This window comes from Sinohyriopsis cumingii, chromosome 7 (genome assembly GCF_028554795.1).
Source record: "Sinohyriopsis cumingii isolate HCF-2022 chromosome 7, ASM2855479v2, whole genome shotgun sequence".
NCBI classification, from domain to species: Eukaryota; Metazoa; Mollusca; class Bivalvia; order Unionida; family Unionidae; genus Sinohyriopsis; species Sinohyriopsis cumingii.
The window spans coordinates 126,117,867-126,406,224 of NC_142967.1; the positions used below are offsets into that span (position 1 = coordinate 126,117,867).

General features: G+C 36.8%; 4 protein-coding genes across 5 annotated transcripts; all 4 read right to left on the reverse strand.

The window, feature by feature from the left end:
- Positions 1-10,917: 10,917 nt before the first annotated feature.
- LOC149796083 (uncharacterized) lies at positions 10,918-46,907 on the reverse strand. The gene is made up of 7 exons (XM_089963919.1): positions 46,733-46,907; positions 45,165-45,192; positions 43,299-43,402; positions 41,671-41,701; positions 16,933-17,027; positions 15,764-15,859; positions 10,918-11,274 (listed from the first exon to the last, which is right to left on the reverse strand). The coding sequence occupies exons 1-7, from the start codon at positions 46,905-46,907 to the stop codon at positions 11,222-11,224; spliced, it is 582 nt and encodes a 193-aa protein (XP_089820045.1). The 3' UTR covers positions 10,918-11,221.
- Positions 46,739-65,058, reverse strand: LOC149796084 (cell adhesion molecule CEACAM5-like). Its single transcript, XM_089964187.1, has 6 exons — positions 64,799-65,058; positions 63,554-63,826; positions 62,309-62,581; positions 59,266-59,541; positions 54,718-55,013; positions 46,739-46,882 (listed from the first exon to the last, which is right to left on the reverse strand). Exons 1-5 carry the CDS (start codon positions 64,863-64,865, stop codon positions 54,871-54,873), a joined length of 1,032 nt encoding a protein of 343 aa, XP_089820313.1. The 5' UTR covers positions 64,866-65,058; the 3' UTR covers positions 46,739-46,882; positions 54,718-54,870.
- Positions 65,059-65,979: 921 nt separating this feature from the next.
- LOC149796085 (uncharacterized) lies at positions 65,980-133,204 on the reverse strand. Its single transcript, XM_089963920.1, has 3 exons — positions 132,482-133,204; positions 116,807-117,184; positions 65,980-66,317 (listed from the first exon to the last, which is right to left on the reverse strand). The coding sequence occupies exons 1-3, from the start codon at positions 132,549-132,551 to the stop codon at positions 65,980-65,982; spliced, it is 786 nt and encodes a 261-aa protein (XP_089820046.1). The 5' UTR covers positions 132,552-133,204.
- A 5,466-nt stretch (positions 133,205-138,670) lies between these two features.
- LOC149796086 (phosphoserine aminotransferase-like) lies at positions 138,671-167,241 on the reverse strand. Of its 2 annotated transcripts, XM_089965997.1 has the most exons (9): positions 167,178-167,241; positions 166,522-166,591; positions 164,056-164,261; positions 156,856-156,933; positions 156,303-156,397; positions 146,430-146,599; positions 141,627-141,755; positions 139,831-139,968; positions 138,671-138,816 (listed from the first exon to the last, which is right to left on the reverse strand). In XM_089965997.1, exons 2-9 carry the CDS (start codon positions 166,554-166,556, stop codon positions 138,684-138,686), a joined length of 984 nt encoding a protein of 327 aa, XP_089822123.1. In that variant the 5' UTR covers positions 166,557-166,591; positions 167,178-167,241; the 3' UTR covers positions 138,671-138,683. The 2 variants fall into 2 exon arrangements, with proteins under 2 accessions (XP_089822123.1, XP_089822122.1); XM_089965996.1 differs by lacking the exon at positions 167,178-167,241 and having other exon boundaries at positions 166,522-167,031.
- Positions 167,242-288,358: the final 121,117 nt, after the last annotated feature.

Genomic DNA, 288,358 nt, shown 5'->3' on the forward strand with positions numbered 1-288,358 from the left:
ACATCCTCACTATTTGCCTGTCAGTAAGTCGTATTTGGACACGGTCAACATTGCTATAAAAGGAGATCTGGGACAAAATATTCCATTCACCAAAGGAAAAGTCACGGTGAAACTCCATTTTCGAAAACGGTTCTCTCACGACTCGTAAGTAAGTCATGTATCCAGTGTACCGAGGGGTTGCTCGACAGCGAGGACACGGCTTAGGAGATATGTTAAAATCGGCCTTTCGTTCGGTGGCCCCGGTGTTGAAACCGATGGTGACACGCGGATTGCACGCCTTGAAAGATGCGGCACTGACGCAAGGCAAAGAATTTCTCCAAAATGTCATCATCGACAAACAAAACCCTAAAGAAGCCTTCATGAGGGCAGGCAAAAATGTCTTGCTGCAAACGGGCAAAGATATTTTAGGCCAACGAGAAACACCTATAAATGCCCTGCACGCTACCGAGTCAGGCATTCAGCAAGGACAAGGCAGAAAGAGACGACGAAGAAAACACCCTTTCACCAGACTTCAAGCGAGAAAGGCCAAGAAAAGAAGAACCGTTCGAGACTTAGACGTTTTCGATTATTGAGAAAAGAGACAAAAAAATGATGCACCGAGAATCTTGCGCTTGTTCCAAGACGGAACTGGACCTGTTTGCCATGCCCCCCACGATGATGACGATGCAAGAATCCCAGTGGGTGGAATTTCACCCCGTCTCCTCACTGACCGATTCCGCTCCCATCGAGTTTGAAATCAAAGGACAGCCCGAAGATTACATCGATCTGAATAGCAGTTACTTGTACCTGAAAGTCAAAATTCTAGATAAGACTGGAGGTGCTATAGACGATGAAGCAGTAGCTCCCGTCAACAATTTCATGCATTCCTTGTTCAGTGGAGTGGACTTGTACTTGAATAACAAACTGGTCAGTAGCAGCATGGATACTTACCCTTATCGTGCCTACCTGGAAAATCTCTTAACGTACGGAATAGATGCCAAGAACACTCATCTCAATGCCTGTGTGGTATGGGAAGCTGACGAACCTACCAAGTTTGAAATATTGGAAACTGATGAAAAGAAAGACAACAATGATGGATTTGTAGAACGAAGAAAGAGAATCACGGGAGCCGACACAAGTTTAGAACTGATGGATCGTTTGCATTTGGACATGTGGTTGCAAGAAAAGTATTTGCTGAACGGGGTGGATGTCCGTCTGAGACTGAATCGTAGCAGTGCCGCTTTCCATTTGATGGCTGATAGTGACGGTTACAAAACCAAAATCCTAGAAGCCAGACTCTACGTACGCCGTGTGGAAGTGTTACCTAAAGTGGGAAACGACATCAGTCATACGTTGAGCAGAACGACCGCCAAGTATCCCATACGACGCGTGGAAGTGAAAACCTTCACCATTCCCAAGGGACAGCGATCCATGATCGAAGATCATCTGTTCCAAGGACAGTTACCCAAACGTTTGATCGTTGGTATCGTCGAGAATACAGCCTTCAACGGAGGTGCCGAAAAAAATCCTTTCTACTTTCAACACTTTGGCGTGTCCAAAATCGAAGTCAGTCGCGATGGCAAGACCTTGTGTACCCGACCTTTCGAACCTGACTTTACCAAGAAGAATTACTTGAGATCGTACTTGTCCCTGTACGAAGCCACCGGACAGTTAGGAACCAATACCAGTCACGGTATTACGTACGAGGATTATGCAGGAGGCTACGCTTTGTGGGCTTTCGATTTCACTCCAGACCAAGGCAGCGACGAGGGACATTTCCACCCTATAAAATCCGGCCAGATTCGTGTGGAAATTCAGTTTAAAGACCGAGACCCTGATGAAACGGTGAACGTCATCCTGTATGCAGAATTCGATAATACCATAGAAATCAACAGTTTGAGAGAAGTCATCCTAGATTACTAGAAACCATGGAAGACTGTTATCCCTCTTTACCTAGTGGAGAAACTTTTAGTGTTGCATTGTTGTTAAAAAATGTTAGAGTTGTTGTTGTTGTTTAGTGTTAAGTGATTTTTGAATAAAAAATGTTGTGTTTTGAAAAAATTGTTTGATGCTATATTGTTGGATTATTGTTAAAAATGTTAGAGTTGTTGTTTAGTGTTAAGTGATTTTTGAATAAAAAATGTTGTGCTTTGAAAAAAATGCCTTTGTCTTTTGTTTAGCTATAAGAATGTTGGATTGATGCTCTTTCATTTCTTACTATCCCTCTCATGACACTCACTAAACGTTGCGACTCAAAAACCGTGTGGGGAATGTTTTCCTTCACGTCCGCGCTTTGACTTTAAGAACCGGGTTGTTTCCAGTCTAACCATCCATTGTCGACTCATCCTCCTAAGAAGATGTGCTCCAAACTAGCTAAACTCAACGAAGCCTACGTGAATTTGCATAGGGTCAGACACAGTCTGATACCGAAGCCAGAAGAAATAGAGAATGTGAGAATGTTAAAAATCACTGAAGACCTGATAGAAGAGCTCTTCAGAGAAGAAATGAACAGGGAAAAAGAAGAATGGACAGAGAAGTACAGACTTCAGAGACAGCAGCAACAGCAGCAACAACAACAACAACAGCAGCAGCAGCAACCTGAAGCTGACAGAGGCTTTGTCGATTGTCGTATCGACACCAAAGAGTTCTTCTTTTCTTTCCGAAGAAGCAGACCTATCGCCAGAAAGTCTATCCTCAGAGGACATCGCATTCTTAGAAACTAAAAAAAGAATGCCATAGCAAACAAAAAAACAACCCTTTTCAGGGCTACCCCAATACTCTAGAAAAGAAATAACGATCGATTTGCCAATGTGTGTAGGTAGAGTAGTGTGAAAATAAACACTAACTCTTTTTTAAAAAATGTGAGGGTATGTGTTTGTGTGTTAGTAAGTGCTTAAGTAAGTTGGTATGAATAGTAGATTAAAATCATGTTTTTTTGGTGTTTGAGGTGTATATTTGGAGTTAGATTGGATTGCTTTGCGTATGTGGATAGTCTAATGAAGTGATTTATAAAAAATTTTAAAATAGTGATGGGTAGCATAAAAAAGTGAGTGAGTGTTTCTTTTAGGTCCGCGCGTTGTTGTTTTTGGTCATGATGTAGGTAACATCAATTTTATGTTTTTTAGGGGATGTTTTCCTTCACGTCCGCGCATTCACTATAAATTGAAACTCGCTGGGCAGTCTAGCTACCCTTGTTGATTGATCAACACCAAAAATGAACACGAGACTGTCTAAACTGTTGGAACTTCATGTGCATCTGGAATATGCCAGGCGTCTGTTGAATGAACTGGCCGCGGAAGCCATTGTGGAGGAGGGAAGGATAAGAGAGGAGGAGGAAAGAAGAAAAAAAGAAGAGGAGGAGAGAAGATATAAAGAAGAAGAAGAAGAGGAAAGAAGATACAAAGAGGAGGAGAGAAGAAACAAAGAAGAGGAGGAGGAGAAGGAAAAGAAGAGAAGAAGAATAAATTTCAGAATCCCAGAGAGCGAAAATTGGGATTCTGAAGCGACATATCCTGCCTCTGCTCTCTCCCCCAAAAAAGTAAAAAGTAACTGGGGGGATAAGATGTGTATGTGGCGCCAGGCCTGGAAGGTGCCACCATTAACCAGGTGTCCATGAAGTTCCAAAAAAACAGCCCTTTTCAGGGCTACCCAATACTCTAGAAAAGAAATAACCATCAATTTGCCAATGTGTAGGTAGAGTAGTGTGAATATAAACACTAACTCTTTTCTAAGATAGTGTGAGGGTATGTGTTTGTGTGTTGGTGCTTGTAAGAGCTAAGGTATGTTTGTGTGAATAGTAGATTATGGGTTTCTTTATTGTTTCTTAGCGTATGTGGAGAGTATAGTTTGGGTTTTGTAACCGCTCACGTACGATTGTGTGGATAGTAGATTATGGATTTTGTTTATTGTTTCTTAGCGTATGTGTTTGTGTGTTTGTGTTTGTGTGTTTGTGTTTGTACCCGCTCACGTAAGATTGTGTGGATAGTAGATTATGGATTTGTTTATTGTTTCTTAGCGTATGTGTTTGTGTATTTGTGTTTGTGTGTTTGTGTTTGTGTGTTTGTGTTTGTGTGTTTGTGTTTGTGTTTGTACCCGCTCACGTACGATTGTGTGGATAGTAGATTATGGATTTGTTTATCGTTTCTTAGCGTATGTGTTTGTGTGTTTGTGTTTGTACCCGCTCACGTAAGATTGTGTGGATAGTAGATTATGGATTTGTTTATTGTTTCTTAGCGTATGTGTTTGTGTGTTTGTGTTTGTGTGTTTGTGTTTTGTTTGTGTTTGTGTGTTTGTGTTTGTACCCGCTCACGTACGATTGTGAGGATAGTAGATTATGGATTTGTTTATTGTTTCTTAGCGTATGTGTTTGTGTATTTGTGTTTGTGTGTTTGTGTTTGTGTGTTTGTGTTTGTACCCGCTCACGTAAGATTGTGTGGATAGTAGATTATGGATTTGTTTATTGTTTCTTAGCGTATGTGTTTGTGTATTTGTGTTTGTGTGTTTGTGTTTGTGTGTTTGTGTTTGTGTGTTTGTGTTTGTACCCGCTCACGTACGATTGTGTGGATAGTAGATTATGGATTTGTTTATTGTTTCTTAGCGTATGTGTTTGTGTATTTGTGTTTGTGTGTTTGTGTTTGTGTGTTTGTGTTTGTGTGTTTGTGTTTGTACCCGCTCACGTACGATTGTGTGGATAGTAGATTATGGATTTGTTTATTGTTTCTTAGCGTATGTGTTTGTGTATTTGTGTTTGTGTGTTTGTGTTTGTGTGTTTGTGTTTGTACCCGCTCATTGAGTCATCCACCCTTGTGTCTTCCATGATGTTTAGGACGGATATGCTCATGTATGTCAGGTCCAAGTGGACTGTTGTTGATAGGACAGATACTAGTCAATGGATGAGGAGAGTTTACATAGAAAGACAAGGATGTCTCAAGAGGGTACTTGTGTATGGACCGGTAGTTAGAAGGAGTTTAAGAAGAAGAAGAAGAAGATGTGACAGATGCCATCTATGTTAATATTAATATTAACATAAACCCAAAGGCCCTTTTCAGGGCCAGCCATATTTCTCGAAAAGAGATAGCCTTTCCATTGCCTACCCCTTTTCTAAATTTAAATTTAAATTTAAATTTAAAAAAAAAATTTAAAAAAAAAAAAAAATCCCATATTCAATTCCCCTTGTCCCTAGACAAACCCAAACTCTATTCCCATGTTAATTTCCCTTGTCCCTAGACAGACCCAAACTCTATGTTAAATTCCCATTGTCCCTAGAGTGACCCACGATTTTTCTCCATGTTAAATTTCCATTGTCCCTAGAGTGTCCCAGGGGTCTTTTTAATGCTAAGTCCCGTTGTCCCTAGGGTATCCCACTTAACTACTTCAAGCTCTTATTAAAATTCTTGAGAGACGTATCACTTCATTTTATTTCTACATCGCTATAAATGTAAAATAATAAATCTTCCGCGTAACAATTATTATTATCTTCTCCAGTCTCCTCAACAATCAATAATTTTGCCGTTACGTCATTTAGAGATATCTGTTTGGATTTACTTGGTCATTTCAAGCGGTCATTTAGTTGGTAAGTATGCATCTTTGGTATGTAACTTTGGTAATTAAAATAATCCATGTAGAGTGTCATCGATCCTTTAGAATCAAATATATTTTAAAAAATAGCACGTAACTAATTTTTCGCAAAGTTTCCTATGACAAATTGTTGATAAATTATTGCAACATTTGAAAATTATGTGACATCACAAAGAGTAAGACCCAAGTGAAGGGATATTTTTCGCTAACTGGAAATAGCACAGGGCCAGTTTTCAAAGAGGATGGATATAATTGTATTGATATTTCATAAAATGATTTATATTGTTATGTATGTTTGATTTAATTTATATTTGATTTAATTGAATTATTTGCTTGGTAGTTTTTACATCTTTAAATTTTTTTTTATATTCCATGCTTTTGCAATGTAACTTTGTTTACTGGATTGATATTGTCCAGAATAGAGTTCAGTTCTGACTGATTTTTTAAATATTTTTGACGTAAACAGCTAATAATAGAGACATTGTATCTCATGCTAACCTAGTTCCTGACCATGATTAAGAAACAGTGGCAGTTCTAGTCACAAATATTTTTTTAATAAAAAATTATTCTTGACACTCCAGCACTTCACAGGTTACAACAGGCATCATCGTCTTCCATTTTGAATTTCATCGGGATTCGATGTCACTTTCATTTAGGACTTTTCAATAATAGGAATTATATCTTTGAATTTTTGGATTAATTTTGGCTTTGATTCGTAAAACCGTAAGTTCTATTTCTCAGTTTTACCTTGTTTTTCTAGAGAAATAAATTATTTGTTAAATTTTACAAAGTTTTTGTCTTCACTCTTTTCTGTTATGTTTTGTAAGAGCCTATACTCGTAACAATATATACGATTTATATATGCATACTGCACATATTTTTCTCTTTTTTACTTAAAATTACTGCTTCGTTTATTATACTCTTTGTGCTTATTTCTAATTATAAATAAATGTCGTTTTTCTGTTGCTCATATGATGTATTTGTAATTCCATATTTGTAACACATTGTTAGTTACATTGTACAGTAATTCCATATTTGTAACACATTGTTAGTTACATTGTACAGTAATTCCATATTTGTAACACATTTTTAGTTACATTGTACAGTAATTCCATATTTGTAACACATTGTTAGTTACATTGTACAGTAATTCCATATTTGTAACACATTGTTAGTTACATTGTACAGTAATTCCATATTTGTAACACATTGTTAGTTACATTGTACAGTAATTCCATATTTGTAACACATTGTTAGTTACATTGTACAGTAATTCCATATTTGTAACACTTTGTCAGTTACATTGTACAGTAATTCCATATTTGTAACACATTGTTAGCTACATTGTACAGTAATTCCATATTTGTAACACATTGTTAGTTACATTGTACAGTAATTCCATATTTGTAACACATTGTTAGTTACATTGTACAGTAATTCCATATTTGTAACACATTGTTAGTTACATTGTACAGTAATTCCATATTTGTAACACATTGTTAGTTACATTGTACAGTAATTCCATATTTGTAACACTTTGTCAGTTATACAGTAGAACCACTGTCCTGTTAATCGCGAAACAATTTATAACAAAACCTTATTTACTTCCATTGAACTGTGAGGGTACAAACTCGGTACATAATCATTCCAATTTTCTCTATACCACTATTTTTTTCTGTTAGCCCATCTGGGCTGTGCGGATACAAACTCGATACAAAAGAAGTCCGACTATATGTATAACACTGTAATTTTTTTCTATTAGCCCAGCTGGACTGTAAGGATACAAACTCGGTACATAAATATCAGTCAATATACATCATGTCAATGTCAATCAACATGGTTACAATGAAATATATTAAAATCACATACATCAATACACGGCTACAATGATATATATTAAATGTAAGGACACACACACACACACACACACACACACACACACATATATATATATATATATATATATATATATATATATATATATATATATATATATATATATATATATATATATATATATATATATATATATATATATATATATATATATATACACATATTTGTTTTTTCTCCTTCAGAGTACAGATATCAATACATGTTTACATAAAATGGTTGCATAAAACAATAATGATAATAACAATCAGCGACAACAATGTTTATCAATGATAGATTTTTAAATATGGAGCATTATTTCTTGGTTGAAAAGTCACACACACACACACACACACACACACACACACACACACACATATATATATATATATATATATATATATATATATATATATATATATATATATATATATATATATATATATATATATATATATATATATATATACATTCCAATAATATTTCATAATACTTATCTATATACTTAGTAATAAACTCTTTGTGTAATGTGACACTCCAAGTAAAATTATATTCATCCTTCAGAAGATTGCATAAGGTAGACAGTGTTTCCTCAGTGAATTCCATAAGGTAGACAGTGTTTCCTCAGTGAATTCCATAAGATAGACAGTGTTTCCTCAGTAAATTGCATAAGGTAGACAGTGTTTCCTCAGTGAATTCCATAAAGTAGACAGTGTTTCCTCAGTAAATTGCATAAGGTAAACAGTGTTTCCTCAGTAAAGTGCATATGGTACACAATGTTTCCTCAGTCAATTGCATATGGTACACAATGTTTCCTCAGTAAATTGCATATGGTACATAAGCTTTCTTCACTTGGTTTGTACGGTCTTGCTCACCAACCAGCCTCATGTTCCATTGTGTGAGATGTGATTCGCAATCGAGATAAATGCTTCAAATTTTAACATTTGAACATTATCACGATTCGCGTTTGGGTTAAAATGAAGCAATATGGACAAAATAGAGGCTCTATTCCGTAACCCGTCCAATTTTTAATAAAATGGTGAGTCAAACCTTGTTTCAAAGTTGCCAAAATATGCTAATATTTCCGACCCCTTGATAAGTTATACGCTTCATAAAATCCCACTCTAAATAAAAGTCTGAATTAAATATGTCCAGTCTAAACGAAAGCTAAATAGATCCAGTCAGTCTATATAAAAAGTATGAATTAAATATAGCAAGTCTATACAAAAAGTCTGAATTAAAAATATCAAGTCTATACAAAAAGTCTGAATCAAATATGTCCAGTTTACACAAAAAGTCTGAATCAAATATGCCCAGTCTATACAAAAAGATTGAATTAAATATGTCCAGTCTATAAAAAAAGTCTGAATTAAATATGTCCAGTCTATAAAAAGTCTGAATTAAATATGTCCAGTCTACAAAAAGCCTGAATTAAATATGTCATGTCTGCAAAAAGTCTGAATTAAATATGTCCAGTCTACAAAAAGTCTGAATTAAATATGTCCAGTCTACAAAAAGCCTGAATTAAATATGTCATGTCTGCAAAAAGTCTGAATTAAATATGTCATGTCTGCAAAAAGTCTGAATTAAATATGTCCAGTCTACAAAAAGCCTGAATTAAATATGTCCAGTCTACAAAAAGCCTGAATTAAATATGTCATGTCTGCAAAAAGTCTGAATTAAATATGTCCAGTCTACAAAAAGTCTGAATTAAATATGTCCAGTCTACAAAAAGCCTGAATTAAATATGTCATGTCTGCAAAAAGTCTGAATTAAATATGTCATGTCTGCAAAAAGTCTGAATTAAATATGTCCAGTCTACAAAAAGCCTGAATTAAATATGTCCAGTCTACAAAAAGTCTGAATTAAATATGTCCAGTCTACAAAAAGTCTGTATTAAATATGTACAGTCCAACATTTCAACATCATCCAGCATCAGATTAAGATAGATTTAATTAGTCAGAATATTATACTGCCTGCTCTTCGATAAATTTAAGATAGTGTGCCGCCTGTCATTGAATCTAACGTTTAGTATCTTAGTAAATAGTTTACCAGTTTTACAGGTAAGTTATACATCTGTATTATCAATGTCATTCGAACTATGTTTCTTACGTAATGGAATTAAACGTCCATCTCACCACGTCTATGGAGGCTATACCCTTTCATAAATACTACCAAACAAGCTGAGTGATACTTTCAATTGGAATTCTTTTTATACCAGAAATTAGAAATTCATTGATGAAACGATCTGGACTATCACTCCAAACAAATTTAATATAATGTAAACAGTTATTAATTGCGGTCGATGAAATATTAGTATTTAATTTGCTAAACAAAATTTATCTAGCCTTTTACATATTTCTGATTGAAAATATCGGCATCTGGCACATATTGTTGGCCTGAAGGGTTACTTATTGGCTACAATATGGGCATATGGTATATAATATGGGCATATGGTATATAATATTGGTCTGAATGGTTATTTGTTGCCCTAAAGAAAACAGTCTCCATATTAATACCAAATGTCTAAAGATTTTCAGAACGTTTCAGCAATTTCCAATAACCTTTACATTTGGTTATTTCAAGGCTTCAAAATCTATTGATTTTTTATTAATAATATGTTTGGGTGGCTTCATTTTAATTTGTAATTTGACTTGGCTTACCTCATAGTTATTATAGATTCAATCACTTTTATTGTTGTATAAATCATTAAGTTTTTTAATACAAATAATGTGTTGGTCTTCACAAGTTTCTTTGAAACATGAATGTATCCCTTGAACCACGAATGTATCCCTTGGTGAATGTATCCCTTGGTGAATGTATCCCTTGTTGAATTTTTCTTGTTGAATTTATCCCTTGTTGAATTTATCCCTTGGTGAATGTATCCCTTGTTGAATGTATCCCTTGGTGAATGTATCCCTTGTTGAATGTTTCCCTTGTTGAATGTATCCCTTGTTGAATTTATCCCTTGGTGAATGTATCCCTTGGTGAATGTATCTCTTGGTGAACTTATCCCTTGTTGAATGTATCCCTTGTTGAATGTATCTCTTGGTGAATGTATCCCTTGTTGAATGTATCCCTTGGTGAATGTATCTTTTGGTGAATGTATCCCTTGGTGAATGTATCCCTTGTTGAATTTATCCCTTGGTGAATGCATCCCTTGTTGAATGTATCCCTTGTTGAATGTATCTCTTGGTGAATGTATCCCTTGTTGAATGTATCCCTTTGTGAATGTATCCCTTGTTGAATTTATCCCTTGGTGAATGTATCCCTTGGTGAATTTATCCCTTGTTAAATGTATCCCTTGTTGAATGTATCCCTTGTTCATGATAGTTGTGATTATCACAACCATTTTAAGATTTAATATTTTTAAAAATGAGAACATACATGATTGAGTATTTTATATGATTCCAATATGCTATAACCTTTATCAAATTTGTTATTATACTTCATTAATCTCATTGAGGTTTCAGCGCGTTTCATTAAACAAATCCGTATTCCATATATATTTACCTTTCACATTGATATGCTCTTCATATAAGACCAATTTGTTTTTACAAGCAGGGATTCTAAACTAACACGTATACCACTATGATAGTAGAAAATATTACGATAATTTATATCAAAAGAATAAACTACATCATTGTCACGGGATGATTCAATTAGATAGGCTGTTCTACATCCACCGGAATCGATATGTATTCTTTTGTGACATGTAAATATATTGGGAACGTTTCATGTGGTAATTTCTACTAGGTACTTTCGCATTCCTTCCGTAGACGTCTAGCATATTTCACTGGTTCTTTTCTGTAAGTGTCTTGGTGTTTTCATATGTTTTGTATCCACCTGCAGAAAAAATGTTGCGATACGTTATCTGAACAGCAGATAATGAAAGGTAAGCTAGACTAAAATTGTAGCACAGTTTTTCGTGACAAATGTTACAGTCTCTATTGTTTCTCACAAGCAAACGATAATGAATTAAGAAGTAGTATCCTAAATTTGATAGTCATACGGATTCTGTTGTGGATTCTGCATGGTGCTTGGAGAGAAATAGAAGACTGAAAATTGAATTTGATAATACAAAATGGATTTTGTAGAGAATCCTAAACTTGTCTCAGATGTATAGTGCTTGACTAATTTTGTATTTGTCCAAATCGGGAGCGTCCTGGTGGCATTGAATTAGGGATGTTAATGGTAAAATTGGAAGCCTACATAAATATACTCAAGATACTGGGATTTTATTTTGTTTGGAAAACTGAAACTAAACCAAATACATTGGAGTAATTATGGATTGAACGGATATCCATCATCGTTTGCTGAATACAAGTTACATAAAACATTAATTTATGGCACTTAATAGGAAAATGTCGAACAGAGAAGAAAATCTGATCTAAGAACAACTTCAGTATCGTCTATCGATATTGATTTTTATTATAATTTATTTAAAAATTGGATTTGTTGCATTCATCATAGCTGTTATGAAAAATATGAATACGACATTACAGTTTTTGTGTAAAAGACAAAGTGCATACCATCTAGATACACATTACTGTCAAAGGACAAAGTTTCTGCCATCGAGGTACATGTTACTGTCAAAGGACAAATGGCATACCATCGAGATACACATTACTGTCAATAAGCAACGTTTCTTGCATCGAGATACAATTTACTGTCAATACACAGCATTTCTAGCATGAGATACACGTTACTGTCAAAAGACAAAGTGCATACAATCGACATACACGTTACTGTCAAAGGAAAAATTGCATACCATCGAGATACACTTTACTGTCAATAAACAACGTTTCTAGCATCGAGATACACTTTACTGTCAATAAGCACGTTTCTAGCATCGAGATACACGTTACTGACAAAGGACAAAGTGCATACCATCGAGATACACGTTACTGTCAATAAACAACGTTTCATGCATCGAGATACACGTTACTGTCAAAGAACAAAGTTCCTACCATCGAGAATTTTACTGTTAAAAATTTACAAAGTTCATTGAATCGACATACACCTTACTGTCGAAAAGTAAAGTGCATACCATTGAGACACCTTACTGTCGAAGAAAAAAGTGCATACTATTGAGACGATACCGTTTTAAGAAGTGGGATGAAACGGATAAAATGACATATTCATTCTGTCTCAGTATGTGAAACAAAAACTGACCGCATTATGATGTTGCTTGAACTTGTATAGGTGCTAGTGTGAATGTTCGCTAGAAAATTTTGTCATAAAATAGTAAGTATGTTTAAGTACGATAAATACATAACCCTAAGAAATAATAACACATATCACAGGGAGTTAAATATATAACCCTTGTACATGTAGGAATGGATATCACAGGGAGTTAAATAGATAACCCTAATACATGGAAGTATGGATATCACAGTGAGTTAAATATATAATACTTGTACATGCAGGGATTCATATCGAAGGAAATTAAATAGACAACCCTTTTACATGCAGCGGTTGATATCATAGGGTGTTAAATTGATAACCCTTGTACATGTAGGAATGGATATCACAGGGAGTTAAATAGATAGCCCTAATACATGGAGATATGGATATCGCAGGGAGTTAAATACATAATACTTGTACATGCAAGGATGCATATCATAGGAAATTAAATAGACAACCCTTTTACATGCAGGGGTTGATATCATTGGCTGTTAAATTGATAACCCTTGTAGATGTAGGAATGTATATCACAGAGAATTCAATATATAACCATTGTACACGCAGGAATGGATATCACAATGCGTTAAATAGTAGGCCTAAATCCTTGTACATATAGGAATGGATATCACATGGAGTTCAATAGATAACCCGTCTACATGTAGGAATGGATATCACAGAGAGTTCAATAGAAAACCATTGTACATGCAGAAATGGATATCACAATGAGTTAAATAGTTAACCCTTGTACATATAGGAATGGATATCACAGGGAGTTCAATAGATAACCCGTCTACGTGTAGGAATGGATACAATAGGAAGTTCAATAGATAACCCTTGTACATGTAGGAATGGATATCAAAGTGAGTTCAATAGATAACCTTTGTAATACAGGAATGGACTGTACCATATTTCCTTCCTATATTATATGATTACTTACGAATCAATTGCGTAGTCGGATAATGACAAATAAAGAAGATTAATTGCTTTGCTTTGTTTTACGACAGTATCACTACATAAAATTTCGTCGACATAGTAGCCAATATAATTTTAAAGGCTTCACACTCAATTATTCCAGGATAATTTAAAGATTTATTTGATACTATGCATAACGAGTGAAACAAATATCTATGAATGTAAATAAAGTTTCGATTAGATCTGTAATCATATGCCAAACGTTTATGTATAGTACGATTTACGATTGACAGCAATAGCTAAACGATGGAAGGTTGATACTACGACATCTTGAATACAAACCGGACACATACATACCTACTGATTTATATCTATCAACTGTTTTGATTTTAATTTACGACTGTAACACTCTTGATGATGTAAGAAAAAAAGCAGCTAATTTAGCCAAATTAGCTTTCAAGGGTAGGCATTTCGAAATATCTGCGTGTTTGATTGCTCAAAAGAACAACGTAGTTAACAAAGAGTTTAGACAGAATACAAATTTGTTATATTCTTCTATAATAAAGAACGGAGGCAACATAAACAAATATGTTCTGTAATATATTCTTATCACAAATGATGGGCTAAAATAGATCGTAAGAAACATTGAAACATACAAAGGAAAGAGTTTTATTTTCATGACAAGACGCTTGTACTATATATACACAATACTTTTGGCTTTGATCACGTATCCGTAACGAATATAATTTTCTTGTTAGCCATTGAAAGGTTGTCGTCAGAGTTTTTAAAAAATATATTTCTCAGTAATAAGTGAACATACATTTGATCTTAACCGGACAATTCTCTCATTGGTACGCCGCTTAATTTATATTTAAAACGTGTGGTATCTTTTTCCTAATTTGTACATTCATTGGTGGTAAAGAAAACCCTTTTTTCCTTCGATATTCATTACTGCAACAAACAAAAATTGATGTTCCCTATCATACCACTGTAAACGTTGTCACTTTCGACATACAGAGAATCTGCACAAATCATCAGCAATCTCATTCAGTCATCAAATTTGGCATTGGATTTTTCGTAAAATACTGTATGGACCATCCAGTTTAATAAATATATCGCTGTCAGTTTCTCGTCATAAATTATTTAGTGCATTGGCTCATTGCCTAACCATACATATGTACATGGGTTATATAAACATTAGTTATCACTTTGATTTTATCTCATTTTAAGCCCTATCGTTCTATATCGAGCAATTTCTGTCGACATAGAAATTGTGGTTGACTTTATCATGTCTATATTGTATCATATTTATTTGTAATTGACTTTCGTATGCCTATGTGGCATCATGCTAATTCGTGGTTGATTTTAGCGTGCCTACGTTGTATAATATTAATTAATTCGCGGTCGACTTTAGCGTGACTTGTTGTATCATAAAAATTCGTGGTTGCCTTTTGCCTGGAAATCTTGTATCATACTATTTCGTGGTGGACTTTATAGTCCCAATGTTACATTATAATGATATGTGGCTGCTATGATACAACTATGAGCCTAAGTTGTATCATATTAATTCATCGTCAACTTTAGCAGGCTTAGTGTATCACACTCATTCGTGGCTGCCTTTAACTAGCCTAAGTTGTATCATATTAATTCACCGTCAGCTTTAGCAGGCTTAGTGTATCATACTCATTCGTGGTTGATATTAGCGTGCGCTTTTTGTGTCATTCTAATTCGCGGTTGACTTTAGCGTTACTATTTTGTATCATTCCCATTACAGTCTTGAAATATATGTCGTAATGTGTCAAACGTTTCAACTGAACGCCTTATATTTTCAAGACAGGAAAAGGAAAAAAAAACATCCACCGAATAGTTGGAGTAGCTTTTATTACATACAAGGATCGTGAAACCAGACTATGGTGGTATGGGCACGTGGAATGAAAGGAAGAAAACAGCCGTATCAGAAGAATCACCAAGGCAGAAGTGTATGGACAACGGAGCCGAGGGCGTCAGAAGAAAAGATGGATGGATGTGGTACAGCGGGATCTGAAGACACTCAGACTCACTACAAAACTGAAAATAATAATTATTGCTAAGTTTAATTTTGTGTACAATTCACTATGCGATCTCTCTGTTTTTCAATTAATGAAAAATTGTAAGATAATTGATGCAAATAACTTCATAAGATTTTCACTTTGTGTTATATGTTAATACATTTCTAATATTTAATTAGGATATTTACTTCTAACTCTTTTCCCTTTTTTCCGTAAAGATAACATCTTATTTCTTTGGCCCTTTTGTTCAGGCGTCGTTGTGTTTTCGTATATTTTGTGTTCCCCTGCAAGAAAAGATAAAAGTATTATCAAGCTGACTTGATTGAAATCAAAGTGATAACATGTGTAGCATAATAATTCTTTACACATGTCGATTATTTAGAATACATATACAATTAGCAAATCAACAGTAGTGTATTGTTTTTTGCGTGGAGTTCATACCAAAAATAATACAACCAATCTGAAAATTGTTCACTGCAAAATCATTAGCGTCGAATCAACACACGTTCCCGTCTGTACTGAATTAAAAGCCGTAGATGTTTTAGTCTTTTGAAGTAGTCTATTTTCAGTACGCATGAAGTAGAGACACGCTGTATATCTTTATTCATAGGACGAAATAAGAAACCATTTTAATTTTTGGAAGTTTGGACTATCACAGACAAACACATAAGTGCCGATAAATATACACGGAGCAAAATAAAACAAGACAAAAACACATTAAGTTGCACGATATAGAAACATTTAATATGATACACATAAGGCTAATTGTGGTAAATTGAACACAAAGCTTAATATCATAATGAACCAAATATCCTTTTCTGCTAATTTCAAGCACTATAAAATAAATATCTTGTTACCAAAACAATCATTTTGTTTTCGTGGTTTTTATTTGTAGAGTTATCAAAGAGGGACAGGTTCTGCATTTTCCTTTATGGAAGGATTTCATTTTGTTGGCTTATTAAATTCTTACTTTGAAAAGACCTTGAAAGCAACAAAATTGCCACCTTACTAATAAACGTGAATCCAGACTGCACATAGTTCAAAATTATCATGTATAAATCTAAATTATCAAAAGGAACTGAAATCAAATATTAGGAGTGACACTTTCTGAAACTGGGTACTATACTGTGGGAATAAAAAAGCATTTGCTGTTTGGAGAGGATGCCTACAATATGGAGGAGGTATTGATAGATGTAAGAGCTGCATTATTTAAAAGACAATATCTGGCATGTCTATAGCAATAGTGATGGATGGCTTCGAGAATGTTGTTCACTGGATAGACAGTATTTAAAAAGAAGATTATGATAGCCAATAATTAAATACTAAAGAATGCAATATAAATTATCTCCCATTTTACCTTCTGTAGGGTTTTCTGACCTAAGTGCGATGTATGTTGTCATGTCAGCATTCACATACTGATGCAATATGTCGTAGTTATCACCCATAGAGTTCCTGAAAATCGGTTATAAATTCACACATAAATTCCACATGTTACTGGTAAATGTACCTGAAGCAAATAAATTGTTTATAGTCACGTCTTCAGAGTACACTATGCTACCGTGTGCAATTTTCATGAATAGATCCATGTCGAATTACCAAATTTAAGTCAACATCCTGTTTTGATTTTAAAATGGCCCTTAATGTTGAATGCAGGTCAGAATATCATGACGTGATCTTAGAAGAAGATCCCTACTCTAGATATGTCATGAACGTAGTACCTGCTAATGCCTAAAATATTTAAAGAAATCAAATGTTGAATTTTAAGATATTTCGCTATTCAGAATAACTAAAAATACCTGGATTTTAATTCTAGTGATTTGGAGTTGTTTATCTGATGCATATTATATTGGTTATCTATAGGAGTTAGATGCATTGCAATTCACACACACACACACACACACACACCTATATATACGACCACATGTTTGCAAATTATTAAAATGAATTTTATTCAAAAGCTAGCTACGATATTAATAAACCATGGAGTAATAATCTTCAACACGTTCGTATATAAAGACGTTAAATTCAATTGAATTAGTACGAAGCATGCTTCTTACATCCTAGATATAGTTAACTGACTTAGCATGAAGCCCGCTTCTTACATCCTAAATATAGTTAACTAAATTAGTATAAAGCATGCTTCTTACATCCTAAATATAGTTAAATGAATTAGTACAAAGCATACTTCTTACATCCTAGATATAGTTAATCGAATTAGTACAAAGCATGCTTCTTACATCCTAAATATAGTCAAATGAATTAGTATGAAGCATACTTCTTACATCCTAAATATAGTTAAATGAATTAGTACAAAGCATACTTCTTACATCCTAAATATAGTTAATCGAATTAGTACAAAGCATGCTTCTTACATCCTAGATATAGTTAACTGAATTAGTACGAAGTATATTTCTTACGTCCTAAATATAGTTAACCGAATTACTATGAAGCATGCTTCTTACATCCTAGATATAGTTAATTGAATTAGTATGAAGCATGTTTCTTACATACTAGATATAGTTAACTGAATTAGTACGAAGCATGCTTCTTACATCCTTGATATAGTTAACCTAACTACTATGAAGCATGCTTCTTACATCCTAGATATAGTTAACCTAACTACTATGAAGCATGCTTCTTACATCCTAGATATAGTTAACCTAACTACTATGAAGCATGTTTCTTACATCCTAGATATAGTTAATTGAATTAGTATGAAGCCCGCTTCTTACATCCTAAATATAGTTAATTGAATTACCATGCTCTAGCATGTCTTATGGTTTAACGATAAATAACAGAAAAGAGAAAGAAGCAAGAACCTTTGTAAAATTCAACGTATAATTTATTTCCCTAGAATACAACGTGAACATGTTAAATAAAAAAAGCTTAGACTATTCCGAATTAAATCTCAAAGAATCCTAGAATTACAGCTACAAGTCCTAATGATTAAAATTCTGAATTAGATTCAGTGGAAATCCAACTTAAATCCAATGCTGAAGGTGTTGATGTGCCCGAGGTGGCCGGTGTGGTGATGATGTGCCAACAGTCCTTTGTCTAATCAGAATAATACAACCCAAGAATGAAATCCATATCAGAAATTTCACAATAAATTGAAGTCTCTATTTCAAGAATGTTTTTATTGAAGAGCACTTTATATTTCCATAGAAGAAGAAGCTAGGAATGGCGGCTATAGGTGGAAGCTAGTAAAGTGGGCTCTGTAGATTTTGGCAGTTATAAGTGGTTATTTTTACAGTGAAATGGTTCATACTTGTTGGGATTATGTGTGAATATTCAAGGAATGCAGGGCATACAACATTATTGGTAGATCTTAATCAGTTTTGAAAAAAAATATGTTTCTCCATTCAAAATTCAAATATGATGGAATAGAGATGGAAGTTTCGTGGTGCAGTTTTGAGACATTCCCTACCTGATCTGTTTGACTCATTTACTTACTTCAGTGTAGTTTGCCTTCAATTGTAAGAATTGTTTGGCACATGGTGAGTAATAAATGTCAGTGTCACAACTGAGTAGTGAGAAAAAATTAGTCCAAACAAGATTATCTACAAGTATGAGTGGAAAGAAAGATCAAGGCAAGCAACAAATAAAAACCAGATTATAGAGTGGCACCCTAATGGAGACATCTGATACAAGTATGAGTGAATCAACCTTGAGTACAATTCAGCTGGACTTGGATGAAATAAAGCAAAGTCTCAGAGGGAGCATTTGAAAAGCAGATTTTACATCTGCTATTGCTGACTTGGTGAAAAAAGATGACCTAACAGAAATTGTTACAACTATTGTGAGGAACTGTTAGAGAATGTGAAGGAAGATCTGAGAAAGGAGATAGTAGCAGAAAGTGAGAGGGTAATAAAGGAGAGGACAGGAGAGTTGATGGACAGGGTGGATTCACTGGAATTTGAAAACCACCAATGGTTAGAAAAATTACAAGAAGCAAAGAAAGAAAATGATAAAATGAGGATTGATATGAAAGATTATGTGAGGAGATCAGAGCAAGCAAGTGCAGCTTCAAACCAGTTCGAACAATATTCAAGGAAGCTGAACATAAAAGTTTTAGGGCTGGAGGAGGAGGAAAATGAAAATCTGAGAGAAAGAATTCCGAAGTTGGTGAAGGAAGTCACAAAAATTAATTTAGATAACAGGGATATAGTGGCTGTGCATAGGATTCCAGGTCGATAGGGACAACCAAGGCCAGTGATTGTCAAATTCTGGAGTCTGGATTGTAAACTTCCAATTGTCAAGAAGCGGAAGGATTTTCTGCAGTACAAAGGAATTAGACTGGTAGAGGATGTAACCAGGCTGAATACTGAACTTATCAATAAATTATCTAGGCATCAAGAAATTGACAGTGCATGGTACTTTAATGGATCTGTGTATGGTAAAACCAAATCAGGAAAAAGGATAAAATTTGACATCTATGATGAAAATTGATGAGAAAATTAGATTATAAGTGTAATATGCAATTCTGTGAACTTATGAAATTGACCGAATAGGTATGTGAACTTTCGTTTTTATACTCCTTTTTCTACTCCAATTTGTTTTAATATTTTGTTTATAAGACACTTCTTTCTCTCACCAATTTTATCCATAATTTATATGTCTGATGATTCGCTGGTCCACTGTTATATCTCTCCCTAATAAATTCTCTCACTAGTTTATAAATCATCTTTCACTCTTATACTCTCATATACACATTTACTAAGTTGTTAACTCACTTTTCTCAACATTACTCTTCCATGATAAATCTCTCAGTCTCACATTTTTTGCTCATACATTCAATCACCCACCACTTCCTTGTATGCGCTCTTTCACTCTTTCTTTTTCTTCCCTTTTACCCCTTTTTTCATTCAATAAGTTGTAATTTATATTCTTTTTAATCTGTGCCGTTTGGTTTACAAAACTGTCTCTAGCTCCGGAAAGGTCTGTCAGAGGTGCATAAGAGTTATCGCAAATGGAGTTGTTTCACTTGTTGTCCATAGTATACTGTATCAATGTTAAATGCAGCCAAAGCTACAGCCTTTACTGTAACACCATGGATGATTTTATTATGGATGTTTGTATTCTGTATGAGTGTGAGTGTGAAAGCCATGCATATGATAAACTCAAGGTGATAATTACTTCATACATTCCTGTACAAGAATATGTATGTGTAAAATTTCTGCTGTTTTCATGGATAATAAAATAAAAATTATATCTATTAATGTTAGAGGCCTGCAAGGTTCAGTCTTAAAACGAAGGGATATTAACTGGGTAAAACAAAAGAATGTATCTATAATATGCTTGCAAGAAACTCATAGTACAAAGAACGATGAAATATATCGGGCAGCTGAATGGGGATACAAATGTATATTTAGCCACTGCTCTAGTAAGAGTGCTGGGGTTGCAATATTTTTTAGAAATACTTTTGAATTTATAATTCATAGAGAAAGATGTGACAGTCAAGGGAGATTTATTATTTTAGATATTACAATTAATGGCAACAGAATAACCCTCGTGAATTTGTATGGTTATAATGATGATAATCCTAGCTTTTTTAGAAAGTTAAAGGAGGAGACTTTATTTTTTGAGAACTCATCAGTTATAATGTGCGGAGATTGGAATACTGTTCAAGACTTAGATTTGGATACTTATAATATTTTACATGACAAACACCAACAGTCTAGGGCAGCGATTCAAGACCTGAAAGACGAATTGGAATTAATTGATCCCTGGCGAAATTCCAGCCAAGACTTAAAGATGTATACCTGGAGGCAAAAATCTCCCTTGAAACAAAGTAGACTAGATTACTTTCTTGTATCAGATGACATTCATATGAATACAGCTGATGCATGTATCTTACCAGGGTACAAGACTGATCATTCAGCTATTGTTTTGAGTGTGGCGTTTTCAACGTTTCCAAGGGGAAAAGGATATTGGAAATTTAATAACCAACTGTTGAGGAACATTGAGTATACTGATTTGGTCAAAAAGTGTATAACTGACACTGTAAATGAATATTATGTAGGGGGAAATAAAGATGACTCTCTCCATGTTTCTCTTTCCTGTAACGACCAAATGTTCTTTGAAATTTTGAAAATGAAAATAAGATCTGAAACTATAGGTTATTCTATTAAGAAATCAAAAGAGACACGGGAAAAATTAAAGAAAATTGAGCAGGAAATAATAGAAATTCAAGGGGGACTGTCGAATAACATAAATGGGGAAATTCTGGAAAATTTAGAGAGAAAAAAAGCAGAATTAGAGCAATCTAGGAAAAAATACATAGAAGGTGTTAGTAGTGAAGGGGGGTAGATTAGCGACAATGGGAATTAGCATTAAAAACACCCTTGGGTCAGATTAGCGACAAGGGAAATTAACATGGGAATAAATCGTGGGTCACTCTAGCGACAAGGGGAATTTAAATGGGAATAAATCGTGGGTCACTCTAGCGACAAGGGGAATTTAACATGGGAATAAATCGTGGGACTGTCTAGCGTCAAGGGGAATTTAACATATGGAAATTGAACATGGTGCGTCTGTATAGCGTCAAGGGGAATTGAACATGGTGAGATTGTCTAGGGACAATGATGGTAGAGGGTAAAACACAACAGAGACAGAAACATACATACACTAGTACAAGCGTGGGATTTATATATAAAGCATTACCAAGACCCGAAATCTTGCTGGGGTGTTCAAAAATTTGCATAATTGTAATGATGCTATAAATAGCTATAATCAAGGAAATGCTCAACGACAAAATGGATGTGACTAAAAGTAACGTTAAAATGACGAAATTGTCCCAGAATTTAAAGGAAAATAAACATATCCCCGAAAATTAGGTTACAATGGTTTAGACTAAAATAGATAAAATTAGTAACTACTTACAATATCAACTTCTGTGACGATCGTGGATAAATACCTATGTATCTATAAGCAGCTGAAATTCCTATGAAATCCCACTATCTATTTATAGCTCCAACTTGTGGGTTTTTCCTTTGGAAAATCCCACTATCTTTTTATAGCCTCAGCTTGAGTGACGTTCCTGTTTATGAATTCTAGTATATATGTATAGCTACAAAATGTGAAAATCCCCAAGTCGATATTTATAGTCTCGAAATTTCCAGCGTCAGTGACGTCACTGTACTGAACACTAGGGGATAAATGGCAACAGTGTTGCAAGTGGCTGACCTGAATACGCGCTACTGTAGGTAGGTAGGTAGAGTGTATCTGATAGGGATAAAGTGAGTTTCATACGGACAAACAGAGACCAATACACACACACAACATACGCGCGCAGACACACTCACACACACGCACGCACGCACACACACACACACACACTATAAAATGGATAAAATTAGTAACTACTTACAATATCAACTTCTGTGACGATCGTGGATAAATACCTATGTATCTATAATCAGCTGAAATTCCTATGAAATCCCACTATCTATTTATAGCTCCAACTTGTGGGTTTTTCCTTTGGAAAATCCCACTATCTTTTTATAGCCTCAGCTTGAGTGACGTTCCTGTTTATGAATTCTAGTATATATGTATAGCTACAAAATGTGGAAATCCCCAAGTCGATATTTATAGTCTAGAAATTTCCAGCGTCAGTGACGTCACTGTACTGAACACTAGGGATAAATATCAACAGTGTTGCAAGTGGCTGACCTGAATGCACGTTACTGCAGGTAGGTAGGTAGAGTGTATCTGATAGGGATAAAGTGAGTTTTATACGGACAAACAGAGACCAATACACACACCCACACAACGTACGCGCGCAGACATACGCACACACACACACACACACACACACACATACACACATACACATACAGAGGGAAGAGGAAAAAACAAACTCCAAATATACTATCAACACAGAAGGGAGATGATACAAACCCCAAATAAACTATCCACACAAACGTACGCGAACGCATACAAACCCCAAATATACTATCAACACAGAAGGGAGATGATACAAACCCCAAATAAACTATCCACACAAACGTACGCGAACGCATACAAACCCCAAATATACTATCAACACAGAAGGGAGATGATACAAACCCCAAATAAACTATCCACACAAACGTACGCGAACGCATACAAACCCCAAATATGCTATCAACACAGAAGGGAGATGATACAAACCCCAAATAAACTATCCACACAAACGTACGCGAACGCAAACCCCAAATATACTATCAACACAGAGTGAAGAAGTAAAAGTTTTTTGAAAGCACCTAAGCCCTCACCTGCAATGACCAACTCTGCCAAACACCTACACCCCACCCACCCCCACTCCCAACACTACAAAACCCATTTAACCCGTTATTTTATGGCATCAGTGTGTGATTTAGGAAACATCAAGACACAAAATAATGGAGGAATAGACTGACTATTGTTTACCGACTTGCATGCCTAAAGAGCGTGCGTGAAGGAAAACATCCTTCCATTTCAATTCTAACTAAAACATGATCCAGAGGGATAGAGATAGGTGAAAGGGTACAATTTCATAAAGTGTGAGTAGAAAACAAAACACGCCATCCTTATTATACAATGTCAAGACCAAGAGACACTTACGTGTTCTTTCTGGTCTATTCTCTTTTAGAAGGTAGTATGAAATTTCACATCAGGGCCAACGCATCGGCTCACATTGTCAATTTTTCCATTTCCATGTCTTTACTGGCACAAGTTCTTCATCATCTTCAATTTCTTCTTCTTCTGAATCCCTCTTCTCTGTTTCGTCTTGTTTTTGTTTCTTCTCTTTTCTCGTAGGGCACTCTGAATTCCAGTGTCCTTTCTCCTGACAACGATATTAGGTATCTTGACTTTTGTCTCTCTTTCTTAGACGAAACAGGTATTCTGGAGACAAATACCCATTTACCTTTGCAGATATAGCAAACTTCATTAGCACTTACACACTTTCGTATGACTCTCATCAAATCAACGACCAAAAGAGTAAGTTTTGTTGCCACTTTCGCATGTGAATTATGCTTTCGTATGACTTTTAGCAAATATTTGACCAGCAGGTCGATCTGTGCTGACTCTTCCATCTTCTTGATCGTTTGAGAGCGGAATGAATACTCTGACGCTAAGACACTCTCCTTATATGCAGGGACCTGCTGCGTATGAAACCTAGTCAAATGTAATTTTGCAATAAGATGAAACGATTTCATTGAGGAAGTAAAAGGCAATGATGTACCGTATCGCCTCACACAAAACCTGAAGTGTTAGTTCAAATCCGTGTCAGCGATTTCGAAGACGACATAACTGGGCTTTAATCAATGCTCTCCATTCTGCCACAAAACCACGAGTCCTGATTCACGCCAAAAGAAATTTCGTTCGGTCCATAAAAAATAGTATCACATCCGAGAAACGCAAAAACGAACTTCCAGAAAACTGAGAACGACGGCTTACACCTACAACGTGAAATGTATGAGTTCAAGTAGTGCGTAAAACTTAGTCAAATTAAATTTTTATAGTCAAGACGAAACGATCTCTTTTCGAAGAAGAAAGCAGACACCAAGCGACAATGGCGATCCGTGTCACACAACACTTTTCAAAATGTATATGATCAGAGGTTTGTTCTAGCGATCTGCACGGTTAAATTAAATGTTGATGTATTTTGCAATAAGACGGACACAATTTCCATGGGATCGCCCATGGAACCATTGTTCGTGCATTAGTTTAATTTTTTAAAATATTTTTTTTATATAAATCGCCTATAGGATAGACCCAGTAAAGCATGGCCATTCTCGTCACTGTGTGAATAGCTACTCAAGTCAATTCGAAGTGAACGCGGTAAGAAAATAAGTATAGCCAATGAAATGGCTTACAACGGGTGATGCATTGTTTTGTTCTAGGACTGTGTGGCATAATAATCCCTGTGTTCTTGCGTTGTTACCATTACAGTGCAGACTGAAATGTGAACTTACAAGCCCTCTTTGTGTGTGTGTGTTGTACCATTTCTTCTTACCACATCAAAATACTGAGCGTCACAGTATTGGTCCGCGTTTTCAAGCTGACCATTTTTTTTTAAATCTCACTTAAACATTTTAACATAAACACTCACACTCACATCGGTAGAGTCAGAACAGACGTGTTACAGTACTGAGGGGCATGTTATCTTTTTTTTTTTCAAACTAATAAATTTGGGGTTTGTATGAAGTAAAGAACCGAAAGTACAGTGAAACTCAAGGATGATGACCCAATCTGTCTGTCTATTGATGCGTGTATTTACTTAAGAAGAAATATGACCTCTAAAACACAAAGAGATACGGCAAGCATGATTAGAATGAACATAACGATGTTTTCCTTCACGTCCGTGTAATTTAGAGTTTCAATCCTCTTTGAAAACAAACTTGGTCTCCTTTTGTAGGGCTTGAAATAATAAAAAACCTGAAAAAATCTTAAGCACTTTGCTATAGATAATTTCATCAACAGACTAAACAACATAAATGCCGTTACAACACTAGAAAGCCTTAAATCTTCTATCAAAAAGAAATGCATCAAAAACTTAAAGATTAACGATAACTAACCAATGAAACCGAATTTAACAAAGGCAGTGACATGTGAAGAAATGTCTCTCACTTTGGAAAGGTAGGCGAATGTACTCTGTCATGCACCATCAACTTGAAAAAAAAAATTATAAACAGAGAGAAACCTGAATTCAAAATTCAGTTGTTTTTTTTCTTCAAAATTGTTTCGTTTCTTTTTTCTTTTTTTGGAACAAATCTAAGCACTGATATAGAGTGGAAAAGGGAAAATGCACATACAAGCTTTGATATTTCTGAAAAAATGAGGGGATATTCCTAACGTTCATAACCACCTATGGACTTGGACTTGTCTGTGACTTATCCACAAAACAAGATGTACATATTTCTGGTCAAGCTGCAAGTGTGTGCGTGTTTTTGAAAATGGTAAAAATGGGATATACAATTTTCTCGTGATACTTATAAAGTGAAGAGTCTGTGCAAGTGTCAAAAGCCAAAGTCATATAAGTTTTGTATTTTGTACGGCTTGTAAAGATTTCCCCTTTAGAAAATGTGAAGTATCACAAGTTATTATCACAAACAGAAGTGGAACATAGGGGCTTGCAAGAAAGAAAATAACCCAGACAGTTGGTGTCATCAAGAGTGCTAGAGACGGTACCCGAACTTGCTTGCTTGCTTACTTGAATTAAAGTGATTTTCGCCCTAATGGAGCATATATCACTGGTTTAATAACGCACCGCGTGATTTTTAATTACGCCTAGGGAAGGAAAGAGAGCCTCATCTCCCAGGCTTTTATGTACTCACAGACTACTTTTAAATTTAGCCACTCAGGTGTAGGACTAACTAGTCCTTAACAACCTGACTGAAAGGCTTTAAACATGAGTGGGAATAGTCTCACCACACACTCATATTTCTGTCCGAGCGTGGTAAAGGAGGAAAAAGGTGCTCAAAAAGACAGCCATGGGTGTTAAGTACTCAACAAAACGCTAGCCCGTACTTATTTCAAATCAAGTCGTGTCACCAAAAAAGACGACGTGTACGACATCAAAGGCATTGTCAAACGCAGAAACCGTAAAGTGGGCAAACGACGTGTCAAAGAAGTCAAAGTACGTTGGAAAGGATATCCACCCAGTTTTCATTCTTGCATCGACGCTTCGCACTATAAAAAGAAGTGACCATCATGCCCTTTCACACAGATTCAGCTACTGCGATCACTCCTTCACCCAATTCTTCTCTGCAAGATTTACAAACACAACCCTTGTGGGTGTGGTATGGAAAACGTGTGCCTAAAACGCAAATCGTCTTTTTCTGCCAAATCTTCGTGGTGTATTGTGTCATCGGTGCAGCCATTGCCAATCTGAGTTTGCAACAAGGAGACAAACACTTGTGGACCATTGTATTGAGCAGTTACATCGGTAACCTGCTTCCTAATCCCTCCCTGAAATTCTCCTCGAACGGGAACCACGGGAACCTTGTGTCCAGTGTCAGTGCCAGTCACCACTCCAACAACAACCCCATTTTGGGCGGAGACACTCCTCTAACTTCCAGTATCGCCTCGGAGAGCCACAAAACTCTGGAATTATGAGCAATAACAACCAATTTTACTTAACCTTACCCAGTGACAGTTCCATGGAGGTGTTTCCCAAGAACACGTTATGCTGTTACACGGTCACATTACCTCAGACCATCCAGTTAGATCACGAAGCCCATTGGGAAGTGGCTTTAGTGGAAATCATTCACCCAACACAAATCAAAAACATCACCGAAAAGCAAGACACTTTCGAGGTGGAAATCCTGAATGCCCAATTGGAGGAAGAAATCAACAAAATAGGGTTTTTAGGGGACACAAGACCAGCCAGCAATCCAGCCTTCATTATCTACACCTTGAAAATTCCTTCAGGTTATTATTTTAGTAGTGAACATTTGGTGGACACTATTGCGGACAGGTTCAACTTAGCCTTTGGCAAAGCACTGAACAGAGCCAAAAAAAGTGTGAAGATTGAGTACAATAAAGTGGCTCATCGTCTTGTGATCAAATTTCAAGATACGGACACATTGTCCCTCAGGTTCAATGGTAGTTTTTTTGAAATTTTGGGCGGACATGCAGAAATGGTCGCAAACAATATGAGCCCCAAGATCAAAAGTAATATGGATTTTTACAGAGCTTTTGGAAACCCGGTAGAACTGAACCAAGGACTTAATTTGATCTTTGTGTATTCCGATGTGGTGGAGTACAACGTGGTGGGACACACCTCTGTTCCGTTACTGCGTGTCATTCCTTTCAAAGTGGATAGTACCACAAACAATGACCAGGAAGGTGCAAACACCTATCACGTACACCGTGAATTTGTACATCCTCACTATTTGCCCGTCAGTAAGTCGTATTTAGACACTGTCAACATTGCTATAAAAGGAGATCTGGGACAAAATATTCCATTCTCCAAAGGGAAAGTTACAGTGAAACTCCATTTTCGAAAACGGTTCTCTAACGAATTGTAAGTCAAGACAGCGAGGAGGGACATTTCCACCCTATACAATCCGGCCAGATGCGTGTGGAATTTCAGTTTGCAGAAAATCTACGCGCAGATAATACGGTGAACGTCATCCTGTATGCTGAATTGGACAATACGATATAAACCAACAGTTTGAGAGAAGTCATTCTAGACTATTAGAAGTCATGGAGGATTTTTATCAATGTTTGTATAGTAGGGATTCTTTGGACATGGAATGTGAAGATCCCTGAGGAAGGAGAATCCCAAGACAAAGACGAAGAAGTCATCATGATGAAGTCTAGATGGCCAGAACAAGAATCACATTTAGTTTCCTGTTATGCTATAGTCTTGACAGAAAAAAAATTAAGGAATTGATCAAGAAAAATTGTTATGGATGTCAAAATGATCATCCCAGTCAAATTCAACACGATAAATGCCTGATGTTAAGTCAAGAAGAAAAATTGGACGAGTATCTGGACGAAGCTTGGAGTCTCATCTCGAACAAAGACGTGTTGCACCAGTGGTATAAAGACTTGCGTGAACATTCTTGTCCACCATTAACCACACAAGAGATCCATCGCATCGAAGCTCTCCTGAATCAGAGTGAGGAAACAGAACGAATAATCGTTTATTCGTCAGACATTTTCAAGCAAAAAGTCAGGATCGAATTGACCACTTATCATTACCTGTGAAGAAGAAAAAAAAACAAAAAATGGATACCTGAGAACTTTATTACCTTTTGAACCACAGTTTGTACACTGCTTCTTGGAATCCTGTCGTCTGTGCTAAAGATGAACTCCCTCATTGCACACCTCAAAACCATCAAGCTTATGTGATCAACACGGACGACAGTCATCTCCCAGGAACCCACTGGGTAGCCGTCTACTTTCCTCAAGAGGGATGTGTGGAATACTTTGATTCCTATGGACTGTCCCCTTTGGAAGACGATATCATTGACTTTATTAGAAGAAATGCTCAGACCACACGATTCAATAATGTGAAATAACAAGGCACATATTCCTTGGTGTGTGGACAGTACTGTGTGTATTTTCTGCATGATTGTAGCCTGGGCTATTCTTTAGAACATTTAGTGACTCATTTTGATGCTCGTCATTCTTCTAGAAACGATGTGAAAGTACATCGATGGTTTTGTGACCAGTATGCTTATCTTTTGTCTCTAACTAGAAAACGTAGTGTCCATCAATGGCCTAATGACTTCCGACAGTGGAAATCACAATTTCATTCACAACGTTGTCAGCCCTGTTTAAAGTAGAGTGTGAATTGAAAAAAAATGTTTGGTATTTGAAAAAATGTTTGATGTTATAGTGTTGGATTATTGTTAAAAAAATGTTAGAGTTGTTTGTTAGTATGAATAAAAAATGTTGTGTTTTGAAGAAAAAAATGCCTTTGTGGTTTATTTGGCTATAGGAATCTTGATTCATGCTCTTTGACTTCTCTCTATCCCTCCCATAACACTATTTGAACGTTCCGGCTAGAAAACCGTGTAGTAATGTTTTCCTTCACGTCCGCGCTTTGACTTTAAGAACCGGGGAAGTTTCCAGTCTGCCCATCCATTGTTAACTCATCCTCCTACGAAGATGTGCTCCAAACTAGCTAAGCTAAACGAAGCCTACGTGAATTTACATAGGGTCAGACACAGACTGATACCGAAGCCAGAAGAGATAGAAAATGTGAGAATGCTAAAAGTCACTGAAGACCTGAAAGAAGAGCTCGTCAAGGAGGAATTGAAGAAGGAGAAAGAAGAATGGATGGAGAAGTACAGACTTCATAAACAGCAGAGAGAGCAGCAACAGCAGCAGCATGAACCTAACAGAGGCTTTGTCAACAGTTGTATCGACACCAAAGAGTTCTTCTTCTCTTTTCCGAAGAAGCAGACCTTATCCTATGAGAAAGCCTGTCGTCAGAGGAGGCCGCCATCTTATAACCTAAGCGATCGCCATAGCTTCAAGTTCCAAAAAAAAAATTTCAGGGCTACCCCATACTCTCGAAAAGAAATAACATTCCATTGCCTATGATATGTTAGTCAGTTAGAAGAAAAAATACAGAAGTGAGTCTATCAGCACATGATTTCTTTATCTTGGTTAGAAAGTGCGACTCTAAGTCCTTCGTTTCCGTGGCTTATCAAAATTTTAAAAATAGTAATGTTCTGTAAAAAAGTGAGTGAGTGTTTCTTTTAGGTTTGTGCGTTTTTGTTTTTTTTGTTGGTGATAATATGGATAATGTAAGTTCGGGTACAACGAAATTAAAAGAATTAGGCCCAGAACTCGGTGTGGAGGGAAGAAATATACGCAACAGTAGCGGGAGCAAGAAATGCAGACCTAGCCAGTTAGCACTCCACCCACCTCGAGAACACAAATAACATCTAGTCAACAGCCGACTATACCTAACAAACAACCTGCCCCGGAAAGAGTGGTGGCAAAACAAAGGGCCAATTATGTTAAACAAACGGTATGGCAAACTCAAATGTAATTATCGGAGGCACTACGTTCTTTTCTGGGGCCCAGAGTGGCCGAGTGGTCTAAAGCGCTCTCCGTTACGGATCACTGTCATCTCACCTTTGTCTGCGTGGGTTCGAGTCTCGGATTCGGCTAATGTGGGTATGTGAGAAAACTTGCCAGTAGCTTCTCGTGGGTCGGTGGTTCTTTCCGGGTTTTTTCCGGGTTCTTCCTCCACCATTAATGCTGGACGCCATGTATAGCCTATCGCGTGCTGAAAAATGGCGTTAAACCCTACAACAACAACAACAACGTTCTTTTCTCACTCCGATACTACAGGCAATCTCAGCTGAAAGAACAACCACAACAACAATAACAGCGACAGACACCATAGCAGCGGATTTGAAACTATCTACCTCAACTAAAGAATTAGTATCAGAACCAGAAGAGGAAATTGAGGCGGTTGAGGAGGAAGAGGGGGACGCTGACCCTCGTTGAGAAGTACACCGAAATGGGACTAGATCAAGCATTGTATGACGTCAACAAAGCAGGGCAGTTTATTAGAGCCATACAGTACGTTGCCTACAAACCTCTAGACACCTTTAAACCAAGACTTTCTCAATGGGGATTAGGGTCAGAGTTCTTCCCCAATTCTACAGACAAACCTACACTGGATACCCCCTCAGTCAACTGGTAGAAGCCGCTGCTTACATTGCCGCCCATCATGGCTTCGCATTTCCTGATATCAAGAATCATGAGACTAGGAGTGCAGGAAAGAACGTGAAAGCAAAAGAGAGACGTGTTACCTTCTAATAGAAAAAACAAACTTTTTCAGGCCTCCAAAAGATTGCTTTTTATTGAATAGGGAACCATATTTGGCTTGGTATCCCTCCTTGACTAAACTATTCTCGAAACAAACTTGACCCATTGGAACACCGCAACAAATTTAACTTTTTAAACCTAACAGTGACCAAACTTGTATATGTCTCTTAGACATAATAATTTAAATAAGATCAGTATGGCTATTTTTATGTACACTAAGTACTAATATTAGATAGATATGTTAGGAAGTAGGAAATTTAACAGACTCGTTAGATTTGAACTAATTGCATAAGTGGTTAACACATTATTGGTACTTTTTACTGTCCATTAGCAAAAACGGGACTTGATTTGAAATAAGTACGGACTAGCGTTTTGTTGAGTACTTAACACCCATGGCTGTCTTTTTGAGCACCTTTTTCCTCCTTTACCACGCTCGGACAGAAATATGAGTGTGTGGTGAGACTATTCCCACTCATGTTTAAAGCCTTTCAGTCAGGTTGTTAAGGACTAGTTAGTCCTACACCTGAGTGGCTAAATTTAAAAGTAGTCTGTGAGTACATAAAAGCCTGGGAGATGAGGCTCTCTTTCCTTCCCTAGGCGTAATTAAAAATCACGCGGTGCGTTATTAAACCAGTGATATATGCTCCATTAGGGCGAAAATCACTTTAATTCAAGTAAGCAAGCAAGCAAGTTCGGGTACCGTCTCTAGCACTCTTGATGACACCAACTGTCTGGGTTATTTTCTTTCTTGCAAGCCCCTATGTTCCACTTCTGTTTGTGATAATAACTTGTGATACTTCACATTTTCTAAAGGGGAAATCTTTACAAGCCGTACAAAATACAAAACTTATATGACTTTGGCTTTTGACACTTGCACAGACTCTTCACTTTATAAGTATCACGAGAAAATTGTATATCCCATTTTTACCATTTTCAAAAACACGCACACACTTGCAGCTTGACCAGAAATATGTACATCTTGTTTTGTGGATAAGTCACAGACAAGTCCAAGTCCATAGGTGGTTATGAACGTTAGGAATATCCCCTCATTTTTTCAGAAATATCAAAGCTTGTATGTGCATTTTCCCTTTTCCACTCTATATCAGTGCTTAGATTTGTTCCAAAAAAAGAAAAAAGAAACGAAACAATTTTGAAGAAAAAAAACAACTGAATTTTGAATTCAGGTTTCTCTCTGTTTATAATTTTTTTTTTCAAGTTGATGGTGCATGACAGAGTACATTCGCCTACCTTTCCAAAGTGAGAGACATTTCTTCACATGTCACTGCCTTTGTTAAATTCGGTTTCATTGGTTAGTTATCGTTAATCTTTAAGTTTTTGATGCATTTCTTTTTGATAGAAGATTTAAGGCTTTCTAGTGTTGTAACGGCATTTATGTTGTTTAGTCTGTTGATGAAATTATCTATAGCAAAGTGCTTAAGATTTTTTCAGGTTTTTTATTATTTCAAGCCCTACAAAAGGAGACCAAGTTTGTTTTCAAAGAGGATTGAAACTCTAAATTACACGGACGTGAAGGAAAACATCGTTATGTTCATTCTAATCATGCTTGCCGTATCTCTTTGTGTTTTAGAGGTCATATTTCTTCTTAAGTAAATACACGCATCAATAGACAGACAGATTGGGTCATCATCCTTGAGTTTCACTGTACTTTCGGTTCTTTACTTCATACAAACCCCAAATTTATTAGTTTGAAAAAAAAAAAGATAACATGCCCCTCAGTACTGTAACACGTCTGTTCTGACTCTACCGATGTGAGTGTGAGTGTTTATGTTAAAATGTTTAAGTGAGATTCAAAAAAAAATGGTCAGCTTGAAAACGCGGACCAATACTGTGACGCTCAGTATTTTGATGTGGTAAGAAGAAATGGTACAACACACACACACAAAGAGGGCTTGTAAGTTCACATTTCAGTCTGCACTGTAATGGTAACAACGCAAGAACACAGGGATTATTATGCCACACAGTCCTAGAACAAAACAATGCATCACCCGTTGTAAGCCATTTCATTGGCTATACTTATTTTCTTACCGCGTTCACTTCGAATTGACTTGAGTAGCTATTCACACAGTGACGAGAATGGCCATGCTTTACTGGGTCTATCCTATAGGCGATTTATATAAAAAAAATATTTTAAAAAATTAAACTAATGCACGAACAATGGTTCCATGGGCGATCCCATGGAAATTGTGTCCGTCTTATTGCAAAATACATCAACATTTAATTTAACCGTGCAGATCGCTAGAACAAACCTCTGATCATATACATTTTGAAAAGTGTTGTGTGACACGGATCGCCATTGTCGCTTGGTGTCTGCTTTCTTCTTCGAAAAGAGATCGTTTCGTCTTGACTATAAAAATTTAATTTGACTAAGTTTTACGCACTACTTGAACTCATACATTTCACGTTGTAGGTGTAAGCCGTCGTTCTCAGTTTTCTGGAAGTTCGTTTTTGCGTTTCTCGGATGTGATACTATTTTTTATGGACCGAACGAAATTTCTTTTGGCGTGAATCAGGACTCGTGGTTTTGTGGCAGAATGGAGAGCATTGATTAAAGCCCAGTTATGTCGTCTTCGAAATCGCTGACACGGATTTGAACTAACACTTCAGGTTTTGTGTGAGGCGATACGGTACATCATTGCCTTTTACTTCCTCAATGAAATCGTTTCATCTTATTGCAAAATTACATTTGACTAGGTTTCATACGCAGCAGGTCCCTGCATATAAGGAGAGTGTCTTAGCGTCAGAGTATTCATTCCGCTCTCAAACGATCAAGAAGATGGAAGAGTCAGCACAGATCGACCTGCTGGTCAAATATTTGCTAAAAGTCATACGAAAGCATAATTCACATGCGAAAGTGGCAACAAAACTTACTCTTTTGGTCGTTGATTTGATGAGAGTCATACGAAAGTGTGTAAGTGCTAATGAAGTTTGCTATATCTGCAAAGGTAAATGGGTATTTGTCTCCAGAATACCTGTTTCGTCTAAGAAAGAGAGACAAAAGTCAAGATACCTAATATCGTTGTCAGGAGAAAGGACACTGGAATTCAGAGTGCCCTACGAGAAAAGAGAAGAAACAAAAACAAGACGAAACAGAGAAGAGGGATTCAGAAGAAGAAGAAATTGAAGATGATGAAGAACTTGTGCCAGTAAAGACATGGAAATGGAAAAATTGACAATGTGAGCCGATGCGTTGGCCCTGATGTGAAATTTCATACTACCTTCTAAAAGAGAATAGACCAGAAAGAACACGTAAGTGTCTCTTGGTCTTGACATTGTATAATAAGGATGGCGTGTTTTGTTTTCTACTCACACTTTATGAAACTGTGCCCTTTCACCTATCTCTATCCCTCTGGATCATGTTTTAGTTAGAATTGAAATGGAAGGATGTTTTCCTTCACGCACGCTCTTTAGGCATGCAAGTCGGTAAACAATAGTCAGTCTATTCCTCCATTATTTTGTGTCTTGATGTTTCCTAAATCACACACTGATGCCATAAAATAACGGGTTAAATGGGTTTTGTAGTGTTGGGAGTGGGGGTGGGTGGGGTGTAGGTGTTTGGCAGAGTTGGTCATTGCAGGTGAGGGCTTAGGTGCTTTCAAAAAACTTTTACTTCTTCACTCTGTGTTGATAGTATATTTGGGGTTTGTATGCGTTCGCGTACGTTTGTGTGGATAGTTTATTTGGGGTTTGTATCATCTCCCTTCTGTGTTGATAGTATATTTGGGGTTTGTATGCGTTCGCGTACGTTTGTGTGGATAGTTTATTTGGGGTTTGTATCATCTCCCTTCTGTGTTGATAGTATATTTGGGGTTTGTATGCGTTCGCGTACGTTTGTGTGGATAGTTTATTTGGGGTTTGTATCATCTCCCTTCTGTGTTGATAGTATATTTGGAGTTTGTTTTTTCCTCTTCCCTCTGTATGTGTATGTGTGTATGTGTGTGTGTGTGTGTGTGTATGTCTGCGCGCGTACGTTGTGTGGGTGTGTGTATTGGTCTCTGTTTGTCGTATAAAACTCACTTTATCCCTATCAGATACACTCTACCTACCTACCTGCAGTAGCGTGCATTCAGGTCAGCCACTTGCAACACTGTTGATATTTATCCCTAGTGTTCAGTACAGTGACGTCACTGACGCTGGAAATTTCTAGACTATAAATATCGACTTGGGGATTTCCACAGTTTGTAGCTATACATATATACTAGAATTCATAAACAGGAACGTCACTCAAGCTGAGGCTATAAAAAGATAGTGGGATTTTCCAAAGGAAAAACCCACAAGTTGGAGCTATAAATAGATAGTGGGATTTCATAGGAATTTCAGCTGATTATAGATACATAGGTATTTATCCACGATCGTCACAGAAGTTGATATTGTAAGTAGTTACTAATTTTATCCATTTTATAGTGTGTGTGTGTGTGTGTGTGTGTGTGCGTGCGTGCGTGTGTGTGAGTGTGTCTGCGCGCGTATGTTGTGTGTGTGTGTATTGGTCTCTGTTTGTCCGTATAAAACTCACTTTATCCCTATCAGATACACTCTACCTACCTACCTACAGTAGCGCGTATTCAGGTCAGCCACTTGCAACACTGTTGCCATTTATCCCCTAGTGTTCAGTACAGTGACGTCACTGACGCTGGAAATTTCGAGACTATAAATATCGACTTGGGGATTTCCACATTTTGTAGCTATACATATATACTAGAATTCATAAACAGGAACGTCACTCAAGCTGAGGCTATATAAAGATAGTGGGATTTTCCAAAGGAAAAACCCACAAGTTGGAGCTATAAATAGATAGTGGGATATCATAGGAATTTCAGCTGATTATAGATACATAGGTATTTATCCACGATCGTCACAGAAGTTGATATTGTAAGTAGTTACTAATTTTATCTATTTTAGTCTAAACCATTGTAAATTAATTTTCGGGGATATGTTTATTTTCCTTTAAATTCTGGGACAATTTCGTCATTTTAACGTTACTTTTAGTCACATCCATTTTGTCGTTGAGCATTTCCTTGATTATAGCTATTTATAGCATCATTACAATTATGCAAATTTTTGAACACCCCAGCAAGATTTCGGGTCTTGGTAATGCTTTATATATAAATCCCACGCTTGTACTAGTGTATGTATGTTTCTGTCTCTGTTGTGTTTTACCCTCTACCATCATTGTCCCTAGACAATCCCACCATGTTCAATTCCCCTTGACGCTATACAGACGCACCATGTTCAATTTCCATATGTTAAATTCCCCTTGACGCTAGACAGTCCCACGATTTATTCCCATGTTAAATTCCCCTTGTCGCTAGAGTGACCCACGATTTATTCCCATGTTAAATTCCCCTTGTCGCTAGAGTGACCCACGATTTATTCCCATGTTAATTTCCCTTGTCGCTAATCTGACCCACGATTTTTCTCCATGTTAAATTTCCCTTGTCGCTAATCTGACCCAAGGGTGTTTTTAATGCTAATTCCCATTGTCGCTAATCTACCCCCCTTCACTACTGGTGTTATATTAAGATCTAAAGCTAGATGGTATGAATTTGGGGAAAAAAGCACAAAGTACTTTTTAAATCTTGAAAAAAGAAACTATGTTAATAAGACAATAAAGGAAATTATTTTAGATGATGGGACAAATATATCTGACCAAATAGATATTTTAGAAGCACAAAAACAGTTTTATATGGAATTGTTCAAAAGTAGAATTGCTCAGCTTGATGATGAGGCTATTCAAGAAATTCGAAATAGATTTTTTAATCACAATATTAAACTTAGTCGAGAGGAAAGAGAATCATGCGAGGGTCTGCTTACAATTAATGAATTTGGTATGTCTCTAAAACGGATGGAAAATGGAAAAAGTCCTGGCTCGGATGGATTCACTGTAGAGTTTTATAAATTCTTTTGGAAGTCTCTGGGGGGATTTATATGTAGATCAATAAAGTACGGATATACTGTAGGAAAACTTTCAGATTTTCAGACTCAAGGAGTCATCACCTGTCTACCAAAGGAGGAAAAAGACAGAAGATATTTTAAAAACTGGAGACCTATATCACTTTTAAATACTGATTATAAGATTGCTTCGGGAGCAATTGCAGCTAGGATTAAAAAGGTTCTTCCATCAATAATCAGCGATACTCAGAAAGGATATATGAAGGGTAGATTCATTGGAGAAAACACCAGACTATTATATGATATCATGGACCAACTTGAGAATGAAAACAGATATGGTTTATTATTGTTAATAGATTTCGAAAAAGCCTTTGACTCAATCAACTGGCTCTTTGTGGAAGAAGCTCTACAATCTTTTAATTTTGGTGATTTCGTTTGTAAGCGGTTTAAACTGTTTTGTAATGACTCTAATAGTTAATAGTTGTGTTATAAATAATGGACATATGTCATCTTTTTTTAGACTTGAAAGAGGATGTCGTCAAGGAGATCCCCTTGCACCTTATTTGTTTATCATTGGGGTTGAGATTTTAGCTATAACTTTAAAGCAAAACGTGGATGTACGGGGAGTAATCTTTGACGCCAGTGAATATAAATTGGGTCAGTATGCCGATGACGCTTTTATTCTTCTTGATGGATCTAGTTTTTCTCTTGAAGCAACTATGAATATCTCGCAAGGATTTTCTCTATTATCGGGACTTAAATGTAACATAACAAAAACAAAAGCTATTTGGATTGGAAACAGGAAGTTTTCTAATGAAAGAATATGTCCCGAAATGGGCATAATTTGGTCCTCTTCTAACTTTACACTCCTTGGCATAGAATTTTCTCCAGATTTACAACAGATGGTGGAAATCAATTATATGAAGAAACTAACAAAGGCAAAACGAATACTGGCAAGCTGGAGTCAAAGACATCTATCAATAGTTGGTAAAGTAATTGTTGTAAAGACTCTTGTTCTGCCCATATTCATACATCTTTTTTCAGCACTTCCTAACCCATCAGCAAAAGTTGAAGCAGAACTAAATCGCATGTTATTTAAATTTGTATGGGGTGGAAAAGTAGAGAGAATAAAACGTGATATACTAGTTTCCCCAGAAAACGAGGGAGGACTAAATATGATACACATATTTTCATTCATTAGGTATATTAAAATAAGATGGGTTAAAAGATTGCTGGAAAAGGAAAATGGAACGTGGCAGAACTTAGTCAATACAACTATACTCAGAAATAAAAAGGGTATTTGGAATTTAGGGAGAAGGAAATTAGAAGAATTTTGTAAGTTCATTAAAAACGGTTTTTGGAGAGATGTAATTTTGGCAGTATCTAAATGGAAAGAAGAACCGCAAAGTCCTAACGAGTATCTATCCATGAGTATTTTAAATTTTGTCCCCCCTAAAATGATCTATCAATACAAATCCTGAACAGAAGCTGGTTTTGAAATTCTGAACGATCTAGTAGATGTTCACGGTAATTTAATACCTTTTGAGATAATAAAACAAAAAACTGGAAGCGATGATTTCTTGAAATACTTCTCCTTAATATCCAGAATTCCTAAAGCATGGAAAGATGCCATAAAAAACCACCTAGTACATAATAATTTTGATAAGCAGGAGGATAAAATAACAAACTTGCGAAAACAAGATTCACTCAAGTTTGTTTACAAAGATCTTTTACAGGAAGCTAAAAGGCAACACACTGCGAAGCAAGAAACTTGGATGCAAGTATTTAATAAAAATATAAGTAGTGAGGAGTGGTCTGATATATATAGCCGGGCAAAATGCTGTACCAAGGATACCAAGCTGATCTCTTTTAACTTTAAATTAATCCATAGAATAATCGCTACTAATGATTTTCTTAAAAGAATTAACATATTTGATGACAACAAATGTACTTTCTGTAAGAGTGAAACTGAAAGTATTGAGCATCTCTTTTATGACTGTAGTATTACTTCACAGTTTTGGTACCGTTTTATTGAAGTTTTTGCACCTTTTTGCCCAAATATTGTACATCTGTCCAAAAAAGAAACATTTTTAGGAAGTGAACAACTGGACAGTTTGGGTAATTTTCTGCTTATTTTGGCAAAATATTATATTTATACTTGCAGATTCAATATGAAAAATCCTTCTATTTTTGCTTTTAAGCAAATAGTTGCAATGTATAAGAACATTGAAAAATACACTGCTAAGGTAAATAAAAAAGAGGACCAATTTCTTCAAAAATGGACCTCAACAATGAACATTTAACTCATCTCTGACTTGAGGGTAAACAGGAACAAAATACTGTAATATCACAAAGTCATGTCACCTAGATTGTGTGCCATATGCATGTGTATATGCGTGTGTGTGTGTTTTTTTTCTTTTTTACTTTCTCTGTAGATTATATTTATTATCCCTAGATTATCTGATAACCAGAAATGTTTGATTGTAAGGTGACCCTGGGATGGTTCCTCGACCCATTGGTCAACCTATTACGGGGTTAATAAAAAAAAAAAAAAAAAAAATTTCCATAGAAGAAAAACTTGAATTAAACAATTTGAATAAATAAACTTCGTGCCCAATGAACTAATGAGCACAAGAATAATGCAACTGACTCTGCTTCAAGATCCTTTAGCACAACTAATAACTATAGCACAACTAATAACTATAGCACAACTTAAAACTATAGCAATGTAATAACTATAGCACATATAATAACTATAGCACAACTAATAACTATAGCACAACTAAGAACTATAGCACATCTAATAACTATAGCACATCTAATAAATATAACACATCTAATAACTATAGCACAACTAATAACTATAGCACATCTAATAACTATAGCACATCTAATAACTATAACACAACTAATAACTATAGTACTTCTAATAACTATAGCACATCTAATAACTATAACACAACTAATAACTATAGCACATCTAATAACTATAACACATATAACTATAGCACAACTAATGACTATAGCACAACTAAGAACTATAGCACATCTAATAACTATAGCACATCTAATAACTATAGCACATCTAATGACTATAACACATCTAATAACTATAGCACAACTAATAACTATAGCACAGCTAAGAACTATAGCACATCTAATAACTATAGCACATCTAATAACTATAGCACAACTAATAACTATAGCACATCTAATGACTATAACACATCTAATAACTATAACACATATAACTATAGCACAACTAATAGCTATAGCACAACTAATAACTATAGCACAGCTAAGAACTATAGCACAACTAAGAACTATAGCACATCTAATAACCATAACACAACTAATAACTATAACACAGCTAATAACTATATCACAACTAAGAACTATAGCACAACTAATAATTTTTCTCAGTAACGAGATTATATAGTTCGCTATCTGGCATCAGGACACAATCAACATATTCTATTAAAATAATATTACCTAATGGGAAATTTCAATCTGGAAAGTTCCTCATATTTATAAAATAAAATCTTAGTTTAATTAGAAGTGTTACCAAAATTACAGTATAAATTTAAGGAAACAACAGATAGACATGGCAATTCACGGGGACTTACCAAAAGGTTTGGATACATATTAAGACAGACATGTTGTTTACGAAACCAAAATCAATGTTTCAGGTCAAGTAGAAAACGAACATGAAAATTAAGCTCGACAAAATGTTTTCTTATGTACTCACACAAGACAAACTGGTCACGTGCTAATACAAATACAATTAAAGAACTCTGTCTATGACTGGATACAATTATTAAGAGCATATAATATAAAAACCCAAATGTGTATAAAGAGCGAAAGACACAAGTACAGTATACATACCAAGAAATACTGGTGGATACTTTTAATTTAGACTTACCTGAAATTGGTCTCGTCTCCTATCTCGATGTCTGTAATAACAAATTATATTGATTTTTAATGTTCTCTCTGCTCATAACGTATTTTGATATTCATCAAGATCTAATCGAATAACTGTATTCTTAAGAGGAGAGAACAAAAAGAGGAGTAGACCGTTTCATACAGAGCGTGGGAAGGGTTAATATTCTTTCCATGCAAGTGACAGGAGAGGAGAACATGTTGCACATCAAATGCTAGCATACTTCAAAAGTGTTTCTACATTAAAAATTCATAATCACATAATGTGGTTTTGGAATATTGATACTGGTTTCGAAGCATATCAATCTCGAGCTGAACTTCGCTCAAAACGGATGAGGTTGACCGTTATACTATTTATATCAAACTGAATTGTGAACACACACACACACACACACACACACACACACACACACATTGATACATAAGATGTGTGCGCAAGCTCATGTCAAATAAATTTGTATCAATAGGTACCGCTTTTTTCCAACATACTGCTGCTTGTGCTTTCCAGCGTGTTCTTCCAACACACTTATGTTTGGAAATGGTTATTTGTAAACATTTGAACTTGAGATATTCTAAAATAAATGGATAAATTTGACAAGATATTATACAATCATGCTAATGAATTCTTTGTTTACTTATTTTATGAGAGAGTGGGGAGAGAGAGAGACTAAAATTTCACATTAAATTAAAATGCACATTTGATACATCTTTCATGTACAATTGTATATTTCATATAATTTGTCCAATAGAACATTTATAATCTCTCAGGTTACAACTTGACTAGCCACGCATAATTTTCCCTTAACTTTACCTTTATGATATTTCAACCTTCCAGACAACTAGTCCACCAGCAATTCAAAACTCAACACAAAACAAAATCTTACAACCGTACCAATGATATATATTTGGGACCAGACAGTATTTGTTGTAAGACTACATGTCCATGTTTCAAAACACGTACTAACTTGCAATAATACCGAGTTGCAGATTTTAATGACAGCGAGGGGACTCCTTGGCGGAATTTTATAACTCGTTAAAACACAATTTTGGTTGGTAGGTGTGACAAAAGGTGTCATCACATATATTTGAAAATAAACAAAATCATACCCAGCTGGTGTCAACTTTCGTAAGTTAGCAAATGTTTTACGAGATCAAAGGGACGCTCGAGCTCAAGGGCTTAGCCTACCTTGCCCATTCCCCTCGGATTAAGATACTCACTTTAACACACAACACCGAGACAATTAACCTGCAAATGACACGAATGATTTCAGAACTATTACCTATGTCTCAATCTATGAATGGTCCTCTAGAAACTATGATAGCAAAACATAAATATTACCCATGTTCGATAGAAAGAGGGTAATTTAAAAATTCTGATAACAGAAATATTATCCATGTGTCTAAGTTGAAATGCTTCTTTTAAAAACTATGATAACACAAAACTATGATAATATAACAAAGATATTACCCAAGCCTCAATATTGAAATGGTCATTTAAAACTATGACAACCGGATCATACAGGTATACGAGCCGAATGCCGTCTACATGTATATGGGGTTCATTCTATTTGTGTTTCAACTTATACCAACAGCTGCTTAATGTTAACTTACCAGTGAGTTCCAGATCAGCTGTCTTGCTGATACTCGGATCCTTATGATTTTTCTGGTTCTTTTGATGGATATTTGAATATTTTGGGTCAGTTCTTGACGCAGAGCTAAGTAATAAATGTTTAAATCAGAATAACACTAAACTATAATCAGAAAGCGAATTGAAACTTAAATAAACTACTAATATATAGATGAACGTGTGAGAAATAGCATAGGAAATGCTACCCTATAGATACACTTGAGAGAAATAGCATAGGAAATGCTAATCTATAGATATACTTGTGATAAATAGCACAGGAAATGCTAACCTATAGATATACTTGAGAGAAATAGCATAGGAAATGCTAATCTATAGATATACTTGTGATAAATAGCGTAGGAAGTGCCACCTCCATGTCCGAATGTCTATTTATTATATCCATGTTTATAGCTGGCACATTATTTATGCATGTTAAAGATGAATTATTAAGTGTCACGAAACTAGATATGAACTACATGCATTATTCCACAAAAAGACTGTACAAAAACTGTATATGTGACAATGCTAACTTTTGTAGCCATCAACCATCTAATTATGATGCATACACATACCAAGTTTCATGAGAATATGGTATATGAAACGGATCAGTATATATGAAACGGATCAGTATATATGAAACAGATCAGTAGATAAGAAACAGATCAGTAGGTATGAAACAGATCAGTAGATAAGAAACAAATCAGTAGGTATGAAACGGATCAGTATATATGAAATGGATCAGTAGATATAAAACGGATCAGGAGAAATGAAACAGATCAGTAGGTATGAAACGAATCAGTATATATGAAACGGATTAGTAGGTATGAAACGGATCAGTATATATGAAAAGGATCAGTAGATATAAAACGGAGCAGGAGAAATGAAACAGATCAGTAGGTATGAAACGGATCAGTAGGTATGAAACGGATCAGTATATATCAAAACGGATCAGTAGATATGAATCGGATCAGTAGATATGAAGAGCATACAAAGTTTATAAACGAGTAACGAGTACGAAAGCAGCTATTCAGCAAAGCTCTCTTTTGTATCTGACACACCTTCAGATCATGACATGCATACCTACGAAGTTTAACAAAAAAATATCTCAAATGGTTTGGCAGATAAAACAGGTTTTAAAAGAATGTATTCGGATTTAAACATTTGGATGATGCAAGTGAGAGGATTAGGCTTGAAATTGGGATTAGTCATACTACCATATGTGTTAAGCATAAATAATAATATAAATGGACTGAAAGGAAATTTATTTGCTTTCAGATAAACATATGAGTCGCTCATAATATTCAATATACTTTAGGATGTATGCGTTATTATTCTGGAATCATAAGGAACAATTCAGTTAGAATGGTATGCGTTAGTTTTTTGTTTCTGTTTTCATTCTCAATTTTATTTTTTGTTAGCAGGGAACTTTAATCACACGTTTCAAAGGTTCAAAGTTCGATATATTTCTCAATTTAAAAACCACAGAACATTGTCTGTTATATGTTGAGCACTAGTTCTCAGCATAATGGCCTGCCATATGTGTCTTTGTAGGGTGTCTATACTGGTTAATGAAGAAGACGAATATTTAACTTGTGAACGTTAGCAAGTTGGGAAACTAATTAAAGTACATGTCATCATGAGAGAATCTATGGATAAAATATGTATTATACAACCACTAAAGTATGGTTGTGCCAACAAGATTTTGCAAATGAGAAACTAATATCAGAATTAAACGCAGAGTCATAAATATTTAGTGCATGTTACATGTAATCCTGATATCGCACTGGACATGAAAGCCATTTTCATTAATTGACAATGCTTCATTTTACTTTTGCATTACTTATTCTTACCTGAGAATATCATTTCCTAAATAGTCTTCTGAAATATAATATAATATAATATAATATAATATAATATAATATAATATAATATCGTATCATACCATATCATACCATATCAAATGATATAATATAATATAATATAATGTAATGTAATGTAATTAACGTAACCGGATGTAACGTAGTGTAACATAACATAACATAACATAATATAACATAACATAACATAGCATATCATAACATACTATAACATAACACAGCAAAACATACCATGACATGACATAACATAACTTAATATGCCATGCCATGCCATGCCATGCCATGCCATGCCATAACATAACATAACATAACATAACATAACATAGCATATCATAACATAACATAACATAACATAACAAAACCTACCATAACATGACATGACATAACATAACATAACATGACATGACATGACGTGACATAACATAATATAACATAACATAACATACCATAACATAACATGACATAACTTAACATGAGCAGCAAGAACAACAACGTTTAGTTTGTCACACATCGCTCACCTGGATTACATTGTCGAAGTAATTCAAGGATTATTACAGCTAGTGAATTAAATCAGGGTTAATTGGCTATTATGCCAGTGTCATTGTCGTCATGTGTTACTTGTTAAAAATATTGTTGTTTTTAAATTTACATCTGATTTAGCTCATTTTCAAGTACGGTGGCATAATTTGTACATGGTCTAAATACCTTTGTGTTGAATTGATATCTCACCATCTGTGAAAATAAAAGTAACAGACTACTTATATAATTATCATCCAGAATCATGGTAAGTAATTTATTTTAGTATACTGTTGCAAAATGTTTGGTCACTATTGGCATGCATATAATGTTATCCCATTACCATTTTAATCTTTCGAACTTACTTTTTCATCTAGTCTTCCTTTCAATGGGCTGCAGTTATTGTGCATTGTTAATGTAGAAGATGCCATCAAGATGCAAAGCATTTATCTTCGTACATGATATTACAAATTGTCTTGAGGTGGCCTCATTAATAAACAGTACTAGTATTGCAAAATCATTAACAAATAGTACTAGCATAGCAAAATCGTTGATAAATAGTAATAGCATTGCAAAATCATTCATTTGCTTTTTAAGTTCATTTATCACTTTCATCAAACACAAATTCCTCCTGTCTTAATAATTAGAAGAGCCAAAACAAAAAAGTATTAAAGTATGTCACAAGTAAAGATGAGTCAGCTTTGGAATAAAAATGCATAATTAAATATGATCATATGCATCATTCAGAGATTGTCAATGAAATTAAATTATGACGAAATAAGTATCGACCTAAAGATAGCTGATTTTGACCATCATCTGGCCCATGTATCAAACACTAAATAGAATGGAATGGATACACAAAGTAATCGACTGTCCCGGGTAAAATTGTATTAAAAAAATTCTCTTTGTTCTCTGATGGATCTTTCAATTAAATGTGAAAGTAAAAAATAGAAATATGAAAACCCACCATGTATCCTTTTATTTACAATTAACTCAGTACACTGAATGAATGTAAATATTCTTACCTCGTTTTGTAGCATTCTTATTACAGCAACCTCTCCTTTTTCCTATAACAACGGCTATTATAACTACCACCGCGACAGCAATAGCGCCAAGCACTCCGCCAACCAATGGTACTATGGGTGCAGAATTTCTTTTGTATTCGCCTATTATTCCTAAAATAGTTATTATTTTGTACATTGTTTATTTCTTTCTGTCCTTTTTCATCCATTATCATTCATAAATGAACTATTGATCTTACACCGATTCAAATGTACACCACATATACTGTAAAGAAGTAACTATTCAAAGTAGAGCACAGATGCACCAATATTGCATTAAACGCTGTATATGGAAGCCAATATTGTCGTAAACACTGTAGGTTAAAGCCAATAATGCATTAAACTCCGTAGGTGAAAGCCAATAATGCATTAAACACTTTACGTGGAAGCCAATATTGTCGTAAACATTGTAGGTTAAAGCCAATATTGCCTTTAATATTTTACGTGAAAGCCATTACTGTATTAAGCACTTTGCGTATAATCCAATATTGTGTTAAACATTGCAGATGAAAGCCAATATTGCATTTACCACTTCAAGTGAAAAGTAATTCTGCATTAAACATTTTACCTGAAAGGTAGATTAATGCCAATATTGCATTAAACATGGTAGGTGAAAGCCAATAATGCATTAAACACTTCAAGTGAAAGGTAATTTTGCGTTAAACATAATGCATTCAACATTTTACCTGAAAGACAATATTGCATTAAACACCTTTAGTGAAAGCCAGTATATTGCATTTAACACTTTACGTGAAAGCCAATTTCGCATTAATCGCTGTATGTGACAGCCAATATGTTGCATTTAACACTTCAAACGAAAGGTAATTTACTTTAAAAATATTGCATTAAACATCTTAAGGGAAAGACTATACTGCATTAAACACGGTAGGTTAAAACCAATATTGCATTAAAAGCAATGGGTTACAGTCAATATTGCTTTTAAATACAATAGGTCAAATATCGTTCTCCAGCCTGAAACTCATAGATCGCATTGAATGTTTGCATTGCTTTGTAAAGGTATCAAGCGTTGGTGCATGGAAAAAAATTACTCCAATTATCTCTTCTCACAATTTCTTGTTGTTGTTATGAATATGTGATGGCATAAATTAATAACACTCTAAGGTCTCAAATAAAATAAAGGACAAAAACAAAAGCCAGCACTTTTTATAAAACAAATTCAACTAATAATTTATTTCCTTACAATACAAATTAAAAACTTAAAACAACAAAGATTATTGTGAATTAAATCTCAAATTGTCCTAAATGTTCTATTACAAGATCCAACTGAATTCCAGTGGTGACCAAAATAAATTCCAATATTGAATGTGTTGATATGCCTGTAGTCCCGAAGAAGTTAACGTGTCAGTGGCCTGGAATGTCGAGATGTGTCAACAGTCCTTTGATGTATGATAATAATAAAAATAAAAAATGTCTTTGACTGAATTCACTGTAATTCCATTATAATGACTTAGTGCAAGAAGTATTAACGCGCAATTTGTAATTCCAGTGAATTTAAATAAATAAATAAATAAATAAATAAATAAATCCAAATTAAAATCTGAACACACCAATATGAGTGATTCCACTTCGGATGTTGAGGTAGGAATTAATAATCTAAAGTAATCAATTTAATATACCCCTCTACTTGACCTAGGTCGCAATAATCTTTCTCTGGAAATTCACTGTCATCTTAATGGAAACTTTCGTTTCTTGAATCTTCTAAGGCGATAATAAAGACTGTCTATAACTCAAACTGAGGTAAACTAGTTTACGCTTAATATTGATCTGAATATTCAATTAATAATCGTCACAATATTAGATATGTGTATGTTGTTTACGGTCAATCATGAAATATAAATACTTATAACATAATCATTGCGAAAAGCAAGAAAAATTACAAATTAATTATGCATATCAATATCTTGATATAATATTATCAGAAACAGGACCATGATAATATTATCAGACACAAGACCACGATACTATTATCTGAAACAAAACCACGATAATATTATCAGAAACGGTACCATGCAACTATTATCAGAAACATTACCACGATAATCTTATCAGAAACAGGACCACGATACTATTATCAGAAGCATATCCATGATAAGTTTATCAAAAACAGGACAATGACAATATTATCAGAAACATTACTACGATAATGTTATCAGAAACTAGGACCACGATGTTATTATCAGAAACATTACCACGATAATATTATCAGAAACTAGGACCACGATAATATTATCAGAAACAGGATCACGAAGATATTATCAGAAACAGGACCACTATAATATTATCAGAAACAGGATCACGATAATATTATTAGAAACTAGGCCCACGATAATATTATCAGACACAGGACCATGATAATATTATCAGAAACTAGTACCACGATAATATTATTAGAGACAGGACCACGATAATATTATCAGAAACAGGACCACGTCAATGTTATCAGAAACATTACCACAATAATATTATTTGAAACAGGACCACAGTAATATTATCAGAAACATTACCACAGTAATATTATTAGAAACAGGACCACGATAATATTATCAGAAACAGGACCACTATAATATTATTAGAAATAGGACCATGATAATATTATGAGAAACAATGCAATGATAATATTATCAGAAACATTACCACGATAATATTATCATAAACAATGCAATGATAATATTATCAGAAACAGGACCACGATAATATTAACAGAAACATTACCACGATAATATTATCATAAACTAGGACCACGATAATATTATCAGAAACAGGACCACGATGATATTATCAGAAACTAGGACCACGATAATATTATTAGAAACTGGACCACGATAATATTATCAGAAACATTACCACAGTAATATTATTAGAAACAGGACCACGATAACATTATCAGAAACATTACCACAGTAATATTATCAGAAACAGGACCACGATACTATTATTAGAAACTAGGCCCACGATAATATTATCAGAAACAGGACCATGATAATGTTATCAGAAACAGGACCATGATAATAGTATCAGAAACTAGGACCACGATAATGTTATTAGAAACAGGACCACTATAATATTATCAGAAACATTACCACAGTAATATTATCAGAAACAGGACCATGATAATATTATCAGAAACTAGGACCACAATAATATTATTAGAAACAGGACCACGATAATATTATCAGAAACATGACCACAATAATATTACCAGAAACAAGACCACAATAATATTATCAGAAACAAGACCACGATAATATTAACAGAAACAAGACCAAGATAAATTATCAGAAACAAAACCACGATACTATTATCAGAAACAGGACGACGATAATATTATCATAAACAGGGCCACGATAATATTATCAAAACAGGACATCGATAATATTATCAGAAACAGGACCACGATAATATTAACAGAAACAAGACCAAGATAAATTATCAGAAACAAAACCACGATACTATTATCAGAAACAGTACAACGATAATATTATCATAAACAGGACCACGATAATATTATCAAAACAGGACATCGATAATATAATCATAAACAGGGCCACGATAATATTATCAGAAACAAGACCACGATAATATTAACAGAAACAAGACCACGATAAAATTATCAGAAACAAAACCACGATACTATTATCAGAAACAGTACAACGATAATATTATCATAAACAGGACCACGATAATATTATCAGAAACAGGACCACGATAATATTATCAGCAACAAGACTACGATACTATTATGAGAAACAGGACAACACTAATATTATCATAAACAGGACCACGATCCTATTTTCAGAAACAGGACCACGATAATATTATCAGCAACAAGACTACGATACTATAATCAGAAACAAGACCTCAATAATATTATCAGAAACAGGACCATGATAATATTATCAAAAACAGGACCACGATAAAATTATCAGAAACAAGACCGCGATAATATTATCAGAAACAAGACCTCAATAATATTATCAGAAACAGGACCATGATAATATTACCAAAAACAGGACCACGATAAAATTATCAGAAACAAGACCGTGATAATATTATCAGAAAAACGACTATGATAATATTATCAGAAACAGGACCATGATAATATTATCAGAAACAGGACCAAGAGAAAATTATCAGAACCAGGACCATGCTAAATTATCAGAAACAAGACCGTGATAATATTATCAGAAACACGACAATGATAATATTATCAGAACAGGACCGGGATAATATTATCAGAAACAGGACCATGATAATATTATCAGAAACAGGACCATGATAATATTATCAGAAACAGGACCAAGAGAAAATTATCAGAAACACGACCATGATAATATTATCAGTTACAGGACCACGGTAATATTATCAGAAAAAGGACCACGATAATATTATCAGAAACAAGACCACAACAATATCATCTGAAAAAGGCCTGTAATAGTATGTGCAACAGAGCCACGATAATATTATCAGAAACATTACCGGGATAATATTATCAGAAAAAGGGCAAAAATAATATTATCAGAAACATTACCGCGACAATATTATCAGAAACAAGACCATGCTAATATTATCAGCAACAGGACCACGATACTATTATCAGAAACGGGACCACGATACGATTATCAGAAACAGGACCACGATAATATTATCAGGAACAAGACCATGATACTATTAGCAGCAACAGGACCACGGTACTATTATCAGATACAAGACCACACTATTATTATCTGAAACAGGCCTATAATAATATGTGCAACAGAGCCACGATACTATTATGAGAAACATTACCACGATACTATTATCAGAAACAAGACCATGCTAATATTATCAGAAACAAGACCACGGTACAATTTTCAGAAATAAGACCACGATAACATTATCAGAAACAAGACCATGCCAATACTATCAGAAACAATACCACGATAATATTTTCAGGAACACGACCATGCTAATATTATCAGAAACAAGATCACGATACTATTATCAGAAACAGGACCAAGACACTGTTATCAGAAACACGTTAACCGTAATATTAACAAATAAGGGCTCTCAGTAATATTATCAGAAACTGATCACGATAATATTATGAGAAATAGGTCGAGCTTTAACAGTATGTGCAACAGAACCACGATATTATTATCAGGAGCAAGCCGACTATAGTATTATTATCGGAAACAGGCCTACAATAATAGGTGCAACAGAGCCACGATAATATTATATCAGAAATAGGACAATAATACTATTATCAGAAACAAGACCACGATACTACTATCTGAAACAAGACCACGATAATATTATCAGAAAAAGGGCCATGATACTTCATCAAAACCAGGACCACGATAATATTATCAGAAACAAGACTTCGATAATATCAGAAACTGGATTATGATAATATTATCAAAAACAGGACCACGATACTATTATCATAAACATGACCACGATACTATTATCCGAAACAAGACCACGATAATATTATCAGCAACAAGACCTCGATAATATTATCAGACACAGGATCACGATAATATTATCAGAAACAAGACTACGATATTGTTATAAGAAACAAGACTGCGATAATAGTATCAGAAACAATACGTCGATACTATTATCAGAAACAGGACCACAAAAATATTATCAGAAACATTACCACAGTAATATTATTAGACACAGTACCACGATAATATTATCAAAAACAAGACCTCTATACTATTATCAGAAACAAGACCACGATAATATTATGAGAAATAAGACCACAATAATATTATCAGAAACAAGACCACGATAATATTATCAGAAAGAAGACCTAGATAATATTATCAGAGTAGGTCCACTTCAATATTTTTTAGTGTTCGATATCTTGTAGTTGATTATAAGCAGTTAGGAACATGAAACCGTGGAACATAAGGGAGAGCAATAATCTGCATTTAGACTATGTATCCAACGAGAAATCACAAGCTTAAGGTATATTATATAACTAAACATGTGACCTGGAACCTTCTTTACTCTGGTAGGAACGAACACCTTAAAGATAAATGGAAAAAAGATGACAAGTTAGGGTTTTCCGATAAAACATAATTCAGGACATTTTTCTCTTTCACAAAATAATAAATGATGGAATTAGATAATGAGCAATTTGTGTATGCAATATTTTGACACATTTTGTGCAGTTAAAATTTAACATCTTTAAGGAGTGATTCAAAAGAGAAATGTCGACAAAAGCAATGATGATTGTTATAACAATATTTCCCCCCAAAAGGTAATATGTCCAATAAGTTATATCACTACTATTGCAATAAAAAGGTTCATTATTTTTGTTGTTTAGTAACGTGACACCTAATCTTCTTCATGAGACTAAATTATGTCCTTTGGACAGTTTCCAGTAAATATTTGGACAGTTTCCAATAAATTTGGGGACAGTTTCTAGTAAATTTGTGGACAGTTTCTAGTAAATACGTGGACAGTTTCTAATACATCTATGGACAGTTTCCAAAAAATTTGTTGACAGTTTCCAATAAATTTGTGGACGGTTTCCAATAAATATGCGGCCAGTTTCCAAACATTATGTGGACAATTTCAAAAACAATATGTGGACAGTTTCCAATACACTTGTGGGCCTGCAAAATTGACAATTTCTCCAAATAGGCCTTCTTTAAAATTTCTAAAGCTGTGCTATCATGTCTACTTCTCTAGATACAGGCATTGCGAAATGTACATTGAACGTATGCAGCGGACTCGACGGCTGAATAGACGGTATGATAGCCGAGTGTTTCACTCTATTGTACATGTATAATTTGAATATCATATATTTTGTCACATTGGTACCTGCATCGGTTATAGCCGATGTGTTTAGCAAAATGAATGGTTTTCATCTCTCGTTCATTTCTAAAATTTAGAAGTGGGACTCATAGAGATGAACAATTACATTCAGCTAAATTACAAGACATTGTGCAGTTTTACGAATTAGATGGGATCGTCGTACTTCATAGTCGATTTATCTTTCAAAACTTCTCATTGTGTATTTAAAACAAGGAATATATACCATTTAAACTGTACAGATTGGATTAATATTTAAAATACTCATTTAAATACTGTTATTAACAACTGGTAACACGGTACTGTCATGAACAGCATGTAAATTGGTACTGTCATCGACAATGGTATCATGGAACTGTTATGGACATCTGGTAAAATGGTACTGTCATGAATAACTGGTAACATGATACTGTCATGGATGACTTATAAGATTATAATGTCTTGGACAACTGCTGGTAACATTGTACTGTTATGGACAACTGGAAACATGGCTCTGTTATTGACAACTGGTAACATGGTACTGTCATGGATAATTGGTAACATGGTTTTGTTATGGCAACTGGAAACATGGTTTTGTTATGGCAACTGGAAACATGGTTTTGTTATGGCAACTTGTAACATTGCACCGTCATGGACAACTGGAAACATACTACTGTTATTGACAACTGGTAACATGATACTGTCATGAACAATTCGTAACACGATATATTTATCTACATTTGGTAAGAGAGCTTATTTGCGGTATTCATCAATAGAATGACACTTATGTGGAGATGAATTACTAACTAAGCATACAGCAAATAATGCAAACCACCAAGTACATTATTATGAGATTGGGATTGCTTGAATCCTTAGCTATGTACAAATATCTGCTTTTGAAAGAGGTTAAATACTGCAGCAGTTACTGTCCGAGCATCCTTAATGGTAACTGTCATTTTGTCACTTTATTTTCTCCCAGTTTAGCTGTCTTTCGATATTATTGCACTCCTCTTTCCGTTCCCATTAACGGGAGTCAAAACTTTTCGGTACAAAACTATGCTTCAAAAATGTAAATATTATTCAACGAATGATGCGGAGAAAACGGAATGTTTTACGTTATGATACATCTAATAATAACTTACCAGTCGTTGTTCCATTGATCACATTTGTATAAGTACTTAGTCCAACTTTATTTATAGCAAACATTTGGAACTCGTAGGATGTTTCTTGTTGTAGACCATATACGGTGAAGTATTGCTTTCTCAAATTCGTATCTTCTGAAGCTGGAGATTTTGTCAGCCATTTTCCATCAGGAAGTATTCTGTACTCAATGAAAAATACTGAGGATCGCTGCCTCGCAATCCTGGTGTCCACTCCAATGTGACAGAATCATGACCTCTTCCATTTATTTCAAACTCTGTGGGGATACCAGGTTTACCTGTTCAATGCATAATGTGAAATTATATGGGGTTCTATGATACGTAAATTAAACTTTATATTTGCTAAATATGTTGAATAATTTTGGTAAAATACATAAATAGTAACAGATGTATATTTACACACACACACACACACACAGATATATATATATATATATATATATATATATATATATATATATATATATATATATATATATATATATATATATATATATATATATAACCCTATTTGCATTAAGTTATATTTCGTTATATTTTACATGTTTACTCACACGAAAGCTTTTGAAGCTTTTCAAATTCAGATTAGTTTCAACTTCATTGAACGGATGAAATGATATGAACGAAACCATGTCTCCCTTACTCCAATAAAAGCATCAATCATATTCCATGTTCGCTTTTGCATCATCATCATCGTCGTCTTGGTCATCATCATCATCATCATCATCATCATCAACAACGACAAAAACGTCTTCAATTATACAGAAATATGCTTACAAACCATCTAATAGAAATAGTTAAATTTCATCCTCTATGTGACGGACACACCCTGATGGTGTGGGTCAGCCGCTGCCCTTGGTGCTGTTTCCAAAGTCAGGCCACTGCTTTTGAGCTCTTTCTAAGTATTCAGCCGCAATGATTCCTATTGCTTCCATCTTTGCTTCTTTACCTGTAGTGTCCAGTGAAGGATTGCCTTGCACAATGTAATGGATGACATTCCGTACATGCGTTCAGGCCATCTCCATCGTTTTGATTTCATATGTGATGCGATGGCTGCACTGAACATGTTATTCGGTGTTCTTCATTTCAGCTGGTGTTAGACCAGAAAAGTCTTTTGACTTTTCGGAGACGCTTCGTTTGGAATGTTTCCAGCTCTTTGCAATGGAAGTCGCTTCATATAGTTCTCTGACAATTTTGGCTATTTTGTGTGGGATGCCATAATACCTTAAACACTTCAATAACGATGCCCGATGTAAACTGTCGAAAGCTTTCTCAAAGTCGACAAACGCCATAGAGTTATTCAGTTGATTACATTGTTCCGGAATCTTCCGCAGCACAAAGTCTGATCGATGCTTGCCTTTTTGCCTGTATGGAATCCGGCTAGTTCTTTGTGGGAGCTGTGATTCTTTTTAAGATGATGCGGCTGAAAACTTTGCTGATGAGAGACAGTGATCCCTCTCCAAATGATGCATATCCCCGGGTCACCCCTCTTTTGGAAGCTTTACTGTTATGCATGTTTTCCATTCCTTTGGTATATGTTCGATGTTTCATATCTTCTAGAGGATCTGGCACAGAATCATTGGAATTTATTCTCCTGCTTTTAGCATTTCTTTACAAACTCCGTCTTCGCCAGGTGCCTTGATATTTTTCAAACATCTGCTTCACTTACCTCGTCTTCGTTTATTTCATCAATGCAGATACCAAGGTCTACATCTGCTTCACGCGTGTGTGTAATTATCATGAGGTCGTTGCTACTGAGTAAGCCTTTACAGCACTGCCTCCAATGTTCTTGTTTCTTCTTGTTTCTGATAGTCCCCTTCGAGTAACTTTGTAATTTGGCAGACTGTTTTCTAGTATTTGAGGGCCGGTGCATTCTCAACTTAAGTAGCGAGGTTTTACACATAATTGTTCTTGTCTCTTCCTGCTGATCTATTGAACTCTTTATCTGTCTCTATGCACATTGTTGCTAGATTTTGTGTCCAGTATGAGTTTATAGTTCGCTATTCATTTCTCAACCTTTATCCAACTTGTTTATGTAATCCATTATGACGTCTTGCATTTTCTATAGTATAAGTTTCACTGCATCCACCATTGCCGTATTTAAATTGTATATTGTAAACTCTTTTATATGTTTGAGAGTGCCGACTTTTTATTGATGGCTTTATTGAACTGTGGGTCGATGGTTCTTCCAGGGGTTTTCCAGGGTTCTTCCTCCAATTATACTGTCCGCCATGCATAGTCTATCTTGTGCTGGAAAATGGCGTTAAACCCTACAACAACAACAACAACAACTTTATTTGAACTACAACTTGGTCGTATGGTCTTGGAGTTCGGAAATGTCAAGACAATGTTTTCGGAGATCTCCAATCTTGGATTGCCTCAGTATAAGTACCACCTTTGCAACCTGACATTGTAGTCACTTCCAATATCACATTCACATCACGCAGTGATCTTCTCCATTTAAATTTGACGATGAGATGACCCCAATCTAATTCTCTCTCCCGATCTGGTAATCTCCAGGCAAGTTTGCGAATGTCTTTGTGTTCAAAGACTGTGTAGCCAATAATCATATTGTTGTCCTGATAGAAGTCATAGTCTCCATTATCGTTGAGACAGCCAATTCCATGCTTTTCTCATGGTCCTCTCCATGACTTCAATTTTGCCTCTTACTATTGCGTTGAAGTGTTACAAAAGAAGGACGCCATGAGTAGGGATAATTTGCATAACTGACTGAATATTGTCATAGATGTTGTCTTTATCTTCTTCATCGTTTTCTTTGGAGCATGTCCTACAACAGCAGAGAACTTGGTGAACTTGGAATTTAGTCTTACATACAGTAGTCTCGCAGTCTCCAGTATCCATTCCAATTAAGAATAAATCTGAATTTCTCTTTCTGACAATAAATGTCACTCCGTTTTGATGGTTGTCTGTGTTTCTTCCTGACCAGATTATGATATCCTGTGTAGCTAAATATCGCTTTCCATCTCCAGTCCATCTGGCTTATTTCTGTACAAGGAGGCACAATTTGCTGTTGTTCATTTCCCTTATGTTCGCAAGCCTTTCCGTCTGGTAAAGTGCGTGGACACTCCAGCATCAAGTTCTGATTCTGGACTTTTTTACCAGGAAGTCCCTTTTTGGGATGGAAACGTCCTGTTGGTTTAGAACAACATCCGTTATAGATTCAGTTATCTGGTCATCTTCACTCCTGTCACCGGTTTCAATTTCATTTTCCCTTATTGTCGTTTCTGTAACAGGGAGGTGTTAAGGGATGGGGTTCCTAGCCTTATATATAACCCGCCACCTTATCTTTGTTTGGGACCGGCAGGGAACTCTGGCGGAGTTTTATTCCATCTAATAATAAATGGTCCCTAACTGTAATTACTTATTGTGGTTAGAAAGAGAAACATCCTTGCCGCCATGAACTGTACTGTATTTTCGAAACAAAAAAGAAACAATTAAATATTCTTTAGTGTAACTAAGGAATAGATCACACTTGTCATCATTTAATAACTAATTCCACTTTCGCCTTAGATACGATAGATTTGGTCCAAGCTCCCAAATCGCACGCTTGCTTGGAACTTCTTTCTATAATTGCACTGGCTCTACCAACCTCACATATTTGTAAAGGACATGCAAGGATGATGTGATCCTCGCATCCTGAGGTCCGCAAGCTCACGCGCGAGTGTCTATGCAATAACACAAAGAAATTCACTCCGCATCTTCAAAAATAGAAATTTTAAGCTTTGGAGTATAACTGAGAATGGTTTATAGATGAGCAAACTCGCTGTGATGTATATATTTGGGCAGAAAAGTGACATATTTATAATTATATGTAAAATTGGATAAAGATAAGTATAACAGGAAACATTGAAAATAATGCTTTCATTTTGCAGATTTCCAGTTTTAAATTGTTTAGTTATCCATGCATTTATCCATGCGTTACTCATCACGTCCGGGATTATGTGATTCCGCTTAACCGCTCGTGCGTGGGTGTGTAAGTGCCAATCGTAATGTATACATTTAAAGTAAATATGTGTCCTTGAGTTGGTTTGCTTGATGGCTGTCATCACTGTCCCCGAGTTAATATATGCTTTTCAATGAATTCCATTAACAATATTTACACCATGTTTCAAAAGATCTCTATCTGTACTATCACCACCACTTCCAACTACTCCTAGCAACGTAGACCCAGGGGCACAGTTTGACAACTGTTTCCCATATTATTTCCATAAGCACACTTACTGAGCATAGTAATATGAATTCGCCTATGCAAAAGACTTTGGTCACTGGGCTGATCATGACCTCTCATCGACTTAGCCCAAGTTTCACAGACTTAAAGTATTAAGAGAACCAGAGAACACTGTGATAAGTTTTTCCCAAGACAAATACTTGAATTTAGCATCCCTATGCTATGGGAAATCATTAAGTTGCATACTAAGAATCTGGACCGCTCTAATGTAATGAAAGGTATTTATTATTTGTTTGCTATTTTTACATGCATCAGAAAAGTGGATGAGAGTATTTACTTACAAAGAACTTTTATATGAACTTCAGCAGACACTGTAGCTCCATTCATCAGTGAGTTACTGGCACTGCAGGTGTATTTGCCGGCATCAAGACATCCTACTGTACTCGTGTATTTCAGTTCACGTGTGTCTTGAACCCTGAATTTCAAATTATCACCATGGTAAAGTGATATTACTGAGTAAGGATTGCTATCTACGCGGCATTGAAGTTGTAGAGAGCTATTCTCGAATAGTTCATAAATGTTATCTTTGGCTGTAAATTCTGCAGTTGTAGCGGTATCTGAAAATATAAAAGTAAAATCCAATTCTCGCTATAAGAAGTATGACATGAGAAAAGGTAGAATCATTACTGATCATAAAAATCGTTTCTTAACGACCGGGGCCTGAACGTTTGGGCCAAAAACCGACAAAAGAACGAAAAGGAATTATATTATATGTTACCAAAGAGCTGCTAGTAGTCATATGGTTAGATACATTTTTATCTGCCAGCGTCAAAGAAGGTGGATAAAATATCTAAGATCTATTCGCTGATCTCATAGTGCACGAAAGTGTTAGATAATTAAATCCCCTCTAAACGCAGGTTGATATGATGGGTAATTAACCTAACCCGTAAAGCACTGCTTCACTCATTATCTTAAACTATACAGCCAATCCGTCCCTGTAAGTATCCACCTTTCTCCACAAATTGTTAGTTTGAACAGACACTTTCCGAAGTTTATCCCCCTTGTTTAGCGTGTTCTCGATTCTATGTCATATAAAGTATACATCAGTCTGGTACACTGTACATTGGACAGATCAGCAAGTGTCAAACGTGTATGTTAAGCTTAGCTTGATAGGACAAGATATATCCGGGAAGACCAATTATGATTATCAAGAGGACTGGTTGGATCTATGAAGACCAATCATAATCTTTGAAACAATGTGTGTGGTCACATATCTCTCAGCAGTTGTAGCTGATAAAAAGGATGAGGTAATAAAAACCCAAAGAAGAAACCAGAACTTACGTAAATATTTGGGTCAATATACAGCCCCTGCTTCAACAGTAACTCATCTCATTTCATAAAATGAAATTATATACTTTCAATTTTATTTTCATCACCGACATGCTGATTGCATCACTTGAAATATTTATGTGTAACACAATATAGTCTTAAAAAATTCCATGCAAATTTCGAACGTAAGCGAAATTGAAACAATTTAGTCAAATTTAGCTTTAGTTGAATAACAAAAGGAACTGAATGGAAAACTACAACGTTGTCATCTATGTGATGTATATCTATACTGTTTGTAACTCCTGGTACATGATTTTATCTAATTTTTCTAATTCTTATTCATGGCTGTAACGTGTACAGAATGCCTTTAGTTCAGGCAGGCCTACATGACTTGAGTATAATATTTCATAGGATTTATAAATGTGATGTGATTTGGAATTTTAACGTAGCTTTAACAATTTTTCAGTCATATCGCTACGATGTCTGCAATGTGGCAGTTTATAGTGATGTCTACCACTGGGGCATCATGCCGCAGACATGTAGCATGATGTCCCACCCAGTCACATTATCCTGACACCGGGCCGACCAGTCCTAACACTAACCTCTTAATGCTGAGCGCCAAGCGAGGCAGCTGTTTATACCGTTTTTGTAAGTCTTTGGTATGACTCGGCCGGGGATCGAACCCACGACCTCCCGCATCCGAGGCGGACGCTCTAACCACTAGGCCACCGGAGCGGTTCATTTATAAATATATGTTTACGTATGTGTTAACATTTATTAATAATTAATCTTTATAATAAGACTTTACATTGCGCCTATGGCGTAGTTTCTAAGTGACAAAAGCCTGTGAAATGATTTATCAGGAGGTTTATTGTTGCAGAAATGATATAAATTAAGCGCAATCCGTATTTTAACCGACACAAAAATGATATAAATTATGCTCAATCGGTTATTTAACCGTCACAAAAATGACAAATTAAGCTAAATCCGTATTTTAACAGACACAAAAATGATACAACCTTACATATTTTAAATACAATGAAAGAATTTTACACTATATTGAAGGTGTATATTTACATTTACATCCTTTCTGTTTTTCTACAAAGACCTAAAGAGTCACATAATTTGTTTACATATTCATAAAAATACAGAATGCGATATGTTCACTAAGCCCATTCATGAAATTAGTTCAAACTTATATCACCAAATAGTCGAACATATTCCTCATGAAGATTACAATATAGATGACTTTTAAATTATATGTTCGGTTTTCTTAAATAAAACTTTATGGAAGGTTTAACATGTGGAAATGCAGATCAGAGAATTAGTACTATAACTGATTAGCACGCATTATCATTATACGTAATGAAAGCAGCCGCACGAGATTTTTCAAATGCTATCGAATCTTTTTTTCAATTAGAGAACAACTTGAACATCACACTTTATTGACAGAAAATATTGACAATGCAAAGGATTATGGATCGAACGGGGATTTATGATGCTTCAATAAAATACATTTATGTAACATTTACACCGGCATTTAACAGAACGAAGAAATTTGGAAATCTATCCATTTGTTCCTTACATGCAATGACTAAATACCATTTATTATCTATCAGAAAAGATGTAATTATTCTCCACGTGGATTTATACACAGAATGAAGTTCCAACGTTACTCTATCGAAGTAGACTTTTCCATCTCTTGGTAAATTATATAAGAAAAATGTAGCTTATTTTAGAACACAAGCAGCAGATGGCAAGTGAGCACTAATGACATCTTACTGTACTAATTACATCACGTCAAATTTCACAAGGTGAAGGACCAAATATATATTATAAATGTTATTAAGGCATATATTGTCAGGATAAGCTAATATACTACTAATGTTTAAACAGAAGTATTTTCAGACAGAACCATCGTATAGCCATGTGATGTACACTTTTTATATGTGATTCTATAACGTTCCTTATTTGTATCAAGACTATTTTGGTACGACCAGCTAGTAATCACAACCACAAATTACTGGCAACACTTGTCAGACTGCTTTAGCTTACACAAAACGTCCACCTCAATCCACCTTGTGTCAGAGCCTGTCCGTTCTATGCCAACCGTTGATGTCATGTTGTTTATCGCTGTACAGGAGTAGGTGCCTGAATTGTTCCGTGACACAGAGTTGAAGTACAGCATGGAGGGGTCATACGCCTGCCCGTTTGGGAACCAAAAGATAAGATGTGGCTGAGGATTACTTTTGGCCTTACAGGTCAAGTTAAATGTTTGATTCTCTACCACTCTGTAGACGCTTTGCAAAGAGTATACGGTCGGAGGATCTGAAAGAATATGTAGAGATGAGCATGCACAAATTAACTTCGGGAACATTTTTATATTTCCTTATGTCTAACACTGCATCGTTGAAAGTTCGCATAATAGTGATAAAACACGCAATACTAAAGAATTAATAAATCCGATGCATGATGACCAAAATACAGTTAGAGAACAACTTGAACATCACACTTAATTGACAGGAAATATTGACAACGTAAAGGATAATGGATCGAAAGGGAATTTATGATACTTCAATAAAATACATTTTTGTTACATTTACACCGGCATTTAACAGAACGAATACATTTGGAAATCTGTCCATTTGTTCCTTAACACAATTACTAAATTCCTTTTATTATCTATCAGAAAAGATGTAATTATTCTCCACGTGGATTTATACACAGAATGAAGTTCCAACGTTACTCTATCGAGGTAGACTTTTCCCATCTCTTGGTAAATTATATAGGAAAAAATGTAGCTTATTTTAGAACACAAGCAGCTAATGGCAAGTGAGCACTTTCTACAACAAATTTAATCTTGATTTCAACATTGAAATTTGTATCAGCATGTATTCTCTGTAATGATACATCAAAACATATGCAAGAGTGGGGGGAGATCGCGGCTAGGAATGACTGGATCATTGTATATTTATGTTTTACATTAATTAGGTTTCACTACACTAATTTCTTTTTACTATAACAGTTACATCACTTTAAGTTCCACAAGGTGAAGGACCAAATATATATTGTAAAGATTATTAACTCACATATTGTCAGGATAAGCTACTATACTACTCATGTTTAAAGAGAAGTATTTTCAGACAGAACCATCGTATAGCCATGTGAAGTACACTTTTTATATGTGATTCTATAGCGCTCCTTATTTATATCACGACTATTTTGGCACGACCAGCTAGTAATCACAACCACAAATTACTGGCAACATAATGATTCTGTTGTCAGACTGCCTTAGCTTACACAAAACGTCCACCTCAATCCACCTTGTGTCAGAGCCTGTCCGTTCTATGTCAACCGTTGTTGTCATGTTGTTTATCGCTGTACAGGAGTAGTTGCCTGAATTGTTCCGTGACACAGAGTTGAAGTACAGCATTGAGGGGTCATACGCCTCCCCACTTGGGAACCAGAAGATATGATGTGGCTGAGGATTACTTTTGGCCTTACAGGTCACGTTAAATGTTTGATTCTCTACCACTCTGTAGACGCTTTGCAAAGAGTACACGGTCGGAGGATCTGAAAGGATGTGTAGAGATGAGCATGCACAAATTAACTTCGGGAACATTTTTATATTTCCTTGTGTCTAACACTGCATAGTTGAAAGTTCGCATAATAGTGATAAAACGAGCAATAATTAAGAATTAACAAATCCAAGTGATGATGACCAAAATATAGTTAAAGAACAACTTGAACATCAAACTTAATTGACAGGAAATATTGACAATGTAAAGGATAATGGATCGAAAGGGGATTTATGATACGTCAATAAAATACATTTATGTAACATTTACACAGCCATTTAACAGAACGAAGAAATTTGTAAATCTATCCATTTGTTCCTTAACGCAGTGACTAAATTCCTTTTATTATCTATCAGAAAAGATGTAATTATTCTCCACGTGGATTTATACACAGAATGAAGTTCCGACGTTACTCTATCGAGGTAGACTTTTCCCATCTCTTGGTAAATTATATAAGAAAAATTGTAGCTTATTTTAGAACACAAGCTGCTAATATCAAGTGAGCACTTTCTAAAGCAAATTTAATCTTGATTTTAACATTGAAATTTGCATCAACATGTATTCTCTGTAATGATACATCAAAACATATGCAAGAGACGGGGGAGATCGCTGTTAGGAATGACTGGATCATTGTATAGTTATGTTTTACATTAATTAGGTTTCACTACACTAATTTCTTTTTACTATAACAGTTACATCACTTTAAGTTCCACAAGGTGAAGGACCAAATATATATTGTAAAGGTTATTAAGTCACATATTGTCAGGATAAGCTACTATACTACTCATGTTTAAACAGAAGTATTTTCAGACAGAACCATCGTATAGCCATGTGATGTACACTTTTTATATGTGATTCTATAGCGCTCCTTATTTATATCACGACTATTTTGGCACGACCAGCTAGTAATCACAACCACAAATTACTGGCAACATAATGATTCTGTTGTCAGACTGCCTTAGCTTACACAAAACGTCCACCTCAATCCACCTTGTGTCAGAGCCTGTCCGTTCTATGCCAACCGTTGTTGTCATGTTGTTTATTGCTGTACAGGAGTAATTGCCTCAATTGGTCCGTGACACAGAGTTGAAGTACAGCATGGAGGAGTCATACGCCTCCCCATTTGGGAACCAAAAGATAAGATGTGGCTGAGGATTACTTTTGGCCTTACAGGTCAAGTTAAATGTTTGATTCTCTATCACTCTGTAGACGCTTTGCAAAGAGTATACGGTCAAAGGATGTGAAAGGATGTGCAGAGATGAGCATGCACAAATTAACTTCGGGAACATTTTTATATTTCCTTATGTCTAACACTGCATCGTTGAAAGTTCGCATACTAGTGATAAAACAAGCAATACTTAAGAATTAATAAATCCGATGCATGATGACCAAGATACAGTTTGAGAACAACTTGAACATCACACTTTATTGACAGGAAATATTGACAATGCAAAGAATTATGGATCGAACGGGGATCTATGAAACTTCAATAAAATACATTTATGTAACATTTACACCGGCATTTAACAGAACGAATACATTTGGAAATATGTCCATTTGTTTCTTACACGCAATGACTAAATTCCTTTTATTATCTATCAGAAAAGATGTAATTATTCTCCACGTGGATTTATACACAGAATGAAGTTCCAACGTTACTCTATCGAGGTAGACTTTTCCCATCTCTTGGTAAATTATATAGGAAAAAATGTAGCTTATTTTAGAACACAAGCATCTGATGGCAAGTGAGCACTTTCTACAACAAATTTAATCTTGATTTCAACATTGAAATTTGCATCAGCATGTATTCTCTGTAATGATACATCAAAACATATGCAAGAGTGGGGGGAGATCGCGGCTAGGAATAACTGGATCATTGTATATTTATGTTTTACATTAATTAGGTTTCACTACACTAATTTCTTTTTACTATAACAGTTACATCACTTTAAGTTCCACAAGGTGAAGGACCAAATATATATTGTAAAGATTATTAACTCACATATTGTCAGGATAAGCTACTATACTACTCATGTTTAAAGAGAAGTATTTTCAGACAGAACCATCGTATAGCCATGTGAAGTACACTTTTTATATGTGATTCTATAGCGCTCCTTATTTATATCACGACTATTTTGGCACGACCAGCTAGTAATCACAACCACAAATTACTGGCAACATAATGATTCTGTTGTCAGACTGCCTTAGCTTACACAAAACGTCCACCTCAATCCACCTTGTGTCAGAGCCTGTCCGTTCGATGCCAACCGTTGTTGTCATGTTGTTTATCGCTGTACAGGAGTAGTTGCCTGAATTGTTCCGTGACACAGAGTTGAAGTACAGCATGGAGGAGTCATACGCCTCCCCACTTGGGAACCAGAAGATATGATGTGGCTGAGGATTACTTTCGGCCTTACAGGCTAAATTAAATGTTTGATTCTCTATCACTCTGTAGAGGCTTTGCAAAGAGTACACGGTCGGAGGATCTGAAAGGATGTGTAGAGATGAGCATGCACAAATTAACTTCGGGAACATTTTTATATTTCCTTGTGTCTAACACTGCATCGTTGAAAGTTCGCATACTAGTGATAAAACAAGCAATAATTAAGAATTAATAAATCCGATGCATGATGACCAAAATAAAGTTGGAGAACAACTTGAACATCACTCTTAATTTACAGGATGTATTGACAATGTAAAGGATAATGGATCGAAAGGGGATTTATGATACGTCGATAAAATACATTTATGTAACATTTACACCGGCATTTAACAGAACGAAGAAATTTGGAAATCTATCCATTTGGTCCTTAAACGCAATGACTAAATTTCTTTTATTATCTATCAGAAAAGGTGTAATTATTCTTCACGTGGATTTATACACAGATTGACGTTCCAACGTTACTCTATCGAGGTAGACTTTTCCCATCTCTTGGTAAATTATATAAGAAAAAATGTAGCTTGTTGTCAGCCACAAGCAGCTAATGCGAAGTGAGCACTTTCTAAAACAAATTTAATCTTGATTTCAACATTGAAATTTGTATCAGCATGTATTCTCTGTAATGATACATCAAAACGTGTGCAAGAGTGGTGGGAGATCGCGGTTAGGAATGACTGGATGATTGTATAGTTATGTTTTACATTAATTAATTTTCACTACACTAATGACTTTTTACTATACTAATTAGTTCTTCCTACACTAATTAGCTAATATTACACAATTAGTTCTCGTTACAGAAATTAGTTCTTAATACTAATCACTTCTTAATAATGATAATAATAATACTAATAATAATAATAATGAGGACTTTGTATAGCGCCTAATCTTTAGAAACTCTAAAGGCTTTACAACAAAAGACAAAACATATAAGATAAAAAAACATATATAATGTTATCATTACAAAAACAAACACCATGAAATTACAAAACAAAAAACCATTCTGAAAATACTTAAGGTAGGAAACATTAGTAGTGAATGGGGTGAGATTAGCGACAATGGGAATTAGCATTAAAAACACCCCCTGGGTAAGATTAGCGACAATGGAAATTTAACATTAACCACCCTGGGTAAGATTAGCGACAATGGAAATTTAACATGGGCAAAAAACCCTGGGTAAGATTAGCGACAATAGAATTTAACATTGGAGAAAGGAAAAAAAGGAAATATCCATTTTAGCGACAAAGGCATTCGAACAATGGAAAAAAAATATCGATTCTAGGGACAAAGGCAATTGAACATGGGGAATAGAGTTTGGGTCTGTCTAGGGACAAGGGGAATTGAACATGGGAGTAGAGTTTGGGTTTGTCTAGGGACAAAGGGGAATTGAACATGTTAGAAAGAAAAAAAACTACTTTAGGGACAAGGGGAATTGAACATGGGATTTTTAAAAAAAAAATTAAAAAAGGGGTAGGCAATCGAAAGGCTATCTCTTTTCGAGAAATGTGGGTGGTCCTGAAAAGGGCCTTTGGGTTTCTTCTTCTTCTTCTTCTAACTCCTCCACTTCTTCCACCAAGTCCTCACTTTTTCCATTATTCCTTTCTTCTTCTTTTTCTCCTCTGGCATCCAGTCTGGATGGCCCAAGGCTCTAAACTTTTCCTGGACTTTGATCCAATTCTGATTTAGCCTTTCAAAATCAGCCTGTTTCTTTTTGTTTTCCTGATCTTTTCTTTCTTTATTCCATCTCTCTTTAATCTTCTTTACCTCTACCTCCATCACTTTTCTCATCAACTCCTCTCCTTTCCTCAGTCTTTCCTGACCTCTCTCCACAAAAGAGCACTCTGTCCCATGTGACATATTTTCAAGAAAGCACCTGACTTTGCTTGCATTGTCAAGTGCTTCCTTTAGGCTTCCCACTCTGACATAGGTGGGATTTATCATACCTCTCAATCTCTTTTCCTCCTCTTCTATCATTTCTGCTATCACTTCTTTTGCTACGTTTAGGCATTTAGCGTAGTCCACTCTGCTATCTTCCATTCTTTTTCTAGTCTCTCCACTACATAGATACCATCCATTATCCAATTGTATATATGTACCAAATTGTTGAACAACTCACTTGCAACCACCATCTTCGTTTTTATTATTCCGTAGAATGGTTCGAACATCAAACCTTGTGGGTTCTTATAGTTAAAGTACGGACGTGAAGGAAAACATCCCCTAAAAACATAAAATTAGTTAGTTAGTTAGTTGGATTATAGTGGTTTTCGTTCTTTTGAACATGTACCACTTTTTTATTCACGCACTGCGTGATTTTTAATTACTCCTGGGGGAAGGAAAAGGAGCCTCATCCCCCAGGCTTTTATGTACTCAAAGAGTACTTTTTAATTTAGCCACTCAGGTGTAGGACTAACTAGTCCTTAACAACCTGACTGAAAGGCTAATAGACATGAGTGGGAATAGTCACACCACACACTCGTGTTTCTTAGTTGGATTGAAATGCCTCAGGTGTCAAACCAAGCAGTATGTGACTCCCGCCACGATTGGTCGGCAGCGATGAGGTCACATTAGGACACCCGGTCTTGTGGCATTGACGAAGTGGCCCGCTTTTTTGATATCATCAATTGCCTTTCCCAGTCCGATATTCCGGTAGACAGAGCCTTCCTTTTTTCCACTCTGTTTAGGTGGTGCAGGTTCATCAGCTTCATCGCCGCTGGATGATGATACTTCCAGGGCCGCTGCCAGCGTGGAAGTTTCAAATTCTTCAGTGTCGTCTGCCAACATTGCCTGGATTTGGCTGAGTATGTTAGTAGAAATAGCTGTGGAAGCTTGATTTAAAAGTTCAGCCAGATGTTGTTTAAGAGACAAGGAGACGGTTAGGAGTATTTTTTTTTTTTTTTTTTTTTTTTTTTTTTTTTTTTTTTTTTGTTTCCTTTTTTTTTTTTATTCATCAATTCCTTATTTATTTTGATTCCCTATCTTATTGGTTTGGAATGAAAACTTGTTTTTATGGTTGTTTGTATGTTATTATGGAGTCCTGTTTTAATTAATTCCTATTTTCCTATTTTAATTTTTTGTGGCCTTAATTGGTTTTTATTATTCGGGGTATGAACGGCTGTGTCAGTTTGTGAACCTACGAGACCTAGCAGGCCGTCATAATTCCCAAACAGTGATTTTGTAATATTCGTCCTTAACTGGTTTTTATTATTCGGGCTATGAACGGCTGTGTCAGTCTGTGAACCCACGAGACCGAGCCGGCCGTCATAATTCCCAAACAGTGATTTGTTATATTTTTAACTGGTCTTTGATTTACTTTCTTAGATTTTTTGAGTAGATTGGATTCGTGTATAAAACTTATGATATTTTTGAATGTTAGATTAATATTGGGGTTTGTGTTCATCAAGAATTCTGGGTATGTTGTAGGGGATCCAATTTTATGCTGTTTAACTTTAAACTTAGCCCTTTCTTTTTCAAGTGTATGGCAGTTGTTAAAAATATGCTCTATGTCTTCTGGGACCCTGCAGTGGTAGCAGTTAGGGTTATGTGGTTGTGGTCCTATGTACTGTCCGAAGCTGTTAGCCAGCTTGGTTTTGCCCGTGAGTTTTCTATTTATGAATTTTTGTTCACTGCCTTTTGTTTTGGGTGGTTTCCTATTTCTACATACTTCTTTAATGATGGTTTTTAGTTTCCTGCCTTGAGTGCTTGTGTTCCATAATTCCTGCCATTTATTATCAATGAGGGTTTTAGATATGCTATTGAGTTCGCATATGCTATAATCTAGGTTGATGTGAGTGGTTTCGTTTAGTTTTTGTTTAGCTGTTATATCTGCCATATCGTTACCTGGTATGTTAATATGGGATGGTATCCACATAAATTCTACTTGTAAGTTATTATTGTTCAGTATTTTTAACAATAAATTGGTTTGCCTAAGATAGTTTTATCTTGAACATAAAATTGATCTTACCTAGATCATGACCAAACAGCGCGCGGACGTGAAGGAAAACATCCCCCTAGTTTTCTCATTTCATATAATATACTATCCACATAAGTGAAGAAACAATAAACAAACCCCAAATCTACTATTTACACACGCAAATCATTAAAACAAAATCCATAATCTACTATCCACACAATTGTACGTGAGCGGTTACAAAACCCAAACTATACTCTCCACATACGCTAAGAAACAATAAACAAACCCCAAATCTACTATTTACACACGCAAATCATTAAAACAAAATCCATAATCTACTATCCTCACAATCGTACGTGAGCGGTTACAAAACCCAAACTATACTCTCCACATACGCTAAGAAACAATAAACAAACCCATAATCTACTATTCACACAAACTTACGTGAGCGGTTACAAACACAAACACACAAACACATACACTCGCACTATGAAAAAAGAGTCAGTTTTTATATTCACACTACTCTACCTACACACATTGGCAAATTGATGGTTATTTCTTTTCTAGAGTATTGGGTAGCCCTGAAAAGGGCTGTTTTTTGGAACTTCATGGACACCTGGTTAATGATGGCACCTTCCAGGCCTGGCGCCACATACACATCTTGTTCTCCAGTTGCTTTTTACTTTTTTTGGGGAGAGAGCAGAGGGAGGATAAATAGCTTCAGAATCCAATTTTCTGCCTCTGGGATTCTGAAATTTCTTCTCTCCTTTTCCTCCTCTTCTTTGTTTCTTCTCTCCTCCTCCTCTTCTTTGTATCTTCTCTCCGCCTCTTCTTTGTATCTTCTCTCCGCCTCTTCTTTGTATCTTCTCTCCTCCTCTTCTTTGTTTCTTCTCTCCTCGTCTTTCATCCTTCCCTCTTCCACAATGGCTTCCGCGGCCAGTTCGTTAAACAGGCGCCTGGCATAATCCAGATGCACATGAAGTTCCAACAGTTTCGCTAGTCTGGTGTTCATTCTGGTGTTGATCAATCAACAACGGTAGCTGGACTGCCGAACGAGTTTCAATTTATACTAAAAGTGCGGACGTGAAGGAAAACATCCCCCTAAAAACATAAAATTGATCTTACCTAGATCATGACCAAACAACGCGCGGACCTAAAAGAAACACTCACTCACTTTTTTATACTACCCATTACTATTCTAAAAAAAATTTTCATTAATCACTTCAATATACTATTCACATACGCAAAGAAATCCAATCAAACCCCCCAAATCTACTCTCCCCACACCTCAAACAGCAAAAGAAAACATGATCTTAATCTACTATCCACACCAACGTACGTGAGATGTTACAAACACAAACACACAAACACATACACTCGCACTATTAAAAAAAGAGTCAGTGTTTATATTCACACTACTCTACCTACACACATTGGCAAATTGATGGTTATTTCTTTTCTAGAGTATTGGGTAGCCCTGAAAAGGGCTGTTTTTTTTTTGTTTTGTTTTTTTGTTTGCTATGGCAATCTTTTAGTTTCTAAGAATGCGATGTCCTCTGAGGATAGACTTTCTGGCGATAGGTCTGCTTCTTCGGAAAGAGAAGAAGAACTCTTTGGTGTCGATACGACAATCGACAAAGCCTCTCTCAGGTTCAGGTTCCTGCTGCTGCTGCTGCTGTTGCTGTTGTTGTTGCTGTTGCTGCTGCTGTCTCTGAAGTCTGTACTTCTCTGTCCATTCTTCTTTCTCCCTGTTCACTTCTTCTCTGAAGAGCTCTTCTATCAGGTCTTCAGTAACTTTTAACATTCTCACATTCTCTATCTCTTCTGGCTTCGGTATCAGACTGTGTCTGACCCTATGCAAATTCACGTAGGCTTCGTTTAGCTTAGCTAGTTTGGAGCACATCTTCGTAGGAGGATGAGTCGACAATGGATGGTTAGACTGGAAACAACCCGGTTCTTAAAGTCAAAGCGCGGACGTGAAGGAAAACATCCCTCTACGGTTTTCGAGCCGCAACGTTCAATGAGTGTCATGAGAGGGATAGTAAGAAGTCAAAGAGCATAAATCAACATTCTTATAGCCAAACAAACCACAAAGGCATTTTTTTTCAAAACACAACATTTTTTATTCAAAATCACTTAACATTAACCAACAACTCTAACATTTTTTAACAATAATCCAACAATATAACATCAAACATTTTTTTCAAATGACAAACGTTTTTTTCAATTTACACTCTACTTTAAACAGGGTTGGCAACGTTGTGAATGAAATTGTGATTTCCACTGTTGCAAGTCATTGAGTCATGGATGGACACTACGTTTCCTAGCTGAAGACAACAAAATAAGCATACTAGTCACAAAATCAACGATTTACTTTCTCATCGTTTCTAGAAAAATCATGATCAAAATAAGTCACTAAATGTTCTTTTGCTGATAATAAGTGATCAATTTCGATCTCGACTTTCTCTTTGAATTTGTTAAAGAGGGCTTTGATGTAATGGATTTCTTGAGTCGTTAACGGAGGACAGAAATGTTCACGCAAGTCTTTATACCACCAACGTAACACGTCTTTTTAAAACAGACTCCAAGCTTCGTCCAGATATTCGTTGAATTTTTCTTCTTGACTGATGTTTTGACATTCATAGTAATCATGCTTCATCCATATCGTAACTGTGTCTGCCAGGTATGTAGCACAGTAGGAGACCAATTGCTGTTCTTGTTCTGGACATCTCGACTTGATCATGATGTCCTTTTCGTCTTTGTCTTGGGATTCTCCTTCCACGGTCTCCTCACATTTCATGTCTAAAGTTTCTCCACTAGGCAAAGAGGGATAACAGTCTTCCATGGCTTCTAATAGTCTAGAATGACTTCTCTCAAACTGTTGATTTCTATGGTATTGTCGAATTCTGCATACAGGAGGACGTTCACTGTGTGATCTGGAGGTGGATTTGCAAACTGAAGTTCCACACAAATCTGGCCCGATTTTATAGGGTGGAAATGTCCCTCGTCGCTGCCTTGGTCTGGAGTGAAATCAAAACCCCACAAAGCATAGCCTCTTGCATAATCGTCGTACGAAATACCGTGACTGGTGTTGGTTCCTAACTGTCCCGTGGCTTCGTACAGGGACAAGTACGATCTCAAATAATTCTTTGCGACACCAAAGTTGGGCTCAAAGGGTCGGGTACACAAGGTCTTGCCGTCGCGACTGACTTCGATCTTGGACACATTGTAATGTTGAAACTCAAAAGGATTTTGATCGTGGGTTCCGTTGAAGGCTGAATTCCTGACGATACCAACAATCAAACGCTTGGGTAACTGTCCTTGGAACAGATGATCTTCAATCATAGATCGCTGTCCAGCGGGAATGGTGAACGTTTTCACTTCTACGCGTCGTATCGGATACTTGGCGGTCGTTCTGCTCAACGTCTGACTGACGTCGTTTCCCACTTTAGGTAACACTTCCACACGACGCACGTAAAGTCGGGCTTCTTGAATGATAGTTTTGTATTCGTTGGCATGGGCCATCAAATGGAAAGCGGCACTACTACGATTCAGTCTCAGACGGATATCCACCCCGTTCAGCAAATACTTTTCTTGTAACCACATGTCCAAATGCAAACTATCCATCAGTTCTAAACTTCGCCCTTGCAGAATTTTCTTACGACGGTCGTTAAACCCCACATTATGAGGATTGTCATCTTCTGTCAGGACTGTGTCGCTAAATGTGCATACACCTGCCGTGTCAGGTTTCCATACCACGCAAGCATCCAGATGAGTATTCTTGGCTTCTTTTCCATACGTCAAGAGATTTTCCAAGTAGGCACGATATGGGTAAGTATCCATGCTGCTGCTGACCAGTTTGTTATTCAAGTACAAGTCCACTTCGCTGAACAAGGAATGCATGAAATTGTTGACAGGAGCTACTCTAGCATCGCCTCCTGGATTGGTGTTGTCCGTTTTGATAACTTTCACTTTCAAATACAGGTAACTGCTATTCAGATCGATGTAATCTTCGGGTTGTCCTTTGATTTCAAACTCGATGGGAGCGGAATCCGTCAAAGAGGAGACGGGATGAAATTCCACCCATTGGGATTCTTGCATCGTCATCATGGTAGGGGATATGGCAAAGAGATCCAGTTCCGACTTGGAACAAGCACAAGACTCTCGGTGCATCATTTTGTTCTGTGTCTCAATAATCGAAAACGTCTGAGTCTCGAACGGTTCTTCTTTTCTTTGTCTTTCTCGCTTTAGACGTGTGAAGTCTGGTGAAAGGGTATTTTCTTTGTCGTCTCTTTCTGCCTTGTCCTTGCTGAATGCTTGACTCGGTAGTGTGCAGGGTATTTATAGGTGTTTCTCGGCGACCCAAAAGGTCTTTGCCCGTTTGCAACAAGACATTTTTGCCTTCCCTCATGAAGGCTTCTTTAGGGTTTTGTTTGTCGATGATGACATTTTGGAGAAATTCTTTGCCTTGCGTCAGTGCCGCATCTTTCAAGGCGTGCAATCCGCGTGTCACCATCGGTTTCAACACCGGGGCCACCGAACGAAAGGCCGATTTTAACATATCTCCTAAACCGTGTCCTCGCTGTCGAGCAACCCCTCGGTACACTGGATGCATGACTTACGAGTCGTGAGAGAACCGTTTTCGAAAATGGAGTTTCACCGTGACTTTTCCTTTGGTGAATGAAATATTTTGCCCCAAATCTCCTTTTATAGCAATGTTGACCGTGTCCAAATACGACTTACTGACAGGCAAATAGTGAGGATGGACAAATTCGCGGTGAACGTGATAAGTGTTTCCACCTTCCTCGTCAGTGACCGTGGCAGAATCCACTTTGAAAGGAATGACACGCAGTAACGGTGCGGAGGTGTGTCCCACCACGTTGTACTCCACCACATCGGAGTACACAAACATCAAATTCAGTCCTTGGTTCAGTTCTACCGGGGCACGAAATAACTTGCTAAAAGACTCGTTGTCGTAAACGATTGGTAATTCGTTTTTCTTGAGCATGGCCATTCTCATGTCCATGTCTCCGCCCAACATGTCAAACAATTCAGGACAAAATAAAATGGACAGGATTTTACTCCCGTCAAATTTCATCAAGAAGCGACGAGCTGCTTTGTGGTATTCCATGGTGACACTTTTTTTGACACTCTCCAAAGCTTTCAGAAACACGACATTAAATCTGGAGGTTATGGTGCTCACCAAATGTTGACCATTAAAATAATAGCCTGGAGGAATGAACAAGTGATAGGTGGTGTACTTTTGATTTTTTGTGCCAGGGGTTTTCTTGTCATATTTGCCATAGGGATCTAAGTACTGTTGCAATTGTTCGTGATGAACTTCTACATCAAAAAAATTTTGATTGGGAAGGACATTGAAGACTTGGGTCGGGCGAATGATTTCTACTAAAGCCACTTCCCAATGGGCTTCGTGATCTAAGGGGATGGTCTGAGGTAATTTGGCCGTGTAACAGCACAACGTGTTCTTGGGAAACACCTCCATGGAACTGTCACTGGGTAAGGTTAAGTAAAATTGGTTTTGGTGACTCATAATTCCAGAGTTCTGTGGCTGTCCGAGGGGTTAGTGGACGTCAGAGGCGTGTCTCCGCCCAAAATGGGGTTCTGGTTGTGGTTGTTGTTTGAGTGGTGACTGACACTGGCACTGGACACAAGGTTCCCGTGATTCCCGTTCGAAGAGAATTTCAGGGAGGGATTAGGAAGCAGGTAACCAATGCAACTGCTCAATAAAATGGTCCACAATTGTTTGTCTCCTTGTTGCAAACTCAAATTGGCGATGGCTGCCCCGATGACACAATACACCACGAAGATTTGGCAGAAAAAGACGATTTGCGTTTTAGGCACTCGTTCTCCGCACCACACCCACAAGGGTTGTTTTTGTAAATCTTGTAGAGAAGAACTGGGTGAAGTAGTGGTCGACGTAGCTGCGTCTGTGTGAAGGGGCATGATGGTCACTTCTTTTTATAGTCGATGACTTGCGAAGCGTCGATCCAAGAATCAAAACTGGGTGGATATCCTTTCCAACGTACTTTGACTTCTTTGACACGTCGTTTGCCTACTTTACGGGTTCAGCGTTCGAGAATGCGTTCGATGTCGTACACGTCATCTTCTTTTTTGGTGACACGTTGTAACTCGGGCAAATAAAACGTTCCTTTGAGCACTTCTCCGTTCATGTCTTCCAATTTATAGACGGCAGGATGACGGCCATGCACTCGTCCAGTGACACGAAACAATTCGGTCGTCCAGTTAGGTAAGTAACCTTTGTCGAAAGTGCGTTTGGTTTTGCCAATGCGTACCCAATCTCCTACGGTCAACTCTCCACTTTTCTTGGGGACAGCCGTCGTCGGGGACGTACCAAACAGGCGCTCAAACACCAACACTTCGTTGTCGGGAGTCACTTCTTGCGAGGCACGTCCAATGCTTCGATGGTAAGATTGGTTGTACGCTTGCACCAGGTGCGGTAAGATGTCGATGTACTTCAGAGTGTGGTGATGCGTAAAATATTTCCACATGCGTTCTTTCAAAGTGCGTTGAAAACGTTCCACGATGCTGGCTTTGGTTTCTGGATTCTCAGTGGTAAAAAAAATGAATGTCACGTTTCTTTAATTCTTTTTGGAAAGCTTGGTTCAGAAATTCGGTACCTTTGTCCGTTTGCCATCGAAGAGGGTGACGACCACTTTGTTTCAACACTCGTTGCAGGGCTCGCACTAACTCGCTGCTCGATTTGGAAGTCAAGGGCACGACCCACGCAAATTTGGAAAAGACGTCGATGACACAAAACAAATATTTGTAGCCGCGATTGTAGCTGGCCAAATGAGAGACATCGGCTAAATCGGCTTGCCATTGATGATCGATGCCTTCCACTCGGGTGCGACTTCTGGCAAACTTGCGTCGAATGGGTTTGTGTTTGTGTTAATAAGACACCCACTCTTGGAGGATGCTACTCTTTTTCTCTTGGGGTACTTTCTTGGATTGCAATGCTTTGCGTGTGCGACCGGCAATAGGTGTTGAAGAGGGGGATGTCTGAGCGGGGGATATCGGTTCTTGTTTCACTTCTGTCTTCACTTTCTTTTTCTCTTGTGATGAAGAAGGGGTGGCCATCATCTTTTTAATCCATCCAATTCTGGAGGTAGGTGGTGTTGTTAACTTGCGTACTTTTTCTGGTGGAGTTTGAAACCCTTCTTCTTCTTCTTCTCCTTTTTCTGTCTTGGTCACTGGTAGTGGTGGTACTGGTACTGGTACTGGTGATGGTGCTGGACTTTTCATCAAGGTCTTAAAATCTTTCAGAGTGGGTAGAGCTGTTTCGTCTAAAGCATTCTGGTGAAAGAGTTGCAGTCGTTGCAAGAGTTGACCGTACTTTTGCGATTTTTCTGTTTCGCACAAATCTTGGCGATCCATCAAGGACTGCAATTCGTGTTGCAACTGGGACATCTCGCTCAAATCGGGATTGGGAGGTAAATGCGGGGTGCGTTGTTCTTGCCAACGATGGTATTCCATCCATCGTTTGTAAGGCACTAAAGCTAGTTTTCGTCCTTCCATGGGGTTGTCAGGGGTCAATTCTGAGATCTTGGGACTTCCGAGGGCCTTTTTATCTTGCTCCCACCAGTCCTCCCAACATGGTTCCCAAGACTCCTTTCAGTAAGGGACCTAACAAGAGGGTTAAAATGCCTCCACGTTGGACCAACATCTTCTTCTTTTGACGAATGGGAATTTTCTTTTGAACCATTTGGCGAAGAACGTGACGATGTTTACCTAAGCATTGTTTCTGGTGTTTGGACAAAGGGATCGTGCCTTTCAAGACGTTCAAACAGCATTCGCACACGGTATCGATGACCTCTTTGGAGGCCGATTGAATGACTTTTTTTTCGTAGGGGTGGAGAAGCTTTGGACAGGACAGATAACATGTCCCCATGTTTAACTAAACGAGGAGGCAGACCTTTTCTTTTCTTTCCTTGGGGCTGTTTAGCAGAGGGATGTTTTCTGGAGGGTGACATCTTTGAGTCTTCAGTACCAAAAACACTGATATCCCTACTTGGTCACAGACCTTTTTTATACTGGAACGCGTCGCCACTGATTGTCTTTACGTCGTATCAGGTTGAGGACAGGCATGACACGTCGTGCAGGGGTACGTAACGGACTAAATCGAGCCAGTTCTTGCTTGGACAAATCCAGTAAACTTTGTAACATGCCCGATCTTTCTTGGACTTTGATTTTGGGAGAAGGTACTTTGTGAGCAGCAGCCACTGCCACTAAATTGGAGGGTCCTGCCACTGGGGAAGTTCTTCTTGGGGTCATCAACGGAGATGTTCTTGGTGTGTTCAACGTCTCCAAGTACTCTTCAGTTCTTGGTGTCATCAACGGAGAAGTGGATGAACTTAAGGATGCCGAAGACGCAGTCACCGCCGTGGCAGGTCGTGCTTTGCGAATGTAAAGTTGCGTCCTGGCCGAAGTGCCTCTCTTGCGACTGGTTTTCTTCTGTGGACTTTTCTTTTTCTGGGGGCCTCTTTTCTTTTTCCGGGGTGGCGTCTGGTAAGAGGAGGGTCCTGCCACTGGAGAAGTTCTCCTTGGGGACCTGGTCTTTTTCTTCTTCTTGGAGCTTCGTTTGACTTTTTTCTTGGGGAGAAGTTTGGGGGCATTAGGATCCCATCTTAAGAGAGAGCGAATGATGACCCCTCCTAGAGTACCGCTTCCTCCAGGTTTCAAAATGATTTGTTTTTTGGTTTGATTGTCGATGCGGGAATCTGCCAGTTGGGTCAAAGCGACTTTGTTTAGATCGAAAAAGCGTTTGGTTTGATGAGGAATCTGAATGATTCCTTGGAGTAATTGACGTGCAGTCACCGTGAACCATCGTAAGACTTCTTTGAGACTAGATTCTAAGACACGAGCTCGTGTTTGTGGATTTGTTTCTCGACTGATGCCATACAAGGCACGAATCAATTTGACGGGAAGATGCGACTGAAGGGACGTTATGTTCAAAATGTGTGTGAGACAGACGAAAAGGGTCTGATGTTTTTATAGACTTTTTTGTGGAGTGAAATTAAGTCGAGGACGGAGACGTGTACAGGACAGGCCCTCCGTCTTGGCACCAGTGGTGAAACAAGTGGGTACGAAATCGCAAATCCTCGGGGGTCGTAGGTTTCAAATCGACGAGTAAATAGGCGTGTGGAGTTTGAGTGGCATCGTCGTACGCCTGAGTCAGCCAAGGTGTCCCTAACTGTTTGGCTAAGACTTGCACTTGCGATTTATCTCGAGGGCTTTTAAACAAGACCACGTAATGCGCATTGAGACTGATGGTGCGATGGGCTTTACTTTGTTGAAACAAATTTTGGGTGATGTAAACGACACTGGCATTACGGTGATGCCCTTTGCGCGTGAACCACAATTTAATTTCTTCTTCGTCTTCTCCTAACATGTCGTCGAAAATGACCAAATGGGTTTGACGGGAGTCAGAGACGATGCCGTCGTCTTCTTTAGGAATGCCTTCCACAAACACGATGGAATCGCCTTGACTTTCTCGCAAGAGGCTGTACGCCGATTGCCACTCTTTGTAACACCACACGATCCGTTGAGGTGGCCGATAGTAGTGAATGGGGATACCCTACGTACAATGGGAATTAGCATTACAGAACCCCTTGGGACGATCTACGTACAATGGAAATTTAACATGGCGAAAAATCGTGGGACAATCTACGTACAAGGGGAATTAACATGGGAATAAATCGTGGGACAATCTACGTACAAGGGGAATTTAACATGGGAATAAATCGTGGGACAATCTACGTACAAGGGGAATTTAACATGGGAATAAATCGTGGGACAATCTACGTACAAGGGGAATTTAACATGGGATTTTTTTTTTAAAATTTTTAAAAAAGGGGTAGGCAATGGAAAGGCTATCTCTTTTCGAGATATATGGCTGGCCCTGAAAAGGGCCTTTGGTTTATGTTAATATGCCCTTAACATAAAGGGCATTTGCGACATCTTCTTTTCCTCAAACTTCGTCTTACAGCAGGGCCATACATCAGAGTCCTCTTGAGGCAACCTTGTCTCTCTATATAGACTCTTCTTTTCCACAGGCTGCTGTTGGTCCTGTGGACAACGGTCCACTTGGATCGGACATACATGAGCATGTCCGTCCTGAACATCATTGTTGACACAAGGGTTGAAGATTCAACGTCTGTCCACATGTTGAGGCTCCGAGAATAGGTGAATCAATGCAGTGAACGGCGCTTATTTATAGGGACAGGAAGGATTGAAACGGATTGAGTTCATTCACCAATCCGAACACGCGTTACAGAATTCAGTCAGCCCGCATCCAATCCGAAGAGTGCAGTCTGTGACGTCACGTAGTCTATATAGATTCGCTAGCGCTTGTGTGCGGTCAATCCATGCGACAGTGATTCAACATGACGGAAACTCAGAAAACGATCCATTGGGGTGCACCAGCAGGGGAGACTGCCCAAGGGAACTCGGACTTACTTTCAGAAGAGGTGAATTGGGATTTTGTGGATTTTCTCTCCTCGCAAGAATTTGTTCCGGAACCTTCGTTACCTTCTTCATTACCGCAAGTGGAGAATTTTAGACAGAGACAGAAAGAAGAATTGGAGAAATTTATACAACGACAAAAGGAAGCCGAACAAGTTTTTCTCCTACAGCAACAGCAGCAAGAAGAAGAAGAGGTAAGAAAAAAACAACAGCAGCAACAGCAAGAAGAAGTAACAGCAAAGAAACAAGAGGGTGAAAATCAAACGGTCACGGTACTGTTGGACATTTTAGCGGAGTTAAGAAGTCTGAAACAAATGTATCAGACTTCTTTATCACGACCGAAGAGAATACGACCTTCCCGAGCTAAACACGTCAACCCTGTGACTAAGCCTATCGTACCACCCTTAGTGATTTCAACCCAATCATCATCAACATTACGCAGTTCAGAAGTAGGCCTTGGCCGTGGCAAAGGCATAAGGCAGTTAAAGTTGATTGCTTAAACTCACCCCTACACCATAAATAAAAAAGGCCCTTTTCAGGGCCACCCACATTTCTCGAAAAGAGATGCAATTTCAATTTGCCAATAACTCAATAAAAAACCCACCCATTTTACCCTTATAGTACGTGTCTGTGTATGAGTGCGTGAGTGTAGCTTCTTATTTTAAAATCAAAACTCAAAGACACTTACCTTTTATCATTCATTTATTCTTTTATCCATTGTTACAATCCAATTCACAATTCACAACATAACATTTTAATGAAAAGTTCATTGATTTCTTCTTTTCTCCTTGCTTAGTCTCTCTGTTTTTTGAATTTCTTCACCGTCACACTCTTTTCCTCTTCTTCTTCCTCCTCGCTTTCTTCCCTTCTTCTTTTTTTCTCCTGTTTCTTTTTCTTCACCTGTCTTCTTTCTTCCTCAGAAGAATCCCTCTCTTCCTCTGAAGAATCCCTCTCTTCTTCTGAAGAATTCCTGTTTTCTTCTGACTCCTCTTGTTTCTTTTTTGGGCAATCTGGAGACCAATGTCCTTTTTCTTTACAATAATAACAGGTATCTTGACTTTTGTCTTTTTTATCCCCTGTTTTTTTTCTTTTTTGACGGTCTGGACACTCTGAAGACCAATGCCCTTTCTTCTGACAGATATAGCAAGTATCTTGACTTTTATCTCTAAAGGAAGGAGAGTAGTCCGTTGGCTGGTCTGAAGAGAATTTTCTAATGACCCCTCGCAAAGCTCTGACGAAACGTTCCATCTGGTTAGTCTCTTCCATCGTTGTGCTCGGCTTGAGAGTGAAATGAATAGTGAAAGGACAAGACACACACCCTTTTATATACGCTGGTCTGCTATGACTATAAAGTAGCTCATGGTGTTTGAACTTGAGTCATTTGACTTTTTGCTTTCAAGATGAAACGATCCCATTCATTCGAGAAGAAAGAAGAAGAAAGTAAGAGGCAGAAACGTGATCTATCGCCTCGTACCAGGGCTGAAATCTTGGCACAAATTCATGCCAGTGATTTTGAAGAGGACATGAGTGAACCAGAATCCGAACCCTCTAAACCAAGTTCACCACCCTTAGTCAACCCTGAAAAGTACTATTCCATTCGAGAGACGGAAAAGCGCTCCTCTAGAAAATTTAGAACCACGGCTTACAAATACACGGTGAAGTTTAAAGATTTCAAGGCTGAAGTGCCGTTAGAGAAAGCAGAAGTGTTCATCACCGAGGTGTGGGATTCTTTGCTCACTGCACTCAAGCGACAATGTCAACCCAAAGAAGACGATCGCTTGAGACTTTCCATACAACACGACGGTTTGAAATCCCCTGTTTGGATCGAGTTTAGCACCCCTGCAGAATTGACTGCTTCCAAAGTCATGGACAAGATTCAACACGTACAACAATCTAATGATCAGTTTGACATCACCGATGGTAAAGCCACACTGGACATGACCCACGTCTCTCCTCCTCAAGGGACAGGACGCAAAAAGATGTTATTGGTGGACGACCTTCGCAACACCAAAACGAGTCTCGTCCGAATTAACAACCCTCATGACCAGATGTGTTTAGCCCGTGCCATCGTGGTGGGACGAACCTATACCAACAAGAACGACACGGTAGAATGGAAAAGAACCTGGAACACTATTCAACGTTCCGACCGAGCCAAACAACGAAACAAAGCAGAACTCCTGTTACAACAAGCCGGACTGCCCAAAGACACACCCTGTGGCATTCCTGAGATGCAAAAATTGCAAGATGTCCTAGCTCCACGATACACCTTGAAAGTGCACCCTCAAGAAATGCGCGGGCCTCTATTGTTTCGAGGCCAAGATTTTAAGGACGGAAAATACATTCATGTTTATCATCACGATACCATTACCAGTATCACCGGATTCCTGGGATACGGTTATTACTGTGAGAAATGTGAGCATGGTTATAACAATCGAGAGCAACACAAGCATTGTGGATCGAAATGCACAGGATGTTTGGCCTCTTCACCCTGTCTGAGCGAAGAACCAGTGCCTTGTTCCACTTGTCTGCGCACGTTTGTCAGCCCTACCTGTTACCAACAACATTTGAAGACGCAAGGTTCACAGAAAAAATGCGCTTGTCAACTCCTGAGATTGTGCTCTACGTGTGAACAAGTCATACGTACCAATAGTGTCAAGGCACACGTATGTTCAGGAAAGAAAAAATGTCACATTTGTCACCACATCGTGGACTTGGAACACGAATGTTACGTACAAAAATACCAACCCCCAACAGAGAAAGAGGACGGCCACAAGAAGAAAGGCAATTTCATCTTTTTCGATTTCGAATGCATGCAAGAGACTGGCATTCACATTCCTAATTTCTGCGTAGCTCATCGAGCGTGCGAGAAGTGCATTCAAGAACCTATCTTCAGTCATTGCCCTCACTGCAGCAAGATTCCCGGAGGGCGTGAAAAAATCTTTCGGGGACCAAAGACGCTAGCCGATTTTGCCCAATGGGTCTTAGACCCCGTCGACAAGACATGGAGCCAAGAGGACATCGAACGTTACGGAGATTGTCATCGTCATGCCACGGTGATGGCTCACAATTTTTCCGGATACGATGGACAGTTTCTTCTCAGATACTATACGGAACAAGGCACCGAGCGTCCTAAAGTGACTTTGAACGGACCCAAAATCATTTTCATGCAAGTGGGACAAGTACAGTTTAAAGATTCGATGAGTTATTTGGCCATGCCTTTGAGTCGAATGCCTAAAACGTTTGGAATGACAGAAATGGCTAAAGGGTACTTTCCACACTTTTTCAATACGGAAGCCAATCAACACGCCGTTCTACCCCATTTGCCCGAGGCTCACTATTACGACCCCGACAACATGCGTACCGAACAACGCGAAGCTTTCTACGCTTGGTACCAGGCTCACGCCTCCGACCCTTTCGACTTTCAGGAAGAAATGCTAAAGTATTGTCGTTCCGACGTGGACATTTTACGGCGTTGCTGTGGAAAATTTCGAGAACTGTTCATGGAACACGGAGGGGTCGATCCTTTGAAAGAAGCTTGCACCATTGCCAAAGCGTGTTCCTTAGTGTACCGCCAACGATTCATGCCTGAAAACACCGTGGCTGTCATCAGTCCTCAAACGACCCACTATGTCAAACGTCAATACTCGGTCAAAGCCCTACGTTGGTTACATTACTTGTTCGACAAGGAAGACAAATGGATTCAGCATGCCCGCAACGGAGGAGGCGAAAAGACCATCGGAACGTATTCGGTCGATGGCTGGGACTTAGAAAACCCCAAGATCGTGTACGAGTTTAACGGTTGCTTATTTCACGGATGTCCCGTCTGTTACCCTGACCGTGGCACCAAAAATCAGTTTTTGCAACGAACCATGGAAGACTTGTACCAGGACACTTGTCAGCGTCGCCTAAAGTTAGAACAGCAAGGATACCAAGTGGTGGAAATGTGGGAACACGAGTACGATCACCGTATGAAAACCGATCCCGAGTTTAAACGCCTCGTGGAAAGTTACCAGTTCATGGACCCGCTGAATCCGAGGGATAGTTTGTACGGAGGAAGGACCAATGCCACCTGTTTGCTGTACCAAGCCGACGAAGAGAAAGGAGAAGAAATCAAATACTTGGACGTGTGTTCGCTGTATCCCTACGTGTGCAAATATTGTCGCTTTCCTGTAGGGCACCCGCAATTGCTGACGGAACACATCGACCTGAAAAACATTCGACAATACGAAGGCTTGATCAAATGTAAAGTTTTGCCTCCCACGGACCTATACCATCCCGTCTTACCTCACCATTGCCAAGGCAAACTGATGTTTCCCTTGTGCCGTACTTGTGCCGAAACGTGCAACCAAGACCAACCTTGCCATCACAGCCAGGAAGAACGGGCCTTGACGGGAACCTGGGTCAGCGTAGAATTGTTCAAAGCTCTGGACATGGGATACCAACTGTTAGAAGTGTACGAAATTTGTCACTTTCCCAAGACACAACAATACCGCAAGGGTGACCCCACGCAGAAAGGCATTTTCGCAGACTACGTGGATGCCTTTTTGAAACTGAAGCAAGAAGCCAGCGGCTATCCTTCCTGGTGTCACACTCCCGAAGACCAAATACAATTCAAAGAGAAATACTACGAACAAGAAGGCATCACTTTAGACCACATCGAGAAAAACGAAGGCAGGCGATCGTTTGCCAAAGTAATGTTAAATTGCTTGTGGGGTAAAATGGCACAACGACCGTGTTTACCCAAGACGGAATATTTGACAGAACCTTCCCGCTACTTCCAGATGATTCACGACAAAACCAAATACATGAAACACGTGGACGTCGTTCGAGAGAATTTGATCTTGGTCAATTACGAAGAAGATCTGGACTTTGTACAAGACGACCCTTTTGGAAATGTCATCATTGCGGCTTACGTGACAGCCCATGCTCGTTTAAAATTGTACGAAGCTTTAGAACTGTTAGAAGAACGCGTCCTGTACTTTGACACGGACAGTTGCATTTACATCCATCACCCGATTCAACATCACCCTATCATCGAAGGAGACCGTTTAGGAGCCTGGACAGACGAGCATCCCGACGACAAGATTCTAAGTTTCGTCAGTGGCGGTCCCAAAAATTACGGCTACGAATACCGGGACAAACAAGGAGAAGTGCACACGACGTGCAAAGTGAAAGGATTGACTCTGAATTATCGTACCAGTCGAGTGGTCAACTTTGGGGTATTGAAAGAAGCCTTGCAATCGGGAGAGGATGGAAACTTTAAAGTGACCACTTACCAACCGAACAAGATTGTACGTTTACCCACTCACCACATCGTCAGGCGACCTTTGGAAAAAGTTTATCAAATCGTGTACCAGAAGCGAGTTCGACTTCCCAATCATTTCACCTTACCGTATGGACACGTTGGTATAAAACATTGGTTGTAAGAGGATAGTTACCCCACCAGAAAGATGACTTCGCCACGGCAAGAATCGAGTGAGAAACCCGATGAGAACTCCAAGTTCAAACCCTACCATTTTCCAGTCTTCTTACCTGACTATTCTGATTGTGCCCGTCGATTGGACACATTTCAAAAATGGCCTACGGATAGGGAAGGATTACCTTCTTCGCATGTTTTAGCTAGAACAGGATTTGTCTACTTGGGACCTGAGTCAGGATTGGGATACGAAGTACAGTGTTTCGCTTGCGGACTGAAGTTACGAATGGATCTATGTATCTATAAAGATTCAGCTATTCTGGAACATACTCGATGGTCTCCGCACTGCCCTTACCTTTCTATGGCCTTTCCACCCATCACACTACGGTACAATGTTGACGGTACCTTAGAGACGGTACCTTCCGAAACAAGACATAAAAAACGTAAAAAAGGAAAGATGTACAAGCTGGAGACTGCATTGCGACTAGTATAAAAAGGGGGCTATGGTCAAGATCGATAGTTCATTGTGACTACCAAAACCGAGCGAACAAGATGAATACTTTGAAAGAGACATCGTTCCAGTTTGGGGATTGTAAAAAAGTTGTATCTTCCTCTAGTGTGACTAATACTGGATGGATAAGAAAATGTCCGGAAGGAAACTGCGATTGTCCATGTGGTTACCATTGTAATTGCGTAACGGAGTTTGCAGACGAGTGCGATTGTGAGCCTTGCGATGTGTACGATGCTGTACGTTGTGACCTGAGCGATGCCGTAAAGCATCATGGGAACTTTGTTCTCACTGCCCCTATCATGGAAAGTGATGCTGTGCGTGTCAAACCTGAGGGATGCGAAAGCGATGCCGCTCGTCCTCTTAGACATTTTACCGGGTTTAAAGGGGAATGTCGACCTTCACGTTTACCTCCCTACGGATGTCATCTAGCCCTGAGCAAACTCCTGTTCCTGTCACCCAGCCCTCATCGAAACGAACCTGTGAAAGACGAATATTCGTTCCCTGTGCGTTTGTCGGAATACTGCGACTTTGAAAATCGTCTTCAATCGTTCAAAGGAAAATGGCCTAAGTATCTGGGAGGACCGACCCCCGAAGAATTAGCCAGAGCCGGATTTTTCTACTTGGGCGAAGGAGATAAAGTCAAGTGCTTCAGTTGCGGTGTGTCACTTCACCACTGGGAACCGCAAGATTCGGCCTACGTAGAACATGCTCGATGGTCACCGAATTGTCATTACTTACCTTTAGTGGGACCGAGACACTGAAGTAACTTCTTACCATAATAATCTGTTCATGGATACTTTACAAGAGAACATTCGTGCTTTGCCTGTGGAGTTGAGAGAACGCATTTATCGAGAGCTGGTCAAAATACAAGTGAAACGTAAAGAACAATTGCATCCGTTACGTCACCGGTGTTTGAACCACTGGTACCTGAAGGCTATACAAGGATTGATTCAATTGAAAGTGTTTCATCGGACAGACATTGATCAACGATCCTCTAGTTTTAAAAAGGATTGGTTTGGTATGGACGATTGTAGTTACATCATTGTAAACGTACTGCATCGAATTCCAGAGGAAGAGTTAACGAATTACCAACATCTTGAACACAATGTCAACTTAGTGAAAGAGGAAACTTCTGAACGAATTGTAATGTGTAGATTAGTGACTCAACGATTTAAATTCGACACTGAAGTGAAACCATGTTTGTGCAAAGAGTACATTTCTTGTGTCAGACCAAAGAGGATTTAGTATGACCTATTCATGGATACTTTGCTAGAGAACATTCGTGCTTTGCCTGTGGAGTTGAGAGAACGCATTTACCGAGAGCTGGTAAAAATACAAGTGAAACGTAAAGAACAACTGCATCCGTTACGTCACCAGATCTTTAACCACTGGTACCTGAATGGTATAAGAGAACTGATTCGTCAGAAATTGTTTCAGTGGTCAGACCTTGTTCAATACTTCCAGGCCCCCGATGATTCACGTGTTGATCATTTTGGTTACTTCGAGATTCACCTAGAGCAACCCATTCAGGAAGACAAGGTAAAGGATTACCAACATTTGTTACGTGGAATCTACTTAGCGGAAGAGGAAACACCTAAACGAACTCTGACGTTTCGGTTACAGTATGCAAGATTTACATTCCCAACTGGAAAACGAAGATCTCTGGCTAGAAAGTACGTGTATTCTTCTCGAAACAAAGAGACTATAAAAACAGGCTGTTATGCCACGACTTATGTCGTATGTCATCCAACAGATTCCGTGGAAGGAATTCAATGACCATATTCAAACCGTGGATCATTATCATCAATTATTACAAGAATTTTATCCATTCAATTTGGGTCGACAAGTGGTGTGTGTCTTAGTGACTTGTTTTTTGGGATTTCGTTTACCAGCCGATTCTTTGTGGACTCTTTACGATCAGTACTTACCACCTCCATGGCCTTAAATGGTCACGAAAAACTCCTTTTGCTCAAAGCCTTGCGTTTTCATCTGGATACTTCTCGACCTCAACAGGAAAAAAAGATTCGTCAACTTTTAGCTACCCAAGACGTGTATGACGATGTGTGTGTAGCTTGTGACTTACATCCCCATTGGACAGATGTCCGTGCCTGGAAAGAATGGGGTTTTGAGGCTTGGACCCAAGAAGTGGCCCAGTATGCACGAGAGTTGTTCAAGGAAAAAAGTTACTTTTCAACCCGTGTTAGTGACGGTGCCAGAAGAACCCGTCACCCAGGACAGGACTGCCGTGGACAGGCCTGAAAGACCCTTTTGGGAGGACACTTGTGTGACCTTACCCCCTACTATAGAACTGGTTAGAACATTACCCAAAACATGTGATTGTTGTACAGACACTTGTGTTTATTCCACGTTCATCGTTATCATGTGCCTTTTATTGTTGTACTTAAGCCTTTGGCTTTTATGTATTTTTGTCTTTCGTATTCATGTTTGAAAAAAACATTCAATAAACGTGTTCTGAAAAAAGTATATAAACTCTTGTCTTGTTTGTTTTCGTGTCACAAGTGACATTTCTCACACCATGGCTACCTCTGCTGTCTCTGCTCCCTCTTCCTCTACTGTCAAAGTCATCGACGAACACTTAGATCGTGCCAGTTGGGAGGCTTTGTATCTTCGCCATCCCTTTAACATGCTCATTGCTGGACCTAGCGGTTCTGGCAAAACCGAATTCGTCAAACGTTTGATCGAACATAAACATCATTTGATCGATCGGCCCCCTCAACGGATCGTGTGGTGTTACAAAGAGTGGCAATCGGCGTACAGCCTCTTGCGAGAAAGTCAAGGCGATTCCATCGTGTTTGTGGAAGGCATTCCTAAAGAAGACGACGGCATCGTCTCTGACTCCCGTCAAACCCATTTGGTCATTTTCGACGACATGTTAGGAGAAGACGAAGAAGAAATTAAATTGTGGTTCACGCGCAAAGGGCATCACCGTAATGCCAGTGTCGTTTACATCACCCAAAATTTGTTTCAACAAAGTAAAGCCCATCGCACCATCAGTCTCAATGCGCATTACGTGGTCTTGTTTAAAAGCCCTCGAGATAAATCGCAAGTGCAAGTCTTAGCCAAACAGTTAGGAACGCCTTGGCTGACTCAGGCGTACGACGATGCCACTCAAACGCCACACGCCTATTTACTTGTCGATTTGAAACCTACCACTCCCGAGGATTTGCGATTTCGTACCCACTTGTTTCACCACTGGTGCCAAGACGGAGGGCCTGTCCTGTACACGTCTCCGTCCTCGACTTCATTTCACTCCCCATAAAAAAAATCTATAAAAACCTTAGACCCTTTTTCGTCTGTCTCACACAGTGTGAACATGACGTCCCTTCAGTCGCATCTTCCCGTCAAATTGATTCGTGCCTTGTATGGCATCAGTCGAGAAAAAGATCCACAAACACGAGCTCGTGTCTTAGAAGCTAGTCTCAAAGAAGTCTTACGATGGTTTACGGTGACGGCACGTCAATTACTCCAAGGAATCATTCAGATTCCTCATCAAACCAAACGCTTTTTCGATCGAAACAAAGTCGCTTTGGTCCAACTGGCCGATCCCCGCATCGACACTCAAACCAAAAAACAAATCATTTTGAAACCTGGAGGGAGCGGTACTCTAGGAGGGGTCATCATTCGCTCACTCTTAAGATGGGATCCTAATGCCCCCAAAGTTATCCCCAAGACAAAAGTCCAACGAAGCCCCAAGAAGAAAAAGAAAAAGACCAGGTCCCCAAGAAGAATAACTTCTCCAGTGGCAGGACCCTCCTCTTACCAGACACCACCCCGGAAAAAGAAAAGAAGCCCCCAGAAAAAGAAACAGAAAAAAAGTCCCCAGAAAAAGAAAAGTCCACAGAAGAAGAAAACTAGTCGCAAGAGAGGCACTTCGGCCAGGACGCAACCTTACACTCGCAAACCACGACCTGCCACAGCGGTGACTGCGTCTTCGGCAGCCTCACGTTTGTCCACTTCTCCGTTGATGTCACCAGGAACTGAAGAGTACTTGGAGACGTTGATCACACCAAGAACTTCTCCGTTGATGACCCCCAAAAGAACTTCCCCAGTGGCAGGACCTTCCAATTTAGCGGCAGTGGCTGCTGCTCACAAAGTACCTTCTCCCAAAATCAAAGTCCATGAAAGATCGGGTATGTTACAAAGTTTACTGGATTTGTCCAAGCAAGAACTGGCTCGATTTAGTCCGTTACGTACCCCTGCACGACGTGTCATGCCTGTCCTCAAACTAATACGCCGTAAAGACAATCAGTGGCGACGCGTTCCAGTATAAAAAAGGCCTGTGACCAAGTAGTATCAGTGTTTTTAGGTGCTCCTAAAGACTCAAAGATGTCACCCTCCAGAAAACCCCAAGGAAAGAAAAGGAAAGGACTGCCACCACGTTTAGCCAAACATGGGGACCTGTTATCTGTCCTGTCCAAAGCTTCTCCACCCCTACGAAAATAACTCATTCAAACGGCCTCCAAAGAGGTCATCGATACCGTGTGCGAATGTTGTTTGAACGTTTTGAAAGGCACGATTCCTTTGTCCAAACACCAGAAACAATGCTTAAGCAAATATCGTCACGTTCTTCGCCAAATGGTTCGAAAGAAAATTCCCATTCGTCAAAAAAAGAAGATGTTAGTGCAACGTGGAGGCATTTTGCCTCTCTTGTTAGGCCCCATACTGAAAGGAGTCTTGGGAACCATGTTGGGAGGACTGGTGGGAGCAAGATAAAAAGGCCCTCGGAAGTCCCAAGATCTCAGAATTCACCCTTGACAACCCCATGGAAGGACGAAAACTAGCTTTAGTGCCTTACAAACGATGGATGGAATACCATCGTTGGCAAGAACAACGCACCCCGCATTTACCTCCCAATCCCAATTTGAGCGAAATGTCCCAGTTACAACACGAATTGCAGTCCTTGATGGATCGCCAAGATTTGTCCGAAACAGAAAAATCGCAAAAGTACGGTCAACTCTTGCAACGACTGCAACTCTTTCACCAGAAAGCTTTAGACGAAACAGCTCTACCCACTCTGATAGATTTTAAGACCTTGATGAAAAGTCCAGCACCATCACCAGTACCAGTACCAGTACCACCAGTACCCGTGACCAAGACAGAAAAAGGAGAAGAAGAAGAAGGGTTTCAAACTCCACCAGAAAAAGTACGCAAGTTAACAACACCACCTACCTCCAGAATTGGATGGATTAAAAAGATGATGGCCACCCCTTCTTCCTCACAAGAGAAAAAGAAAGTGAAGACAGAAGTGAAGACAGAAGTGAAACAAGAACCGATATCCCCCGCTCAGACATCCTCCTCCTCCTCTTCGACACCTATTGCCGGCCGCACACGCAAAGCCTTACAATCCAAGAAAATACCCCAAGAGAAAAAGAGTACCATCCTCCAAGAGTGGGTGTCTTATTAACACACCAACCAACACAAAAAAATGGAAAAAGTCTTAGCCAGCATTTACTACGATCCCTCCCATCCTGCAGGTTACGCAGGAGTTCAAAAATTGTATCGTGCTGCCAAAACGCGACTGAAAAGTCTCCGTTTACCTCAAGTGCAACGATGGTTACAAGAACAAGCTACCTACACTTTGCACAAACCCATTCGACGCAAGTTTGCCAGAAGTCGCACCCGAGTGGAAGGCATCGATCATCAATGGCAAGCCGATTTAGCCGATGTCTCTCATTTGGCCAGCTACAATCGTGGCTCCAAATATTTGTTTTGTGTCATCGACGTCTTTTCCAAATTTGCCTGGGTCGTGCCTCTGACTTCCAAATCGAGCAGCGAGTTAGTGCGAACCTTACAACGGGTGTTGAAACAAAGTGGTCGTCACCCTCTTCGATGGCAAACGGACAAAGGTACCGAATTTCTGAACCAAGCTTTCCAAAAAGAATTAAAGAAACGTGACATTCATTTTTTTTACCACTGAGAATCCAGAAACCAAAGCCAGCATCGTGGAACGTTTTCAACGCACTTTGAAAGAACGCATGTGGAAATATTTTACGCATCACCACACTCTGAAGTACATCGACATCTTACCGCACCTGGTGCAAGCGTACAACCAATCTGACCATCGAAGCATCGGACGTGCCCCGCAGGACGTGACTCCCGACAACGAAGTGCTGGTGTTTGAGCGCCTGTTTGGTACGTCCCCGACGACGGCTGTCCCCAAGAAAAGTGGAGAGTTGGTCGTAGGAGATTGGGTGCGCATTGGCAAAACCAAACGCACTTTCGACAAAGGTTACTTACCTAACTGGACGACCGAACTGTTTCGCGTCACTGGACGAGTGCATGGCCGTCATCCTACCGTCTATAAATTGGAAGACATGAACGGAGAAGTACTCAAAGGAACGTTTCATTTGCCCGAGTTACAACGTGTCACCAAAAAAGAAGACGACGTGTACGACATCGAAAGCATTCTCGAACGCAGAACCCGTAAAGTGGGCAAACGACGTGTCAAAGAAGTCAAAGTACGTTGGAAAGGATATCCACCCAGTTTCGATTCTTGGATCGACGCTTCGCAAGTCATCGACTATAAAAAGAAGAAGTGACCATCATGCCCTTTCACACAGCAGACGGAGCTACGTCGACCACTCCTTCTTCCCCTAGTTCTTCTGTGCAAGATTTACAAAAACAACCCTTATGGGTGTGGTGTGGAGAACGTGTGCCTAAAACGCAAATCGTCTTTTTCTGCCAAATCTTCGTGGTGTATTGTGTCATCGGGGCAGCCATCGCCAATTTGAGTTTGCAACAAGGAGACAAACAATTGTGGACCATTTTATTGAGCAGTTGCATCGGTTACCTGCTTCCTAATCCCTCCCTGAAATTCACCTCGAACGGGAACGTTGTGTCCAGTGCCAGTGTCAGTGCCAGTCACCAGTCCAACCACAATCAGAACCCCATTTTGGGCGGAGACACGCCTCTGACGTCCAGTAATATCCCCTCGGACAGCCACAGAACTCTGGAATTATGAGTCACCAAAACCAATTTTACTTAACCTTACCCAGTGACAGTTCCATGGAGGTGTTTCACAACAACAATTTGTGCTGTTACACGGCCAAATTACCTCAGACCATCCCCTTAGATCACGAAGCCCATTGGGAAGTGGCTTTAGTGGAAATGATTCACCCAACCCAAGTCCACAATGTCATTCCCAATCAAAATTATTTTAAGGTGGAAGTTCATGACAAACAATTGCAAGATGAGTTGGATAAGATTGGCACATATACCAATAGAATTTATGATGACAAAACTAAAACGTGGACCTACAACTTGTCCATTCTCCCAGGCTATTATTTCAGTGGTCATCATTTGGTCAGCGCCATAGCCTCCAAGTTTAATGGCGTGTTCCATAAAGCTTTGGGGAATGTCCAAAAAAGTGTCACCCTGGAATACCACAAAATAGCTCGTCGCTTTCTGATGAAATTTTCTGAGGGGTCCAAAAAATTCATGTCTTTCTTATTTTGTCCTGAATTGTTTGACATATTGGGCGGTGACACGGAGCTGAGGAAGATAGGAGAACAAAAAAAAAGCCCCGAATTACCAGTCATTCATGACAACGACTCTTTTGCGAGGTATTTTCGTTTCCCGGTAGAACTGAACCAGGGACTGAATTTGATCTTTGTGTATTCCGATGTGGTGGAATACAACGTGGTGGGACACACCTCCGTGCCGTTACTGCGTGTCATTCCTTTCAAAGTGGATTCTGCCACAAACGCTGACGAGGAAGGTGGAAACACTTATCACGTCCACCGCGAATTTGTCCATCCTCACTATTTACCTGTCAGCAAGTCGTATTTGGACACGGTCAACATTACTATAAAAGGAGATTTGGGACAAAATATTCCATTCACCAAAGGAAAAGTCACGGTGAAACTCCATTTTCGAAAACGGTTCTCTCACGACTCGTAAGCAAGTCATGTATCCAGTGTACCGAGGGGTGGCTCCACAGCGAGGACACGGTTTAGGAGACATGTTAAAATCGGCCTTTCGTTCGGTGGCCCCGGTGTTGAAACCGATGGTGACACGCGGATTGCACGCCTTGAAAGATGCGGCACTGACACAAGGCAAAGAATTTCTCCAAAATGTCATCATCGACAAACAAAACCCTAAAGAAGCCTTCATGAGGGCAGGCAAAAATGTCTTGCTGCAAACGGGCAAAGACATTTTGGGCCGACGAGAGACACCTATAAATGCCCTGCACGCTACCGAATCAGGCATTCAGCAAGGACAAGGCAGAAAGAGACGACGAAGAAAACACCCTTTCACCAGACTTCAAGCGAGAAAGGCCAAGAAAAGAAGAACCGTTCGAGACTTAGACGCTTTCGATTATTGAGACACAGCAACAACAAAAAATGATGTACCGAGAGTCTTGCGCCTGTTCCAAAACGGAACTGGATCTGTTTGCCATGCCCCCCACCATGATGACCATGCAAGAATCGCAGTGGGTGGAATTTCATCCCGTCTCCTCACTGACCGATTCCGCTCCCATCGAGTTTGAAATCAAGGGACAGCCCGAAGATTACATCGATCTGAAGTTACTTGTACTTGAAAGTCCAAGTTCTAGATAAGGATGGTAATGGAGTAAAAGACGATGACGAAATAGGTCCCGTCAACAATTTCATGCATTTCTTGTTCAGCTCAGTGGATTTGTACTTGAATAACAAACTAGTCAGCAGCAGCATGGATACATACCCTTACCGTGCCTACTTGGAAAATCTCTTGACGTACGGAATAGATGCCAAGGATAGTCATCTCAATGCCTGTGTGCTGTGGGTAGCTGACGAAGCGGGCAAGTTAGAAAAAACAGATACATCCAATTCCAGCTTTGAGGCAAGAGCAGACAAAATCATAAACAAGAAAAGTTTAGAACTGATGGATCGTTTGCATTTGGACATGTGGTTGCAAGAGAAATATTTGCTGAACGGGGTGAATGTCCGCTTGAGACTGAATCGCACCATTGCCGCTTTCCATTTGATAGCTGCTGATCCTACTAAGCCTCCTAAAAGCACAATTTTAGAGGCCAAACTCTACGTACGACGCGTAGAAGTGTTACCCAAAGTAGGTAACGACATCAGTCAAACGTTGAGCAGAACAACCGCCAAGTATCCCATACGACGTGTGGAAGTGAAAACGTTCACCATTCCTGCTGGACAGCATTCTATGATCGAAGATCATCTGTTTCAAGGACAGCTACCCAAGCGTTTAATCCTTGGTACGGTCCTGAATTCAGCCTTCAACGGAGCCTTCAAAGAAAATCCTTTCAACTTTCAACACTTCGACGTGAAGAAAATCGAAGTCAGTCGTGATGGCAAGACCTTGTGTACCCGACCTTTCGAACCTGACTTTGCCAACAACAATTACTTGAGATCGTACTTGTCCTTGTACGAAGCCACGGGTCAGTTAGGAACCAACACCAGTCACGGCATTGAGTACGAGGATTATGAAGGAGGCTATGCTTTGTGGGCTTTCGATTTCACTCCAGACCAAGGCAGCGACGAGGGACATTTCCACCCTATAAAATCAGGCCAGATTCGTGTGGAACTTCAGTTTGCAAAGCCACTGGACAAGACAGTGAACGTCATCCTGTATGCAGAATTCGATAATACCATAGAAATCAACAGTTTGAGAGAAGTCATTCTAGATTATTAGAAGTCATGGAAGACTGTTATCCCTCTTTACCTAGTGAAGAAACTTTGGAGATGAAATGTGAGGAGACTGTGGAAGAAGAAGTGATCATGATGAAATCGAGATGGCCAGAACAAGAAGCCCATTTAGTCTCCTGTTTTGCCAAACACTTGGTCGACAAAATAACAGAATTGATCAAGAAAAACTGCTATGGATGTCAAAACGATCATCCCAGTCAAATTCAACACGATAAATGCCTGATGTTAAGTCAAGAAGAAAAATTGGACGAGTATCTGGACGAAGCTTGGAGTCTCATCTCGAACAAAGACGTGTTGCACCAGTGGTATAAAGACTTGCGTGAACATTCTTGTCCACCATTAACCACTCAAGAGATCCATCGTATCGAAGCTCTCCTGAATCAGAGTGAGGAAACAGAACGAATAACCGTTTATTCGTCAGACATTTTCAAGCTAAAAGTCAGGATCGAATTGACGACTTATTATTACCTGTGAAGAAGAAAACAAACACAAATGGATACCTGGGAACTTTATTACCTTTTGAACCACAGTTCGTATACGTCTTCTTGGAATCCTGTCGTCTGTGCTAAAGATGAACTCCCTCATCGCAAACCTAAAGACCATCAAGCTTACGTGATCAACACGGACGACAGTCATCTCCCAGGAACCCACTGGGTAGCCGTCTACTTTCCTCAAGAAGGATGTGTGGAATATTTCGATTCGTACGGATTGCCCCCTTTGGAAGACGATATCATCGACTTTATGAGAAGAAATGCTCAAACCACCCGATTCAATAATGTGAAATTACAAGGCACAGATTCCTTGGTGTGTGGACAGTACTGTGTGTATTTTCTGCATCATCGCAGCCTGGGCTATTCCTTAGAACATTTAGTGACTCATTTCGATCCTCGTTCTTCTGCTAGAAACGATGTGAAAGTAGATCGATGGTTTTGTGACCATTATGCTTATCTTTTGTCTCAAGCTAGGAAACGTAGTGTCCATCAATGGCCTTATGATTTCCAACAGTGGAAATCACAATTTCATTCACAACGTTGTCAGCCCTGTTCTAAGTAAATTGTTAATTGAGAAAAAAATGGTTTGATGTTATAGTGTTATATTATTGTTAAAAAATGTTAGAGTTGTTGTTGTTTAGTGTTAAGTGATTTTTGAATAAAAATGTTGTGTTTTGAAAAAAAATGCCTTTGTGGTTTGTTTAGCTATAAGAATGTTGGATTGATGATCTTTAATTTCTTACTATCCCTCTCATGACACTCACTGAACGTTGCGGCTCGAAAATCGTGTGGGGGATGTTTTCCTTCACGTCCGCGCTTTGACTTTAAGAACCGGGTTGTTCCCAGTCTAGCCATCCATTGTCGACTCATCCTCCTAAGAAGATGTGCTCCAAACTAGCTAAACTCAACGAAGCCTACGTGAATTTGCATAGGGTCAGACACAGTCTGATACCGAAGCCAGAAGAAATAGAGAATGTGAGAATGCTAAAAATCACTGAAGACCTGATAGAAGAGCTCTTCAGAGAAGAAATGAACAGGGAAAAAGAAGAATGGACAGAGAAGTACAGACTTCAGAGACAACAGCAACAGCAACAACAGCAGCAACAACAGCAGCAGCAACCTGAAGCTGACAGAGGCTTTGTCGATTGTCGTATCGACACTAAAGAGTTCTTCTTCTCTTTCCGAAGAAGCAGACCTATCGCCAGAAAGTCTATCCTCAGAGGACATCGCATTCTTAGAAACTAAAAAAAGAATGCCATAGCAAAACAAAAAAACAGCCCTTTTCAGGGCTACCCAATACTCTAGAAAAGAAATAACGATCAATTTGCCAATGTGTGTAGGTAGAGTGGTGTGAAAATAAACACTAACTCTTTTTTAAAAAAATGTGAGGGTATGTGTTTGTGTGTTTGTGTTTGTGTTTGTAAGTGATAAAGTAGGTTGGTGTGGATAGTAGATTAAAATGATGTTTGTTTTTTTTGGGCTGTTTGAGGTGTATATTTGGGGTTAGATTGGATTGCTTTCCGTATGTGGATAGTCTATTGAAGTGATTTATAAAAAATTTTAAAATAGTGATGGGTAGCATAAAAAAGTGAGTGAGTGTTTCTTTTAGGTCCGCGCGCTGTTGTTTTTGGTCATGATCTAGGTAAGATCCATTTTATGTTATTAGGGGGATGTTTTCCATCACGTCCGCGCTTTCACTATAAATTGAAACTCGTTCGGCAGTCCAGCTACCCTTGTTGATTGATCAACACCAAAAATGAACACGAGACTGGAGAAACTGTTGGAACTTCATGTGCATCTGGAATATGCCAGGCGCATATTAAATGAACTGGCCGCGGAAGCCATTGTCGAGGAGGGAAGGATAAGAGAGGAGGAAAGAAGAAACAAAGAAGAGGAGGAGAGAAGATATAAAGAAGAAGAGGAAAGAAGATACAAAGAGGAGGAGAGAAGATACAAAGAAGAGGAGGAGGAACAGGAGAGAAGAAAAAATTTCAGAATCCCAGAGAGCGAAAATTGGGATTCTGAAGCGACATATCCTGCCTCTGCTCTCTCCCCCCAAAAGGTAAAAAGTAACTGGGGGATAAGATGTGTATGTGGCGCCAGGCCTGGAAGGTGCCACCATTAACCAGGTGTCCATGAAGTTCCAAACAAAACAGCCCTTTTCAGGGCTACCCAATACTCTAGAAAAGAAATAACGATCGATTTGCCAATGTGTGTAGGTAGAGTAGTGTGAATATAAACACTAACTCTTTATGAATAGTGGAAGTGAATGTGTTTGTGTTTGTGTTTGTAAGAGCTCTGGTATGTTTGTGTGAATAGTAGATTATAGGTTTTTTTATTGTTTCTTAGCGCATGTGGAGAGTATAGTTTGGGTTTGATTATATGAAATGAGAAAAGTGGGGGTGTTTTCTTTCACGTACGCGCGTTGATGGGTCATGATCTAGGTAAGATTAATTTTATGTTTTTAGGGGATGTTTTCCATCACGTCCGCGCTTTCACTATAATAACCCACCACGTTCGTCGTTCGAACCATTCTACGGAATAATAAAAACGAAGATGGTGGTTGCAAGTGACTTGTTCAACAATTTGGTACATATATACAACTGGATAATAGATGGTATCTATGTAGTGGAGAGACTGAAAAAAGAATGGAAGATAGCAGAGTACCTGGACTACGCTAAATGTCTAAACATAGCAAAAGAAGTGATAGCAGGAATGATTGAAGAGGAGGAAAAAAGATTGAGAGGTATGATAAATCCCACCTATGTCAGAGTGGGAAGCCTAAAGGAAGCACTTGACAATGCAAGCAAAGTCAGGTGCTTTCTTGAAAAAATGTCACATGGGACAGAGTGCTCTTATGTGGAGAGAGGTCAGGAAAGACTGAGGAAAGGAGAGGAGTTGATGAGAAAAGTGATGGAGGTAGAAGTCAAGAAGATTAAAGAGAGACGGTATAAAGAAAGAAAAGAAGAAGAAAATAGAAAAAAAGGGATGAATTTGAAAAACTGAACACAAACTGGATGAAAATCCAAGAGAAGTTCCGGGCCATGGGCCACCCGGACTGGCTGCCGGAAACAGAAAAGAAAAAGAAGAAAGGAATGATGGACAAAATAAGAGGATGGTGGAAGAAGTTAAGAAGTTAAAAGAAGAAGACACACCCAAAGACCCTTTTCAGGGCCCCCATATTTCTCGAAAAGAGATAGCCTTTCCATTGCCTACCCCTTTTTTAAAAATTTAAAAAAAAAAATCCCATGTTAAATTCCCCTTGTACGTAGATTGTCCCACGATTTATTCCCATGTTAAATTCCCCTTGTACGTAGATTGTCCCACGATTTATTCCCATGTTAATTCCCCTTCTACGTAGATTGTCCCACGATTTTTCGCCATGTTAAATTTCCATTGTACGTAGATTGTCCCAAGGGGTTCTGTAATGCTAATTCCCATTGTACCTAGGGTATCCCCATTCACTACTGCCGATCGATCAAATGATGTTTATGTTCGATCAAACGTTTGACGAATTCGGTTTTGCCAGAACCGCTAGGTCCAGCAATGAGCATGTTAAAGGGATGGCGAAGATACAAAGCCTCCCAACTGGCACGATCTAAGTGTTCGTCGATGACTTTGACAGTAGAGGAAGAGGGAGCAGAGACAGCAGAGGTAGCCATGGTGTGAGAAATGTCACTTGTGACACGAAAACAAACAAGACAAGAGTTTATATACTTTTTCAGAACACGTTTATTGAATGTTTTTTTCAAACATGAATACGAAAGACAAAAAAAATACATAAAAGCCAAAGGCTTAAGTACAAGGATAAAAGGCACATGATAACCATAAACGTGGAATAAACACAAGTGTCTGTACAACATGTTTTGGGTAATGTTCTGACCAGTTCTATGGGGGTAAGGTCACACAAGTGTCCTCCCGAAAGGGTCTTTCAGGCCTGTCCACGACAGTCCTGTCCTGGGTGACGGGTTCTTCTGGCACCGTCACTAACACAGGTTGAAAAGTCGCAAGGCTCACAATCGCATTCCAATTCAGAAGCCCCACACTTGAATTGTGCCTGTCTAAACTTGTTTTGTGTTTCTCTGAAAGTATTCATCTTGTTCGCTCGGTCTTGGTAGTCACAATGAACTATTGATTTTGCCTAGGGTTCCTTTTTATATACAGACCAATACCGACGTGTCCATACGGTAAGGTGAAATGACTGGAAAGTCGCACTCGCTTCTGGTACACGATTTGATAGACTTTTTCCAAGGGTCGACTGACGATGTGGTGAGTGGGTAAACGTACAATCTTGTTGGGTTGATAGGTGGTCACTTTAATGTTTCCATCCTCTCCCGATTGCAAGGCTTCTTTCAATACCCCAAAGTTCACCACACGACTGGTACGATAATTCAGAGTCAATCCTTTCACTTTACACGTCGTGTGCAATTCTCCTTGTGGGTCCCGGTATTCGTAGCCGTAATTTTTGGGACCACCACTGACGAAACTTAGAATCTTGTCGTCGGGATGTTCGTCTGTCCAGGCTCCTAAACGGTCTCCTTCGATGTCAGGGTGCTGTTGACTCGGGTGATCGATGTAAATGCAACTGTCCGTGTCAAAGTACAGGACACGTTCCCCTAACAGTTCTAAAGCTTCGTACAATTTTAAGCGAGCATGAGCTGTCACGTAAGCTGCAATAATGACATTTCCAAAGGGGTCGTCTTGTACAAAGTCCAGATCTTCTTCGTAATTGACCAAGATCAAATCCTCGCGAACGACGTCCACGTGTTTCATGTATTTGGTTTTGTCGTGAATCATCTGAAAGTAGCGGGAAGGTTCTGTCAAATATTCCGTCTTGGGTAAACACGGTCGTTGTGCCATTTTACCCCACAAGCAATTTAACATCACTTTGGCAAACGACCGCCTGACTTCGTTTTTCTCGATGTGGTCTAAAGAGATGCCTTCTTGTTCATAGTATTTCTCTTTGAATGTCTTTTCGTCTTCGGAAGTGTGACACCAGGAAGGATAGCCGCTGACTTCTTGCTTCAGTTTCAAAAAGGCATCCACGTAGTCGGCGAAATTCCTTTCTGACTGGGGTCACCCTTGTGGTATTGTTGTGTCTTGGGAAAGTGGCAAATTTCGTACACTTCTAACAGTTGGTATCCCATGTCCAGAGCTTTGAACAATTCTACGCTGACCCAGGTTCCCGTCAAGGCCCGTTCTTCCTGGGTGTGCTGACAAGGTTGGTTTTGGTTGCACGTTTCGGCACAAGTACGGCACAAAGGAAACATCAGTTTGCCTTGGCAATGGTGAGGTAAGACGGGATGGTATAGGTTCGTGGGAGGCAAAACTTTACACTTGATCAAGCCTTCGTATTGTCGAATGTTTTTTAGGTGGATGTGTTCCGTGAACAATTGTGGGTGCCCTGCAGGAAAGCGACAATATTTGCACACGTAGGGATACAGCGAACACACGTCCAAGTATTTGATTTCTTCTCCTTTCTCTTCGTCGGCTTGGTACAGCAAACAGGTGGCATTGGTCCTTCCTCCGTACAAACTATCTCTCGGGTTTAGGGGGTCCATCAGCTTGTAACTTTCCACGGCACGTTTAAACTCGGGATCGGTTTTCATACGGTGATCGTACTCGTGTTCCCACATTTCCACCACTTGGTATCCTTGCTATTCTAACTTTAGGCGCCGCTGACAAGTGTCCTGGTACAAGTCTTCCATGGTTCGTTGTAAAAACTGATTTTTAGTGCTACGATCAGGGTAACAGACGGGACATCCGTGAAATAAGCAACCGTTAAACTCGTACACGATCTTGGGGTTTTCTAAGTCCCAGCCATCGACCGAATACGTTCCGATGGTCTTTTCGCCTCCTCCGTTGCGGGCATGCTGAATCCATTTATCTTCCTTGTCGCACAAGTAATGTAACCAACGTAGGGCTTTGACCGAGTATTGACGTTTGACATAGTGGGTCGTTTGAGGACTGATGACAGCCACGGTGTTTTCAGGCATGAATCGTTGTCGATACACTAAGGAACACGCTTTGGCAATGGTGCAAGCTTCTTTCAAAGGATCGACCCCTCCGTGTTCCATGAACAGTTCTCGAAATTTTCCACAGCAACGCCGTAAAATGTCCACGTCGGAACGATAATACTTTAGCATTTCTTCCTGAAAGTCGAAAGGGTCCGAGGCGTGAGTCTGGTACCAAGCGTAGAAAGCTTCTCGTTGTTCGGTACGCATGTTGTCGGGGTCGTAATAGTGAGCCTCAGGCAAATGGGGTAGAACGGCGTGTTGATTGGCTTCCGTATTGAAAAAGTGTGGAAAGTACCCTTTAGCCATTTCTGTCATTCCAAACGTTTTAGGCATTCGACTCAAAGGCATGGCCAAATAGCTCATCGAATCTTTAAACTGCACTTGTCCCACTTGCATGAAAATGATTTTGGCTCCGTTCAAAGTGACTTTAGGACGTTCGGTGCCTTGTTCCGTATAGTACCTCAAAAGAAACTGTCCATCGTATCCGGAGAAATTGTGAGCCATCACTGTGGCCTGACGATGACAATCTCCATAACGTTCGATGTCCTCTTGGCTCCACGTCTTGTCGATGGGATCTAAGACCCATTGGGCAAAATCGGCTAACGTGTTCGGTCCTCGAAAGATTTTTTCACGCCCTCCGGGAATCTTGCTGCAGTGAGGGCAATGACTGAAGATAGGTTCTTGAGCCACGCAGAAATTAGGAATGTGAATGCCAGTCTCTTGCATGCATTCGAAATCGAAAAAGATGAAATTGCCTTTCTTCTTGTGACCGTCCTCTTTCTCTGGTGGGGGTTGGTATTTTTGCACGTAGCATTCGTGTTGCAGGTCCACGATGTGGTGACAAATGTGACATTTTTTTTCCTGAACATACGTGTGTCTTGGTACTGTTGGTACGTAGGCCTTGTCGACACGTAAGGCACAATCGCAGCAGTTGACAAGCACATTTCTGCTGTGAACCTTGCGTCTTCAGATGTTGTTGGTAACAGGCAAGGCTGACAAACGTGCGCAGACAAGCAGGACAATGTACTCTTTCTTGTCCTTCGCTCAGACAGGGTGGAGAGGCCAAACATCCTGGGCATTTCCATCCGCAATGTTTGTGTTGCTCTCGATTGTTATAGCCATAGTCACATTTCTCACAGTAATAACTGTATCCCAGGAATCCAGTGATAGTGGTAATGGTATCGAAATGGTCATCATGATAATAGACATGAATGTATTTTCCGTCCTTAAAGTCTTTCCCTCGAAACAACAGAGGTCCGCGCATTTCTTGAGGGTGCACTTTCAAGATGTAGAGTGGAGCTAGGACATCTTGCAATTTCTGCATCTCAGGAATGCCACAGGGTGTGTCTTTGGACAGTCCGGCTTGTTGTAACAGGAGTTCTGCTTCGTTTCGTTGTTTGGCTCGGTCGGATCGTTGAATAGTGTTCCAGGCTCTTTTTCCATTCTACCGTGTCGTTCTTGTTGGCATAGGTTCGTCCCACAACGATGGCTTGGGCTAAACACATCTGGTCTTGAGAATTGTGAATTTGGACGAGACTCTTTTTGGTGCTGCGAAGGTCGTTCACCAATAACACCTTATTGCGTTGTCCGGTCCCTTGAGGAGGAGAGACGTGGGCCATTTTCAGTGTGGCTTTACCATCGGTGATGTCAAACTGGTCATTAGATTGTTGTACGTGTTGAATCTTGTCCGTGACTTTGGAAGGGGTTAGTTCTGCGGGTCTGCTAAACTCGATCCAAACAGGGGATTTCAAGCTGTCGTGATCTATGGATAGTGTCAAGCGACCGTCTTCTTTGGGTTGACATTGTCGCTTGAGTGCGGTGAGCAAAGAATCCCACATCTCGGTGATAAACCCTTCTGCTTTCTCCAATGGTACGTCGGACTTGAAATCTTTAAACTTCACTATGTAGGTGTAAGCCGTGGTTCTAAATTTTCTAGAGGAGCGCTTTTCCGTCTCTCGAATGGAATAGTACTTTTCAGGGTTGACTAAGGGTGGTGAACTTTGTTTAGAGGGTTCGGATTCTGGTTCACTCATGTCCTCTTCAAAATCACTGGCATGAATTTGTGCCAAGACTTCAGCTCTGGTACGAGGCGATAGATCACGTTTCTGCCTCTTACTTTCTTCTTCTTTCTTCTCGAATGAATAGGATCGTTTCATCTTGAGTGCAAAACGTCAAATGACTCAAGTTTAAACACCATAGACTAATTTATAGTCATGGCAAACCAGCGTATATAAAAAGGGTGTGTGTCTTGTCCTTTCACTATTCATTTCACTCTCAAACCGAGCACAACGATGGAAGAGACTACCCAGATGAAACGTTTCATCAGAGCTTTGCGAGGGATCATTAGAAAATTCTCTTCAGACCAGCCGACGGACTACTCTCCTTCCTTTCGAGATAAAAGTCAAGATACTTGCTATATCTGTCAGAAGAAAGGGCATTGGTCTTCAGAGTGTCCAGACCGTCAAAAAAGAACAAAAACAGGGGCTAGAAAAGACAGAAGTCAAGATACCTGTTATTATTGTCAAGAAAAAGGACATTGGTCTCCAGATTGCCCAAAAAAGAAACAAGAGGAGTCGGAAGAAAAGAGGGATTCTTCAGAAGAAGAGAGAGATTCTTCAGAGGAAGAAAGCAGCCAGGTGAAGAAAAAGAAACAGGAGAAGAAAAGAAAAAGGGAAGAAAGTGAGGAGGAAGAGGAGGAAAAGACTGTGACGGTGAAGAAATTGAAAAAAAGAGAGAGTAAAAAAAAAGAAACAGAAGAAGTGAATGTAATTTATAAAGTGTTCTGTTGTGAATTGTGAATTGGATTGTAACTATGGAGAAAAGAATACATTAATTATATAAGGTAAGTGTCTTTGAGTTTTGATTTTAAATAAGAAGCTACACTCACGCACTCATACACAGACATGTACTATAAGGGTAAAATGGTTTTTTTGTGTTGATTTTTGAGTTATTGGCAAATTGAAAGGCTATCTCTTTTCTAGAGAAGTGGGTGGCCCTGAAAAGGGCCTTTTTTGGTGTAGGGGTAAGTTTAAGCAATCAACTTTAACTGCCTTAAGCCTTTGCCACGGCCGAGGCCTACTTCTGATGGTGATGATTGGGTTGAAATCACTAAGGGTGGTACGATAGGCTTAGTCACAGGGTTGGCGTGTTTAGCTCGGGAAGGTCGTATTCTCTTCGGTCGTGATAAAGAAGTCTGATACATTTGTTTCAGACTTCTTAACTCCGCTAAAATGTCCAACAGTACCGTAGCCGTTTGATTTTCACCCTCTTGTTTCTTTGCTGCTACTTCTTCTTCTTGTTGTTTTTTTCTTACCTCTTCTTGTTGCTGTTGCTGTTGCTGTAGGAGAAAAGCTTGTTCCGCTTCCTTTTGTCGTTGCATAAATTTCTCCAATTCTTCTTTCTGTCTCTGTCTAAAATTCTCCACTTGCGGTAATGAAGAATGAGACGAAGGTTCCGGAACAAATTCTTGCGAGGTAAGAAAATCCACAAAATCCCAATGTACCTCTTCTGAAAGTAAGTGCGGGTTCCCTTGGGCGGTCTCCACTGCTGGTGCACCCCAGTGAATCGTTTTCTGAGTTTCCGTTATGTTGAATCACTGTCTCGCATCGATTGACTGCACACAGGCGCTAGCGAATCTATATAGACCACGTGACGTCACAGACTGCTCTCTTCGAATTGGATGCGGGCTGACTGAATTTTGTCATGCGTGTTTGGATTGGTCAATGAACTCAATCCGTTTCAATCCTTCCTCTCCCTATAAATAAGCGCAGTTCAGTGCATTGATTCACCTGTTCTCGGAGCCTCACGATGTGGACCACAGTTGAATCATCCACCCTTGTGTCTTCCATGATGTTTAGGACGGACATACCCATGTATGTCCGATCCAAGTGGACTGTTGTTGATAGGACATATACTAGTCTATGGATGAGAAGAGTTTACATAGAAAGACAAGGATGCCTCAAGAGGGTACTTGTGTATGGACCTGCAGTTAGAAGGAGTTTAAGAAGAAGAAGATGTGACAGATGCCGTCTATGTTAATATTAATATTAACATAAAACCAAAGGCCCTTTTCGGGGCCACCCACATTTCTCGAAAAGAGATAGCCTTTCGATTGCCTACCCCTTTTTTAATTTTTTTTTAAAAAAAAAATCCCATGTTCAATTCCCCTTGTCCCTAAAGTAGTTTTTTTTTTCTAACATGTTCAATTCCCTTTTGTCCCTAGACAAACCCAAACTCTATTCCCATGTTGAATTCCCCTTGTCCCTAGACAGACCCAAACTCTATTCCCCATGTTCAATTGCCTTTGTCCCTAGAATCGATATTTTTTTTCCATTGTTCGAATGCCTTTGTCGCTAAAATGGATATATCCTTTTTTTTCCTTTCTCCAATGTTAAATTCCATTGTCGCTAATCTTACCCAGGGTTTTTTGCCCATGTTAAATTTCCATTGTCGCTAATCTTACCCAGGGTGGTTAATGTTAAATTTCCATTGTCGCTAATCTTACCCAGGGGGTGTTTTTAATGCTAATTCCCATTGTCGCTAATCTCACCCCATTCACTACTAACATTATTAGGTCTTTAAGTTTGTTTTTGCAGTCGAAATAAGTGAGTTTTTAGAGCACTCTTGAATGGGATCACTGTATCTTTGTGTCTAAGCTCAGTGGGCAATTCATTCCACGTTGCTGGGCCCTGGTATGCAAAAGAATGCTGTCCATCTGACTTTGTTTTCATAGTGGGAATGATGATTATACGATTGTCAGAAGAGGAGTGTAAGTGTCTTGCTGGTGTGTTCACATGGGTGAGGTCGGATAGGTATGTTGGACTGGAGTCCGTCACTGAAACGTAGCACAGAGAACACATTTTGTGTTTGATTCTGGATCGAATGGATAGCCAGTGTAGGGTATAAAGCAGCGGGGAGGTGTGCTCTGATCGAAGTACTCTAAGTATGATCCGTGCAGCTGTGTTTTGAACTTTTTGAAGTTTCTGGAGTAGATATTGAGATGAACCAGACATAACTGAGTTACAATAGTCCAGTTTTGAAAGTACTAATGAACAAACAGGTGTTTTAGTGGCATCAGCTGAAAGCTATTTGCGAATGGAGCTGATGCGTCTCAGCTCAAGATATGAAGCCTTACATATGTTCATGATATGTTGGTGCAATGTGAGAGTACTGTCCAGAGTAACACCTATGTTTCGTACTGATTGTGTGAATTTAATGTTGGTGTTGCTGATATTTATTGCTTGAGGCAAAGTATGTGCATGAGAAAGTCTTTGTGTTGTGATACACTAATTGGCTCTCAGCAGGCTAATCACTTCTTACTACACTAATTAGTTCTTACTACATTTATCACTTAAGTTCTTACTACACGAATCACTTCTTACTATACTAATTAGTTCTTACTACACGAATCACTTCTTACTACACGAATCACTTCTCACTATACTAATTAGTTCTTACTACACGAATCACTTCTTACCACACTAATTAGTTCTTATTACACGAATCACTTCTTACTATACTAATTAGTTCTTACTACACGAATCACTTCTTACTACACTAATTAGTTCTCACTACACTAGTTCTTACTATACGAATCACTTCCTACTAAACTAATTGGTATATACTACACGAATCACTTCTTGCTACAGTAATTAGTTCTCACTATAATAAGTAGTTTTTAGTTCTCACTACAATAGTTAGTTCTTACTTCACTAATTAGTTCTCATTACAATAATTATTTCTTACTACACTAATTAGTTCTCTTTACAATAAATATTTCTTACTACATTAATTAGTTTTACAACACTAATTGAGCCAGTCCCAGGCATCATTGCAATGCAATGACAATCTACACGGACTTTTATAAGTTGCGTTCAGTTTAGTACGTACTATATGTAAAAGTGTATTGTTACATCTGTGTTTATAACTAATGTACCGGATTTCACCCAAAATGCAAATAAATGTATACAAATGTATAGCAACGCAAACAGACATGTATAAATGAAGCAAAAGCAACTATATAGCCAGTTTTCATTCAAAATGAATTTTAAAAAATATATAAATATCAAGGAAATGCTTAAGAAGGCTTGTAGTGTTGCGATGACTACATGAATGGAAAATGGGAAATTCATGAACACATTACATTTTATAATTCAGCATCCCATGTGCAATCGTAACTGTTATTTTGATGCTAATGCCTGAAATGAGTACACGAGTGAGGAATTGCATGCATACATAAAACAGCGATCGTACGATGTGTATTTTTCCTTTTATAAAATCAAAAGCATCATTTTTAAACAAGAGTTCTTTCTTTAAAATGTGCCTACCATAAATATGAATTTGCCACGTCTTTGCATATTATTTGAAACTTCATACTTGATAGAAAAGTTATTGCTCTCAAGTATGATTTCTCCACTCTTGGATTACTGCTACAGTGAGAATCGGGCACGTGCTTGTAGGTATGGTTTTCTGTTTTTATTCGACCACGATATTTATTTCAGGCTCAGGAAATGCGCCATCTTCTTGTCAAGAATTATAAACTCAAACATTCTCTGACCATTCTCTTCATTCAAGATCACACATACAGCTTCGATTAGGAATGCTCGATGCTCGTTCTATGCTACTTTTCATCTGAAGGCATCCAATTCTAAAAGTTTCCATTCTCAAGAGTTGATATAAATTCAAAAGATTTGAAATCAACACACACACGAGTTTATGACACTCTTTTTCACTATGTTTCTCAAAAAAGCAAAACCTTGGGTAGAGGTTTTCGCCTAAAGGTGTAGCAATGTTTAATTATATACGGCTAATATTTAAAAATGTAATAAAATGAAATCAACATGGTCTTCAGGAATGAAACCATCATTGTTTTGGGTGACGTATCGTGTTTTATTTAGCCCAATATCATCAAGGAAATTTAAATTTATGAATGAATATGACAAGTGATATCTTGAATTTAGATTTTAAAATGAGGGTACATTCTTATACTGATCAAACATTCCTGTATACAGGCTGTTCGAAAGATGGAAACAAAATTGCGCCAGCTGTTTGATCATCTTCAGTCCACTACCGAATAAAGCACCCTATAACGCAGAACTTACAGCCATACGTTAGTCGGTTACCGAATATAGCCTCATTTACTACAGAATGTATAGCCATATCTAAGTCGGTTACCCATTAAAACCTCCTTTGCCACATACGTTACAGCCATACGTAGGTGGGTTACAGAACAAAGCCTCCTTTACCACACAACTTAAAGCCATAAGCAAGTCGGTTACCGAATAAAGTCTCCTTTACTAAAATGTACAGACATACGTAAGTCGGTTACCCATTAGAACCTCCTCAACCACATACGTTACAGGCATTAGGTAAGTAGGTTACTGAATAAAGCCACCTTTACCATAGAAGTTAGTCATATGTAAGTCGGTTACCGAATAGAACCTCCTTTACTACAAAATGTTCAGCCATACGTATGTCGGTTACCTATTAGAACATCCGTTATCATATATGTTATAGCCATACGTAAGTTGGTTACAGAATAAAGCCTACTTTACCACAGAAGGTACAACCATACGTAAGTCGGTTACGTAATAAAGCCTCCTTAACCACAGAAGGTACAGTCATACCTAAGTCGGTTACCGAACAGAACCTCTTTTATCATATATTATAGCCATACGTAAGTCTGTTACTGAATAAAGCCTACTTTGCCACAGAAGGTACAGTCATACGTACCATTGATCATTCGCACTGTTGTTGTTGTTGTGGGGTTTAACGCCATATTTCAATACACGATATACTATGCATGGCGGCCAGTATTAATGGTCGAGGAAGAACCCGGGAAAACCCCGGGAAGAACCACCGACCCACGAGAAGCTACTGGCGAGCTTTCTCACCCACGTTAGCAGAATCCTAGAGTCGAACCCACGCAGACAGAGGTGAGCTGGCAGTGATCCGTAACGGAAAGCGCTTTAGACAGATCGGCATTCGCACTGACGTGACAGGCACTGAAAATACGCTCTGTAATATTGATATTCATAATAAAGAATGCGAGATGCAGCAGAAACGTCGACAATATATGAAATATATTTTTGTGGGACTAGCAACATATGTTGTAATATTGGATGGAAACGGTACATTGACGAAACTGCGATTTGAAGGGCCATTGTGGACAGTACCAGTGGTACAACGACCCAGAGACGTGGAAATAATTCGAACTGTTTTTTTTTTTTTTTTGGAAGCGTTCAATGTATACTAATATATTATGCGGAAGTCCACTCTCGTAAAAGGCAGTGACAGGTACTTTTGAATTTTTAAAATTTACCAATACTCATAATGACCGTCTGAACATGGGCCTGCAATTTTATCTACATTAACTTACTGAGTTTTGTGTAGTTATATTGTATCACCTTTACAAATACTTACCGAGTTTTGTGTAGTTATATTGTATCACCTTTACAAATACTTACCGAGTTTTGTGTAGTTATATTGTATCACCTTTACAAATATTTACCGAGTTTTGTGTAGTTATATTGTATCACCTTTACAAATACTTACCGAGTTTTGTGTAGATATATTGTATCACCTTTACAAATACTTACCGAGTTTTGTGTAGTTATATTGTATCACCTTTACAAATATTTACCGAGTTTTGTGTAGTTATATTGTATCACCTTTACAAATACTTACCGAGTTTTGTGTAGTTATATTGTATCACCTTTACAAATACTTACCGAGTTTTGTGTAGTTATATTGTATCACCTTTACAAATACTTACCGAGTTTTGGGTAGTTATATTGTATCACCTTTACAAATACTTACCGAGTTTTATGTAGTTATATTGTATCACCTTTACAAATACTTACCGAGTTTTGGGTAGTTATATTGTATCACCTTTACAAATACTTACCGAGTTTTGGGTAGTTATATTGTATCACCTTTACAAATACTTACCGAGTTTTGGGTAGTTATATTGTATCACCTTTACAAATACTTACCGAGTTTTGGGTAGTTATATTGTATCACCTTTACAAATACTTACCGAGTTTTATGTAGTTATATTGTATCACCTTTACAAATACTTACCGAGTTTTGTGTAGTTATATTGTATCACCTTTACAAATACTTACCGAGTTTTGTGTAGTTATATTGTATCACCTTTACAAATACTTACCGAGTTTTGGGTAGTTATATTGTATCACCTTTACAAATACTTACCGAGTTTTGGGTAGTTATATTGTATCACCTTTACAAATACTTACCGAGTTTTATGTAGTTATATTGTATCACCTTTACAAATACTTACCGAGTTTTGGGTAGTTATATTGTATCACCTTTACAAATACTTACCGAGTTTTGTGTAGTTATATTGTATCACCTTTACAAATACTTACCGAGTTTTGGGTAGTTATATTGTATCACCTTTACAAATACTTACCGAGTTTTGTGTAGTTATATTGTATCACCTTTACAAATACTTACCGAGTTTTATGTAGTTATATTGTATCACCTTTACAAATGCGTACTACCTTGGACAGTCTTCATTCTTGTTAATTACGAGAGAATGCAAATAAGAAAATCGTGCTATGATTTATTTACATTCTCTCTCTTGGTGTTGCGACGTCTATTATCTCTTTCGGCATATACACCCTACCCCCAACAAAAACCCAATTAAATTCCTTATTTAATTAATAAGTAATTGCTTCTACAGAAGTAAATATTAAAAATGATATATTCTGCATAGAATTTGAACATTTCAGAATGTTAGTATATACTAAATTATCGTTTTAATTGCGAATATGAATACGATTCATAATCTTAACATGTTTTAACTGACAATAATATATTTTTGTTAATAATAAATATACAACAAATTGCAGTTTGATCCCACTCATGGCCACACGTTATTAAAACGTCAACACATAACCTACTTTTAATACATATGATTATTGATTGGATGCCAAATTTAAACCTATTATATATTGTCCCTACCAAAACAATTTTTTCAGGTTCCAAAATCTCTTTCACACGCCTTACTGGGTTGTCACGAAGATAAACAACTCTGCCTCATTCCTGATTCTGGTTGTCACAGAAATGCACAACTCTGTCTCTTGCCTGAATGAGTTGTCAAAGAGATAATGTAAAGAAAGTGGTATATCGTCCATATTAACGCATGAGAAATATATTTGCCATACAAAAGCAAGCATCGATATTAACTGTCATTTGCAAGCGACCTTTACATTTGCAAGAGAAAACAATGTATTTCTTCAAATTTAAACATTTTAGATTTCCGATGTCGATGTTTCTTTACACTTGATTTAAAATTCGTAAAATTTGCACGTATAGAAAAAAAGAGAAAGATTTTACATGAATTAGGTCGCCTTTAATTTATAGTAATGACATCTGGCCAACAGTTAAATTGTTTATCATTCCTAAAGGACCATTTGGCTCTGTGATTTAAATCCTGATCTGGGTAATTGTTAACTACAATGCAACAAAGTTGATGTGTTCATTTCCTCTAATCAAACTGATGCTACAAATAAACTAGATTGACACTTTCACAATGTCTTGGCTATTGAAAAGGGAGCTATCATACAATTAATTTAATTAATACCTTCTTTATACAAATCTCCGAGTATCTAATACTCTTTAGTAATCTAAAAGCTTGTATTGTAATACACCAGGAGTTCTAACAGAAACTCACTACCGAGGCAAGTAAACACCGTCGAAAACGTGCACGAGGCTGGCTCGAGGTCGATGTTTCCCTATTTACAAACACCTAAAGGCAACAGTCATTGTCATTTGAAGGATTCTTAAACTCTCTAATACCACAAATAGTTTTCTCTATTCAGCCATCGCCCACGCTCTCGCGAGACTCTTATTTTCGACCACGTCTTTTCTAGCCAACCATTCGTACGATTCATCGCTGCGCTTTTATAACTATAAAACACGATCCAAACAGATAATGAAAAAAATATATCTATCTGAAATGATCAAATGTTTGTAACTGAGAATGTCCATAAAACTCATTATATTACCTTTATGTGCCTGTGCTGCTTATTTGAAATTATCTTTTGAGGAAAAACGGGAGGGGCCATTTGACGAATCTTATCTCTCGAAAACTGTAAGTGGTACATGATGATTACTGCTCCTAGTAACTAACCAATTACTCAGTTTGTCTGAAATCTTTCTAAAAACGATTGTCCATCATCAAAGAAATGATCACAAAAATCTAGCAAAGCTTTGAAAGGAGACGTCAACACAAATAGCAAATACCGTAGGTTTATTACAATATATACATGTTGTGAACCTTTTTTGCATGTCTGACTTGTAGATTTAAAATGCCTTTCTCGTTTCAGCGCTAAAAGCTTCGGTTTTGACGATTGACAAGCAACAATACAAGCATTTTTGTCAAACTGAGGCTATTACATGGGGTTCTTGGTCGTTTACGAAATGAGCCGATACCAAGGGCAGGACTCCTACTCTCGGTTACACGCAGTCTTTTCACCAAAACCGAACACCCGTGCGCGTTTTTGGCGGCTTGGGCCACGCTGACGCTTCTCGCGACTATCATCGGGTGCTCGCGGTCATACAGTAAGATGCTACTAGAGGGGGTGTCAGCGTTTCTTTATTGCGGTGTCGCGGAAGAGGAAACGCGAGTAGAGCTGGTCATCGAAGGGTGCATCGTTTCCTTCAGCGGCATGGCGCTCTAATAAAAATCATGGGCTGGCGACTTGTTAGTGGAGAGCGGCTGCAGAATGAAACCACCCCCTGGCCGAGTCAGCCGGCACGCTGCATAGCTCAAGACTTCCCAACAGCAGACAGCTTTGTCAGGATATCCCCAACCCGGGCCTGATCCTTTACGAATGCGATTAACCCATTTTTACCGCGTCGTCGAGTGATCGGGTAGCAAGAGACATCTATGCGTTTGACTTGATCTCATTCTTGGCCAGCTCGTTGAGGATGAACCTTTCCTGGATAGTCGTGCGGTGCCCAGAACACACGGTCCAGGATGATATTGAACTTGGCCTCCACGACGAAACACGGATTTTGTCATGTCGTTGGCTGGTGTACTCTGCTACAAGGGACAGAAGGACACAGACCAAAGACAGATATTATAGGTCACAAGCGACGGCGATCAACCGGGCGATGTCCACTGTTATGGAGATGAAGTTAGGCCACCGTTCACACCTTCAACAACTCTGAAGACATCATGGCACTTCTTTTAGAGCCGTCGCTGAATCCTCTCCCGCTGTTATTGTGGTGAGTCGCAGTGTTGAGGATCGTTGAGATTTTGGTAAAGATCCTCGATGAGCAGGTTGAGGCAGAACTTTAACTGCTCACTCCGACTCAGGATTTTGTACAAGCCATGAGGTACGGATCTCCAGCCTCTCACTTTGGTGGGGCCACACGACGTTAATAAAGTTGAAGTAGAAGTATATATTTTCCAGGACCGTTCTAGCTTCTGCGATGACACGGCTATTGAAATGGCCGCTGACTAGCTCATCAAAGATTAAGGCAACTGTTCCATTGATTAGAGCCTTGATAAATTTGTATCCAAGGAGCGCGATGAGACACGGCATATCGTCATCAAAACAGAACATGGATTTACGCTCTCTGATGCGGTTGAAAGTGAGTTCTTTATTATCGTGCCACGTCAGTGACGATACCAATAGCTTGTCAACAATGTATGTGGCATCGTTGTAGATATAATCATGTACGGGCTGCCACTGAGACCTTACCATTCTCTGCTACAGCAAAAGCGTGATTATTTACAGCTGACCTGGAAAAGACATGGGATGCTCAAAGTAACTCCAGTTGTTAATAATTAATTATCCGATCCGCGTCCTCTCCACATACATTCCGGAATTTGAACGATCCTACCCCAAGCTGATGCAGGTATACCTGTACTAATCAACGGTACTTCAAGTCGTCTTCAGACGCCCACTTTCATGGACATGACGGTCATGACATTGTCGGATCTGCCATGCCTTTAAGTCATGGCTTGTATATGTTTCTCGTGTTTTAATTGCAAGTTCCAAAACTGATTAAGGTGGTCAAGGCGCCGGTTCCTTGCTCTTTGACGTTAATGCCATTGCACCGGATGGAGTCTGGGACGCTCATGACTTACTTGTTGTTTCTGAAGACGAAACCGCCCACTTGTTGTGCTTAGCTCTCCAACGGTAAAGCCCAGATGCGCTTGGCCATCACGCACACGCCAGGTGCGCTTGCATGATCCCAAGACTCTACATTATCATTTGTCGCATAGTTTGATAAAATGAATGTCTGCGAATCGTCTCGTTGTGAGCACCCTTAGATGTATAGATTCATTGCGCAAGCTTACCTCTTAAACAGCAATGTAGCAGGCTCGGTGGTTGGTAGCCGCTCCGCGTGTTCTCATCCCAGTCCCTCGATTAGTAGCGAAAGTGAGATTCTTTGACAAATATTTATTTCATCTTGCTGGACTATGGTAATGTCACCAGTACTATTGAAAATTAAGCTACCCGTCTACACTGACGCATTTAATATAGTGGGAAGTCACTACTTTACCATACAAGCAGTAGAGCGAAAAGTCAGACTGTCCTTATGTTAATAAATGTAAGGAAAGGGAAGTAGATGTTGACTTTTTGACCTTTAACGTAAGTTACTACGTATCACAGTCGACAAAACAAACCCATGCTATAAATAAGTTCAACATTTTGATAGTTTGTGGATTTAGAACTTACCTTATATATAAGCGCATGATTGAAATTAATAATAATTGCAAATATTAATGTTTTTACAGTGTAGTTTCACGTATATATTGTTGACTTTACTTTGCAGTTTAATGTACATATCCGGCGTTTTTGTTTCGAAGGAGATGGTGTTCGTATGGGTATCATATATGATTGTATGAGAGTAAATAACAGAAAGACTTTGCACACTGTATCTTCCCCAACAACGTTAAACACAGTTCGACAATACTATTACTATCGACACCTGTTGTATTAACATGTACCGATAATTAAAATGAGTACTTACAAACCATAAAAACTGTAACATTCTGGGAGATGCACAGATTTCCGGACTTATTACAAGGTCCACTATGGGCAGAAGTAGACACCATTTCACAGGTCCATGTCGTGTCGTGATCGCTGTTGTTGACTCCTTGTTTCAGCATGGTGACTGTCCCGTTCTGGTGACATGTCACATTGTAGCTGTATGTATCCGCTGAGTCTGCTTTGTGGTACATACATGGTGACAGGGAAGTGTTGACCTGAATGACGAGAACACCAAATCTTCTAAACAGAACGCTGCCAAGACCCACGTCCTGATCTACTGAACAGGTCAAATTTAGTAATCCCCCATCATTTATGTATACCGGACTGCTTGGAGACAGAGTTACGGTTGGGATAGCATCTGTAATGAGTTCAAAAGTCAGATACAACTTAAACATTGATCGTTTTGTTTTTGTGATAAAAATCAGGGATTGCTTAAAAAATACCTTTCTAAACTTGCTTTTACAAAAAATAAAGCCTTGCTGACAACGCGTTTTCTTCGTTACAAATAGGCTCGCATATCACGGTATGTAAAATATTAGTTATATTTACTGGTAGACAGAAAATAGATTCGATTGTACGTAGTGAAATTTTCTCATGCAATAATTTACTGAATGTAGTCAGTGTTTTGAAAACTTGTGGCATGAATATAATTGCAATATTGTGCAACGAGTCTATGCTCTTAAAATAAGTAACAGAAAAGAGTGAAAGACAAGAAGGTCTTTACAATTTAACAAATAATTTATTTCGATAGAATACAAAGTAAAAATAAAAATAAAGAACTTCCGGTATTGCGAGTTAAATCCCAAAATAATCCAAGAATTAGATACGCAAGTCCTAGCAATTAAAGGTCCTGAATACAATTTAGTAGAAGTCCCAAATAAATCCCCAAAACCTGAAGGTTGTGATGTGTCTGTTAAAGCTCATAGTGTGATGATGTGCCAAAAGTCTTTTTGTTTAATCACAGTCATATAATTCCGGGTTTGAATTTAGCATAAATTGCAGTGAAGGTCTTTATCCAACAATTTTATCAGAGCACCTTTGTGTTTCCAGAAAAAACAATCACTTGAATTCAGTAATTTAAAGAAATGCAATTCAGCCCAACTGAACACAACATAATATACAATACCAAGGTGCTATATCTTAAATTAACTGATGAAATCCTTTCAGTTACACTATATATACTGTTGTGTATATCTGATTCAATTTATATTTAATTTAGTTTCTTTTTTTGTTAGTCTTATGTTACGTGTTTAGGCTCGAATAAACAGTAACACAAGAAAGAGCGAGAACAACAAGCTTTGGAAAATATAACAAATGATTTATTTCCCTGGAAAAATACTGTAAAAATAAAACAAATATGAGAACTTACGGTTTCCAGAATCAAATCCAAAATTAATATAATAACAATCCACGAATAAAGTTTTTGCAGTCCTAATATTCAAATATTCGAATGATTTCAAGTTTGAGTCCCGATGAAGAATCCAATATAGAAGGCGATGACGTATGGTGTAGCCTGTACTGTGTGGACGTCTACAGTTCCTTGTACAAACACATTAATGTATTCTCCGGTCTTAAAAATCCAAACAGAATTTTCCATAAATGTCCTTGTTCAAGACTTTTGTATGAATACAATACTATTTCCAGAGAAACTAATTAATCTTTTAGAGTCCAAATAATTTGGAGAAAAATTAACTAATAAGTCAAAAACTCAAAAGATCATTTCTGGTCACAACAGAAGAAAACAACTTGACATCAAGTGTTTAAAAGCCCTGTACTCTAAAATCTCTCTCTCTCTCTCTCTCTCTCTCTCTCTCTCTCTCTCTCTCTCAACAACAATATTAATACTAAATATTTCGCAATTTCAAAAATGCCTAATTGCGAAATATATTGCGAAATAGAGGATGACGTGATCATGTTTAGATGTAAAAGTCACATAGCTCTTGTATGTCCTTGATAAAAACCAATCATTTTACTACTAGAAAAAAAAGTTGTTTACTTGATCCACAACCAAGGCCAGGAACTAAGCCAAAAATAGAGACTAATGTTTCTATTATTAGGTATCTAAGTTAAAACTCAGGTCAAGCTAAATTTTCTGGAAAATATTAAATTCCTAGTAAAAAAAATCGCATTCTATTGACATGTAAAGAAAATAAAAAGACTCCAAAACTCACAAACAATCAAATCAAATCAAACACAAATTAAATTATATATAAATTAAATCAGATATACGTCACAAATATATGTATCAGTTAGTTTTATTTTTTAAATTCCATTAAATGCTGTTTTAATGCAATTTTCTTTACTGGATTTGACATTTTCCAGAAATTCAGTTCAGTTTGATCTGACTGTTTTTCGTAAACACTAATAATAGAAACTTTGAATCTAATGCTGACCAGGTTCCTTGATTCAGAATCACTGAGAGCTGAAGTAAACAACTTTTTTCTTTCTTTATTAGTGTATGATTCATAAAGTGAAATCGAGGCAGTACGTGGTGTTAGGCATGTGAAAAGCTTCTATCTTGTTCTAGAAACATGATCATGTGACACTCATACGGGCATCTGTTTTGCGTTTTAAATTAATGTCTAGTTATTTGCTATAGAGAATTTGGGCAGATTTAAACCATTGTCACTTAAAGGTGTTCTTTTTTTTGTGGCCAGTTTGAGTTGAATTTGTTTTCTTCTTCAAATTATTTGGAGTAAAAGAGATTAATTTTAATTGCTCTAAATTAATTCTTGCACAAGGACAGTTATCAAAATATACAAAGAACTGAAACACTGGAATATTATTTTCTGTGATTCAACAAAGAACTGTTGACACATCAGTACTACGCTGACCAGAACATACGTCATCACCTTCCATTTTTGACTTTCATAGGGATTCGAACTCAGTTTCATTAGAACCTTTTTATTACTAGGACTTCTATTTTTTAATTCTTAGATTATTCTTGGATTATTGTTTGATTTGATTCGTAGAACTGTAAGTTTGTTTTCTCATTTTTACCTTTTTTTTGCAAGGAAATAAATAATTTGTTAAATTATACAAATCGTATTGTCTTCACTAGTATTTTTTATTACCTTTTGCATGAGCCTAAACGCAACATTAGTTCTCAACTCGACCTCAGGTCACAATTAGCATATATACAGAGAATGATTTAGCTATGTATCAGTTATTTAAAATGAATAAAATAAAAAAAAAGACAATTTGGGTCAGGCAGAAATGAATTCAGTTTTGGAGAAGTCTAACATACAATGATAAATATTACAATAGTATGTGATAAAATAAAATAAAATAAAATAAAACTACCAAAAAAAGCAATTTAAATATGCATAACAATCGTATCAACTAATCTTCGTTCATGGTTTCCTTGATAAGAAAAACAATTGTCAAGAGTAGCACAAATTATGATCAACTATTTTTATATAACATCTAAACTCTTGTATCCCCGTCACTGTAAACCGTCAGCCGTCTAAGAGCAAGAATTTATTTTTGAATCATTTCAGCTGAATTTATTACATTGATGCAAAAATAAGTTTGTTTTATTTTGCAGCTATTGCTCACTAATTGATTTTCTTATATATTTCCATTATTGGTACAGTTGTTTAGTTATGAGCAAGCATAGCGTAAATTATTCAAATTTTGTTAGGCAAAAACCTTGTCTAAACATATACAAAATTCAGCAAAGATTATACAACATTTTCTGGAACTAGATCCATTTGAATGAAAAGTCTGGACATTTTAGAACTGGTCTAATCGCACTCCAGTTTGTGTCAGAAAACACAAAGTCAAATCCCATGCAATTGCGTGTTCTTTCTCTTATCTCTTATGTGGCATTTCAGACTCACAAGTTACTGCAGCATCTATTATGTATATCATCTTAACTACCAGTTATATATTCTGCCATTACGTACCTTTTTTGGCAATTCTGAATGTTCAAATCCTGTAGTCTCAGCCATTTTTTTCTGTCTAAACATTTAACGAGCCTATTTGTGGGAACATCAACACATACTTTTATTTTTAATCTGATTCACTTAGAATTGGTTGGCGAAATCGATCGCTGTTGAAATATGACTCAACTGTTTCCGCGTTTCCGAAGTGGAAATCAGAACAATTTCCAAAGTCACTAGTCTATAGATTGCCTTAAAAAAGTGGAATATAAAAGTGAACTTAGTATACTAAGCGACATGTTTCAAAATGACCGAGAAAAGCTATGTCATATGAAAAGAAACCTAGATGAGAATATGAATTTAAAACATTGATGCGAAACAAAATCATCTAACGAACGGTCCTCCATTTGTCGGTCTCTGCAACAGCGTTACATGCATTCATGATGGTTTTCGAAATATTGATATGTTTAAATTCGCAAAAGGCCTGCATTTTGTACAGCCTATTTTGCAACAAGTTTTGCCAAGACAGGCAAGTCGCTTATGGAAAGATAAAAATAAATTATTTGCACCTGATGGAACGAGGATGTACTTACAGCGACACGTGCTGTATTGCAACAAATCTAAGTACATTGATATTGTGTAAATAATGTGTCACACAGTATAAATAATGCGTCACACAGTTTAAATAATGCGTCACACAGTATAAATAATGCGTCACACAGTGTATATAATGTTAACCGGTCGTGACAATATTCCAAATATGATATTATCAACTTTATTGTAGCTATGGAGAAACATGAGATAAATTGCATGTATGAGTTACAGTCTTATTCATAGAGATCAAGAAAAAAGCAAAATTCTTTCCTTAAACGAGGAGATTGGCTGCGATCGTGGGAAAACTTCGTTAACTGTGCCTTTTGGAATTTATTGTTTGCAACAAACATTTTGGCGACCGTTTTTTTCTCTGCACCCACGATTGAGAATTGGAGAAAAATCATTTCGTATATCTGAATGTGGCCAATTTACAAGGGTTTGTTATGTCACGTCTGTCTGAATGTGGCCAATTTACAGGGGTTTGTTATGTCACGTCTGTCTGAATGTGGCCAATTTACAGGGGTTTGTTATGTCACGTCTGTCTGACCAATTTACAAGGGTTTGTTATGTCACGTCTGTCTGAATGTGGCCAATTTACAGGGGTTTGTTATGTCACGAATAATAATGTCATCATATTAACAATGACATAAAACCCAAGAAGAAGAAGAAGAAGAAGAAGAAAAATTAAGGGTATTGTTTATTTTATAGCAGGGGTGAGGGAGGAGGGTGCGGTATATCTGTAACATAGAATCCACCCTATATAAAAGCGTGGTTTAATTGTTAACTTACAGAAGTAAACAAATTCACCTCTGTTCACAGAAGAATTGGACATATACCAGTGTCGCAAATGACATAACTCTATCCAACCACAACATATTTACACGGTAAATATGTGATATAAATCCTCTCCCCCCCCCAAAAAAAAAAAAAAAAGTGTTTAGACATTCTGTACAGTCTACTGTTTCAAATAAATTACTGGAAATATCCGATCACAAATACATTAAAGTATATATGAGTATTTCTGCAACCAGTAATCTTCTTTGCACATAAATATATCACAACAATGTTATGTTTGTTGTGAAAGTGACATTTTAGGGTGAACATGGACTCTAACTAGTAGGGCCTACTGTGTGTTCTCAGTACCGTATCAAATAATGTGACATCACACTCATTGGACATTCTGTGTTGAAAAATGATTTTGTTTTTATAAAATGTTCTTTGATTTATAGTTTGTAAAATTGAATATTCTACTTTTACTAGTTCAATTTTATTTATGACTATTTTGTACCCACAACAAATGAAAGGTGTACCGTCTGTCAGAATGAACGAAATTATTAATTCTTCTTTCTGTCTAAATAATTTCCACTGCGATAGAAATTATGTGTTAAAAGGAATCTCAAATGGATAATGATTTAATATTAAATTTATGAAACTCATTGAATAATGTTCAGTTTTGGGTTGCCAAAGCTGCAAAAACTGGACTTTATTCAACTCGTTACATAAATTCAATAGTAAATCATTCGAGATCCTCTATGCCATACTGGAAACAAATTAAGTAAGGCAAGAATAAGCTACGCATAATCAAAAGAACTGAACAAAATTACTTAAGATTACACAATCAAGCGAGATAAACATTGTTCTATTCAGAAGGTTTTAAATACATGTTAACAGTGATATATGGTTTCTCTTTATACAATTTAACTAAAACAAGTATTAATAGTTGTGATATTGTCATTGCGATTGATGTAGCTACAAAAGCAAACTGTTGCATAATTTACTTTGAATTAGGTTCCGTCGTACCTTGAGAGGATAATTTACCCATGTTGATTTTCTTTCTCTTCATGCATATTGACCATGTTTATATTCTTAGCTCATAACTTTAACTTTATCCAGTTAATTTGTTATCATATTTGTTTTCACAATAAACAGGTTTATCTTACTAAATTCTTTGTATCTTCTTGTCCCTTTTTCTTCTTGCAGAACAAATCTTCAGCGAATTTGAATTCTAACTGTGTGCAAATTTCATCAAGCAATCCTCGTTCAAAATGTCTTAAATGATTTATAAGACGAGGAAGTGTACACCCTAAATGTTATAACCCCATTTCCTTGGGAATATTTATTAGCTGACTTCGTACAACTAAAGTTTAAGGCTGACACATTGGATGTGTTTCTTCCTTATCTATAAGTCTTTTAGCGTGCCAGAAAGTCTCCTGTCTTGGTAGAAGTATGAACAAGTAGTTTATTGTCAAATCCTCGATATAAAATTATTACATAAAGCTAGGTCATTGAATTTTCTCCGTTGAACTGAGCTCGATTACATTCACGCCCATTTTGAGATGCGACTTTACTGTAACCTAAATGATCCACGTAGAGCTTAACTTTGAAGACATTCAGGGAAATGTTCACGGAATGTAAAACAGGCAAAGCGGAACGAACAACAACATTGTGCACATCGAGAACATGTGAAATCATACTACATGAAATACTGAAGGTAAATTTTAGCAGCATAAACGTATTTTCAGCATTGTACCTTGGCAAACGTGCATATTACTAGAAATTGTTCCAGGTGCTGGATGTAACAGTAAATACGTAACCAAAGCACGACATAAATAAACTGTCTACATACAACTAAGTATCAGAAATGCATTAACTTTATGCATTAACTTTATAAGCAATAAACTGAACAGCTTTTACCTACATAACAAACGAAACAAAGCATTATCAACTCTATATATCTTTTAAATCTATCCTGACAGTCAGAGAGTGTAGTTTAGAAACGTTTTGCTTGTTAATTTGTATGCTATATATGCTGTCACTTAGCACTGACAGTGAGATCTGCATTTAAGTCCTTGTAAATATTTTCTGTCTCAGCATGAACGCTCTTATTGTTGTTGCTAGGTGGTTTAACGCCATTAATGAATAATTTTGTATTTTCAACAAAAAAAAAGACTCGCCATATTTTTTCAGTTCCCATAGTAAACCTATGCAAACACCACAATATTAAATATTCAATAACTTTAAATTTCCGAGTGCTCATAATCAAACTTACATTTTTCAGTATAGGTGAAATCTGGATGACAGCTTTTGTGTCGAGGAAAGGATGTGAGCTGTGGCATTTTCTGGACCTACAGGGGTTTCAAACACGTGCTTTCAATTCGCACCAAAGACTCAAGTGCTTATTTCAGTAATAAGTGTTCCAAACTCAAGACCGTCACACGACTGAAATCCCATCAATAAAATAATGTCTCTACTTTTCTGTAGCTACAACTAGGATAATCTCTCAAAACATTCTTTTTCCTAACAAAAAATAACTTACATTATTAACCAATCCTGGCCAGCCAAACCCATATATACTCCATTTTATGTTCACCCATTTCCACGCTGGTTCCCATTGTTCCACACAAAATTACTACCGTGTGTCCTAAACGTAGTTTTGCTTTCGATAAACAGAGGGAAAATCTCAGCAGTTAAAATATGAAGAGATCAGAATAAACTTTTTCAATGCCCACAAGTTATTTATTAGGATATCAATTATTGACGATGACTTGGCGACATCGAATTTGAAAATCTAATATATCAGATTAACCTAATGTATATATGAATTACTTTCATGGTTAATATATGAATTGTATTAGAAAATTTAAAACATAAATATATAAACCATGATAAAAGGTGAAGATTCATTGCTATTATACATTTACTGTGCTTTTATGGCCTAGGACACTAGGGGCCAAGTGGTCCAATTCGCTCATCGTTACAGATCACTGCACTCTCACCTGTCAGCGTGGGTTTCAGTCTCAGGCTCGGCCTATATGGGCACGTGAGAAAGCTCGCCAGTAGTTTCTGGTGGACTGGTTTTTCTTTCCAGGGATTTTCCAGGTTCTTCCTCCACCAGTTATACTGGCCGCCATGTATTGCTTATCTTGTGCTGAAATCTCTCTCTCTCTCTCTCTCTCTCTCTCTCTCTCTCTCAAAACACTAGTCTTCAGACTAGAGTATCGTCACTCAATACAATACCAATTTGTATGTGTGCGTGCGTGTCTTGAACCTTTGAGAAACAACTTCGGTACAAATCAGTCAGAATAGACGAATCCTTTGGGTTAAGTCAAATGTACCAATGTTTTGTCATTTGATTTCAAACTGTCGATAGAAAATTTAAAAAGCCCGTTGTTTTTTGTTGTTTCTTTTGGGTGGGTGGGGGTGGGGAAGGTTGCTGTTGTCCCGTCTACGGTTTAGGGCACTTTGTAAGATTGTAATCGTCTGCAGCCTGTAAATGATTAATGTTTAGAAGTATACTGTTGTATGTAATAATTATAAAGTTCTGTTATGATGGTGTGTGAATGTTGATCAATGATTGATCAATGTAAATACATGCTTAAAATACCGAGTATTAGAATAAACAATATCTGAAACCATTGTATTTGTATTTCTACATTATATTAATTACACTATTTCATCCCACAAACCTTCTTCAGCTCCATGACGAAAGGTAAAGAACCAGTAAAGTACCTAAACTAATTGAAACGATGAAACATTACTCTTGGGACAAACCAACATTGACGACTAAATTTTCAAACTATGAAATGATGCAATCTGAGGTTCAGTGCTTCCAAACGATGAAAAAATACACCCATTAAAATCCGATGATAGAGGTTATCGATATCATATTATAGGCACGTTCATATGAAATCTATATGAAATCTATATGAAATCTATGTTCTCACATGCAAGATCTGTGCCACTCAATGTTAGGGAAACTGGATTTTAGCAATCGAAACGATTATCGCTGAAACCACACTGGCAGAAAAATCAGCGTGAAAGATTTCAAAAACTACAACTCGACTGAACATTCAGAAGAGTCAATTGATGCTACCAAATGAATCAAATCTGGGGTGGACCGAAACAAAACGAACACCAAAAGAACGATACCGGACGCTACAATTAAAAGTTCATGGTGAGTTTGATGCAACTTTACAAAAATTTTAACCTTCCCATTGCAGTCTTATCACAGTTACAGCAAGTCGTACGCAATTTCCACGATAACATTTACCCAAGTAACTACATTTATCATTCTTCTTCTTCTTCTTCTTCTTCTTATTATTATTATTATTATTATTATTATTATTATCATCATTATTATTATTATTGTTACTATTATTGTTGTTGTTGTTGTTGTTGTTCTTGTCCATTATATCGGTGGACAATTCTTTTGGCATCTTTCCTTTAGATCATTGGTTCCATAACGTTTTCGGGCCACTGCCTCCTTGCTTGCCTTACCACGTAAAAATCATTATTCAGCACTAGCGCTCACCTCGGCAATCCCACCGCCCCTCAGAGGTCGGTATCGCCCACTTTGTGAACCACATCTATAGATCCTTCCTGCATAATTCTGCAGAGACATATATTCTTAAGCACTCGCTGTAGATGGCGCTGGGTTTTCATCGTTTGTTCAGAGCCTACAATGAGGCCGAAACATGTTGGTTCCTTGTAATACGTAGGAGTCCAGACATTTTCTCATAATGTGTGTTTAATGTTTGCTTTGTAATAATTATCTTTCAAAATGCCTTCTCGCTGCGCATTGTTTCTGCCACTTTTGGTCTTTATTTATACTTAATTAGTACTTGCTAACCCCAGGGGAGGCCACATTCTTATTGCATATTTTTATCGACTATTCCGGGAATAGTATGTATTTATTTTTTCTGTAATTTACGAATGTTTTGCTTTCTATTGTTGTTTCTATTTGTCACACGGCTTTTTATTAGTTTTTTAAAAAAATATTTTTACAACTTTCACTTGCACGAACCCTATACAAGACCGGCTCCTCTCTGGGACATTTCTGTCTTCATAGGTTGTTTCAGGCTATCACGTGACAACTTTCAATTTGGCAATATAAAGAAGCTGTGTTTGGATGTTCCTAATTTCCGTATGTACAGTCCTTGTCACCGTCAATTCTTTTCAGTGGTATGTGGTGTATTTAAATACATCGGTTTTTTGAACATACTAACGAATGTGCCATTTAACTGACCAATGCCTACACTTACTTATCAATACACTGTTTGTCTGGGTAGCACCAACGTCATTTGAACAACACCTAAACTTACTAACCTATATACTATTTGGTCTGAACATCACCCACTCATCTAATGACCAGCGCACACACCTAAAATTCAACACGCCGTCTGAATGATCAGCACTCACTCATCTAGTGACCACCACACACACCTAATAACCAGTACACCGTTTTGCGTGACTAACACCAAACCATCTATTACCCTATACATCGTTTAATTGAACAATGCCTAGATTGACCAATACACCATATGAACGACGATCACTCAGTCTTCAACTGACCAAAACCAACACCTGCTAATTAAAACGCCATTTAGACTGACCAGCACTGTACTGACTAACCTTCACGCCGTTTGGACAGACCATTACCCATTCATCTAAAAACGAAGACCCACATTAGTGACACCCGTATGACTAACCATCACCTACTCATTAGTGACCAACACCCACATTTACTGAATCAACACCCACGCATCTACTAATCAATACATCGTTTGAGTGACCAAGGACTGCACTAGTCTTTCCAAATTCTTTTTTTGGAATGTATTCTTCAGCCGTTTATTCTTTTATGGTCGAGATAGAGCAAAAGATAGGGATTACCGCTGTGCTACAAACGTATCGTACTTATCAAAGATTTAATTTGCGATCCCCCAAAACTGTCTTTAAAGCTATTAAACGTTGCACACGATAGATAGAGAGTGAGAGAGGGAGAAGGAGAAAATGAGAAAATCCTTAGTGGAATTCATCCTATATCACGTAGGATTAGTTTCATGTGTCACCTGCGAGCACGTTAACTTCATGAAAATTTAAATTTCAAACTACAGCACACAGGGACACAGTCAACTTAATTTTTTTTAAGCAGGAAGTTCCTTTTCCTAAAATGCAGAATGTTCACGGAATTCTGCATATATTTTGCTGATTTGCTTGGAAACTCACATGACGATTTCTTAAAATCAGTCCTAAATCCGAACCTGTTTACAACACACGTTGAAACCTACTATTTGATTCTAGAAGAAATAGATTATAAAATGGATGGATAGAGAAAAAGCTGACATGATAATGTGTGAAAATGTAGTTAAATTCACAGGTTAGTAATGGTAGTATTTACAAGATATTATTTTTAATATCTGGATACGCCGCTTGAGGACAAATATTATAACAAACAAACAGTGGAACTATATGAAGAAAAAAATAATCAAAAGCACCAATGATAACAGCAATAAGAAGTTTGCTTAAAATAACTCTGGAGGAAACAATAGATTATACATTTTATGTTTGATTCAGATAGCTGGATTTACCTGCTTGCTATTGAAAAACACAATTAAAAAACGGGATTGTTATATTGTATCACTAACTTAAACATCGGAGTAACGCTTTTTGTACTTTTATATCGAAGTTGGGAGTTCCAAACTTTATTTCGTTTTCAAAAGCAAGAAGTAAATCATACTGAATACATCGTACAATGAATGATTTTTATGTGTCTGTGGAAAAGAAAGGAAAGTTAAAATGGTCGATGCAATCATTGTGTTATAAAACGAGAAGGTTGCAATGTTGCACGCAATCGCTGTGTTGTAAAAAGGAATGGTAATTGGCCGACACAATCAATGTTTCATATAACGAGGTGGGTATTAAGCGACCACCACCAACATGCTCAATGAGATATGCGGGCTGTCAATAATATACCAACAGTAGCCATGGTTCGACGAGGAACAAACACGTGTGCAAGGATGCTTTTGGGACAGACAGCACCGTGTAGATGAAAAGCTCCAGCACCTATTACATGGTACATGCCCAGTGATATAGAGACGGAACAAGGATACTGATGTGCAGGCACCATTGCCACACCGCATATGCAACCGCTGTGGAGGTGGTTCTCAGGCCGACAAACTGCTTCGCATAGAACTAAAGGTGAGACGACAATTAAGGACAGTTCTTCGCAATTTGCAAAAGAATCCTCATAACAGCCCCATGTCACATAAAACAACGAACGTCACCTTTAAAGTACTGAAAGAGGAAGATTATATTCCTACCTAATCACTCAAGCCAGATCTCTAAATCTAAAACTGCTAAACGATGAACCATGTTAAGCAGAAAATTGCGAGGCAGCCGATGATGTTTCCACTCCCCAATCGTAAAGAAGGGTGTCAAATTTAACCGTATCGTAAAAGTCATGACAGAAAAGACCACATATGAAGCAGGTATCTCCATCTCCGACTTCGTATGGGCCAGCTGAGCACAAGTGGCACTGTTGGCCGATGAGATCCTGGAACTAGTCTCCAAGGCCGTAGCTAAAATCGATAAGCGATTGGAAAGGTTTGCGAACAGGGCTGAAAGTGGTGGTTAGTATGGTGTGAGGATGTAAAGCTGTACATTTCGCAATACCGCCAGTTTCGAGGTACATGGCATATATTCACGCATACCACTAACTCCAGGGGTGTTAAAAGAGGGGGAGGGTTTATGCCATATATTTTCAAACATATGACTTGGAAATCTTGAAAAAAGCAACACCGAGGAAGAAAACGTTCGCTTTGAGGTACAAGGCTCGCGATAGTCCCAAATGGCCTTATTGTCAAACGTGCCCATACGCGTTGGATGTGTTATAGTCATAAAGGGTATACCCGTATGGCTGAGGTTGCTGTAGAAGGCACAACTACGGGAGCAGAGCTAGTGGTTATGACATATATTGATATGAACTTTTTCGTAGAGCAGGGACCCTCGGAGGTACTTCGATGGTCAGTAAGTGATTCACAAAGGCCAACAGCCAAAATAGACAGGACTATAATGCCCCTAAACCTGCCATCTGGAGCGTCTGCCTGGACAACAACAATCTTTAAGAATGTGCGATGATGCACATCCTTTCAACTAGCAGCTTTCGATAGGTTAATCCCGACGACATTTAAAAAAATCTTTTCAGGATTATGCCCCCAGACGCCCACATGAGTTAACTTCTCGACGTTAACCTTGACTAACCGGAAGTTGCACAATGCACAAAATGAGGACCAGCTAGCCGCAAAATAGATGACAATCCCAGAAGAGTAACTATCCATCGACCCGTTACGAGTCTATGCTCTTAAAACAGTTAACAGAAAAGAGTGAAAGAAAACAAGCTTTGTAAAATTTAACAAATATATTTATTCCCCTAGAATACAAAGTGAAAATGAGAACATATAACTTACGGTATTGCGAATTAAATCCCAAAATAATGCAAGAATTACAGACACAAGTCCTAATAATTTAAAGTCCTTAAAAAATCAGTACAAGTCCCGAAGAAATCCAAAACACTGAAGGCAACGAGTGTCTGTTATAGCTAATAGCGTGTTGATGTGTCAACAGTCTTTTGTTGATTCACAGTAATATGATTCCATGTTTGAATTCAGTATAAATTTCAGTGAATGTTTTTATCCAAGAATTTTATCAGAGCACGTTTGTATTTCCAGAGAAAATAATCACTTGAAGTCAATAATTTGAAGAAAAAAATTCCAGCCCGAAATTTTAAAAAATACTGGACACAACATGCAACTTAATTCTGCTAAAACTTAAAGCACGAATGGCCAAGTCCTCACAGTAACAATATTATATAGTTCTCTACTTGACCTCAGGTCACAATTAGCATTTTCCAGAAAAACATTACCTAATGGAAAATAACCTTCTATAATGATCCTGATGTTTACAAAACAGTAACATGGATTATGTATAATCCAATTAGGAAATTCCAAACCTTTGACCCAAATAAACATATTTACTTCTTCTATTAATAATAATACTGATTTTTAACCCATACATATATAGAATAATTTCGCTATGTATTAGTTGTTTACAATGAATAAAATAAAAAAGTTAATTTGGGTCAATCAGAAATGAATTCGATTTTGGGCGAGATCAAGTCCAACATACAATATTATATTACAATAGCATATAATGAAATAAAATAAAATAAAACTAACAGACCAAAATACTTTGTTAATATACTGGGGGTGGGGGTAAGGTGGGGGCTATACCTGCTACACAAAGCTTGTGCCAAATCTACTAAAGAAAGAGAGATACGTCGTTCACCATCTAGACAATAAGATCGACTTTCCGAAACACCACCACCTGTCGTAGGAAAGTTTAAGGATAAATAGAATCGAGCCCCTATTGCCTAGTCATTTGGCCTGCGCCTTAAATGTATTCAGTTATATTGGGTGTGAGTTAAAGTGGCCAGAACCACCATGCAGCGGTCACCGACTGTTTCGTTCTTCCGCTGGCAACGCAGACAGTTTGTGAACAATTTTGAAAATGCCCCAGGCGTTCAATAAATATGATTTTTCCGCCAACGGAGTACTAACAAGCAGCTGCATCATTGGTACCCACCGCCCGATCACGTTTGTACTCGCCTTACAAACGTGTCGTAATCTCAACATACGAAACTTCATACTTCACAAGTGCTTTTCTTTTCCTTGTACCCTTGCACACGTCATGAGCAAAGTTTAATGTAGTACATGTAATTACATTACCGCTTGTCTCCAGCAAGCCTATTTTATAGGCAATTCCAAAACCCATTACTAGGAACAATGGGAAACGTCATGTCATAAAACTAAAGCTAAATTCACCCTGTCCATAGAGTGCCACATTAAAGCTATCGACATTTTAGCATGGAATTCGCATTTCGCAATAAGTGTTGCATTCTCAAAATGGCTACCGTCAAGTTACTCTCTATTGTTTTCTAGGGGCCACTTTTGTCGCCCAAGTGCCACACTTTCCTACGCGTAGACGAAACGAGAAAAGATGGGTTGTTACTGCGTCGACGATGCAAAAACTAAATACATCAACTAAGTAAACAAACGCTTGAAAAAATCATCTCTCTCTCTCGTGTTGATTTCTCTTCAGCAATAAATTCATAACTGACACCACCCAAACATCACAAATATATGTTTATGGTTAGCACACTCGCAGGCATTCTAGTAGCATTATTTTCTTAAGTAGATCGCATATTATACATGTAGAAACATTAGAACAGGCTGCTGGGCGTGATCTCACTAGCCATAATGGAATTGCTACACCGTTCTTAAACTACATTTTTCATTTCAACAATTCACTCTTTTAAATAATTTAAATTAGTGTTCACATACCTGCAGAACTAGTCCATATGACTGTAAGAAGAGCATTTAAAATAAAATTATTCCTAATTAGCCCCAACATGTTAAGATTGAATATGTATCCAACAGGAAGTTTTGGGCCAGACACCTGATCGAATGTGGCATTGATACATTGAATGTTTGAAATGAAGCCTGTTTATCACAATCACAGTCCTCTATCTCATACTTAATACAGTTTAATCAACACATGGGGTTCTTCACCCCTATGACATATTATTTGGATTTGTAATCTGAAACACAATATTTAGATAAGATTACCACATGGAATGTGTTCTGTCACACTTTAGGTAAATATCAATCGGATGGCACATATCTATTTTGCAAAGGTCAATTAGCAAAGAGGTGATTGATAGAGACAAGCAATGCTGCAAAGCTGGTAATTTTTCTGACTTTTTATGCAGGCTAATCTAGCTCAAATTTAAAACCCTAAAATAAAGTAAGATACTTGGAGCACATCTTAATAAACGAAATTAGGCAATTATGAGAGACGCTTGAGTTAAATAATATATGATTCTAACATATCTCAATCAAAGTTGCAAACTCTGTCAGTTTGAAGATTTTTAAACTTAGCTTCAGTTTTACGCTTAAAAAATTTCGAGACTATAGGGTCCAATCTGACTGAATATAGGGTCCTATCTGACTGACTATAAGGTCCTATCTGACTGACTATAGGGTCCTATCTGACTGACTAGGGTCCTATCTGACTGACTATAAGATTCTATCTGACTGACTGTATAGTCCTATCTGACTGACTATTAAGGTTCTATCTGAGTGACTGTAGGGTCCTATCTGACTGACTATATAGGTCCTATTTGACTGAGTGTAGGGTCCTATCTGACTCACTATAAGGTCCTAGTTTGCTGACTATAAGGTCCTATCTGACTGACTATATGGTCATATCTGACTGATTATAGGGTCCTATCTGACCGACTATAAGGTCCTATCTGGCTGACTATAGGGTCCTATTTGACTGATTATAGGATCCTATCTGACTGACTATAAGGTCCTATTCGACTGACACTAGGGTCCTATCTGACTGTCTATAAGTTCATATCAGTCTGACTATAGGTCCTATCTGATTGACAATAAGGTCCTATTTGACTGACGATTTTTAATTACCAATGTGGCTAAACTGGAGAAACACTTTAATTTGACAGTTTCAGTTTTAATGATTCATGGTATTGAACGGATTGAGCATTAAATCCAAAGTCCTGAAACTACTCAGTCCTGTCAGCCAAGACAGGGCAACAGAAACTACTCAGTCCTGTCAGACTAAAGGGCAACAGAAACAATTCAGTCCTGTCAGTATAAACAGGGCAACAGAAACTACTCAGTCCTGTCAGCCTAAATAGGGCAATAAATCATACAGTGCATCACTTAAAGAATTTCTTAAGTCTGCATACTTTTGGCTTGTTTATTTCATGGGTAGAATTCTAGTATTGCATCAGATTTCACAAAACTGGGATGAGAAAAGATATTCTGCTCAAACATATTTCACAAGAGATAAACTCAAGTCAACAAAAAGACCTCATCGTTTCATTGTCAATTTTTCCAGTCATATTTCAGCCTTTAAATATTGTCTGCTTAACAATGTTCTGTTGTAACCTAACACTGCTAATTGATGTTATTATCTGTTATAGGCTAACACTGCCAACTGATGTTATAATCTACTTGTATAATCATTTTCCCCGTCTTTATTTTATCATAAATACATAATCATACAATGCTGTCGGGCATTTCTGCGCACTTAAGGTTTCCGTCTCCTATACTGAAGCAAAAACGCATACCAAATTCGACCGATTGACGAAAATAAAATAAAGCAATGCTTACCATTTGAAAAGAGGCAATTGTCACCAGAATATTCTGTTCAAAATAATATTAATTTTGGATACCCCTGATACCCGTGTTTTCATGACTCGCGATATGTCGGCCATTTCTGCGCACAGCTTTTAAAAGATATAATGTTTATCCATTGGGCTATAGAAATGAAATATATTACTTTTGACGTTTCTGTCAGCATTTCAGTCGAGTAATTGGGTCAGGTTTATAGTTAGTTTTACAAAATTCAACGTGAAAATGTCAATAAATGGCAAGAGATATTAAGCAAACTAAACCGATCTTGTAAATAAGTTAGTAAAGTTTTATTTAAAAAAAGGTAAGCTATCACGTGGAGGAGAAACAACAATGAGTATGATGCAATGTGTTTACAACGTCTTTATGACGGGGAAAAATCACTTAGAATTTAGAAACAGACTATATGCAGGGGAATTTCTTGAGAATGTATGTTCTAGCGGCGAGTTGACACGCTGGGTAGCAGACGATTTTGTACGTGTGGGACAACTTCTTGCAAAATTGGAAACTTGGATTAAAATGCAATATTGTTTTAAGGTATACATTTCCATCTTTTATATAATGTATTTATTTGTATGATTCTAAAAGATGCATAGTATAGGGATAACAGGCCAAATTTACAATTTCACCTCAGGTTAATAATAAATATGGTATTTTTGAGAAGGTCAAAGCATCAGAAATAAAAAATTAGCAAATAAAATAAACTCTTTTTCATGATTATTGTTCACAGCAATTGCAAACAACTTATTTTATTGCCTGCAAAAAAAAAACAACAACACAATTCTCCAAAAAGTGAGCATTTTTTTGTACAGTGCATATATTGAAACGGAGATTTTGGGGAAATGTGCTTCGGACAATCCAGAATTTGCAGCGTAATTACTCAGAATTTACAATTATGAGTGTATGTCCAATCCAAAACGTCTTATTATGTGTAAAGCTTTCTTTTATTCATGTTTTATTCATGTGAAAGTGAAAACAAATGGATTGGTAACATCCTTACTTTTCAAAAGAAATCTATAAGGACAATGTAACAAGAAAATTCAGGTATGTATTCCTTTTAAATGTCTACCTGTATTAGAATTTGTTTAGACTAATTCATCAAAAGTATTGTTTTTATGACTGAAAGTTTACATAAAATATTTATTATTCTCTAATATTTCCTGTAAAAAGTTAAATACAGTGCTGTATATACTTTTATTTTTATTTATTTATGTATTTTGCAGCTGTTTTATTGCATAATTGGATTGTGCAGGCATTTTTTTTGTCATAATAATATTTACTTATTTTAAACAGTGTAAAATTACAATAAAATCACAAACAAATGAAGATGTTTATGCGGGGGGTATGGATGCTACAACAGCCTGAACTGTGAGTAACCTTCAAAACTTCAAAAGTTTCTATTAAATTATTACGGGGTGGGTGGGTGTGTGTCTTATTATTCAAACAGAAAACAATCACATCTCATCTGTGAAGATACAAGTATACATTTGTATTAATCTTTTTTTACTACTACCGTAATTTAATATCCAAAGGTATCAAACAGGTTTAATACTATTTTGTAGCAGAAATAATAAAAACAAACTGCTGGTTACTCGTAGCGGTAGCAACGATATTTATGTTCATTGAGTATATAGTTGCTACCGAAGTAGTCTGACTTTTTGTCAGCAAAGTACCGTACAATAATTCCCCTGAATGTACTATAAATATATGTATTTTTATTATACTGATAAGGTGATTTCGTGTTGTCATAGATTTCGTTGCACTTTATTGATAAAACGTCAGACTCTGGTTGATACCGCTACCAGGTGCTCAAGGGAGAGAACTGACACATATTTCCGGTTAAAGATGAGACGGATGGTATGTTATAACACAACCCTATTCCCACGAAACGAAGATAAGTACCACAATATTCTTGGCACATTCTATATTTAGATACATAATTAAAACATCTCCCGTGTGAAACCCTCCATGAGCCACACGTTTTGTGGATTTTTCATCAAAATATTCTTTGAGCCGTACCAAATTCTTGCCAATAACGTATAGTTAAAAAAAAAAAAGCCAAATGGTTTCGTTTGCGCACGTTATCAGGTAAACTTTTCCCGCTATTCATGAAATTATCCAAACAATATTAAAAGAAAGTGAGCCCCATAAAGAAGGGTACCCTCTCTGTACAAAAATAGTAAGATGGTGGCACTCGGCCCGACTGAAGCGCCCTCTAGTTACATTTTTATCGCTACTTAGTAAATCGGATTTTCTGGGTTACAGGTTCAAGAAGGACATGAAGTGGGTCTTCATGTTGACATTTAGAAATCACATTTTCATGTGCATTTCGAGTCTAAATGTGGGATATGTTTGTACACTTTATAAATATCACTTTCCTTGATTAAAGTACGATCGTTCTTTCTTGATACAAAATGGATTTTTGAACCAAAATAACACGTGATCAAATGCTTACAGAAATCACGTATCGTTGCGCAGAATTATCTGATGCGCAGAATTGGCCGACTTGGTGGTATACAGACAAAATAATGTAAAAAACAAAACAACCAGGAATAACTGCTACAAATAAACAGCATTTTGCAATTCAATGAAAAGTTTATCCGCGTCACGGCCTCCATTTGTTTTAAAACAAATCCGATGATGACAATGAACAACGATTTAGGATGACAGTATGCAGCACGGTTAAAATTTAAACAACATCGACATAGTTGTCGTCCTGAAATTTGTGATACTTTAGCGTTAATTAAACAACATGTTACTAGCCAAAAAAATATATATCTTGGAGAATTTGCATAACTATGAGCTTAGTAGTTTTATCACCACATTAATTCTTACTTTGCTTCACAACCCTCCACAAAAAACAAGAAGTTTTTCTATTGACAATTTGTCATTATGCTAAGTTTATTTAAGGTTCAATGGGTCAAGGAATCCTACTGGATATCAGAACTTAATGTGATAGTCAACACAAGGGAATGGGTCAAGGAATCCTACTGGATATCAGAACTTAATGTGATAGTCAACACAAGGGAATGGGTCAAGGAATCCTACTGGATATCAGAACTTAATGTGATAGTCAACACAAGGGAATGGGTCAAGGAATCCTACTGTATATCAGAACTTAATGTGATAGTCAACACAAGGGAATGGGTCAAGGAATCCTACTGGATATCAGAACTTAATGTGATAGTCAACACAAGGGAATGGGTCAAGGAATCCTACTGGATATCAGAACTTAATGTGATAGTCAACACAAGGGAATGGGTCAAGGAATCCTACTGTATATCAGAACTTAATGTGATAGTCAACACAAGGGAATGGGTCAAGGAATCCTACTGTATATCAGAACTTAATGTGATAGTCAACACAAGGGAATGGGTCAAGGAATCCTACTGGATATCAGAACTTAATATGATAGTCAACACAAGGGAATGGGTCAAGGAATCCTACTGTATATCAGAACTTAATGTGATAGTCAACACAAGGGAATGGGTCAAGGAATTCTGTTGTATATCAAGAGTTAATATGATAGTCATCACACAGATGTAAACACTATATAAAACACTGCTGACTGGACACGATAATACTGTGTATTGGACACATTAATACTGTGTATTGGACACATTAATACTGTGTGTCGGACACATTAATACGGTGTATCGGACACATTAATACGGTGTATCGGACAAATATAAATAAGACTATAATAAAACTCAATTGCATTTAGCATTACTGATAGAAACACATGATGAAATAGTTCTGTTGCTTTCCATGTTACAGCAATTAAGATCATCAAGTTTTGTATATGAGACAAATATGTCTTAACTTTAACGATGTACACAAAGGATTATAGGAGGGAAATTCTTTCAAAATATGCCCTACTATTGAAAAACCAAACTCAGCCCAAGCCCCTCGGCATCAATAGCTTATTGTTCTTTGTACAATATCGTTGGACAGAAGGCCTTATAAATATCATTGGACAGAAGGCTGTATTAATATAATTGACCAAAAGGCATTACCAATATCATTGACCAAAAGGCCTTACCAATAGCATTGGACAGAAGGCCTTATCAATATCATTGGACAGAAGGCCTTACCAATATCATTGGACAGAAGGCCTTATCAATATCATTGACCATAAGGCCTTACCAATATCATTGGACAGAAGGCTGTATTAATATCATTGACCAAAAGGCATTATCAATATAATTGGACATAAGGTCTTATCAACATCATTGACCAAAAGGCATTATCAATATCATTGACCAAAAGGTCTTACAAATATCATTTGACATAAGGCCTTATCAATATCATTGACCAAACGTCATTACGAAATAGGTTCAGTTTCTGAGACCTGATGTCTATGACGTTCCATGAAGTCCTTCATGAATCTAACAAGAGTTTCTACTTCTGCCACTGTTACTGCATTGTAAATGGATGCACGTAATCCACCAATATATCTGAAATAATAATAATAATAATAATAATAATAATAAATAAATAATAATAATAATAAATAATAATAATGATACCAATAATGCATCAGGGCCTGACAAATACTATGTGCCATACAATTTAATACCAAGGACCAATCAGGGCACTGGTTGTTGACTTGAATTTGCTGAGGTCATGAGTTGTATGCAACTTTCGTTTTTATCTATTTAATGCTGTTGAGTTGAGAAATAATATTGTATACGGTTGGCCTTACTTTGTGTATCAGACAATACAGACAAGTCATAAGCAGACTATCTCTTGTACAAAATCAGCGAAAGTAAGGTATTCCCATTTACTGGATCCGAGTAGAAAATACACCATCTGCCCTCATATAATATGCTGATACATGATTGTCCTCATTGTTTATTCCACTGAAACAGTCATACGAAACAGCATTGACCTCTGTATCTCTGGCATTATGCAAGGGCAGATCTGGCTGTGTGCTGTTTACAGTATTATGCAGGGGCAGATCTGGCTGTCTGCTGTTTATAGTATTATGCAGTGGCAGATCTGGCTGGATGCTGTTTTCAGTATTATGCAGGGGCATATCTGGCTGTCTGATGTTTACAGTATTATACATGGACAGATCTGACTGTCTGATGTTTACAGTATTATGCAAGGGCAGATCTGGCTATCTGCTGTTTACAGTATTATGCAGGGGCAGATCTGGCTGTATGTTGTTTACAGTATCATGCAGGTGCAGATCTGACTTCTGCTATTTACAATCGGATCTGGCTTGAACACGAGCATATATGGTAATAAAATATTTTGTATTAGTCTTTAAATTGACAGTTTTTCTTTTTCTTCTTTAGACTGCTTTCTATATCTATCAAACTGTTTTTCAATTTAAAGAAAATTGATGCAGGTGAGACAAACTGGTCAGAATGCCTTGTAATTAAGGTGTTGTTACCTGTAACTAATGCCTGGTAATTAAGGTGATGTTACCTGTGCCTAATACCTGGTAATTAAGATGCTGTTACCTGTGCCCTTTTAGTTCAATCATCCCCAGCTTCTCACTCTCGTCTATAAACCTTTTCTCCAGGAATTCATCACCCTCAGGCCTGTAGATTCGGAATGGAATGTTCATTCGGCTTCTGCATCCCTTGTCTACGGGACTCCTACAACGTAAATATTTACTGCTTAATCTTAATTGATTTAAATCAATAATAAAATGATTGGATTATTGTATCCACAGCATCCACAACACCTTAATCATATTTGACGGGTCCATCTACTCAGCTTAAGCAGTTGCCGTCAGCTTCGTCCTGCCAATCCCATAGTTCTTCATGATTGTCCTCCTGCTCTAGTTGCAACTTCTTCAGTATTTCTTCTGACACAATGAAATGAAGTTGTCATCTCTTGGATTCTTCTTCTTCTCTCCGGAAATGTGTCTCAGTCTCAGCCAAGGAAGAACCTGTCCTTTCTGCATGCAGGCTGTGTTGATTTCCGTTTTCTTTTTGATTCCATAACTATGGATAGCAAGAAGACTGGCATCATCCATAGATAAATATAATAGACTGATAGACGGATAAATAGTTACATAGATATATGGATAGACGGATGAATAATTATATATATATATTGATCGGTGGATTAATCGATGTTCCATATCGAGTGTTGATAGAGGACGATTAAAAAAATAATTGTAGACATTGTTTTTTTTTTAAATTTTAAATCAACACTTTAATATTCCACAACTAAATGAACGTACTCAAGGAGACGCTGACTAACTCACTAATAAGCAATAACGTCATGAAGAAGGTCAGTTCCTCGTCATCATGACCAATACTGACTTACAAATGGAACATTGAACAGCGATAAATTGTACAATGCAGTGCAATATACAACACAGGGTATCCCTATAACATTACGATTACAAACGACAGGGAGTCTGATACTATGGTCCAAAAGTGGGAGAATCTCCAGATACAAAGTGGATAAGTGAGATGGTGTGGAGAACAAATGAAGCATGAATTTAATGTTCTTTCATTACCACTTGCATACGTATTGATTTAAAATGTTAATAAAGGTAGTTCTCACAGTGGTGCACAGAAAGAAAGATTTCTTTGTGATCTACAAGAAGTCCTCACTGTCGTCCACAGAACGTAAAGATCTCTAGGATCTATAAGAAGTCCTCACTGTCGTCCACAGAACGGAAAGAGCTCTACGATCTACATGAAGTCCTCACTGTCGTCCACAGAACGTAAAGATCTCTAAGATCTACAAGAAGTCCTCACTGTCGTCCACAGAACGTAAAGATCTCTAGGATCTATAAGAAGTCCTCACTGTCGTCCACAGAACGTAAAGATCTCTAAGATCTACAAGAAGTCCTCACAGTCGTCCACAGAACGTAAAGATCTCTACGATCTACAAGAAATCTTCCCTGTGGTCCACAGAAAGAAAGATTTCTTTGTGATCTACAACAAAAGTTTATAACGATGGTTCTCAGAGAGCTCTAGTGCAGTTATTTTATAATCCATTTTTTAAACATTAAAAAAATCTCTTCGTGGTAATGGTGGAAACTAAGATAGTGAAAGCACCCTTTTTGTGATAATGGTTTAAAACTATGGTAAGCAATGTACTCAGTTCGTGATAATGGTGGAAAACTATGGTAATGAAACACTTTGTTCGTTTTACTGGTTGAAAACTAAGTTAATGAAAACACTCAGATCGTGATAATGGTTGAAAACAAAGGTAATCAAAGCAGTTATTGCTGTCTTGTGCTTACACATAGAATCCAATAATTATATACAAATTATCGTTACCTTCTACTTACACATAAAATCCACCGGAGTTGTCAATTACGTCATAAACAGCTGATGACTTTTGTATCGAATTTATTTCCATCTGACGCACACCTCCTTGACGCTTAGTCCACTCAAACACTAGTCCGGAAATGTAAATGCTGAAAAAAGCAAGAGTCTCAAATGTGCATGATATCGCTCACCTGGCTTACAAAACTTGACAGCTGACTATTCAACTAAGCTGCATTATGCAGTTTAGTCAAAATTTAACCCTATATAAATTCTACCCTTAATTTTATGTCATGTTGTAGTTCCGTTAACATTTTTTTCCCCAAAGACATAGGCATATCTAGTTTGCATGATAATGGATATCAGGAATGCTCTTGACCTCATAAACCAATTTACCAAGTATATATTCCCAGTATATTGGAATATAATGTACAGGGATAACAAGGTTAGCTCATCTGATGTAATAACAGTTCATTTATATACCCACATTCCCGCATGTTATGCAACCTGACAAAAACAATGATGTACGTTTTTACTAGCTTTATGCAAACTTCAATTCCAATTTGGTCGCTCGGCTAATCCGATGCATGACAACCTCATAAATGGATACAGATTTTGCTCAGAATCAAACTCATCCAAACCTTTGAGAATATCAGACAATTTGACAATTTTGATGACAGTATATTGCGAAATATTCATATGCTCAGTCAGTCAAATTCAATATTACGTAATTAACATGCGTGAATCTCGCTCGTAAGTATGCTCAACAGAGATCATGCAGATATAAGCACATTTACCAAGTTTGATCAATGACTATGGTAATTGCAGTCTTTCCAGAGTAAACAAAACCCAGATGCAATACCAGATTAAAAACATGTATAGATTTCGCTAATGTGTGGACCAGCTGAGCCCGTCAGATGTAAGAACACTTTATATATATATGGTGGAAACAAAGACAGTCAGTCTGATACTAGATTACTGCAATAATATGCATGGATTCCCAACATTCTCTAAATTTTCTGTGATCGTTATGATCTAAGTCCATATTCCACGTGTGATAGAAATTGGATTATTACAATGGTCTTTAAAATGTTAACAAGCTCAGTCGACCAGCTGAGAGACCACAACATTAATGCGTGTGGATCTCGCTTATTATCGAACTCAACGAGATCTGGAGAATGTATAATACCATATTCCATGTTTTTTATATAAAGAAGTTTAGCCAATCAGATGCAAGTTCACATTATATTCTCTGCATTACAGACGTTTTCTGAGATCCTGATTTCTATTTTGATCAAAATGGTATCATAAATTTGATATCTGAATGGTAAAAACTCAGCCAACCAGATGAAAGAACAACTCATTAGTATACATGGATCTCGCTTACATTCCAACACCTCTTCGATCGGCATGAAATTCCAATTCTTGATCAAAATCACAGAACAAGCGTTGTCTCCAGAATGGCAACAGTCAAATATAGACTTATGGACGACATACGACTTGTTTATTCAGAAATATGAAATGATATGCCTGCTGTACCCTGTAAATGAGATAAACTTCAGTCGGCATGTAACATGCTGTTGGGGAAAGGCGGGCATGTTACATGTTCATGAGGAAAGACGGCATGTTACATGCTCATGAGGAAAGACGGGCATGTTACATGCTCATGAGGAAAGACCGACATCTTACATGCTCATAAGGAAAGAAGGCACGTTACACGCTCATGAGGAAAGAAGGGCATGTTCCATGCTTATGAGGAAAGAAGGGCATGTTACCTGCTCATGAGGAAAGACGGGCATGTTGCCTGCTCATGAGGAAAGACCGACATGTTACATGCTCATGAAGAAAGACCGGCATGTTACATGCTCATGAAGAAAGATGGGCATGTTACATGCTCATGAGTAAAGACCGGCATGTTACATGCTCATGAGGAAAGACGGCATGTTACAAGCTCATGAGGAAAGACGGGCATGTTATATGCTCATGAGGAAAGACGGGCATGTTACATGTTCATGAGGAAAGACGGGCATGTTCCATGCTCATGAGGAAAGACCGACATGTTACATGCTCATGAGGAAAGAAGGGCATGTTACATGCTATGAGGAAAGACCGACATGTTACATGCTAGTGAGGAAAAGCGGGCATATTACATGCTCATGAGGAAAGACCGACATCTTACATGCTCATGAGGAAAGAAGGGCATGTTCCATGCTCATGAGGAAAGACCGACGTGTTACATGCTTATAAGGAAAGACCGGCATGTTACATGCTCATGAGGAAAGACGGGCATGTTGCCTGCTCATGAGGAAAGACCGACATGTTACATGCTCATGAGGAAAGAAGGGCATGTTACATGCTATGAGGAAAGACGGGCATGTTACCTACTCATGAGGAAAGACCGGCATGTTCCATGCTCATGAGGAAAGACTGGCATGTTATATGCTCATGAGGAAAGACGGGCATGTTACATGCTCATGAGGAAAGACGGGCATGTTACATGCTCATGAGGAAAGACCGATATCTTACATGCTCATAAGGAAAGAAGGCACGTTACACGCTCATGAGGAAAGAAGGGCATGTTCCATGCTTATGAGGAAAGAAGGGCATGTTACCTGCTCATGAGGAAAAACGGGCATATTGCCTGCTCATGAGGAAAGACCGACATGTTACATGCTCATGAAGAAAGGCATGTTACATGCTCATGAAGAAAGATGGGCATGTTACATGCTCATGAGTAAAGACCGGCATGTTACATGCTCATGAGGAAAAACGGCATGTTACAAGCTCATGAGAAAAGACGGGCATGTTACATGCTCATGAGGAAAGACGGGCATGTTACATGTTCATGAGGAAAGACGGGCATGTTCCATGCTCATGAGGAAAGACCGACATGTTACATGCTCATGAGGAAAGAAGGGCATGTTACATGCTATGAGGAAAGACCGAAATGTTACATGCTCATGAGGAAAGACCGGCATGTTACATGCTAGTGAGGAAAAGCGGGCATGTTACATGCTCATGAGGAAAGACCGACATCTTACATGCTCATAAGGAAAGAAGGCACGTTACATGCTCATGAGGAAAGAAGGGCATGTTCCATGCTCATGAGGAAAGACCGACGTGTTACATGCTTATGAGGAAAGAAGGGCATGTTACATGCTCATAAGGAAAGACGGGCATGTTTCCTGCTCATGAGGAAAGACCGACATGTTACATGCTCATGAGGAAAGAAGGGCATGTTACATGCTATGAGGAAAGACGGGCATGTTACCTACTCATGAGGAAAGACCGACATGTTACATGCTCATGAGGAATAACGGGCATGCTACATGGTCATGAGGAAAGACCCGCATGTTACATGATCATGAGGAAAGACCGGCATGTTCCATGCTCATGAGGAAAGACCGGCATGTTACATGCTCATGAGGAAAGACTGGCATGTTATATGCTCATGAGGAAAGACGGGCATGTTACATGCTCATGAGGAAAGACCGAAATGTTACATGCTCATGAGGAAAGACCGGCATGTTACATGCTCATGAGGAAAGACGGGCATGTTACATGCTCATGAGGAAAGACCGGCATGTTATATGCTCATGAGGAAAGACCGGCATGTTACATGCTCATGAGGAAAGACCGGCATGTTACATGCTCATGAGGAAAGACCGACATGTTACATGCTCATGAGGAAAGACGGGCATGTTCCATGCTCATGAGGAAAGACCGACATGTTACATGCTCGTGGTGAAAGCCGGGCATGTTCCATGCTCATGAGGAAAGACGGGCATGTTACATGCTCGTGGTGAAAAGACATCTGTTGTAAAGATGTTCAATAGAGAGCTCAGTTATTTGCTAATTAAATGGGAAATCTGCATATATAGAATCCCTGATGCAAACGTTTGCAAGTATAATGATGCTATTACAAAAATGATGTCCATGTCTTACTCTGGCAATGCCAGATATGTGCGAGATTGGAATCAGCATGTGTGAGATTGGGATCAGCAGGTGTGAGATTGGGATTGGGATCAGCTGTGACATTCCTCAACCTTTTTACCTACCTGTGTGGGTAGAGTATTGTAGAACCGTAAACCGACCTGTATGTGGCTCTTTGTGGGTAGAGTAATGTAGATCCATATATCTTCCTGTACGTTGGTAGAATGTTGTAGAACCGCAAACCTACCTGTATGTGAACATAGTCTTATAGAATTGTATACCTACCTTTATGCAGATAGAGTTGTAGAATCTGATATCTACCTGTATGTGGATAGAGTGTTGTAGAATCGTATACCTACCTTTATGCAGATAGAGTTGTAGAATCGGATATCTCCCTGTATGTGGATAAAGCGTTGTAGAATCGTATACCTACCTTTATGCAGATAGAGTGTTGTTGTTGTTGTTGTTGTTGTAGGGTTTAACGCCATTTTTCAGCACATGATAGGCTATACATGGCGACCAGTATTAATGGTGGAGGAAGAAACCGGGAAAACCCCGGAAAGAATCACCGACCCTTGAGAAGCAACTGGCAAGCTTTCTCACATACCCACATTGGCCGAATCCGAGACTCGAACCCACGCAGACAGAGGTGAGATGGCAGTGATCCGTAACGGTGAGCGCTTTAGACCACTCGGCCACTCGGGGCCCCTCAGACAGAGTGTTGTAGAATCGTATATCTACCTTTATGCAGATAGAGTGTTGTAGAATCGTATATCTGCCTGTATGTGGATAGAGTGTTGTAGAATCGTATACCTACCTTTATGCAGATAGAGTGTTGTAGAATCGTTTATCTACCTGTATGTGGATAGAGTGTTGTAGAATCGTATACCTACCTGTATGTGGATGGAGTGTTGTAGATGGACTTATGTTCCGCTTGAGTAGTGAAACATAGTACAGATGGAGTGGTGGATAGAGCTTTTCCTAACAGGTCCTCACGTACTATCACCAGTGTTACCCCAGCACAACCGATGTTCTTGTGGGCTCCAGCAAATATCAAACCAAACTTAAATTATACAAAAGTTATTAATTGGCTCGAATGAAATCACAGGGTATTCACTGAGATATGGTAAAACAGCAGTAACCTTACATAACCACGAGTTTAAACGGAAAGCAGTTTGCTCATCTTCGCAAGCCATTGTTCCGATATGTTAACCTTATCTATGCTTATGCAGATCGACCAGATGATTTAGTGCTTTGTCCTAGCGACATCAATTGGATGTCATGATTTGTCTTCCTTTTTACGTAATGCCAACTAACCAGTATAGTGTAACAGCGGTACATTGTACAAGGGTTGTAAATGATGGAAGCAATTGACTTCAAAAGACCACTTTGTAAGTTTAACATCGATAGTATGACAGCGTACCAGACAGCGGCCATTACATGTGCTTTTGAGGTAAAGGATCCATTTGTACAAGCAGGGACTGGCAGTTGAAACTTGCTTGTTCATGAGTCCATTCCAGGTGTGTGCTCCCCTTGTCTCGATCATGTAGGAACATAGTTCAGATTTGATCAATATAATTTTGATTGGATGCAATGGCCTGCTGCCTCATCCAATGCAATTCACAGACGCAAAAACACTGAAATGTATAATCGATCCGCCAAGGTGTATAGGATTAACATTTCGGTACCCTGGCTAGCAACGATGCAGTTTGCCTATAGCTCGTTAAATTCTGTTGAAACTATAAATAAAAAGTTCATTCCTCAATTAATTTAAAAATCTGTATAGTAAACTATACAGACAAAAAATAAATTTAAAAAAAATCAAAATGAAGAAAGATAACGTAAATATTACATTTAAAGAAAATTTATTTGAATGTTTGATTCAATTATACTTGCTGCCAAACATTCCTTTGTGGAAATGATTTCGATGAATTATGTAACTTCACACGAACATGCCACTAGTCTCGTGCATTGGTGTTCAATACCCAACGCTAATGCCATAACGAATGTTTAATGAGGATATATACTAGACTAAAACTGTACAGAATATCCTTTACGACTGTAATTGTAAGACTCTCTTGATGGCCGTTATAGTGTTGAGACTTCACTGTGGTTGAACTAGAATAGCTGCACAAATCCGAAGTGGTTACATAGAATGCCATGTTATCGTTTGACAGTCTTGATAAGATTTCAAATTTATGGATTATAAAAGAATCTAAACTCTTTCACATTTTTTGAAAATCTAATAGCATCGTCAAAATTAGGGATAGAAACAAGCCAGCCGAATTCCCTAAGTCTGTGTACAAGTTATTTTGTGTACTTGTACTAATATGATTCAAGGTGTCGGACAGAGGTAAATGTCCGAGCGGAAGTAAAGTGTCCAGACGGAGGTACAGTGGACGGAAGGATGTACTGACCGAACATCAGTCAATAAGTTCACGCTGCAAGTAGCTTGGTAATTATTTAAAGGAAGAAAATCAATGCATTTCACCCTATAAGCAAAAAAAAATTATGTATCAAAGTATAACGAGTTGTACATCAAATTATGAAGAGGTCTGTATCAGATTAAGAAGATTTTTACATCACATTATGAAGAGTTCTACATCAAATTGTGAAGAGTTCTGGGGCAATGCATGAAGAGTTGTACATCAAATTATGAAGAGTTCTGTATCAAATTATACATCAAATTATGAAGAGTTCTTTGTCAAAGCATGAAGAGTTCTACATAAAATTATGAAGAGTTCTGTATCAAATTATGAAAAGTTCTACATCAAATTATGAAGAGTTGTACATCAAATTATGAAAAGTTCTACATCAAATTATGAACAAGTCTGGGTCAATGCATGAAGAGTTCTACATCAAATTATGAAGAGTTATGTATCAAATTATGAAGAGTTCTGTATCAAATTATGAAGAGTTATGTGTCAAATTATGAAGAGTTCTGTGTCGAAGCATGAAGAGTTCTACATCAAATTATGAAGAGATGTATCAAATTATGAAGAGTTCTGTATCAAATTATGAAGAGTTATGTGTCAAATTATGAAGAGTTCTGTGTGAAAGCATGACGAGTTCTACATCAAATTATGAAAAGTTCTACATCAAATTATGAAGAGTTCTGTGTCAAAGCATGAAGAGTTCTACATAAAATTATGAAGAGATCTGTGTCAAAGAATGAAGAGTTCTGTGTCAAATTATGAAGAGTTCTGTGTCAAATTATGAAGAGTTCTGTGTCAAAGCATGAAGAGTTCTACATCAAATTATGAAAAGTTCTACATCAAATTATGAAGAGTTCTGTATCAAATTATGAAGAGTTCTGTGTCAAATTATGAAGAGTTCTGTATCAAATTATGAAGAGTTCTGTGTCAAAGCATGAAGAGTTCTACATCAAATTATGAAGAGTTCTGTGTCAAAGAATGAAGAGTTCTACATCAAATTATGAAAAGTTCTACATCAAATTATGAAGAGTTCTGTATCAAATTATGAAGAGTTCTGTGTCAAATTATGAAGAGTTCTGTGTCAAAGCATGAAGAGTTCTACATCAAATTATGAAAAGTTCTACATCAAATTATGAAGAGTTGTACATCAAATTATGAAAAGTTCTACATTAAATTATGAAAAGTTCTACATCAAATTATGAAGAGTTGTACATCAAATTATGAAAAGTCCTGTATCAAATTATGAAGAATTCTACATTAAATTATGAAGAGTTCTGGTCAAAGCATGAAGAATTATACATTAAATTATGAAGAGTTCTGGTCAAAGCATGAAGAGTTCTACATCAAATTATGAAGAGTTCTACATTAAATTATGAAAAGTTCTACATCAAATTATGAAAAGTTCTACATCAAATTATGAAGAGTTGTACATCAAATTATGAAGAGTTCTGTGTCAAAGCATGAAGAGTTGTACATCAAATTATGAAGAGTTGTACATCAAATTATGAAAAGTTCTACATTAAATTATGAAAAGTTCTACATCAAATTATGAAGAGTTCTGGGTCAATGCAGGAAGAGTTCTACATCAAATTATGAAGAGTTCTGTATTAAAGCATGAAGAGTTGTACATCAAATTATGAAGCGTTCTGGGTCAAAGCGTGAAGAGTTCTAGGTCAAATTATGAAGAGTTGTACATCAAATTATGAAGAGTTCTGTATCAAAGCATGAAGAGTTCTACATCAAATTATGAAGCGTTCTGGGTCAAAGGATGAAGAGTTCTGTGTCAAAATATGAAGAGTTGTACATCAAATTATGAAGACTTGTACATCAAATTATGAAGAGTTCTACATCAAATTATGAAGAGTTCTGTATCAAACATGAAGAGTTCTACATCAAATTATGAAGAGTTCTTTATCAAATTATGAAGAGTTCTGTATCAAAGTATTTTGAAATCAGCAACAATGCATGAAGAGTTCGGTAACAAAGTTTTGCAGGCTTTGTATCAAAGCATGCTAAACTTTGTATTAAACCATGAAGAACTCTGTATCAAAGCAAGAACGCTGTATCAAAGCAAGGATTCTAAAGCAAGAACTCTGTATAAAAGCAATAAGAACTCTGTGCCAAGCATGAACAGCGCTGTAAAAAAAAGCATGAAGAACTCTGTGCCAAGCATGAAAAACTTTTTATCAAAGCACGAAGATCTGTGTCAAAGTATGAAGAGCTCTTTATCAAGGCATCAAATCATAAAGAGTTACGTATCAAAACATGAAGAGCGTTGCGTCACAGTATGAGGACCGCTGTATCAAAACACGAAGAACCTTGTATCAAATTATCAAGAGCTTAATGTTAAAGCATGAAGAGTTTTATATTAAAGTATGTAGAGTTCTTTTTCATCGTACGAAGAGTTTCGTATCAACGCTTGACGAGTGTTGTATCAAAGTATGTAGAGTTCTTTTTTATCGTATGAAGAATTTCGTATCAATGCTTGACGAGTGTTGTATCAAAGTATGTAGAGTTCTTTTTCATCGTATGAAGAGTTTTGAATCAAAGCTTGACGAGTGTTGTATCAAAGCATGCAGAGTTCTTTTTCATCGTATGAAGAATTTCGTATCAAAGCTTGACGAGTGTTGTATCAAAGCATGTAGAGTTCTTTTTCATCATATGAAGAGTTTCGTATCAAAGCTTGACGAGCGTTGTATCAAAGTATGAAGAGTTCTTTTTCATTGTATGAAGAGTTTCGTATCAAAGATTGACGAGTGTTGCATCAAAGTATGTAGAGTTCTTTTACATCGTATGAAGAGTTTCGAATCAAAGCTTGACGAGTGTTGTATCAAAGTATGTAGAGTTCTTTTTTATTGTATGAAGAGTTTCGTATCAACGCTTGACGAGTGTTGTATCAAAGTATGTAGAATTCTTTTTCATCGTATGAAGTGTTTCGTATCAAAGCTTGACGAGTGTTGTATCAAAGTATGAAGAGTTCTTTTACATCGTATGAAGAGTTTCGCATCAAAGCTTGACAAGTGTTGTATCAAAGTATGTAGAGTTCTTTTTCATCGTACGAAGAGTTTCGAATCAAAGCTTGACGAGTGTTGTATCAAAGTATGTAGAGTTCTTTTACATCGTATGAAGAGTTTCGTATCAAAGCTTGACGACTGTTGTATCAAAGTATGAAGAGTTCTTTTTCATTGTATGAAGAGTTTCGAATCAAAGCTTGATGAGTGTTGTATCAAAGTATGTAGAGTTCTTTTTCATCGTATGAAGAGTTTCGTATCAAAGCTTGACGAGTGTTGTATCAAAGTATGTAGAGTTCTTTTTCATTGTATGAAGAGTTTTGAATCAAAGCTTGATGAGTGTTGTATCAAAGCATGTAGAGTTCTTTTTCATCGAATGAAGAGTTTCGAATCAAAGCTTGATGAGTGTTGTATCAAAGTATGTAGAGTTCTTTTTCATCGTATGAAGAGTTTTGAATCAAAGCTTGATGAGTGTTGTATCAAAGTATGTAGAGTTCTTTTTCATCGTATGAAGAGTTTTGAATCAAAGCTTGACGAGTGTTGTATCAAAGTATGTAGAATTCTTTTACATCGTATGAAGAGTTTCGAATCAAAGCTTGACAAGTGTTGTATCAAAGTATGTAGAGTTCTTTTTCATCGTATGAAGAGTTTCGAATCAAAGCTTGACGAGTGTTGTATCAAAGTATGTAGAGTTCTTTTACATAGTATGAAGAGTTTCGTATCAAAGCTTGACGACTGTTGTATCAAAGTATGAAGAGTTCTTTTTCATTGTATGAAGAGTTTCGAATCAAAGCTTGATGAGTGTTGTATCAAAGTATGTAGAATTCTTTTTCATTGTATGAAGAGTTTCGTATCAAAGCTTGACGACTGTTGTATCAAAGTATGAAGAGTTCTTTTTCATTGTATGAAGAGCTTCGTATCAAAGCTTGATGAGTGTTGTATCAAAGTATGTAGAGTTCTTTTTCATCGTATGAAGAGTTTCGTATCAAAGCTTGACGAGTTTTGTATCAAAGTATGTAGAGTTCTTTTTCATCGTTTGAAAAGAGTCTCGAATCAAAGCTTGATGAGTGTTGTATCAAAACATGTAGAGTTTTGTATCAAAGCTTGACAAGTGTTGTATCAAAGTATGTAGAGTTCTTTTTCATCATATGAAGAGTTTCGAATCAAAGCTTGACGAGTGTTGTATCAAAGTATGTAGAGTTCTTTTTCATCTTATGAAGAGTTTCGAATCAAAGCTTGACGAGTGTTGTATCAAAGTATGTAGAGTTCTTTTTTATTGTATGAAGAGTTTCGTATCAATGCTTGACGAGTGTTGTATCAAAGTATGTAGAGTTCTTTTTCGTCGTATGAAGAGTTTCGTATCAATGCTTGACGAGTGTTGTATCAAAGTATGTAGAATTTTTTCATCATATGAAGAGTTTCATATCAAAGCTTTACGAGTGTTGTGTCAAAGTATGAAGAGTTCTTTTTCATTGTATGAAGAGTTTCGTATCAGATTGACGAGTGTTGTATCAAAGTATGTAGAGTTCTTTTTCATTGTATGAAGTGTTTCGTATCAAAGCTTGACGAGTGTTGTATCAAAGTATGAAGAGTTCTTTTTCATCGCATGAAGAGTTTTGAATCAAAGCTTGACGAGTGTTGTATCAAAGTATGTAGTGTTCTTTTTATCATATGAAGAGTTTTGAATCAAAGCTTGACGAGTGTTGTATCAAAGTATGAAGAGTTCTTTTTCATTGTATGAAGAGTTTCGTATCAAAGCTTGACGAGTGTTGTATCAAATTATATAGAGTTCTTTTTCATCATTTGTAAAGAATCTCGAATCAAAGCTTGATAAGTGTTGTATCAAAGTATGTAGAGTTTTGTATCAAAGCTTGACGAGTGTTGTATCAAAGTATGTAGAGTTTCTTTCATCGTATGAAGAGTTTCGTATCAAAGCTTGACGAGTGTTGTATCAAAGTATGAAGAGTTCTTTTTTATTGTATGAAGAGTTTCGTATCAAAGATTGACGAGTGTTGTATCAAAGTACGTAGAGTTTTTTTATCATATGAAGAGTTTCGTATCAAAGCTTGAAGAGTGTTGTATCAAAGTATGTAGAGTTCTTTTTCATTGTATGAAGAGTTTCGTATCAACGCTTGACGAGTGTTGTATCAAAATTTGTATGTAGAGTTCATTTTCATCGTTTGAAAAGAGTCTCGTATCAAAGCTTGACGAGTTTTGTATCAAAGTATGTAGAGTTTGTATCAAAGCTTGATGAGTGTTGTATCAAAGTATGTAGAGCTCTGGATCAAATAATAAGGTTCTCTGTATCAAAGGTTGAAGAGTTCTTAACAAAGCATAATGAGTTTCGTATCAATTAATGAAGAGTTCTGCATCAAAACAAGAAGATCTCTTAATCAAAGCATGAAGAAGAATTGTCTATTAAAGCATGAATAAATCAAAGCATGAATAGCGATGTATCAAGTACAAAGAACACTGTATCAAACCCGAAGTGTTCTGTATCAAAACATGAAGAGCCCTGAATTAGAGCATGACCCGCAGTGTCAAAGCATGATGCTCTGTGTCAAATAATGAAGAACTCTGTGTCAAATAATGAAGAACTCTGTGTCAAAGTTTGAATAAGTCTGTATTAAAGCATGAAGAAATCTGTGTCAAATAATGAAGAACTCTGTGTCAAATAATGAAGAAATCTGTGTCAAATAATGAAGAACTCTGTGTCAAATAATGAAGAACTCTGTGTCAAAGTTAGAGGAGCTCTGTTTCAAGACTTGAAGAGTTCTGTATCTAAGCATAACGAGCACTGTTTCAAAGTGTCAGGGGCTGCATATCTAAGCGTGAAGAACTGTGACAAATATGACGAGGTCTGCAGTAAAGCATGAAGAGTTCTGTCTCAACGAATTAAGAGTTCTGTATCAGCATGAAGTGTTCTGTCTCAACGAATTAAGAGTTATGTATCACAGCATGAAGTGTTCTGTCTCAAACGAATTAAGTGTTCTGTATCACGTCATAAATGGTTCTGTCTCAACGAATTAAGAGTTCTGTATCACAGCATATATGATTCTGTCTCAATGAATTAAGAGTTCTGTATCACAGCATGAAGGCTTCTATCTCAACGAATTACGTGTTCTGTATTACAGCATGAAGTGTTCTGTCTCAACGAAGTAAGTGTTCTGTATCACAGCATAAATGGTTCTGTCTCAACGAATTAAGAGTTGTGTATCACAGCATGACGTGTTCTGTCTCAACGAATTAAGTGTTCTGTATCACAGTATGTCGACATGGTCTTGCATGAAAGCATGTCGACAAGGTCTTGTAACAAAGCATGTCGACAAGGTCTTGTAACAAAGCATGTCGACGAGGTCTTGTAACAAAGCATGTCGACAAGGTCTTGTAACAAAGCATGTCTACAAGGTCTTGTAACAAGGCATGTCGACAAGGTCTTGTAACAAAGCATGTCGACAAGGTCTTGTAGCAAAGCATGTCGACAAGGTCTTGTAGCAAAGCATGTCGACAAGGTCTTGTAACAAAGCATGTCAACAAGATCTTGTAACAAAGCATGTCGACAAGGTCTTGTAACAAAGCGTGTCGACAAGGTCTTGTAACAAAGCATGTCGACAAGGTCTTGTAACAAAGCACGTCAACAAGGTCTTGTAACAAAGCATGTCGACAAGGTCTTGTAACAAAGCATGTCGACAAGGTCTTGTAACAAAGCATGTCGACAAGGTCTTGTAACAAAGCATGTCTACAAGGTCTTGTAACAAAGCATGTCGACAAGGTCTTGTAACAAAGCATGTCGACAAGGTCTTGTAGCAAAGCATGTCGACAAGGTCTTGTAGCAAAGCATGTCGACAAGGTCTTGTAACAAAGCATGTCAACAAGATCTTGTAACAAAACATGTCGACAAGGTCTTGTAACAAAGCGTGTCGACAAGGTCTTGTAACAAAGCATGTCGACAAGGTCTTGTAACAAAGCACGTCAACAAGGTCTTGTAACAAAGCATGTCGACAAGGTCTTGTAACAAAGCATGTCGACAAGGTCTTGTAACAAAGCATGTCTACAAGATCTTGTAACAAAGCATGTCTACAAGGTCTTGTAACAAAGCATGTCAACAAGGTCTTGTAACAAAGCATGTCGACAAGGTCTTGTAACAAAGCATGTCAACAAGGTCTTGTAACAAAGCATGTCGACAAGGTCTTGTAGCAAAGCATGTTGACAAGGTCTTGTAGCAAAGCATGTCGACAAAGTCTTGTAACAAAGCAGGAAGTGCTCTTTTAAAAGCAGGAAGAGTTCTGTATTCAGTCATCAGGAGCTTTGTTTGACAGCATGAATACTTCTATATAAAAGCATATAAGTGAGTTTAAATGACGCGATTCAAATGGTACAATATATCATATAAATTCAGACACTATTGGCAGATTTTCTCAATGATAAGAATGGTACCAAATTCTAATCGCTTTTAACGTCACTGCTGAGAATAATACAGAGTTGTACCAGCTTTTAACATTACTGCTGAGAATAGTACAGAGTTGTACCAGCTTTTAATATTGCTGCTGATAATGGTACAGAATTGTACTGGCTTTAAAAATGACTGTTGAGAATGGTATGCAGTTGTACCAGTTTTTTCATTACTGCTGAGAATAGTACATAGTTGTACCAGCTTTTAACATTACTGCTAATAATAGTATAGAGTTGTAATGGCTTTAAAAATCACTGCTAAGAATGGCACAGAGTTGTACTGGCTTTAAACATCACTGCTGATAATGGTACAGAGTTTTATTGGCTTTACAAATCACTGCTGAGAATGATACAGAGTTGTACTAACTTTACAAATCACTGCTGAGAATGGTACAGAGTTGTACCAGCTTTAAAAAATCACTACTGAGAATTGTACAGAGTTGTACCAGCTTAAAATCACTGCTGCAAATGATACAGAGTTGTAACAGCTTTTAACATGACTGCTGAGAAGGGTACAGAGTTGTACTGGCTTTTAACATCACTGTTAGGAATGGTACAAAGTTGTACTGGCTTTAAACATGACTGCTGAGAATGGTACAGAGTTGTAACAGCTTTTAACATTACTGCTGAGAATGGTACACAGTTGTACTGGCTTTAAACATTACTGCTGAGAAGGGTACAGAGTTGTAACAGCTTTTAACATCACTGTTAAGAATGGTACACAGTTGTACTGGCTTTAAACATGACTGCTGAGAAGGGTACAGAGTTGTAACAGCTTTTAACATCACTGTTAAGAATGGTACACAGTTGTACTGGCTTTAAACATTACTGCTGAGAATGGTACATGGCTTATAGCATGCCATCTTACCTTGCTGACATCAATATGCCTAGACAGGATGTTGGAGGACATATCACAGACTAGAGGAATGCCATTCGTTTCTGGCACAAACTGAAATTCCACACCTGCAATATAAAGTGAAAGAAAACATATCTCATGTAAACAAATAAAGTGAGAAACATCACATCAGAAATTCCTGAGAAGTGTGTTGTAACTTAGGTGTCCATATCCTATACGATTTAGATTTATATACCCGAATAATGCAAACTATGATCAAAGAACAAATTTGAATCAATAAATATATTTGAGCATTCCAGTACAAATGAATACATCATAGAATTTATACACTCTTAGAATTCGGAAGAAAACTCAATTATAAGATCATGCTTCTCTCTTTACTTGTTAAGTAGTAACTGATAAATATGCAGTGTTGACTTTATTTCCTTCATGCTAGCTCCTGAGTTTGTTTTGTTTTATTTAAATAAATAATTACCTCAAATGCAAGCACTATTTAAAGGTAAATATCGAAATTTATTCATTCATTCTTTAAGATCCATAATAGTTATCAAACGATCTATCTTACCATTGATTGTCTCGTTAGCACAATAATACACATAAGAAGCATCCGGGTTAAGGTTCCATGTTGACTGGTCAGGTATTACTGCAACAAAACAAAATAAATAAATTGTATACATGTCGAGGTTATGATCAGGACACATATCACAAAAGGTTTATCCAAATGTTTTGGATTACTCATTTGTGTGACTCTAGGTTTCTTTGCATATAATATTATGTGAATGCACTCTAGTACGACATATACACAGTTAATACATTCAATCAGTATATATGCACAGTGATTGTACTCCACAAGAACATATACACAGTGAATATACTCCATCAGCACATATCCACAGTGAATATACTCCATCAGGACATATTCACAGTGAATGAACTCCATCAGGACATATACACAGTGATTGTACTCCACAAGAACATATACACAGTGAATGTACTCCATCAGGACATATCCACAGTGAATGTACTCCATCAGGACATATTCACAGTGAATGTACTCCATCAGGACATATCCACAGTGAATGTACTCCATCAGGACATATTCACAGTGAATGTACTCCATCAGGACATATACACAGTGTATGTACTCCATCAGGACATATACACAGTGAATGTAATCCATCAGGACACATTCACAGTGAATGTACTCCATCAGGACATATACACAGTGAATGTACTCCATCACGACATATTCAAAGTGAATGTACTCCATCAGGACATATTCACAGTGAATGTGCTCAATCAGGACATATTCAAAGTGAATGTACTCCATCAAGACATATACACAGTGAATGTACTCCATCATGACACATTCACAGTGAATATACTCCATAAGGATATATACACAGTGAATATACTCCATCAGGACATATACAGTGAATGTACTCCATCGGGACATATTCACAGTTAATATACTCCATCAAGACATATACACAGTCAATGTACTCCATCAGGACTTATACACAGTGAATGTACTCCATCAAGACATATACACAGTAAATATACTCCATCAGGACATATACATAGTGAATCCTCTCCATCAGGACATATTCACAGTGAATGTACTCCATCAAGACAGATTCACAGTGAATGTACTCTATCAGGACATATACACAGTGAATGTATTCCATCAGGACATATACACAGTGTATGTACTCCATCAGGACAGATTCACAGTGAATGTACTCTATCAGGACATATACACAGTGAATGTACTCCATCAGGATATATACAGTGTGTACACTAAATCAGGACATATTCACAGTTAATATACTCCATCAGGACATATACACAGTGAATATACTCCATCAGGACATATACAGTGAATGCACTCCATCAAGACATATCCACAGTGAATGTACTCCATCACGACACATTCACAGTGAATATACTCCATAAGGATATATACACAGTGAATATACTCCATCAGGACATATACAGTGAATGTACTCCATCGGGACATATTCACAGTTAATATACTCCATCAAGACATATACACAGTCAATGTACTCCATCAGGACTTATACACAGTGAATGTACTCCATCAGGATATACACAGTGAATGTACTCCATCAGGACATACACAGTGAATGTACTCCATCAAGACATATACACAGTAAATATACTCCATCAGGACATATACATAGTGAATCCTCTCCATCAGGACATATTCACAGTGAATGTACTCCATCAAGACAGATTCACAGTGAATGTACTCTATCAGGACATATACACAGTGAATGTATTCCATCAGGACATATACACAGTGTATGTACTCCATCAGGACAGATTCACAGTGAATGTACTCTATCAGGACATATACACAGTGAATGTACTCCATCAGGATATATACAGTGTGTACACTAAATCAGGACATATTCACAGTTAATATACTCCATCAAGACATATACACAGTAAATATACTCCATCAGGACATATACATAGTGAATCCTCTCCATCAGGACATATTCACAGTGAATGTACTCCATCAAGACAGATTCACAGTGAATGTACTGTATCAGGACATATACACAGTGAATGTATTCCATCAGGACATATTCACAGTGAATGTACTCCATCAAGACATATCCACAGTGAATGTACTCCATCAGGACACATACAGTGAATGTACTCCATCAGGATATATTCACAATGAATGTACTCCATCTGGACATATTCACAGTGAATGTACTCTATCAAGACATATACACAGTGAATGTACTCCATCAAGACGTATTCACAGTGAATGTATTCCATCAGGACATACACAGTGAATGTACTCCATCAAGACATACACACAGTGTATGTACTCCATCAAGACATATTCACAGTGAATGTATTCCATCAGGACATACACAGTGAATGTACTCCATCAAGACATATACACAGTGTATGCACTCCATCAGGACATATACACAGTGAATGTACTCCATCAGGACATATACACAGTGAATGCACTCCATCAGGACAAATTCACAGTGAATGTACTCTATCAGGACAGATTCACAGTGAATGTACTCTATCAGGACATATACATGATACGCAGTGAATGTACTCTATCAGGATATATACACAGTAAATGTACTCCATCACAACATATACACAGTGAATATACTCCATCAGGATATATACAGTGAATGTACTCAATCAGGACATATTCACAGTTAATATAGTCCATCAGGACATATACACAGTGAATGTACTCCATCAGGACTTATACAAAGTGAATATACCCCATCAGGACATATACAGTGAATGTACTCCATCAGGACATATTCTAAGTGAATGTACTCCATCAGGACATATATACACAGTGAATGTACTCCATCAAGACATATACACAGTGAATGTACTCCATCAGGACATATTCACAGTGAATATACTCCATAAGGATATATACACAGTGAATATACTCAATCAGGATATATACAGTGAATGTACTCCATCAGGACATATTCACAATTAATATACTCCATCAGGACATATACGTAGTGAATGCATTCCATCAGGACATATTCACAGTGAATGTACTCCATCAGGACATATTCACAATTAATATACTCCATCAGGACATATACGTAGTGAATGCATTCCATCAGGACATATTCACAGTGTATGTACTCCATCAGGACAGATTCACAGTGAATGCACTCTATCAGGATATATACACAATGAATGTACTCCATCAGGAGATATACACAGTGAATGTACTCCATCAGGACTTAAACACAGTGTATGTACTCCATCAGGACAGATTCACAGTGAATGTACTCTACCAGGATATATACACAGTGAATGTACTCCATCAGGACATATACACAGTGAATATACTCCATCAGGATATATACAGTGAATGTACTCAATCAGGACATATTCACAGTAAATATACTCCATCAGGACATATTCACAGTTAATATACTCCATCAGGACATATACACAGTGAATGTACTCCATCTGGACTTATACACAGTGAATGTACTCCATCAGGATATATACAGTGAATGTACTCAATCAGGACATATTCACAATTAATATACTCCATCAGGACATATACACAGTGAATATACTCCATCAGGACATATTCACAATTAATATACTCCATCAGGACATATACACAGTGAATATACTCCATCAGGACATATTCACAGTTAATATACTCCATCAGGACATATTCACAGTTAATATACTCCATCAGGATATATACACAGTGAATATACTCAATCAGGATATATACAGTGAATGTACTCCATCAGGACATATTCACAATTAATATACTCCATCAGGACATATACGTAGTGAATGCATTCCATCAGGACATATTCACAGTGAATGTACTCCATCAGGACATATTCACAATTAATATACTCCATCAGGACATATACGTAGTGAATGCATTCCATCAGGACATATTCACAGTGTATGTACTCCATCAGGACAGATTCACAGTGAATGCACTCTATCAGGACATATACACAATGAATGTACTCCATCAGGAGATATACACAGTGAATGTACTCCATCAGGACTTAAACACAGTGTATGTACTCCATCAGGACAGATTCACAGTGAATGTACTCTACCAGGATATATACACAGTGAATGTACTCCATCAGGACATATACACAGTGAATATACTCCATCAGGATATATACAGTGAATGTACTCAATCAGGACATATTCACAGTAAATATACTCCATCAGGACATATACACAGTGAATGTACTCCATCTGGACTTATACACAGTGATATACTCCATCAGGACATATACAGTGAATGTACTCCATCATGACATATTCTAAGTGAATGTGCTCCATCAGGACATATACACAGTGAATGTACTCCATCAGGACATATACACAGTGAATGTACTCCACAAGATCATATACACAGTGAATGAACTCCATCAGGACATATACACAGTGAATATACTCCATCAGGACAGATTCACAGTGAATGTACTCCATCAGGACATGTACACAGTGTATGTACTCCATCAGGACATACACAGTGAATGTACTATATCAGGACATATTCACAGTTAATATACTCCATCAGGACATATACACAGTGAATGTACTCCATCAGGACATACACAGTGAATGTACTCCGTCAAGAACATATACACAGTGAATGTACTCCATCAGGACATATACATAGTGAATGCACTCCATCAGGACATAAAAACAGTGAATGCACTCCATCCAGACATATACACATTGAATGTACTCCATCAGAACATATTCACAGTTATAATACTCCGTCAGGACATATACACAGGGAATATACTCCATCAGGACAGATTCATAGTGAATGTACTTTATTACGACATATACACAGTGAATGTACTCCATCAGGACATATACACAGTGTATGTACTCCATCAGGACATACACAGTGAATGTACTCGATCAGGACATATACACAGTGAATGCACTCCATCAAGACATATCCACAGTGAATGTACTCCATCAGGACACATACAGTGAATGTACTCCATCAGGACATATTCACAGTGAATGTACTCCATCAAGACATATACACAGTGAATGTACTCCATATCAAGACATATACACAGTGAATATACTCCATCAGGATATATACACAGTGAATGTACTCCATCAGGACATATTCACAGTGAATGTACTCCATCAGAACATATAAACAGTGAATGTACTCCATCATGACATATTCACAGTGAATGTACTCCATATCAAGACAATTACACAGTGAATGTACTCAATGAGGACATATACACAGGGAATGTACTCCGTCAGGACATATTCACAGAAAATGATCTATCATGCCGTATGTGATTGTTATATCTATGGAATCGGGGCAATTAAGATTTTATGGTAGACCGTTACAGTCGTAGAACTCGATAATAAGGAGAAAAGTTACTAAATACAGAAATATAATCCAATGCAATGTTTTATTTTCGTAACTTGCTTTTGCTTCCTTGATGATAATAATTGTAGATTGAGCATTTTGTATTCGTACAAACCTAATATACTTATATAGATCACGTGATACATTGATGGACGATATGTAAACATTATATATATATATATATATATATATATATATATATATATATATATATATATATATATATATATATATATATAATTGATAATTTTCAAATGATCCTTTGATAAAAGTACTCCATATACTGCAAATCCTACTTTTCTTTGAACATACATACATATACGCATAATAACGATTGATAATGTTCAAATGATACACTGAATCTATGGAATTCATATTGCATATACTTAGGAAACAATCATACTGGGTTTGTTTAATCTTAACTATTTCACATACATTTTTATACGTTAAACTCCATATGCTATTTTATGTTTGTGGTAAAATATATTTACAACACACCCTCTAAAAATATTCGAACAATCGTGAACGGTACATTATTGTTGTTTAATAGCCTTCCATGCAGGCATGACTAGTTGTCTCCAGAGATTAGTGATTCAGTGAACTGGGACTCAGATCAAAGCATAAAGTCCTAAACTAAACCTACTGTGCCGAAACTATTGTTAACTTATTAGACCTACCATGACTGTGACTTCTGACCTTTAAACCCCAGGCTCTAGACGTCTCTTTAAAGCCCAACTGCAAACTATTCATGCATTTTGGACATGGAACTTAATCTAAATAAGAAAACGTTTATACTGCAAATCCTACTTTTCTTTGAACCACAATGATCATGAATTTTAACATTTTGAGCCAAAGACCAATATACCTATTCAGTGCCTTAAGGTCAAGCTATGTTCAAGGTAACTGTTTGTAACGTATTTGTTTTTTTTACTGAAGAAAAAATGTTTCATTATTTTCATGCAAACACACAGTGACCTTGGCCCTTGAAGTCAGACCGAATAATGAAAAAGGCTTTTTTCTTGCCAACGGGTAAGTTATCAGCATACTCTTGTTGTGCAGACATCATTTATCTTTCTTTTAATCACAGTAAAAATTGACGGGTCACCAAAGTAAGTTTTGTTTCTTTCCAAGTGATATCAATCCACAGAGCTGGCTCGAGATCTGTGATGTAGAATTAATGTTAAAATGTGATACTTTTCTTCTGCTATTACTTTGCCCTTTTGATACAAAAACAAATGCAAAAATTCCTCGGTGTTGTGAAGTTGTGTGATGTTTAATTGATGTTATTGCGGAAAATGTTTTCCTCTTCCAACCACAGTGCCTTCACGTTTAGGCACTAAATAAATTCATTTGTTTCCTACCCACGTGCAAGGCATCCACAAAGTTTGATCCTATGATCCTTTTACAATTTGACCCCAACATCATTAGGTTATTTCCTTACTCCAAGTGTGAGAAAAAAACCTGTAGTAATTATAGATGGGTGAAAGCTCATGATATTGTGTAGAAACGAAACTGGTAAAATATGGACGGACAGACGGGCAGACGAACAAAATCATAATAATATATACTCCACTTGATGGCGGGAATAAAGCAGGGATAAAATATCCGATCTTTGGATTTGTTGGCTATTGCATTGGAAATGGAATCATTGCGCGTTTTATGTCATGATTAAAAAGGATCATTTTGGGTACAAACAATGGAGGTTTCTGGAAATTAAGCTTAGAGGAGTTGATATATAAAACTGAAAATGTGCATTACTGTTATATGCATTGCGCTTAGAGGAGTTCATTGTAAACCATTAACAATCCCCTGACGACTCACCAGTATAGCTCTCGAGTTTTGGGATCACCCTTTTAATTTGTCCATACTTTTCCGCCTCCTTAGCCGCCTTTGAAGACCAGCTGCCTGTAATAACGTAGTCCGCGGTGTGATCCGGTTTCAAGTCCATCATGTTAAGAGGGATTGCTGAAAATTGGCCAGTCCCACCACCTTGCAAGAAAAGTACTTTGTAGTTGTCAGGGATATTTCTGTTAAAAGAAATCAAAACAAATTACTCTCAAAAGTTAAAATTTTCTCCTTTTCTTCCATAAAAGCATTATAATGTGGAGTGTAATGACATTTGCGTTAAACCCAGTGTTTAGCATTTGCACAAATACAACGACAGAATCTGTTATTTTACCTTCAGCAATCAAGTCAGCAAAAATATAGCGATCACGTCAGCACAAAATAGCCATAGCAATCACGTCAGCATAAAATAACCATAGCGATCGCGTCAGCACAAAGTAGACATTGTGATCACGTCAGCACAAAATAGCCATAGCGCTCACGTCAACGCCATAGCAATCACGTCAGGACAAAATAGTCATAGTGATCACGTCAGTACAAAATAGCCATAGCGATCACGTCAGCACAACTTAGCCATAAAATCACGTCAGGACAAATTAGCGATAGCGATCTCGTCAGCACAAAATATCCATAGCGATCACGTCAGCACAAATTAGCCATAGCAATCATGTCAGCACAAAGTAGCCATAGCACACGATCTAGCACGAATTAGCCATATAAATCCAGTCAAGCTAAAGTTTATGGTACACTATGTGATGTATATTTCCTACCACGCCTTTCCTTTTTCTTGTCTCTTTAAAGATCCGAGAGATTGTTTTGTTTTTGTCGTTGTTTTTGTTGCGGATGGGAGGCGCTGGAGGGGTATGGCGAGGTAACAATTACGGAACAATTGTTCCTGTTGGGTTATTCCCCCGGCAATGACAGCAATGTTTTTTCATATGCCGAAGACGACTGTAGCGTTTTCCTAGTTGAATTCAAGGAACAATAGCACTGTTTTCGTTATAAATTAAACGCCATGCTGAATGAAGTTAGTGTTTTTTATTTTGAAACACACACACACACACACACACACACACACACACACATATATATATAGAGAGAGAGAGAGATCCCAAAACAGAGCTACTATCCCTGGATCCTACAGGACTATGCTTGATAATATTATGTAGACCGTTAGACATGAAGAAATACTGTTATCATGCAGGTTAGAAAATTGTGCTCCACGGAGTTTTGAACCCATCAGGTGTCTATTCCAGCAATTTCGTTACATATTTTCGGGTGATGTGCACAAGGTCGAGGCGATATAGGGACTGAGTTTTGCAGGCAAGGCGATAGGTGCAGTAATCCGAGGAGCCGGGTTCATTTATCTCATCACATGTAAGATCTATAGCCTTCAGTGTGTCGGAGAAACTGAAAAGCTGCACGAAAGGATCAACCTTCATAGATCTGACTGGATGACAAAGAAGCTGCACAGAATCCCTGTCGCAGAACACTTTTCCTCCCATGGCCACACTTTCGGTGATATAACACTTATTGCAATTGCTCACAACCCCGACTGGAATCTCCAAACCGGGAAAGAAGAGGAATCTTACTGTATACGCCGCCTTAGAATGTTGAAATGCGGTTTAAGCTAAGAAGACTAGAAAACGAAAACCATACACAAATAAAATATATTTTGCAGCCGACACATTTTCTTTTAAATAATTCTCTAAATTGGCTTGATTGCCTATGGTACTATAACAATGAAATATCCGGGATATAATTTGCGCTTACATAAATTTACATTAAATAACAGACGCCTTTGTGGCTCATTAATTTCTCGGTCAATACAAATATTTTCCGGTATCAGCAACAAGCTGAAATAAACTAGTTTAAACATAAGAAAGTTAAAAGGTTAAATTCCTGTAGATACAACCATGTAAAGTGTCGCAAACATAACCGTTTTTTTTTCTGTTTTAGTTGTTTGTCTTGTCTATGTTTTGTATTTGCCTTTAAAAAAGACTCATTACAGAGACGAAAGCGCTCAGGCGAGCTAGATACAAGTTTCATACTGTTCGTTGTCAGTTTATTGCATTTATCTTAATCAATCCCAGATACACATGATCCCTTGCTGGATCCAGTGCACCTTGAAAGGATTGTTATTCGCCATATGATTTGTATTCTTTAATATATAATACATATATCATAAATTTGGTAATTACAATAAATGAGGGAATATATATATATATATATATATATATATATATATATATATATATATATATATATATATATATATATATATATAATGCATTTTACAGCAACACCCCCTATCGAAAATCAAGTAAACACGTGCAGTATGTAGATATTTATTCCGTAATTATTAATTCAAAATTGAAAGAAAATTCATATAGTGTTCATAACAAATATATAGACGTGACTCATTCTGTGTATTTTACTTACAAAAGTTGTCTCACACATGTCTCTGCGTTGCTCATTATCTTGGAGAACTGTGGCGATCTGTGACTGAGTTCTGAAGAAAAACAAATTGGGCAATACATTATATCATAAATTTGGTAATTACAATAAATGAGGGCATTTCGATATGACATCAACTACTTGATTACAAGGAAATGTGATGTATTTTGTTCTTGACTCCTTTTAAATCCCAAAACTTTGATCACTTATGTTACAAGTAATTATAGCCATATGCTGTACAACCTGCCTAAGTGGACATTGCCACTAAATGATAACTACTCAAACAGTAGATGTAAATATCCATTTGCATAACTTCACCATTGTCTTGAAAGTATAAAAAAAAAATGCAGCCCAGCTAGGAATACATTTATGGGCAAGATCCGGCTTTAGGACGATGGATCGATTTGGCCCAATCGGGACAAGCTTTCACAAGGGCCAATCGCGTTAGTTATTTTGAAAAATATATCTTTAGAGAGTAATTTTAAAGCGATGACAGAAAATTTTAAGTTCAGTATCATATAAAACGTTATTTTAAAAAAAATCTTCTCCAAATGTCGTGCTCATAGGAGGCCATGCACTTAAATCCGTGGGGCCGGCCAAAATGATCCAAATCGAGCTCCACGTTTTGCCAAGGCCCTTACTTCCAATGATCCGATTGAAAATCGTTTATAAACATTCATTATAATGTCCTGCATTAGGTTGCTCAACATTTAATGTTTATGTAATTAATAAAAACTACACTATACATTTAACCATCATTAAGTAAGAATGACAAATTGCTTAAAGAGATAATTTATGACTTTCGTGTCAGTGAGCAGCACGCTACAAATATATACATTTTAAAACAGCGCACGTGAACAATTGCTGAATGTTACATGACAATCATCTGACTACAAGTGATGCATGCCTGAACAACTGCGTGCTCGTTGTAGTCGACTGTATCATTTGACTCGGCCTATCGCCAGTTAAACTGCTGTGAGTGACGACGTTTACTCTCTAATATGTACTTATTCTCGGTTAGAAAGTCTTGCTTGATATCTAACTGATGAGTTCATTATTAAGTAATTGTTTAATTATGTGAAATGTTTAACTGTTTAGCGAGCTTGAATGTGTAATTGGACGAAGTAATTTTAAGCCATTTTGGTTTATTTTGTTTCTAAAATTGCTGCATAGATATTCATGTTAATAATTAATGCTGCTTTCACATCAGGCATCAACAAGAAGCACCGCATTACAATTCCAAGAGGGGGAAAATAGCCGAGATTATTGCATTGATATACACGTATGAACAAACCCGCGATGGTGCCGAGGAGGAGAAGAGAAACGCAAATGGCGCATCTCCTATGCTTTGGGCACCGAGACGGGTGAGTACGTTCGTGCAAGGGCAGGGATGACATTGACTTGTACAAGCGTAACAGCAATCGCTAGTGCCTGAATAGCACTTGTACAAGCGCATCGGCAATCGCACGTGCCTGACTTTGAATGGTACAAGCGCATCGGCAATCGCAAGTGCCTGACTTTGACTTGTACAAGTTAAGATATTATGTGGCCATTATCCGTTCCACCTATGCTCGTTAGGTGATGTCCAATCTGGTACACAGGACTGTGTAGTTGATACAGGAATTTAGTCTTCTGGGGATTAAAGTGTACGCTGTTTTTGACACTCATCTTGTTATATCACTTTGTCACGACACGGACGAATTTTAAAGCAATAGCTCCCTGGAAAGACAACGACAACCTTGTGACCATGAACTCGCAAGACAGCAGCACCACTAGCGACAAAGCTGACAGATGCATTGAAAAATTCATCGAAACGCTGGAGAAATACACCGATTCGGAAACGGCATGGACTCTTGAAAGATGCAGACAGGTCGAGATCTACCTCTCCCGGTACCATCTGCAGTTACATAGCGATACCCATGTGGGTCCCATACCGATCGGTGATCAACATGAAGAATGACGACCACAGATATTTTTATTGGGCGATCTTATCGGCGTTTTATCTGGCCACCGATAAATCACAACAGGCCCCAAAACTACAGGCAGCCCCTCGGCATACTCAAACTTTGGCGATATCGAGTTTCTCGTTCAGGCAACCATGACACAAGTAGATACTTTCTACCCACTGTGACTTTTATTGAGGTAGAAGGTGAAATTATAAAAAGAGACGTTGCTGTATATGCAGATGATTTGAGAATTAGTTTTGTCAATAACGGCATCATTGCGTTGTTTGACAGCGCTACATTCTCGATTGATGAAAAAAATTGAAACAATTCAGAAAGACGTCGACGTTGCCACAACAATAATAGGTTTAGCAAGATACTCTGATTACTTTACAGGATCAGTTGGTCCCACAATGATGTTTGCCAAGGACACCACTAATTACTCTAACGATATACAGTATGATATAAGACGGCAAAAGAAAGTTACCGCCGCCGCCGATGATGCAGATGTAGAGCCTGTGGTTCTTGGTTCTAATCTATAATACAACCTAGGATTTTTAACGCGCCGAGCAATGTTGGTAAAAAAAAAAACGTAGACCGTTTTCATGCGCAATTCAACTCTCTCACATCTTTGGATTTTGTAGATTTGTTAGAAAAGTTATCTTTGGAGCTAAACACACGGTTACACTTGTGAGAAAAGCTACCGACATCAATACTATCTGAAGATCTGCTGGTGATGCTGGTAAAGTAATACTGACCAAACCTTCATTGTGGATGCCGGTAATGTCTCCAACGATCGCCGAAGAACAGTGACGACTGTCTTTTATGGATTCAGGTGGTAAATCATTGGTGTCATGGTTGATAGTAACCACGGATAGGATGCAAACTTACATTAACGGACAATTTACATAACATATAGCATCACGTCAAGGCGTTTCTGCACCGCGATATATATTTATTGCTTTTCAGAATTATAATCGATTAAACTCACAAAATCGTAGCCGTATGATATTTGACAGACTTGGTGTTACCGAGGTTTCTTTACGAATAAACGGACATCAAGAACCGACAGAAAACATACTACTGAATTATGAACAAAATCATGTAGCACGTGTATATCATCGGTTAATGACATTTATGAGACGCGATCAAAACGTAGACACTGATTTACAAATATCATATCTAGTTTTTAAAAATCTATATCCGATCTATTACTTTTCGCTGGAGCATCTTGATTTATCCAGACAATCTGTTGTTGATATCCACTTTCGAGCAAGCGTAAATACAGGTGATGGTGTTGATTACAGAGCAATCGCGGTTATACTCAGCGACAAAGAGGTGTTGCTTGAAGGTGCTGGTAACCGAATGACAGTCGATGACGCACCAGTGGAAAATATGTAATCGCGCGGTGATTTAAAAATACGAGTTTTATCACAAATGTCATCATATCATCATGTTAATTTCAGTCTAACTCATGGTCAAATTAAAAAACTACAATCCACATCAGTAAAAAGAACAGAAACCACAATAACACTAAAAAAACAGTCAGATTGCAAGTGGTCAAAATGAGGTATCGTTGACAACGCGTCAGCTTAAACATCTTAATAAAGCCAAATAATCCAAAACATGAATACGACTTGAACTTTCCTCCGGAGCCATCAAAAATACTTTTAAGACATGTCGCATATTTCCACTTTTCGCGGCGATACCAGCACTGATAGCCACTGAGGCTCCAGCCATTACAAAGGCAGCTGCGTTGGGTGCTGTTGTAACAGCTGCTGTAATGGCATTAAAAATCATCAGGAAAAGGTCTAAGACTTCCAGGAACTCCAGTAAAGGGAAGGGGTCTGAGACTTCCAGGTACACTTCGTTGATTTTACGTATGTCAAATTTTGATTTACTTGATGCTGCTAAGCAACTAAATATCAAAACCTTTAGAGGTGTTTTTATGAGCGACAGGTATTATTAATCTTGATAATAGTACCGGTGCAGGAACTCATTGGGTAGCATACGCGATTGATCCACGTGGAATTGTTTGCTTCGATTCGTATGGGTTGGCTCCACCGCAGGAATTTATCAACTATGTCGCACCACACAAAATCCCGGTTTGGTATTCGACATTACCAACACAAACACTAACCGATCCACCAACATGCGGCCGTGAAGCAATTGCTGTACTCGACGCTATATTAAAATCAGCCTCGCCACCTCACAAAGTCGTGGACAATTATACAAGTGCGTCTTTTATCAATAATGGTAGATATATACGGAAGATCACGCGGTGATACTACTAAGAGTTTTAAAAAAATCGACGAAATAGATTTTGTCAAATTACGCGACCAAGGATTAACTCGCTGATATTATGAACCTCTCTGGAGTTGACCGAGATGAAGTTCTTCAGGATAAATATGGTGTTTTAAGAACGAGTAACATGAAGTGGAATGACATAGTTCGCAGAGTTCTTGGTGCTACCACGGATAATTTTACAGTGTTTACTAGCGACGGTAAGATCAGAAACTCAAATGTATCAATCGCGGTTACCAGAAATGCAATTGCAAGAAGAGGTGCGAATCGTTTGAAGAATACCGGCGACATAATGACAGGTGAACTCAACATGAACGAAAGTAAAATAGTCGTTCTAGGAGATCTAACATCCTACGAACATGCCGCAACAAACAACTATGTAGGCGCTAACTAAATCATCCAAGCTATGAGCCGAGCATGACGTTCACGTAAATATGTTTGTGAACACCCGTAGAAATTTTCAAAAACTCACTAAATTCTCATACGATTTCTTTGGCACCTCGTTGACTACTGACGTGAAACTCTCTGATATCAGGACGAGCACTGAAACGATTAAAAATGCACTAGAAGATGTCATAGGTGGAATTCCTGATATCGTTACAAATATATCTGATTAAAATTCCCCACAAGCAGATCATCAGCGTGGTATACACAGTGTCATCAGGATTCTCAACATGGTCACAGCAAAATAATACTATCAATCATACCGCGGAAGACACTGGTGTGTACAGGTTGTCTGTGTTCAGCGCTGCAAAATTTAGTATATACACTACATATCCCTGGCGTCATTCAAACGATAAGTGTTCCGGGGTTGTGTCTTTTATGTTAAATAGCGGAGACGAAGAAACATACTTGAATCAGCTGATAAGAAATTAACAGCAACATCTTAATGGTGGTGTCTGGAATTTGTTGCTGAAACGCCTCAATTGGTTACTGTGTAAAATATAATCGACGTTCAAAAATTTAGATATGATCAAGTACGTGAATGGCAAACAGCGCTAAAACCCATCGTTGACAAAGTATACAACGAAAGTAAAATAATATCGAAGACGTGTGATTCTCATTGATATTGTTGTATACTCGGTATCTGCTATCACTGCTGGTACCGGAGTAGCATTATTAGCGCTAACACCATTAACGGCAGCAGTAGCAGTGTTAGTATGTGTTTCATCATCGGCAACGTTTGCTGATTTTTTTAAATATTATCGCGAGAAAGATATCCACATGCACGAGCACAAAATTGTACGATTACTCTGTAAAATTTCACACGGCAACACACGAGTATTCTACAGTATCGTTGCTGATATCATCAATCCTTAACGATGAAACGATATCAGATTCTGAATTAGACACAATGCTTAAGACATGCAGTGAAGTAATTGATTTGGAAAATGACAGTTTAAATAATGACATAATTACAAATCCGCTGCAAACCACAATGATATCAGTAAACTCCACTAACCCTGAATTCAGTATTAATTTTCCAACTGCTATTGCAGTAAAGGAAATAGCTCTTGCACAGTTGCGAGTATACTACAGTTGGCCCAATATTAGATCAAGATTGTTTAGTACGTTGCAGTCTAATAATTCGTTGGTATTTGCAAATAAGAATAAATCAGATGGAACACCCGATCGGCAGGTTATTGGAATACCGACCGGCAGTTATCAAATCGAACAAATCAGTGATAAATTTCAACGTATAATAAAATTGGTAATGGGATGAAAATCCAAATTGGCCATAACGGTTCATGAACCAACTATCAGCCACGATAGAGATAAATTCACCGGATTACGCAGTTGAAATTTATAAGTCATCGATTACATCCGTGCTAGGATGGCCCGAAGCTGCTCCACCGGTGACTCCGGCACCATCTGAACCTACATGGGCTGATTTCACAACAAGTGATACTTAATATATAAGGGGAGGAGATGAAGGTATTTTAAGATATTATAATTATGATCCTGTCCAAATTATAATGAATCAAATTTTGAATAAATATTACATGTTGGATAAATACAAGACTACCATCAGTCTTATTAATGATACCCTGCAGTGGAAATATTTTGTCGGTTATAACACTGACGGAGAAACAATATCCGTTTTAAGTGAAATTAGTGGAGAACACACAATTTTTCAAGAAAGATTGTGCTATAGTTTTACTGAGTATATTTTAGATATAACATCAGATCGTAAGAATATTATTAAACAGATAGACGTATTAAATCAAATTATATCCGCTATTGAAAACGTAAATCGGGACATGTTACAAGCGATAATTAATTCAGACAACAATTTCTTAAACAAATATTCAATAACAGAAGCTGATCTACCAACATTTAAATTTCCTGAATATAACCCAGATGAGTTTTAAAAAATTCCGTCAAAGATATCATTGATGAATTTTTTCTGAAATACTTGCTGAGTGGTGAAAATTGATCCCGCCTGCAAGTATTCTTCGATACAATGATGGTCACACGGTGAAGGCTGTCATGTTTCGCCGGGAATTGTAAATATAACCTCAACGGTCGCGATCAATCTTGTTGGTGATGCAATTGATGGAAGTTATTAGACAAGTAATGATATATCAAATCAGGTGCAGTAGGGATATATTCTTTATACTTTTACACCGCAAGTTCCGCCTGGATATCTGATTGTGCAAGAACCTATTAACCCGGTTAACTTACGATGTCATAATCCGTTATTATCAAGAATAAATTTCAAACTAGCAGACCAGACCGGCCACTTGCTTGACCTTTGTGGAGAGGTTTTTAGTTTAAATTTATATGTGAGGTCTTAATGATTTTTAATCGTAGAGTCCCTGATTTTATTAAATGACAACACATACTTAAAGAAACAAGAGAAAAAATGCATAATAATTCCCCTCCTTGATTTTATCCTTGACAGAGTCCTTGATTTTTTCGGGGGGGGGGGACATATTTTAAACTGACAAATCGACTAAAATCAGTATAAAAAAAGATGAATCCAAACTAAAATCTGAATAACACTTTCACTTTCGTTTTCACGAAATGATCCTAACTTCCATTTTCATTACTACAATCACTGACAGTTTCTGACATAATCCTTCTTAACTGTATTATGCGAGTGTTGATTGTCTGTTTTACTTCTTATTCACGAGAGAGTTCTAATCTATTTTTTTCTATTGCGCGAGAGAGATACGAATTCCCCTACTTCAGTTTCTCTTACTGTAGCCAACGATTTGAACATGGCCCCTTGAATTCGCTTTACAAATTGTATTCTGATGGTGTTGTGTATCCCCCTTCAAATTTACGTTCTTGTAATGTTTCAAAATCGGAAATAATTTTTTTCAGGATTTAGTTCATCAAATATATTTACGCCGTTATGTTTTAATTTTTTGATAGCAAAAATAATATCATTGATATTTTAGTAATTCTTTATAGACGTTTGAAAAAGTATTTTACACAACTCATGTGAACACCTAGATTGCCATATGACATTCTAGCAAGTCCAGAAGGGTGTTTTTACACTAAGGACGACACAACTCCATGCGAGGCCCTAGATTGCGAAATCACATTCTAGCAGGCTCAAGGGCGCACAAAATACAACCCCCATGTGAGGCCCTAGATTGGCAAACAACAGACTAGCAGGCTTAGGAGGGAGTGTTTAGTAGAGGACGGCACAATACATAAATCTTATCTAACTTAATTCATTAGATTCTCTAAGGAGGATAGCACAATCTCCATGTGAGCTCTTAGAATGCCATATGACAGTCTAGCAGACTCAGGGGATATATTTACAGTAAGGACGGCACAATACATATAGTATTTACAATATATACAATTTAAGGTGGCACAACAGCCCATGTGAACATCTAGATTGCCATTTGACATTCTAGCAAGTCCAGGAGGATATATTTACGGTAAAACTTAATTCCTTAGATCCTCTAAGGAGGACGGCACAATACATACATCTTATCTAAATTAATTCTAAGGACAGCACAGTACACATATTAGCATATTTACAATATATACAATCTTAATTCCTTAGATTTATAAGAGGACGGCACAACATACATGGGAGACATTCTCTACGTTCAATATATTTGTGCACACTAACCCAATAATCAACCCCGGTAGAGTGCAAGAGAAGTACCCAACATGGTGGGAGGGTGTGTTTCTCTATTGAAGATCGAGCTTTTAAGGAGGACCCCCAATGATAGAACGGGTCGTTTAGTATATAAGGTACCCAATACTTGGAACTCCGAAATAGCTCACGCGATGTGCGTGGCTTATTTGCTGTTTGTATTCTTAATTGTTCTTAATTACAATCGCAGAAAAAAAATGTAGATGAAGCAAGAAATCGAACCGATTCAGTAACACCAGAATATTGTTTCTTAAAAAAGCACCAATTGTCTTAAATAAACGATTACACCTATCTTCACTGACAGTCCCTGACTCTGTCCATATAAAAAACAAAAGGGACAATTGTCAGCAATGAATCGTAAAAACTCAAAGTAGATACTTTTCTTTGTTTTCCTTGAAATATAACGCTGTTCCTACAGAGGCTATTTTAGTGCGACAGGCCGCTCTCTTAAAACCAGATATTTACTTCCGCGATCATTTCTTCCTGTCCAGTAAACATTACAGTAATATATGTTGCACCGAATCCTTCATTTTTCCAATCGTTAGTTGTTACTTTTAGGGATACCTGACCCCCGGAGTGTAAGTAAATATTATTCTGAAATCTATCTCCTTGAGAGTCAACGACAACTATAACTCTATTAACGGCGTTACATATCCGTTGCAGATTTATCTCCCTTGACAGAGTCATGGACATTGTCTGCATCCAACACAAATGGGTGATACTCAAAAAAAATTTTCTTTTTGTGCTTTTTAGAATTTGCTCATTTGCATATTGTATCTGCAACACGTTGTACTGAAGGTGCGCAAATATCAAACTACTTGCCAGCTGCATTTATTGATTGAAATAATATTTCTTTACCAGTTTATGTATTTACTGATTTAACAACCTGAAGAATTGTTTTATACTTTCCAGAATTTCCCAACCAGCAATTCTCGCTCTATGTGATAGCTTGCAAGTTATCCAAAGAGTTGTTTTTGCGATCTGAGTCAAAATGATCAATCACAATTCGATCTTTGATCACCCCAAAGTAACATTCATATATAAATGTATGAGAGAGATATCGCTTGTCGCCCGAACAGTAAATCTAAAATAACCAGCATTATCAACAGTACCAACTGGCTTTTTTCAACTGACAGTGTCTGATTACACCATCACGAGATGCTTCATAGTTCTTAATGATATGATGTCTGACTAATTCTTTTTGCTCCATTTTATATATAGTATTATTTGTCTAAATTATAATTTGTCTTTACAAATATTGCTATATAATCTTCAGGGGTTCTTATAACCTCGTTGTGTAGATTTTTATCAAGGGCAGAGTCTTTGACAGAGTCACGGTTGTTATTTTTTATATAATAATACCGCTTCAGTTCTCTATATTTTTTACCACCACAACGCACACACAACTGCGTTTCCCTCTAAATCCAACACCACACTGTAGGCACGGTTTTGGACCAAGACTCTCTCTCCGTACACTTTGCGAATGTTGTCCGCAGAATTTATTTGCACAAGATTTGTTACAAGGATTTGCAGACCCTGTCATCAACCACTTGCATTGGTTCTTTATTTGAGTCATTGTATATATATTATCTTAATTTAAATACTTGTTTAAAATATAATATGGAAGAGTTTGAAGGATTATATACAATCCAGTTTTGGAAAACGAAGTTTCCTGAGGCCAGATTCGATCTTGACAAAAGAAACCCTGATTTGCGGAGGCGAGCTCTGGCTGATCCGACGAATAATCAGATTAATAATAGTTGAGATGCTAAAAGAGAATTTCACAACGATAGTTCATCTCATATGTGGTCAACATGCAAAGTCATTCTTTAATATAAAGTCATCGATGCTACAATGAACGATGAGCGGGCGGAGACGATCATTGAATATATCAACAATCAAAAATATATTTGCAGTATAAACTTTATTGTGTTGGCAGAAAAGGACAACCCCAGCGCTGGGTGGATTATCCGTGACAAACGTCACCCTGTCCTTGCTAATGGAAAAACCGCTGTGCTAAGTAAAAATTCCAAGCCAGGAACGAGTGTATCCTATAACAGTGGTTATTTGTGGAATTTATTCGCTATCTGATAAACCCAACGTCGACGATCTTGCGCAAATGAGATTGTCAAGACTAAATTGTGTAGGGGAAGGAGTAATCGAACATTCTACAAACGCGATACGTGGAAATGGGCTAACGGATCAGCGACGTAAAAAAATAAATGAGTGGCCTGAATTAGTCAAGGATACTGGGGCTACAATAAATGATGTCGCTAAGTTAAAAAATTCACTAAAATTCCCAATAAGAGTAAACACAATAACAGGAGAGATTTTACACGATTCGGAACATTAAAAAAGGGAGGAGCTCCGATAAATATCGTTGATCATAATGCGCACGCGTGGACTAGCACAGTGCCAATATTTCCACGAGATCGAAACATAAGATTCCCCCCCCCCCCCCACCAGAGAAAGACCCTGCGAGAAATATGTTTGATTTTATTCACGAAATAATTAAAAACGACCCTGTATCAGTATGGCTATTTCAGAGTTCCGATGATGAAAAATATGATCAATTTGTACGATCTAACGCAAAACATATCGTAAAGAATCTCTCCACGAAGAAATGGAAAATCTTGCGCAGAATGTTTAATTGCAGAATACTAGCAATTACTAAATAATTGTTTCACCGTTCCGTCAGTTGCTGCTCACTTTGCAAGAGGAAAAAAATCGTGAAGAGGTATAGCTAAGCTGCTGTGAATACGGACAGAGTGGATTGTGGAATACTAAGTATGACCACAACGATGTTAACTCGGTTGATATGGTCGCATGTTATCCGGGAAGTTTTCTTAGTATGGGAGAGTGTTCTTGATATTTTAAAAGATTTGGACACCCCATACATGAGATGACTACAGTACCGATAAATGGATCCCTACCTGATTTTGATCTAACTGGTTTCGTCCGTATCGAGTCATTCCAGTTTGCTAAAGGTCTTCATCAGATCTGTTATATTTGGTTTTGATAGGCACATTTCAGAAACAATGTGGGCACCAATAGTTTTATTACGATATATGCTAGATGCAAAAGTACTGATGTCCTTGATTGTAAGTGAGGTAGTTATATCGTATCGTTCTCAGAAAAACGTTTGGTTACCACCACCTGATGAAAATAAAACCGGAAAAGATCTAGGCAGAAGAATAATCGATAAAGGCGGATCATAAGATCATATATGATCATAAACGACATTATACATGATTAATTATAGACGATGTTGAACTCGAGTTTATAATTGCTGGACATATCGATGGCGAATTGTCTCAGTTTACAGTAATATATGTTGCACTGAATCCTTTATTATTCCAACCGTTAGTTGTTACTTTTAGGACTACCTGACCCCAGGAGTGTAAGTAAATACTATTCTGAAATATAGGGGGCGCTCACCAGTTAATATGTACTTTTGAGAGAGTGACGTATGTAAGGTGAAGTAGTTCGCATTGAAAACATGCACAGTGGAGAGAATGCTGGCATACCTCTATGTTACATTAATGTAACGTGGATGATATTTCTTTGGATATCGTACTTTTGGAAATTTTACATGATTTAAACAGACTGCTAACTAAAATGACTGCTCCCTTGTGTTAAAAAATCAGCCTGAATTAGTCTAAAGTACACTATACATAGCAGCTATTAAAATAATGAAAATGAATTTTGCCAGACTAGAAAATACCAGCTTCTGAAAGTGCAATGAATTACCAAATATACAAAATGTAAAAAAGTTATCGTCTCTTTTTTATACAATATAACTCTGAAGTTCAGGAAGTGAAAATGACCAAGTAGAGCTAGCACTTTTTGAAAGATGCACATCTGAAGTAAGGCCAAGCTGTATGCTCTATAACCCATAGTACTTTGAATTAAACTTAAGACATAAAGGTCTTTTTTAAATAGCTACTATAATCAGTGAGGAAAGCCGGGGAAATTCTTTTTCTTTAAAATCCTAACTATGCAAAATACGAAACTGTAGAGCGCCGCCACATCTCCTTGAGAGTCAAGGACAACGATAACTCTATTAACGGCGTTACATATCCGCGGCATAGTTATCTCCCTTGATAATGCTCGCGTATGTTTAGATAAACTTATGATCGATGATAAATATATTTCCTGACACTGCGGTCAGCATTGCTACGGATTCATTGTATATCGAAAGAAAATATTTAGAATTGCTGACTCAATTTACAAGTACTACTTACGATGTATCATGGGGCAAATGGAGAATAAAACAAGAAATCGTACATAATTATTCTGAATCTGCAGACGTCGAAATCAAAGATATTTATCTTATATCAATATTATCAGGACAAATGTCGAATGTACCATCTGTGTATGATCCAGTATCCAGACATAAGACTGTGTATCTAAAGGGACCTGAAAGTTCTGGTAAGACAACTCGAGTGATCGAATTATTTATACAGAGTTCAGATAATATGGTTGTTTTAACACCTACACACAGACTCGCGAGAGAAATGAGAGGACGAGAAGTAAAATCATGTACTTATCAGAGCTTTTTCCGTTGGAAAGGCGACACGTGGACTCCTGACCGAATGGGCGAGAAATACATTCCAAGAATCATCATTTGGGATGAAGTATGCACAGTATATAAAGATACATTAAAAATGTTTCTCGATTGGCTGTTACTGAAAAATACAACTGTGATCATGCGCGGCGATCGTGGTCAACTACCGCCGTTTTCTGGATTATCTCCACACGAATGGATACAGAATTTTGCAGAAATAATGAAGAAATAACTGATGATCATATATCTCTTGATCCAGAATTAAGGAAGTTTAAGAAATGAACCAGACTACAACCGAATCAAATTCAGTGTGAAATAATGCGTAAAATAACTTCAGAAACGTCTATGAAAGATTTTCTGCAAGTGTGGAGACCAAATGATTTAAAAGTGGCAAGTAGAAAGATAGTTCGTGATACATTTCAACAGCGGTTATTTAAGTTGCATAAATAAAAGTTTTCAAGTCTACGTGTACCATTGTGTAATAGACCAGTTGATACGCGGCGACAGAATATCGACGTTGATATACCAGGATCATCAGAAAAACTGAATCTCGTATTAAATGATGTTGTCTTAGTTGATGTCAGTGTTGTTGAGGATGCGCTGAGTGAGGATAAGGCTCCATGGACACTGGGATACGCAATGACAATTCAATCATCTCTCTGATACAGTTGTTTGGATCTTCGACGATCGTATCGAATGGTCAAACTTAGCTTATCTAGCAGTGTCTCGAGTCAGAAAAATATCTCAGCTGCGGAAAATTGTCATAGACGCTACAGAAACCATTGATGATATTATTGACAGCGATATAGTAAGATTTGTTTCAAGCTGGTTATAAACAATGTGAAGAAAACAATCAAACTCGACTTTGACCTCGATGCTCAATGTATCATAGCGCTGAAACAAAAGCAAAATGATCATTGTGCGAGCTGTAATACAGTAATGTTGTGGCAGTATTCGAGTAATAATCCAAGACAATTTACCGTAGATAGAAAAGATTGCAGTTTTGGCCATGCACGTAACAATGTGATGCTAACCTGTCTTGAGTGTAATCGAAGTAGATGCGCTAGGTTACAAAAGTGATCGAGGTGGTAACTGTGTGTCTTCAGGAATTACTTGTAATTATTCACGTGTAAATCCACGTTGAGGAGCAATTGAATCTAATATGTAGATTGTGGTTCTACCCGTGGATCTTACCACGCTGGAAATTTTATGCGTTCTAATACTCCAGATAGGATCAGTCGCTCTTATTTTTTTTACCACCTTCAAGTTCACCGGGTTCGTATAAATTTATTATAATAACATTATCCAATACTGTCAGTTTTGAAAAAATCATGTCGTTGTTCATGTATTTGTTTTTTGTTTTGCTTTTGTAATTGCATTAATGGGTTTCATAGAAGTTGTTCGAGTAATTTCATTATTTTAATGCAGCTATCACACTTGGTAATCTTGCAACCCATTATCTAGATCTCGTATCTTAAATTATTTCCTTTGCATATTGATATCCAAATAACCGCTCAGCTAGTGTTAGATTAAATCGTTCAACAATTGCCTGATCACGATGAATTGCAGTATGCCCTCGTCTGATTTTGACTCTATGTTGCTTCATCAACGATGATACTGCGCCCTGGAATTCTTTGCCAGGGCCAGCCTGTAATAGTTGTGGCCATCGTAGACCACCTTGTGGTCCAGATCCTCGTTGATAGATTTGCTCAAAAGTGGATACAACTTCAGTTGCTATTTTAGGTGATAGTGGCTCTTTCAATTCTTTATTTCTGTTTGCAACATCAACGACAGTTAACACATATTTGTATGCTAATTGCCGTCTACCAATTTTGATAGTATCTTGTGGTAAAAATAAAATATCAGCCTGATGAACTTCATTTGGCACGCTGACATCAAAATGTGCGTACTCGATTCGTTTAGGCGGTGGTAGGTAAATTTGCCATATTGCCTGTCGTGCTAACCATTTCCAGCAGCAACACGTGTAACATTTGCTGCGTCAGCGAGCTTACTAATAGCTGCTCTACCTTTCCAATATCCTCGTGGGTTATAATAATTCGATTTCATTATAAAAATAATCGGTTGATTAATCAGCGCTCCTAATGCTAGTTTACCCTTCATTGCAGATCTCACCAACCAATTAGCTAATGATTCTTTGAAAGATTTACTTTTTTATGGAATTTAACGCATGAATTAATTTACGTCTGCAATATGTCGCTGATGAAGATCCTTACTTTTATAAACTACATCATGGGCGTGACATGTTTTATCAATAGCGTTTACTGGATGCTCACCAGGCCTTGGCTGATCTTGGTTATCAAGCCGGATATCACGTCTGGTACCAGGACCACAATAATTATATCCTGGAAGATGTTTTTCTTCTGGGTACGAAGCCCATGGTGCTCCTTTTAACTATGTTAACTGCGCGGCAATATCACCTTCTTTTTTTAGTCTTGCCTGTTGATTTTTCAGCGGAAATAAACTTAAATTGTGTTGTACCACATCGTTCATACTTACCCGTAAGTACCTGTCGTTTGTTTTTCGTCTTTGTAGTTGTTAGTCCACTTGTGGGGGTATGCGTCCTGCATTTTGGATAATATAAATCCATATTATTTATTATATTTCTACATCATGGATGTAAGTGATTTTTCAGCGACACGAAACAAGAGCCGGTCAAGCATCATGCAGCGCTACCAAATTCTGTCCGAATGATCATAATAGGTCCATCTGGGTCTGGTAAAACGCAATTGTTACTTAATTTGATAATGAGATGGTTGAAATCGGATAAGTTGTACTTTGTTGCACCATCAGTTGATGATCAACGATGTTACAAGGTGCTGAAAGACTAATTAAAACTCAAGATTGATGGACGAGAGCGGTGATGACATTATTAATTTTATCAACGATATTGATGAAGCATCATCCGTAGACGACCTTAATTGATCTATTAATAATTTAGTTGTATACGATGATGTGATGCTGAACAAACAATCAAATCCAGCTAGAATATTTTCTCGAGGAAGAGATAAAAACACAGACGTGATTTATGTTACTCAGCGGTATACACAAATACCAAAAATAATCAGAGACACCTGTAATATTTTAGTTGTATTTAACGGAGTTGATACACATACTCTGCGAAATATTCAACAGACTTGGTGCAGCGGTGTTATGGATTATACTCGTTTTAAAAAGTTCTTTCCACGGGCACAGTCAGTCCCGCATGGTTTTATAACGATAAATTTACATGACCCTAGAACAAGATATCGTGAAGGCCTTGATAGAAAATTTGGATAGCATCAGAGAGGGTGAGAACTCTGCTCCGTTAAGGTAGGCTGTATAGATTTATTTTTTGCCCAGCATTGAGGTGGCCCTTCAAACGGAGCCTCCCTCTTGAAAGCTTTATTTTTCAAAATGGAACCTTCCTCCACTAAGGCAAGCCTTATAGACTTTTTCCTCGGATTTATTGAGGTGGGTTCACCCTCTCTGCTGCTCACTGTAATTTTCATGCATGACTGATGAGCACTGTCTTATTTTTAATGTTTCTTTGCACTGTAATTTGCATCCATGACGAGTAGAGCACTGGATTATTTTGTATGTTTCGTTACACTGTCATTTGCATGCACGACGAGTACAGCATTTGTTTATTTGCATGTTTCATTACACAGTAATTTGCTTCCACGACGAGTAGAGCACTGGATTGTTTTACATGTTTCGTTACACTGTAATTTGCAAGCATGATGAACACGGCGTTTGTTTGTTGCATGTTTCGTTACACTGTAATTTGCAAGCATGATGAACACGGCGTTTGTTTTTTGCATGTTTCGTTACACTGTAATTTGCAAGCATGATGAACACAGCGTTTGTTTTTTGCATGTTTCGTTACACTGTAATTTGCAAGCATGATGAACACGGCGTTTGTTTATTTGCATGTTTCGTTATACTGTAATTTGCAATCATAATGAATAAAGCGTTTATTTTGTATGTTTCATTAAAATGTAATTTTTGCATGCATGAGGAGCAGAGCTCTGACTTATTTTGCATGTTTCTTTACACTGTAATTTGCAAGCATGATGAACAGAGCATTTATTTTTCTGGTTTCGTTAAACTCTAATTTTCCAGCATGACGAGCAGAGGAGTTGTTTATTTGCATGTTTCGTTTCACTGTTATTTACAAACGTGATGAACAGAGTACTTGATTATTTGCATGTTTTGTTACACTGTCACTGTAATTTGCAAGCTTGTTAAACTGAGCGTTTGTTTATATGCATGTCCCGTTACACTGTATATTGCAAGAATGATAAACAGAGCGTTTATTTTTCTGGTTTCGTTACACTGTAATTTGCATGCATGACGATAAGAACATTTATTTTGCATGTTTCGTTACACTGTAATTTGCAAGCATGATGAATTGAGCGTTTGTTTATTTGCATGTTTTATTACACTGTACATTACAAGCATGATGAACAGAGCACTTGTTTGTTTGCATGTTTCGTTACACTGTAACTGGCATGCATGACGAGAAGAGCGTGTATTTTGCATATTTCGTTACACTATAATTTTACATGCATGACGAGCAGGGCATATTTTTATTTGCATGTTTTGCTACTCTGTAATTTGCAAGCATGACGAGGAGAGCGTTTATTTTGCATGTTTCGTTACACTGTAATTTGCATGTATGACGAGCAGTGCATTGGTTGTTTGCATGTTCTATTACACTGTAATTTGCATGTATGACGAGGAGAGCGTTTATTTTGCATGTTGCCTTACGCTGTAAATTGCATGCATGACGAGGAGAACGTTTATTTTGCAAGTTTCGTTACACTGTAAGTTGCCAGCATGATGAACAGAGCGTTTTTTTTTTTGTTGTTGTTGCGTGATTCGCTACACTGTATGTTGCACGAATGACGAGGAGAGCGTTTATTTTGCATGTTTCATTACACTGTATATTGCAATCATGCTGAACAAAGCGTTTATTTTGCATGTTTCGTTACACTGAATATTGCAATCATGCTGAACAAAGCGTTTAGTTTGCATTTTTTTATTACGTTGTAATTTGCATGCATGACGAGCAGAACATTTGTTTATTGGCATGTTTTATTACACAGCAATTTACAAGCATGACAAACAGATCATTTGTTTATTTGTATGTTATCTTAGTCCTACCCAGGAATACGACGACCATGTCGAAACACCCTTTATCCTCAATTAAATGTATAATGCATGCCAAGTATTTGTTATTAATCACTGAAATAAATCTTAATATGTCAATATGGCATACGATCAGGTGTTCATTTCATCATCTGTTGATACGGAATTGAATAAGCCCACAAGTCTTTCAGAAATTTTAAAAATATAAAAGATTTTTTAGGAATAACTTTTTTCATATCCGAATAATGAAAACAAGTCATCTACTCATAAATGCAATATACGTCCTACATTTAATATGTACACCTAAGGTGGTCTTTGTGCTATTCATTTTCAAGTGTAAAACAGTCAATATTGGGTTAATGGTTTGAAAATCTAATCAGAACATCCACTGGTAAATATTGTCCATTGTGGGGTGAAAAAAGAATCACAAATGTGTACAGAATTGTAAATATAGGGCAATTGCCTCATAACTGTAAATATGTGTCAATAGACTGACAAATTTAAACATGTGGCAACAGCCTGACAACTGTAAATATGCGGCAACAGCTTTAAAACTGTTGATATGGGACAATAGTCTGAAAACTGTAATTATGTGGCAATAGCCTTAAGAATGTAAATATAGGGCAATAGCCTGAAAAATGTAAATGCGAAGCAATAGCCAAAACAACTCATTATGTGACTAAAATATAATTATATGTTTAACACATTTTGTGTGCCTGTCTCAAGGAAAGCAATCGCCTGGCCTAAATTCTAACCAGACCATCTGTATATGGATACATATAACTAAGCAAAATTTAATTTGTCTACATTGAGTGTTTTTTGTGCAATCTTGCTTATAAATTTATTTGGATTAGTCACAGTTTTCACACTGGAAGCATAGGAACATTGCTCTGATGATTATACTATGTTCGGGGCAAGTTTTGAAATCGCACTGTGAAGAAAGACAGGTATGACATGGAAAATGTTCAAACATTGCTCTTCTACATTCCCTCAAAGAAAAATGGTACGTGGCAGTTTTTACATCCTGGTATTTAGATCTGGTCTGTCATTTGACTAAGATCAAACAGCTGACTTTATCCCTCATACGATTCATGAAACTATCAGTGTTATAACCTTACTGTGTAGTGCTGATCGCATAATGTACTTAAATAATGTTATAACATTGTTACAGAAGGGTTTATAGGCTATTAACGTTATAACATTGTTACAGAAGGGTTTATAGACTATTAATGTTATAACGTTGTTACAAAGGAGCTTCCATATTAGTACTGGGATAGGATTATGTAGATTATCGTAATATACATATAGTCTCTTGTTTTTAATTGCAAAGTGGAAAATGCTTACCCTCGCAACTTATTGAATACAGCGATAGTCAGAATGGAAGCAGTTAGCAATGACTGGTTAGGTCATGAAATACCTGTCAATACGACACTTTTGACTTCCAATTATTCCGTGGTGACCTCTTATTCGCCTGAATTGAAACTCCAGTTTTCACCCATCATGAAATCAGCAATTAGGACCTTATCTTAAGGTAATGGCCATCATGTGCCTAAGTAATCTTTTCAAAATCTCCTCCAATATTTCAACAGAGTTACGTAGATATTCAATTATAGTGACCTGAATTTTAATTCAAAATTGGGACGTGCCTAGTTGAGTAGACAGAGTAATTCACGGCATCGAATGATGTGATCCTTGCAAGGGACGCAGTAATAAATGGTTTATGTCAATGAAAATCCTACCTACACAAATGAAAGGTACTTGTTGGCCTAATCCACTTGTACGACCTGCCCATTTGACCATTCAATGGAATGTTCATAAATGCCTGGTCCGCTGTGAAATAGGTTCGCGTATTGCGGTGCATGATTTGAAGGATTCCATATGTAATTGAGTTACCGTTGTTAAAAAGTCATTATTATTATTATTATTATTATTAACACATCAGCATACATATTTCATGGAGACTATTATACCTATTTAGAAAGTGGGCTAGTTTTGGAAGCCATGACAATAAATGGTCAGTTTTGTCGCCATGCAGGCACATAGTATTCAAAGGTACGTGTATATACATAATAAGGCAGCACCATCTTTCAACTTGAACTTACAAGCTAAATATGTTCTCTTGTTGTGTAGGGATATTTTTTCTGGACAGTGTACTCACTCATTCAGAGACTGTCCATAGAGTAATGTTGTATCAAAGACAAAATCATGCAATGTATATGATAGATGCAATGATCCATACATCATCTTCCCCATTCATCCATTTTCTGCAGTCGACATGAACACTTTTATTACAAACCGTTAAGCCCTTGTACAGTTTTAAGAACTAGTAACTGTTGTGTATTCACCGGTCTGATATTGGAATTACTTCGACTATATTTGGAACTATTGAAAGTTCAGATCAAATCTAGCAAAGAACCTGAGTATTATCTTCAAGTGACCATGAGGGAATCCTTTTACAAAGCTGTAACATTTGGCAAGCATCTGGAAAGTAAATGATCAGCAATGGTTTATTCCATCTAAATATACGTACACATTATGTATATCGTCACTCTACTGCAACTATGAACTGCAAGTTTTCATTATTGTATATTGGCATGTATTCTACCTTATGTGCCAACACTCTATGGAAGGACTACACTGGTTGCTAGAAACCATACTGTGTCAGGGCAAACACTCTCTGGTAGGACTACATCACTGGTTGCTAGGAACATTATTGTGTCAGGGCCAACACTCTCTGGTAGGACTACAGCACTGGTTGCTAGGAACAAGACTGTGTGCACCATTTCTTAACGAGAATATTAAAAAGTCAAAACTGAAGCAAGGAACATTTTGCATATAGAGTTCAGCTGACACGGTTTTCTGACAAAACTAAGAAACTGGTTCAATCGGCCAACATGTGTGCGCGTGTGTGTGTATTTACACAGATGGACAGGTGGGCAGATAAATAAATACGATTTATATTTCTCTTGCCTAAGTAATATATAAAACATGATAGCCAATACAAACACTCACCCATAACACTGACACCCGAGTTGTCATAGTTAATGAATTCTTTCTGAGCATGCAACATAACCTGTTGAGGAAAAGAAAAGTTCTCACGTACTCATGCTATTAGCAAATAATATTTAAAAAATGAGATGCATGAAATGATTTGTGTTGGAGCCTGGACCAACTGAAGAAAATGATTGGTGTTGGGTCCTGGAGCCAAGTACATACAGTTAATAGTTTCAAAGTCCAGTGATTATTTCAGATGCAAGAACTTACTTGAAATTTAATTAGTGTTTATAATATTGCATTTCTCCACAGCAAATAATAAAGAATTTCAGAGCCTGAAATTTCTGTATATATAATTGATTCAGATTATCAACACCTGTACATGCATATGGAACCTCATTTTCATTGGTCAATCATACGCATGCGTATAGATACCGAATGCCGGCATCGACAGCCGTTATTTGTGGTATGCTAGCAGACTTGCTATTGATTTTATATGGTGTTTGGAAGTTGAAATATAATAATTGAATTTCAAGGAACTGTAATAAAACATACATACATCAACAGAACGTAAAACAGGCTTTCAGTTAGTATCTGTATTTGTAAGTTGCTTTGTAAGTTGTATTGCAAGTTGCATTGCAAGTTGTATTTGTAAGTTGTATTGTCTAAACATGACGGACAATACATCCTATGAGACATTAACACATATATCACTATGGGGTTCTATGGAGATTTTTAATGTGAGAACCTTTATCTTCACTATAAAACACAGGTATGGCAAATAACGTGCTAATGCGGACATGTAACTGAAGTATGTTTAACATAAATTGAATGACGAGAGATACTGGTGTGCTTAGAATAATGAGAAACCTGCTGGAATAGCTTAGAATCATGGACACTTCATACTTCGCTGTGTTGTTTCTTTGGGAATCATAACGCAATTTAGGTATGTGTTGGTTAGATTTCTCCTATTATGGATGGTCACTGATGGAATTCTGGACTAATTTACCGAATTAAAATTTGCGACTTTAAGCTTTATGCGTTTAAGTAGTAATACAAGCTCCGTGCGACTTTATAATTGTATGCGTGCAGCAAGCCATCAAAATATGTTTCACAAATTATATCGAAAACAACGCTTTCTCTCAAGAAGAGACTGTTATCAGCAGGATTGCACTCTCAGGTTATATCGAGTTCAATCTATCAGTGGTGACAGTTGGCAAAAGCATTAATACCAGTATCCGGGATATTTCATACCAGAAATTGTTAACAGGCACAGTTCTATTGTTTATCTTCCCAGGACTGAGCCTGGCTCAGTTCTATGCCATTTAATAAGCACCAATATTAACTTAATTATATTCCTTATCTCTAACCTTAAGCTAAAACAAAAGCAGCGAGCAGCCAGTTATGTGGATCGGCTTTGTACTGTAAACAACACTGAGCTTGTTTTTCTTTTCTTCGTATAATTAATCCCTGATTTCACAAAAGTTGTTAAACCCTTATATGGTGTTTGCGTGTCCTTTGAACCTTAATGTAATAGTATAATTGAATGTACTGTCGTAATTGCATGTATAATTGTAGGTACTAATGCAGCTGTATGAATACATGTAGTAAGTAATGTAACAGTAGGTACACATGTAGGATGTGGGTGATGTGATTTCGATTTTTAACGTAGCCTTAACAATTTTTCAGTCATTTCGATACGATGTCTGTAATGTGACAATTTATAGTGATGTCTAACACTGGGGCATCATGCCGCAGACATGTAGCATGATGTCTCACCTAGTCACATTATCCTGAAACCACCTATGCTAATTGTTTTCATCATCATGTCCTATTATAACCATCTATGCTAAATGTTTTCATCATCGTGTCCTATTAGAACCATCTATGCTAATTGTTTTCATCAGCATGTCCTGTTATAACCATCTACGCTAATTGTTTTCATCAGCATGTCTTATTAGAACCATCCATGCTAATTGTTTTCATCAACATCTACTGTTATAACCATCTATGCTAATTGTTTTCATCAGCATGTCTTATTAGAACCATCCATGCTAATTGTTTTCATCAGCATCTACTGTTATAACCATCTATGCTAATTGTTTTCATCAGCATGTCCTATTATAACCATCCATGCTAATTGTTTTCATCATCATGTCCTATTATAACCATCCATGCTAATTGTTTTCATCATCATGTCCTATTATAACCATCCATGCTAATTGTTTTCATCATCATGTCCTATTATAACCATCCATGCTAATTGTTTTCATCATCATGTCCTATTATAACCATCCATGCTAATTGTTTTCATCATCATGTCCTATTATAACCATCCATGCTAATTGTTTTCATCATCATGTCCTATTATAACCATCCATGCTAATTGTTTTCATCAGCATCTACTGTTATAACCATCTATGCTAATTGTTTTCATCATCATGTCCTATTATAACCATCTATGCTAATTGTTTTCATTATCATGTCCTATTATAACCATCCATGCTAATTGTTTTCATCAGCATCTACTGTTATAACCATCTATGCTAATTGTTTTCATCAGCATGTCCTATTACAACCATCTATGCTAATTGTTTTCATCATCATGTCCTGTTATAACCATCTATGCTAATTGTTTTCAGCATCATGTCCTGTTATAACCTTCTATGCTAATTGTTTTCATCATCATGTCCCTAAATAAAAATAATATTCCATTATCATCAGCTTCAGAGTCAAGTTTAACTTCGAATCTGAACGATATTGTTAAAATGACATTTTCTTAAAATGCTATATGGTCAAAATGTTATATTGTGAAAGTGTTATGTTTTTAAAATGTTACATTGTTGAAACGTTATTGTCATATTTAAGTCAAAGTCATAATCTTATTCACCGAAGCATGATTTTTCAAACAACTTTTGCAGTCTTTTGAAAAATAGAAACAGAAAGTGTAATACTTTTCCGTTGTGAACTTGAGCACATACAATATAAATTACACATGACGTACTATAGTTTTATCCTAAATATTTCTTCAACTTTTTGTCCATTTCGTTTTTATAGATAAATCTTGTAAATCCTGTTTTTTTAATTGGATTCATTTTTATAGACATTGCATTTATTTCTGACATCCAATATTCAACCATTGAATCAATGTTGTCATATTTATGTTTGTAAACAAATAAACCTCAGCTGGCTTACGTTATGCTTGTAATGTGGGTGCAGTGTAATGTTCTTCTTATGTTATCAACTAAAAACATATATCTCTAATGTTGATGATGAGAGGTAAAGTTACTGCAGTTTATATTTCATTCTTTTCGCTTTTCGTGTTGCCTGTGTACAATAGTGGCAATTATAGCATTAAGCTACCAAACGATAGTTGTCTTATCTGAATATAACTTATGTGGCCCGAGTGAGCCAATTTAAGGCTTTAAACTTAGTTACTGCAAGGACCATGTGCACTGCTTGTTTTTTAATCTTTAATCCTTTATCTATTTTTTATTTTAAGCAGTGAATTACTAGAAGTTCCGATGCAAACGCTTTTTATAATTCACTTTAGTTTAAATGTTTTCAGAGATGTGTCGAGAACATGATAACAAGGAAATGAGAGCTCGTTTTAGACGCTTACGTGGTCTAGTGATAAGTATGGCCCCTTGAATACATAAGAACCAAGTTAAGATTAAATAATATGGTCTAGTGATAAGTATGGCCCACTTGTTAATATAAAATCACGTGTTCTAGTGATAAGTATAGCCCACTTGTTAAGATAAAATAATGTGGTCTAGTGATTAATATGGCCTCCATGCATACATAAGAACCAAGTTAACATAAAATAATATGGTCTAGTGATAAGCATTGCCCCCTTGTTAAGATAAAATAATGTGGTCTGGTGATAAGTATAGCCCTCTTGTTAAGATAAAATAATGTGGTCTAGTGATTAATATGGCCTCCATGCATACATAAGAACCAAGTTAACATAAAATAATATGGTCTAGTGATAAGCATTGCCCCCTTGTTAAGATAAAATAATGTGGTCTAGTGATAGGTATGGCCCCGTTGTTAAGATAAGATAACGTGGTCTAGTGATTAGTATGGCCCACTTGTTAAGATAAAATAATGTGGTCTAGAGATAGGTATGGCCCCCTTGTTAAGATAAAATAACGTGGTCTAGTGATAAGTATGGCCCCCTTCTTAAGATAAAATAATGTGGTCTAGTGATAAGTATGGCCCCCTTGTTAAGATAAAATAATGTGGTCTAGTGATAAGTATGGCCCCTTTGTTAAGATAAAATAACGTGGTCTAGTGATAAGTATGGCCCCCTTGTTAAGATAAAATAATGTGGTCTAGTGATAAGTATGGCCCCCTTGTTAAGATAAAATAACGTGGTCTAGTGATAAGCATGGCCCAATTGTTAAGATAAAATAATGTGTTCTAGTGATAAGCATGGCCCCCTTGTTAAGATAAAATAATGTGGTCTAGTGATTAGTATGGTCCCGTTGCTAAGATAAAATAACGTGGTCTAGTAATAAGTATGGCCCCCTTGTTAAGATAAAATAATGTGGTCTAGTGATAAGTATGGCCCCCTTGTTAAGATAAAATAATGTGGTCTAGTGATAAGTATGGCCCCCTTGTTAAGATAAAATAATGTGGTCTAGTGATAAGCATGGCCCCCTTGTTAAGATAAAATAATGTGGTCTAGTGATTAGTATGGTCCCGTTGCTAAGATAAAATAACGTGGTCTAGTGATAAGTATGGTCCCCTTGTTAAGATAAAATAATGTGGTCTAGTGATAAGCATGGCCCCCTTGTTAAGATAAAATAATGTGGTCTAGTGATAAGCATGGCCCAATTGTTAAGATAAAATAATGTGGTCTAGTGATAAGCATGGCCCCCTTGTTAAGATAAAATAATGTGGTCTAGTGATAAGTATGGCCCCTTTGTTAAGATAAAATAACGTGGTCTAGTGATAAGTATGGCCCCCTTGTTAAGATAAAATAATGTGGTCTAGTGATAAGCATGGCCCCCTTGTTAAGATAAAATAATGTGGTCTAGTGATAAGTATGGACCCTTGTTAAGATAAAATAACGTGGTCTAGTGATAAGTATGGCCTTCTTGTTAAGATAAAATAACGTGGTCTATTGATAAGTATGGCCTTCTTGTTAAGATAAAATAATGTGCATATGTTTTTTCTCCATTTTTGAATGTGCTGCTTTGACTTGAATTAAGAGGACAATTATGTTACTACTGATATTTTCTGTGAACTGGATACAGTATTAAAAATGTCAAGGATTGTGATGTTGCAGGAACATCATTTGTACTTGCTGAAATATTTTCCATCAGTTGTAAATTTGCAGTGATCGGTTGTTAAGGAAGCGGATAGTTCCAGTTATCCAGACGCGGGATAGGCGTGTGTTAATATTTTGGTGGATAAATAAATATAGATCCTGATTGGATGATTAACGGCTTGGGGTTTATTTCTCAGGTAAATGTTTTATTTTCATAAATGTATTACGCTGTATAATTAGTCAGACTAGTTGAGATCATGACTCCGAGTAAGAAGTAGAGTTCACTTTTCGCTTTAACATTTCCAAGGGATGTTATTGAAAGTCGAATCTGTATAAATGGATAAAGAGAGCAAGGTACCGTATTATGATTTCATACACTTTTTCTTTGATATGAGTCTGACAATAAGTTTTTAAAATTTTAAATGTATTAATCTAATAACTTCGTACCTTATTTTCTTGATAGGTATTCGCAGATAATTCTGTCAAATAATTTGTCTTGAATGGTATGCGAGGCATGTATTTTAAGAATAACATACATTATTTCCTTGATAAGAGTCTTGAGATAATTATTTGAACTGATTCCTTGCTATGTAGTAGGAATCATGTAGGCTAGGAGCTGGTATTATTATATCTCTGGGATGTCTGTGCCAATGAATTTGTTAGTTAGCAAATCTTGTAGTTAAGACAAGACGTGAAATTTGTTTAATTCACTTGTACAACTAAGATGTGAATTCTCTTAACCTATGAATAGGTATATTAGTATCACAATAGGGTCTATATTTTATTGCCGACCATACGTGTACACGTATAGATCGATTAGTGATGTTACGATCGTTTGTTCTGGAAGAAACTGACCTTGAATTTATACGGAAGGTGAACGCATTAAGAGGATACATGAAGTTCCTATACTGTTTATGCAAAGGGGGCCTAAGGAAGTTTCAATGACCGTATTAGCAGTTAGTGTATATTTGAATTACAACATGACGATATCTGATGTAACGAAAGAAATGAGTTGCTGTTCTGTGGATAAAGTAAAGAACTAACCGAATATTTAGATTGCATAATTATCTATTTTAAACATGAAACAGCTCCACACACAATACCACGATAACCACAACCACCACCTGATAATAAGGAAATATAATCGTATGGGACTTACAGAGACCTATGAAAATATAACATGAGAATACTATATGATCTAGAGGAATTTAACATGATGGATATCACTGTCGGTCGTATGCAAACGTGCAACATGACGGATAACAACTGCTATATAACTTAAAATAATGAGGCACTATGGAGGCCCATGGGAACCTAACATGACGGATGTGGGAATGTAAGAATATTTAACATGACAGATTTCATTATGGGATTTGGGGGTCCAAAGGAAGTTTAAACATACCCGATGACCGTATTGGGGCCCTATGGAATCTAGTATAGGACTGTAACATAAATGGAGAGACAAACATACACAATCCCAACGGCAAACGTTTGCTTACAAATAAAGACAAGTTCATGCCTTTACAAATCTAATACTGCACACTTACCACGCAATTTATTCAGGTGAAGATAAAGATAGCATTTTAAATTTAATACCAGGTGTTTCCTCTCTCTCTCTCTCTCTCTCTCTCTCTCTGCATCCGTTCTGCTTCTTCCCTTGTGATACTGAATTATACGACAGCGTCATTACCAAGCGTTTTATTAAACAAGCCCTGCGTAAAACTGAGAAAGATCCTGCATAAGTTAATTATCCCCGTGTATTTTTATGGTGAAAGGATAGTTACGTTGTTTTTAGCCTATCCGTAATGGTAAATACACATGTTTGGGCTCATAATGTTAAATTTCCGTATACTCCAATGTGCCACCTGTCACAAAAAATCTTCATAGAAACCCATGTCGATATAAATGATATATAATTCGCATAGGCCCCATAGTAACACACATTGTTAAGGTGCCATAGGTACCATCCGTCATGTTAAAAATATCCCCCCCACACACACACACACACATTTAGGGATCAATTGTGTTATATTGCCAGGCATTTCCATGTTGACCGTAAAATTAAATTTCCATTGGACCACAGAGAAACGTGCACCACGTTAAATTCCCTAACATCCCTATAGTGATACTTCAGGGATGTTAAATTTCATACATACCGATCGTACATCACCACACCACACCCCAAAAACTTTAGGTCATAATAGTGGTCAAAAATATATGCCCATGCTGACCCATGTGACTAAGTTGCATAGTGTTAGAAAATTTGAGAAATGGTCCAGTCAGCCTTATGTCAATATTTAATGTTCAGTATTGACAGTGCAGGCCTCATTCAATCTGACAGTATGTATGAATGTGTAAATACATTGAACAGTCTGGGAAAAACTCGCCATGGGTCAGTTTGTATGCTTATTGTACAATGTCGGTGTAATGTGTTCAATTTTCAGTAAGTATTGAATATTATAATTGAATACATTGTTCAATAATTGTATTATAGTCAAGACAGCAAGGTTTTATGTGAAGGGCTACACCGGCCTTTTCCATTGTCAGTTGGTAAAGTTCGTGGGAGAGGGAGAGGCCAGCATCTACAGCTAATTTACAATTGACCCTGGCATCGCAAAGCTGTCCTGGGAAAATTATGATGCCGACAATACCCGCTTAATGGGAACGCCATGTCGAATAGTCATTTAACAAAAGCAAGTTGGTATTGTTGTATTTCTCAGATTCTAGGCTGTCAAAATCTGACGGAAGAGATAATTATCTTGGGAAAAAGTTAGGAACGGTTGATTCCGATTGGTCATTTTAACTTAGCGCGTACACCCTGGAAGACATGTTGAATTTAAAGTAACGCCTTTGGGCGAATTTCCTCTGTCCAAGATTTTCAAGTAAGAGGGGCAAGATTTGTCTGACTCGGGGGGAAAACCAGAGAGCAGTTCTTTTGTCTTTACGACAAGTAAGGGGACCAGGTGGCTGTCTTGTAGGCAAATACAGGACTTAAGTGCTAGGCCGCACATTTTCTTGGAAAGAACAGCATTAAGGTACGCAAGTTTAATTTTCCATGCAATTTTCTATTTTGTTTGTTTTGTTTTATGCAAATGTGTTTTATCTGACTAGGCTCTATAATATGCATCGTTTATTCGATTTCATGGAGATCTGTTGATATGCTAGAGTTGTTTGTGAAATTTATTTCTTTAACTTTATAGTTACTAGTTCATTGATAGAATTGACTGATTGCATGCGATCCAAATTTTCAGATGTGTAGAATTTCATAGGGTTATATGCATTAATTTCCTATGTCTGTTACGACTTTACTGATTATCGCGAGTTAACGATATTTGCTTATTTATATCTGATTTTTTAATGCTTAAAGAATCTTGTAGGTTAGGGATTTTCGTGAGCTAGAAGATAGTGAATTTTATGCAGTATAAATCGATAGCATGTATCTTATGAGTGGAACTGACTAAGTTGGATTTCTAAGGAGTCATGTGGTAGGGTATACAGAGAGATACGGGAATGTTTGTTTATATGCACCGCTCACATGTTAGTTTATGATCAGTTGCTGTGAAGCGAGGATGATGACCTATAGTCTAAATTTGTAAGGACCATTAACCGTTAAGGTCACCTACGTCTGAATGCAGTGTTTGGATATATGCTCATTTTACAATATCGATGTGTAAAGATGTGTAAATATATTGAACACTTTGGGGACTACTCGGCATGTGTCAGTTTGTATGCTTAGTTTACAATGTCTGTATGTAAAGATGTGTACATACATTGAACAGTCTGGGGACCACTCCTAATGGGTCATTTTGTATTCTTATTTTACAATGTCGGTGTGTAAGATATGTAAATACAGTTTGGGACCACTCCTAATGGGTCATTTTGTATGCCTGTGTACTCTGACGAAGGTCGGAGATTTATAACAGACTCTTGTGATTACTTCCAGTTTCTGGTACTGGTACTAAATACTAATATGGTAGCTTTTAACTTGTCTCATCTGCTGACCGGCTAAACATGGGAACGTTTAAAAGTACAAACTCTTTACTTCAATATTGATAGATAGGTATGCACAAGATTGGATGAGGCCAGCAAAAAATGATGCTGTCACATCTAGGCATAACTTTATTGTCTCACACAAACGAATACGAAAAGAGAAAAAGTTCCATAAGAAAACTCCTGGTCAGAAAAAAACAGACCTTACCTCGGACTGCAAATAAAACACAGTTCTAATGTAAAACAACAACAAATAATAATAATAATATAAATAATAATAATAATAATAATAATAATAATAATAATAATAATAATAATAAATAAGCAATCATTTTCAAAATTATGCAATCCTCTAATTTAATTTTGCTTACTTTGCACGATGCAAGAAAATGACGCTGGATTTCTATACTACAATTTCAAACTGTCAATCTAAATTGTCGCGTTAGCACAAATTGTCGAATGAACATGCAATCACTGTGAAAACTCACCTCTTCTGGTAATTTAGCAGGCCCAGGTGAAAAATTTATAACTTTCTTTGGTTCCGACATTTTGTTGCTTCCTGAAAATAATAAGAGTTTCTTAACTACACTGAAACACAGCCGCAAGAAAAGAAAGAGGGTAGTGGTGCCACGGATCAATGGCACGTGATCAGTCATAGATAAGATCTGCCCTGACACGAGGTCAGTGACATTATATAGGTCTAATAGTATATCACGTGAACTGAAACGGGTACATGGGGGTGGGAGGCGGCAAAAACGGATATAAAGCAGAGAGATATGTTGGTATATTGTCGATTTCTTGCTTTAATTCAGAGGTGAGTTATTAACTTGATTATGAATAGCTGATAAACGTCAAGGTTAATGTGGGAATCGGACATACGCGCAGATAGTGGGATCAAAGCTGGCTCTATTTGAAGGCGAAAAAGGCATTTATTTGTATCTTCTGTGCATCGATTTATTTTATTAACAAAAGCTGGGATATGCCTCAAAAGTTGATACTGTCTCAAATTTAGTCTCCACTCGTTGACGTCATCTTCTTTAATATCTCATACATCATGTAATTCCCAAAACGTAAGTCCCATAATGTAAGTAAATCCATAATGTAAACCCTATAATGTAAGTAAATCCCATAATGTAAACCCCATAATGTAAGTAAATTCCATAATGTAAACCCCATAATGTAAGTAAATCCCATAATGTAAGTAAATCCCATTATGTAAGTAAATCCCATAATGTAAACCCCATAATGTAAGTAAATTCCATAATGTAAACCCCATAATGTAAGTAAATCCCATAATGTAAACTCCATAATATAAGTAAATCCCATAATGTAAACCCTATAATGTAAGTAAATCCCATAATGTAAACCCCATAATGTAAGTAAATCCCATAATGTAAACCCCATAATGTAAGTAAATCCCATAATGTAAACCTTATAATGTAAGTAAATCCCATAATGTAAACCCCATAATGTAAGTAAATCCCATAATGTAAACCCTATAATGTAAGCAAATCCCATAATGTAAACCCCATAATGTAAGTAAATTCCATAATATAAACCCTATAATGTAAGTAAATCCCATAATATAATTATCTTAATATAAGTTAATTAATCTGAGCAAAAGTACGAATTAATTTTGCTGGAAAAAAAGACAGTAACAACTCAGAGAAAGTGAACAAACATGAGAACTTTATTTTTAAAATTGTTTAATCAGTTAGAACTTTAAATTTGTTAGACTTTGTGTCTGAAAAACTTATCAGAGGATCAACGTCTTAATTATATAACGCTTTGTTTACATAGTGATACAACTACAATGAAGATTAAATATTTTGCATTTGATTTACTCCTGGCTCGGAAAGTTTGAATGAAATACAAAAGGACACTTACAAACTAGCGTGTTAAAATAATCATTACGGTATAAGTACATATTAAAATTTGTTATTCTTTCGACGCAACAAAACGGTCATATTTTAAACAAAAACATGAATACAGTTTACCTACATTAAAACAGTTATATTTATAATGAAACATGAATTCCATCTGCTTTCTACATTAACACAGCCATATTTTTAATAAAACATGAATACAGTCTACATTTCTACATAAATACAGTCATATTTATAATAAAACATGAATACAATCTACTTTCTACATTAACAAAGCCATATTTATAATAAAACATTAATACAATCTACTTTTCTGCATTAAAACAGCCATATTTATAATAAAACATGGAGAGTCTATTTTCTGCATTAAAACAGTCGTATTTATAATAAAACACGAATACAATCTACTTTCTACATTAAAACAGCCATATTTATAATAAAACATTAATACAGTCTAATATCTACTTTCTACATTATAACAGACATATTTATAATAAAACATGGATAGTCTACTTTCTACATTAAAACAGTCATATTTATAATAAAACATGGATAGTCTATTTTCTACATTAAAACAGTCGTATTTATAATAAAACACGAATACAATCTACTTTCTACATTAAACAGCCATATTTATAATAAAACATTAATACAGTCTAATATCTACTTTCTACATTAAAACAGACATATTTATAATAAAACATGGATAGTCTACTTTCTACATTAAAACAGTCGTATTTATAATAAAACATGGATAGTCTACTTTCTACATTAAAACAGTCATATTTATAATAAAACATGGATAGTCTACTTTCTACATTAAAACAGTCATATTTATAATAAAACATGGATAGTCTACTTTCTACATTAAAACAGTCATATTTATAATAAAACATGGATAGTCTATTTTCTACATTAAAACAGTCGTATTTATAATAAAACACGAATACAATCTACTTTCTACATTAAAACAGCCATATTTATAATAAAACATTAATACAGTCTAATATCTACTTTCTACATTAAAACAGCCACATTTGAAATAGCACATAATTACACTTTATTTTCTACACCAGATTTTAATCTGTTGAGCGCAAAATGAAAATGACACAAACGATATTTTTTGTATTCAGCACTTTTCAGAGAGGTAATATGACTATTACACGGGATTAACATTCTCGGCATTAAACGAGAATGACTATTTCTTTACAGGTTTCAATGCGATATAAGTGTGATCAAAGATAGATGTACTACAAAAGTTAAAATGATGATTTGTCAATTTTTTATGATTTGTATAATTCAAAAAGAATGAATGAAAATTTGCAGATTTCATTCACGATGATAACTTCATTAAAGCACGATGAACCTGTCGAGCAGCATTGCTAAGACTGTAATGTACGAAGAATAAATAAACCACGGATTTTATGTGAGTAAATACACAAACTTTCATTTGCTTATTATTACAGTACAAGTCAAAGATCTCGTAATTTTTACAAGGTCAATCAATACTGTTTGGACAATCTTACAGCTATAATTTATGGCAAAAAACTTTCCGTTTATAACAATACATGTCTACACACGATATGAAATAGCTACTTTTGAGCCATCGACATGAAAGGAAAACGTTGACATATATTAGAAATCATTCATACCTTTGAACGGATTGAAACATTGTTGTAAAATTTGAAACTGAAAGTACTCGTTTTTAGATGTTACTTGTTGTTGATTGCTGAAGACAAGTGTCTATATTATGTGCATGGTTTCTATCGTATCAAATGACTGAAGTCAGAGACGGCGTAAATGTCCGATGGCAAAACAACCTAAACGACAGTATTGATGTCATTTGTATTGCTGATAATGAAAGTATGACGGCCTACACAGATTTTAAGCAATTATTTGGACAATTAAAAACAACAAAAAGAGAATACACGAAGCTAAAGAACATTTACCTGAGCAATTTACTCACCCATTATAAAGGAAAGTGGATTTTCCTGGAGAAGGTATATGTCAGGTACATACTCGACCAACTGGTAGAAACTGTTGACATGCAAACATTATAAAAATACAACGATGGATACATACCTATTCCCTAAATAAGCCTGGACTAAGACAGCCAAAAAAGGAGATAACCCAAAAGATACAATTTTTTGAACCTACAAAGAAATAATGTCTAACTGAAAATGTAAAACACTGACTACTTTATACGTACACAGAAAAAACACATTTGCTGTGGAAAGTCTCAAGGGAACTCCAAAGACTAGAATATGAAAATGTAAAACTGAAAATTAAAACAGAATAATAAGTTGATGCTTTGGGAAGTAAATGTATGGAAACCAGAATAAAAAATTGACATAGCTCCTCTAGAAGTGAACAAAGCTAAAAATAAATATAAAGTATGACAAATTTATTCGATTATTTGATGACTGATATCTGCAATTCCTAAATTCAAAAATGGTGAAACAATTAGACTTTGAAGATAGCAGATATTACTTGCAAATGGCTAGGATCGTAACGGCAGAGATAAAAGTTGCTAAATCAGGCATGTAATTTTAAATAATCTGGTTGGATGCAAACGGAAGAGCTAAAAGGAGATGACATTGAGATCAGGTTTGATGAGCAAGAGGTATCTGCATTTTATTAATAAAAAATACAAATTTGAAAATGTTTGCAGATCATGAGAATGAGAGGAACAAAATTATGCACCAAAATGATTATTGTTTCAACGAACTTGCAGTCGTTAATATTTTAACTAACTGACTTTGATCGGACCATATATCAAAAGATATGTGCAAATCGAATCGGTTTTTAAGTTTTATTTCTTGATCAACCTTCATGAACCTACCAGTCATGAAGTTTATGCCGAATAAAAGATTTGTCTCATCGGTATTCGGTATTATTTTACCTGTACACATGGATCATTCTTTCAATCGTGAATGGAAGAGAACAATGTACGAAGAAATAGAGAGATGGCGTTTTGGTATTTGCATGCCAACTTGCATTTGTTATGGGCTGGCATTCAGACTACCTATTTAGGTGGCATTGTTGTCTGACTTTACCTTTAAATATTTTCGTCACAAATATGACATGCATTTACCGAGTTACAATGTTTTCCTTCAACACATTGAGAGAACTATTGTTATGACTGACAATGAACAAGACAATATATTTAGCATGCGCTAACGTGAGAGCAAGAATTCATGCAGAGGTAACCGGTACACCAGAATGGTAGGGCCATAGTATGAACATCATAAAATCATACAGCCCCAAATAATGAAGATAAGCAGAGGTTTTGGGGAAACAAGCTGCGATTTTTAAAGAGAACTGTGTGGACTCTAAACGATGCAGAAATTATATGGAATATTTACCGCTTTTATCCAAAGTGAAAAGTGGAGATTTCTTATTTCAAAAACCTATTTTTGGACACGGAAAATATATTCATGCCTAGCATTAGCAAAATGACGTTTGATTCTGTGACTAGTGTCAATCAGTTTATCGGATACATTTTTACTTTTCGGACGTGCTACAACCAAATAAAACTGAAACCAAAGTAACAAAAGAAATATACTTGTGAATTACTTAAAATGTTCCAAAATGTAGACAGAATGTTCGAAAGTATGTCTTGTTTGTCCTGGAAAGAAACTAAGTTTCCACATGTGATCAGGTCGTCTATTCACTACAGTGATCGCTTACGTCTCCAGGTACTACAATCAGTTTCATTTTAAATATTTGTCAGGAAATTGAATCCAATAAAAGCAAATGACCACTTAGCTATGCTTGTGAATAACATGACCCAAACGTTTGGAATGACTAAACGGATAAATATATTTTGTCAATTATTTTCAGCACGGAAGAATTTTCATCAAGGTCTCAACTACTGTTTGCTAGAATCACATTGTTATGGTAAAGACGGTATGTGAACGTAGCAGCGAGAAACTTTGTATGACTGATACCAAGCCCACGTTTTGCACCAATATAATTTTTAACAACGGACGATGAATTATTACCATTTTCATGAGAACATTCTAGGATGTTCTTTGTGTAAAACTTCAAAAGAAATTCTATTAGCATGGCCGTATCGGATACTTTTATGCAGTAGACATTGAAACATTAGATCTCTGCTACCGTTCGTTTGGAGGAGAGGCTATTGCCACACACTTGATGCCCGTGGACAACGAATCTCAAGAAGAACAGATCAAATACATGAATGTATGTCTGTTGTATCCTTGTTCTTTCAATATGCTTAATTTCACACAGGCCTCACCAAACGTTTGACAGAGCACATCGACATAAAGCACGTTCACCTGAACAAAAGCTAGATGCCCTCCATCCACGGTCTTGTTCGTTTCTGTATCAAACGTGTTTCCATTATTCCGTACATGCACCGAAAGTTAAAATCAACAACAACTCGGTCATTCCTACTTTGAAGAGCGACTTAAATAGGATCGTGGCTAAGTTTGGAATTGTTTCAAGGTCTCCATTGTTTTTTGTACTAGTAATTTAACCCTTTCTTTCTAGAGAACAACACAAACAGGACGGATCGGATACTTTGATTTTTCCAGATGCGTCAGTCAGAATAGGTAAACATAGGTATTGGTTGGTCAAGTTAAGTGTTAATCAGTCAGAACATGTGATGGTCTGTCATAATAGCTACTGGTAATCCAGGAAAGGGCTTGATCAGTCAGATTAGGTATTGGTCAGTTGCATAAGATATTTGTTGGTCTGAATACGTTTTGGTCATGCACAACAGGTATGATTCGAAGTTGATCAATCAGTATTGGAGGGCTGTGAAACTAATGTTAAATCTCCAATAGAAAACTATACATGGTCACATAATGTGAAAGTTCCCAAAAGGATATAAAGGTCCAACCCCAATTGTTCATCTCCCGTAGAGGTCTATATTGAAATCCATGATGTTAAACTTTGTTAGGGGGGCCCGAGTGGCTGAGTGGCCTATCTGGAGTTTTCCCGGGTTCTTCCTACACCATTAATACTGGTTGCCATGTATAGCCTATCGTGTGCTGAAAAATGGCGTTAAACCCTACAACAGCAATAACAACAACAACAAACGATTAGACCTCTGCCTATAGTCGAAAATGTCGCATCCATTTCAAAATCCCATACATTTCCATAGTAGTACGACCCTTTTTCTAATATTTTTATGTATATCTCCATAGTGGCCCAAAATGAATGTTAAATTCGCGTACCATGTAATGGCGCTGATAATGTTAAATTCCCCTAGGCTTTGACAATACCGCTCAGAATGTTTCATCAATTTTTGGGCGAAGGCAGAGAAATAGGACATTTGCCTGAGTGTGAGAGAGTAGTAGAGTATAAGAGGGTGTCTCAGCCAAAACTCTATTTTGTATTAGGACGACAGCAAGATTACCCCGTCAGACCCCCCCCCCCCACGTTAGTCTAAACAAAATACGAAAACAGCTTGCTGAGGCAACAGTGTCGATTTCATTACTGATTACCTGTCAAGTACCTATCATTGAATCATCATCTTCGTCATACAAAATAGGGTTTCGGCTGAGAAAAGCCCCTTATACTATACTACTGTGGTTTTTACTTGAAATCGCTAGCGATTTATGTGTATATTTCAGACAAAATTAGTGTGCTTTGCACTCAATTATACCTAACAGTCACATACAAATTACTATACCTAACACGCAGGGTTTTTCCATATCACGTCTAACTGTTAAATGCCAATGCGCCATTAATAACTCACTGAGAATTGCAGGTAATAAAAAATCAATAATTTACACAGCCACCTGTCGAGATGTTTTTAGAGTCTCAGCTATTGCTATTATATAACTCTCATCATCCTGACAGAACAAGTACAGATTAATCTTACCGCTGATAGAAGAGCCAGGTTCAGCATTTTGATAAAAATTTCCATGACTATTGATTTATCAACATAACACTTTTTCAGTTCGTCATCAACTGTGATCTTTGTGTATTGATTCTGAGATTTTGGATCGTAAAGATTATCAGCAGCATCAGGAAGTGAGTATGTTACCAATGTAAGCTTACTAAAATAATCTGAATATTGTGTGCGAACCACAGACAACTTTATCTTATTTCTGTTTTTGAAATACGTGTTGTACATTTCGTTGTCAAGCATAATCGTCATATGCTTACCTCGGAAGAAAATTCTTTTCATCTTTAACGTGTTATCTTCTACTGTATTATCTTTAATTAGTTTTCATATTTCACACAAAATTTACTGAGTATCGTTTTTCGTATTTCACAAATCTGTTCGGTTTCATATCAACAAGCAAATCGTCTTTAACTCGCAGTTCCTGTATCAGATATATTATTACAAACGTTTCACCTGTGAGATAAGCACGAGGTTATATTAAGTTGCTATTGCTATTTCACAAGGCGTATTTTTGTTCTTGTATTTTGGTCCGATCATTTTATTCACCGCTGATAACACAATACCTATCCTGGCACTATCAACAATAATGGAATTAATGTTCCCCCCATTAAAATAATTCAACTCGTTGTTAATATCATTAGAATGTAGTTCAGCGCGCTTACTATGTTACTGTAAAATGTTCTATCTAGTCTGATATAGTAAAGATTGTTATGGTAATATTTATAGTATTTGATCAGCCTGTCTCTATTGTTGTCTTGGAGACCAGATGAAATATGACTGATGTCGATTTTTTCTTTTCTTGTCATCATGAAACTGTTTCGATAATTGTTTCAATTGCCAAATGTATCGGGGCGTTGTTAGGTAATGCTCGAAACAATACGGTTCTGAATCACAAAGTGCTTCAATTTCATATGAGGGCTAGTCACCCGTGGATATAACTGGAGTAAATTCGATTTTAATAAACTGCTCAATTGCCAGCGCGTCGTATACAGGAAGTGGTAGTAAAAGTCAAACTATTTATTATTTTTCCCCTAACGTACCACATGGATAGATAATGCAAATAAGTCCAATACAGATAATATAATATCCTGTTGGTGTTGAAAATCAAATATCATCTATCACTATGACACTGACTGATGAATCCGGTCGGCAGCTGAATCTTAATAACGAAATTGTAACATATTATATGCACTTGAGTTAATTAATCACAGTGAACTCTGCTCAGTCAGCTATTCTGACCAGTATAAATTTTATCAGGCAGTTTTTTTTTTATGACAAAGTGAAACAACGAAATATTTATCACAAGAATATCGTAGGAGGTTTCTCTGGAAATATATTCTTTAAAATAATTGAAAATGTACCTGGGATTGCAAAAAAAATAATAAATAAAATATATAAAAAGTGCGCCTATCGTGTTAGATGCATCTAAAGCGTTTGTCACAGGGGCGTCTTCTACAGCAGGTTCATATGTCAGCAGAACATTGTTGATAAAAATAAAGACGGACCAAAACGTGGTCTGCCAACGGCGTGGTGCCAAGCAACAGGGATATAAAACAAGTAATTTCTGAAATATTACAAACATCAGAAACTACTGCGGCGTTGATAAAAACGTAAAAAAATATAAACTAATATCTCCGCCAGGCGGAGAAATAATTAGAAAATTAGTAAATAAAACAAGACCTCGGAGAACTAGCACTCGACCAGATATTGCGGAGTTCTAGTTTTTGCCAAACAATAACAGAAAGAGAATGTCTGTCCAAAATTACCTAGACCTGACCGAGGAAATACCAACAGATGAAAATTCAAACAAATCTAACAAAACAGGCATACGAACGTTTAATTCAAGAGACCAGGACGTATTTCTGTTGCCGCATAAGCTGTACTTGAAGTACGAGGAAGCGTAAGAACAGCAGCTGGTGTAGCAGTACTTGCTGGTACACAAGTAACACTTGTTAATAACGGTCGGAGATTGGTTAGAACCGCCAGATATCAACTCACTAATCAAACCATATAATATATTTATTTGCACCTGCCAATTGCAAGTACTATTCTTAACATAGTTTCGTTCAGCGATTATTACTTATGATCTGTTGCAACAAATATGTTTTGGTTTAAAGATACTAAAGGTGGAAATGCAGCTTCAAGCGAGTTTGTTCGTTTTAATACACTTGCTGCTGGAACTAATCATACGGAGAGAGTAAATAAAGTAAGAGGCTTTTCTTATTGCAAACGCTGTCAGTTTTGGAAATGCTTCACCAGCTACAGCCGCAGATGAGTCTGCTACAAGGACTTCGTTGATATCAGCTTGTAATTATCTTGGAATTACTGCACCAGCTGCTGATGCTGATGGAACTATAATGTTAGAAGTAGCAAATAGAATAATAAATAGTAGAATTGTTAGAAATCTAACATATAAGGAAGATTATGCTAAATGAAGAGTGTTTACAGACAAATCAAATGAAATAAATATAATACTACCGTTAAGCACAACAAATCGGATTTTGTCCGCGACTACAATAAGATATTTCTTGGTATAAAAAATACATTTATACTTGAAGGAGCTGATCAATGCGATTATCTGATGAGATCTGCTGCTGCTAGTCCTGTTGTTTCTAGTACTACTACTGGATGATGCTGTTTATAATTTTCAGTTTGTGATTTCACGATTGGCGTTGTGGATGCCACTTATCGTTCCGTCGATCGATAAATCAATGGAACTTGAGACGATGATAACAGCATTCACAACAACTGCATTTTATGCAATACAAAGTTTATTAAACCGAAATTCCAAATTCAATCAATTTCGCATAGCGGATAACAACAGCGCCAAGCGAGCAGTTACCAAATCATGTGTTTGTTGAGTTTCAACGAGAGAACAGACGTAATAATCAACTTCAAAACAATTATGTTTCTGACAGCGCTGATGTCAGATGAATATCTGACAGAATAAATCCTAAGCAGTATCCAGAACGAGCGATTGCATGTAATTTTAAACATTAGCTGACAGAGATGTATCTCGAGCTTATAAGTATCTTATTGAAGCTATACAAAAGTATCAAGATGCTGATAGCGGATCCCAACTTTCAGTTGAAGAATTCAGGAAACTTTATCCGACATTTAATTTTGACTGCAGAAAGGATAGCGTACGAGCTATTGGATCAAAATGTAATGTTGAGGTTACATTGACACGTGGACATATTCCAAGAGCTGATCCAAATAATGTGTATTATGCATATGCACTAATTGTATCTGGTAGGTTCTTAACGATAGATTCTATAAAGGTACGAATGACTGTCCAAGTTTAAATGTTCTGCACTTTACAATTTTATCAGACAAGCGGTGGAAATGTATTGATTTTCTAGCCAGAATGACTACCGGGTGCGTGTACTTGAAGTGTTCTGCACTTTAAAATTTTACCAGACAAGCAGGGGAATGTATTGATCCACCAAAAGGCGGCGGAATGGCTGCCGTATAAATGTTATCAAGCAGAAGGAAAATAAATTCAAAATGAAATACATTATGCATGAAGTGCAATTATCCCCGGGACGAGTTAAAAAATTAACACAAGCTATAATTAAACGACAGTCTGATTTGCTGAAGATATATTTCGGAACCCCGAGTGTTAGCACTCCTCCCGCAAAACTAATGTTGACACAGTGGCAACTCAATAAAATGCAACTGCGTAAGCCATTTATTTCAAATTTATCAGAACCGGCAAGTTACTACAATGTCTCGAAGTAAAGAAATAAGCGGTGGTTTTCTGTGACCGGAACTGAAAGTTATTGCGCAAACGGTACTACCCAAATTATTACCAGTACTAGGCACGCCGGGGATAGCTGCTACCTCGGGTGCAATATCCGGGGAGACCAAAAAAGCTGTTTTGGTGACGGTATTAAACACTTAGTAATCCAGTGATTTTGTCTAACGATTATAAATAAAAAATGCCCAAAATATGACGTGTTCAGAAACGTAAAACAGCAGCGAAAGGTAAAGCAACTAAAAAAAAGTGAACCTTAAAGATGAACCATAATGCAGACCAAGGTGGATTCATAAGTCTATTGCTAGCAGAAATAGCGGGAAGTCTACTTTCCCAATCTGCTGGGAATAGGAGTGGGAAAGGACTAAAGCTACCTGGTACCAGACGCTGAATGAGCCCCGTTGACCAACGTTGAGAATCTAGATAAACTTAAAAAAGTAAGCGGATTTCAAAGAGTATTTTCAAAGGGTGAGTTAAAACCACTAGCGGTCCAATCACGATCTGGAGAGCGAAGCTCTCCACCGACTAATCAAAGTTTCATAGTAAACAGTCAAACTTTTAACGACGAATCTGGCAGGCATTTGGTAGCGCTTTATATAAACAACTATTTTGATTCGGTTCGGATGCCCCGAAGTGATATAATCAAACAGTACGTGCTATAATCCAAGTATAAAAAATCGATTATTCGTCTGATCGACTTCAGCCAGCTAGAACTGCAGCTAGTGATATTATTTTGTTCTATTTATCAAACAAATGTCAGGGACGCGAGCGTCCCAATCCGATTGTGATTTTCTAAAATTTATATTACAATTCATACCTAAACCATGCTTGACAAACGATAAAATTGTAATTTTATCTAACAAGCAAATATGAAATGACCATGTATTGGCTGAAATTCAGGAGCAAAACGGAGAATACAAACGAAACCAAGGAACTACAACAAAAAAAACAAAAAAAAAAAACGACAAACACTGAAAAGTATATGTGCTGCCTGTGGCAAGAAAAAGAGCATGTTTTTTCAAACTTGACTCACTGTTAACTGGAGATCAGGAAGTGCAAAGAATTTGTAATACTATTATAGTATAACAAAATACAAAGCCAATTTACCAGCAAAGCTTTATTTAAAGCTGACCACGATCTTTGTATAGAGTAATATAAAATAGTATCTTATTGCCAGTGTTTGAATCGGCTAGCTGTAAAAAAAAAAATCGGACGAACTTTTCGCAAGCAAGAAATTTGTTTATGATATCTTATATTAAAGACTTTTTTTTCTAAATTACCATAATGAAATGCCCGACTAAATAAAAAGAACCATCAGAGCTAAAATCTTAAAGATGAACTCTGTCAAGCTGTTTATGAGTAAATACAAAACCAGAAAAAAAAATTGCATGTGAATTGTATCGTTGAATACGATCCTTACTCGGCGTTTGATGTGTTACTAACAGATTCGGATGTATCAGAACTTGAGCAATATAAAACAATGTTTATTGGATACGATTGAGAAATAGTCATGAAATGGGCCCACCATTGAATAAACTGCAATTTTGTGTTAATTATCAAATATGCATAGATTTGTTACTCGAGCTAATGTTGTAATTCCTTATCAACTTGAAGAGGCTGTAAGAGACATGTTCGCGGCGACAACAACGTGGTAACTCGCTTTTGAAGTAGAAGGAGAAAAAATAACTTGATTTTGCCCAGCAGCATAGAATTTGATCATATCATTCGACATGAAAATGTCCTAGTCGAATACAATAAAGAAACCTTAAGCAAAATATCTCAATTTATGCTTGACAAATAACGACGTGGAAAATATTTTAAACAGCATGTGATTCATATTGAAATAAGATTATATCAAATGTTATCATTTAATAGGCCGATTTTATAATACCATCTGTAACACGACTGACAGATGCTGAACAAATATATAAATATTTTGCAGCTGCTTAAATAGAAGGAAATATTTATTTCTTCTTCTGTCTCCAAGTTAGTTGATATCACTGGACGAGCTGGTTTAAAATTAATCCTACCTCCCTTACCTCATCGTACGTTTTTTCTTCTGAAAAATAAGATGAAGATTTTGAAGTATGTTATCAATTTGAATTCCGTTTCTGTGATCAATCACAAATCCACAAGGAATCTGACCATGAAATACCTCAAACACAAGACGGTCAGAGAGATAATTAATATAACCGATATTAGGACATCTGATCATAACCATTAAATAACCAAATATATTAGTACTTCCAACAACGTTTTTGTTTTAATATTTCTGATAATTCGTCTGACATTTCCCTCATGACACTCGTAGACTTAATGACCGACAGGTACCTGCGGATTTCATTAGATATGGGTACACATGGCCTAACTTTCACTGGCAGATATTCGATGTCTGAATGTGTTAGCTGTGACCTAAAATACCTTAAAGTGCTAAATAATTGAATAGTTTGATCACACTTTCCAATTTTAGTTAAAACCAAGAGAAATAACTTTTGAGATTTGTGAACTTTACTGGAGAAATGTATCAAGCTTATTTCCTCAAAGTTGTAATGCTTTATAATACTATTATTCATTTTAAATCTGAAAAAGGTTCCTTAACTGAATTATCTTAATGGTTATTTGGATTAGAGGGAGTCGATATGTTAGGGTTAAAAAAAACTCCAGCCATTACCTTGAATGCCATCAAATGTCCAATCCATATTATATTGTATTCACAGGGCAAATTTTCATGAACAAGTAGTCTTGTTTGAACATCTACTGTTTATGATCAGAACCTTAGTGACATCTGATAATATAAAAAACGCCTATTTTTCAAGTCTTATAACCAAGATCACCCATGCCCACTTTGACCTGTATTCAAGGCACTCTCAAATGACTTCCATCAACGTGCCGACACATTTCTACCCCTTGGTGATATTCTCCGTATTACATTTATCGTGACCTGGACCATACTAATCGTATATATCTGACATCTCACACGGCCAAAGATCATATTGAAGTGATCCAGGGCTATAGCACAGGTGGGATTGATAACCTGCAAACATATTTTTACTAAACACGGGACAACCTGCTTCTCGTTCTGCCTAGAAATCACAATGCATATGATAGGTCCGGTATTCCATATATTAGATGATCCAAACGAGAGAGACAAATAGAGAGAGAGAGAGAGATTTAATATCCTAATGCATCAGTAACGTACAAGTTACATGTCTGTTCATTATGTTTGTACTAATGTAAACGGTCATTAATGTATATATGTTTGTACTAATGTAAACGGTCATTAATATATATATGTTTGTACTAATGTAAACGGTCATTAATGTATATATGTTTGTACTAATGTAAACGGTCATTAATGTATATACGTTTGTACTAATGTAAACGGTCATTAATATATATATGTTTGTACTAATGTAAACGGTCAGTAATGTATATACGTTTGTACTAATGTAAACGGTCAGTAATGCATATGTGTTTGTACTAATGTAAACGGTCAGTAATGCATATATGTTTGTACTAATGTAAACGGTCAGTAATATATATATATATATATATATATATATATATATATATATATATATATATATATATATATATATATATATATTTGTACTAATGTAAAAGGTCATTAATGTATATATGTTTGTACTAATGTAAATGGTCATTAATGTATATATGTTTGTACTAATGTAAATGGTCATTAATGTATATATGTTTGTACTAATGTAAATGGTCATTAATGTATATACGTTTGTACTAATGTAAACGGTCAGTAATATATATATATATATATATATATATATATATATATATATATATATATATATATATATATATATATATATATATATGTTTGTACTAATGTAAACCGTCATTAATGTATATATGTTTGTACTAATGTAAACGGTCAGCAATGTATATACGTTTGTACTAATGGAAACGGTCATTAATGTATATATGTTTGTACTAATGTAAAAGGTCATTTATGTATATATGTTTGTACTAATGGAAACGGTCAGTAATGTATATACGTTTGTACTAATGTAAACGGTCAGTAATATATATATATATATATATATATATATATATATATATATATATATATATATATATATATATATATATATATGTTTGTACTAATGTAAACGGTCATTAATGTATATATGTTTGTACTAATGTAAACGGTCATTAATGTATATATGTTTGTACTAATGGAAACGGTCAGTAACGTATATACGTTTGTACTAATGAAAACGGTCAGTAATGTATATACGTTTGTACTAATGGAAACGGTCAGTAATGCATATATGTTGGTACCAATGGAAACGGTCAGTAATGTATATATGTTTGTAGTAATGGAAACGGTCAGTAACGTATATACGTTTGTACTAATGGAAACGGTCAGTAATGTATATACGTTTGTACTAATGGAAACGGTCAGTAATGCATATATGTTTGTAGTAAAGGAAACGGTCATTAATGCATATATGTTTGTACTAATGTAAACGGTCAGTAATGTATATACGTTTGTACTAATGTAAACGGTCATTAATATATATATATGTTTGTGCTAATGTAAACGGTCAGTAATGTATATACGTTTGTACTAATGTAAACGGTCATTAATGTATATATGTTTTTACTAATATAAATGGTCAGTAACGCATATGTTTGTACTAATGTTAACGGTCATTAATGTATATATGTTTGTACTAATGTAAACGGTCAGTAATGCATATATGTTTGTACTAATGTAAACGGTCAGTAACGCATATATGTTTGTACTAATGTAAACGGTCATTAATGAATATGTTTGCTGCTTTCGCTGATTGATATATTGTATTTTCTCATCCATGAAATCCAGTAGTTTTACTACCCTTACTTTTCTAATCTCAGTCTGGTTTTCTCGAGTCGTCTCAGTCATTATGTCCATGCGCTAGGAACTACTTTTAAAAAAAAATACATAGCAAACATAAATTGACTTTAAAGCAACTTTAGGTCTCTCAGACTTTGATAACACACCATACAAAACATAATTAAAGAAAATGACCCACACAAACAAAAGAAGTTGAGGAATTTTGTATCATATTAGAAACTATGCACATCATGGTGATTAGAAACTATACACATCATGGTGACTTTTTTCCTATATGTTACTTGATAACTTTTCAGGTCAGCGTCAATAAGTGTAGATAAAAGTATCTGATTAGTATTAAATGCTTCGTGTGAAACGAACTGGGTACGTGTACCTAGATATGATGACGCTGACTTGACAATGAAGTCAGCCACGTAATAGAATAAAAAAATCTCGTTGCTGTGAGGAACGAACTTTGATAAAAAAAAAACACTGTTCCAGACATGCAAATAATACACGTCATGACTACAAAAATCCATACTCACAAGAGCATCCGCAAAGCCTACAAGAAACCAAAAATATCTTATGTCTGACAAGCGCTCTTCAAATGTTTTCAAACACGCCCAACCAACCCCAGCTGAATCAACCATTGTAAACAAATGAAAATTCCTGCACCTACCAATCAAAATGGTTTATTCATCAGTCCACACGCTATTCTACAAGAAGATTTAATGTAGCATATCATTGTACCAGTAATAGAATACTTTTCGTATTTCGAAGACAAAAAAATATAAATTTAAAAGAATATAATGAATTTAAAACCTCCTCATAGTCGTTACAAATTTCGTTAGACTGAGATGTGTAACCTATCATACCGTTATCTACCACAGCACTTTCTTTCCTATTAAAACTGATGAAAGTTAAAAGTTAAAAGATATTAATTTCTTATCGTTATTTTCACATGACATCATTTTTATACTTGAGATAATAAATAGATAATACCAAATTATATTTTTTTGTTTCGTTTTCCTCATGCGTACAACTTGTGTACTAAGAGTCGATCAGGCATCCCACTGCCTTTATTAACATAATCGTATTAATGTGCAATCACAAAAATAAAAGCGCGTGGCTAGGGACATTCATGATGGCATACTTGTAACACATAACAATCATAACTTGTTTATGTCTTCATCTTTTGTTTCTTTTCTAGAGCAGCCTATAAAACTAGATTGTACTTAGATAATTACTCAGATTTTCATAAACGAGTTCAAAACCTGGTGACCTTAATACAGAGAGAGAGAGAGAGAGAGAGAGAGAGAGAGAGAGAGAGGCAATAATAGTACTTGTGGGATACTGTTTTCAATCTGCTAACTATATTGCAAAAGTGCATAGTTCTTTTTATTTTAATGGTAAAAAAATGGGTGAGAAAAGTAATCTATGTCGGTGTTCGGAAATTCGTAATGCATTTAAATAGTTTCTGAAACGATCGTTCCCATTTTTGCCCCAAAAACTGCTGCAGGAACAAGAGTGTTCTTGTTATATAACTGTCATGATTTTTCTCTTGTTGAATGAGTCAATGTTGGTGCCATATTATGAACGGATAACACAACCAGGGTGGATTTGTCGGTAAACTCCTCTTCATCGTTGAGAAAACAATCCCTGAGTGTTTTAATACTCAGCCGTGCAAGAATGACCTGCTAATGTTCTCAGTCCAAGCTGGCTTCGAGCGGTATTCATACATCAGTGTGTCTGCAAATGTCGATTTCTTTTTGACCCTTAACAAGATTATAATTCAATGTGCACGTGGGTGTTTTAATGTCATAAGTTGGAAGTGGAACAAAATTACTATTGATGTTAGCAGCCTTTATTAGGTCATCGATCACCTTTTAGGTACATTTCGCAACCTCATCGCAAAATACATGACATATAAAACAATAAATCTAATCTTAAACACGAACACCAAAGGTGGTTAATAACAACTCAGTCTCATTTAGCCCATGCGTCTCTATTATTTCGTATTTGTTAATCTTAAACGAGCATGCTACCAACATTTTTTAAATGAGTTGATATCAGAACCTGACCTGAAAATAGAATTTCTAAGGTCTTAAACTCTTTTCAACATTAGGATCTTGCAATGATTTTCTTTTGTTCTACTAGCTGATTAGTAACAAACAAATCCCCATGTGGTGTTAGACGCATCCACCATAAGGACATAACGTCCAGATCTATCAGCAGCAAGTCTAAAGACATCACTGGGATCAAACCCATCGATATGTACAGCATGTATTTCAGAATTACTCCATGAGCAGTCTGTGTGTGTGTATATATATATATATATATATATATATATATATATATATATATATATATATATATATATATATATCAATTAAGCTTTGCCAGCCACGACTTTGATATGGCCAATTATTATTTCCTCATATTGCTTCAGTGCAGCATCATTATCATCGATAGGCTTTTGTGGCAGATGAAATCGGATTCGATTCCGAATAACGTCACCACCCATTTCATCGCCAGACCTTTTCAACTTTGATAATCGGTTTGTGTCGATGTAGTCCTTGATAAACGTAACCGACACAAGAGTCTCTGATTCCCCCGATTTCACTGATTTCGGCTAGGGTATGCATAGCCTGACTTTACAGCATGAAAACAACATCATGAGTGTCGACGTTAGATGTTTCAAGTTTTCAAGTTTGACCTTGGTAAATTACAAGGTCGATAGGGTTGATGTCAGCAACAGTCTGGCAGGTAAAATTGGTCAAATCCGCTTTGGTGCAGGTTCGATGTCAGCAACAATCTGGCAGGTAAACTTGGTCAAATCCACTTTGGTGGCAGGTTCGATGTCAACAACAATCTGGGAGGTAAACATGGTCAAATCCACTTTGGTGGCAGGTAAACTTAGTCAAATCCACTTCTGTGGCAGGTAAACTTGATCAAATCCACTTATGGCAAACCTACTCAGATATACTTCAAAACCTCATCAGGTTGAGAAACGTCCGTAAATATTAATAGGAATTTTGTATGTTATTAAGTATACTTACTAATTGACGGATAAATTCAATAAATGTGTGGGGGTTAGCGAATGCTCGAAGACAGGTAACGCTTTAACAACAATATGTCCATATATTGGCCAGTCCAGCCTAGTCTCCATCGGCAGAGTCGAATAAAATATTGGTTGTCATCCATCTTCACAATTTTATGTGGCGGTGCAAGTCTGTCCGAATGAAAATATAATACATGTCGAGGCATTATGTATGCAAACTAATAAGTGCCAGAGTCCTGTTTTTTAATCCAAGTTAACATTGCTGGTTTCATACATGTGGGGATCATCACCAGAAAGCCTTTGGCTCCTAGTTTATCCTGCATTAAAACACATCGGAAATGCTTAAATGATTTTGTCATAGTGAGTAAATCGAGACTGGTTAACGGTGTGGCCTTTTGCGATTCGTACAGAATAGTCGAAAAACTCTGTCCGAGGGTATTCCGCGAGTTGTTCCAAGTTGATGAAGACCTCTTCCTTTTTCTATTCGTTTACAAGACACTATCCGGCCACCAACATTTATATTCAAAGCTATTCAGGATGCAGTTCCCATAGCCATCGCTATTCTTCTTTTTACAACCGCCGGGATGCAGCCGTCAACAAAACTGGAATAGATAACTGGAAATATTCCACTGTTTTTTTCACTTGTGTTACCTCTAACCTGAATGATGTTAATGTCACCGAGATGTTCTTTTGTTTAGTCACATTAAGCTGATCAATATGTGTATGGGTCGAACACACGAGGATAATTCCAGATAATGTTTCCAGAGAAAGTTTCAATGTGATCCCGCAATCGTTACGTATTGCGCTTGTTTTTGCAAGGTGCTTTTGGTTAAAAGCCAAACTTAACTTCGTGGTATGACATTCTTTTACATTATGATGCTTAATTAAAACAACTATAATTACATGTTTTCCTCAGGCCACCAACACCAACACCAACACCTCAGGAGCGTCAATAACCCCCATTCGGCCACCTGCGTCTTCCAACAACATCTTTTCACAGAATCACATCAATGCATCTGTGACAATCAGGGATACGAGAATCGGCAGCGGCATCGCTATCGGGGATCAAAGCTGTATGAAATGCAGGTCTAGGTGTTCCAACAAAAATTAATATGATTGTAGAGTCTTTTCCAGTCTGTAACAACTTCATCCTTCGAGTCTTCATTGATTAAGTCCAAGTCGAAGCCACCAACGGGAAGATCAAATTCTTGCCATGTTTCACCATCACCGATCAAAAATACAAACGAGTTATACACGGGAAGACCACCAAAAGATTATGCTTTGAAATTAGGCCAACTGTAATAAACGGACAATCACGAGTATGTGGGATTCTCCTGGCGTGATTGGTTTAGAGAATGTCGAATAAAATTTCTGTTTTCCTTGACGAGAGTGTAATCATCGAAGTGTCGCTCTAGATAGTATTTACAACGACGCGCTGCATCGCGACATAGATCTTGTGTTAAACACGAAGCTTCTAAATGAAAAGTGATTTAGAACACATCATCAGTGTTGTAAATGCATCGTTCATATCTTCAGTTAGTTCATACATCAGTTCCTTGGGTCCACTATACAAATCGACTTTTCCTCATCAATAATTTCTAGTTTGTTATTGCTCTTGCGAACCTATCCCACAATTTTTTCCAGTCCATTCCTGGCTTCATTTATATGTTGTTGGTCCACATATACTCATTTGAACCCTTTAATTGTCATATAACTAAGTTGTCCTGCGTTTGCGTGTACGATCACACAGCCCTTTCCAACGTTTGGGTAGTTCTTCTCTTTCCTTGGGAATCAAATAATCTTTCGGAGGCATATCCTCCTTGGGATGCACATCCACTTTCTAGGCCCCTCCTCTTCAAAGATTTGGCTATAGCTATTTGAAACTCACTTTGCTGCAACAACCCACACCTATATGATATGTATTCGACCAGATTTACTGTGTATACGAATTTGAGTCGTTCGCGACGATATTCCACATGCATTTTGCGTTTGAGATCTGTTGCAACACCAATTTGGGGAACTCCTTTCTCCTTTATGATATTCTTAACGCTCTGCTGTCCAACCACGACCGAGTACATTTTAGACCGCAGTCTTACATTAGCTTCGATTGGCTTTCCAGTTCAAATTGCCAGGAACCTTTTATGGTGGAACTAAACAGCGATTGATCTTTGTTTACAAGTATGTGCGATCCCATATCCTCATAGACATCGTCAATGATGCTATGCATAACAAGTGAATCAGTGTCCATTTAAAGCATCTTGTCACGATCCTGCTAAAATGGGATTTTCTTGTCATAGTAACACTTGTACATAAGTAGCTTTGACAAATCCAACACGGACGCGCTAAAATCGATAAGCTTTCAGCAGCTTAGTTTTCTTGCTGTCGACAGCTACGAGTACGTCGTCAAATAGGTTGGGTGACTGGGTGACTGAAATGCTGAGTCAGAAGGAAGCCTGCAAACTTGTTTTTGTTCGCTATCACAGACAAGGGTGACATGGATACGATGCGGCGATTCACCTATGTTTTCCTGAGCACGGAATTGTTCAAAAATTTAAAAGAAGTCATTTTCAAATTAGTTCACGTCCTTTGCTCGCATGTCTATATTCATCTGTCGAAACATGAGCACCTGATGAATTCGTTGTATATGCATACCTGCTTAAAGATATTAATGCAGGTTTCTCACGGGCATTATGTAGTTGCTCTTTGTTCTCAAGTTCAGAACAAGTTTAGTGCATTCTCTGTAAAGGGCCGTCATAACTCACCGGTGATTTAGTACTGACATGTAGAGACATGCGCAGCTAGAGTAGAGTCATTTTTCTGGTGCTAGTGGGTTGTTGTAATAAAGGTGGTGGACGTGCTCTAAATCTTTCAGATAAAAGTACCCGACCATATATATTTTCGTGTATCCATAGTAAAGGGATCAATCCACTGAAACCCTTCAGCAGGCATTTCCTATTCATTTATTTTGATGGCGTCAAGGTACGTGATATAACTCTTTGGTCGAACTGGGTCATATCTATCCATGTTCTGGTTGTTAGCGGTGGCTCGCCAATCATACACCGCCACGAATTCCACGTGCAGTAAACAGATGCTGATCAAGATCAGTGAGCGGTCGTAACTACACCATTCCTCGTGACGAAAATGAGTGCGCATGATGTATACATTATTTACGCATGGGCGTATCACTAACCGCCTTAAAGACATCCGCGCGCAAAAGCATGTCCAGATACAAATATAGATCACGATAGTCCCCGATATTTTGGCAATGAAATGCCGTCCATACATTTGTTGTATGAATTTCGCCTCTAACCCTAGATTTTTTTGTGTTGAATAAAAATGTTTCGATGGCGGTAACTTATATTCTATAAATGCTTCGAAAGAATACATGTTCTTATCTGGCATTACTCCTTTATGAATCAGTAAGGCAAACCTTTCTTCATCACGCTCTAGTCAAAGTGGATAACTGAATACATAATTAAATGTTTCAGTAAAAACGCCATCATAGTGGCGAGTAATCTTAAAACGATCATTAACATTCGCTGTAAGGTTGCTCACGAGTTTGTTTGGCGAGGAGGTTAGAAACTTCAGTGAATCGCTGAACTGCAGGTGACCTAGCCGAAACCGTGTATTTTATCATCTTGTTCTGAATGATGCTAGTCGTTAAGTTGATGCCATTGTTACTATATGTACTTGCATTATCAAGTGGCCATCGCGATACAATACTGGTAGCTTACTTTCTCAATTGCATCTGACTGCAGTGTAGCAAATCCCAAAGGGGAACTGGTTCAACAACTTTCTCGTCTTCGACTGAATGTTTGGAGACGACCTCTGGTCATTTGAAAGAGAAATTTCACAGAAACGTTCAAACAGTCAAAGCCCGTATAAACGATATACGGTACTTTCATCTTTGCTGCAACGCAGTGAATTTCAAAATGATCTTTCTGCGATCTGGCATAACAAAACTGATGGTCGTCAAGGAGCTGCTGCGTAGTAAATAAATGCAGGCAATGTCTGCATGAAAACAATTTTCTTTTATGCTTGTTGTATTAGATAGGTTACCATGAACACATCTCTTCCATATACATTGACAGCAATCCAGGGATTAAGTTAATTACATTATTTGAGCACGGCCTTAATGATATGCACCGGAACTCATATGCCAGCAAAGCTGAGTTCAATCATATATTGCTGTTATTTCCACGGCTGGTCTATGCTGTCACTAGCGGGGCGCAGACGCAAGTGCCCTTTTAAGACATTCATTGTCTTCATTTTTAACATCAACAGAACAAACTTGCCTTAGCCCTGGGTGACTGAACTGATTTAGTACTGAAATATGCTCAAACTGTGAAATCTGATGTCAGAACCAACACGCCTTAGCCCAGGGTAGCTGAGTGCTCTAATGCGCTCGGCGTTGCAAATCACTCACGCATCTCATCTCTATCCGCTTAAGTTCAAGTCTCGGCTCGACCACTATGGGTACGTGAGAAAGCTTGCCAGTAGCTTTCCCGTGGGTCGGTGGTTCTTGCCAGGGTCTTCCTTCGCCAAATATCCTAGTCTATCATGTTCTGAGAAGTGGTCTTAAACCCCACAAAAACTAACAACCGAGAGATAGATAGATAGATAGATAGATATAGATAGGGATGGATAGATAGAGATAGATAGGGATCGATAGATAGATAGATAGATAGATAGATAGATAGATAGATACATACATACATAGGTAGATACAAGAGAATATGGAAAACAAATCGGTCTAGACACAAAGTCAGTTCGGCGGTGGGGGGTGGGAGCTCGTTATCTCTTTTTCCTTCTATTCTTTGATATTATTTAAATTGCTATCCGTACTCTAACAGTTTTGTGCAAAATATGCTATATATGAATGATGGTAAAAAGAAAAATATGAATTTAAAAAAATATGAATTAAAAATAAAAAGGTCTTTCCACAAGTCTTTATTATTCTGTACATCTTTTAAATAAGGCGTATACCGCCAAGATCTGGCGATACTTCAACACGTGTAATATATTAATCATACCGGTGACATCTAAGCACGTCCAAATTAACATTCTTAAACCAAATTTGTGTGACTTTTAAGGATCTACGCCAAGAATGGAGACATTTAAGAACATTAAAAGTATCCAGGACGAGCACCGTACTCGTGGTCTGATAAATTAGAATTAATAACTCTTGCTTGCTACAAGGATGCTATAATGACAAAGGGAATTCTAATGTAAAAAAATGTCATATGTCTCTTAACATTATTAAATCTTTCTTTAGATAGCCTGCTACCAAAACATTACCATGCCAATCAAGGTTGTTTTTTTTAAAAAATGTTCTAAGTTACTGATAATGAATAAGTGGGTGTTTCAAATGTGTTTTATTATACTCATATAAATTTGACATTCTCACAGATTCTCTTATTACAAATAAAAGAACTTAATAAATCAGTGTAACGTGTGATTACATACCTTAAACGTATTCATCTACTGTATCGTGTAATTACATTCACTAAACTTATTAATCCAGTGTAATGTGTAATTACATGCCATAAACGTATTAATCCAGTGTAATATGTAATTACATGCCATACACTTATTAATCCAGTGTAATGTGTAATTACATACCATAAACGTATTAATCCAGTGTAATGTGTAATTAAAAGCCATGCACTTATTAATCCAGTGTAATGTGTAATTAAATGCCATGCACTTATTAATCCAGTGTAATGTGTAATTACATGCCATACACTTATTAATCCAGTGTAATGTGTAATTACATGCCATAAACTTATTAATCCAGTGTAATGTGCAACTACATGCCATACACTTATTAATCCAGTGTAATGTGTAATTACATACCATAAACTTATTAATCCAGTGTAATGTGTAATTACATGCCATAAACTTATTAATCCAGTGTAATGTGTAATTACATGCCATAAACTTATTAATCCAGTGTAATGTGCAATTACATGCCATACACTTATTAATCCAGTGTAATGTGTAATTCCATACCATAAATGTATTACATCTCTACTCATTTGAAAAACCTTCTTAAGGATTGTTGAAATGTGGTAACTCTGCAAATTAATGTTGTGAAAAGTGAAAGCGAGGCATATTATTTGGTCAAACCTACTTCAAATAACTATTAGAAACTGGATACTTATCTTTCTTTCTTGTTTTCTTCAATCACATCAATAGTTGTCTATTTTAAGTTTAACCATGGTGGGTAATCAAAATATGATGCATTTTGCAACCCGGTTAATAAACTTCTCTTGCATCCTGTGCCCTTCTCCGCATTACGTCATTTGCTGTATACTGAAGAGAAGAACAGTTCCTAAAGAAATTGAACACTTTGCAGACTTGGAAACGGTAAGACATGATTGCGACCTCCGTTGAACATTGTTTCTAAATTGACACTTTACTGGCTTGGAAACAGTAAGACATGATAACGGCCTCCATTGAACCTTCCTTTTAAACTGAACACTTTACTGACTTGAAAACAGTAAGACATGATTGCGATCTCCATTGAACCTTCCTTTTAAACTGAACACTTTACTGACTTGGAAACGGTAAGACATGATAGCAGCCTCCATTGACTGACTGATCGTTGTTTACAGTAACAATATGCACATAAAGCATCTGAGTTGAATACCGCGTTATATGATTCAAAGCTTGCCCTTTACAATATCAGCTTTTCTATACACAAACATAGTGTGGAGTGGTTGAGATGGAATTGTTTCTCATTGCTTATTTTATGAAAATACTGACCAAGCTGATACTTACGTGGAAACAGCAAAACTACATCCACGCTGATATTATGAATTTCTGATTTAAATGTCGAGTTTTGTGTAATATTATGAGTATAAATAAAGACAGGATATACAGTGGAAGAAGATAGAAAAGAATAAGAATGTCCAAATCACAGTTTGATTGTAGTATCCAATATTACTGTAATGTCCAATATTACTGTATTGTCCAATATTACTGTAGTGTACACTATTACTGTAGTGTACAATATTACTGTAGTGTCCATTATTAATGTAGTGTACAATATTACTGTAGTATCCAATGTTAATGTAGTGTACGATATTACTGTAGTGTCCAATATTAATGTAGTGTACGATATTACTATAGTGTCCAATATTGCTGTAGTGTCCAATATTAATGTGTGTGACTGTAGATTGACGTATATTATGAACGTGGAGAGAAACAAAGATGAAACTGTAATTATTTATGGACCGGACACCTTAAAACTCAGCAAATAACTTCATTAAATAGTCAACAAGTAATAAGTAAATGAACAATTAACTATGGTGAAATTATCAATATAGCTAAGTAATTTGGGAAAGGCAGGTAAACAGACAGCGGAAAGGTAATACTGACAATACTGTACACCCTTAAAATCAGTTTGCTTAAAACCTAACAAAAAAGAAGTAACGACAGATATGTGGTGAATTTCATGTCCCGAACTGAAAGGGGAGAAACTAGAATTACAGTGTGACCATAGTGATTCTCAGATTTATTTCCCTTGATAATCAGGCTAGCAATCTGCTCCCACTCTACAATTGCTTTCGAACGAGTCAGATAAAGTTGTTTGCATTTGCAACATACATTTGGAGGAAGATGTTGGCATACCTCTGTTACTTTCATGCACTGTGTCTGAATGTTCTTTGAATGTGGTAATTATGGAAATCGTGCACTGACTAAAGCTTACAGCTGATCAAAATGTATGTTCACATGTCCTCCAAAATGAACCAGTCCAAAGTACGCTAAAATTAGCAGTTACTAAAATAGGGAAAATGAACTTTGCTAGAGTAGACAGTGCTAGCTTCTGAAAGTACAATATTTTATATAAAATATATATAGAACCAAACAATTGATCTGCTACTTTGCGTGTACAGGAATTGACAACTACCTAGATAAACATAAAATTTTATGATGTACAAGTCATGTTTAAATTGTCAATATTAAAATGAGGAATATATGGAAAGTTCTTTCTCTTTCAAAATCCCTGTGCAAATTATGAAGCAGCAGAGCGCAACCAACCTTGTATTGTAAATCTATCATAAACATATTTATTATTGGCAAAAGTCTGGCTCAGTAACAATCATAGTACGATAAACAACGACTGGATAGTTAAAAAAAAAAAAAACAACAACTGGCAAATCTACATATAAATGGGGGATTACATGGCTTTTTGACGTTCAGGGTGGGGCGGCCAGGGACACAACTGACGGAACACAACTACGCGTCCTTTTATACCCATGGAAACCAAACGAGCTGAAACAAAACAAACGAGTTTATATATCGCCCTTGGTAACATACAGCGTATAAATAAATAAACGGAATGTATCTTAACGATAACCCCAATCGTCTCGTTCAGGAAATCCTCGTCTGTTTCCGATGTGAATTATATATATATATATATATATATATATATATATATATATATATATATATATATATATATATATATATATATATATATATATAATATACCATTTTTCTAGCCGTGAAACTCATATATGTATTCTGATCACGACACAAATACTTTCTTATTCACATCCTTTACCTCAAACAATAAATATCAGCAACACCAACATTAAATTCACACAATCAGTACGAAACCTAGGTGTTACTCTAGACAGTACTCTCACATTGCACCAACATGTCATGAACATATGCAAGGCTGCATATCTTGAGCTGAAACGCATCAGCTCAATTCACAAATATCTTTAAATTGATGCCACTAAAACACTTGTATGTTAATTATTACTTTCAAGACTGGACTATTGTAGCTCAATTCTGTCTGGTTCATCTCAATATCTACTCCACAAACTTCAAAAAAGTTCAAAACACTGTTGCTTGGATCATACTTAGAGTACCACGATCAGAACACACCTCGCCGCTGCTCTGTACCCTACAATGGCTATCCATTCGATCCAGAATCAAACACAAAATTTGTTCTCTGTGCTACGTTTCAGTTACGGACTCCAGTCCAACATACCTATCCGACCTCACACATGTGTACACACCAGCAAGATACCTACGCTCCTCTTCGGACAATCGTATACTCATTATTCCCACTAAGAATACAATGTCATATGGACAACGTTCTTTTGCATACCAGGGTCCAGCAACGTGGAATGAATTGCCCACTGAACTTAGACACAACGACAACGACACAATGATCCCATTCAAGAGTGCTCTTAAAACTCACTTGTTTCGACTGCAAGAACAAACTTAGAGACCTAATAATGTTTCCTACCTTAAATATGTTCAGCATGTTTTTTGTTTTCTAATTTCATGGTTTTGTTTTTTGTAATCATATCATTATATGTTTTTTATGTTATAGGTGTTGTCTAATGTTGTAAAGCGCTTAAAGCTTCTAAAGATTAGGCGCTGTACAAAGTCTTCATTAATATTATTATTATTATATATATATATATATATATATATATATATATATATATATATATATATATATATATATATATATATATGTATATATATATGTATATATATATATATATATATATATATATATATATATATATATATATATATATATATATATATATATATATATATATATATATATATATATATATGTATGTATGTATGTATGTATGTATGTATGTATATATATATATATATATATATATATATATATATATATATATATATATATATATATATATATATATATATATATATATATATATATATATATATATATGAGAGCGCCACAAAAGTTAGAGTCACGTTGACTTCTTAAGACTACAAGCTGCCTGATCTGTACGTAATTCTTCTCTGTTCTGCGTTCGTCTTCCATTGGATACACGGAAGAGGCAGAAGAGTTCCTAAGAAGGGATGGCAAATCAAACAACCAGACAAAGCGTCCGAATACACATTTGTTCACTACTTGAAACAATCTGCAAGAAAACAAACCAAAAACTCAAATTAAATATAGTATCGTGTGATATAAAATTGTAGAAGTTGTATTTATTTATTTTTATGTTAAATCATGGAGTTCGATGAGTATAGTCATAAATTCTTCTTTTCGTTTTCTTCATTTCTAACAACAACGTCCTCTGTATCTTTGAATCATATAATCTTAACAATAATAATAAGGCAGGTATGCACGTGCCGTTGACCTTGACCGATATCGATGCTATCAAGCATGTGTGCTCTCTAATTTGCATCCTGGCCATTAAGAGAGTCCAGAAGGAAAGCTTTCCTCTTGTGCTCTGACATTTCCCATGTCGTTCTGCTGCTGCCTTCAAATTCATGAATTAACAAATTTTCAGGTCTACCTTGGGCTTCAATCTAATCAAACCTACCCTCAAGATTTATTCTTTTGTTCTCAATCTTTTCATTTTTACCTCGCAATATCATGCTTTCTTCTATTAGTTTGCTATTAATTCTATGGGGTTGAGAGCTAATATTTTTTGTTTAAGGCACTTAACTATTGACTGAGAGCATGCAGAACATTTCCAGTATTAGTTTCAGTGTTAGATTGGGAACCAGATCACGGGGGGGGGGGGGCTGGGGGGGGGTAACGTAGCTTTAACAATCTTTTAGTCACATCGCTACGATGTCTGCAGTGTGGCAGTTTATTGTGATGTCGATTTAAAAATATAACATTCTCTTTGGTTGAACATTAGTCTCTTAGAGTATGTTTCTCGGTTAAGATGAAATCTCTCTAACAGAAAACATGTTGTTTGTGCTGTAAATATACTTTTGGTTTGAATTATGTTCTAAGTGGTGTTCCACGGTGGTCTATAGTATGGCCTCTTCCTTTTCAATGTTTATGTATCACTTAGCTTTGTATCCAGTGGATTCTGACACTGGTCTCTTAGCTAAAGATTGTACATTAAATACATCTGGTAAACAACTCAACTCAATCTCAGCGATTGATCTGTTTGATGTATCTCAATGCATCTAAAACGAAATATATAGCGATTCGAACAAAACAGTGCATATCCACTTACACGGTTTTACTTCCCAGTCAAAATCGTTAAAGTTTCCCTTGTTAAAAATCAACAGCTTCTTGACATATTCATTGATCTAAACCTCAGATGGAATTCATATATCATTCACCAGTATACAATAGTTATGAAAATAATTTCTCTCTTAAAATACTTTCGAAGTATCTGTGTCCCCAGACGCTTGAAACTTTATTGTTCTAAATATATGCTACCACTAATAGACTACTACCGTACCTTACGGGGAAACACGTCAAATGGCCTACAGTAGCGACATATACAAAAAAAAGTATTCTTTATTTTAAAGGTATCATGATATATAAATCTCTAGACAATCTAAATCCAGATTATATATTTGACCTAATTAAACTAGGATCACAAAATACTGAGCGTAATCTTATATCTACCTCTGTAGCAAACCCCTTCACTACTTACCTCAAATAACGAACTCCAGATCACGCGGTCTGCAACCATTTGAAAACTCTTTTTCACCTTTTTCACAGTATCAATGCCTGCCATTTGGAATTCGCTTGAAAGCTCTTTTTCACAGTATCAACGCTAGGGATTTTGAATTCGCTTGAAAGTTCTTTCTCACAGTATGAACGCCATCCATTTGGAATTGCTTAAAAGCTCTTTTTCACAGTATCAACCCCTGCCATTTGGAATTCGCTTGAAAGCTTTTTTTCATAGTATCAACGCCTGCCATTTGGAAGTCGCTACTACTGTCGATGCGACATTCAAATGTCCTTGTTTTATTTAAAGCCTTGTTAAAGAAATTCTTTCCTTGACAGATGGAATGAGATACTAAATATTCCCATTGCAGAAGATTATCAGATATTGTATACAGAGATAATCTCTGTATACTTATTCTCTCTCTCTCTCTCTCTCTCTCTCTCTCTCTCTCTCTCTGTATATAAGTCTTCTGACATGCTGAGATATGTATATTTGTATATATGTCCATATATGTACCTGTTCACCACTATAGCTATGTAAATTAATCCATTTTAAGTCTGTGTGAGTGCGTGTACGAGCATACCTGAGTGCGTGACTTTAATTAATATAACCCTTTGTTAGTACTGGAATATGAAGCGCGCCGATAGGCCTTTCATGACCTAATTTGAAATCCAAGTTAAATAAAAATATTATTATTAGTAGTATTATTAGTATTAGTACTAGTAACGACATCTTATATATATATATATATATATATATATATATATATATATATATATATATATATATATATAGTGAAAGAGAGAGTCTGTCAGTCAGTCAGTGTTATGATCGATAGTACTGTTATTAAAGCAGAATAATGACATAGATCAACTGTAAATATATTAAAATAATTTAATTTCCTCTTGCTGGTTCGTCTTTTGGCTTAGTTTCTATTCCACATTAATATCCAGGTGCCGGTAGGTAAATGGCTTAGCGTTCATGTGAATGGCGTAGCTAACCAGGTTTTTCTAGTACTATACTTTCTTCATTAAAACCATCTTTCATGTTTAAATCATAAGCGTATATTATATTGATTTAATCCATGTGAAGAAAAATATATAAAAAAAAGAAGAAAATAATCAACGTATTAACATGCAAAGGTGATTGTAAATAGCCACAAAAGGCATAGAACTACATTTTGTAGCGGACACACACGGGGATGTGAGTAGTTCATTCACTCGGTCAAATCACAGCTGCTTGTAGTAAATCTTAATTCCGTTCAAAGGGCAAAAATATGTATTTGCATGTGATATAAATAAAATACATGCATAGTGTGTGTGTTGCTGCAGTCATTACCTCTATATCTAATGTTTAGAGTACCACTAATACTGGCCGCCATGTATAGCCTATCGTGTGCTGAAATATGGCGTTAAACCCTACAACAACAACAACAACCATGTTTATCTGTCTCTTTATCTATATATCTATCCATTTATCTATATATCTACCTACCTATCTATTTCTATCTCTCTCTCTCTCTCTCTCTCTCTCTCTCTCTCTCTTTATTCCTTCGTTCAAGCCAAACTGCGATAGCATGCGCATTTGTATTGTCTTTATATTTTCAACCTATCTTGCTTATATAACACCAGTCAATCTTTGTTTCTAGGAAACAGTGCTTGGGACACCAATTTCCATAATAATTACTGAACAAATCTGATGTTTTCTTTGTCATTGCTGGCATCTAGCGTGACCCCGCATGAAATTGCAATCATGCATCATAAATTAAATTAAGCCCAAGTGTTATGAATATTACCATAATATTATCTTCAGCATCTCTAACCTTAATTATATTTGAAGAGTCCTTGGCTGTCTAATCAGGGGTTGATCCCTTTTCTTTGTGTTTTAGTACAAACGACACGAAACTGGCACCATGCTTTGATGCATTTATTATCTCCTCAGCAGACGACCACAAATCGATTCACGGACAATATTTTCTCCCATCACAAAGCCGATGCACACTTTACTGTGTTTCATCATCTGAATTTTCCTAAGACCCAAACGTGAAGAGGTCAGGTTTACAATGGAAGTAACATCAAAGTCGAGACGATGAGATAGAGACAAAAGGAATGAGAGGCATCCTAATTTATAATATGCATCTATTGTCACGACTCAATGGTCTTGAACTAAGTAACAGAAACAAGAAACCAACAAATTTTGTAAGATTCAACAATTAATTTATTTCCCTAGAATACACAGTGAAAATTTAAAATGAACTTACTGTATTATTAATTAAATAGAAAGTGTAATAAAAGTTATATCACCAGACCAAAATAATACAGTGTTCCGAATAAATTCAAGTATTGAATGTGATGGTGTTCAAACTGTCTGGCATGACCCTATGTACCAACAGTCTTGATGTATCGCAACGATATAATCCAGAATGTCTTTGAATGAATTCACAACAATCCAAAAATAGTGTTGTAGTCCAAAAGTCAATAAGCACTTCGCAATCAACATACAATTTAAATAAATTATTCCTCTCAAATCTTCACTGAAACTGTAGACAAGTTCTTTTCTAGAATCTCCTTAGGTCTTAATCTAGGATGGGTCTAAAATTCAAATACAAGTAAACAACCTATAGCTTACTTACAATACAAAGAGTAGGTACACACCAAAACTCTAATCTTGGAACAAAGGTCAAGCACACACAATGAATTAAATATACATCGTGCTAGAAAAAACTTTTTTTTTCCCTGGATATCAATGCTATTTTGATAAGCCAAATCGATGTGCACTTTCTTCTGCCGATATCATCGATATTCTGAGAAACAATGTGGATATGTACGCTCTTCTGTCGATATCATTGATATTCTGAGAAACAATTTGGATATGCATGCTTCTCTGCTGACTCCTTGTATATTAGGATTCAAAATTGGGGATTCGCTTTTTTATTATTATTTTTATTGTGGTGTGTGGAAAAAGGACCATATACGACATATATCTTTCTGACTGCTAGCAGGGAGAGCGATTAACACACGAGCAGACTGGCAGTTATAGTCCCCCATGTTGTTTAGACTGCCTACTTACTTATGTGAACTTTTTGCATGCATAATAAATCGGATTTGAGAAACTCCTCCATTAATGATTCCATTCAAAAAGCATGTGGAGTTTATCGTTTTAAATTATCGAATTTATTAAATTGTTATTAATTGAATTTCATCTTCGTGTTCTCTATAATTTAACCGTCGGCATTGCTGACTTGAGACTCAGAGCTGTAAATCTACCTCGTCACTAATTTAACTTTCTAACCCCACGAGCCCGGGTGGAACTTTCTTAATATTCAATTAATATATATTGGAAGAACCCCACTCCAATGCGTGCAACCGTCACACTTAGTAATTAGTAATTGTGGTGTGACACTATCAAAATAACGAGCGACAAACGACCGGCATAATGAGCGACAAACTACCGGCGTACGACAAGACTAGCAAAAAAAAACAGATCATTGATTTGAAGCCACTGCACACATTTTAGGAAATTACTGACTGTCGCTAATTGCATATTACTCAATGAAATATGAAGTATTTTATCAACACTGATTTAGATTACTCTTTCAACACATGCATAGGTGTATAACAAGAAATGCAGATATGCTGTAAGGTGTATAAGCAAGGTGCAACGGGACAGGGATGAATTGGGGGTCATCGTTATAAATTTCAACATCGTCTGGTCAATGTCGTTTGGAATTCCAGCCAGTAGAATTAGACTTAATATTGTTGTTTTCAAACGCCATAAATTCTTGAGGTTCATCAATTATCCCCCAGACGATGTAAATTTGTAAATTTGATTAAGGAGCATTGCTTTATGTTCGTAATGAACCCGCAACATCTGTCACATAACTCTACATCGCGCCTGGAAAACAGCCTGTGGTTTTCAGTTACAACGCATATCTAATAAAAAGGAAGACCATTGATGACAAATATAACGATCGACTTAAAGGTCTTAATGTATAGCCATTCTATTATAGGATTTAGTTTTGTTTCCTTTGTGTGCTTTATATTTTATTTTATATTTTATTTTTGTTGTTGTTTGTACACTAGTGTTAACTTTTTGTCTAGTGCACACAAGTAATAATAAATAAGGGTTCTTGCTTCTTTAATTACCAAGCAGTATTCAGGTTTACCTTGTGTAACGTTTAACATGTTTTCATTGTTTCTTTGGTCGAAACTACTAGCAGATAGAAACCTAATGCAATTTGGAAACCTAATGCAAAGATGGAAACCTAATGCAAAGATGGAAACCTAATGCAAAGATAAGCAGCTTCGGTCTAGAACATAACATATGCCAGTATAATATTTCGTCACAATTAATGCATAACAGTTGTACTCAACACGCTCACATAACATGAGTATAGTGTTTAATCACATATTGCGCAAAGTCAGTTGTACTCAAGATGCGTACACGACATGAGTATGCTGTTTAGTCACATATTGCGAAAAATCAGTTGTAATCAGGATGCTCGTGTGACATACGATATGCCATTATTAAATTTTCGTTTAATTAAGATGTAATTTTGAATAATCTCAGGACCAAAGCATGTGAACCTAGAAATGTATTGTTCTAAGGGAAGAAAATGCTTTATGTTAATAAATGTGATCTCTGCCACTTCAGAGTCATGGTGGTGGGGTTACTTGAATAACACTAGATAATAATTACTCTGAAGAGAAAGCTGGCAAGCTTGTATGCCGGTCTATTATTACATTTAAGTACAAAACTAGCTAGATTGTTTCTTTCTCAGCAGTATTATTCATCCAATACGTTTTCTGGGTAATATGTTTAACATGCCTTATTTTATCGAAATTAGCCGTTGAATACGCGACAGGTACCATTTTGATACGGTATGGTATTCGGAGGGTCATATTCTTAAAATGACTAGACCCTTCACCTCAAGGGACGACCCGTTACGCCAGTTTATAACCGCGCTCTTGGGGGCAAGAAGCTAAGAAAAGTATCTTGAAAGAAACCTTGTTGGACAAAATCATGAACTAATTGTAAATGTTTCGTATTACCTTGTTTTAGGGCTAGATTTCCTGCATTTAGTTTGCAAATAATACTGAATCCTATCCTTATTAAATGCAAGATAGCAGTATAATTTTACATGTTATCCTTGCAAATTACAGCGGACGAGGATTAGATAAAATATTGGAACTTTTATTTAGGTATTTGGTGTATTTTATTATTTTTATATCAGTTGTCAATAGCTTTTACTTTCTACTTCATTTGATCTTACTTTGCGAGTATCCGTGTATGTCCTTAAGGTAACAGATGTATGTTATCAGCTTCAGAGCTGTTTTTCAGTATCCGTGTATGTCCTTTAGGTTACAGATGTATGTTATAAGCTTCAGAGCTGTTTTTTTTTCAGTTTTAATTTACTTTTACATGAGTAACTCTAACATGCACTATCCAAAGCTGATGAAAATAAAAGCAGGTTTCCGGTAAGTGAATGCCCCACAGCAGTGCCCTACAAAGTTGCCCTTATTACTTAAGGCACCACAGGCAGAAAAAGGACATTGGTAACACTATATGTCCTTACCATATTTGGAGTTCTCATAAAGAGCAATATCATCTCTTTGATTTCTGCTTTGTAATACGACATCTAGTAGTTGGATCCGTGCTATGCAACACGACATCTTGTAGTTTGATCTGCACTCTGTAATACGACATCCAGCAGTTTGATCCACGCTATGTAATACGACATCCAGCAGTTTGATCCGCGCTATGCAATACGACATCTTGCAGTTTGATCCGCGCTATGCAATACGACAGCTTGAAGTTTGATCCGTGCTATGCAACACGACCTCTAGCAGTTTGATCTGCGCTGTGTGAAACGATAGATCCGCGCTATGCAACACGACATCTAGCAGTTTGATCCGCGCTATGCAATACGACATCTTGTAGTTTGATCCGTGCTATGCAACACGACCTCTAGCAGTTTGATCCGCACTATGTAAAACGACATCTAGCAGTTTGATCCGCGCTGTGAAATACGACATCTAGCAGTTTGATCCTGTTAAGAGAAAGCTGGATGTCCATTCAGGCAGTACTCACATAATTAACAAGCAGAGTCATATATTATTTGCAGCTGAAAGACAAAATAGTATTACCGGAGAAATCAACTGAGTTAACATCCATCAAAAATTATCTTTCTTACTGATTTAAAGCAAGGGGCCCCGAGTGACCGAGTGATCTAAAGCGCTCACCGTTCCGGATCACTGCCATCTCACCTCTGTCAGCGTGAGTTCGAGTCCAAAGCTCGGTTAGCGTGGGTACGTGGGAAAGCCTGCCAGTAGCTTCTCGTGGGTCGGTGGTTCTTCCCTGGGTTTTCCAGGGTTCTTCCTCCACCAGTTACACTGGCCGCCATGTATAGCCTATCTTGTGCTGAAAAATGGCGTTAAACCCTAGAACAACAACAACTGATTTAGAGCAAAACACACATACACACGCGTCGACATCGAGCCTGAATCTATCGATGCCACCCAAATGTATACCTTCTCATTTAATGTCATCATTTCTTCTATAATGAGCATTTGGATGGAACGCAACGTCTGTGCCTGCTCAGTTTAGTTTAAAAGACACAATTATTATTCTATTTCTTCTATCAGAAAGTCCTGAACTGATTCGACAATCAGTTTTGATCACACATTAACTTGACACATGACAAAATTAATGTCAGTTGCTACTAAATCTTGTGTAATAAATATTGGCACGTTATTATCGTGGTGAACTCCGACCTCAGTTATAATGCTCGGTTGCACAATTGCTGATCAGTGATTGGGTCTGGGTTTAGCTTTTTGTCGAAAAGACTTAAAGATGATACCATTAGTTACATCAGTCATTACCTCTTGAGTTGTGGACAGTAGATCTTATACTTTACAATGTTTTGGTTCCATTCAAAAATTCATTACTTGCTCTATTCGCTTTCATTATTCGGTCATAAACTCTAAATATTTTCGAAATTTAATTATAATAGACGAAAGCATAGAGGATCAGTTCAAGAATAGGAATTGGAATATAAGGCTTATTCCATAAGCACCTCAATGACCTCAAAATGTATTGAAACAAATTATCTTTATCCGATTGGATTTGATATGAAGTTTTACTAAATGAACACACACACACACATACATACATACATACATACATACATACATACATACATACATGACGTTTCTTGTAAAAGTTTGTTTCTCTGACAAACACGAAAACTAAATATGTAGCTTACTCATTTTTTACTCCTTCGTTGTGCTTCTTTCCACTATCCAACCCTTGTTGTTTCCACTATCCAACCCTTGTTGTTTCCACTATCCAACCCTTGTTGTTTCCACACAACCCTTGTTGTTTCCACTATCCAACCCTTGTTGTTTCGCCTATCAAACCCTTGTTGTTTCGACTATCCAACCCTTGTTGTTTCCACTTTCCACTATCCAACCCTTGTTGTCTCCACTATCCAACCCTTGTTGTTTCCACTATCCAACCCTTGTTATTTCTACTATCCAACCCTTGGTTTTTTCCACTATCCAAGCCTTGTTGTTTCGACTATCCAACCCTTGTTCTTTCCCACTATCCAACCCTTGTTGTTTCGACTATCCAACCCTTGTTGTTTCAACTATCCAACCCTTGTTATTTCTACTAACCAACCCTTGGTTTTTTCCACTATCCAAGCCTTGTTGTTTCGACTATCCAACCCTTGTTATTTCTACTATCCAACCCTTGTTTTTATCCACTATCCAGCCACTTGTTGCTTCCGCTATCCAACCCTTGTTGTTTCCACTATCCAACCCTTGTTATTTCCACTATCCAACCTTGTTGTTTCGACTTTCCAACACTTGCTTTTTCACTATCAAACTCTTGTTTCTCTTTGAACTATCATTCCCTTGTTTTGTTTTTTCCACTATCCAACCACTGATCTTTCCACTATCCAACCATTGATTTTTCCACTATCCAACCCTTGTTTTGCTTCCACTATCCAAACCTTAATTTTCCCACTATCCAAACGTTGGTTTCCCTCTGTCCAACACTTGATTTTTCTTCCACGATTAGCTCTTCATTTCTACCACTATTTAACCCTTCGTTTTATTTCTTTATCCAAACTTTGTTTCTTTCCGCTATCGAGCCCTTCGTTTAATCCACTATCCAACCCTTGATTTTTTCCAATATCCAAACCTTGACTTTATCCACTATCCAAACCGTGACTTTATCCATTATCCAAACCTTGACTTTATCCATTATCCAAACTTTGACTTTATCCACTATCCAAACCTTGACTTTATCCACTATCCAAACCTTGACTTTATCCATTATCCAAACCTTGACTTTATCCATTATCCAAACCTTGACTTTATCTACTATCCAAACCTTGACTTTATCCACTATCCAAACCTTGACTTTATCCACTATCCAAACCTTGACTTTATCTACTATCCAAACCTTGACTTTATCCATTATCCAACCCTTGACTTTATCCACTATCCAAACCTTGACTTTATCTACTATCCAAACCTTGACTTTATCTACTATCCAAACCTTGACTTTATCCATTATCCAACCCTTGATTTTATCCACTATCCAAACCTTGACTTTATCTACTATCCAACCCTTGACTTTATCCACTATCCAAACCTTGACTTTATCCATTATCCAACCCTTGACTTTATCCACTATCCAAACCTTGATTTTATCCAATATCCAAACCTTGACTTTATCTACTATCCAACCCTTGACTTTATCCACTATCCAAACCTTGACTTTATCCATTATCCAACCCTTGACTTTATCCACTATCCAACCCGTGATTTTATCCAATATCCAAACCTTGACTTTATCTACTATCCAAACCTTGACTTTATCTACTATCCAATCCTTGACTTTATCCATTATCCAACACTTGACTTTATCCACTATCCAAACCTTGACTTTATCTATTATCCAAACCTTGACTTTATCCACTATCCAAACCTTGACTTTATCCATTATCCAAACCTTGACTTTATCTATTATCCAAACCTTGACTTTATCTATTATCCAAACCTTGACTTTATCCACTATCCAAACCTTGACTTTATCTACTATCCAAACCTTGACTTTATCCACTATCCAACCCTTGACTTTATCTACTATCCAAACCTTGACTTTATCTACTATCCAAACCTTGACTTTATCCATTATCCAAACCTTGACTTTATCTATTATCCAAACCTTGACTTTATCTACTATCCAAACCTTGACTTTATCCACTATCCAAACCTTGACTTTATCCACTATCCAAACCTTGACTTTATCCATTATCCAAACCTTGACTTTATCTACTATCCAAACCTTGACTTTATCTATTATCCAAACCTTGACTTTATCCATTATCCAAACCTTGACTTTATCTACTATCCAAACCTTGACTTTATCCATTATCCAAACCTTGACTTTATCCACTATCCAAACCTTGACTTTATCCATTATCCAAACCTTGACTTTATCCACTATCCAAACCTTGACTTTATCCACTATCCAACCCTTGACTTTATCCATTATCCAAACTTTGACTTTATCCACTATCCAAACCTTGATTTTATCCACTATCCAAACCTTGACTTTATCTATTATCCAAACCTTGACTTTATCTACTATCCAACCCTTGACTTTATCTACTATCCAAACCTTGACTTTATCTACTATCCAAATCTTGATTTTATCCACTATCCAAACCTTGACTGTATCTACTATCCAACCCTTGACTTTATCCACTATCCAAACCTTGACTTTATCCATTATCCAAACCTTGACGTTATCCACTATCCAACCCTTGATTTTATCCAATATCCAAACCTTGACTTTATCTACTATCCAAACCTTGACTTTATCTACTATCCAAGCCTTGACTTTATCCATTATCCAACACTTGACTTTATCCACTATCCAAACCTTGACTTTATCCATTATCCAACCCTTGACTTTATCTATTATCCAAACCTTGACTTTATCTGTTATCCAAACCTTGACTTTATCCACTATCCAAACCTTGACTTTATCTACTATCCAAACCTTGACTTTATCCACTATCCAACCCTTGACTTTATCCACTATCCAAACCTTGACTTTATGTACTATCCAAACCTTGACTTTATCCATTATCCAACCCTTGACTTTATCCACTATCCAAACCTTGACTTTATCTATTATGTAACCCTTGACTTTATCCACTATCCAAACCTTGACTTTATCCATTATCCAAACCTTGACTTTATCCACTATCCAACCCTTGACTTTATCCATTATCCAACCCTTGACTTTATCCACTATCCAAACCTTGACTTTATCCATTATCCAAACCTTGACTTTATCCACTATCCAAACCTTGACTTTATCCATTATCCAACCCTTGACTTTATCCACTATCCAAACCTTGACTTTATCCATTATCCAAACCTTGACTTTATCCACTATCCAAACCTTGACTTTATCCACTATCCAAACCTTGACTTTATCCACTATCCAAACCTTGACTTTATCCACTATCCAAACCTTCACTTTATCTACTATCCAAACCTTGACTTTATCCATTATCCAACCCTTGACTTTATCCACTATCCAAACCTTGACTTTATCTATTATCCAATCCTTGACTTTATCCACTATCCAAACCTTGACTTTATCCACTATCCAAACCTTGACTTTATCCATTATCCAACCCTTGACTTTATCCACTATCCAAACCTTGGCTTTATCTACTATCCAAACCTTGACTTTATCCATTATCCAACCCTTGACTTTATCCACTATCCAAACCTTGACTTTATCTACTATCCAAACCTTGACTTTATCCACTATCCAAACCTTGGCTTTATCTACTATCCAAACCTTGACTTTACCCATTATCCAAACCTTGACTTTATCTACTATCCAAACCTTGACTTTATCCACTATCCAAACCTTGGCTTTATCTACTATCCAAACCTTGACTTTACCCATTATCCAAACCTTGACTTTATCTACTATCCAAACTTTGACTTTATCCACTATCCAAACCTTGACTTTATCCATTATCCAAACCTTGACTTTATCTATTATCCAAACCTTGACTTTATCTACTATCCAAACCTTGACTTTATCCATTATCCAAACCTTGACTTTATCCACTATCCAAACCTTGACTTTATCCATTATCCAAACCTTGACTTTATCTACTATCCAAACCTTGACTTTATCCATTATCCAACCCTTGACTTTATCCATTATCCAAACCTTGACTTTATCCATTATCCAAACCTTGACTTTATCCACTATCCAAACCTTGACTTTATCCACTATCCAAACCTTGACTTTATCCATTATCCAAACCTTGACTTTATCTACTATCCAAACCTTGACTTTATCCATTATCCAAACCTTGACTTTATCCACTATCCAAACCTTGACTTTATCCATTATCCAAACCTTGACTTTATCCACTATCCAAACCTTGACTTTATCCACTATCCAACCCTTGACTTTATCCATTATCCAAACTTTGACTTTATCCACTATCGAAACCTTGATTTTATCCACTATCCAAACCTTGACTTTATCCACTATCCAAACCTTGACTTTATCCGCTATCCAAACCTTGGCTTTATCTACTATCCAAACCTTGACTTTACCCATTATCCAAACCTTGACTTTATCTACTATCCAACCCTTGACTTTATCCACTATCCAAACCTTGGCTTTATCTACTATCCAAACCTTGACTTTACCCATTATCCAAACTTTGACTTTATCTACTATCCAAACCTTGACTTTATCCACTATCCAAACCTTGACTTTATCCATTATCCAAACCTTGACTTTATCTATTATCCAAACCTTGACTTTATCCACTATCCAAACCTTGACTTTATCCACTATCCAAACCTTGACTTTATCCACTATCCAAACCTTGACTTTATCCATTATCCAAACCTTGACTTTATCTACTATCCAAACCTTGACTTTATCTATTATCCAAACCTTGACTTTATCCATTATCCAAACCTTGACTTTATCTACTATCCAAACCTTGACTTTATCCACTATCCAAACCTTGACTTTATCCACTATCCAAACCTTGACTTTATCCATTATCCAAACCTTGACTTTATCCACTATCCAACCCTTGACTTTATCCATTATCCAAACTTTGACTTTATCCACTATCCAAACCTTGATTTTATCCACTATCCAAACCTTGACTTTATCCATTATCCAAACCTTGACTTTATCCACTATCCAAACCTTGATTTTATCCACTCTCCAAACCTTGACTTTATCCACTATCCAAACCTTGACTGTATCCACTATCCAAACCTTGACTTTATCCACTATCCAACCCTTGACTTTATCTACTATCCAAACCTTGACTTTATCTACTATCCAAATCTTGATTTTATCCACTATCCAAACCTTGACTTTATCTACTATCCAACCCTTGACTTTATCCACTATCCAAACCTTGACTTTATCCATTATCCAACCCTTGACTTTATCCACTATCCAACCCTTGATTTTATCCAATATCCAAACCTTGACTTTATCTACTATCCAAACCTTGACTTTATCTACTATCCATGCCTTGACTTTATCCATTATCCAACACTTGACTTTATCCACTATCCAAACCTTGACTTTATCCATTATCCAAACCTTGACTTCATCTATTATCCAAACCTTGACTTTATCTATTATCCAAACCTTGACTTTATCCACTATCCAAACCTTGACTTTATCTACTATCCAACCCTTGACTTTATCCACTATCCAACCCTTGACTTTATCTACTATCCAAACCTTGACTTTATCTACTATCCAAACCTTGACTTTATCCATTATCCAAACCTTGACTTTTTCTATTATCCAAACCTTGACTTTATCTACTATCCAAACCTTGACTTTATCCACTATCCAAACCTTGACTTTATCCACTATCCAAACCTTGACTTTATCCATTATCCAAACCTTGACTTTATCTACTATCCAAACCTTGACTTTATCCACTATCCAAACCTTGACTTTATCCATTATCCAAACCTTGACTTTATCTACTATCCAAACCTTGACTTTATCCATTATCCAAACCTTGACTTTATCCACTATCCAAACCTTGACTTTATCCACTATCCAAACCTTGACTTTATCCACTATCCAACCCTTGACTTTATCCACTATCCAAACTTTGACTTTATCCACTATCCAAACCTTGATTTTATCCACTATCCAAACCTTGACTTTATCTATTATCCAAACCTTGACTTTATCCACTATCCAACCCTTGACTTTATCTACTATCCAAACCTTGACTTTATCTACTATCCAAATCTTGATTTTATCCACTATCCAAACCTTGACTTTATCTACTATCCAACCCTTGACTTTATCCACTATCCAAACCTTGACTTTATCCATTATCCAACCCTTGACTTTATCCACTATCCAACCCTTGATTTTATCCAATATCCAAACCTTGACTTTATCTACTATCCAAACCTTGACTTTATCTACTATCCAAGCCTTGACTTTATCCATTATCCAACACTTGACTTTATCCACTATCCAAACCTTGACTTTATCCATTATCCAACCCTTGACTTTATCTATTATCCAAACCTTGACTTTATCTATTATCCAAACCTTGACTTTATCCACTATCCAAACCTTGACTTTATCTACTATCCAAACCTTGACTTTATCCACTATCCAACCCTTGACTTTATCTACTATCCAAACCTTGACTTTATCTACTATCCAAACCTTGACTTTATCCATTATCCAACCCTTGACTTTATCCACTATCCAAACCTTGACTTTATCTATTATGTAACCCTTGACTTTATCCACTATCCAAACCTTGACTTTATCTACTATCCAAACCTTGACTTTATCCATTATCCAAACCTTGACTTTATCCACTTTATATATATATATATATATATATATATATATATATATATATATATATATATATATATATATATATATCGATAGATAGAGACAGACAGACAGACAGACAGACAGACAGATAGATAGATAGATAGATATCGTAACGAATAAACAAAGTACAGGATATATAAGCAAGATTTTGAATCGAGTGCTATCAGCAATTGTATAGATATATATTCCAGCAGCAAAGACTTAACAAAGACAAATCACTATACATTGCATATATATATTTGATACGAAATGCAGAAACAACCAAGATATAAATGCTGTGTTCGAATAAAATTGCTTCTACATGTATGAAGATTGAAGGTTGGCATTTTCTAGATTCTTGTTTGATAAAACAAATCGGCCAGAGTTAGCAAATCCATCAGTCAATACAGGTGGATGTCAAATAATAAAGTGCGACACGAATTAAGACGAGGCAAAGTTTATCTTTTCTCATTTATGTTGCTCTCACGTGGCATTTAGGAGCGATGTGACCAAGCTTTAGTTACGATAACTATGTCGACCATAAAAATAAAATTGGTCCTTAGGCTCTTTAATTATGCAAATTACCAAGTTTGCAAACTATTATGCGGTAATCCAATTATCGGGAAATTCGGAATGAGCATTTTTGGATAATTAATATGTCATTTCGATCCTTTCGAGACCGCGACACATGCTTCCAGAATTTAATGCTTATCAGATGGACCGTTGCAAATTTCATCAACGAGTATTTTATTATCATTGTCTTTCGATTTTCTAGCGTTGCACGCGACAATAAAGACACTTTTAAAAATTATTCCTGACTACATGATTATCAACTTCTGCGTGTGACAGGCTACGTCATACCCAAGGCTAGTCCTATGGAAATGACGGATCATCAAGTCAAGAAAATGAGAAGACATACAAAGCGTTAATTTTATCCAATAGTCCAACATTGTCCTAAATAAATGTTGTTTAATAGCAACGTTTAACGAAGCAAAGGCAATGGGCAGGTTGCATGTTTATTAAATGTTGGAGATAACAAGTGTCAGAATATAAAGGCTGAGAACAACGGCTTAACCTTAATTAGGCGTAGAAAATATAAAATGTCAGCGCTTCACTAAAGTTCATGTCATTAAAGTTTACTCTGCATTCGAGTAAGAAATGTTCCAGATTTAAAAATTACTCGGAACATTTGCGTCGCTAGGGTTGATGTTACCCATTGCGGAAGCTCATGGTGTCACCCCTATGGACCTACTTCTTGCACAAAAGTTCAAAAATTGTATAGTCATTTTGGTTTCACCCACTCTGGTGGTGTCACCCGGTGCGGTCCGCATCCCCAGCCCTTCCTCCTCCCCCCCCCCCCCCCCCCGAAGCCAGTGACGTCACTGATTCGAAATTTACCAGTCCAGCCTTGTAATTGATCGAAATACTTTTGGAAAGATTTTAGGTCGAGTAATGTTTGTATAGGAGAGAAGAACTAAAGTCAGAAAGGTAGAGAAAATCTGTGAAGACGTCGGAGAAATATCGCGTTACCTCCCTTACATTACATTTGTATCCCAAAATCCCGTAGTCTAGTATACTATCCCATTACAGAAGAGTTTAACAGAGGGCGTCAAGTGAATGTTGAAAGCAAGTAATATATAAAGAACTAAAATACTGATTCGGATTCGCGTGTAATAAAGCTAATTTGACTGGATTAGTAATTAATGATAAAGTTGTTTGGTTTTTCTTTAAAATACTCTTTCGAAAATAATTAATGTTGCCTTTCATTACAAGAGATTTATAAAGTTCTTGAAGTACCTGATTGCGGTCATGAAAAACACTAATTTTAATCTTTACAGCTTTTGTATCCTTTCAATATATAAGGTATCTATACAAATTTATTTTGGTTAACGATCAATTACTTTCGGTTAATGATCAATTTATTTAGGGTAATTATCAATTCATATACAATTTCGTATTTTCATTTGCTTAATGTTAAAAGTTGTTAGACTGATTTGTCCATTAATACGTCATTGGACTGATATAAAACTGTGCACAAATGTTTGTTCGATTACGTAAAATATATAAAGAGACGCAATGGTCAGAGATCATGGTTCAGAGGTCACGCTGCAGCAAATCACATTTAAGTGTAGAGGACAGGATCTGATTCTACGTAATTTGCTATCGTCATAGTCATCATCATGGACGTTTTTGTCGTCATCATCATTATCCACATCCTAGTCTACATCATGAACTGCATCACGATTGAGTGCCTATGTTTTAAATGTGATTAATCGAATAAATCGATTGTTACAGTATTATAAACCAATTAAGATTACAATACATAGCTAATCGACGTTCTATGAAGAGGCTTCATCCCCATGAAAATCACATTTGTAGTAAGATGATATTAGAACTACGAGTCTACCGCCTTTTGTAATGTTCGTATAGTGTTGAAGATAGCGAATGGCGTGGTGCTAGTATCGTGTGCAGTACAATTAGGACCCACGGAAACACGTAGTGCTAATATAGTGTGAAGCACAGCGAGAACCGACCAGATGGCGTGGTGCTAGTATAGTGTGGAGTACAGTCAGAACCGATTGGATGGCGTGGTGCTAGTAAAGTGTGCAGTACAATGAAGGTCCACCTGATCACGTAGTGCTAGTATAGTGTGGAGCACAGCGATGACCTACAGGATCGTATATAGCTTTTCACTCTTCTTGGAGTCCTTTCTCTGCACTTGCAGAAAAAAGATTAAAAAGATCAATTATTTATCAATATAAAGATTCTGATAATCTATTCCGGCCACTGGGTCCGATTAGCCAGACCTAATATCCTTTATTAATTAATAATTTCTTTATGTTCAAGTTGCAGAAATATCGACCTTCAAGCTGAAAGTTCTAGAATATATCAGCTGCATAAACGTTCCATTTCATTGATCGGACTAATTCTTAGTCACGTGCTACCTTAATGTTTCAATATATATTTAGAATTGTCTTTACACATTTCTTGTTTAAATTTTTTTTTTTGAGAAAAATGCTATTTTTTTAAAGATGATATGTCATTATTGTTTGTCTCTTTTCAATGGACGCTCATGAATAGAAATAGCTTTTTATTTTATTTTCATTCTTATAGGAATATCGGGCAAAATTAGAGTTTTCAGTCACCGTTTAATCGATTCTCTCTCAGCGTTATTTTTTCTTTCCTTCGAAATACATACTTTAAGACGATGATCGGTTAATAAAATAAAAAGTTTCATTAGAATTGGTAACGCATTTAATATCTATGGAAATTGTTTGTATTGATGTGTCGATCACTGATCTAGAGTTATAAAAATAATCAAGAATTGAAAATTGAAACCAGTGCTGACTAATTTCTCGAACGGTACACAATTTGTGATCCATTAGCATTCGCCGATATCTTATTCGATGCAAATTAATTTTTATACCCCCCGCTATATATGATGATGTCCGTCGTTGCGTACGTCCGCTTGTCTCATAAAAATTTCATATCCGCACAATAACTCGAGCTGTCTAACAGTTACAGTTACCAAACTTTGTAAATGGCTTGTATTTCGGGTAGGTAAGGTCCCTACCGATTTCTTTGTCAGAATTTCAGAGGCCAATATCAATGTGACTCAAATATAAAATATATCAAGGCCACTGTGACTGAAATAAGAAAAAAAAAATTCCACACAATACAATCAGTGTTATGTCAAAGACCTCGACAAAGCATTATGGATGTCTTGACCTTTCGGGACGGAAGAGGCTTATCAGTCTTGTGGTCAAAAGGTCATTGTACTGTTCACTGTGACTGAAATAATTAAAATGGTTTCTGAACCATCTTTCCAGTACAGATGATTAAATAAATAGGTGAGTGCGTATAATGTACCGTTTACGGTACTCTTATTATATGTCATATGTAGGAGTCTACACCTTCGTCAATATATACTGTTTTCAGCTTTCAATTCACTACGATTTTAAAATGGACGCTTTAAACGTGATAGAAAGTTTAGTCAGCACCTATCTTTGAAATACGTTTACAAAAGATGATTGTAACCAAATTATTTGTATTCAGTGTGTGTGTGTGTGTGTGTGTGTGTGCAGAATGTATAACGTCTCTGAAAAAAACGTTTACAGATCCACTTTTTATACATCATAAACATCTGAGCATTTCTTTTTTCTTATTTTCTCATCACGAGTATACAAGGATGAATGTATTCGAAGCTCTTTCCATTACGAGTATACAAGGATGAAAAGTATTTGAAGCTCTTTCCATTACGAGTATACAAGGATGAAAAGTATTTGAAGCTCTTTCCATTACGTGTATACAAGGATGAAAGTATTCGAAGCTCTTACCATTACGAGTATACAAGGATGAAAATATTCGAAGTTCTTTCCATTACGAATAGACAAAGATGAAAGGTATTCGAAGCTCTTTCCATTACGAGTATACAATGATGAAAATATTCGAAGTTCTTTCCATTACGAGTATACAAGGATGAAAGGTATTCGAAGCTCTTTCCATTACGATTATACAAGGCTGAAAGTATTCGAAGTTCTTTCCATTACGAGTATACAAGGATGAAAGTATTCGAAGTTCTTTCCATTACGAGTAGACAAGGATGAAAAGTATTCGAAGCTCTTTCCATTACATGTATACAAGGATGAAAGTATTCGAAGCTCTTTCCATTACGAGTATACAAGGATGAAAGGTATTCGAAGCTCTTTCCATTACGAATATACAAGGATGAAAGGTATTCGAAGCTCTTTCCATTACGAGTATACAAGGATGAAAGTATTCGAAGCTCTTTCCATTACGATTATACAAGGATGAAAGTATTCGAAGCTCTTTCCATTACGAGTATACAAGGATGAAAATATTCGAAGTTCTTTCCATTACGAATAGACAAGGATGAAAGGTATTCGAAGCTCTTTCCATTACGATTATACAAGGCTGAAAGTATTCGAAGTTCTTTCCATTACGAGTATACTAGGATGAAAGTATTCGAAGTTCTTTCCATTACGAGTATACAAGGATGAAAGTATTCGAAGCTCTTTCCATTACAAGTACACAAGGATGAAAGGTATTCGAAGCTCTTTCCATTACGATTATACAAGGCTGAAAGTATTCGAAGTTCTTTCCATTACGAGTATACAAGGATGAAAGTATTCGAAGTTCTTTCCATTACGAGTATACAAGGATGAAAAGTATTCGACGCTCTTTCCATTACATGTATACAAGGATGAAAGTATTCGAAGCTCTTTCCATTACAAGTATACAAGGATGAAAGGTATTCGAAGCTCTTTCCATTACGAGTATACAAGGATGAAAGGTATTCGAAGCTCTTTCCATTACGAGTATACAAGGATGAAAGTATTCGAAGCTCTTTCCATTACGATTATACAAGGATGAAAGTATTCGAAGCTCTTTCCATTACGAGTATACAAGGATGAAAATATTCGAAGTTCTTTCCATTACGAATAGACAAGGATGAAAGGTATTCGAAGCTCTTTCCATTACGATTATACAAGGCTGAAAGTATTCGAAGTTCTTTCCATTACGAGTATACAAGGATGAAAAGTATTTGAAGCTCTTTCCATTACAAGTATACAAGGATGAAAGGTATTCGAAGCTCTTTCCATTACAAGTATACAAGGATGAAAGGTATTCGAAGCTCTTTCCATTACGAGTATACAAGGATGAAAGTATTCGAAGCTCTTTCCATTACGATTATACAATGATGAAAGTATTCGAAGCTCTTTCCATTACGAGTATACAAGGATGAAAGTATTCGAAGCTCTTTCCATTACGATTATACAAGGCTGAAAGTATTCGAAGCTCTTTCCATTACGAGTATACAAGGATGAAAATATTCGAAGTTCTTTCCATTACGAATAGACAAAGATGAAAGGTATTCGAAGCTCTTTCCATTACGAGTATACAAGGATGAAAAGTATTCGAAGCTCTTTCCATTACGTGTATACAAGGATGAAAGTATTCGAAGCTCTTTCCATTACAAGTTTACAAGGATGAAAGGTATTCGAAGCTCTTTCCATTACGAGTATACAAGGATGAAAGTATTCGAAGCTCTTTCCATTACGAGTATACAAGGATGAAAGTATTCGAAGTTCTTTCCATTACGAGTATACAAGGATGAAAGTATTCGAGGTTCTTTCCATTACGAGTATACAAAGATGAATGTATTCGAAGCTCTTTCATTTTTCCAATACGAGTATAAGAGTATGAAGGTAATCTAAGCTCTGTCCAACAGGGTTATGCGAGCGTGAAGGCAATCCAAGCTCCATCCAGCAGGTTTATGCGAGCGTGAAGGCAATCCAAGCTCTGTCCAACAGGGTTATGCGAGCATGAAGGCAATCCAAGCTCTGTCCAACAGGTTTATGCGAGCGTGAAGGCAATCCAAGCTCTGTCCAACAGGGTTATGCGAGCGTGAAGGCAATCCAAGCTCTGTCCAACAGGGTTATGCGAGCGTGAAGGCAATCCAAGCTCTATCCACACCTGTGATGTATAGTCTTCTATTTTTGCTGTAGATATTATAGTTATTCTCAATGCTTTGAACTAAGTTGAAACCTCGCAAAAGAACTTTATTTAAATTCTCTTTCCACTTTGAAAGCCTGGCAAAATCTTAAATCTGACAAGTGGCTGTATCCCAGAAAACACATAAATATAATGTTCTCACACAGTCTGGGTAAAGTATTATGTCCGGTTGGCTGTCTAGTCACATTCGGATAAAGGGCAATGAGACTGCAAATAAAGCAACGAAATCTGTCATGCAGTCAACGCCTCCGAAAGGAAAATTCCATATACTGACTTTAAAGCTTGTAAATTAAGCATCAACCTCATACTTGGCAAAATATGTGGCATAAAAATTCCATTATAAAAATTAAAAAATTAAAAACATCAAAACCCAAATTGGAGTGTGGCATTCCTCGTACTGAACAAATATGAGAGATGTGGTGGCATTGTGTGGACCGTGTATCGGACACACATCCTGATTCACGCATACTCATTGAACCTCAATCACTATACATACCCACTGACCGTGGGGCACACTGAACCTCGATCACTATACATACCCACTGACCGTGGGGAACAGTCTCATCGAGTTTTGATCCTGTGGAACAGAATTATTTTGACGAGAAGCGCTTAAAGAAATCACACGAAGACGAATCACCTTAGATAATCTTGGACATTTTAAAGGAATGCGATATATATATATATATATATATATATATATATATATATATATATATATATATATATATATATATATATATATATATATATATATAACACTTTTCAATCCGGTATTAAAGGATTTTACGCTTGTTTCCTTCTATATTGCATCTTATTATACTTTAATGTTGACATTTATTTTAAAGGATTTTTCTTCTTATAACTTTGAGCAATTCACTTATTATATCTTTCGAACTTAACTTAATAGTTGGTATTCCATAGCTACGTTGGTGCTGAGGTGCCGCAAAAAAATGATAAAGCCTATAAAATATGGCCAGTATATTTGGTGGAGGAAGAACCCGGGATAACGCCTGAAAGAACCACAGACCCAAGTGAAGTTACTGGAAAGCTTTCTCTCATACCCAAGTTGGCAGAGTAGAGACCGAAACATTCGCTTTAAAAAGTGAGATGTCAATGGATGGATGGATGGATAGATGAATACATACATACATACATACATACATACATATCCAAGTATAAGGACATATTTCATGTTTCATCTGAGAGGCAGTTAAGATACATATATCTAATAAAATTAAAATATATCTTTAAGTGGTGACATTACATCCCTTGTACACGCAGATGACATTAAATCCCCTTGTACATGCAGATGACATTGCATCCTCTTGTGCACGCAGATGACATTACATCCCCTTGTACATGCAGATGACATTACATCCCTTTCTACATGCAGGTGACATTACATCCCCTTTTACAAGCAGATGACATTGCATCCCTTTATACATGCAAGTGGCGTTACATTCCCTTGTACATGCAAGTGACATTACATTTCCTTGTACATGCAGGTGATATTACATCCCCTTGTACACGCAGATGACATTAAATCCCTTTCTACATGCAGGTAACATTACATCCCTTGTATATTCAAGTGACATTACATTCCCTTGTACATGCACGTGACATTACATCCCTTGTACATTCAAGTGATATTACATTCCCTTGTACATGCAGGTGACATTACATCCCTTGTACATTCAAGTGATATTACATTCCCTTGTACATGCAGGTGATATTACATCCCTTGTATATTCAAGTGATATTACATTCCCTTGTACATGCAAGTGACATTACATTCCCTTTTACATGCATGTGATATTACATACCCTTGTGCATGCAGGTAACATTACATCCCTTGTATATTCAAGTGAAATTACATCCCTTGTACATGCACGTGATATTACATTCCCTTGTACATGCAGGTAACATTACATCCCTTGTACATTCAAGTGACATTACATCCCTTGTACATTCAAGTGACATTACATCCCTTGTACATTCAAGTGACATTACATTCCTTTGTACATACAGGTGATATCACATTCCCTTGTACATGCAGGTGATATTACATTCCCTTATACATGCAGGTAACATTACATCCCTTGTACATGCAGATGGCATTACATCCCCTTATACATTCAAGTGATATTACATACCCTTGTAGATGCAGGTGACATTAGATTCCCTTGTACATGCAAGTGATATTACATCCCCTTATACATTCAAGTGATATTACATTCCCTTATACATACAGGTAACATTACATCCCTTGTACATGCAAGTGACATTACATCCCTTGTACATGCAGGTAACATTACATCCCTTATACATACAAGTGACATTACAACCCTTGTACATGCAGGTGATATTACATTCCCTTATACATGCAGGTAACATTACATCCCTTGTACATGCAAGTGGCATTACAACCCTTGTACATGCAGATGGCATTACATCCCCTTATACATGCAGGTAACATTACATCCCTTGTACATGCAAGTGACATTACAACCCTTGTACATGCAGGTGATATTACATTCCCTTATACATGCAGGTAACATTACATCCCTTGTACATGCAAGTGACATTACAACCCTTGTACATGCAGGTGATATTACATTCCCTTATACATGCAGGTAACATTACATCCCTTGTACATGCAAGTGACATTACATCCCTTGTACATGCAGGTAACATTACATCCCTTATACATACAAGTGACATTACATTCCCTTGTACATACAGATGACATTACATCCCCTTATACATGCAGGTAACATTACATCCCTTGTACATGCAAGTGACATTACATCCCTTGTACATGCAGGTGATATTACATTCCCTTGTACATTCAAGTGATATTACATTCCCTTGTACATGCAGGTGATATTACATACCCTTGCACATGCAGGTGACATTACATACCCTTGTGCATGCAGTTGACTCTTACTTCCCTTTGTACGAACAGGTGATATTACATCCATTTGTTATTGCAGTTAACAAATGTCAGAACTTTTCTTACTTAAATCGTCTTTATACCAATACATTGTTTGATTAGGCATTCAAGATCGTATTGAAGGCCGAAAAGGTCCTCATTTTTAGTTTCAGGAAATGTATTAATATAATCTGTTACCTATCAAAATTACTATTTTAGTGCATTATTGTCACTTTACTGAATTGTCCCTTCAGACGTTTCGAGGAAGTGTGGTTTGCATAAAATGTTAGAGAGATAACGAAATATCAGTATTTGAAATTGTTCTTTAAGAGGACTAATATAGGTCACAACGTCTTTATAATCTAGACATGAGGTGAAAAATTATTTACTTCAGTTAAATGAAAATTTATATTGGCTGAAATATTGGAAAACTCATTTTGAATGTGATAAAGTAGCATTCTAATCACAAATTTGCAATTTAGAAAAGTTTTTTGTCGATTGGAAGAATTCGAGACAACACAGTATACCATACTGAACCTCGTTATAGCAATAACACGATCACAGTTGAAATTGCCGTTTGGAACTAACTACACCACACACGCTCCACTCGGTGGAGTGAAAGGAAAACTTCCGATTCAGCCGTGGTTAAATTAATTTTTAATAACATTGTTTTAAATAGAAAAACCTGTTTTATCGGCTGCATAAGTCTAAGAGTCACACCATATGAATACTTATTAACAGTTCAAGGAACTCAAAATATAGCATGCAAATGGTATATTAACAATAACCGTACCGCCGAACGAATCAAAGAACACTTGCGACATGCTCAAAGAACACTTGCGACATGCTGCCTTGAAGTAATTGTTGCACTATTTCGAAAGTCTTCGAGACAACAACTAATATCACAAATAATTTTCCCCTGGTCAACTAACGACCACACATTTCATGGACCCTAATTTGACCCACATTTCATAGATCCTACTTTGACCCACATTTCATAGACCCTAATTTGACAATTCCAATTGTTTTATTATTGGCTCACATTTGTATGATTTATCACTACGCTTTTCTAAAATGCAGATCGGTATTCTATGCGACGTGCTACAAAGCATGACCCAAGCACCTTGTACAATTAGTTATTCATTTCTCAAATGACCAAACACTTATAATCAAATATATCAAAAGAATTCATATGTTAAAATATTAGGAGGGTCCAATTTAGGAAACTAATTCGTTGGCAATTTTTATATGGCTCTTGCAATTTAGTGTTCTTTTCTGGGGATAATCTTTGAATTACTGTTGCTGAGTTTTGACTAAAATATAATTCATAGAAGTTTTGCTCGACCTTGGTAATTAGCCGATAGTACATATAACATTTTGATTGCCTTCTGTCTTATAATGACGGCGATTATAACAACGATTACAAATGCAGTGACACGACGTCCACCATATTGACGACGTAATTTGGGACATTATAGATTATTTGAGGACGTCAGTAGCAATAGTGTCACAAGGTTATTCCATGTGTTGTCATTCAAGATGATGATGATGGAAAGCGTCACAAGGTTATTCCATGTATCGTTCAGTCAAGATGATGATGATGGAAAGCGTCACACGGTTTTTATTCCATGTGTTGTCATTCAAGATGATGATGATGGAAAGCGTCACACGGTTTTTATTCCATGTGTTGTCATTCAAGATGATGATGATGGAAAGCGTCACAAGGTTATTCCATGTATCGTTCATTCAAGATGATGATGATGGAAAGCGTCACACGGTTTTTATTCCATGTGTTGTCATTCAAGATGATGATGATGGAAAGCGTCACAAGGTTATTCCATGTGTTGTCATTCAAGATGATGATGATGGAAAGTGTCACAAAGTTATTCCATGTGTTGTCATTCAAGATGCTGATGATGGAAAGTGTCACAAGGTTATTCTATGTGTTGTCATTCAGGATGACGATGATGAAAAGTGTCACAAGGTTATTCCATGTGTTGTCGTTCAAGATGATGATGATGGAAACTGTCACAAAATTATTCAATGTGTTGTCATTCAAGATGATGACGATGAAAAGTGTCACAAGGTTATTCCATGTGTTGTCATTCAAGATGATAATGGAAAGTGTTACACAATTATTATATTAGTTGGCATTCAAGATGATATTAACGGAAAGTGACACACAATTATTATATGAGTTGGCATTCAAGATGATATTAACGGAAAGTGATGTTAATGGAACGTGACACACAATTATTATATGAGTTGGCATTCAAGATGATATTAACGGAAAGTGACACACAATTATTATATGAGTTGGCATTCAAGATGATATTAACGGAAAGTGACACACAATTATTATATGAGTTGGCATTCAAGATAATATTAATGGAAAGTGACACACAATTATTCCATGTTTAACATTCAAGATGATAAAAGTGAAATTCATAACTGATTCTTTTAAATAAATTATAATGTACTTAAGAGCAGCAAACGAAAATCAATTATAAAGGTATCTTTAACTAAACGAAACATAAATTCGCTAACGTTTAGTGAATGAATATCCTACATAAACTTAATGTATTTTTTGCGTGTGTGTGTGTTTCCTTTAGTTCGTAAGTTAGCAAATTCAGCGATTCTCTTTAAAACCTACGAGGCCCGAAATGTAAAACTTAATTAAGACCAATAATCAGATACGTACCTATGTAAACGTACTTGCCTGTAGGGAAGCTCTGCGATGATCAAACTAAACAAATTATTCTCAGATGTTTCACAGACTTGTCAATTAAGTCACCTAAGAAAATAATTATCATGCTGCAATACCAAATTAACACCTGTCGAAAGCATAAAAGCGCAATATGTGCAGGCTCTTCCTCCCACAACATCTGACGCCAAAAGATGGATGTTACCTCTAAGAGAATACTAAATCAGAAAACTATAAACAAAATTACTTCAGCATAGCATTATTCTATATTTATGTTAGCAGGTCATATTGTCAAATGCTTCTTGATAAACAAGTGGAACTATTTATACAAATACATAGTTTTATGTGGAAACAATACAAAAGATTGACCACTCCGGTGGCCTAGTGGTTAAAGCCTCGGATACTGGAGGTCACGGGTTCGAACCCAGGCCGAGTCATACCAAAGACTTACAAAAATGGTACTAACAGCTGCCTCGCTTGGCGCTCACCATTAAGAGGTTAATAATAATAATAAAAATGAAGACTTTGTATAGCGCCTAATCTTTAGAAGCTCTAAGCCTTTACAACATTAGACAACACATATAACATAAAAACATATAAAAAATGTCATTATTGCAAAAAAACGAACACCATTAAATTAAAAAACATTAAAAAAAACATGCTGAAAATATTTAACGTAGGGAACATTATTACGTCTTTAAGTTTGTTCTTGCAGTCGAAATAAGTGAGTGTTAAGAGCACTCTTGAATGGGATCACTGTGTCTTTGTGTCTAAGTTCAGTGGGCAATTCATTCCACGTTGCTGGGCCCCGGTATGAAAGAACGTTGCCCATATGACTTTGTTTTCGTAGCGGGAATAATAAGTATACGATTGTCAGAAGAGGAGCGTAAGTATCTTGCTGGTGTGTACACGTGGGTGAGGTCGGATAGGTATGTTGGACTGGAGTCCGTCAGTGAGATGTAGCACAGAGAACAAACTGTGTGTTTGATTCTGGATCGAATGGATAGGCAGCGTAGGGTACAGAGCAGCGAGGAGGTGTGCTCTGATCGTGGTAATCTAAGTATGATCCGAGCAACTGTGTTTTGAACTTTTTGAAGCTTCTGAAGTAGATATTAATATGAACCAGACATAATTGAGTTACACTAGTCCAATCTTGAAAGTACTAATGAACACACAAGTGTTTTAGTGGCATCAGCTGCAAGATATTTGCGAACTGAGCTGATGCGTGTCAGCTCAAGATATGCAGCCTTGCATATGTTCATGACATGTTAGTACAACGTGAGAGTACTGTCCAGAGTGACAACTAGGTTCGTACTGATTGTGTGAATTTAATGTTGGTGTTACTGATATTTACTGTTTGAGGTAAAGGATGTGACTGAGAACGTCTTTGTGTTGTAATCAGAATGGCCTCAGTTTTATCATCATTCATCTGCAGTTTGTTACATGTCAACCATGGTTTGACATCAGAAATGAACCTCTCTACACCTGGGATGGTAGAATCAACTTCAGTTGGTTGGCTAGATTTGTATATTTGAGTGTCGTCAGCGTACATATGTTGAGACACTGGATGATGATCTATGACACTTGAGAGTGGTTGAGTATATAGAATGAAGAGAACAGGTCCAAGAACAGACTCCTGTGAAACACCACAACATAGATTAACTAGGCTGGAGTGTATTCCAGTTGCAGACAAAATTTGTGTCATGTTGACCAAGTAGGACTTGAACCACAGCAAGGCTGCATCATGAATGCCAAATACATGCTGGAGACAGTGAAGTAATATATCATGGTCTATTGAGTCAAATCCTGCAGACGAATGAAAGAGGGTGAGGATTGTAATCTTTTCGCTATCCAAAGCAGAGAGAATGCCATTAACTACGTTTAGAAAAATAGTTTCAGTACTGTGGCAAGGGCGATATGCAGATTGTACATAGCTAAAAAGACTGTTTGAATTCAGATGAGGTTTGTGTTAGGACTGGTCGGCCTGGTGTCAGGATAATATGACTGGATGGGACATCATGCTACATGTCTGCGGGATGATGCCCCAGTGCTAGACATCACTATAAACTGTCACACTGCAGACATCGTAGCGATATGACTGAAAAATTGTTAAAGCTACGTTAAAAATCTAAATCACACACACACACACACACACACACACACACACACACATACTGTCAATTGGTTTCGCCTTATTAGATTTAGATATATGGGAAGACTTCCAAAGAAGCACATGCAATAATATTTCGTTATCCGTTGACAAATCAATTTTATATCGTCATAGATCGCTTGATAGCCACATCGTGTGGTCTCCTGGGACCCTTTTTATAAGATATCCTAGTTTATAATAACATGGATAATACAACACTAGTGCGAATTTCACACCACTTTAGAAATGTAATACTAAATGTTTACATGGATAAGGGAAAACAATGAATTCGGTTTGAATGCATTTAGGAAACACGTACAAACGTAGTAGAATCTTTATCTGTTGAACACCTCAAAACTGAAGGAAGGACAGAGTTGAAATAGTCAGTCTCAGAAATATTTTGCCGTGCAATGGTTTAATAGAAGCTTAAGTTTACAGTCTTGACATACTTTCTACAAAACACAACCACACATTTTACCTGCATCGAAACAAGCTCAATAAAATTACTGACAATAGTGTGATATTTATTTATTCAATATAACACACTAAAAAGTCAATTCATCCTGATTCACAGAACAGCTCTGAAAAGTTATCAATATTCCCGAGTCATACACATCTGGTAGCTCTGCTGGCGACGGCATATTAATGGCTAGTGAATACTTTTAGCAAAAGGCTAAACTCTCCTGGATTTTGTACAGAAAGCACATTTTGATATAACGACGGCTGTTCTGGCAGATCTTTTCTCGACACGACCCTCGTATAACAACAAACATCTATGATTATAAACCAAATGTTCGCTCCAAAGGCAGGGATGATGCATCATGAAATATGATGCATCGCATTTCATCATGCTGAAACACTCTAATTATTTAAAATAGTGTTCCTGTGGTACTTTCTAAACACCTATTTTATCTGATTGGTCTTGTAAAACGAAATTCAAATGTGCAATAAATTCTCTGGTTATATTATACGCCGTTGGTTACAGTGTTAAAGGGTATAATTATTTATCATTAACTTTAAAAGAAAATTGTTTGAGACTAGTAAGTATTTTTTCATCTACCATCAAATAGATACAAGGCTGAACTGGACCTTTTGGATAATTACATTGTCCTTGTATTTGTCGTAATCTTGCTCGAAAGCTTTAAGAAGGGCGAAAAGCTGTGTATCTTAACTGGTGCCAGATTTGATTAAGCAATAGTACTCGTAGTTAAAACTCATACAACAAAACTCAACCAGAAAGAAGAACGGTACATTTTACATCGCATCGTCTTTCTGTTCCAACAAAATTTGTCATTACCCTTTCTTTCTATTCATCTGTAATGTACACAAGAATTCTGGATTAAGAAACTTCAAAGTACCACAGAGACAAACTGGTAACCTTACTGGTAAAGTGAAACTTCAGAGGGGAGGTAATAAAAGACTTGAAGAGCAGAAACGTTCGTAGGCCAAAAACCATAATCACACTAGTACTACTTTCGAGTTCTACTGCCAGAAATGTTCAGATTTGTATATTGCTTCCTCCGCAATACTTCTACAATATCAAAATTAGTTTGAATGTTGCAAGCAACATTCCTCACGAAATATAGCAAGCAGCAGTCATGATAAAATATAGCAAGCAGCAGTCATCACAAAATATAGCAAGCAGAGTTCCTCACGAAATATAGTAAGCAACATTCATCACCAAATATAGCAAGCAGCAGTCATCCAAAATATAGCGAGCAGCAGTCATCACAAAATATAGCAAGCAGCGTTCCTCACGAAATATATAGTAAGCAACATTCATCACATAATATAGCAAGCAGTAGTCATCACAAAATACAGCAAGCAACATTCATCACAAAATACAGCAAGCAACATTCATCATGAAATATAGCAAGCAACAGTCATCACAAAATATAGCAAGCAGAGTTCCTCACGAAATATAGTAAGCAACATTCATGACCAAATATAGCAAGCAGCAGTCATCACAAAATATAGCAAGCAGCAGTCATCACAAAATATAGCAAGCAGCGTTCCTCACGAAATATAGTAAGCAACATTCATCACATAATATAGCAAGCAGCAGTCATCACAAAATATAGCAAGCAAACGTCATCACAAAATACAGCAAGAAAAAGTCATAACAAGATATAAAAAGCATCAGTCATCACAAAATACAGCAAGCAACAGTCATCACAAAATGAAATAAAACCAAACAAATCAGTATATTATATTTATGTGTAGCCCCATGCCTTATGCAAACATCACAATTCGTGTTGATCCTTAAAAGAAACTTGCTAATGCTGAAAGTTCCCTGTATTTCCTTAAGGAATAATATACCACGAACAAGTACCCAATGATTCTTCAAGGATTCATATACCACGAACAAGTCCAGTGATTCATCAATTAATAATATTACACGAAAATGTTCAAAGATATGTACAGAGAGTTCATTGTTTTACATTCATTCATAAGAGTCGCTTATTCGTTTTTTTTTTTAAAAAAAAAACACATTCCAGAATCCCCAGTATGAAATTGTATCCGCTGGCAATGCTCCGATTTTTCAAAAATAGGATTTGTTTTTGTAGCGATGAAAACCTATTTCTTAAAGACCAGAAAGTTTTCACAGACATGGCATTTAGTGCTTAACCTCCTTGTTACACGTTACCAAGGTTACGCTTGAGACCAAAAACAGTTTTCTCGCCGCTTCCATCTTACCATGTTAGACAATGAGGTTATATGCTTTTCATGAAAAGTACATTATTAGTTATTGCTAGGCATGTGAGGCAACATATAGACTTACTGAGCAAAGAAGACTGATATAGGCCGGAAGTCAAATAGACTTATTGAGCAAACAAGACTGATATAGGTCGGAAGTCATATAGATTCATTGAGCAAACAAGATTGATATAGGTGGAAGTCATATAGACTCATTGACAAACAAGACTGATATAGGCCGGAAGTCATATAGACTTATTGAGCAAACAAGACTGATATAGGTCGGAAGTCATATAGACTTATTGAGCAAACAAGACTGATATAGGCCGGTTGTAATATAGATTTATTGAGCAAACAAGACTGATATAGGCCGGTTGTAATATAGATTTATTGAGCAAACAAGACTGATATAGGCCGGTTGTCATATTGATTTATTGAACAAACAAGACTGATATATGCCGGTTGTTATGTAAACTTACTGAGCAAAGAAGACCGATATAGGCCGGCTGTTATGTGGACTTAATGAGCAAACACGACTGATATAGGGAGGAAGTCATATTGACTTATTGAGCAAATGAAACTGATATAAGGCCTGAAAGGCTCATGTGACAATCTCTTTAAATTGCTATTGACACTGAGGTTTATAAAATTGATGGCGCCAAAGAGTTGCAATTGTGTATTGGCATGAATGCAATGCACAGGTAGCATATTACATTTGTAGTGGTAACTCCGTTGCCAGAGGGTAGGACTCGCACTTCAAGAGTCAATATGTGCTAGATACCCAGTGCATGCCAGCCATGGCCTGCTCCCTCGGTGTGTCGATCATAAAATGCCGATTAGCTACCATTATTAACTTAAGGTAATTTGACACGAAAAACTCACTTTCTTATAAGAAATTCGCTGATTGCTTTATTTTGAATGTCATGGAATGTTATTCATACGCTGTAACTATTATATACCTATCTAGTGTATAGCTTACTACTGTATACCTAACTAGTGCATGGCTTACTAGTGTACGCCTAACTAGTGTATAGCTTACTAGTGTATACCTAACTAGTGCATGGTTTACTAGTGTACACCTAACTAGAGTATAGCTTACTAGTGTATACCTAACAAGTGCATGGCTTACTATTGTACGCCCAACTAGTGTATATCTTACAAGCTATTATCTTGCTATATAGCTTGCTAGTGTATACCTAACTAGTGTTTGATAAGAAAACTCACTTTCATATAAGAAATTTGCTGATTGCTTTATTTTGAAAGTCTTGGAATGTTATTCATACGCTGTAACTATTATATACCTATCTAGTGTATAGCTTACTAGTGTATACCTAACTAGTACATAACTTGTTAGTGAGTACCTAACTAGTGCATAGCTTGTTAGTGTGTACCTAGCTAGTGCATAGCTTATTAGTGTGTACCTAACTAGTACATAACTTGCCAGTGTGTACATAGCTAGTGCATAGCTTGCTAGTGTGTACATAACTAGTGCATAGCTTGTTAGTGTGTACCTAACTAGTGCATAACTTGTTAGTGTGTATCTAACTAGTACATAACTTGCTAGTGAGTACATAATTAGTGCATAACTTGTTAGTGTGTACCTAACTAGTGCATAGCTTATTAATGTGTACCTAACTAGTACATAACTTGCCAGTGTGTACATAACTAGTGCATAGCTTGTTAGTGTGTACCTAACTAGTGCATGGCTTGTTAGTGTGTATCTAACTAGTACATAACTTGCTAGTGTGTACATAACTAGCACATAACTTGCTAGTGTATAACCAATTAGTGTATACCTTGCTAGTGTACAACTAACTAGTGTATAGCTTGCTAGTCTAGATATAATTAGTGTACATGTTGTTAATGTGCGCATAACTAGTGTATAGCTTGCTAGTTTGTACAAGACAATTATATAGCTTGCTAGTGTGTACCTAGCTAGTATATAGCTTGCTAGTGTGTACCTAGCTAGTGTATAACTTGCTAGTGGGTACCTAACTAGTATATAACTTGCTAGTGTGTACCTAACTAGTATATAGCTTGCTAGTGTGTACCTAACTAGTATATAGCTTGCTAGTGTGTACCTAGCTAGTATATAGCTTGCTAATGTTTACCTAGCTAGTATATAACTTGTTAGTGTGTACCTAACTAGTATATAGCTTGCTAGTGTGTACCTAATTGGTATATAGCTTGCTAGTGTGTACCTAACTAGTATATATGTTTTATTTCATTAACGCACATTCAGCAACATATAAAAATCAATCTTTGCAAGTAACTGAAGTAAAGGAAATCATAGTCAGCCGAATCCCAGTAAATTCGTTTTTACACAAATTGATGTCAAGAGGACACTAGGTGACGCAGAAAGATCCGCCTGTACAAAAATATACTTGATTTTCAATATTCGATCAAAGTTTTATTCCGGGAACAGCGACATGGATGTGCAAATGATATACAGATTTATGTTCCTGCTGAGAAGCTGAAAAGATAAATGCACTCAGCAAACCAATTGGAATGTCTTTGAATTTCGATTTTTTTCTTACTGCCTACCACAGATCTAGATATATATCAAAACATTATCTTAGCCTTGGTTATATTTACTGCCTTTATCATGTTACCCATATTCCTGATTATCTGCCGCACTTTAAACTTCCAAAAATTGTTGCTATAATAGCACACATGTTGTGGTCTCTCATTGCTTCCTTTAGGAATTCACATTGTTCGAGTTGTAAACCAGTAATCATGTTTAAATCTGCCACTAAATATTTGTTTTGTGTATGACATCCTGTTGTTTAATATATTGTTATACCTTTGTCTGTAGCTATATTACATGCCATATACTTTTAATATATTATTACATATTACGTAATATATACTTTTATAAATTATTATACCGTCACTAATAAGCTGGACATATGAGATATCATGTTTTGAGGATTATATGTCGCTGTAAAGCAAAATATTGTCATCATCTCGTTCTACAGCTATGAAATATAGATTTCTGTAATTGATGGAGTTAATTTATCCTGGTTTTTCAACATGAATTTTGTGTGAATAAGAAACAAGTGTCCTATATTGCACACATTTTTGTTTTCAATCAAACGGTAATATCCATTAGTCTTCTACGGTTACTTACAGGGTGTGATATGAATTCAGTATCGGTTTCTGATTTGTGAGAGAGAGTGTACTCAAATAATGCTTATATTTGTTTTCGTCTTATTGACTTAATAGATTTATAACAGAATTCCATTTGAGACTGGTTTTACAACATAAAACATTTATTTCGTCTTTAGGACTCAGGTATAATTCAACTTCCATAGTAAACAAAGCAGATTCTATGTATAAAAACTAATTAATTTGAAATTTCTGAATGCTCATATTTTCATTAGAATAGACGCATCCTTGATTACGGCTTCTGTGTGGAAAAACCAAATGATCCGCCGCATTTTCTGTATCTACATGTGTCTGAAACGTGTTTTCTTTTCCGCACCAAAGAGTAAGATAGTGAGTGTTCCAAACTCAAGTTTGTATAAGGACTGAAATCCCATCAATATAACGTTTGGTCCTATTTTTCAATATCAAATATGATAAATCTCAAAAGACATTTAAAAAAAATGAAATCTTACTTTCATTATCAAGGAATCCTGGCCAACCCAATCCATATATAAACTCTAGTTTATGTTCACCCATTTCTAGACTGGTACCTATTCTTCTATATCATTAGTAGCCTGAGTCCTGTATCCACCGTTATCTACCTGACAGAACTATGAAAAGCAGCGGACTGCATTAGTAGACAGTGCGCATAGTTCCACTTGTCAATTATTACATTAGTGAATATTAAATATTGAAAGTTCATGTACAACAAGAATAGCAGCAATGCACTGCAGGCAATATTTACATATTTGAGTTTAAAATCAGATAAAATCTGAAAATAAATCTGTCTAATCGAGATTCAACTTTTATACTATCACCATTAATCTCTTCTCAACGTAAGAATGAAATACTGCCATGTATTACCACCCTAGTATTCAATAAATGAATAAAGGGTCAAGGTTACCATCTATATTCATGCATGTATTAATGCAGACAAGGATATTTAAATTACCAAATTAGCTAAAATTCCCCCAAAACACATAACATTTAAAGTTAAGGTCAGGTAAGCATAAACCAATAAAAATACAAAATAAAAAGTTCCAAAACATTCACTGAATGAAATTTGTGGGAGACAAAATCATGACGGATCATCACCATTACGTATTGAGGTAGAATACCGAAGTGAACATAATGTTTCGAAACACAGCTAGTAAATATCACACTGCTGACCAATTGAATGGTACATTGTATAAACCTTATACATCTGACTGCATATATACTAACCCAAAATGAAAAACAAACCGCCTACCAGTCTAATCTGCACACTATATACAATGCACCCCCTCCCCATTGAAGACAACAGTTGCCATATCTGAAAGTGTTTACTATCCCACCGAATGCTATTCTGAGATATACAAAAGGTATACATTTTGCGTGTTATCCACAAATAGAACAATATATTTTCATTGATAGCAAAGTTAATGGTACATGCATAATTAATGTTAATGTTAATGGTACATCCTCTTCTGACAATCGTATACTCATTATTCCCACTATGAAAACAAAGTCATATGGACAGCGTTCTTTTGCATACCAAGGCCCAGCAACGTGGAATGAATTGCCCACTGAACTTAGACACAAAGACACAGTGATCACATTCAAGAGGGCTCTTAAAACTCACTTATTTCCACTGCAACAACAAACTTAAAGACCTAATAATGTTTCCTACCTGAAATATTCTCAGCATGTTTTTCATTTTTTAATGTTTTTCTAATTTCATGGTGTTTGTTTTTGTAATAATATTATTATGTGTTTTTTATCTTATAGGTGTTGTCTAATGTTGTAAAGCGCTTAGAGCTTCTAAAGATTAGGCGCTATACAAAGTCCTCATTATTATTATTATTATTATATGTGGGGTTACTGTATTGCTGTCTCGCTCTAAAGGACTTACGGTACAAATTCAGTTCCCATAGTAACCCTATGCAAACACCATGATATTACAAATTCAATAACTTCAAATGTCTTAGTGCTCACGATCAAACCCATATTTATCAGTATAGAAATATCCTTGATGACACCTTCTGTGCATAGAAAACCATTTGAGCCGTGGTATTTTCTGGATCTACATGTGTTTGAAATGTGTGTTTTCAATACTACACCAAGAGAGTCAAGTGCTACTTTCAGTAATGAGTTTTCCAACTTCAAGTTAATAAGCAGACTGAAATTCCAACAATGAAACAATGTCTCTGTTTTTCTTTTCAGTTACAGCTAGGATAAGCTCTCAAAAGATTCGTTTTACTACAAACTTACATTGACAATCAACCAATCCTGACCAGCGAGACCTGTATATACTCTGTTTGATATTTAGTCATTTACAGACTGGTTCCTATTCTTCCATGTCATTAGTACCGTGAGTCCTTCAGCAAGGATATGGATGAGTCCCGCCCTTGTTCTTTTCTGCCAATTAACCATACTGTACCTGAACTGAGAATTGTCATTGACAGTCTTTCTCTGTGGCTAATTCAAGGGCACAATACTTTTGCCAGCCCCCACCCCCAACCTGTTGATCATCAAATGCCATTCTTAAAGATTTTCATTTACTCTAACTGGTGAATTTATCAGTGTGATATGAACACAATTGGTGAATTTATCAGTGTGATATGAATACAGTTGGTGAATTTATCAGTGATATGAATACAGTTAGTGAATTTATCAATGTGATACAAATACAATTGGTGAATTTTGTCAGTGTGATATGAATACAGTTGGTGAATTTATCGGTGTGATATGAATACAGTTGGTGAATTTATCAGTGATATGAATACAGTTAGTGAATTTATCAATGTGATATGAATACAATTGGTGAAATTTGTCAGTGTGATATGAATACAGTTGGTGAATTTATCAGTGATATGAATACAATTTGTGAATTTATCAATGTGATATGAATACAATTTGTGAATTTATCAATGTGAGATGACTACAATCAAGTTTTTACGAGATTAACATTGTTATGTTTATGAAGATAATAACTGTTGTATTTATTAATAATAGTAATTAAAAGGTATGATAAAAGCAGTACATATTAATAATAGTAATAAAAATGGATGATAACATATATAAGTAGGAGCCACGTGATGATAATATCAATATATGTTTGAAATAGAATTCGAGAAAATGCTAACTAATTTTAGTGAATTGTTACGGATGGCGATTATGACAGAAAATATCGGCAAGGATTGCAAACAGCGTGTTTAATTTGAGCTTTCCACCCAAACTAAGTATTACAGGTGTCATTAAAATATCAGATTGTTTTTCGGTAGAATATATGCATCTGTCTATCATTAACCTTAACTATGTATAATTTTATTATAATATGAATGAGATGAGACAAGTTTCTGCTGGTACAGATGTTGCACAACAAGCAGTACGAAACTACACAAACAAGTAATATGAAATTACCATTTAAAAATTGTCTCTGTGTGTGTGTGTGTGTGTGTGTGTGTGTGTGTGTGTGTGTGTGATTTTGGATTTTTAACGTAGCTTGAACTATTTTTCAGTCATATCGCTACGATGCCTGCCTTGTGGCAGTTTGAATGTAAGAAATACCAGTCAGAATATCTTCAGTTTGATCAAAGGTCAAAGGTTACATAAATCACCAAATGTTTTCCGTTAGTGAGGCGTAACACAAATTGAAAAACAGGCTTGTGAAATAGTTTATAGATATCAAGTTTATGCGTATCAACTCAAACTGCATCTGTGTAGATGCTGGTATATTTTCAATGGTTGATGTATTCCTGTCATGCTACATAGCAGTTTATTAAATTTAGTACTATTTTTTACGTCGGTACTAAGCATGCAGTTAGGCAATTGAATTTAATAAGCCAGCATACATGTGATGATGATGATGATGATGATAGTGATCGTATGTGTGTGTGTGTGTGTGTGTGTGTGTGTGTGTCCTAACCTTAATTAGCTCTTTTCAAAGGTAAAGTATTACAATATCAGAATTCAGTGGGAGAAATTATACGTGGCTCTTTGTCGTGTAGGTTTTTGTTTGATGAAATTGTCATTTATTTATTGCAGTCGTGAAACAAAATATGTCCTCAATAATTGTACACTGATTTGATTTTTCGAGTAGGGAGTGTTGGCACCGGACGCTGATTTGATTTTTCGAGTATTGGTACATGACGTTGAAACATACGACTGCAACTGATGACAAAAGTGACATAAATAATGAAAACTTAAAATATTGCCGTATAAATTCCTTGCAACAATGACTTTCTAACAGAGATTTGATCCATGTGAGTTGCAAAATATTGTTTACTTACGATCGAGGGCGATATTTCACTTCTACTTATTGTATCTCTTGACCATAATGTCACGTTCTGTACATGGATTGAAACTAATATTACGTAACATAAGTACTCAGCTTTTTTCATCATACAAAAATATCCCTCATCATCGAAAGTCGAAGGTATTTTTCAATTTAAAAATAATGCCGCGACCATAGACTGTTTAATAATAATGCTAAGCAGCTAAACATATCAGTCATGTGGGTTGACCGCTCCGGTGACCTAGTGATTAAAGCGTTTGCCCAGGAAACGGGAGGTCGTGGGTTCGAACCCCGGCCGAGTCATACCAAAGACTTACAAAAATGGTGCTAACAGCTACCTCGCTAGACACTCAGCATTAAGAGGTTAGTATTAAGACTGGTCAGCCTGGTGTCAGGATAATGTGACTGGGTGGAACATCATGCTACATGTCTACGGCATGATGCCCCAGTGCTAGACATCACTTTAAACTGCCACACTGCAGATATCGTAGCGATATGACTGCAAAATTGTTAAAGCTACGTTAAAAATCTAAATCACACACACACACACACACACACACACACACACACACACATACACGGTCATGTGGTAGGTAAAAGTAGTCGAAAAAGAAGCTGTTGTTGTATTTAATGACACCAATGTAATCGAACATGTTATAGAGAAACAATTCGTTCAAAAAAAGAATTTCATAAATGCCGCAAGTAACCGCAGCTGTCGCCTAGCTCTCATTACTAGCGCTTAAACCCATCCGGTCATGCGTACATCCCAAAAAGAGGATGGAAAAGGGTCGACGATAAGACTCGAGGTCTACGAGAACTTACTCGCAATATATTGAGACATGCAAGGCATACAAATTATATATACAATCTTTAGACCGTAGATCTTTATAGGCCCGTGGGCATGGCATTTCCGTGAGGACTAATTTATTTCTTTTCATCTCCCTGAACCGTCCAAATGAACGGTATTCCTCATTAAGCACAAACGTGTAGAATATTTTATATGATCGTTTTAATCAGGTATTTGATAAACGTATAATTTTTCATTGAAATCCTTGTACATCTACAGTGCCTGACATAGTATTAATGTAGCAGTAGATGTAAAATTAGTGTATTAATATATTTAATAATGGTACGTAGTCCCTATTTATTTGAGAAGCAAAGGTCTGCGAAAACCAAGGTTTGTTAATTATGGTTGAATACAATATAGGTTGCTTTATTGTTGACTCTTGATCCAACACATTCATTGACGCATTTTTTTACTTTTTGAGTGACTGACGATTCTGACGTGCGGCCTTTATTGCAAATACACCCGTTGCTGCTTTAAATTCTGGCTTAGATCAGGGCTACAAAAAAATGTTCGGTAATTCCTGTTTAGCCTCAACAGAAATGAAACTCCTTAAAAGTCAATTTTGTCGCTGATTTGGTCACAGATCAATCTATTTGTGCTTGATTATTTAGAATCGAGTAATTCTTTTAATAAGTCTAAAATGGTTCAGGTAATCCTTCTGGCTGTTAGTGTGATATGTGTAGAAACTGCGGATTATGTTGGAACACACAGACTTCATTTCACGCCGCTCCAACACATTCCATCAATGTGGGTATATTGAGTTTCAACACATCCCATCTGTATGGATATAGTTACTAGCCCATCTTCCATACATCCCATCTGTATGAATATAGTTACTAGCTCATCTTCCATACATCCCATCTGTATGGATATAGTTACTAGCCCATCTTCCATGCGTCCCATCTGTATGGATATAGTTACTAGCTTATCTTCCATACATCCCATCTCTATGGATATAGTTACTAGCTCATCTTCCATACGTCCCATCTGTATGGATATAGTTACTAGCTCATCTTCCATACGTCCCATCTGTATGGATATAGTTACTAGCTCATCTTCCATACGTCCCATCTGTATGGATATAGTTACTAGCTCATCTTCCATACCTCCCATCTGTATGGATATAGTTACTAGCTCAGCTTCCATACGTCCCATCTGTATGGATATAGTTACTAGCCCATCTTCTATACATCCCATCTGTATGGATATATTTACTAGCTCAGCTTCCATACGTCCATCTGTATGGATATAGTTACTAGCTCATCTTCCATACGTCCCATCTGTATGGATATAGTTACTAGCTCATCTTCCATACGTCCCATCTGTACGCATATATTTACTAGCTCAGTCTCCATACATCCCATCTGTATGGATATAGTTACTAGCTCAATCTCCATACATCCCATCTGTATGGATATAGTTACTAGCTCTTCTTCCATACATCCCATGTGTATGGATATAGTTACTAGCCCATCTTCCATACGTCCCATCTGTATGGATATATTTACTAGCTCAGTCTCCATATATCCCATCTGTATGGATATATTGACTTATTCAGATTACTTTGCATGTGGTATGTCCTTTACTAGGTCTTAATAGTTTATTTACACATAATATTAAATTGTGTGGAAATTCTTTAAAAGAAATACCATTTTCTTCTGAAGGCAAAATTTCAAGCATTCTAAGATCTTGGTGGGTTGTGGAAGGAAAAATTCAGGGATCTTAAGCCTCGGTGTGGAGATTCGTTTGAAGAAGAAAAATCCATTTGTCTTAAGGCCTTAATTGATTGTGTAGACGTTCTATTAAAGATGGAAAATTTAAAGTGTCTTAAGGCCTTGTTGGATTGTGTAGACATTATTTAAAGATGGAGAAGTTCAAGTGTATTAAGGCCTTGGTGGTTGTGTAGACATTCTATTAAAGATGGAGAATTTCATGTGTCTTAAGGCCTTGATGGATTGTGTAGACATTCTTTAAAGATGGAAAATTTCAAGTTTCTTAAGGCCTTGGTGGGTTGTGTAGACACAAACATTAAAGATGGAAAATTTCAAGTGTCTTAAGGCCTTGGTGGATTGTATAGACATTCTGTTAAAGATGGAGAATTTCAAGTGTCTTAAGGTCTTGGTGGGTTATGTAGACACAAACATTAAAGATGGAAAATTTCAAGTGTCTTAAGGCCTTGGTGGATTGTATAGACATTCTGTTAAAGATGGAGAATTTCAAGTGTCTTAAGACCTTGGTGGGTTGTGTAGACACAAACATTAAAGATGGAAAATTTCAAGTGTCTTAAGGCCTTGGTGGATTGTATAGACATTCTGTTAAAGATGGAGAATGTCAAGTGTCTTAAGGCCTGGTGGAATTTGTCGACATTCTAATAAAGATGGAGAATTTCAAGTATTTTAAGGCCTTGGTGGGTTGTGTGGAAATTTTGTTAAAGAAGGACACTTTCAGTGGTAATGAAGTCCTTGCTAGAATGTGCAGAGATTCTTTGAAAGGAGAAAAATTTCATGTATTTTAAGGTATTGGTTGGTTGTGTAGATATTTTATTACAGAAGGAAAAGTCAAGTGTCTTAGGTTCTTTGTGTTTATTTGGAGATTCTTTTAAACAAGGAAAATGTCATATGCTTGCAGCCTTGGTGGTTTCGTAGAGATATTTTTAAAAACGTAAAATGGCAAATGTCTGAAGGCCTTGGTTGGTTGTGTAGATATTCTTTTAAACAAGGAACATTCCATGCATCTTAAGGCCTTGGTGAGTTGTGTGGAAGTTCTTTCATATACGAAATGTGCCCTATGTCTTAAAGTCATGGTGAGTAGTGTAGAGATTATTCTAAAGAAGGAAAATTTCACGTGACTCAAGGTCTTGGTGTGTTGTATTGCACATCTTTCAAGGAAGGAAAATGTCATGCGTCTGAAGGTCTTGGTGGAATGTATGGAGATTCTATTAAAGAAGGAAACATTCGTGTGTCTGAAGGTCTTCGTGGGTTGAAAGTTCACTTTAAAGTAGATTTTAAAAATAATAAAAGATTTACATCATCAACCCAGAATGGAAATTACTATCAATCTGTGTTCAATCCAAAAAAAATAGAATGTTCCATAATAAAAATATTTATCTGCATTGTTTCATTTTAAATCACGTTGTGTTTTCCATGAAAAACAGTGTAATTTCTTCAATGCAAGTGAGAACGGAAATTTATAACCCTTCATGTGCGTCTCCATGGTTACAAGTATGAACATTGATTATGATATAAGTAATAGGGCACTGCTATTCTGCACTTGCCTTACAGAGCAAACATGTTCCATATAATTTCCACGGAAAAATATCCGGGGTTTTGTGGGGTTTATAACATTTATTTTGGGGAGGGGGTAAATAATAAATAAAATATAAACAAAATATATAGTGTCCTGTTTCTAAATAGTTATATAATACGTTGTTGTTTTAGAACTTATATTCATATGAAATAAACGCGAATTTGTTTCCGAGACAACTAATATGACCCGTTTAACAAAGCATATATTGGCAGTGTCATTGTCAGTGAAACTGATTATGGCATTGAATCAGTTTTAGACAATGTTCACATAATATTTTACATGTATGTAAATGAAATGATTGGCACTCAGTCAGCTTTATACCCTGTTCACCCAAACTTTTCAAAAATATATATGATATGGGAGATTATTCCAAGTATGAACGTCTAAATAAAACATGAATTCCTGTTAGTACTTTTTGCGGCTGCAAGGATTTCTTAATATACATGTATTCTTTTGTGAAAATGTAACAATGTTATTTATCTGGTAACGTTAGATGTCACCAATTGTTTTTGACAAAGTTCTTGCTGCTCTTGCAATTCCAGAAACACATGGCCAAGGGTTATTGTCGCGGTCCAAATAGAGCCGGCAGAAAACATATACATTTGTATTTTGCGAGTACGATGGTTTCGTTGGTGATTTCATCTCACAGCTGCCGATCCCATTCAGATATTTTTTCACATCGGTTGCTTACAGGGTTCAACACAGTTCTTTTATTAAGAACGTCATAATGTATTATACTTGCTCGAAAATGCTGGCCTTGTTCTACACACTCATGTACTTCCAACCCAGCATTATGCTTCACTGGTACAACTACCTTGAAATCGTAGAAAAAAGCTTCCCAGGTAATAATTATGTCTTCGGCGAATGTGCGCTGATGGGGTGGGGTGGAGGGGTCACATGGGCAGGCTCTACATCCATTTTTTTTATCGTGTCTTGCGCATAGTTGATGTATCCACCAATACCCTAGAGTCTATGATTCCCTCGGTCTTGGTGATTTACGTGATTACGTTACGTATAAGCGTTCTCTTGATTTTCAAGAAGGCCTCACACGGAAGAAAATATATAAACTTGTAATTCTTTTCGTCCACATTTATTAGAGAGTGCGAATAATACCAAATATCTCGAACACTTCGACTTCACAACACAGGTTCATCCATGTCCAACGCGGGTTCGGATACATCTTTGAATTTGGCAATCTTTATACATTCCCGGTTTTGTTTAATAACTTTTGCGCAAACGTATTCCCTTTTCTAGAAGCTTTAATTACCATTGCCAGATTTGCAAATATCGCGTGGCTGTTAGCTTGGGCCAGACGTTGTTCAGCATCTTCATTGACGATTTTACTGACAGACTCAGGCATTGCTGCCGTGAACGGAAGTTGCAACTGAAGCTTACGATACCAGATTTCTAAACCGATACACAACAGCGCTTCTTCAAGGGCCAGAGTATATTCGTTGTATACGTGGTGAAGTTCGTCTGGTATTCCAGTTCAAGTTCGAATAAGTATCAATGATTGTTGTTGTGCTTCTACTCGTGTATAGTTTGTGTATGTCCATGCACACTCACATACGGGGACTATGCTGTAGCATTGCCTATTCATACAGGTTATATCCGTCAATGATGTTACTGTTCGTGATAGCAGAGTTGTTTCCTTCCCCACGGAGCGTCGCGTCAACTCACAATAGAAATTCCGCTGCAAATATCACGCTTAAGAGATAAATGTTGGTCAATGTCTGTTTGCAGTTCTAACTCTACGCGGATTTTCGACATCACCGTATCCAGAGACAGTGATTCGACGTACTATTCGGGATAGATCTTGTACAATAAATGTCTATATCGCTTCAAAGATATCGCAAGCAGCTAAATCATAAGTCGTGGCAGTCATCGATATTTCTACAACTAAACGCGGACCAGAAGTGCGTCTCGTAGTTTTCGCCCAAATGCATTTATAGGACAGTGAACAAACAGAAAGCCTCAAATGGTAGAAAACTGAGTTTCAGAAAACTTATTTCAGTCACTTGTGTACTCGAGCCATCGCAGGTCATGATCATGTTGGCCGTCAAGGAACACTGTTGTCGGATCCATTTCGTTGTTGCGCGAGAATGCTGCAGTACTGATATAAATCCCGAACTCATGTGCGAGAGTCACTTCACAGAGTCTTTGCTTGGCTTGTATGCACGTAGCTTTTTCCTCATCGACAGCGACGTCATTTTCCACATTCGCGATGTCTAATCACCTCCGGCGCGCGCAATAATATTCAGGCACGGATCCACAAGGTGATTACGTGACATGAATCCGATGCCTCACTGATGCCATGGCGGACCACCTGTGCCAATCGGTAACGCAAGCAAGTGCGATTTACAATATTCGTAATCGCATGTCCTGTTACGAAGTTGGCACTTTCCAAGACAAACACACTTGAATCATATATGTTCCAAAGCCGTTCTGTATACATGCACTGTTATTCAATTGATTTTTGGGTGATACTTCCTGTTTTTTCTTTTAGTGTTTTATCTCCTGTGCATATCGTGGTATAATTAACAAGATGATAGATTGCAATTGCAAGCGTCCAACATTATTTTTGTTGTATCATAGTTCGAAATTGTAAATCAAATTTTGGCAATACAAAGACCTGTTCTTTCTAGAATCCTTAAACATTCCGATGTAAACCTGAATACAAAATTTCTATCAAGTTGGTCATGACCAAATCAGCTCAAATGAGTCATCACTGGGTATTGCATCAACTCCAACACGGTCAGACTGTGTACGTTTGTATTCAGCAGCATGAAAAATGCTTGGAGTGCTTGCATATCTCATCTTTGTTTTGTTTCACTGCAGTCTACAATGACTCTGGATAATTTCTCCAGTTGTCTGCGCTGCTCCGTGTCTCCGGCTTTGAACATCAATTCATATAGCTTCTGAATGTTGGTGAGTTCGAATGTCTTTGATATATTATATGTCAAAGGTATTATCTTAATGATTTGCCATTGATGGTGATCCTTACTTTTTTCACTATTGTCTCTGTCTCTGCTGTCGTTCATGCTTTCGCTGATAACTCTGTATTTGCAGTCGTCGCTGTCGTCGCTGAGCATTTTGCTGGGCGATTCAGTCAAAGTCAGCAATTTTTTTGCACGACATCCAACAGTGATGTTCACGCGTTGATCGTAAATTTTGGCAATGTTTTCGTCGTCATCTCTTCAACACAACTCTTAACTCGATTCATTTCATCATGACGTTACATATACTTGTTTGAAAAATCATCCGGCATCTTTCGGGCCACAAAACTACATGACGCATTCTAAACGCAAAACGATTTAAATTTGTTCTGTGACGCTATAAAGGCACGTTTTATTTGCAAATTTAATACCACGCATTAGCCACATACACGATTTATTTCACTATTATTATGTATATTTAATTTGTATAATTTGCTATGTTTTTTATGATTATATGTATATCTTTTTGTACATAAATTTTATCCAAAATCAAGTTAATGGTGTACCTGACTAGTGACAAAAGTTTTAAACAATATACATACCTAATATATCTATATGATCGTGGATTAAATATTAAGATCATAATTAAGTAGTTGACATAGCATTTCCAGAAAATGATAATTGCAACCAGGTCAAGTAGTGGGGTATATAATCTTGTTTACATAAAAATTATCCATTCTTGTCTTAACATCCGAAGCAAAATCAGTCTTATTGTTGTGTTCGGGTTTAGATTTGGATTTATTGTTTATTTATTCAATGTATTTTTCACTGGAATTACAAAGTACTGATTAATATTTTTGGACTAAAACATTAATTTGGAATTATAGTTATTCCAGTCACGAACATTTTGGATTATATTCTTGTGATACATCAACGGACTGTTCATACATCGTCATACTCCGGCCATTGGCACATTAGCCCATTCGAGACTACAGCACATCAACACATTCAATATTGGAATGTATTTGGAACACCACTGGAATAGAATTGGAATTTCATACTTTGGACTTGTGACTGAACTTTTAGAACTATTTGAGATTTATATCACAATACCGTAAAAGTTCCTTTTAAATTCTTACATTGTATTCTAGCAAAATAAATTATTTGTTGAATTATATTGAACTTGTTGGTTTTGCTCTTTTCTGTTACTTAGTTTAAGACCATAGTCATAACACAAAACAGTATATGCTAAACAGTGGTACATTCAATATCATGATATTTATACTCGCTATATTATTAATTGCTGTAATTATTTAATATAACATTCTCAGACAGACGGAAACAATTGGTTTTTGTCGATAGTATGTCTTTGAGAAATAAAAACTTTCTTCCGTCTTAACATGTTGCATATAATTTCATACAGTCAACCGATGTGTTCTAATAAGTGTCGATTACGGAGGATTGAATTTGAAACAGAATGAGCATTCAGGGGGTCAAACAACATCATGGAAAGTTTAAAGGTTGCTTGAATGCAGACTACCTCTTAAAATATGCATGCGTCATTGTTTGGTAATAAACACGAAAACCTCATCGGTAGATTTTACTTTCATATTCCGTGTGCAACTGAACATAAGCTCAAACATTTGCTCAAATAATACGAAATGGATCTATTTCCTTGGGCTTGATTCGAACTTATAATGTCTCAAGAGTGTCGCTCGTTTCTTTTATGTTAAAACTTTCAACGCAATTTACCGGTTAAATCTATGCAATCCTTTTTTAAATCGTGTGTGTAGTATTGAGCCTAATTGAAATCTACAATGTTATAAGCAATCGTTCCTTATCTATTCGTACCGACGGATTATCCCGTACAGAGTATTTCTCAAACAAAGCCTGCTTTTTGAGTTTGTGGTGTTGTTAAGCATATAATATGTATTAACTTTTCAGTTATAATACACAGTCTATCAATATGTTTTTCTCGGAATAATGATATTTCGTTCTTTCTTGTGTAATTACACAATCGAGTCATGCGCAGGAAATCGCTACAAACGAAAATTTATAGATGCTTGCCTTTTTACGTCACATCAGAATGTTATTACAAACGCTAACTCCACAACTTTAAAAACTGGAATCGCTACTGTACACGTACAATATAATTCTTAAAACAATTTCTACTATACTTCTCCATTATAGTCCTTTTCTATATTTTTTGTCCTGACCTCAGAATTTGATTTATTTCGTTAATAATCACATTAGGCAATAATCCAGATACAAGTTCATATTAATTGTCCTGAACACAAACAATCCCTGCTTTTATAAAGTCTGCGATCAACAATGTTTATCCCTACATGTAATATTAGAATGTCGAATAAAGATTGTTTTAATGCAGTCACTACATCAGTAGTGACATCGTTATTGTTTTTAATGTTCTGCTATCGATGAAACATTTCCCTGTTCAAAGTGGAGGGGGTATTCAGTTGTTGTTTATTTAAGGACATGAAAACTACGTCCCTTGCCAACTTCAGATAACAGCAGATAAAAAGTAGCCAAGGATATTTTTTCAAATAGCGTTACAAGTAACATCAAAGTGTCTTTTCTAAAGTTTAGTCAGTTAACTTGACCACTGAACTCGAATTTAGTGTTGCTTACAATATATACCAGAGAGTTTACCAGATCAAATGCATACAAGTTCCTTTTTTATCATGGTTTGTTCACAAAACCTTTGTAATATAAATCAAATACCTTTGTACCTTTGTACCAAAACATTTGCAATATAAATCAAATACCTTAAAGGACTGATTAATGAATTGTGAATCCGCTACTATAATAGCTGTATGGTCGGCATGTTGAAAGACTTTACCTGTACAACTAGACAATGAATATGGACTAGCATTCAAATGATTATTTGCTTTTAAAGCGAATCGTAAAAGGTTCTGCTGCTAATACACGTTACATAACTTATGTAAGATAACCTTCTCGGATTTAGCCACGGCATAGCTATTTAACCGATTGGACCAAGGCTTAGTGCTTTAACCGATTAGACCAAGGCTTTTAGTGCTTAACCGATTAGACCAAGGCTTAGTACTTTGACCGATTAGACCGAGGCTTAGTGCTTTAACCTATTAGACCAAGGCTTAGTGCTTTAACCAATTAGACCACGGGTTTAGTGCCTTAACCGATTAGACCAAGGCTTTAGTGATTTAATCGATTAGACCAAGACTTTAGTGCTTTAACTGTTTTGACCAAGACATAGTGATTTAACCGAATAGACCAAGGCTTAGTGCTTTAACCGAATTGACCAAGGCTTTAGTGCTTTAACCGATTAGACCAAAGCTTGGTGCTTTAAATGATTAGACCAACGCCTAGTGCTTTAACCGAATAGACCAAGGCTTAGTACTTCAACAGACTAGACCAAAGCTTAGTGCTTTAACCGAATTGACCAAGGCTTTAGTGCTTTGACCGATTAGACCAAAGCTTGGTGCTTTAACTGATTAGACCAAGGCTTAGTGCTTTAACCGAATAAACCAAGGCTTAGTGCTTCAAAGAATTAGACCAAGGCTTAGTGCTTTAACCGAATAGACCAAGGCTTACTACTTCAACCGATTATGCCAAGGCTTAGTGCTTTAACCGATTATACCAAGGTTTAGTGCTTTAACTGATTAGACCAAGGCTTAGTGCTTTAACCGAATAGACCAAGCCTTACTATCTACCGATTATGCCAAGGCTTAGTGCTTTAACCGATTATACCAAGGCTTAGTGCTTTAACCGATTAGACCAAGGCCTAGTGCTTTAACCGAATAGACCAAGGCTTAGTACTTCAACCGACTAGACCAAGGCTTAGTGCTTTAACCTATTAGACCAAGGCTTAGTGCTTTAACCGAATAGACCAAGACTTAGTGCTTTAACCGATTCGACCAAGGCTTAGTGCTTTAACCGATTAGACCAAGGCTTAGTGCTTTAACCGATTAGACCAAGGCTTAGTGCTTTAACCGATTAGACCAAGGCTTAGTGCTTTAACCGAATATACCAAGGCTTAGTACTTCAACCGACTAGACCAAGGCTTAGTGTTTTAACCGATTAGACCAATCCTTAGTGCTTTAACCGATTAGACCAAGGCTTAGTGCTTTAACCGATTAAACCAAGGCTTAGTGCTTTAACCGATTAGACCAAGGTTTAGTGCTTAACCGATTAGACCAAGGCTTAGTACTTTGACCGATTAGACCGAGGCTTAGTGCTTTAACCTATTAGACCAAGGCTTAGTGCTTTAACCGATTAGACCAATGCTTAGTGCTTTAACCGATTAGACCAAGGCTTAGTGCTTTAACCGATTAGACCAAGACTTAATGCTTTAACCGATTAGACCGAGGCTTAGTGCTTTAACCGATTAGACCAAGGCTTGCTTTAGCTCTTGCACATTAGAGAGAAGACCTCATAGAAAAACTTACAACGCTGTCGCAAAGAAGTGGAATACAATATTACACTGCTGCCAATGTATAAAAAAAATCCATTTTAAAATTACCGCCCGTCACCTATTATAGTTTCTCTAAAACGATTATAGAGGACAGGTCTTGTTTTATCAATCATGAATTTGTGTACGTGATGAAACCAGTCTCATGGTCGCGGCTGGGATTACACGTCTTTTCCTCATAATAATAATTAGCATATCCAACAACAATAATTCATTTTTACATCGGTGATGACCAAATTTGTATAATGAGGACCAGATTAAAGAAATTTACATTCTTCTTTGAGAATTAAAAGTTTGCAAAATCGAATTTCTCAAATCAAACAGTCCCGTACAACAGCGTCAAACATATGAGCCAGCAGATTGATGTTACCTGTTAACAGCTACAGACTTTGTCTGTAGTAGGAGTGGGGTATCAGGGGAGGCGGTGGCGGGCTCATTCTGGTCATTGATCAACATGTATGAGAATCGTATACTCGTTGCACACGCACCGCCCACGAATGCAGTCGCGAGCCGCGGGGGTAAAAATATGGGTTGTAGAAAGGGATAACCTTGAGAAGTAAAACGAATATCTTACCCTAAAAGTATCATACTACTACGATCTTACCTATAGTGAATGTAGCTATGCATTGAGTTCTTACCTATAGTGAATGTACCTATCCATTGTGTTCTTACCTATAGTGAATGTAGCTATGCATTGAGTTCTTACCTATAGTGAATGTAGCTATGCACTGAGTTCTTACCTATAGTGAATGTAGCTATCCATTGTGTTCTTACCTATAGTGAATGTAGCTATGCATTGAGTTCTTACCTATAGTGAATGTTGTTTGCATTGAGTTCTTACCTATAGTGAATGTAGCTATGCATTGAGTTCTTACCTATAGTGAATGTTGCTTGCATTGAGTTCTTACCTATAGTGAATGTTAGTGAATGTAGCTGTGCATTGAGTTCTTACATATAGTGAATGCTGTTTGCATTGAGTTCTTACTTATAGTGAATGTTGTTTGCATTGAGTTCTTACCTATAGTGAATGTTGTTTGCATTGAGCTCTTACCTATAGTGAATGTAACTATGCATTGAGTTCTTACGTATAGTGAATGTAGATATGCATTGAGTTCTTACCTATAGTGAATGTTGTTTGCATTGAGTTCTTACCTATAGTGAATGTAGCTATGCATTGAGTTCTTACCTATAGTGAATGTAGCTATCCATTGAGTTCTTACCTATAGTGAATGTAGCTATCCATTGAGTTCTTACCTATAGTGAATGTAGCTATCCATTGAGTTCTTATCTATAGTGAATGTAGCTATCCATTGAGTTCTTACCTATAGTGAATGTAGCTATGCATTGAGTTCTTACCTATAGTGAATGTAGCTATGCATTGAGTTCTTACCTATAGTCAATGTAGCTATCCATTGAGTTCTTATCTATAGTGAATGTAGCTATCCATTGAGTTCTTGCCTATAGTGAATGTTGTTTGCATTGAGTTCTTACCTATAGTGAATGTAGCTATCCATTGAGTTCTTACCTATAGTGAATGTAGTTATCCATTGAGTTCTTATCTATAGTGAATGTAGCTATCCATTGAGTTCTTACCTATAGTGAATGTTGTTTGCATTGAGTTCTTACCTATAGTGAATGTTGTTTGCATTGAGTTCTTACTTATAGTGAATGTTGTTTACATTGAGTTCTTACCTATAGTGAATGTAGCTATGCATTGAGTTCTTACCTATAGTAAATGTTGTTTGCATTGAGTTCTTATCTATAGTGAATGTAGCTATCCATTGAGTTCTTACCTATAGTGAATGTAGTTATCCATTGAGTTCTTATCTATAGTGAATGTAGCTATCCATTGAGTTCTTACCTATAGTGAATGTTGTTTGCATTGAGTTCTTACCTATAGTGAATGTTGTTTGCATTGAGTTCTTACTTATAGTGAATGTTGTTTACATTGAGTTCTTACCTATAGTGAATGTAGCTATGCATTGAGTTCTTACCTATAGTAAATGTTGTTTGCATTGAGTTCTTATCTATAGTGAATGTAGCTATCCATTGAGTTCTTACCTATAGTGAATGTAGCTATCCATTGAGTTCTTATCTATAGTGAATGTAGCTATCCATTGAGTTCTTACCTATAGTGAATATTGTTTGCATTGAGTTCTTACCTATAGTGAATGTTGTTTGCATTGAGTTCTTACTTATAGTGAATGTTGTTTACATTGAGTTCTTACCCATAGTGAATGTTGTTTGCATTGAGTTCTTACCTATAGTGAATGTAGCTATGCATTGAGTTCTTACCTATAGTGAATGTTGTTTGCATTGAGTTCTTATCTATAGTGAATGTTGTTTGCATTGAGTACAAACTGAGAAACATTCATAAATGATCAGATGCTATCATGTCATTCATAAATTTTACCGCGGCCATGTGGCGGTGCCAAATGCAACGATACATAATATATACTTTATATGGTGGTGTTTAATGCAAGATATACGAGATATCAGATAGACTTTATATGCCGGTGTTTCGTGGAAGATATACAATATCGACTTTATTTGGCGGTGTTTAATGCAAGATATAAAAATTAGACTTTATATGGCGGTGTTTAATACATGATACACAAGAGAGACTTTATATGGCGGTGGCGAATACAATTTGTATTAGATAGACTGTATATGGTGGTGGCGAATACAATTATCTATATGCTAGACTTTCATAATCTTGAGTTCAAATATTTCCATGAGCAGGAAATATTTATACAAAAGTTAAATTACCAATTTCTATATTGATGAAGTTATTTTCTGTCAGATAGACGAAATTTAACATTTGGATGAACGTTTCCATTAGAACATAAGTTCATGTGCATTATGTCTTCATAAAAGTTAATTGTCAAGCTTTTATGAAGTATTTTCAAATGCAAACAGAAAGGGAACATCGTTTTAGTAGATTTTGAATTTTTTTGTTGAAGTTGTCTGAATTAAGTAAAGGTCCTGATTATTCCTAATGTACTTTGACGGTGATGCTGACCATATTTGACATTCTGTTTAAACATTTTCCTATCAATGACAATTAAATTCATGTAAGTCAATGACTCCTGCTGCAGGTTAAATACAAATTAGACTCAATGAGTCAAAAAAATGGAAACTAATACCCAGTCTGTCATCTGATCTACCTGTGTATTTCATAATTGCGTGTTTTCCTGTCTACACAATACAACCATCGACATTCTCCTTTTTCAAATAACCCATGAAAATGTTCCTTCTTATTCTACATGATAAATCATATGTCATTATTATTAGTAGTATTAGTAGTAGTATTAGTATTGTTGTTGTTCTTCCTTCTGATTTCAGGCGGTTTGTCCATGATACAAACTATCTTCTGTCAAAGTGTAACTGTTCAAAATGTTTTTTTCGAGGACCTGTTATGTCTCATTAGCAATCGGTTTGCTTGGGGGTGGTAAATATTTTATTTTTACAAATATTTCAACATGGATAAGTAATATTTCTGAGCCGTGTGTGTGGGGAGAGACAGACAGAGAGACAGACTGACTGACAGACAGTCAGACACAGAGAGAGAGAGAGACAGAGCGAGACAAAGAGAGACAGAGCGACAGAAAGACCGACCGACAATGGGAGACTATTTTTCAAGGCTTCGAGAGAAAATGGTTTGAACAAGGTATGAAATACTAAGTGATTTATGGACTGTTTGTCCCTGCTCGTGTAAATAGTAATTCATTACTATCATCAGTGACAGATGATCAGGATTTCCGGGATCAGATTCGGATTTTAAGCATTAAAGTGAATTACATGGTGTCCGTATCCTGCAATGGGATTTTATCTAATCATCGTTGTCTCCAGTAAACAGAGACAAAGCAGCGTGGTGGGATAAAGAGATGGGCAGTATTGTATAGTTCATAAGACTACAGGAACAAGAAAAATGTGCAAGGGTCAAAACCCTCATTTTCTTCTGAATTAATAATAAAATATCTTTTTAGCAGACATGTCAATATTCAGCCAACTTTCACGTCATTGGTAATCCGAACATATTTATTTGCAGAAAAGGGGATTATATACATGTATATGAGAATGTGCGCGCGCGTGTGTGTGTGTGTGTGTGTGTGTGTGTGTGTGCTTTGTGATCTACAGAAGAAAAAAAAACTTAATTCCAAAGGAATGTTCAGATTGACTTCAATTGCTCGATATTAATCAGAAACTACAGACTGAATCGAGGTAAATGCTTGGTTTGTTACTGTTTGTTTTTATGGTCTGCTGGCAACTTCGAAACAAAGAGCTATTTTATTTATGCACATTCTAATTGTCTCAAAATACTATTCATTACGTTTTATTTTAAAAGAACATCATTTATTTTGTCATGTGATAGGATACGCCTTCCTGGAATGCGTTAATATGGGAACTCAGATCTTTAAGAATTGCCTGGATTAATTCAAACTGAACGGGAAGAGTAATAATTCACAACTTAAGTGACACTTATTTTTCATTTACAGATAGGGCTGCTAATTATTTAGACAGAGAGATGCAAATGTATAAATTAGGAATACAGTGAACATGTGTTTATTTATTCCAACTGACCTAAATATCTGTCGATCACGATTGCTCTGGGTTTTACAGCTTAACTTGCATGGGATATTAGAATATGAAATGAAAATAGAGGAAGCCTGCGCATCATCTTTGCGAGACTGGTATAAGACCGTAAATAAGTGGATACTAGTGGAAGACTCTAAGTGATCAAAGACTAATGTAAGGCCCTGAATAATCTAAGGCCAAAATATTCAAAGCCTGTGTAAGACCCTAAAATAATCAAAGACTAATGTAAGACCCTAAATGATCAAAAACTAATGTAAGGCCCTAATTATCAAAGACAAATGTAAGGCCCTAAATGATCAAAGATTAATCTAAGGACCTACATGATCAAATACTAATATAAGGCCCTAATGATCAAAGATTATTCTAAGGACCTAAATAATCAAAGACTAATGTAAGACCCTATATGATCAAAAACTAATGTAAGGCCCTAATTATCAAAGACAAATGTAAGGCCCTAAATGATCAAAGATTAATCTAAGAACCTAAATGATCAAAGACTAATCTAAGGACCTAAATAATCAAAGACTAATGTAAGACCCTAAATGATCAAAGATTAATCTAAGGACCTAAATAATCAAAGACTAATGTAAGACCTTAAATGATCAAAGACTAATCTAAGGACCTAAATGATCAAAGATTAATCTAAGGCCCTACATGATCAAATACTAATATAAGGCCCTAATGATGAAAGACTAAAGAAAGGCCCTAAATAATCAGATACTGGTGTAAGACCCTGAATATCAGTACACAGTATGATCAGTCTGCGTGCCTAATGTAGCTCGATGGATATCACTTGGCACCTCGACGTTCAATTAAAGACAGTTAATACAGGTTTCATTAACTAACATTAATCTCTCACGATTCAGTATACATTTAATCTTAGTTATGGTAGAATATATAAATGAGGGAAAATCCGCGAATGTATCGAACCCTTTTGAATTGACGATGCATACATTTTCAATCTGGAACTGTCCGAAGATTCCGATATAATAGAAATACACTAACAGGGAACAATACAGAGAACCTCTGAATGACTATATACCACTAAAAGGGAACAACACATTGACTGCCAGATGACTATATACCACCAACAGGAAATAACAGTGACCGCTGGATGATTAAATACTACAAATAGTGAAAAAAACAGTGACCGCTGAATGACTATATACTACCGATAGAGAACAACACTGTGGCCGATGGATGACTAGATAATAAAATAGAGAACAAGACACTGACCACTGGATGACAATATACTACCAACAGAAAACAACACAGTGACCACTGGATAACTACATACTACAAATAGGGGACAAACACAGTGACGGCTGGATGACTATATACTACCAAGAGGAAATACACAGTGATCGCTGGATGACTATGTACTACCAACAAGAGAACAAACACAGTGACCGCTGAAAAACTATATAATACTGTTGCATGAGGGGTTGTTATGCCGTCACTGTGGTAGGTGTGGGGTGGGGTGCTTCCAATATTTTATTTATATTTTTATAGAAGTCCCACCCATGTTCGATTTTGGTTGGAAGTTAAATTAGTGAAAGATATTTGTAAAGCTCCGAGCCCCCAGTCAGCAATGCCGACTGTTAAATGATTGTATATACATAAAAGTGAAATTCCATGTATAGTAATTTAATGACAATTCAATGATCAATTGATTAAAATTTCCCAAGTACTCTCCTTCCGCTCGACCCTGTGATAGCCTATTGCATTATTTGATTTGTAGTGTGAGATAGCTTTCCACCTGTCCTTGTATTCTACTCATCTGTGTATTCTTCTATTCTATTCCTCCAATTCCTTCTCCTCTTCCTCTCGACTTTCTCCAAATTCCTTCTCCTCCTCGACTTCTCTATATTCCTCCTCCTTTTTCACTTTCTCCTCCTCGACTTCTTTTCCTCCTCCTCCTCGACTCCATACCGACTAGACTTGTCGACTCCGACTGCTCTGCTGGTCTTACTTCCGTCTCCCCTCTTAAAGACTCGGGACACACTGAACCGGTAGTTCTGTCCCCTAAAAAGCTTCCTGTGAAAACACAAGGACGGTACAATATTTTCCTTAGCCCTCTCATCTCACACTACACCCAGCCTATCATCAGATAACGGCTATTAAATTTCTTCGGTCATGCATTCACTCACATAGAAATACTCATGCGTTCTTGTATGGTAAAACAACGTCGTATATACATCAATAAATTGCGTCACATCAGTACATTCTCCTAATCCCATTATACTAAACAATATCACAGCAATCAGACAAATTTCTTTACATTACAACTCATACAAAGTACACAAATATTAAAATATCCATGCATCCATTTTAACTAACCTTACACACTTCAACCATTTTCCAAAGTCACAATTGAAACGTGTAAATTCTAACATATCACATGAATAAGTGCACTACGTTACTACGAAGTAACCTATTAGCGAATGACAAATTAATTCTGACCACAAGCTAACAATCTACATAATTCTCTACATAATACTCAAACTCATTTTTAAAATACGCAAATAAATTAAACACTACAAAAGTAATTATACGTACTAAACGATCCTAGTAATTAAGTATACACACTACACATAATTACAATTACAATGCCATAATATTCAGCAAAAATCGAGCAAATAACTTACTGACCATTACGAAGTTTTGTCTTTCCTTATAATCTCCTGTCTAACTTTTACCGCCAAATTACGAGGGGCTCTCTCGGAGTAACCATATTTTGCTCAGCAATCTTCCTTGGCGAAACTAAATTTTGCTTTGCTAGTTAGAAGTTATAATTCGGACGGAAATCGTTATCACACCCTCTGTCTCAATTCAGATCGGATGTCGCTCTGACCCGATCCAATGAAAGTTAGCGGACAATGTCCTTCACGCTGTCTGTCCAAGTGGGGACGGATTTAGAACACGCCCCGTTCCTCGCGAGTTCCTCTGATCTGTGGACAAAGCTGTAACATATAGATGGGAAGTCACTCGATCTAACGCCTGTGACGATTCAATATACCGGATTGTCTCTCTGGTCACGGTAACTGTGCGTAAGAGATCGACTCTAGCCTGCGGATATGTTCAGACATCAAACCATGGCTTGCAATAATACCTTTTTTATATACAACTTACTAACTGGGGTTGAGTAAACGTGACAAATACCAACAGAGAACAAGACAGTGACCACTGGATGACTATATGGTACCAGTAGGAACAACAAAGTGACCACTGGATGACGATATACTACCAGTAAGAAAAAACACAGTTACCGCTGGAGAACTATATACTGCCAACAGTGAACACAACAGTGACCGCTGAGTGACAGTATACTACTATAAGTTGAGAAAGGGCTTGTAAATGACATTTTAATCAAGTTTCTTGTGACTGTAAGGGTCTGAAACAATAGGTAACGTAAATACATAATTTAGGGTTCTATCACTGTGTCTGAATGCATCTGTATACCTGTTCTTAAACAAAGTTGTGAACCACTTTAACCAGTCAAGTCATTAAACTACGTTATCCAGTCAAGTCATTAAACCACTTTATCCAGTCCTTAAACCACTTTATCCAGTCATTAAATCACTTTATCCATTCAAGTCATTAAACCACTTTATCCAGTCAAGTCATTAAGCCACTTTAACCAGTCAAGTCATTAAACTACTTTATCCAGTCAAGTCATTAAACCACTTTATTCAGTCACGTCATTAAACCACTTTATCCAGTCAAGTCATTAAACCACTTTATCCATTCAAGTCATTAAACCACTTTATCCAGTCAAGTCATTAAACCACTTTGTCCAGTCAAGTCGTTAACTCAGTTTATCCAGTCAAGTAAGAAGCATTAAACCGCATTTGCAATTGCTAAATTGTCAATATTCGTTTCGTTAATGAAATGAAAATTTGTTATAAGAGATTGTTTCAAAGAACAAAAAGTCTATATATAAATATATATATATATATATATATATATATATATATATATATATATATATATATATATATATATATATATATATATATATATATATATATATATATATATATATATATATATATATATATGTGTGTGTGTGTGTGTGTGAATTTAATATGGTACACAGTTTCATTGCAATCCTTTCTGCATCCCGTTCGCCGCCCCCTACTGTCCCATGCATTCATGCATAAGGGACAATTTACGCCGAAATCTGGAGTGAGAGAGAAAAAGAATTTGGGATGGATTAAAGCCTTGAAACTAAACTTACACGAAGTATCCTACAGAATATCTGCAGTGGTTATATCATCAAAGTTGCAATATATGGTAAATTTCTTGGTTACAAGGCACACATACTGTAATGTATTTAATGCTTTTGCAGTGTTGTTGTTGCTGTTGCTGTTTCTTATACCCATAATAATTTACTAAGATCGATTATCATTAATTAAATATAAAAATATCAAAAGGCCCTCTCTCTCTCTCTCTCTCTCTCTCTCTCTCTCTCTCTCTCTCTCTCTCTCTCTCTCTCTCTCTCTGGACCATAGTAGCAAAATACGGGCGAAAACCATGTAGAGACCAGCTTAAAAGATTTTCGCTTGTGCCATACGATGATGTCTCTGGACCTATGACGTATGGTAAAAGTTAAGTCAAAAAGACCAGTGGAAGAGAGAGAGAGAGAGAGAGAGAGTGACAGAGACAGAGACAAAGACAGGCAGATACAGACAAACGGACACAAATTTATGGTCCAAAGTAATGTTACAGTAGTTTTAGTGCCACGTATTTAAATGCCCCGGTACTTGAATGGCTGCGCGTTCAGTATTTGTAGTGCTGTATTTTCTTCATTAAAGCTATCTTTCATGTTTAAATCATAAGTGTGACTTATATTGATTTAATCAAGTAGAAACTGAAAAAAGAAATCATTCAACATTTCCATAAGAAAAGGTGACTCTAAATCGCCACAAAAGGCGTTGATCTGCATATAGCAGACACACTCGCAGGGATGTGAGGAGTTCATTCAATTGATCAATACACAGTTGCCTGTAGGCAATCTAAACTCCATTCAAAGGGAAAATATGTGTATTTGTGTGTGATATAAATAATATATATGTATGATATGTACACTGTATCAATGCTATACCACTCGTTGTATAAGTGCTTGATTAAAAGTAAACTCGGCAAGCCTCGTTTCCTTTTAATGAAAAATGTATACATCTCGTGGTATAACATTGATAAAGCCAAAATATTATACACATACATACATACATACATACATACATACACACACACACGCACGCACGCACGCACGCACGCACGCACACACACACACACACACACATACGTACATACATACATACATACATACATACATACATACATACATATGTACATACATACATATACACATAAATACATACATACATGCATATATTTATTTATTTATTTATTTATTTATTTATTTATTTATTTATCTATCTATCTATAAACGGATAGTGCTATCCCTGGATTATACAGGAGCATGCTTTATAATACTATAAATACGAATAAGTAGCATTATCATGCAGGTTAGAGAATTTTAATATATGGAGATTTGAACCCGTTTATTCGGGTAACCGGCACAAATCGCCTTGTCTTTAAGTACCTGTTCTTATAGCATCTCGAACATGCACACTTAAGCAAGATTTCATAATGACTAAGACCTTGGCTGCAATAAATAGCACGTAAACCTGCTCATACGGAGACACTTGGTGCATTTCTGTATTAGACAGTTACATCACCTAGTGAGAGGGAATGGAAGAGGTGGGTGTACATACCCACCATATGGGTGACATACCGGGGCAGAACTAGGGTGTCTATCAGGATTCATCAATCATAAGGAAAGGTGTACTGGTATTGATAAAACCTAAAATTGTATGTAGCTGCAAGCACTCAAAAATTGGTTTCTCGGTGCCATGGTCCTAATACAATCGGTGAGTATTAGAAAGCTCCAGAAGGGTCTATACAGCGGTTGAGTTAGAAGACGCATGGTCTTTTGTACCAAGCATAAATGAAAACTAAATGAGTCTTTTGGGAC

Bases quoted from the DNA above. Each gene is read 5' to 3' on its own strand.
- LOC149796086 (XM_089965996.1), bottom strand. From the start codon at position 166,670: ATGTCATATCGAAATGCCCTCATTTATTGTAATTACCAAATTTATGAT. The intron at 141,756-146,429 runs GTAGGTATACGA...TGCTTTTTTCAG, and splicing joins AACACTCCATCCACATACAG to CATTTACATTTCCGGACTAG. The intron at 139,969-141,626 runs GTAAGTAGAAGG...TTTACGTTGTAG, and splicing joins AACTCCGGTGGATTTTATGT to GAGTCCCGTAGACAAGGGAT.
- LOC149796084 (XM_089964187.1), bottom strand. From the start codon at position 64,865: ATGACAACAACGGTTGGCATAGAACGGACAGGCTCTGACACAAGGTGG. The intron at 62,582-63,553 runs GTAAGCTAAGGC...ATATTCTTTCAG, and splicing joins GATTGAGGTGGACGTTTTGT to ATCCTCCGACCGTATACTCT. The intron at 59,542-62,308 runs GTAAGCTAAAGC...TTATATTTTCAG, and splicing joins GATTGAGGTGGACGTTTTGT to ATACCGCTACAACTGCAGAA.
- LOC149796085 (XM_089963920.1), bottom strand. From the start codon at position 132,551: ATGTTGGGGCTAATTAGGAATAATTTTATTTTAAATGCTCTTCTTACA. The intron at 117,185-132,481 runs GTATGTGAACAC...AACTCATTACAG, and splicing joins CATATGGACTAGTTCTGCAG to ATGCTATCCCAACCGTAACT. The intron at 66,318-116,806 runs GTAAGTACTCAT...ACATCCTTTCAG, and splicing joins TGTTACAGTTTTTATGGTTT to ATCCTCCGACCGTGTACTCT.
- LOC149796083 (XM_089963919.1), bottom strand. From the start codon at position 46,907: ATGTACAAAATAATAACTATTTTAGGAATAATAGGCGAATACAAAAGA. The intron at 17,028-41,670 runs GTAAGTCTAAAT...ACCGATTTTCAG, and splicing joins GGAGACGAGACCAATTTCAG to GAACTCTATGGGTGATAACT. The intron at 15,860-16,932 runs GTAAAATGGGAG...CTTTTCTTGCAG, and splicing joins GTCAGAAAACCCTACAGAAG to GGGAACACAAAATATACGAA.